The sequence below is a fragment of the Trematomus bernacchii genome, unplaced genomic scaffold (assembly GCF_902827165.1).
Source record: "Trematomus bernacchii unplaced genomic scaffold, fTreBer1.1, whole genome shotgun sequence".
Taxonomy (NCBI): Eukaryota; Metazoa; Chordata; class Actinopteri; order Perciformes; family Nototheniidae; genus Trematomus; species Trematomus bernacchii.
Window position 1 is genome coordinate 2271332 of NW_022987840.1, and position 287367 is coordinate 2558698.

At 38.8% G+C, this 287367-nt stretch overlaps 18 protein-coding genes across 45 annotated transcripts in view; 12 read left to right on the forward strand and 6 right to left on the reverse strand.

Annotated features, from left to right (window-relative positions):
- Positions 1 to 559: 559 nt before the first annotated feature.
- Positions 560 to 8797, forward strand: LOC117468588 (myelin-associated glycoprotein-like). 4 transcript variants are annotated; one of them, XM_034112799.1, is made up of 12 exons: positions 561 to 671; positions 763 to 800; positions 1521 to 1583; positions 2152 to 2520; positions 2605 to 2901; positions 3898 to 4149; positions 4233 to 4493; positions 6169 to 6435; positions 6514 to 6801; positions 6903 to 6993; positions 7090 to 7159; positions 8113 to 8797. In XM_034112799.1, exons 3-12 carry the CDS (start codon positions 1544 to 1546, stop codon positions 8383 to 8385), a joined length of 2208 nt encoding a protein of 735 aa, XP_033968690.1. In that variant the 5' UTR covers positions 561 to 671; positions 763 to 800; positions 1521 to 1543; the 3' UTR covers positions 8386 to 8797. The 4 variants fall into 4 exon arrangements, with proteins under 4 accessions (XP_033968691.1, XP_033968690.1, XP_033968689.1 ...); XM_034112798.1 differs by having other exon boundaries at positions 564 to 671; positions 763 to 805; XM_034112800.1 differs by lacking the exon at positions 4233 to 4493 and having other exon boundaries at positions 560 to 671; positions 763 to 805.
- A 5624-nt stretch (positions 8798 to 14421) lies between these two features.
- On the forward strand, positions 14422 to 28048 carry LOC117468594 (sialoadhesin-like). Its single transcript, XM_034112818.1, is given in 12 exon segments — positions 14422 to 14464; positions 15088 to 15150; positions 20835 to 21188; positions 21273 to 21569; positions 22502 to 22618; positions 22621 to 22746; positions 22831 to 23091; positions 25470 to 25736; positions 25815 to 26102; positions 26204 to 26294; positions 26501 to 26570; positions 27848 to 28048. Coding segments are annotated over 11 exon segments (1947 nt in total). The 5' UTR covers positions 14422 to 14464; positions 15088 to 15110; the 3' UTR covers positions 27884 to 28048.
- A 5022-nt stretch (positions 28049 to 33070) lies between these two features.
- Positions 33071 to 43278, forward strand: LOC117468599 (myelin-associated glycoprotein-like). Its single transcript, XM_034112828.1, has 10 exons — positions 33071 to 33172; positions 35071 to 35113; positions 35765 to 35826; positions 36404 to 36772; positions 36857 to 37153; positions 38316 to 38567; positions 39765 to 39857; positions 39957 to 40047; positions 40281 to 40350; positions 42406 to 43278. Exons 3-10 carry the CDS (start codon positions 35787 to 35789, stop codon positions 42574 to 42576), a joined length of 1383 nt encoding a protein of 460 aa, XP_033968719.1. The 5' UTR covers positions 33071 to 33172; positions 35071 to 35113; positions 35765 to 35786; the 3' UTR covers positions 42577 to 43278.
- A 2860-nt stretch (positions 43279 to 46138) lies between these two features.
- LOC117468603 (sialoadhesin-like) lies at positions 46139 to 48238 on the forward strand. 2 transcript variants are annotated; one of them, XM_034112832.1, is made up of 5 exons: positions 46139 to 46206; positions 46298 to 46340; positions 47027 to 47089; positions 47666 to 48034; positions 48119 to 48238. In XM_034112832.1, the coding sequence occupies exons 3-5, from the start codon at positions 47050 to 47052 to the stop codon at positions 48145 to 48147; spliced, it is 438 nt and encodes a 145-aa protein (XP_033968723.1). In that variant the 5' UTR covers positions 46139 to 46206; positions 46298 to 46340; positions 47027 to 47049; the 3' UTR covers positions 48148 to 48238. The 2 variants fall into 2 exon arrangements, with proteins under 2 accessions (XP_033968723.1, XP_033968725.1); XM_034112834.1 differs by having other exon boundaries at positions 46153 to 46206; positions 46298 to 46335.
- LOC117468602 lies at positions 48196 to 54577 on the forward strand. The gene is made up of 6 exons (XM_034112831.1): positions 48196 to 48420; positions 49583 to 49834; positions 51033 to 51137; positions 51237 to 51327; positions 51561 to 51630; positions 53683 to 54577. Exons 1-6 carry the CDS (start codon positions 48288 to 48290, stop codon positions 53851 to 53853), a joined length of 822 nt encoding a protein of 273 aa, XP_033968722.1. The 5' UTR covers positions 48196 to 48287; the 3' UTR covers positions 53854 to 54577.
- Positions 54578 to 57426: 2849 nt separating this feature from the next.
- On the forward strand, positions 57427 to 67181 carry LOC117468591 (B-cell receptor CD22-like). Its single transcript, XM_034112812.1, has 12 exons — positions 57427 to 57489; positions 57581 to 57623; positions 58377 to 58439; positions 59000 to 59368; positions 59453 to 59749; positions 60377 to 60628; positions 60713 to 60973; positions 62630 to 62896; positions 62975 to 63262; positions 63946 to 64036; positions 64273 to 64342; positions 66039 to 67181. The coding sequence occupies exons 3-12, from the start codon at positions 58400 to 58402 to the stop codon at positions 66198 to 66200; spliced, it is 2097 nt and encodes a 698-aa protein (XP_033968703.1). The 5' UTR covers positions 57427 to 57489; positions 57581 to 57623; positions 58377 to 58399; the 3' UTR covers positions 66201 to 67181.
- Positions 67182 to 70705: 3524 nt separating this feature from the next.
- On the forward strand, positions 70706 to 123104 carry LOC117468590 (myelin-associated glycoprotein-like). 7 transcript variants are annotated; one of them, XM_034112807.1, is made up of 12 exons: positions 70706 to 70826; positions 70918 to 70960; positions 99127 to 99189; positions 107934 to 108287; positions 108372 to 108668; positions 110077 to 110328; positions 110412 to 110672; positions 114724 to 114990; positions 115069 to 115356; positions 115458 to 115548; positions 115755 to 115824; positions 122944 to 123104. In XM_034112807.1, the coding sequence occupies exons 3-12, from the start codon at positions 99150 to 99152 to the stop codon at positions 122986 to 122988; spliced, it is 1965 nt and encodes a 654-aa protein (XP_033968698.1). In that variant the 5' UTR covers positions 70706 to 70826; positions 70918 to 70960; positions 99127 to 99149; the 3' UTR covers positions 122989 to 123104. The 7 variants fall into 7 exon arrangements, with proteins under 7 accessions (XP_033968698.1, XP_033968696.1, XP_033968697.1 ...); XM_034112805.1 differs by lacking the exons at positions 99127 to 99189; positions 107934 to 108287; positions 108372 to 108668; positions 110077 to 110328 and adding exons at positions 71726 to 71788; positions 72362 to 72727; positions 72812 to 73108; positions 75920 to 76171 and having other exon boundaries at positions 70710 to 70826; XM_034112806.1 differs by lacking the exons at positions 99127 to 99189; positions 107934 to 108287; positions 108372 to 108668; positions 110077 to 110328; positions 122944 to 123104 and adding exons at positions 71726 to 71788; positions 72362 to 72727; positions 72812 to 73108; positions 75920 to 76171; positions 117105 to 117386 and having other exon boundaries at positions 70710 to 70826.
- LOC117468598 (myelin-associated glycoprotein-like) lies at positions 123060 to 130384 on the forward strand. Its single transcript, XM_034112827.1, has 10 exons — positions 123060 to 123104; positions 123193 to 123235; positions 123888 to 123950; positions 124524 to 124892; positions 124977 to 125273; positions 126412 to 126663; positions 126855 to 126959; positions 127060 to 127150; positions 127383 to 127452; positions 129520 to 130384. The coding sequence occupies exons 3-10, from the start codon at positions 123911 to 123913 to the stop codon at positions 129679 to 129681; spliced, it is 1386 nt and encodes a 461-aa protein (XP_033968718.1). The 5' UTR covers positions 123060 to 123104; positions 123193 to 123235; positions 123888 to 123910; the 3' UTR covers positions 129682 to 130384.
- Positions 130385 to 134619: 4235 nt separating this feature from the next.
- Positions 134620 to 163903, forward strand: LOC117468586 (B-cell receptor CD22-like). 9 transcript variants are annotated; one of them, XM_034112789.1, is made up of 13 exons: positions 134629 to 134693; positions 134785 to 134827; positions 135586 to 135648; positions 136216 to 136584; positions 136669 to 136965; positions 137595 to 137846; positions 137931 to 138191; positions 139848 to 140114; positions 140193 to 140451; positions 153018 to 153049; positions 153151 to 153241; positions 153428 to 153497; positions 154715 to 156014. In XM_034112789.1, exons 3-13 carry the CDS (start codon positions 135609 to 135611, stop codon positions 154985 to 154987), a joined length of 2211 nt encoding a protein of 736 aa, XP_033968680.1. In that variant the 5' UTR covers positions 134629 to 134693; positions 134785 to 134827; positions 135586 to 135608; the 3' UTR covers positions 154988 to 156014. The 9 variants fall into 9 exon arrangements, with proteins under 9 accessions (XP_033968683.1, XP_033968687.1, XP_033968682.1 ...); XM_034112792.1 differs by lacking the exons at positions 153018 to 153049; positions 153151 to 153241; positions 153428 to 153497; positions 154715 to 156014 and adding exons at positions 141161 to 141251; positions 141488 to 141557; positions 163042 to 163903 and having other exon boundaries at positions 134620 to 134693; positions 140193 to 140480; XM_034112791.1 differs by lacking the exons at positions 153018 to 153049; positions 153151 to 153241; positions 153428 to 153497 and adding exons at positions 141161 to 141251; positions 141488 to 141557 and having other exon boundaries at positions 134627 to 134693; positions 140193 to 140480.
- Positions 163904 to 166801: 2898 nt separating this feature from the next.
- Positions 166802 to 177758, forward strand: LOC117468593 (myelin-associated glycoprotein-like). 2 transcript variants are annotated; one of them, XM_034112816.1, is made up of 11 exons: positions 166802 to 166852; positions 166944 to 166986; positions 167735 to 167797; positions 168367 to 168738; positions 168823 to 169119; positions 172440 to 172700; positions 173293 to 173559; positions 173639 to 173929; positions 174031 to 174121; positions 174308 to 174377; positions 175981 to 177758. In XM_034112816.1, the coding sequence occupies exons 3-11, from the start codon at positions 167758 to 167760 to the stop codon at positions 176266 to 176268; spliced, it is 1977 nt and encodes a 658-aa protein (XP_033968707.1). In that variant the 5' UTR covers positions 166802 to 166852; positions 166944 to 166986; positions 167735 to 167757; the 3' UTR covers positions 176269 to 177758. The 2 variants fall into 2 exon arrangements, with proteins under 2 accessions (XP_033968707.1, XP_033968708.1); XM_034112817.1 differs by lacking the exon at positions 172440 to 172700 and having other exon boundaries at positions 166805 to 166852.
- Positions 177759 to 179634: 1876 nt separating this feature from the next.
- On the forward strand, positions 179635 to 210298 carry LOC117468583 (myelin-associated glycoprotein-like). Of its 4 annotated transcripts, XM_034112782.1 has the most exons (17): positions 179637 to 179719; positions 179811 to 179853; positions 181345 to 181407; positions 181890 to 182255; positions 182380 to 182676; positions 183334 to 183585; positions 183672 to 183932; positions 188987 to 189247; positions 189759 to 190010; positions 205375 to 205635; positions 206141 to 206392; positions 206476 to 206736; positions 207115 to 207381; positions 207460 to 207747; positions 207849 to 207939; positions 208161 to 208230; positions 208577 to 209888. In XM_034112782.1, the coding sequence occupies exons 3-17, from the start codon at positions 181368 to 181370 to the stop codon at positions 208847 to 208849; spliced, it is 3492 nt and encodes a 1163-aa protein (XP_033968673.1). In that variant the 5' UTR covers positions 179637 to 179719; positions 179811 to 179853; positions 181345 to 181367; the 3' UTR covers positions 208850 to 209888. The 4 variants fall into 4 exon arrangements, with proteins under 4 accessions (XP_033968676.1, XP_033968673.1, XP_033968674.1 ...); XM_034112783.1 differs by lacking the exon at positions 206476 to 206736 and having other exon boundaries at positions 179638 to 179719; XM_034112785.1 differs by lacking the exons at positions 183334 to 183585; positions 183672 to 183932; positions 188987 to 189247 and having other exon boundaries at positions 179635 to 179719; positions 208577 to 210298.
- Positions 210299 to 213503: 3205 nt separating this feature from the next.
- LOC117468597 (myelin-associated glycoprotein-like) lies at positions 213504 to 221266 on the forward strand. Of its 2 annotated transcripts, none has more exons than XM_034112825.1 (9): positions 213504 to 213612; positions 213980 to 214042; positions 214584 to 214937; positions 215022 to 215318; positions 217767 to 218033; positions 218114 to 218410; positions 218510 to 218600; positions 218808 to 218877; positions 220717 to 221266. In XM_034112825.1, exons 2-9 carry the CDS (start codon positions 214003 to 214005, stop codon positions 220990 to 220992), a joined length of 1692 nt encoding a protein of 563 aa, XP_033968716.1. In that variant the 5' UTR covers positions 213504 to 213612; positions 213980 to 214002; the 3' UTR covers positions 220993 to 221266. The 2 variants fall into 2 exon arrangements, with proteins under 2 accessions (XP_033968716.1, XP_033968717.1); XM_034112826.1 differs by having other exon boundaries at positions 213575 to 213607.
- On the reverse strand, positions 221163 to 230283 carry si:dkey-24p1.1 (uncharacterized protein LOC556718 homolog). The gene is made up of 17 exons (XM_034112786.1): positions 230085 to 230283; positions 228636 to 228710; positions 228144 to 228545; positions 227712 to 227981; positions 226845 to 227099; positions 226438 to 226695; positions 226023 to 226319; positions 225307 to 225600; positions 224914 to 225183; positions 223992 to 224243; positions 223722 to 223797; positions 223573 to 223636; positions 223043 to 223182; positions 222800 to 222857; positions 222099 to 222208; positions 221962 to 222013; positions 221163 to 221704 (listed from the first exon to the last, which is right to left on the reverse strand). Exons 2-17 carry the CDS (start codon positions 228682 to 228684, stop codon positions 221495 to 221497), a joined length of 3057 nt encoding a protein of 1018 aa, XP_033968677.1. The 5' UTR covers positions 228685 to 228710; positions 230085 to 230283; the 3' UTR covers positions 221163 to 221494.
- Positions 230284 to 233139: 2856 nt separating this feature from the next.
- Positions 233140 to 240151, reverse strand: LOC117468596 (sialic acid-binding Ig-like lectin 14). Its single transcript, XM_034112824.1, has 9 exons — positions 239644 to 240151; positions 239145 to 239210; positions 238420 to 238818; positions 237850 to 238170; positions 236475 to 236756; positions 236088 to 236378; positions 235836 to 235947; positions 235509 to 235542; positions 233140 to 235116 (listed from the first exon to the last, which is right to left on the reverse strand). The coding sequence occupies exons 1-9, from the start codon at positions 239654 to 239656 to the stop codon at positions 234757 to 234759; spliced, it is 1878 nt and encodes a 625-aa protein (XP_033968715.1). The 5' UTR covers positions 239657 to 240151; the 3' UTR covers positions 233140 to 234756.
- Positions 240152 to 248798: 8647 nt separating this feature from the next.
- LOC117468604 (sialic acid-binding Ig-like lectin 10) lies at positions 248799 to 254530 on the reverse strand. The gene is given in 9 exon segments (XM_034112835.1): positions 248799 to 250176; positions 250280 to 250379; positions 250600 to 250884; positions 250985 to 251266; positions 251796 to 251876; positions 251879 to 252076; positions 252737 to 253057; positions 253322 to 253726; positions 254052 to 254530. Coding segments are annotated over 9 exon segments (1998 nt in total). The 5' UTR covers positions 254269 to 254530; the 3' UTR covers positions 248799 to 250067.
- Positions 254531 to 254817: 287 nt separating this feature from the next.
- Positions 254818 to 261025, reverse strand: LOC117468585 (sialic acid-binding Ig-like lectin 10). The gene is made up of 10 exons (XM_034112788.1): positions 260977 to 261025; positions 260391 to 260499; positions 259648 to 260061; positions 259042 to 259362; positions 258572 to 258898; positions 257744 to 258025; positions 257377 to 257655; positions 257101 to 257212; positions 256933 to 257002; positions 254818 to 256433 (listed from the first exon to the last, which is right to left on the reverse strand). The coding sequence occupies exons 2-10, from the start codon at positions 260449 to 260451 to the stop codon at positions 256041 to 256043; spliced, it is 2259 nt and encodes a 752-aa protein (XP_033968679.1). The 5' UTR covers positions 260452 to 260499; positions 260977 to 261025; the 3' UTR covers positions 254818 to 256040.
- A 4626-nt stretch (positions 261026 to 265651) lies between these two features.
- On the reverse strand, positions 265652 to 269320 carry LOC117468601 (myeloid cell surface antigen CD33-like). Of its 2 annotated transcripts, none has more exons than XM_034112829.1 (6): positions 268899 to 269320; positions 268132 to 268545; positions 267526 to 267846; positions 266790 to 267065; positions 266350 to 266446; positions 265652 to 266251 (listed from the first exon to the last, which is right to left on the reverse strand). In XM_034112829.1, exons 1-6 carry the CDS (start codon positions 268957 to 268959, stop codon positions 266143 to 266145), a joined length of 1278 nt encoding a protein of 425 aa, XP_033968720.1. In that variant the 5' UTR covers positions 268960 to 269320; the 3' UTR covers positions 265652 to 266142. The 2 variants fall into 2 exon arrangements, with proteins under 2 accessions (XP_033968720.1, XP_033968721.1); XM_034112830.1 differs by having other exon boundaries at positions 266350 to 266443; positions 268899 to 269318.
- Positions 269321 to 269628: 308 nt separating this feature from the next.
- Positions 269629 to 287367, reverse strand: part of LOC117468552 (myelin-associated glycoprotein-like) — a 24220-nt gene continuing 6481 nt past the window's right edge. For 2 of the 4 annotated variants that reach the window (XM_034112738.1, XM_034112737.1), the window contains exons 2-13: positions 284443 to 284580; positions 281672 to 281779; positions 280454 to 280529; positions 279850 to 280218; positions 279148 to 279444; positions 278165 to 278422; positions 276447 to 276707; positions 275362 to 275670; positions 274459 to 274558; positions 273747 to 273843; positions 273426 to 273479; positions 269629 to 273111 (exon numbers count right to left, since the gene is read on the reverse strand). In XM_034112738.1, the coding sequence (XP_033968629.1) occupies positions 272953 to 273111; positions 273426 to 273479; positions 273747 to 273843; positions 274459 to 274558; positions 275362 to 275670; positions 276447 to 276707; positions 278165 to 278422; positions 279148 to 279444; positions 279850 to 280218; positions 280454 to 280499 (1950 nt within the window). In that variant the 5' untranslated portion in view covers positions 280500 to 280529; positions 281672 to 281779; positions 284443 to 284580 and the 3' untranslated portion in view covers positions 269629 to 272952. The remainder of the gene's footprint in view (positions 273112 to 273425; positions 273480 to 273746; positions 273844 to 274458; positions 274559 to 275361; positions 275671 to 276446; positions 276708 to 278164; positions 278423 to 279147; positions 279445 to 279849; positions 280219 to 280453; positions 280530 to 281671; positions 281780 to 284442; positions 284581 to 287367) is intronic. The other 2 variants (XM_034112739.1, XM_034112740.1) reach the window with 2 other exon arrangements.

Below are 287367 nucleotides of genomic sequence, written 5' to 3' on the forward strand. Positions count from 1 at the left end.
TGTAGAAAACAAACACCAAATATCTGTGTTTTAAGAATCAAACTGGTTCACTTTTCCTTCATCGTGTTCATCTCTGCGTAGCTCCTAAATGTGGCTGCTCAGGAAAGTTCAGAAATAGTTTCTGCTTGTTCAAAAACATCACACACAATGCCTACTGGCAACTACTTTGGTAAAGCCTTTATACTTCACTTTGTTTTCACTTATATTTACTTCAACTTGACTGTTTCATTTATGACACTTTATGACTTCTACTGTTTGTGCATGTAAAGTATCACATTGTTGTTTCTTCCCTCTTTCTGCATTGCCTTTCATTTTGTTTCTCTTCACTTCCTCTTTGTTTCAAATTGACAAAATGATCTGATGAAACAGTTGAGTACTTGAGTGTGGAAACAAAAGTCATATTTGATATTTTTCTGTTTATTGAATATGTAAATCAACAACTCACTTTTGAAAACACATTTATATTTCATTATAACATTCTGGTTTGGAACATTGTTCTGTGAATCCCTTAGGAAATGACTGATGGGACTTGCATTAATGTAGTAAAAAGATTCAAAACTCTATTGTGCTGAAGGCCACACCCCGGACACATCTTTCAAAAGCCATCAACACGCGACACCAGTCTGACATGACTCAGTTGTTGGACTATTACCACTGACCCTTCCATGCTGGTGAAACCTTTATTTGTTTCTTTATACATTTCTGAAACGTAGATCAGTACTGTATATACTACTACTACTAATGTATTTATTTCTTCTCTAGAAACAGAAAATATCGTATGCTGACCATCATTGTTGGCTGTAAGGTAAGATAATTGTTTTTTAAAACTCAAATGATTGTAAGTCATAAAATGTCAGGCTTTTTTTATTAGTTAATTCAGTCATTTTGTTACATATATATATATATGTATGTTGTTTGTTAGTGGTAAGAATAATTTACATACCTTTAAAGACATTTTGTAATTTTGTTTTATTACTTTCTACATATTACACATTATATATATTATTGCTTTCTGTTTGTAAGAATAATGTGCATACCTTTACAGAATTTCTATCAAAACAAATGCAAAACATTTTAAATAGTTATCATTAGTTAACATCTTCATGCTAGCTCCCTTATGTTATCTTTGAAAGGACGACATTATTTCCTCTTTTTAGTGATGAAACCAGTAACAGTAAGAGTACATTGCAATACAAGTTAAAGCAATAGTTTAAAAGTATTACTTTTATTTTTAACTAATACTTTTCAGTAGTATTCATTATGTTTTTTAAATAAGCAGCACTGCTTCTCTACTGTGTGAAGCTTGATATTACTCAAACTGGGTTATTCTTTCAGCAACACATATCAAACATCACATTTGATCATATTTACTTTGTGAAGTATGAAGTGAAGTTAATATAATTCCCCCCTATAAAATATGTATTCTTCTTTACTAGGGCTATTCATATTGTAGTAGGTAACTAGTCAATACAAATGAATAGATTTTGTGTCTGCTGTGTGTGTGTGTGGTGCCTCTGTAGGAATATCAAGCTGACAGAAAAGCATGACGGGTGCTTTAAAGGTTTTCCTCCTTCTACTTCAAGGTAGGGTTTCCAACAATTTAAAAAAAAATAGTGCAAAAAAAAAAATAGTGCAAAATATGCTTTTTTGTTTAAATTAACGTTTTGTGTGTGTGCTGTTTATTTGGACGGGTTTGTTTTCTTTTAATTATGACAGTTTACATTTCTGCTTAATTTTCTTCTTTTTTTTCAAGATAAGCTACAGTGTAGTAATGGCAATGACAATCTTACGACCCGAGCTCCTCCAACGATGCAACATATACAATAAAATACAATTTAAAAAAAAAATAGTGCAAGAAGTCTATATACTGTACATGTAAATAGAATGTGATATAAGAACAGAATATGAAATTAAATATTGTACATTAAGACGAAGTTAAATACGGTTTATTGCGGTGATAACTATTTAGATAAATAAGTAGATTGCAAGATGACAAACAGATGAATGTTTATCGAGGCACTTAACAGAGCTCAAGTGTTTAGTCTCATGGCCTGTGGGATAAAACTGTCCCAGAGTCTGGTAGTTGTTTGAATACTTATTTATTTTTTAACCTTGACGGATATTTAATTTATTGCTTTTATTTCACCTCAGGTAGCTTATGCTTGACGTGGGAAATCACCATGCCTCTGAGAATAGATGGACTAACGGGATCCTGTGTGAAGGTCCCCTGCACTTTCAACTTCGACTCAACGTACAATGTAAATCTGGATAATTCCTGCAAAGCAATTTGGATCAGAGGAAGCACGGCCGGAACAGTTGTGTTTGATTCCAGCCTCACTGGAGATCAGGCAAGCGGAAACATTCTGCAAGGAAACCTCACAGGGAACCTGCAGAACAAGGAGTGCACCACCATCTTCTACAACATGCCACCGTCCCATTCTGACAACTACTACTTCAGGATTCAGTGTGATAACGGGCTGAAGTACACCTATTCAACAGGAGTCCGTATCACGACTCAAAGTTTGTATTATGTCTTTACTTTTTTTCACTTTACACATCTTTTGGTTTCCCTCTTGTCATGTACTTGTTTTTTTTACTCCTTAGATTCACTGGACCAACCTACCATAACTCCATCTACACTGGAGGTAGAGGAGGGGGCTCTGGTGACGTTGAACTGCACGGCTGTAGCTCCGTGTCCCATCCTTCCCCCAGGTCTGACTTGGACCCCCAGGATAGGTGACATTGAGGAGAAACATGAATCTGAATCCATGGTCTCAGTTATGAACTTCACCTCTTCTTACCTCCACAATGGACAGAACTTTTCGTGCACCGCTCTCTACAAACGACAAGCTGGCAACACCGACCTTCGGTTGGAAAAGTTTATGACCCTCCATGTTCTTTGTGAGTATGTTTCAGGCCTTTTCTTGTTGCTGAGTAGGATGTTGATTTAGTTCACATTTAATCATTCCCTTCATTTTATATAATGTGATGTTATGAAATGTTCCTCCGGGGACTCTGCAGAGTATTTGGATCAAGTTGTGTTAACTAAAACTGCAGACTTGATTATCTAGTGGGAAAAAAAGAGGACACTAAACCAAATTCAGTTGTGAGCTGACTTGAGTTTATTCTTATTTTTATTATTTAAAGGTCACATATCATGCAAAATGCACTTTTAGATGTCTTTACTACATAAATATGTGTAGACATCACCAAGTGTCAGAAAATACAACCCTCTCTCTTTTCCTCCTTGCACACATCTCTAAAAATAGGGGTACAACGGAGCTGCTTACCGTTATTATGTAATATCGGAAATATGAGCTGCCTTTACTTCCACGGCCCTATCAGAAACGTCGCCGTATCAGAAACAATGCGCAACGTTTTGGAAGTAATATGGTCTGTGTTTACATTAGCAAGCAACAGATTTGAAATCAGCACTTCTCTAATAGGGCTGAAATAGAGGCATATGAGGCATGGCTAGAATGGGTGATCTGTTTGGTATTTTGAGCAAAACACTTCATAGACATGTTTTTTATATATATGAGACATATAATATAGATGCCTAAAAATAGTATATTAGGAGACCTTTAAAGAAGTTTTTCACATTCTCCCAAAAGTTGGTAAGACCGATTCATGAAGCCATCATAATGCTTTAATATTAACAACCTTGGTAGTGCACACAATAGGGTGTTTTGTACATTGGCATGTAGAATTTCTTTTTGACAAGTGCTATATGAGAAAATTACTTTCACTCTCACATTTTTCAGTGAAATATGTAGCTACAGCCAGAAGCTGGTTAGCGTAGCACAGCACAAAGACTGGCAACAAGTGGGAAAACTAGCCTGGCTCTGTCTAACGGTAACAAAAACAGCTTACTAGATTCTCAATCATCTCTTCAAGATCCTCCAACTAACACATCAGTCAGCTACTCTGCTACAGTAAAAGAGGGCAGCTTGGTGAATCTGACCTGCAACGGCAATGCCAATCCAGCTGTGTACACTTGGTACAAAGTGAATGGAGGTCAGGTGACCGATGTGGGTTCGGAGAAAAGATTTTCAACCACTGTCTCAGAAGTTGACAGACAATTTTACTGTAAAGTCAGTAACAGATACGGAACCCAGAACTCATCCATCACTCAGATAGACGTACAATGTAAGTCTGATTGAAAAACAGTCAGACAGAGGATAAATATTGACCAGCAAGTTTTAAAAGATATTTATTTTTGTTTTATTTAGTTCCTCCCAAGGAAACTACAATAATCATTCAGCCTAAAGGTCCACTTTTGGAGGGCAGCTCTGTTTCTCTGCTTTGTAAAAGCCGGGCCAACCCACCTGTGACCAACTACACCTGGTACAAAGGTGATGAAGAGGAAAAGGAGGCTGGATCAAGTTTGGTTTTAAACAATGTCAAACCAAGCAGCAGTGGTGACTACTACTGTGTAGCAAAAAATGAGCATGGGGACCAAAATTCAACACTGATTCGGCTGGACATTCAGTGTAAGTTGATTTCCACCGTAAAGACATTGATTTACACTGTCAAGTTCAACAGACTGAATATGGCTCTACTGTATATCTGTGGTCACCAAAACATGGTCTCTGAGGCCAATACTGACAGTAAATATAAGGAAAACACAGACACTCATCACGAGGTCACAATATCCATCGATCCAGCAGAGCAATAGCCTATAGGCAAAACACAGAAGATCAAAAAAAGATATGACATAAAATGAACTTACCAAAGCTGAAGTAGATGGTCAACTTCATTCATTTTCTTTCCGTTTTACTGATTTTAATCGCTATACGCTGCTCTCTCTCGTCTCCTCTTCACAACTACACTTTTCGCGGCACACGTACTTACAGCCAATCAGCTCTCTGAATTATAAGATGACGTTTTGGTGGGGTTGCCAGCACTTTGCCCCACTTGTGATAATTTTTTTGCCGCACACAATGAATACAAAAAGACTCTGAGCATGCGCAGTGTAGTTTTCACAGTACACGTTCATTTCTACAGCGAGAGAGAGGGGCAGCCCAGAGCTTGCCCCACATCGCTCAACACGGCAAAAGGCACACTGTGGTCACTAATCAGAAGAACACAGACTAAAACAGCAATGTAGAGACGAATCAGACGACTAAACATGATCTTTAAATATATTTTAACATATATTTTATACATATTTTTTATACATATTTTTGAATTATTATTTTAATTCATTTCTGCTGACAGTATGTGGGACTGTGCCTAATGCCCTGCCCCTGATGACGAGTCACCACTGTGTTATATACATATAATGCATATAATGGCACTGTTCTAGCGGTAAACACTGAAAAAATAACATGTCAAGCTATGTGCTGCATACATCAGAAACAATGTGTGACATGTTGTGGAAGTCATATGGTCTTTGTTTACATTAGCAAGCATACTCAGAGCTAACACTGTACTGGAGAGAATATGTGTAAAGAAGCCGGATATAAAAGGTACTGTCCTTGAGGTAAACCCGCAAGAGAGAAAGCGTTTGAGCTCCATACTGTTTCAGAAATATTGCCTAATGTAGTTTGGAACATAATATGGCGTTTAATCAAGGCAGCGCTCAGCAGAGTTTCTGCGGTTAGACAGCCTTCTCTTGACAGAGCTCACCTCTTGCATGCAGACGCTCCGAAGGGGCGTGGCCAGCAGCTGCTCGGTTACATTTAAAGGGTCAGACCCAGAATCAGCACTTTTGTAACAGGGTTGAAATAGAGGGGTATGAGGCATGCTACAATGGGTGATCTGTTGGGTATTTTGAGCAAAACTCTAAAGACACATGTTTTGTATAGATATGGCTCTATAATATATTGTTCAAATATTCCATAATCAGATGACTAAATAATAGGTGAGCTTCAAATCATATGAGGATGTTGTGTTTGGTTTCTTTTCTTTTGTTTTATTATTAAGATGTTATTTCCAAACACAGATAATGAAGAGGTTGTTGTCTCAGTTTTCTAAAAAAGGCAACTCAAAATGTAAATGTGTTTTACATAGACTGTGATTCCCAAACTGTGCTTCTTGTACCATTGGTGGTAAGCAACTCCAACTGGCCTAAATCCTTATCTTAAAACCAAGACATTCTTTTTTATTTTGAAGTGACTGACATAGCATGAACTATTAACATCAGCTCAACACTATGCTTTTCAGATCTCCCTAAGAACACCTCGGTGTCTGTTGACCCCTCTGGTCCGGTGCAGGACGGCAGCTCTGTAACTCTGACCTGCACAAGCATCGCCAATCCAGCAGCAGTGAACTTCACCTGGTTCAGAGCGGCTGGAAGAGAGGAGAAGGTGATGGGCTCTGAGAGAGACCTCACCTTCAATGTGACCAAACTCTCAGAAGATCAGTATTACTGTGAAGCTCTGAATGTCCACGGACCTGGCACCTCAGAGCGTGTCAGCTTTGACGTCACATGTGAGATTAATACACTTGTTTAATTAAAGGCAATCCTTTGTTTCCATTAAACAAAATCAAATTACTTCTTTGTCTCAGTTCCTCCAGAGATCCTGTCTTCTTCCCGTTGCATCAAGATTTCATCCACGATCAGATGTTCCTGCTACAGCCAGGGGAACCCGCCTCCCTCCCTGGTTTGGAAGTTGGCCGGAGAGCCTGTCAATCACTCTGCTGCCATCCCAATCAGGGAAGAGTCCCTGGGGAACGTGGGCATGAAGAGCATCATCACCCTGTACGATCTGGACGAAGACACGCTCTCTCTAGTCTGCCTCAGCATCAACTCACTGGGCTTTGACAGTTTTGCTTTTAACATGTCGCTTAGCAAAGGTAGAGGAATTGCGAGATGGTGAATTTGTATTTGTTTGGTTTTTCTGCATAATCTGCCTCTCTGGTTTTAATGATCAATGTGTTTTGTGTGGACTTTTCAGGCCTCCACTTGTTGTCTTTTGGGATCGGTTTTGCAGTGGCAGCTCTGGGGATGCTGCTGGTTTGTGTACCGCTGCTGATAATCTACTACCGGTGAGAGACAACCTTTTGCTAAATATCACCATGAAATGAAAGACTTTAATATAAAATTATAATAAATGACTTGATATTGTTGTGTGTTACTTTTAGAAAAGGAAAAGTCATCTCTTCCTCGGACAAGGGAAAGGCGGAGACATGCAACCCTGTAGTTACTAATGTGGTGAGTTCATGTTTTGTACATATCGGCAGATGCATTAAAACAGGAAGCTTCACTTACCCAACAAAATGTACTTTTTTCTTTTAAAACAGCGGTGAAAGTTGTCTCAAAAAGTCATGATATACTATGTCAAAAAGGCATTGTATGGTATGTTTAAAAACGTATATTCTTAAAACTCATGATATAGTATGTTCTACAAAGTCATTGTCATCTATATAATGCCTTCAAAAGTATTTGTCTTGTATGCCATGACAAATAATCAGAGTCAGTCATCAGTAAAGCATGCAGAACAAAGTGCTTTAGAACATGGTTCATATGAATAAAAACTGAAATATAATGCAAAGATAATAACAAATAAGAAGGTAGTAAAACACAATAGATACAAGTGAAAGTAAATAAAAAGCTAACATGAGATGAAAAAATTATACCTAATTAATAATCATACTAATCATAATAATAGAAAAAAGAGCACCAAAGGTCATAAGTCCAACTTTAATTTGTGGAAAAAAGCCCTTAAAGAAGTCCGTCAGGTATGCCATAAAAATGTAAAAAGTTGCAGTATAGTATGTTATAAAAGTATTTCAGAATTAAGTGTCATAAAAATGTTCTAATTGATAATATAGTATGCCATGAAAAATGTGTAAAATGTCATAGTATTTTGTTCTAAAATAAATTCACCGTATAGTATTTCCGTATATATGTAAAAATAAAACATAGTATATTATGCCATATAGATGTCTCATGGTATGACATACACAATGGAATTTAATTTTTAAAAAGTGGGCCATAGAATGTCAAAAACATAATTGAATGACATTTAAAAAAAGGAAACGATGAACGGCTGGTTTATTGGCAAACGAGCTTATTTCCCTAAAGTGTTCTGTTTAACAATGGGCCTTATTGTGCACTACTACCTCCTTTGCTACATCACTAAAGTAACTCTTTTGTTTCTGTAGATCAACTCTTCAAAAGTGGATGTGATTTATGCTAATAAAGCTTTTTTGGAAGAGAAAGAAGTAGCTGAGGAGGAACTCCATTACGTCAATGTGGACTTTGCTAAACTGCAGGCCCATTCAAAGGGTAAGCCTGGGGAAGGGGAGATTAGAGGCCTGGACTCAAAGACGGAGTATGCTGAGATCCGTCTGCAGTCCAGAGGAAGCATCGGAGGAGATGCAGAGGAAGAAGAGAACGTTTCTGACACTCAATTGGAAGAAGAGAAGACAGCTTAGTCTCATAGACCTTGAGGTGAAATGTTTATGGCTGACGTTTAAGGGAAATGTTAGTGAAACACAGCAATGTGCGCTTCAAACTGCTACAGGACTTCACCATATAAGCAGATCCCCGCTGAGATAAAACTGCAGAAGCGGTAGTAGAAACTGCTCTGCAAGCAACCTATTTAAAACGTAGTCACACTTGTTGCTTCAAGTTTAGTTCTGGACTTTTGTAACTGTACCCCTTTTTTTGTGTCCATAAGATGCATAGCAAAACAATATCACCATACAATGAATACATACTGTATAGCAGGTAGTTACCCTGGAATTTCCTCCTTTGAAATCATGACTTTTACTATATTTAATATTTGAATGCTATTTTGTCTTCCTGATTTTACATTAAAAACCTTTGCAAAGCGTGAAAGAAGCAGCTGCACATAGCTTGTCACACTTTTTTATAGATATTTATTTTTCCAAAATACAAAAACAAAGACATTTTGTTGGCAGTTACTGTATACAACAGCGGAATTCAAAACCCTTCCCTTCAAAGCCTGTGCTTGGGTTGGCACTGGTCTCTCCTAGACCTACACATAGCAGTCACTATGTACTGTAGTATATTCCCCTCAAAGCTGTAGTGTTTAAGGGGAATGACTTTTGGGGCTGTTCCCTGGCCTTCACATAGCAGCCAGTTTCACTAGGTAGTACATTCCCCTCAAAGCCACAGTGTTTAAGGGGAATGGCCACGTGGCAGCTTCGCCAGGCTCCTCAACTTATCAGACTAACATCACCAGCGTCAGGCTCTCAGTTCACACAGTTTTGGGGGATGGGTATCCAATCTCCATGCAGTGTTGGGGGATAGTTATGTAATCATCACTCAATGTTCTATGTATATATGTGGAGTAATGAGGCACGAGCCTAGACGCCAAACAAAAATGATATGCTTCTTCTAATAAACATATCAAGAAACAAGTGAGTTATCTGACTGATATGGGGCGAAACCTGCGAGCTAGTTCAGGCAGTCAACTCGCCAATGATACATTAACACGTGACGCGCCTCGTCCCTCTTACAACCAACCATTCTCCTAAAGATGCCGCTCTATTTAAGCTGCCAGATCTGCCTGCCTCTGCCTCGCTAATGTTGCTGCTACTGCTGCGTTCATGTTGCTACTGCTCGCCTGCCCCAGCTTCCACCTGTAGGCTCGGGAATAGTTTTCTATTCATCTCTCAATTCTCTATGTAAATCTGTGGAATGAAGAGGCCCGACGCCAAACTTAAACTATATGCTGCTTCTAATAAACATATCAAGAAACACGCGAGTTGTGTGACTGAAATAAGATTTAGACATAACAAAATTAGCCCCAATGCTGTAATGTAATAAGCTGGATATGACGAAAGCAACCTTTTCTTCTGCTTCTGGGAAATTAATGACAGAACTTAAAGGTGGGGTAGGTAAGTTTGAGAAACCGGCTCGAGATACACTTTTTGTTATATTCCATGGAATGCTCTTAACATCCCGATAGCAATGAATATCTTAAGTGCTTTGACAAAAAAATGTCATCTGTGGAAGCTGTGGGGGAAACTTCTGTGTAGCAATGCATGGAGTCACCGACTCAGGAAGGAGACACGGTGAGAGTTGGAGCTTTGATGTCAAACACTGATGGGTTTATTCAGAGTATTCGGCCGGAGGATTCACATCACAAATCAAAGAGTCAGAGGTTCTGACCACACGGTAGAGTTGCCACGTCAATTCTGAAGAACCTCTCTCTATGCTAGACCTTTTAACAGGTTCACAGAGAGAAATCAACATCTCTGAAGGAGTAGACTAAACACTGAATCATCTGCGTCCGACGCTCATGGCCTCAAGGATTTCACATCCGAGAGCCCACAAACACCGATAAAGAAGTGCTTCAGTGTTCCCACAACAATTACCCTTCGTGCCAGTCAAGTTGACCGGTCTCACACTGGTGACAACACATATGGCACCAAGGCCTTTCCTTAGAGGAGATAACACATGTCAGAGTAAAAGGTTAGATATCTAGAAGAATTATTCCTTAACAGAAGCCGTAATACTGTAAAAAGCACGACCAGTTATTTTAGCCGGGCCGGCCTATCTGCCTGTCAGCCTTCCATCTGTGCACAAACTTATCTCGTGCCCTCATTGGTCATGTGCGCGTTCGTGTGTGTTGGAGGAGGGGCTCTGTAAGGAAGTGGCAGATTTTTTCCGGCTGTGTATTTTCAAATTCTAGCGATCTCGAGCTGGTTTCTCCAAAATGACCTACCCCACCTTTAAGAGTAGTAATAAAACAAAAAAGCTTAAAATGAACTATCGTTACAAAATATTTATCTTATATAATAATAATAATAATAATAATAATAATAATAATAATAATAATAATAATAATAAGGCTTTATTTATATATCACTTTTCATAAGGCAGGTGTAGCTCAAAGTGCTTTACAAAATGGCAAACATCACAAATTATATAAAATGTCTGATCAAAGATCCACCTCAGCAGCTGATTCTGTACCTGGACCCATGACTCTGTGGATAAACTGTGACACGAGGAGGTGCACTGGCTCCAGATGTTGAACAGATGTGTACGAACCATAGACTGTATATATAAAGGTACGAACGCAGTGGGGGAAACTGTTACTTGATGCTTGAGTGGCGGCTGAGGTTCAACGCTGAACCAGCTGCAAGCCTTCAGCAGTTTAACACATCAGCCTGCAGCTGGGAGTCTGTTAGTGCCAGGTTTCTCTTTGAGCCTGAGCTCCCCCTGCTGGTCTGAGCAACACCTGCCGATATGCCATCCAATATAACAATACATATATTTAGTTTAGTTTATTTATTTATAGTGTCGTGGACAGTCCCAATCGATGAACTGTCACAAAAACAGTAAATTGAGCAGCTTTAGACGACATGGCTAATTTCCAGCTGTTGTCCCCAGCCAGATGGTAATAGACACCCTTAAAATCACAATATATCAACAGCATTAGTTATAAAATAAAAAGGATGAAAGACAAGTAGATACAAGCGAAAGGATAAAAGAGAACAATAAACAACACACGTTACTACATACAGTACATGTCACATATAGCACATCACAATCACATAACAGAAACGAGGGGCAACATCCATGATCACAACATGTAACATACACGCCATACTCAACACAGACTAGTGTGTGCAGGTGTAGTTCTCAGTGAACCATGTTTTTAAGTGAGCTGTGAAGGTGGTATGTGTATGTATGTCTTTGATTTGAGTGGGTAGTGAGTTCCAGTTTTGTATTGCTGTGACCGAGAATGATGACTGACCATAAGTACTCTCCCTGAATGGGACTGATAGGTCGCGACGTGTGGAGCTTCTAGTGGTCAGTCTGGTGTTCTTACGTTGAGTAACCAATGAGTTAAGAGGTGGAGGGGCTGTGTTGTGCAGGATTTTGTACACCAGAACGATGTTCCTATACTTTATTCAATCTTCCCAACTCAGGATGTTATGCTTGTTGAGGATGGTACAGTGATGGGAGCTGTTAGGTTTCTGGTCCAGTACTTTGGGGGTTTGTTTGTACAGGGTTGCTAGTGGCTTCAGTGTGGAGCTGTTAGTTTGCCCCCAGCTTGTGAGACAGTATGTTAGATGTGACATGATCATGGCATTCATGTATAATTTGGCAGCATTCAATGTCATTGTGTTTCTTATGTATTTAAAATTTGCTAGGCTAAACTTTACTCTTTGGGTCACTTTTTTGACTTGTGTTTTGAATGTTAAATTAGAGTCAATAATGATTCCAAGGTACTTAACCTGAGGCACGATATCAATATTTTCACCTGAGATGCTTATATTTGACACAATGTTGCATTTTCTTTTTGTGAAAAACATTCCTACTGTTTTGTTTACATTAAAGTGGACCTATCATGCTATATTTAAATAATATAGTGTAGGACCATACCTATATAAGGCATATTTATACTTTTTTTTTTCAAAATACCAAACAGATCATGCATTTTAGCCATGCCTCATTTCGCTCAATTTGACAATTTATAGCTCTGTTTTTGCAAGGGTTGATTCTGTGAGCAACAGCACCATCTAGAGGCCTGGCATATGTACTACAGCGTCTCCAGCGCTTTCGAACGGCAATGCCGTGGTTGTCTCCTCCTGATTGGTGGAGTTGGCCCAATAGCCGTAGCGCCACCGTCCTGACGTCAGGACAGTGTTCAAATCTGGATCAGTTTTTATCAGATCCGTTGCAGCCCCTTTTTTAGAGATTTGGGTATGGAGGAAAATAGAGAGGGTTGTGTTTTCTGACACTTGGTGAGTTCCCTGGAACACCGGGGACACATATTCATGTATAAAAGACGTACAAAAGTGCATTTTGCATGATAGGTCCCCTTAAAGCTGAAGACAGGAGCGGTGTAGCCAGCTAGTGATCAGCACTGAAGCTGAGGTCAGTTTATCAGCAGCCTTTTGCTTTGTATTGGCATGCACATATATCACAGTGTCATCGGCATATAGCTGTGTTTCCACATCAGGACAGACAGATGGCAGGTCATTAATATATAGGGTAAAAAGAAGTGGACCAAGTATTGAACCTTGTGGTACTCCGGTGCTTAAGTCTAGAGCTGGAGAGAGTCGTAATTTGATTAGACTGTGTGCTGAGTCACTATTTCTGTTTAGTCTTGGATTGTTTCATATGTCCATATCCTGTCTATTTGTTTTCATAAATTACATTTTAATGAATTAAGTGAGTTGGAAATGTACATGGGTTTGATATGCAAACAAATGAAGGCATACACTGTTATGAATGCACTATTAAATGTTTATTCATAAAAAGTTTGTTCCAAATAAAGTATCACATTGTTGTTTCTTCCCTCTTTCTGCATTGCCTTTCATTTTGTTTCTCTTCACTTCCTCTGTTTCAAATTGACAAAATGATCTGATGAAACAGTTGAGTACTTGAGTGTGGAAACAAAAGTCATTTTTTAATCTTTTTTGTTTGTTGAATATGTAAATCAACAACTCACTTTTGAAAACACATTTATATTTTATTATACAATTCTGGTTTGGAACATTGTTCTGTGAATCCCTTAGGAAATGACTGATGGGACTTGCATTAAAGTAGTGGTTCTCAAACTTTTTCTGTCAGGCCCCCCCTTTGGAGAAAATAAAAAGTCGGGCCCCCCCAACACAAATAGTCACGTAATGGGCCAAGTTAACATTTATTAAAATACATCAATATGAACGTGAGCATTCCTTTGCTAGAACAGTGATAATAAAACAATGCTCCATAAGTCTGTGTGGTAAAAAAAAAAAAACATAATACAATTGTGCAATCCCTTTGCTAGAACAATATGTTACATCTCTCAACACCCACAATTCTTTTTTTACTGTCATAGTATTTCATACCTGTTTTTCATTTATTCTCTTATTTTTTTATAACTATAATGATCATATAAACGTGTGCCTAGGAAATAATTGTTTACATTAATCGTGACCAAAATGTTTGAGACCTGGCCACTAGCTCGCTAGCACCAGAAGCTAACAACAACGATCTCCGGTACCGGTGCGCTCTCTCTCTCGCTCGCGCACGCACACAAAATGGCTCGTTCCACACACACACAGAGCCGAGCTTGAATGAAACACAGAGACCCAGAAGTACTTGTACTGTATCATATTATTTTCGAATCAAAATATTTTCAAATTATGATTTCTTTTTTTTTCCAAACAATTTTTCCTCCTGGTCTCTCGCGTCCCCCCTGTCATGCCTCTGCGCCCCCCAGGGGGGGCGCGCCCCCCACTTTGAGAAACACTGCATTAATGTAATAAAAAGAGATTCAAAACTCTATTGTGCTGAAGGCCACACCCCGGACACATCTTTCAAAAGCCATCAACACCAGCACCAGTCTGACATGACTCAGTTGTTGGACTATTACCACTGACCCTTCCATGCTGGTGAAACCTTTATTTGTTTCTTTATCCATTTCTGAAACGTAGATCGGTACTGTATATATACTAAATGAAGTTGTATATTTAAACATAATGTATTTATTTCTTCTCTAGAAACAGAAAATATCGTTTGCTGACCATCATTGTTGGCTGTAAGGTAAGATAATTGTTTTAGAAAACTCAAATGATTGCAAGTCGTAAAATGTCAGGCTTATTTTGTTCGTTAATTCAGTCATTTTGTTACATATATATATATATGCATATTGTTTTTTATTTGTAAGAATAATGTGCATACCTTTACAGAATTTCTATCAAAACAAATGCAAAACATTTTAAATAGTTATCATTAGTTAACATCTTCATGCTGGCTCCCTTATTTTATCTTTGAAAGGACGACATTATTTCCTCTTTTTAGTGATGACACCAGTAACAGTAAGAGTACATTGCAATACAAGTTAAAGCAATAGTTTAAAAGTATTACTTTTATTTTTAACTAATACTTTTCAGTAGTATTCATTATGTTTTTTAAATAAGCAGCACTGCTTCTCTACTGTGTGGAGCTTGATATTACTCAAACTGGGTTATTCTTTCAGCAACAAATATCAAACGTCACATTTGATCAAATTTACTTTGTGAAGTATGAAGTGAAGTTAATATAATTCCCCCCTATAACACATGTATTCTTCTTTACTAGGGCTATTCATATTGTAGTAGGTAACTAGTAAATACGAATGAATAGATTTCGTGTCTGTTGTGTGTGTGTGTGTGGTGCCTCTGTAGGAATATCAAGCTGACAGAAAAGCATGACGGGTGCTTTAAAGGTTTTCCTCCTTCTACTTCAAGGTAGGGTTTCCAACAATTTAATGCCTTTCGATGTCTTTAGATTACTCACAAATAGTGCAAAATATGCTTTTTTGTTTAAAGTTAAGGTTTTGTGTGTGTGTGCTGTTTATTTGGACGGTATTGTTTTCTTTTAATTATGAAAGTTTACATTTCTACTTAATTTTCTTCTTTTTTTTTCAAGATGAGCTACAGTGTAGAAATGGCAATGAAAATCTTACGACCCGAGCTCCTCCAACGATGCAACATATATTATAAAATACAATGTAAAAAATAGTGCAAAAAGTCTATATACTGTACATGTACATAGAATATGATACAAGAACATAATATGAAATTAAATAATGTACATTAAGACGAAGTTAAATACGGTTTATTGCGGTTATAACTATTTAGATAAATAAGTAGATTGCAAGATGACAAAACAGATGAATGTTTATCGAGGCACTTAACAGAGCTCAGATGTTTAGTAGTCTTATGACCTGTGGGATAAAACCAGCCCACTCTCTTCAGTCTGCGTACAAATGACACGACTTTACACATTAGAAATGCATGCAATAGATACGCAGAAGTCCGATTTTGGGTGCATATGTTACGCTAACCATTCCCATTGAGTTCTGAGGCCGAGTTTTGCATGCATATGATACGCCACATTTCGTGCCTGCACCAATTATTTTTGTCTGGTCGGGTCTTGGTAGACTTGGTAGCTGTGTGGTTCATAAAAACATGTTCTTACTCAATACCAAGCCACAATTATTGTTTTTATTTTAAATCGTATAATGTCTGACTTTTTTTGCCGTCTGTGAGGAAAAGAAATAGGGCTCAGAGCTTCAGAATAATGAAATCTGTATTTTTTAAAATCTTTTTTTCCTTCTAATTTGTTATTCTTTTCTAAATAACACACTGTTATTTACTCAACAATAACACACAATTATCCTTGTTTTTATTTATTCGTTTAATTCTATAATCTTGGGCTTTTTAGCATGCTTTTTAGCCGTTAATAAAGTCACCGGAAACAGACGTAGGCCTATAAGGGACATTTCAAGCATCATTGCGATACACACGACAACCACAACCCACTGAACTGATTACCCAAGATCCTCAGCTTGAAGCTCGATGATTGGATGTTTTAGCCGCAATGCACGTTGGGATATGGCGTTAATGCGATATGATATCGGAAAAACATTTCAGAGTTTAGGATGGCCGAAGACACTACACTACCCATAATCCTCAGCTATCGTTTGGGACTACAGTCCCGTTGACAAACCCTGTGATTAATCTTCAAGCTCTGGGATTGGATGTTGGAGTGGCAGTGCGCCAAGGTTACGCCGAACGTCAAACAGCTCTTTGAACTCGAACAAAACCACGGCAGACTGTCCAAAACTGGACTCGAACGCCCCCCCAGAACTACACATGCTGGCTATTGTGTTTCGCAGATGGGTTTTGCAACATGTTCTATGGCACGTCTCTACTGGGAATTGTAGTTTTAAAAGACGTTTTCGTTTTTCCCACAATTAGAAGTTGCCAGTATTAAACTGTGTACACCCCTGGAGGTTTAGGCGATAGGAAACACATTGGTGTGTACAAATTTAAAACATGTAATTAATAAATGGGTGAAAATCGCTTGTATCCATAATGGGCAGCATTAATATATACCCAAATGACAGCTCATTGTTACTTTGTAATTCTACTCCACTACAATTCAGAGGTTAACCTGGTATTTTTACTCCACTACATTTATTTTAGTTACTTTGCAGATTCTGATTAATGATGTGAAATATAAACAACCCTTAAAGCAGACTTTAGTTACACCTGAACTATGTTGAAGTTATGCAATGAATGAAAAACTTGGGTCACAGCTTCCTCAACAGTGCATTACAAGACATCTATCAATATGTGTATATACCTCCACCATTAAACTGTCAAATTCTGCACATTTCTTATAATATCTACATACATTAGAGTACAATTAATGTGTATAATATCAGTTAAAATAAGTGCTTCAACATAGGCAGGAAAGCAATATATTAGACGTTAAGTACTTTGTCAGGCTTAATATTTATGTGTAGATACCCTGTTGTAGCAAACACTGTGGATGGTGGCTTAGAGCCCCCCTCTGCTACGCGCCGTTCGTTAGATGAGGCTGGTTATATTTAATATAGAAGGAATTCAAAACACCGGAATAAAGGTTATAACAATAATCTGATTTTACTGGTAAGAAACAAAACACGTATACAAGTTTACAGAGTACTCCGGACTTCAGGTTCTACTGCTGTGCGATACAGGTATCGGGACCAGCCAGTCAGCAACAGGAAGCATTTTACATACATAAACAACAGTATTCATATCCATTATTTTGGGGCGGAGATGTGTCGACTCTTCCTTCCCATTTTACTCCGGAGCGAATCAGAGAGTCCGTGGGGAGGAGCTGTGTGAGCTGCTCACTCCCCCAGGTGTTTTTACTGGTTGGATTCACTTCTGGTCGGGTCCAATACAGCGAATCAGAGTTCTGAGAAAAAGTATGTTTTCTTCTGAGCAGAGCGTGAGATTCGGAAGTACACAAGGACAGAGTCAATCTTATCTCTGCGCCTGTATTCACTCCTTTACTTTCCCAAGGAATATTTCACACAAACTATTCTTTCCCAGACAACCAAACATTGTACACAGATATATTGATGCCCAGAAAGGACCTTAAAAAGAATATGTGTGTGTGCAGGTGGGAGGAGGTGTATGTGTGTGAAACAGGATCTCTGGGTCAGTGAGTTGTAAGTGAGAAAGACAATATATATATAGGATTACTTAAAACAGTTCAAACAATACATGTTCACTAAAATACAATTCAAAATAATACATGTTTACTTCAATACAGTTTAGAACCATATCTGTTTACTTTAACCCCAAAAGCTTTTTTCTTATTTAAAAGAAGACCTTAACCTAAAGTATTCTTTAATGTGTTTGTCTGTTTTGCACATCCTCATATTAATATCTTTGTACATCCGGCACTAAACTGTTTTATTGTAGAGATCACTTACAGTATCTTCTTGATTTTTTATATTCTATATTTCTATCATTGACCTTCTACTTTCCCCCTATTTTGTATGTACTCTTATTAATATTTGTTTCATCAAATAACATTATTCAACAAAAATAACATTATTCAACAAAAATAATTCAATAACGTGCTTTAACCACTAGGCGGTGCACACAAGGTACACACAGCATACTAATAATAACTTTGCATTATTGGTGTAGGACACCTATGTATGTATAACATCTGAAGATGTGTAGTTTTATTCATGTTTTCACATAATTTTACAGGATATTGCTATACTATTTCTCATGTTTTACTTCTACACATTAATATCTGATTTGTAAAACATCACAGACAGAAAGGTATATCCGTCATTTAATGGTAAGCTATTGAAATTGTGATTCCATAGATGTGTCTACCATCACCCAAATCCCCTGACTATTCTCTCAACTCAGTATTTACATTCTTATATTCAAAGAAAATCAGTAATATCTTTAAAAACTACAAGTCCTTTTCTATCAGCTGTGCACCGTTATGGTGTAAATATAACCTATCTACCAATTGGATCAAATATAAAAGTCAGCCGAATTAATGTTGATACTGCAAGGAGACGTATTGTGTGAAAAGAAATGGAAGATGTTGTTTAATTGCTGATATATTTATGATCCACGTCACGTTTTCAGTTTCCGTGGCTGTTCTTCCTGTTTGTCTAGAAGTCTTCTCATCAGGGCTCTATAAATAAAGAACTAAGGCAGATGTGTAATATTTAATGCAGCCGAACCGTGTATTACAATGCCGTTATGTGATGACTTCCAAAGAGAAAAGCAAGCACACTCGGAATAAAGTGTTATTTTCTTTTTTTAAATGTTTTTCGGATTTCATATCGCATTAACACCATATCCCAACGTGCATTGCGGCTAAACAATCCAATCACGAGCTTCTAGCTGAGGATCTTGGGTAATCAGTTCAGTGGGTTTGTGGTGTGTATCGCAATGACGCTCGAAATGTCACTTATAGGCCTACGTCTGTTTCCGGTGACTTTATTTTGAAATTCAGTTCCTGAGGAACGGCTAAAAAGCCCGAGATTATAGAATTAAACGAATAAATACAAACAAGGATAATTGTGTGTTATTGTTGACTAAATAACAGTGTGTTATTCAGAAAATAATAACAAATTAGAAGGAAAAAAAGATTAAAGAAATACAGATTTCATTATTCTGAGGCTCCGAGCCCCATTTCTTTTACTCACAGACGGCAAAAAAAGTCTGACATTATACGATTTAAAATAAAAACAATATTGCTTGATATTGAGTAAGAACATGGTTGCGGTCGAATAGTCCATTTAGCTTAGGAACCTTCCTAACGGAGTGAAATGACCCGGAAGTCCCTCAGTGGCAGCCATGATAAGTGCCGTTCGAATTCTCTAAATGAAAGGAAAGGAGGTTTCAAACTTCCTTTATAACCTCCTTTAGCTTAGGAACCACTGGACCTCCCTAACCTAAAGGAGAGGAGAAAATGCTGCCCCACAATGCCTTGCGGCCGCGGCATTTGCCGTCACACAACAGTCGGCCGTTCACGGAAACAACCGATTATGAACGAGTAATTATATCATGAAAGTTACGGTGCTTATTAAGCATTTTAAAACGTATGTGGTAAGTTGCCAAAGTGCTTTGTTTTGAACGTTCATCAGTATAATAATCAAAAAGAGAAATATGAACGTTAGTTTTTACTGAAATGATCAAATAAAGTCAACATTTCACAGTCTTTACTGAGCTGTGTGGGGTTTGTTCAACTTTTAAAATATGTTTGAATGGTGATATACACAGTGATAGATGTTAAGGACTAACGTTTATAATAAATACATTTGTATTGATTTTAAGATATTTTAAGATATTTTCATACAATCATACGTAGGTTATTGGGATCATTTGTATTAATGTGGACCGGAGGGAGAGGGTGACGAGCATAAGTTTCACTTTCCTTTTTTATTTCAATTCCAACTTTGGTCATGAAGAATATGTTTCTCTGTTGTCCCCGTTCATAAAGCATAAAACAACAGCATCAGAGCACGGTGCAGAGTCTCTAGATGAGTTTACAGTAGTCCCTCGTTCTTATTAAACATCCATGTTCTAGTCCGCTGTATAGAAAACTGTAGTTTCCATAGTTTCCCCACAGACGCACATTTATGACCTCCGCTGGCGCATCATAAACACGTTGGATAGTGAAAGGATTCTCTAAAGTACCGCAGTCTCTTCTCCTAAATCCTTTTGAATTCTCCTATCCACTATCCCTTAACCCCGTGACGTTTCACTCAGAGGTCAAGGAATAGACGATAGGGTTAGAACTTAGGAGCTGATTTTTGGACTATTCGACCGCAACCATGTTTTTATGAACCACACAGCTTCCGGTCTACCAAGATCCGACCGGACAAAACGTGGCGTATCATATGCACGCAAAACTCGGCCTCAGAACACAATGGGAATGGTTAGCGTATCATATGCACGCAAAATCGGACTTCTGTGTATCTATTGCACGCATTTCCAATGTGTAAAGTCGTGTCATTTGTACGCAGACTGAAGAGAGTGGGTTGGATAAAACTGTCCCTGAGTCTGGTAGTTGTTTGAATTTTTTATTTATTGCTTTTATTTCACCTCAGGTCGCTTATACGTGACGTTTGAAATCACCATGCCTCTGAGAATAGATGGACTAACTGGATCCTGTGTGAAGGTCCCCTGCACTTTCGACTTCAACTCAAAGTTTGATGGAGATCTGGATAATTCTTGCAAAGCAATTTGGATCAGAGGAAGCACGTCCGGAACATTTGTGTTTGATTCCGACCTCACTGGAGATCAGGCAAGCGGAAACATCACAGGGAACCTGCAGAACAAGGAGTGCACCACCATCTTCTACAACATGCCACTGTCCCATTCTGACAACTACTACTTCAGGATTCAGTGTAATAACAGTCTGATTGCCACCTATCCAACAGGAGTCCGTATCACCACTCAAAGTTTGTATTGTGTCTTTTAATTTTTTCACTTTATACATCTTTTGGTTTCCCTCTTGTCATGTACTTGTTTTTTTTACTCCTCAGATTCACTGGACCAACCTACCATAACTCCATCTACACTGGAGGTAGAGGAGGGGGCTCTGGTGACGTTGAACTGCATGGCTGTAGCTCCGTGTCCCATCCTTCCCCCAGATCTGACTTGGACCCCCAGGATAGGTGACATTGAGGAGAAACATGAATCTGAATCCATGGTCTCTGTTATGAACTTCACCTCTTCTTACCTCCACAATGGACAGAATCTTTCATGCACCGCTCTCTACAAACCACAAGCTGGCAACACCGACCTTCGGTTTGAAAAGTTTATGACCCTCCATGTTCTTTGTGAGTATGTTTCAGGCCTTTTGTTGCTGAGTAGGATTTGGATTTAGCTGACATTTAATCATTCCCTTCATTTGATATAATGTGATGTTATGAAATGTTCCTCTGGGGACTCTGCAGAGTATTTGGATCAAGTTGTGTTAACTAAAACTGCAGACTTGATTATTTAGTGGGGAAAAAGGGGACACTAAACCAAAGTCATTTATGTGCTGACTTGACTTTATTCTTATTTATATTATTTAAAGGTCACCTATCATGCAAAAAGCACTTTAAGATGTCTTTAAAGGTCACCTATCATGCAATATTTAGGCAATAGCATAGGTCTCAGATATATACAAATGTATAAAAAACATGTCTATGAAGTGTTTTGCTCAAAATACCTAACAGATCACCCATTCTAGCCATGCCTCATATCCCTCTATTTCACTTCCTGTTACTAAAGTGCTGATTCGGGGTATAAAGCTTTACAAAAAAAAAGAGGGGGCAGAGCTTATGCCTGCTCATACGGGACCCGGCAGATACTGTCTAAAATAAATGCTGCGGTGATGAAACGCCAAAACCACATCAAGGATTATTTCTGAAACATTATGGAGCAAAGGCTTTCTCTCTTGCTGGTTTACCACAAGGTGAGTTCCTTTTGATTTCCTGCTTCTTCACACATGTGCTCTCTCCAGCACTGGTTAGCTCTGAGTGTTAGCGATGCTTGCTAATGTAAACAAGACCATATTACGTCCAAAACACCAGCCATCCGATATGACGTAAATAACGTCTCACCTTGTGGTAAAACTGTGAGAGAAAAAGCATTTGAGTTCCATACTGTTTCAGAAATATCGTTAGCGTAGCACAGCACAAAGACTGGCAACAAGTGGAAAAACTAGCCTGGCTCTGTAAAGGTAACAAAAACAACTTACTAGTTTTTCAATCATCTCTTCCAGATCCTCCAAAGAACACATCAGTCAGCTACTCTGCTACAGCAAAAGAGGGCAGCTTGGTGAATCTGACCTGCAACGTCAATGCCAATCCAGCTGTTTACACTTGGTACAAAGTGAATGGAGGTCTGATGTGGGTTCGGGGAAAAGGTTTTCCACCACTGTCTCAGAAGTTGACAGACACTTTTACTGTAAAGTCAGTAACAGATACGGAACCCAGAACTCATCCATCACTCAGATAGACGTACGATGTAAGTCTGATTAAAAAAACAGTCACACAGAGGATAAATATTGACCGGCAACATTTTAAAAGATATTTTTTTTTTTTTACTTAGTTCCTCCCAAGGAAACTACAATAATCATTGAGCCTAGAGGTCCACTTTTGGAGGGCAGCTCTGTTTCTCTGCTTTGTAAAAGCCGGGCCAACCCACCTGTAACCAACTACACCTGGTACAAAGGTGATGAAGAGGAAAAGGAGGCTGGATCAAGTTTGGTTTTAAACGATGTCAAACCAAGCAGCAGTGGTGACTACTACTGTGCGGCAATAAATGAGCATGGGGACCAAAATTCAACACTGATTCGGCTGGACATTCAGTGTAAGTTGATTTTTACAGTAAAGACATTGATTTACACTGTCAAGTTCAACAGACTGAATATGGCTCTACTGTATATCCAGCTTTGGTCACCCAAACATGGTCTCTGAGGCCAAGACTGACAGTCACAGGGCAACACCACAGTGTCTGGACTATGGACAGTAACACATTGTCACATTGCGTGACAACCTCAAAATCATTTCTATGTCAGTCGTCCGTCATGACACATGAGTGAGTTCTGTTGATCACCCACGTGTTCCTGTGTGTTAAAGGTCACCTAGTATGCAAAATGCACTTTTTTATGTATTTTATACATAAATATGTGTCTACGGTGTGTAAGGAGACTAAAATGTGGGCTGGCTTTATATTGAACTTATATTCAACTGGCAACGTTCCGCCTACGTCCCAACCTACATTCCCCATATACAGTCGGCTAGCTGTGTGTCTGTGTATTCAGCAGGATGGGAGGGACTTAGAGTAAAGTTGTTATATATAATATATATGTAATACATATTGGGCACTGTTCTAGCGGTAAACACTGAATAAAGAACATGGCAAGCTATGTGCTGTATATATCAGAAACAATGTGTGACGTATTTTGGAAGTACAGTAATATGGTCTGTGTTTACATTAGCAAGCATCGCTCAATAACAAAATAACACTCAGAGCTAATGCTGCACTGGAGAGAATATGTGTAAAGAAGCCGGATATAAAAGGTACTGTCCTTGAGGTAAACCCGCAAGAGAGAAAGCGTTTGAGCTCCATACTGTTTCAGAAATATTGCCTAATGTAGTTTGGAACATAATATGGCGTTTAATCAAGGCAGCGTTCAGCTGAGTTTCTGCGGTTAGACAGCCTTCTCTTCACAGAGCTCACCGCTTGCATGCAGACGCTCCAAAGGGGCGTGGCCAGCAGCAGCTCGGTTACATTTAAAGGGCCAGATCCAGAATCAGCACTTTTGTAACAGGGTTGAAATAGGCCCCATAATATATTTTTCAAATATTGCATTACGGGCAGCCCCACCTAGTGTCAGCAGAAAGTATTACAAATAATGATTACAAAAATGCAAAAAAAAAAAAAAAAAAATATATAAAATATATTTTAAGATCATGTTTAATCATCTGATTCGTCTGTACATTGCTGTTTTAGTCTGTGTTCTTCTAATTAGTGTGTCTACAGTCACAGTGTGTGCCTATTGAGCTGTTTAGAGCCATGTGGGACAAAACCTGATTATGCCCCTTCCTCTCGCTGTGAAGTGAACGTGACTGTAAAAACTACACTGCGCATGCTCAGAGTATTTTGTAATGTAATGTGTGTGGCAAAAAAATAATGACCAGAGGGGCACGGAGCTACCATCCCCACCATACGTCATCTCAAATCATTCAGAGCTGATTGGCTGTAAGTACGTGTGCCGCGAAAAGTGTGCTGTGTGAAGAGGGGACGAGAGAGCTGCAGTGGCGCGTCCTAAAACCAGGAAGTAAGCACAAAAAAGCAATGAGATTTCTCCAGAGGATTTTAGAAAATAGCTCAAAATAAGATCTGTGGGAAACGTACCTGTTAGATAAATGCACGTTTTGATTAGCCGGATAACATCCACATGTCTACCCTACTTTTATAATTTTTTTATCATAAATCTATGGATTAGATTTATGATAGACTTTTGAAACTACAAGAAGATAAGGAGGACTTTTACAAAAAAGTAATAGAAATGTTTGTCCAGAAGGATAGGCAAATGGACTTCATCTTCAAGTCAAGGTAAGACCGCAATTTTATTGAAAATGGGATCTTACTAAGAGAGAACAATTCAATATTTAAATGATAAAATTACATTTTTTGGGTATCCTTTTGTTGAACTGTCTGTTTAAAATTAATCGAAGCATCAGACAAAAAAAGCTTTTGAAAATAATATTATATTTTGGTTTAGGTCAAAATATAATATTTGTAAACCTGAAGAGTCAGTGCCAGTGCCTCACCAGCCATGAACCTCACTGCACGTCACTGCAGAAGCTTATATATAGACATCTAAGTTTTTGTGCCCCACCACTTTTGTACATATAAAAACGCCACTGATTACGGGTGAGCTTTAAATCATGAGGATTTTGTGTTTGGTTTCTTTTCTTTTGTTTTATTATTAAGATGTCATTTCCAAACACAGAGAATGAAGAGGTTGTTGTCTCAGTTTTCCAAAAAAAGGCCACTCAAATTGAATTCTTTTTTACATAGACTGTGATTCCCAAAGATTCTTGAACCATTGGTGGTAAGCAAGACAGTTGCACGCCAACGGCCCTAAATCCTTAACTTAAAACCATGACATTCTTTTTTATTTTGAAGTGACTGACATGCATGAACTAGTAACGTCAGCTACACACTATCCTTTTCAGATCTCCCTAAGAACACCTCGGTGTCTGTTGACCCCTCTGGTCCGGTGCAGGACGGCAGCTCTGTAACTCTGACCTGCACAAGCATCGCCAATCCAGCAGCAGTGAATTTCACCTGGTTCAGAGCGGCTGGAATAGAGGTGAAGGTGATGGGCTCTGAGAGAGACCTCACCTTCAATGTGACCAAACTCTCAGAAGATCAGTATTACTGTGAAGCTCTGAATGTCCACGGACCTGGCACCTCAGAGCGTGTCAGCTTTGACGTCACATGTGAGATTAATACACTTGTTTAATTAAAGGCAATCCTTGGTTACCATTAAACAAAATTAAATTAATGATTTGTCTCAGTTCCTCCAGAGATCCTGTCTTCTTCCCGTTGCATCAAGATTTCATCCATGATCCGATGTTCCTGCTACAGCCAGGGGAACCCGCCTCCCTCCCTGGTTTGGAAGTTGGCCGGAGAGCCTGTCACTCACTCTGCTGCCATCCCAATCAGGGAAGAGTCCCTGGGGAACGTGGGCATGAAGAGCATCATCACCCTGTACGATCTGGACGAAGATGCGCTCTCTCTAGTCTGCCTCAGCATCAACTCACTGGGTTCTGACAGTTTTGCTTTTAACATGTCGCTTAGCAAAGGTAGAGGAATTGCGAGATGGTGAATTTGTATTTGTTTGGTTTTTCTGCATAATCTGCCTCTCTGGTTTTAATGATCATTGTGTTTTGTGGGGACTTTTCAGGCCTCCACTCTTTGTCTTTTGGGATCGGTTTTGCAGTGGCAGCTCTGGGCATGCTGCTGGTGTGTGTACTGCGGCTGCTAATCTACTACCGGTGAGAGACAACCTTTTTTTTCAAAGCTGGTTTTAAAATAATTGTAAACACATTTTGAGGTTGTCATCAGGGGTGTAACTTGACTGGTGACCAGGCTGGCAGCACATTTAAGCAGTATAGCCATGGCCACCTCAGAACATTGCTAAATATCACCATGAAATGAAAGACTTTAATAGAAGATTATAACAAGTGTGTGTTACTTTTAGGAAAGGAAAGGTCATCTCTTCCTCGGACAAGGGAAAGGCGGAGACATGCAACCCTGTAGATACTAATGAGGTGAGTTCATGTTTGCACATATCGGTAGATGCATTAAAACAGGAAGCTTCACTTACCCAACAAAATGTACTTTTTGCTTTTAAAACAGCGGTGAAAGTTGTCTCAAAAAGTCGTTACATACTATGTCAAAAAGGCATTGTATGGTATGTTTAAAAACTTTTATTTTTAAAACTCATGATATAGTATGTTCTACAAAGTCATTGTCATCTATATAATGCCTTCAAAAGTATTTGTTTTGTATGCCATGATGAATGTCAAAATAATCAGTCAGTAATCAGTAAAGCATGCAGAACAAAGTGCTTTAGAACATGGTTCATATGAATAAAAACTGAAATATAATGCAAAGATAATAAAAAATAAGAAGTTAGTAAAACACAATAGATACAAGTGAAAGTATATAAAAAGCTAACATGAGATGAAAAATGAAACCTAATTAATAATCATACTAATCATAATAATAGAAAAAAGAGCACCAAAGGTCATAAGTCCAACTTAAGTTTGTGGAAAAAAGCCCTTAAAGAAGTCCGTCAGGTATGCCATAAAAATGTAAAAAGTTGCAGTATAGTATGTTATAAAAGTATTTCAGAATAGACTGGTGCAGTGACGCGTCCTAAAACCCGGAAGTAAGCTGCGCATGGGTACCTTCCGGTTCCCTCGACAAAAAAGCAATGCAATTTCTCCATAGGATTTTGGACAATAGCTCGAAATAAGGTCTGTGGTTGACACACATTTAAGACACGGATCACGTTTTGTTCAATTCAACGTTTTTTTTATCATAAATCGAATCGATAGATTGATGATCGATGATCGAAATTATAAAAGTAGGGTAGACATGTGGAGATTATCCGACTGAACAAAACGTGATCTGTCTCTTAAATGTGTGTAGCCTAAGTTTCCTGTCCCTAGTGGCACCCAGTGTTGTCTTCTGCTGCTGTCGCCCATCTGCATCAAGGTTCGACGTGTTGTGCGCTAAGAGATGGTCTTCAGCATACCTTGGTTGTAACGAGTGGTTATTTGAGTTACTGTTGGCTTTCCATCATCTTTAACCAGCCGGGCCATTCTCCTCTGACCTCTGGCATCAACAAGGCATATTTTCGCCCAGGGAACTGGATTCTTTTTTTTCCGGACCATTCTCTGTAAACCATACAGATTGATTTGCGTGAAAATCCCAGTAGATCAGCAGTTTCTGAAATACTCATGGCAGCAACCATGCCACGTTCAAAGTCACTTAAATCACCTTTCCTCCCCATTCTGATCATCTGTTTGAACTTCAACAGGTCGTCTTGACCATGTCTACATCCCAAATGCTTTGAGTTGCTGCCTTGTAATTGGCTGATTAGATATTTGTGTTACAAAGCAGTTGAACAGGTGTAACTAATACATTGGCCAGTGAGTGGAACCTTTTATTCTGCTTCTGGGAAGGTAATGACAGAACTTAGCGGGAGTAAAAAAAAGAAGATTGAAATGAACTATTGTTATAAAAGATTTATCTTATATTATAATAATAATAATAAAGCTTTATTCATATATCACTTTTCGTAGAGCAGGTGCAGCTGAAAGTGCTTTACCAAATGGCACACATCACAAATGATGTATGTGGATTTAGCCGTAGAGAGAGTGTCCTTGTAATGAAGAATGTGGTTATTGTACATTTCTTTGTGAATAACAAGTCCAGTTTTTTTGAAGAGGTGTTCCAATCAATAGCCTTTAGCTTTTAGTTGACAAATACGTCCGTATCCTGTATATTTGTTTTGATAAATTACATTTTAATGAATTATGTTTTTTGAAAATGTATATGGGTTTTATATGCAAACAAATTAAGGCATACATTGTCATGAATGCACTATTAAATGTTTATTCATAAAAAGTTTGTTCTAATTTGCTCTTTTTTCAATTTAAACCTGTATTTCCAACTTAATAACAACAATGACACACCAATTTCTGCATTTTCTTTGATTCATATTTAGATATTGCAATGTGCTATTTAGGCTCTTTGCACATACAGTAGGTTGTAAATAGTTTCATAATGTCCAGTCGTCCCTATTTTTAGTTATGCTTATTGTCGTCTCAAGATATGTGTCAGTTTTACTGAGTTTTCCCTCTCCTTGCGTCCACTTAAAATCAATCCAACACCATGACACAATTCCATCTGATTAATGATAAAAACCTAGAGGACATTATACAACATCTGAAGTCCTCCTCCTGCTGCCTTGATATTATAACAACAGGCTTTTTCCCAAATGTTTTTCATTGCATGGCCTCAGATCTACTTCATATAGTAAACAAGTCTCTTCACTCTGGTGTATTTCCTCAGGCCCTGAAAACTGCAGTCATTAAACCGCTCTTAAAACATAATAACCTAGGCACTTCAGTAATGACTGCTTCGATGTGTTCAAGTCAGGCTTTCGTCTGCACCACAGCACTGAGACTGCTCTTGTTGAGGTCTTGAATGACATCCACTTAAACACAGACCTTGGCAGAACTTCAGTGTTAGTATGATTAGATCTCAGTGCTGCATTTGACACAGTTGACCACACAATATTACTGTTCCAAATGGGTTTGAATCCTACTTAAAAGACAGGAACATTTTTGTTTCTATAGGTAAATACGCATCTGAGATGACAAATATGACATGTGGGGTACCTCAAAGCTCCATCTTGGGCCCTATTCTCTTTAAAATCTATATACTATATTAATATAATCAAAAACAACAAAATAAGTTACCATTGCTATGCAGATGACACACATTTACATAACCATTTCACCAGGAGACTATGCTCCAATTCAAACACTGAGTAAGTGTATTGAACAAATCAATGGCTGGATGTGTCAGAACTTTCTTCAATTAAACAAAGATAAACCTGCGGTAATTGTTTTTGGAGTCAAGGAGGAACAAATAAAAGTCAGCACTGAGCTTCAGTCTGCAATGTTCAAAACAACAGATAAAGCCAGAAATCTAGGTGTAGTCATGGACTCTGACTTGAATTTCAACAGTCACATTAAAACAACTACTAAGTCAGCCTACTATCACCTTAAGAATATATCTAGGATTAAAAGACTAATATCGGGTTGGTAAAACTTGTCCATGCTTTTATCTTTGACCTGTCTTTACAGGTCTCTCTAAAAATAAATGAGAAAGCTGCAGCTTATTCAGAACGCCGCTGCTCGAGTCCTCACTAACACTAAGAAAGTGGATCACCACATCACTCCAGTTTTGAGGTCTTCACACTGGCTTCCTGTGTGTGAAAGAATTGATTTAAAAAATACTGCCGCTGGTTTAAAAAGCATTGAATGGTTTAGGGCCAACATACATTTCTGACCTCCTGCTACATTATGAACCATCCAGATCTCTCAGGTCTTCTGGGACGGGTCTGCTTTCTGTCCCCAGAGTCAGAACTAAACATGGAGAAGCAGCGTTCAGTTATTATGCTCCAAATATCTGGAACAACCTACCAGAAACCTGCAGGTCCGCTGCAACTCTTACTACTTTTAAATCCAGGCTGAAGACTTTTAATTGAACTATTCATATCTTGCACTAACTTTTATTCATGTATTTCTTATGTTTATTTTATTATCTTTGCTTTTTAATAACTGTTTTTAAATGCCATTTTACAATGTGTTTTCATTGAACTATTTCTTAATGCTCCTAATGTCTTTCATTTTTGTAAAGCCCTTTGAAATGCCTTGTGTTGAAAGGTGCTGTAAATAAACTTGCCTTGCCTTGCCTTACTGTAACAGATAAGAATATCAATATAAGGCTTTGACCTCATGTTTCAGACGCTTAACCACTTCTGTCTTTCTTACTGCCAAATGAAGCTCAGCGTAAGTTCAACCAGGAAGACCGTCTTTACTCTTCATTTACTATTCCCATGTAACTACTCTCTCTCCTCTCAATTTGTGCTCGGGGGCGTCACTCTCCAGCTTAACCAATCACTTCGCTCTATTCCCAAGAGCCTATAGCGCTCTGCCAAACCTTTTAAATCTGCTCTCCCCCCTCTGACAGCTGTCATTTCAGGTGACTCTACGCAACCCTCCTCTTCCCCTTTTCACCTCCTGTCCCTCTGAATCCAGGGTCAAGCTAAACCACTCCTCTTCAGACCAGTGTTAATTTTGGCAGCTGTTTTTGATTTAGTCTTAGTCTTAGTCTTTAGACGAAAATGGTTATTAGTTTTAGTCACATTTTAGTCATTTCTATCCTTCATAGTTTTAGTCTAGTTTTAGTCGACGAAAACTCAAAACGTTTTAGTCTAGTTTTAGTCGACGAAAACTCAAAACGTTTTAGTCTACTTTTAGTCGATGAAAAATTACATTTTAGTCAACTTTTAGTCAAAATGTTTTCTCTCTTTAAACCAATTCAGTTAGGCAAATACAGGTATCTGACATTGTAATCAAGGTGACAGCATCAAGTGTTGAAATTCGTAAAGCAACATTTCACTCTCTTAACACTTTACTTGTGTAATATCTAGGGATGGGTATCGTTAAGGTTTTCTACGGTACTACTAGTCTTATCAATACTGCTTATCGATCCGGTACTTTAACGGTATTCTTGTATTTACTTTTTGTTATTTTTTAAAGGAAAAAACTAACAAATTGTTAACCGAATTAATTGCTTTATTTAAATGTGAAATAAATGAAATATATATATAATTATGTTAAAATATTGTACTGTACTTGAGTAAAATGTTGAGGTACTTGTACTTTACTGGAGTATTTAAATGTTTTGCTACTGTGTACTTCTACTCCACTACATGTATTTAATACATTTAGTTACTTTACAGATGTGGATGAATGATGTGAAATATAATCAAGTGTTAACTCAGACTTTAGTAAATTCACAAGCTACCCTGCAGTATACAAAGTCCTTCAAACTAGCTGCACCTTTACTAGCTTTGAGAACACTTTAATGATCAATCATTATAAAACATATCATATATATTATTCTGAAATGGACCAATCTGCACAATGACTACTTTTACTGTAGCTACTTTAAATATATTTTGATGATCATACTTTGACTTGAGGAACTCTTCCTACACTATGGTATTTTTTTACTTAGCTACAAGATCTGAGTACTTCTCCCACCTCTGCACACCTGATGTGATAACGTTACTCGTAATTGGGGCAACAGAGCTACGAGTTAAGGAAGTCGAAAATTGTGCATTTCTCCGACTGAATATGACGCCTTTTGGCCGGCTGTTTGGACAGACTACTCTACTCGTGTCAACGCGCTAACGCGAAAACATGGCAAACGAGCTTTGTCCACATCGAGTCTTGTAGAGTGTCTCTATACTCTCTGAACGCTCCGTCCCCGGCAGATCTCTGTGTGCCGCTGCAGCGTGTCTGTTAGGCCCCGCCCCCGCACACAGAGAGAGAGGGAGATCGCTCTTCTGGAGTGAAGAGAGCGGAAATAATGATATTGCAAGTTAGAAATGTAAGATGCATTTTGACAGACAAGACGGACACTTGGGGGGAAATACCCTGCATTTTGAATGTCCGATAGTCCACCATTAACACCTTAGTCCCGTCTCGTCTCGTCAACGAAAACTAAATATACATTTCGTCAAATTTTTGTTATCAAGAATCTATTTTTAGCTCGTCATCGTCTCGTCTTAGTCATGTAAAAAAGGTCGTTGACGAACATTTTTCGTCATAGTTTTCGTTGACGAAATTAACACTGCTTCAGACCGACCCAACTATCCATTCACCACCACCAGTGTCTAGACCCCAGGGGGGTTTCATCGGATCGGTTCTACCCTCCCGAATGATACTTCCTGCACAACGGGGCCTAATCGCCAAAATCACCATTACATTCATTGTGTATCTCTGCAATAAATATGTATTCTTACATCAAAACCGTCTTTCCTGATTGAACTGACATCAGTGCTGTTTTGAAAATCAGCGTAAAGTTTGTAACATTACTTTCTTGCTGTGATTCTAGAAAAATCCCAGCACAAATACTTGTATGTCAAACACCAAGTTTATGTGTTTTAAGAAACAAACTAATTCACTTTTCCTTCATCGTGTTCATCTCTGCATAGCTCCTAAATGTGGCTGCTCAGTAAAGTTCAGAAATAGTTTCTGCCCACTGGCAACTAGTTAGGTAAAGTCTTTATACTTCACTTTGTTTTCCCTTATATTCACTTCAACTTGACTGTTTCATTTATGACACTTTATGACTTCTACTGTTTATGCATGTAAAGTATCACATTGTTGTTTCTTCCCTCTTTCTGTATTGCCTTTCATTTTGATTCTCTTCACTTCCTCTTTGTTTCAAAAAGACAAAATGATCTGATGAAACAGTTGAGTACTTGAGTGTGGAAACAAATGTCATTTTTGTTATCTTTTTTTGTTTGTTGAATATGTAAATCAACAACTCACTTTTGAAAACACATTTATATTTTATAATAAAATTCTGGTTTGGAACATTGTTATGTGAATCCCTTAGAAAATGACTGATGGGACTTGCATCTAGTAAAAAGAGATTAAAAACTCTATTGTGCTGAAGGCCACACCCCGGACACATCTTTCAAAAGCCATCAACACGCGACACCAGTCTGACATGACTCAGTTGTTGGACTATTACCACTGACCCTTCCATGCTGGTGAAACCTTTATTTGTTTCTTTATCCATTTCTGAAACATAGATCAGTACTGTATATACTACTACTACTAATTAGACCCTCCAGAAAAACGCGATTATGCGATCGCATAATTTACCGCATAATCAACAAAATAGCGCATATTTTTAAAAGGCCGCATATTTCTTAAAAGGTCGCATAATCCCTGCATTTTTCCACACAAAATTGAGGGAAAAAAAAGTTAACGTGAAGTAGTGATGTCATCAGCTCGCGCAGGTAAACAACACCGTAGAGTGAATGTGTGGAACTCACACGAGAGAGAAAAGCAACAAGATCAGCGCCATATAGATTATTATATAGCCTACTATTATACTATTATTATTATATACTATTATAATTATACTATTATACGGCTCTGACCAAGATGAACAAATCGAATCCATCCCATTTGCCTACGAACATTTCTGCTAAAGACCGGGCAAAGCAGTACGCAGATGTCTTGCACGAAAGTGGGGGGAAACTATTCTGCACCCCGTGCAACTGTGTGTTGGAACATACAAGATTGAAGCTGGTCAGATAACGAACGGGTAAATGAAAACAGAATGAGGCCCCGGCTCCACGAGGACGGAAACTGGTTGAATCCGCATATTTCTCATGCGTATAGCCCTCTAAGCTCCACGACGCCGTAAGGGAAACGTAGAAACAGACCCCGCAAACGACAACGGGTCCAAAGGTGGATAGATCTGGGAACGGAGCGCTCTGGGGGGTCCAACGGGGCCGTGGAGTCGCCTATACGGTCATTCGTTTTCATAGCCCCGCCTCTCCCTGCCTCTCCCCCGCGGGGTTGCTATCGTGCTCCAGTCGCTACTGACCATGCTACAGTTCTTTGTGCAACATCTACAGGAGCTCCTCCTTGAATTCAGATTATTTATCTTTATCTCGATATGGACATAAACGCGAGTGAAGTCTAATCTGACAGGACGGAGACACGCAGCTCCTGCCGCTGTGATGCAGCGGGAGCAAAACACACACTTCAAGTCAGATCATCACCCTTAGCTATTTTAATTACCTCTCAAACTACCTAAACTAGTTATAAATATGTTTATTTTTACTGTCGGGTCACTCATTACTGGATCAGCTGCTGCATGAGACAGACACTGACGCTGTCAGAAGAGAGGAAAAAGAGATGTATTTGATGATTATATATCATTATATCGTCGTTATTCATTTGTTTTAAAGCTCAATAAATAACAATGAAGACCTTTGACCGGCACTTTTATAATTTTGTCCGGAAGATTTAAACTTTAACACACGTTGACCGGCGAAAAACTCTGCCCGGTTCTGTCGGCCCCCACCGCGGAGAATACACAGAAGTGCAGTCATGACAACCATTCTTCTTCTTCGCTGCTTTTGTGGAGGAAGTTGCTGCTTTTGTGGAGGAAGTTACAGCGCCACGTACAGGTTCGGCATATGTACTGCAGCTTTTCCAGCGTTTGGATGTAAACGGAGCCGTCTCGTGGAGCTTGACACAATCCGGTGTATATTGCGTGGGGACGGAAGGTTTTTTGCGGTTGCATTTGCGTTACTCCGATGCGTTTTGCCGTATTTGTCCTCGTGGAGCCGGGGCCTGAGGCGGAGGTGTGTGTGTGTGTGTGTGTGTATCATAGGAACTCTTTAAAAGGGCTTCCTTTCATTCAGTAGTAGCCTAGTAACAGGGTGTGGGAAAAGAATCACCTTTTTTCCGCCTCCCGCATATTTCGCAACTTTTCGCATATTTCCGCATATTTCGCAACTTCTCCGCATATTTCGCATAAAAACCCCGCATGTTTAATCGCATAATCAAGAATTTTAGCCCGCATAATCAAGGATTTTAGCCCGCGTTTTTCTGGAGGGTCTAACTAATGTATTTATTTCTTCTCTAGAAACAGAAAATATCGTATGCTGACCATCATTGTTGGCTGTAAGGTAAGATAATTGTTTTTGAAAACTCAAATGATTGCAAGTCATAAAATGTCAGGCTTTTTTTATTAGTTAATTCAGTCATTTTGTTACATATATATATATGTATGTTGTTTGTTAGTGGTAAGAATAATTTACATACCTTTAAAGAAGTTTTGTATTTGTTTTATTACTTTCTACATAAAAGGTTTTGCAAAGCATATGCAAAACATTTAAAAAAGTTATCATTAGTTAACATCTTCATGCTAGCTCCCTTATATTATCTTTGAAAGGACGACATTATTTCCCCTTTTTAGTGATGAAACCAGTAACACTAAGAGTACATTGCAATACAAGTTAAAGCAATAGTTTAAAAGTATTACATTTATTTTTAACTAATAGTTTTCAGTAGTATTCATTATGTTTTTTAAATAAGCAGCACTGCTTCTCTACTGTGTGAAGCTTGATATTACTCAAACTGGGTTATTTTTTCAGCAACAAATATCAAACGTCACATTTGATCAAATTTACTTTGTGAAGTATGAAGTGAAGTTAAAATAATTCCCCCCTATAAAACATGTATTCTTCTTTACTAGGGCTATTCATATTGTAGTAGGTAACTAGTAAATACAAATGAATAGATTTTGTGTCTGCTGTGTGTGTGTGGTGCCTCTGTAGGAATATCAAGCTGACAGAAAGCATGACGGGTGCTTCTAAGGTTTTCCTCCTTCTACTTCAAGGTAGGGTTTCCAACAATTTAATGCCTTTCGATGTCTTTAGATTACTCACAAAAAGTGCAAAATATGCTTTTTTGTTTAATTTAACGTTTTGTGTGTGTGTGCTGTTAATTTGGACGTGTTTGTTTTCTTTTAATTATGACAGTTTACATTTCTGCTTAATTTTCTTTCTTTTTTTCAAGATAAGCTACAGTGTAGAAATGGCAATGAAAATCTTACAACCCGAGCTCCTCCAACGATGCAACATATATAATAACATACAATATAAAAAATAGTGCAAGAAGTCTATATACTGTACATGTAAATATAATATGCTATATACAAGAACAGAATATGAAATTAAATAGTGTACATTAAGACGAAGTTAAATACGGTTTATTGCGGTGATAACTATTTAGATAAATAAGTAGATTGCAAGATGACAAACAGACAAATGTTTATCGAGGCACTTAACAGAGCTCAAGTGTTTAGTCTTATGGCCTGTGGGATAAAACTGTCCCTGAGTCTGGTAGTTGTTTGAATACTTTTTTATTTTTTAACCTTGACGGATATTTAATTTATTGCTTTTATTTCACCTCAGGTAGCTTATGCTTGAAGTGGGAAATCACCATGCCTCTGAGAATAGATGGACTAACTGGATCCTGTGTGAAGGTCCCCTGCACTTTCGACATCGACTCAATGTATGATGTAAATCTGGATAATTCCTGCAAAGCAATTTGGATCAGAGGAAGCACGGCCGGAATAAATGTGTTTGATTCCAGCCTCACTGGAGATCAGGCAAGCGGAAACATTCTGAAAGGAAACCTCACAGGGAACCTGCAGAACAAGGAGTGCACCACCATCTTCTACAACATGCCACCGTCCCATTCTGACAACTACTACTTCAGGATTCAGTGTGATCACAGGCTGAAGGCCAACTATCCAACAGGAGTCCGTATCACCACTCAAAGTTTGTATTGTGTCTTTTAATTGTTTCACTTTACACATCTTTTGGTTTCCCTCTTGTCATGTACTTGTTTGTTTTACTCCTCAGATTCACTGGACCAACCTACCATAACTCCATCTACACTGGAGGTAGAAGAGGGGGCTCTGGTGACGTTGAGCTGCACGGCTGTAGCTCCGTGTCCCATCCTTCCCCCAGATCTGACTTGGACCCCCAGGATAGGTGACATTGAGGAGACACATGAATCTGAATCCATGGTCTCAGTTATGAACTTCACCTCTTCTTACCTCAACAATGGACAGAACTTTTCGTGCACCGCTCTCTACAAACCACAAGCTGGCAACACCGACCTTCGGTTTGAAAAGTTTATGACCCTCCATGTTCTTTGTGAGTATGTTTCAGGCCTTTTCTTGTTGCTGAGTTGGATGTTGATTTAGTTCACATTTAATCATTCCCTTAATTTGATATAATGTGATGTTATGAAATGTTCCTCTGGGGACTCTGCAGAGTATTTGGATCAAGTTGTGTTAACTAAAACTGCAGACTTGATTATCTAGTGAAATAAAAGGGTCATTATGCTGACTTGAGTTTATTCTTATTTTTATTATTTAAAGGTCACATATCATGCAAAATGCATTTTTAGATGTCTTAATACATTCATATGTGTAGACATCACCAAGTGTCAGAAAATACAACCCTCTCTCTTTTCCTCCTTGCACACACATCTCTAAAAATAGGGGTACAACGGAGCTGCTCACCGTTATTATGTAATATCGGTAATGTGAGCTGGCTTTACTTCCACAGCCCTATCAGAAACGTCGCCCTATCAGAAACAATACGCAATGTTTTGGAAGTAATATGGTCTGTGTTTACATTAGCAAGCATCGCTAACACTCAGCGAGAGAGAGAGTATGTGTAAAGAAGCAGGATATACAAATGTACTCACCTTGTGGTAAAACCGTGAGAGAAAAAGCATTTGAGTTCCATACTGTTTCAGAAATACTCCTTGATGTGGTTTGGAACATAATATGGCGTTTAATCAAGGCAGCGGTTTTCTTTTTTAATGCAACGGACTCGGAATCAGCACTTCTCTAACAGGGCTGAAATAGAGGGGTATGAGGCATGGCTAGAATGGGTGATCTGTTTGGTATTTTGAGCAAAACACTTCATAGACATGTTTTTTATATATATGAGACATATAATATAGATGCCTAAAAATAGTATAGTAGGAGACCTTTAAAGAGGTTTTTCACATTCTCCCAAAAGTTGGTAAGAGCGATTCATGAAGCCATCATAATGCTTTAATATTAAGAACCTTGGTGGTGCACACAATAGGGTGTTTTGTACATTGGCATGTCGAATTTCTTTTTGACAAGTGCTATATGAGAACATTTGTTTCACTCTCACATTTGTCTGTCAACAATGTAACTACAGCCAGAAGCTGGTTAGCGTAGCACAGCACAAAGACTGGCAACAAGTGGGAAAACTAGCCTGGCTCTGTCTTAAGGTAACAAAAACAGCTTACTAGATTTTCAATCATCTCTTCCAGATCCTCCAACGAACACATCAGTCAGCTACTCTGCTACAGTAAAAGAGGGCAGCTTGGTGAATCTGACCTGCAACGGCAATGCCAATCCAGCTGTGTACACTTGGTACAAAGTGAATGGAGGTCAGGTGACCGATGTGGGTTCGGGGAAAAGGTTTTCCACCACTGTCTCAGAAGTTGACAGACAGTTTTACTGTAAAGTCAGTAACAGATACGGAACCCAGAACTCATCCATCACTCAGATAGACGTACAATGTAAGTTTGATTAAAAAACAGTCAGACAGATGATCAATATTGAACGGCAACATTTAAAAATATATTTCTGTTTGTTTTATTTAGTTCCTCCCAAGGAAACTACAATAATCATTCAGCCTAAAGGTCCACTTTTGGAGGGCAGCTCTGTTTCTGCATGAACTTGTAACATCAGCTACACACAGTGGCGGCTCCAGAGTATTTTTGTTGGGTAATCTATGGTAGGGCTAACCCATACAGTGGTGGGGCTCAAGTCAGTATTTGCAATGTAATTACATACACGCTACTGTATATCGCCCCCCTTGACAGTGAAACGCCACGCGTGAGGTTTAGATTATTTCCCTGTCTCAATCCAAATTGAACTGTATGAAATAAAAAGGCACATTTGTCTTGCAGTAAATAAACAGGGCAACCTGGAGCCATTCCTACAATTTCCCCACAGGTGAAAGAGTTGACATGCTGAAAACCCAACCCCTGCAGGGGGGTCTGGGGGGATTCTCCCCCAGGAGATTTTTGAAATACTAACATAAAATACACATTCTGGTACTCTCTTGAGAAGATAAATAAATAAATCTATTACTACACATTTAAAAAAATTAATGCCATTTTTGTTTTGTGTTACTTTGTTCTGAAAGCTGAAGCTGCTGCTCCTCACAGAGAGAAGAGGGAAGAGGCTGTGTGAATTACTTTACATTGTGGATAAGGGTGGATAGCCCCCATTGTTCTGTGTGTCAAAATGAAAGACAGCCCACACACCTATCAATCATCAAACCGTGGGGTCTTATTTCATTACGTGTTGATTTCTATCAACACGTAATGTTGTATCGATGTAGCCAGATGTACTACAGCAAAATTATTCTCCGTCGCGACTTCCTGCAACAACACCACGCCGTTATCGTGATTCTGATTGGCCAGAAGACATTATCAAAGATGTTTTATTGAGAAGACGATCACGACGTGACAAAAGTTTTCAAAACCGTTTCTAGTCTTCGGTATTTCCAGACAAGTGGCTGCTGAAATCAATCTTACTAACTGCTGTCTGTGCAATTTACTCCTCGCGAGTTGGCGGACTTTATTTAGCTTACTTTAACATCATTTTTCATGGTGGGGCTATGGTGGGGCTAAGCCATTTCTTGGTATGGCTGTAGCCTACCCCAGCCATACCCTGGCGCCGCCACTGGCTACACACTATCCTTTCAGATCTCCCTAAGAACATCTCGGTGTCTGTTGACCCCTCTGGTCCGGTGCAGGATAGTTTTGCATTCAACATGTCACTTTGCAAAACTGAGAAAGGTAGAGGAATTAGCAAAATTGTGAATTTGTATTGTTTTTTTTGCATAATCTGCCTCTCTGATCAATCAATGATCAATGTAGTTTGTGGGGACTTTTCAGGCCTCCACTCTTTGTCTATTGGGATCGGTTTTGCAGTTGGAGCTCTGGGGATGCTGCTGGTGTGTTTACCGCTGCTTCTAATATACTACCGGTAAGAGACAACTCGTTTTTTTCAAAGCTACTATAAAAAACATTTTTAATGCATTTTGAGGTGGTCATCAGGGGGTTGACTCTACTGGGGACCAGGCAGGCAGCAAATTGATGTAGTGCAACCATGGCCGCCTCCAAAAATGGCTAAATATCTCAGAAAAATAAAAAAATGAAAGACTTTATTAGAAAATTATAATAAATGACTCCTTTGCAATTTATTTGTGTTTGTCGTAGGAAAGGAAAAGTCATCGCTTCCTCCGACAAGGGAAAGGCGGAGACTTGCAACCCTATAATTACTAATGCGGTGAGTTTATGTATTGCACACATTGGCAGGAAGCTTCACATACCCAACAAAAATGTACTTTTTGCTGTTTTTGCTGAGTCCTAAAAAATATAATATACTTAAAGGTGGGGTAGGTAATTTTGGAGAAACCAGCTCGAGTGCGCTAGAATTTGAAAATACACAGCTGGAACAAATCTGCCACTTCCTTACAGAGCCCCTCCTCCAACACACAAGAACGTGCACATGACCAATGAGGGCACGAGATAAGTTTGTGCACAGATGGAAGGCTGACAGGCAGGTAGGCCATCCAATCATTTTAGCCGGCCCGGCTAAAATGATTGGTCGTGCTTTTTACAGTACCACGGCTTCCACAGATGAAATTTTTTTATGGATTTGTTGTCAAAGCACTTAAGATATTCATTGCTATCGGGATGTTAAGAGCATTCCATGGAATATAACAAAAAGTGTATCTCGAGCCGGTTTCTCAAACTTACCTACCCCACCTTTAATATACTTTGTCAAAACAGCATTGTATGGTACTGTATGTCAAAAATACATAAATCGTTAAAAGTCATGATATATGTTCTTTTTTCAAAATCATGGTAGTCTATATCATGCATACAACATTCCAAAAAAGTATGTGTTTTGTATGCCATGAAACATTTCAAAATAATCAGTTGTATAATCAGTTTCAGTAGTAAAGCATGTCAGTGTTCTGTAATTCTTTCATGCAGAAATGCAGAACAAAATGCTTTAGAACATAGTTTATACAAATAGAAAGAGAAATGTAATGTGAAGATAATAAAAATTAGTATTTTAGGAAAACACAATGGATAAAAGGGAAAGTATATGGAATGCCAAACATGAGTTGAAAAAAAGTGAAACCTATCAATAATAATAATGAAATAATAAAACAAGGACAAAAATAGCATCGTCCAACTTAAGGTTTTGGAGAAAGAAAAGGTAGAAATGTCACCTGTCAAATTTAAAAAGAACGTTTTAAAAGTGTTTCAGTGTCTTTACGGTTTGTATTGATAGTATAGTATGCCATGTGTCAAGAATGTGTCAACTATCATAGTTTATTATGTTATAATAAATTCATAGTATAGTATTTAATTTAAATTAAAAAAGAAACCATATTATATTGTGCCATAAAGACATCTCATAATTTAGTATGACATACCAAATGGCATTTTAAAAAGTAAGTGTCCCATAAAATTTCAAAAAACATCATAGTATGGGAGAGTGGGGTAAGATGAGCCATTATTTTAATTATGTTGACCTCTAGGCAAGGACAAACGAGATAAAAGTCAAGTGACAACAACAACCTTTACTTCAGGATGTCTTCTGTCAATCAAAATGAAATTAATGCAAATATCACAAAAGGTCATGAAAATATGATTTCTTAAAAGAAAAAGTGGTCTTGTGGCTTAACTTGCCCAATCTGAGGGGTAAATTGAGTTAAATTAAGCCATCTGGGGGTAAATTGACCTATTGACTTTTTCAAGTTTAAACCTGAGCTGTTTACCATGGAACTGGTCAGCCAGTTTTTGGTCTGCAAGCTCCTTCTCTCTCCTGTGTGAAGACCCTCTTTGCCTCTGCTGGTCCACTGTACCTACTGTTTTCCTTTCCTTTTCCTCCTTACTTTTCACGTATCTACGCAGGGTTGTCAATATTTCGGTCTTTTGCCGCTGCTCTGATGGATTTTCCACCGTTGACATCAGTGGCCACTCTCTCCATCTCCTCTGTCTGTCTCTTGTTGAACCACTGGCTCTATTTAGCCCATTGACCGTGTGCTTCTCTCCATCACAGCCAAATAGAAATGTTGGGTTCTTCCTGAATTTATGGTCACATGACAACAAATGTGCACAGTTCCCTAGATAAAGGGGGTGGGTCAATGTACCACTGGCTCATCTTACCCCACTCTCCCCATTGGTATTTAAAAAAAGGAAGCAATTAGCGGCTCGTTACTGGCAAACAAGTTATTTCCCAAAGTGTTCTGTTCAACAATGGGCCTTATTGTGCACTACTACCTCCTTTGCTACATCACTAAAGCAACTATTTTGTTTTCTGTAGATCAACTCGTCAGAAGTGGATGTGGTTTATGGTAATGAAGCCTTTCTGGAAATGAAAGAAGTAGATGGGGAAGAACCTCTCCATTACGTCAATGTGGACTCTGCTAAACTGCAGGAGATTACAGGCCTGGACTCAGAGACGGCTGAGTATGCTGAGATCCAATCGATCTGAGGAGATGCAGAGGAAGAAGATAACATTGCTGACACTCAATTGGGACAAGAGAAGACACCTTAGTCTCATAGACCTTGTGGTGAAGATATTATGGCTGACGTTTAATGGAAATGGTAGCTTAAACACAGCAATGTGCGCCTCAAACTGCTACAGGACTTATCCATAGCAGATCCCCGCTGTGGTAAAAAGAAAACTGCAGCAGCGGTGATAGAAACTGCTCTGCAGGCAGCTTATGTAGATGCTTCAAGTTTAGTTCTGGACTTTTGTTACAGTACATATTTTTCTTTGGTCCATAAGATGCATAGCAAAACAAAATCACCATAAAATGAATACATACTGTATAGCAGGTAGTTACCCAACAATCAATTATAACAATACGTTTTTGCTTTGAAATCATGACCTTACTATATTTAATATTTGAATGCTATCTTGCATCATGATTTTACATTTAAAGCCTTTGCAAAGCGTGAAAGAAGCAGCTGGACATAGTTTGTCAAACTTTTTTTATAGATTTATTTTTCAAAATACAAAAACTTTCAGTTTGTTGGCAGTTATACAAATTGTGAAAAGATTTTATAAAGCTTGTAATGAAATAGAGCAATATGTATTTGGTACATTGTTTGAACATGTTTATTTCAGAAACAAGCCTCTTCTGCACAATATTTCAACATTAAAGCCCTCGTTGTAAATGTCAATACTTTTTTTTAAATAATGTATATTATAATAGAAACACAGTGAGACACGGGGAGAGCTGGAACTTGATGGCAAACACTGATGGTTTATTATGAAGTTACGGCTGGAGAATTGACAAGACATGTGCTGCAGCAAGAAGTTGATACAGCGGTTGCCCGACCAATTCTGAAGATCTCTACCCCAGACCCATTTATCTGGTTCTGAGAGAATAATCAACATTCTGCATAACAAGTTAAAACAGGCAAAGCATTATAACATCTCTCTCAGCTGACGCCAACAGGCAGGAACAGGGAAACAAAACACTGAGAGCACAGCAGCCCTAAGTTGCAGGCCTGTGCTCAGAGAGGGCAGTAGCCTACAAACTGATAAACTGGGTCAAAGGGGTGGGCTTGGAAAATATTTCCCCAACATACATCTTCCAATGCATACTTTTATTTCACAACTCAGAAGTTTAAACACAATGTCTTTCTTTTTAATTGTAGGTTTCATGTGTTTGGATTAAGCTCACCATTTTGGTACTTACTGATACTGATCAAAGGAGAGAAGCAGTGAAACATATTGAAATACAAACTGTATTTAACAATTAGCTGAACCTGTAAGGCAGGATAAGATAATGTAAACTCAGATTTTGATGTGAGAGTACTGGGTCTCCTCTTCATCAGAGCTGATCAATTCTCTGGCGGCTCTCTGAGTCTTTGCCTTGAAGTTCACCTGTGAATAATTGATCTCTAATTCATCCTCACTGGTGTCTGTGTTATCGTTCAATGGATTCAGAGATACGGCTGAGTGTGCTGTGCTGATGTTCTCACAGTCCTCCAGCCTCTTTTCATTCTAGAAGAAAACACAGATATAGTCTAGCGTGATACAAGGAGGTGCACTGGCTCCAGATGTTGAACAGATGTGTACGAACGCAGTTGGGGAAACTGTTACTTGATGCTTGAGGGGCAGCTGAGGTTCAACGCTGAACCAGCTGCAAGCCTTCAGCAGTTTAACACATCAGCCTGCAGCTGGGAGTCTGTTACGGCCAGGTTTCTCTTTGAGCCTGACCTCCCCCTGCTGGTCTGAGCGAAGCATTACAGCACAGGTGTACACTAAAACTACAACAGGGTGTGAACACAATACTAGCAGCACCTGTCGATATAATGCGATCTAATATAACAATGCAACCATTTTATTAGACTGTGTGCTGCATCACTATTTCTGTCTAGTCTTGGATTGTTTTATATGGTCAGGTGTTTCCTCAAATAGGTCCATATGCTGTGTATTTGTTTTCAGAAATTACATTTTTATGAATTAAGTTATTTGGAAGTGTATATGGGTTTGATATGCAAACAAATGAAGGCATGCACTGTTATGAATGCACTATTAAATGTTTATTCATAAAAATGTTGGTCTTTTTTTCAATCAACATCTGTGTTGCCAACTTAATAATAACAATGGCACACAAATATATTCTGATCATGGAGTCTTTGATTAATATTTAGCTATTTTGCAATGTGCTGTTTAGCCTCTTGCACACACAGTAGGTTGTAAATAGTTGCATAATGTCCAGTCGTCCCTATTTTTAGTTATGGTTATTGTCGTCTCAAGATATGCGTCTGTTTTATCAATATTTTCACAATTACTAGTCATTGGTCCTGTGTCGTGTGCCTTATATTTGTATATCCTTGTTATTATACTCCTACAGGTGTATTTGTTGTAGAACTTTACATAACATTTCACAAAACACTGTTATTTTCTATATTTATTTATTTCCAACAAATATGTGAGCGAGCTTGCATGAAATCATGCACACGCACACACTCCTACATCTCTGACACCTGCGTAACTTATTACCTGTTTTTTTTATTAAGTATTTTAACAATATCCACTATTTACTTGCAGTGCAGTGTGCACATCGCAACACAGTAATAAGCTGGTAGATACATAAACTCTCCTGATAGAGAGTTGGTGCTTAAGATGATCTTCACTAAGATGCAGTTTTTACATGATCAAGAACAAACCAGATACAATGTGATTGTATATTTGGTTGTGATATATATATTTATTTGCACCAGTCGTGGCACCTTTAGAGCGAATTTCCTGCTCTTTTGACATGCTTACTGTAACAGATAAGAATAGTCAACATAAGGCTTTGACCTCATGTCTCAGACAATTAACCACATCTGTGTTTCTTGGTAACTGACATCAGTGCTGTTTTGAAAATCAGCGTACAGTTTGTAACATTACGTTCTTGGTGTGATTCTAGAAAAATCCCAGCATAAGTACTTGTATGTCAAACACCAAGTATCTGTGTTTTAAGAACCAAACTGATTCACTTTTCCTTCATCGTGTTCTTCTCTGCGTAGCTCCTAAATGTGGCTGCTCAGTAAAGTTCAGAAATAGTTTCTGCTTGTTCAAAAACATCACACACAATGCCCACTGGCAACTAGTTTGGTAAAGCCTTTATACTTCACTTTGTTTTCACTTATATTCACTTCAACTTGACTGTTTCATTTATGACACTTTATGACTTCTACTGTTTATGCATGTAAAGTATCACATTGTTGTTTCTTCCCTCTTTCTGCATTGCCTTTCATTTTGTTTCTCTTCACTTCCTCTTTGTTTCAAATTGACAAAATGATCTGATGAAACAGTTGAGTACTTGAGTGTGGAAACAAATGTCATATTTTATATTTTCTGTTTGTCGAATATGTAAATCAACAACTCACTTTTGAAAACACATTTATATTTCATTATAACATTCTGGTTTGGAACATTGTTCTGTGAATCCCTTAGGAAATGACTGATGGGACTTGCATTCATGTAGTAAAAAGATTCAAAACTCTATGGTGCTGAAGGCCACACCCCGGACACATCTTTCAAAAGCCATCAACACGTGACACCAGTCTGACATGACTCAGTTGTTGGACTATTACCACTGACCCTTCCATGCTGGTGAAACCTTTATTTGTTTCTTTATCCATTTCTGAAACGTAGATCAGTACTGTATATACTACTACTACTAATGTATTTATTTCTTCTCTAGAAACAGAAAATATCGTATGCTGACCATCATTGTTGGCTGTAAGGTAAGATAATTGTTTTTAAAAACTCAAATGATTGCAAGTCATAAAATGTCAGGCTTATTGTTGTTTGTTCGTGGTAAGAATAATTGACATACCTTTTAAAGAAGTTTTGTATTTGTTTTATTACTTTCTACATAAAATGTTTTGCAAAACATATGCAAAACATTTTAAATATATATATATAATATATATATATATATATATATATATATATATATATATATATATATATATATATATTGATCAAAACAAATGCAAAACATTTTAAATAGTTATCATTAGTTAACATCCCTTATATTATCTTTGAAAGGACGACATTATTTCCTCTTTTTAGTGATGAAACCAGTAACAGTAAGAGTACATTGCAATACAAGTTAAAGCAATAGTTTAAAAGTATTACATTTATTTTTAACTAATACTTTTCAGTAGTATTCATTATGTTTTTTAAATAAGCAGCACTGCTTCTCTACTGTGTGAAACTTGAAATTACTCAAACTGGGTTATTCTTTCAGCAACAAAAATCAAACGTCACATTTGATGATATTTACTTTGTGAAGTATGAAGTGAATTTAATATAATTCCCCCCTATAAAACATGTATTCTTTTTTACTAGGGCTATTCCTATTGCAGTAGGTAACTAGTAAATACAAATGAATAGATTGTGTGTCTGTTGTGTGGTGACTCTGCAGGAATATCAAGCTGACAGAAAAGCATGACGGGTGCTTTAAAGGTTTTCCTCCTTCTACTTCAAGGTAGGGTTTCCAACAATTTAATGCCTTTGGATGTCTTTTGATTACTCACAAAAAGTGCAAAATATGCTTTTTTGTTTAAAATTAAGGTTTTGTGTGTGTGCTGTTTATTTGGACGGGTTTGTTTTCTTTTAATTATGACAGTTTACATTTCTGCTTGATTGTTTTCTTTTTTTTCAAGATAAGCTACAGTGTAGAAATGGCAATGATAATCTTATGACCCGAGCTCCTCCAACGATGCAACATATATTATAAAATACAATGTAAAAAATAGTGCAAGAAGTCTATATACTGTACATGTAAATAGAATATGTTATATACAAGAACAGAATATGAAATTAAATAATGTACATTAAGACGAAGTTAAATACGGTTTATTGCGGTGATAACTATTTAGATAAATAAGTAGATTGCAAGATGACAAACAGATGAATGTTTGTCGAGGCACTTAACAGAGCTCAAGTGTTTAGTCTTATGGCCTGTGGGATAAAACTGTCCCTGAGTCTGGTAGTTGTTTGAATACTTTTTTATTTTTTAACCTTGACGGATATTTAATGTATTGCTTTTATTTCACCTCAGGTAGCTTATGCTTGAAGTGGGAAATCACCATGCCTCTGAGAATAGATGGACTAACTGGATCCTGTGTGAAGGTCCCCTGCACTTTCGACATCGACTCAATGTATGATGTAAATCTGGATAATTCCTGCAAAGCAATTTGGATCAGAGGAAGCACGGCCGGAATAAATGTGTTTGATTCCAGCCTCACTGGAGATCAGGCAAGCGGAAACATTCTGAAAGGAAACCTCACAGGGAACCTGCAGAACAAGGAGTGCACCACCATCTTCTACAACATGCCACCGTCCCATTCTGACAACTACTTCTTCAGGATTGAGTGTGATAACAGGCTGAAGTACCACTTTCCAACAGGAATCCGTATCACCACTCAAAGTTTGTAATGTGTCTTTTAATTTTTTCACTTTACACATCTTTTGGTTTCCCTCTTGTCATGTACTTGTTTTTTCTACTCCTCAGATTCACTGGACCAACCTACTGTACCATAACTCCATCTACACTGGAGGTAGAAGAGGGGGCTCTGGTGACGTTGAACTGCACGGCTGTAGCTCCGTGTCCCATCCTTCCCCCAGATCTGACTTGGACCCCCAGGATAGGTGACATTGAGGAGAAACATGAATCTGAATCCATGGTCTCAGTTATGAACTTCACCTCTTCTTACCTCCACAATGGACAGAACTTTTCATGCACCGCTCTCTACAAACGACAAGCTGGCAACACCGACCTTCGGTTTGAAAAGTTTATGACCCTCCATGTTCTTTGTGAGTATGTTTCAGGCCTTTTCTTGTTGCTGAGTTGGATGTTGATTTAGTTCACATTTAATCATTCCCTTCATTTGATATAATGTGATGTTATGAAATGTTCCTCTGGGGACTCTGCAGAGTATTTGGATCAAGTTGTGTTAACTAAAACTGCAGACTTGATTATCTAGTGAAATAAAAGGGTCATTATGCTGACTTGAGTTTATTCTTATTTTTATTATTTAAAGGTCACATATCATGCAAAATGCATTTTTAGATGTCTTAATACATTCATATGTGTAGACATCACCAAGTGTCAGAAAATACAACCCTCTCTCTTTTCCTCCTTGCACACACATCTCTAAAAATAGGGGTACAACGGAGCTGCTCACCGTTATTATGTAATATCGGTAATGTGAGCTGGCTTTACTTCCACAGCCCTATCAGAAACGTCGCCCTATCAGAAACAATACGCAATGTTTTGGAAGTAATATGGTCTGTGTTTACATTAGCAAGCATCGCTAACACTCAGCGAGAGAGAGAGTATGTGTAAAGAAGCAGGATATACAAATGTACTCACCTTGTGGTAAAACCGTGAGAGAAAAAGCATTTGAGTTCCATACTGTTTCAGAAATACTCCTTGATGTGGTTTGGAACATAATATGGCGTTTAATCAAGGCAGCGGTTTTCTTTTTTAATGCAACGGACTCGGAATCAGCACTTCTCTAACAGGGCTGAAATAGAGGGGTATGAGGCATGGCTAGAATGGGTGATCTGTTTGGTATTTTGAGCAAAACACTTCATAGACATGTTTTTTATATATATGAGACATATAATATAGATGCCTAAAAATAGTATAGTAGGAGACCTTTAAAGAGGTTTTTCACATTCTCCCAAAAGTTGGTAAGAGCGATTCATGAAGCCATCATAATGCTTTAATATTAAGAACCTTGGTGGTGCACACAATAGGGTGTTTTGTACATTGGCATGTCGAATTTCTTTTTGACAAGTGCTATATGAGAACATTTGTTTCACTCTCACATTTGTCTGTCAACAATGTAACTACAGCCAGAAGCTGGTTAGCGTAGCACAGCACAAAGACTGGCAACAAGTGGGAAAACTAGCCTGGCTCTGTCTTAAGGTAACAAAAACAGCTTACTAGATTTTCAATCATCTCTTCCAGATCCTCCAACGAACACATCAGTCAGCTACTCTGCTACAGTAAAAGAGGGCAGCTTGGTGAATCTGACCTGCAACGGCAATGCCAATCCAGCTGTGTACACTTGGTACAAAGTGAATGGAGGTCAGGTGACCGATGTGGGTTCGGGGAAAAGGTTTTCCACCACTGTCTCAGAAGTTGACAGACAGTTTTACTGTAAAGTCAGTAACAGATACGGAACCCAGAACTCATCCATCACTCAGATAGACGTACAATGTAAGTTTGATTAAAAAACAGTCAGACAGATGATCAATATTGAACGGCAACATTTAAAAATATATTTCTGTTTGTTTTATTTAGTTCCTCCCAAGGAAACTACAATAATCATTCAGCCTAAAGGTCCACTTTTGGAGGGCAGCTCTGTTTCTGCATGAACTTGTAACATCAGCTACACACAGTGGCGGCTCCAGAGTATTTTTGTTGGGTAATCTATGGTAGGGCTAACCCATACAGTGGTGGGGCTCAAGTCAGTATTTGCAATGTAATTACATACACGCTACTGTATATCGCCCCCCTTGACAGTGAAACGCCACGCGTGAGGTTTAGATTATTTCCCTGTCTCAATCCAAATTGAACTGTATGAAATAAAAAGGCACATTTGTCTTGCAGTAAATAAACAGGGCAACCTGGAGCCATTCCTACAATTTCCCCACAGGTGAAAGAGTTGACATGCTGAAAACCCAACCCCTGCAGGGGGGTCTGGGGGGATTCTCCCCCAGGAGATTTTTTGAAATACTAACATAAAATACACATTCTGGTACTCTCTTGAGAAGATAAATAAATAAATCTATTACTACACATTTAAAAAAATGAATGCCATTTTTGTTTTGTGTTACTTTGTTCTGAAAGCTGAAGCTGCTGCTCCTCACAGAGAGAAGAGGGAAGAGGCTGTGTGAATTACTTTACATTGTGGATAAGGGTGGATAGCCCCCATTGTTCTGTGTGTCAAAATGAAAGACAGCCCACACACCTATCAATCATCAAACCGTGGGGTCTTATTTCATTACGTGTTGATTTCTATCAACACGTAATGTTGTATCGATGTAGCCAGATGTACTACAGCAAAATTATTCTCCGTCGCGACTTCCTGCAACAACACCACGCCGTTATCGTGATTCTGATTGGCCAGAAGACATTATCAAAGATGTTTTATTGAGAAGACGATCACGACGTGACAAAAGTTTTCAAAACCGTTTCTAGTCTTCGGTATTTCCAGACAAGTGGCTACTGAAATCAATCTTACTAACTGCTGTCTGTGCAATTTACTCCTCGCGAGTTGGCGGACTTTATTTAGCTTACTTTAACATCATTTTTCATGGTGGGGCTATGGTGGGGCTAAGCCATTTCTTGGTATGGCTGTAGCCTACCCCAGCCATACCCTGGCGCCGCCACTGGCTACACACTATCCTTTCAGATCTCCCTAAGAACATCTCGGTGTCTGTTGACCCCTCTGGTCCGGTGCAGGAGGGTTGCCCTGATAGTTTTGCATTCAACATGTCACTTTGCAAAACTGAGAAAGGTAGAGGAATTAGCAAAATTGTGAATTTGTATTGTTTTTTTTGCATAATCTGCCTCTCTGATCAATCAATGATCAATGTGGTTTGTGGGGACTTTTCAGGCCTCCACTCTTTGTCTATTGGGATCGGTTTTGCAGTTGGAGCTCTGGGGATGCTGCTGGTGTGTTTACCGCTGCTTCTAATATACTACCGGTAAGAGACAACTCGTTTTTTTCAAAGCTACTATAAAAAACATTTTTAATGCATTTTGAGGTGGTCATCAGGGGGTTGACTCTACTGGGGACCAGGCAGGCAGCAAATTGATGTAGTGCAACCATGGCCGCCTCCAAAAATGGCTAAATATCTCAGAAAAATAAAAAAATGAAAGACTTTATTAGAAAATTATAATAAATGACTCCTTTGCAATTTATTTGTGTTTGTCGTAGGAAAGGAAAAGTCATCTCTTCCTCCGACAAAGGAAAGGCGGAGACTTGCAACCCTATAATTACTAATGCGGTGAGTGTATTGCACACATTGTCAGGAAGCTTCACATACCCAACAAAAATGTACTTTTTGCTGTTTTTGCTGAGTCCTAAAAAATATAATATACTTAAAGGTGGGGTAGGTAATTTTGGAGAAACCAGCTCGAGTGCGCTAGAATTTGAAAATACACAGCTGGAACAAATCTGCCACTTCCTTACAGAGCCCCTCCTCCAACACACAAGAACGTGCACATGACCAATGAGGGCACGAGATAAGTTTGTGCACAGATGGAAGGCTGACAGGCAGGTAGGCCATCCAATCATTTTAGCCGGCCCGGCTAAAATGATTGGTCGTGCTTTTTACAGTATTACAGCTTCCACAGATGACATTTTTTTTATGGATTTCTTGTCAAAGCACTTAAGATATTCATTGCTATCGGGATGTTAAGAGCATTCCATGGAATATAACAAAAAGTGTATCTCGAGCCGGTTTCTCAAACTTACCTACCCCACCTTTAATATACTTTGTCAAAACAGCATTGTATGGTACTGTATGTCAAAAATACATAAATCGTTAAAAGTCATGATATATGTTCTTTTTTCAAAATCATGGTAGTCTATATCATGCATACAACATTCCAAAAAAGTATGTGTTTTGTATGCCATGAAACATTTCAAAAATAATCAGTTGTATAATCAGTTTCAGTAGTAAAGCATGTCAGTGTTCTGTAATTCTTTCATGCAGAAATGCAGAACAAAATGCTTTAGAACATAGTTTATACAAATAGAAACAGAAATGTAATGTGAAGATAATAAAAATTAGTATTTTAGGAAAACACAATGGATAAAAGGGAAAGTATATGGAATGCCAAACATGAGTTGAAAAAAAGTGAAACCTATCAATAATAATAATGAAATAATAAAACAAGGACAAAAATAGCATCGTCCAACTTCAGGTTTTGGAGAAAGAAAAGGTAGAAATGTCACCTGTCAAATTTAAAAAGAACGTTTTAAAAGTGTTTCAGTGTCTTTACGGTTTGTATTGATAGTATAGTATGCCATGTGTCAAGAATGTGTCAACTATCATAGTTTATTATGTTATAATAAATTCATAGTATAGTATTTAATTTAAATTAAAAAAGAAACCATATTATATTGTGCCATAAAGACATCTCATAATTTAGTATGACATACCAAATGGCATTTTAAAAAGTAAGTGTCCCATAAAATTTCAAAAACATCATAGTATGGGAGAGTGGGGTAAGATGAGCCATTATTTTAATTATGTTGACCTCTAGGCAAGGACAAACGAGATAAAAGTCAAGTGACAACAACAACCTTTACTTCAGGATGTCTTCTGTCAATCAAAATGAAATTAATGCAAATATCACAAAAGGTCATGAAAATATGATTTCTTAAAAGAAAAAGTGGTCTTGTGGCTTAACTTGCCCAATCTGAGGGGTAAATTGAGTTCAATTAAGCCATCTGGGGGTAAATTGACCTATTGACTTTTTCAAGTTTAAACCTGAGCTGTTTACCATGGAACTGGTCAGCCAGTTTTTGGTCTGCAAGCTCCTTCTCTCTCCTGTGTGAAGACCCTCTTTGCCTCTGCTGGTCCACTGTACCTACTGTTTTCCTTTCCTTTTCCTCCTTACTTTTCACGTATCTACGCAGGGTTGTCAATATTTCGGTCTTTTGCCGCTGCTCTGATGGATTTTCCACCGTTGACATCAGTGGCCACTCTCTCCATCTCCTCTGTCTGTCTCTTGTTGAACCACTGGCTCTATTTAGCCCATTGACCGTGTGCTTCTCTCCATCACAGCCAAATAGAAATGTTGGGTTCTTCCTGAATTTATGGTCACATGACAACAAATGTGCACAGTTCCCTAGATAAAGGGGGTGGGTCAATGTACCACTGGCTCATCTTACCCCACTCTCCCCATTGGTATTTAAAAAAAGGAAGCAATTAGCGGCTCGTTACTGGCAAACAAGTTATTTCCCAAAGTGTTCTGTTCAACAATGGGCCTTATTGTGCACTACTACCTCCTTTGCTACATCACTAAAGCAACTATTTTGTTTTCTGTAGATCAACTCGTCAGAAGTGGATGTGGTTTATGGTAATGAAGCCTTTCTGGAAATGAAAGAAGTAGATGGGGAAGAACCTCTCCATTACGTCAATGTGGACTCTGCTAAACTGCAGGAGATTACAGGCCTGGACTCAGAGACGGCTGAGTATGCTGAGATCCAATCGATCTGAGGAGATGCAGAGGAAGAAGATAACATTGCTGACACTCAATTGGGACAAGAGAAGACACCTTAGTCTCATAGACCTTGTGGTGAAGATATTATGGCTGACGTTTAATGGAAATGGTAGCTTAAACACAGCAATGTGCGCCTCAAACTGCTACAGGACTTATCCATAGCAGATCCCCGCTGTGGTAAAAAGAAAACTGCAGCAGCGGTGATAGAAACTGCTCTGCAGGCAGCTTATGTAGATGCTTCAAGTTTAGTTCTGGACTTTTGTTACAGTACATATTTTTCTTTGGTCCATAAGATACATAGCAAAACAAAATCACCATAAAATGGATACATACTGTATAGCAGGTAGTTACCCAACAATCAATTATAACAATACGTTTTTGCTTTGAAATCATGACCTTACTATATTTAATATTTGAATGCTATCTTGCATCATGATTTTACATTTAAAGCCTTTGCAAAGCGTGAAAGAAGCAGCTGGACATAGTTTGTCAAACTTTTTTTATAGATTTATTTTTCAAAATACAAAAACTTTCAGTTTGTTGGCAGTTATACAAATTGTGAAAAGATTTTATAAAGCTTGTAATGAAATAGAGCAATATGTATTTGGTACATTGTTTGAACATGTTTATTTCAGAAACAAGCCTCTTCTGCACAATATTTCAACATTAAAGCCCTCGTTGTAAATGTCAATACTTTTTTTTAAATAATGTATATTATAATAGAAACACAGTGAGACACGGGGAGAGCAGGAACTTGATGGCAAACACTGATGGTTTATTATGAAGTTACGGCCGGAGAATTGACAAGACATGTGCTGCAGCAAGAAGTTGATACAGCGGTTGCCCGACCAATTCTGAAGATCTCTACCCCAGACCCATTTAGCTGGTTCTGAGAGAATAATCAACATTCTGCATAACAAGTTAAAACAGGCAAAGCATATAACATCTCTATCAGCTGACGCCAACAGGCAGGAACAGGGAAACAAAACACTGAGAGCACAGCAGCCCTAAGTTGCAGGCCTGTGCTCAGAGAGGGCAGTAGCATACAAACTGATAAACTGGGTCAAAAGGGTGGGCTTGGAAAATATTTCCCCAACATACATCTTCCAATGCATACTTTTATTTCACAACTCAGAAGTTTAAACACAATGTCTTTCTTTTTAATTGTAGGTTTCATGTGTTTGGATTAAGCTCACCATTTTGGTACTTACTGATAGCCTACTGATCAAAGGAGAGAAGCAGTGAAACATATTGAAATACAAACTGTATTTAACAATTGGCTGAACCTGTAAGGCAGGATAAGATCATGTAAACTCAGATTTTGATGTGAGAGTACTGGGTCTCCTCTTCATCAGAGCTGATCAATTCTCTGGCGGCTCTCTGAGTCTTTGCCTTGAAGTTCACCTGTGAATAATTGATCTCTAATTCATCCTCACTGGTGTCTGTGTTATCGTTCAATGGATTCAGAGATACGGCTGAGTGTGCTGTGCTGATGTTCTCACAGTCCTCCAGCCTCTTTTCATTCTAGAAGAAAACACAGATATAGTCTAGCGTGATACGAGGAGGTGTACTGGCTCCAGATGTTGAACAGATGTGTACGAACGCAGTGGGGGAAACTGTTACTTGATGCTTGAGAGGCGGCTGAGGTTCAACGCTGAACCAGCTGCAAGCCTTCAGCAGTTTAACACATCAGCCTGCAGCTGGGAGTCTGTTACTGCCAGGTTTCTCTTTGAGCCTGAGCTCCCCCTGCTGGTCTGAGCGAAGCATTACAGCACAGGTGTACACTAAAATTACAACAGGGTGTGAACACAATACTAGCAACACCTGTCGATATAATGCGATCTAATTTAACAATGCAACCATTTTATTAGACTGTGTGCTGCGTCACTATTTCTGTCTAGTCTTGGATTGTTTTATATGGTCAGGTGTTTCCTCAAATAGGTCCATATGCTGTATATTTGTTTTCAGAAATTACATTTTTATGAATTAAGTTATTTGGAAGTGTATATGGGTTTGATATGCAAACAAATGAAGGCATGCACTGTTCTGAATGCACTATTAAATGTTTATTCATAAAAATGTTGGTCTTTTTTTCAATCAACATCTGTATTGCCAACTTAATAATAACAATGGCACACAAATATATTCTGATCATGGAGTCTTTGATTAATATTTAGCTATTTTGCAATGTGCTGTTTAGCCTCTTGCACACACAGTAGGTTGTAAATAGTTGCATAATGTCCAGTCGTCCCTATTTTTAGTTATGGTTATTGTCGTCTCAAGATATGCGTCTGTTTTATCAATATTTTCACAATTACTAGTCATTGGTCCTGTGTCGTGTGCCTTATATTTGTATATCCTTGTTATTATACTCCTACAGGAGTATTTGTTGTAGAACTTTACATAACATTTCACAAAACACTGTTATTTTCTATATTTATTTATTTCCAACAAATATGTGAGCGAGCTTGCATGAAATCATGCACACGCACACACTCCTACATCCCTGACACCTGCGTAACTTATTACCTGTTTTTTTTGTTAAGTATTTTAACAATATCCACTATTTACTTGCAGTGCAGTGTGCACATCGCAACACAGTAATAAGCTGGTAGATACATAAACTCTCCTGTTAGAGAGTTGGTGCTTAAGATGATCTTCACTAAGATGCAGTTTTTACATGATCAAGAACAAACCAGATACAATGTAATTGTATATTTGGTTGTGATATATATATTTATTTGCACCAGTCGTGGCACCTTTAGAGCGAATTTCCTGCTCTTTTGACATGCTTACTGTAACAGATAAGAATAGTCAACATAAGGCTTTGACCTCATGTCTCAGACAATTAACCACATCTGTGTTTCTTGGTAACTGACATCAGTGCTGTTTTGAAAATCAGCGTACAGTTTGTAACATTACGTTCTTGGTGTGATTCTAGAAAAATCCCGGCACAAATACTTGTATGTCAAACACCAAGTATCTGTGTTTTAAGAACCAAACTGATTCACTTTTCCTTCATCGTGTTCTTCTCTGCGTAGCTCCTAAATGTGGCTGCTCAGGAAAGTTCAGAAATAGTTTCTGCTTGTTCAAAAACATCACACACAATGCCTACTGGCAACTCGTTTGGTAAAGCCTTTATACTTCACTTTGTTTTCACTTATATTTACTTCAACTTGACTGTTTCATTTATGACACTTTATGACTTCTACTGTTTGCGCACGTAAAGTATCACATTGTTGTTTCTTCCCTCTTTCTGCATTGCCTTTCATTTTGTTTCTCTTCACTTCCTCTTTGTTTCAAATTGACAAAATGATCTGATGAAACAGTTGAGTACTTGAGTGTGGAAACAAATGTCATATTTTATATTTTCAGTTTGTTGAATATGTAAATCAACAACTCACTTTTGAAAACACATTTATATGTTATAATAACATTCTGGTTTGGAACATTGTTCTGTGAATCCCTTAGGAAATGACTGATGGGACTTGCATTCATGTAGTAAAAAGAGATTAAAAACTCTATTGTGCTGAAGGCCACACCCCGGACACATCTTTCAAAAGCCATCAACACACGACACCAGTCTGACATGACTCAGTTGTTGGACTATTACCACTGACCCTTCCATGCTGGTGAAACCTTTATTTGTTTCTTTATCCATTTCTGAAACGTAGATCAGTACTGTATATACTACTACTACTAATGTATTTATTTCTTCTCTAGAAACAGAAAATATCGTATGCTGACCATCATTGTTGGCTGTAAGGTAAGATAATTGTTTTTGAAAAAAAGTCATACAATGTCAGGCTTTTTTTTATCGGTTAATTCAGTCATTTTGTTACATATGTATATGTTGTTTGTTCGTGGTGAAAATAATTTACATACCTTTAAAGACATTTTGTAATTTTGTTTTATTACTTTCTACATAAAAGGTTTTGCAAAACATATGCAAAACATTTTAAATAGTTATCAGTATATGTATATATTATATTATTTCATATATATATTGCTTTCTGTTTGTAAGAATAATGTGCATACCTTTACAGAATTTCTATCAAAACAAATGCAAAATATTTTAAATAGTTATCATTAGTTAACATCTTCATGCTAGCTCCCTTATATTATCTTTGAAAGGAGGACATTATTTCCTCTTTTTAGTGATGAAACCAGTAACAGTAAGAGTACATTGCAATACAAGTTAAAGCAATAGTTTAAAAGTATGAATTTTATAAATAACTAATACTTTTCAGTAGTATTCATTATGTTTTTTAAATAAGCAGCACTGCTTCTCTACTGTGTGAAGCTTGATATTACTCAAACTGGGTTATTCTTTCAGCAAAACATATCAAACGTCACATTTGATCATATTTACTTTGTGAAGTATGAAGTGAAGTTAATATAATTCCCCCCTATAAAACATGTATTCTTCTTTAGTAGGGCTATTCATATTGTAGTAGGTAACTAGTAAATACAAATGAATAGATGTTGTGTCTGTTGTGTGTGTGTGGTGCCTCTGTAGGAATATCAAGCTGACAGAAAAGCATGACGGGTGCTTTAAAGGTTTTCCTCCTTCTACTTCAAGGTAGGGTTTCCAACAATTTAATGCCTTTGATGTCTTTTGATTACTCACAAAAAGTGCAAAATATGCTTTTTTGTTTATAGTTAAGGTTGTGTGTGTGCTGTTTATTTGGATGGGTTTGTTTTCTTTTAATTATGACAGTTTACATTTCTGCTTAATTATTTTTTCAAGATAAGCTACAGTGTAGTAATGGCAATCATAATCTTATGACCCGAGCTCCTCCAACGATGCAACATATATAATAACATACAATTAAAAAAATAGTGCAAGAAGTCTATATACATGTAAATAGAATATGATATATACAAGAACAGAATATGAAATTAAATAATGTACATTAAGACGAAGTTAAATACGGTTTATTGCGGTGATAACTATTTAGATAAATAAGTAGATTGCAAGATGACAAACAGATGAATGTTTATCGAGGCACTTAACAGAGCTCAGGTGTTTAGTCTTATGGCCTGTGGGATAAAACTGTCCCAGAGTCTGGTAGTTGTTTGAATACTTTTTTTTTTTTTACCTTGGCGGATATTTAATGTATTGCTTTTATTTCACCTCAGGTAGCTTATGCTTCAGGTGGGAAATCACCATGCCACGGAGAATAGATGGACTAACTGGATCCTGTGTGAAGGTCCCCTGCACTTTCGACTTAGACTCGCAGTTTGATGGAGATCTGGATCATACCTGCAAAGCAATTTGGATCAGAGGAAGCCCGAAAGGAACAAATTTGTTTGATTCCAGCCTCATTGGAGATCAGGCAAGCGGAAACATTCTGCAAGGAAACCTCACAGGGAACCTGCAGAACAAGGAGTGCACCACCATCTTCTACAACATGCCACCGTCCCATTCTGACAACTACTACTTCAGGATTCAGTGTAATAACAGGCTGAAGGTCACCTACGCAACAGGAGTCCGTATCACGACTCAAAGTTTGTATTGTGTCTTTTAATTTTTTCACTTTACACATCTTTTGGTTTCCCTCTTGTCATGTACTTGTTTTTTTTACTCCTCAGATTCACTGGACCAACCTACCATAACTCCATCTACACTGGAGGTAGAAGAGGGGGCTCTGGTGACGTTGAGCTGCACGGCTGTAGCTCCGTGTCCCATCCTTCCCCCAGATCTGACTTGGACCCCCAGGATAGGTGACATTGAGGAGAAACATGAATCTGAATCCATGGTCTCTGTTATGAACTTCACCTCTTCTTACCTCCACAATGGACAGAACTTTTCGTGCACCGCTCTCTACAAACGACAAGCTGGCAACAACGACCTTCCGTTTGAAAAGTTCATGACCCTCCATGTTCTTTGTGAGTATGTTTCAGGCCTTTTGTTGTTGCTGACATTTAATCATTTTTAATTTTAATCATTCCCTTCATTTGATATAATGTGATGTTATGAAATGTTCCTCTGGGGACTCTGCAGAGTATTTGGATCAAGTTGTGTTAACTAAAACTGCAGACTTGATTATTTAATGGAAAAGCACTTCTCTAACAGGGCTGAAATAGAGGGGTATGGGGCATGGCTAGAATGGGTGATCTGTTTGGTATTTTGAGCAAAATTGAGACATATAATATAGATGCCTAAAAATAGTATAATAGGCGACCTTTTAAGAGGTTTTTCACATTCTCCCAAAAGTTGGTAAGACTTGTATTGATTCATGAAGCCATCATAATGCTTTAATATTAACAACCTTGGTGGTGCACACAATAGGGTGTTTTGTACAGTACATTGGCATGCAGTACGGTATGTCTTTTTGACCAGTGCTATATGAGAACATTTGTTTCACTCTCACATTTGTCTGTCAACAATGTAACTACAGCCAGAAGCTGGTTAGCGTAGCACAGCACAAAGACTGGCAACAAGTGGGAAAACTAGCCTGGCTCTGTCTAACGGTAACAACAACAGCTTACTAGATTTTCAATCATCTCTTCCAGATCCTCCAAAGAACACATCAGTCAGCTACTCTGCTACAGTAAAAGAGGGCAGCTTGGTGAATCTGACCTGCAACAGCAATGCCAATCCAGCTGTGTACACTTGGTACAAAGTGAATGGAGGTCAGGTGACCGATGTGGGTTCGGGGAAAAGGTTTTCCACCACTGTCTCAGAAGTTGACAGACAGTTTTACTGTAAAGTCAGTAACAGATACGGAACCCAAAACTCATCCATCACTCAGATAGACGTACAATGTAAGTCTGATTAAAAAACAGTCAGACAGATGATACATATTGACCAGCAACATTTAAAAATATATTTCTGTTTGTTTTATTTAGTTCCTCCCAAGGAAACTACAATAATCATTGAGCCTAAAGGTCCACTTTTGGAGGGCAGCTCTGTTTCTCTGCTTTGTAAAAGCCGGGCCAACCCACCTGTGACCAACTACACCTGGTACAAAGGTGATGAAGAGGAAAAGGAGGCTGGATCAAGTTTGGTTTTAAATGATGTCAAACCAAGCAGCAGTGGTGACTACTACTGTGCAGCAGAAAATGAGCATGGGGACCAAAATTCAACACTGATTCGGCTGGACATTCAGTGTAAGTTGATTTTCACAGTAAAGACATTGATTTACACTGTCAAGTTCAACAGACTGAATATGGCTCTACTGTATATCTGTGGTCACCGAAACATGGTCTCTGAGGCCAATACTGACAGTAAATATGAGGAAAACACAGACACTCATCACCGAGGTCACAATATCCATCGATCCAGCAGAGCAATAGCCTATAGGCAAAACACAGAAGATCAACAAAATATATGACATAAAATGAACTTACCAAAGCTGAAGTAGATGGTCAACTTCATTCATTTTCTTTCCGTTTTACTGATTTTAATCGCTATACGCAGCTCTCTCTCGTCTCCTCTTCACAACTACACTTTTCGCGGCACACATACTTACAGCCAATCAGCTCTCTGAATTATAAGATGACGTTTTGGTGGGGTTGCCAGCACTTTGCCCCACTTGTGATAATTTTTTTGCCGCACACAATGAATACAAAAAGACTCTGAGCATGCGCAGTGTAGTTTTCACAGTACACGTTCATTTCTACAGCGAGAGAGGGGCAGCCCAGAGCTTGCCCCACATCGCTCAACACGGCAATAGGCACACTGTGGACACTAATCAGAACAACACAGACTAAAACAGCAATGTAGAGACGAATCAGACGACTAAACATGATCTTTAACATATATTTTATACATATTTTTTATACATATTTTTGAATTATTATTTTAATTCATTTCTGCTGACAGTATGTGGGGCTGTGCCTAATGCCCTGCCCCTGATAACGAGTCGCCACTGTGTTATATACATATAATGCATATAATGGCACTGTTCTAGCGGTAAACACTGAAAAAATAACATGTCAAGCTATGTGCTGCATACATCAGAAACAATGTGTGACATGTTGTGGAAGTCATATGGTCTTTGTTTACATTAGCAAGCATACTCAGAGCTAACACTGTACTGGAGAGAATATGTGTAAAGAAGCCGGACATAAAAGGTACTGTCCTTGAGGTAAACCCACAAGAGAGAAAGCGTTTGAGCTCCATACTGTTTCAGAAATATTGCATAATATAGTTTGGAACATAATATGGCGTTTAATCAAGGCAGCGTTCAGCAGAGTTTCTGCAGTTAGACAGCCTTCTCTTGACAGAGCTCACCGCTTGCATGCAGACGCTCCGAAGGGGCGTGGCCAGCAGCAGCTCGGTTACATTTAAAGGGCCAGACCCAGAATCAGCACTTTTGTAACAGGGTTGAAATAGAGGGGTATGAGGCATGCTACAATGGGTGATCTGTTAGGTATTTTGAGCAAAACTCTAAAGACACATGTTTTGTATAGATATGGCCCTATAATATATTGTTCAAATATTCCATAATAGGTGAGCTTCAAATCATATGAGGATGTTGTGTTTGGTTTCTTTTCTTTTGTTTTATTATTAAGATGTTATTTCCAAACACAGAGAATGAAGTGGTTGTTGTCTCAGTTTTCTAAAAAAGGCAACTCAAAATGTAAATGTGTTTTACATAGACTGTGATTCTCAAACTGTGATTCTTGTACCATTGGTGGTAAGCAAGACAGTTGCACGCCAACGGGCCTAAATCCTTAACTTAAAACCATGACATTCTTTTTTATTTTGAAGTGACTGACATGCATGAACTAGTAACGTCAGCTACACACTATCCTTTTCAGATCTCCCTAAGAACACCTCGGTGTCTGTTGACCCCTCTGGTCCGGTGCAGGACGGCAGCTCTGTAACTCTGACCTGCACAAGCATCGCCAATCCAGCAGCAGTGAACTTCACCTGGTTCAGAGCGGCTGGAATAGAGGAGAAGGTGATGGGCTCTGAGAGAGACCTCACCTTCAATGTGACCAAACTCTCAGAAGATCAGTATTACTGTGAAGCTCTGAATGTCCACGGACCTGGCACCTCAGAGCGTGTCAGCTTTGACGTCACATGTGAGATTAATACACTTGTTTAATTAAAGGCAATCCTTGGTTACCATTAAACAAAATCAAATTACTTCTTTGTCTCAGTTCCTCCAGAGATCCTGTCTTCTTCCCGTTGCATCAAGATTTCATCCATGATTCGATGTTCCTGCTACAGCCAGGGGAACCCGCCTCCCTCCCTGGTTTGGAAGTTGGCCGGAGAGCCTGTCAATCACTCTGCTGCCATCACAATCAGGGAAGAGTCGCTGGGGAACGTGGGCATGAAGAGCATCATCACCCTGTACGATCTGGACGAAGACACGCTCTCTCTAGTCTGCCTCAGCATCAACTCACTGGGCTCTGACAGTTTTGCTTTTAACATGTCGCTTAGCAAAGGTAGAGGAATTGCGAGATGGTGAATTTGTATTTGTTTGGTTTTTCTGCATAATCTGCCTCTCTGGTTTTAATGATCAATGTGGTTTTTTTCAGACCATTCTCTGCAAACCATACAGATGGTTGAGCGCGAAAATCCCAGTAGATCAGCAGTTTCTGAAATACTCATGGCAGCAACCATGCCACATTCAAAGTCACTTAAATCACCTTTCCTCCCCATTCTGATGATCTGTTTGAACTTCAACAGATCGTCTTGACCATGTCTACATCCCAAATGCTTTGAGTTGCTGCCTTGCTTGCCTTGGCTGATTAGATATTTGTGTTACAAAGCGGTTGAACAGGTGTAACTAATACATTGGCCAGTGAGAGCAAACTCTTATTCTGCTTCTGGGAAAGTAATGACAGATCAATTTTCGTAGAGCAGGTGCAGCTGAAAGTGCTTTACCAAATGGCACACATCACAAATGATGTATGTGGATTTAGCCGTAGAGAGAGTGTCCTTTTAATGAAGAATGTGGTTATTGTTACATTACATTACATTACATGTCACTTGTTAGACGCTTTTATCCAAAGCGACTCACATACATTCAGTACAGTGGACAATCCCCACAGTACTTTTTTGATTTTTTGAATATTCTGGCCCTCTCTGGTTTTAACGATCAATGTGGTTTGTGGGGAATTTTCAGGCCTCCACTCTTTGTCTATTGGGATCGGTTTTGTCATGGGAGCTCTGGGGATGCTGCTGGTGTGTGTACTGCTGCTGCTAATATACTACCGGTAAGAGACAACCCTTTTTTTTCAAAGCTACGACTACTATTGTAAATGCATTTTGAGGTAGTCATCAGGGGGTTAACTCTGGGGACCAGGCAGGCAGCAAATTGAAGTAGTGCAACCATGGCCGCCTCAAACAATTGCTAAATATCTCAGAAAAAAATTAAATGAAAGACTTTATTAGAAAATTATAATAAATGAATCAATTTTTTTCTTTTGCAATTTATTTGTGTTTGTCGTAGGAAAGGAAAAGTCATCTTTTCCTCCGACAAGAGAAAGGCGGAGACTTGCAATCCTGTAGTTACTAATGCGGTGAGTTTATGTATTGCACACATTGGCAGGAAGCTTCACTTACCCAACAAAAATGTACTTTTTGCTGTTTTTGCTGAGTCCTAAAAAATATGATGTACTTAATATACTTTGTCAAAACAGCATTGTATGGTATGTCAAAATACATAGATCGTTAAAAGTCATGATATATGTTCTTTTTTCAAAATCATGGTAGTCTTTATCATGCATATGCATAAAATTCGCGAAAAGTATGTGTTTTGTATGCCATGAAACATTTCAAAAATAATCAGTTGTATAATCAGTTTCAGTAGTGAAGCATGTCAGTGTTCTGTAATTCATGCAAAAATGCAGAACAAAGTGCTTTAAAACATAGGATTTTAGGAAAACACAATGGATAAAAGGGAAAGAATATGGAATGCTAAAAATGAGTTGAAAAAATGAAACCTATCAATAATAATAATAATAATGAAATATTAAAACAAGGACAAAAATAGCACCCAAAGGTCATCGTCCAACTTAAGGTTTTGGAGAAAGAAAACGTAAAAATGTCACCTGTCAAATTAAAAAAGTCGTAGTGTAGAATATTTTAAAAGTATTTCAGTGTCTTTACGGTTTTAATTGATAGTATAGTGTGCCATGAAAAATGGGTCAAATATCATAGTTTATTATGTTATAATAAATTCATAGTATTGTATTTAATTTAAATAAAAAAAGAAAACATAGTATATTATGCTATAAAGACATCTCATAATTTAGTATGACATATATACCAAATGGCATTTTAAAAAGTAAAAGTGTCCCATAAAACGTAAAAAACATCATAGTATGGGAGAGTGGGGTAAGATGAGCCATTATTTTTATTATGTTGACCTCTAGGCAACGAAAAATGAGATAAAAGTCAAGTGACAACAACAACCTTTACTTCAGGATGTCTTCTGTCAATCAAAATGAAATTAATGCAAATATCACAAAAGGTCATGAAAATATGATTTCTTAAAAAAAGTGGTCTTGTGGCTTAACTTGCCCAAACTGAGGGGTCAATTGAGTTAAATTAAGCCATGGGGTACATTTACCCATTGACTTTTTCAAGTTTAATCTTGAGCTGTTTGGTTCAGGAATGTTGTTTCTGTCGGCTAAATCAAAGGTCAGTTCACAGCATTTCTTTGCAGTGAGGCCATGGAACTGGTCAGCCAGTTTTTGGTCTGCAAGCTCCTTCTCTCTCCTGTGTGAAGACCCTCTTTGACTCTGCTGTTCCACCTACTGTTTTCCTTTCCTTTTCCTCCTTACTTTTCATGTATCTACGCAGGGTTGTCAATATTTCGGTCTTTTGCAGCTGCTCTGATGGATTTTCCACCGTTGACATCAGTGGCCACTCTCTCCATCTCCTCTGTCTGTCTCTTGTTGAACCACTGGCTCTATTTAGCCCATTGACCGTGTGCTTCTTTCCATCACAGCCAAATAGAAATGTTGGGTTCTTCCTGAATTTATGGTCACATGACAACAAATGTGCACAGTTCCCTAGATAAAGGGGGTGGGTCAATTCACCCACTGGCTCATACCCCACTCTCCCATGGTATTTAAAAAAAGGAAGCAATTAGCGGCTGGTTTACTGGCAAACAAGTTATTTCCCAAAAGTGTTCTGTTTAACAATGGGCCTTATTGTGCACTACTACCTCCTTTGCTCCATCACTAAAGCAAATATTTTTAATTTATGTAGATCAACTCTTCAGAAGTGGATGTGGTTTATGCTAATCAAGCCTTTCTGGAAATGAAAGAAGTAGATGGGGAAGAACCTCTCCATTGCGCGAATGTGGACTCTGCTAAACTGCAGGAGATTACAGGCCTGGACTCAGAGACGGCTGAGTATGCTGAGATCTAATCGATCTAAGGAGATGGAGAGGAAGAAGATAACATTGCTGACACTCAATTGGGACAAGAGAAGACACCTTAGTCTCATAGACCTTGTGGTGAAGATATTATGGCTGACGTTTAATAGAAATGGTAGCTTGAACACAGAATTATGCGCTTCAAACTGCTACAGGACTTATCCATACAAGCAGATCCCCGCTGTGGTAAAAAGAAAACTGCAGCAGCGGTGATAGAAACTGCTCTGCAGGCAGCTTATGTAAATGCTTCAAGTTTAGTTCTGGACTTTTGTTACAGTACATATTTTTCTTGGGTCCATAAGATGCATAGCAAAACAAAATCACCCTAAAATGGATACATACTGTTTACTGTATAGCAGGTAGTTACCCAACAATCAATTATAACAATACGTTTTTGCTTTGAAATCATGACCTTTACTATATTTAATATTTGAATGCTATCTTGCATCATGATTTTACATTTAAAGCCTTTGCAAAGCGTGAAAGAAGCAGCTGGACATAGTTTGTCAAACTTTTTTTATAGATTTATTTTTCAAAATACAAAAACTTTCAGTTTGTTGGTAGTTATACAAATTGTGAAAAGATTTTATAAAGCTTGTAATGAAATAGAGCAATATGTATTTGGCACATTGTTTGAACATGTTTATTTCAGAAACAAGCCTCTTCTGCACAATATTTCAACATTAAAGCCCTCGTCGTAAATGTCAATACTTTTTTTTAAATAATGTATATTGTAATGGAAAACACAGTGAGACACGAGGAGAGCTGGAACTTGATGGCAAACACTGATGGTTTATTATGAAGTTACGGCCGGAGAATTGACAAGACATGTGCTGCAGCAAGAAGTTGATACAGCGGTTGCCCGACCAATTCTGAAGATCTCTACCCCAGACCCATTTAGCTGGTTGTGAGAGAATAATCCAACAATCTGCGGCTGTTAAAGGCAATGTGAGCGTCCATTCCCATTGGATAACGGAGAATTGTACACCCGGAAGTAAGTATTCCCCTTACTGTCGATTGATTTGACAGTGATATCTCCACTACTCATCAACTCAAAAACACCAGATTATCCTTGTTAATTAAACGACATTGATAGGTTTTAGTGTACAATGCTTTTGTCACGTTTTCCCCTTCAATTCTGAGAAACAAGTAGCTTTCTATGAGTTTTGGATGGCCGAAGACATTACATTACCCACAATCCTCTGTAGCAACCATAGACTGTATATTGCAACAGGCAACAGCTTCGGTTCATGTTAATTTACAAACTCTTCAACTACAACCGTAGTTATATTTAAAAACATGTTAGAATGCCTCCAACATTAAAGCCCTCGTCGTAAATGTCAATACTTTTTTTTAAATAATGTATATTGTAATGGAAAACACAGTGAGACACGGGGAGAGCTGGAACTTGATGGCAAACACTGATGGTTTATTATGAAGTTACGGCTGGAGAATTGACAAGACATGTGCTGCAGCAAGAAGTTGATACAGCGGTTGCCCGACCAATTCTGAAGATCTCTACCCCAGACCCATTTATCTGGTTCTGAGAGAATAATCAACATTCTGCATAACAAGATAAAACAGGCAAAGCATTATAACATCTCTATCAGCTGACGCCAACAGGCAGGAACAGGGAAACAAAACACTGAGAGCACAGCAGCCCAAAGTTGCAGGCCTGTGCTCAGAGAGGGCAGTAGCCTACAAACTGATAAACTGGGTCAAAGGGGTGGGCTTGGAAAATATTTCCCCAACATACATCTTCCAATGCATACTTTTATTTCACAACTCAGAAGTTTAAACACAATGTCTTTCTTTTTAATTGTAGGTTTCATGGGTTTTGGATTAAAGGTGGGGTAGGTAAATTTGAGAAACCGGCTCGAGATCGCTAGAATTTGAAAATACACAACCGGAGAAAATCTGCCACTTCCTTACAGAGCCCCTCCTCCAACACACACGAACGCGCACATGACCAATGAGGGCACAAGATAAGTGTGTGCCCCGATGGAAGGCTGACAGGCAGGTAGGCCATCCAGTTATTTTAGCCGGGCCGGGTAAAATGATTGGTCGTACTTTTTACAGTATTACGGCTTAAGATATTCATTGCTATCGGGATGTTAAGAGCATTCCATGGAATATAACAAAAAGTGTATCTCGAGCCGGTTTCTCAAACTTACCTACCCCACCTTTAAGCTCACCATTTTGGTACTTACTGATCAAAGGAGAGAAGCAGTGAAACGTATTGAAATCCAAACTGTATTTAACAATTGGCTGAACCTGTAAGGCAGGATAAGATAATGTAAACTCAGATTTTGATGTGAGAGTTCTGGGTCTCCTCTTCATCAGAGCTGCTCAAGTCTCTGGCGGCTCTCTGAGTCTTTGCCTTGAAGTTCACCTGTGAATAATTGATCTCTAATTCATCCTCACTGGTGTCTATGTCATCGTTCAATGGATTCTGAGATACAGCTGAGTGTGCTGTGCTGATGTTCTTGCAGTCCTCCAGCCTCTTTTCATTCTAGAAGAAAACACAGATATAGTCTAGCGTGATACGAGGAGGTGTACTGGCTCCAGATGTTGAACAGATGTGTACGAACGCAGTGGGGGAAACTGTTATTTGATGCTTGAGTGGCGGCTGAGGTTCAATGCTGAACCAGCTGCAAGCCTTCAGCAGTTTAACACATCAGCCTGCAGCTGGGAGTCTGTTACTGCCAGGTTTCTCTTTGAGCCTGAGCTCCCCCTGCTGGTCTGAGCGCAGCATTACAGCACAGGTGTACACTAAAACTACAACAGGGTGTGAACACAATACTAGCAACACCTGTCGATATAATGCGATCTAATATAACAATGCAACCATTTTATTAGACTGTGTGCTGCATCACTATTTCTGTCTAGTCTTGGATTGTTTTATACAGTATGGTCAGGTGTTTCCTCAAATATGTCCATATGCTGTATATTTGTTTTCAGAAATTACATTTTTATGAATTAAGTTATTTGGAAGTGTATATGGGTTTGATATGCAAACAAATGAAGGCATGCACTGTTCTGAATGCACTATTAAATGTTTATTCATAAAAATGTTGGTATTTTTTTCAATCAACATCTGTATTGCCAACTTAATAATAACAATGGCACACAAATATATTCTGATCATGGAGTCTTTTGAATATTTAGCTATTTTGCAATGTGCTGTTTAGCCTCTTGTACACACAGTAGGTTGTAAATAGTTGCATAATGTCCAGTCGTCCCTATTTTTAGTTATGGTTATTGTCGTCTCAAGATATGCGTCTGTTTTATCAATATTTTCACAATTAGTCATTGGTCCTGTGTCGTGTGCCTTATATTTGTATATCCTTGTTATTATACTCCTACAGGAGTATTTGTTGTAGAACTTTACATAACATTTCACAAAACACTGTTATTTTCTATATTTATTTATTTCCAACAAATATGTGAGCGAGCTTGCATCAAATCATGCACACGCACACACTCCTACATCCCTGACACCTGCGTAACTTATTACCTGTTTTTTGTTAAGTATTTTAACAATATCCACTATTTACTTGCAGTGCAGTGTGCACATCGCAACACAGTAATAAGCTGGTAGAAAAATAAACTCTCCTGTTAGAGAGTTGGTGCTTAAGATGATCTTCACTAAGATGCAGTTTTTACATGATCAAGAACAAACCAGATACAATGTGATTGTATATTTGGTTGTGATATAAATATTTATTTGCACCAGTCGTGGCACCTTTAGAGCGAATTTCCTGCTCTTTTGACATGCTTACTGTAACACATAAGAATAGTCAACATAAGGCTTTGACTTCATGTCTCAGACAATTAACCACATCTGTGTTTCTTGGTAACTGACATCAGTGCTGTTTTGAAAATCAGCGTACAATTTGTAACATTACGTTCTTGGTGTGATTCTAGAAAAATCCCAGCATAAGTACTTGTATGTCAAACACCAAGTATCTGTGTTTTAAGAATCAAACTGATTCACTTTTCCTTCATCGTGTTGTTCTCTGCGTAGCTCCTAAATGTGGCTGCTCAGGAAAGTTCAGAAATAGTTTCTGCTTCTTCAAAAACATCACACACAATGCCCACTGGCAACTAGTTTGGTAAAGCCTTTATACTTCACTTTGTTTTCACTTATATTTACTTCAACTTGACTGTTTAATTTATAACACTTTATGACTTCTACTGTTTGTGCATGCAAAGTATCACATTGTTGTTTCTTCCCTCTTTCTGCATTGCCTTTCATTTTGTTTCTCTTCACTTCCTCTTTGTTTCAAATTGACAAAATGATCTGATGAAACAGTTGAGTACTTGAGTGTGGAAACAAATGTCATTTTTGTTATCTTTTTTTGTTTATTGAATATGTAAATCAACAACTCACTTTTGAAAACACATTTATATTTCATTATAACATTCTGGTTTGGAACATTGTTCTGTGAATCCCTTAGGAAATGACTGATGGGACTTGCATTAATGTAGTAAAAAGATTCAAAACTCTATGGTGCTGAAGGCCACACCCCGGACACATCTTTCAAAAGCCATCAACACGCGACACCAGTCTGACATGACTCAGTTGTTGGACTATTACCACTGACCCTTCCATGCTGGTGAAACCTTTATTTGTTTCTTTATCCATTTCTGAAACATAGATCAGTACTGTATATACTACTACTACTAATGTATTTATTTCTTCTCTAGAAACAGAAAATATCGTATGCTGACCATCATTGTTGGCTGTAAGGTAAGATAATTGTTTTCTCAAAAAAGTCATACAATGTCAGGCTTTTTTTATCAGTTAATTCAGTCATTTTGTTACATATGTATATGTTGTTTGTTCGTGGTAAAAATAATTTACACACCTTTAAAGACATTTTGTAATTTTGTTTTATTACTTTCTACATAAAAGGTTTTGCAAAACATATGCAAAACATTTTAAATAGTTATCAGTATATGTATATATTATATTATTTCATATATATATTGCTTTCTGTTTGTAAGAATAATGTGCATACCTTTACAGAATTTCTATCAAAACAAATGCAAAATATTTTAAATAGTTATCATTAGTTAACATCTTCATGCTGGCTCCCTAATTTTATCTTTGAAAGGACGACATTATTTCCTCTTTTTAGTGATGAAACCAGTAACAGTAAGAGTACATTGCAATACAAGTTAAAGCAATAGTTTAAAAGTATGAATTTTATACATAACTAATACTTTTCAGTAGTATTCATTATGTTTTTTAAATAAGCAGCATTGCTTCTCTACTGTGTGAAACTTGATATTACTCAAACTGGGTTATTCTTTCAGCAACACATATCAAACGTCACATTTGATGATATTTACTTTGTGAAGTATGAAGTGAAGTTAATATAATTCCCCCCTATAAAACATGTATTCTTCTTTACTAGGGCTATTCATATTGTAGTAGGTAACTAGTAAATACAAATGAATAGATGTAATGTATGTTGTGTGTGTCTGCTCTGTGTGTGTGGTGCCTCTGTAGGAATACCAAGCTGACAGAAAAGCATGACGGGTGCTTTAAAGGTTTTCCTCCTTCTACTTCAAGGTAGGGTTTCCAACAATTGTATACCTTTCGATGTCTTTAGATTACTCACAAAAAGTGAAAAATATGCTTTTTTGTTTAAAGTTAAGGTTTTGTGTGTAAGTGCTGTTTATTTGGACAGGTTTGTTTTCCTTTAATTATGACAGTTTACATTTCTGCTTAATTGTTTTCTTTTTTTTCAAGATGAGCTACAGTGTAGAAATGGCAATGAAAATCTTACGACCCGAGCTCCTCCAACGATACGCCATATATAATAAAATACAATTTAAAAAATAGTGCAAAAAGTCTATATACATGTAAATAGAATATTATATATACAAGAACAGAATATGAAATTAAATAATGTACATTAAGACGAAGTTAAATATGGTTTATTGCGGTGATAACTAGTTAGATAAATAAGTAGATTGCAAGATGACAAACAGATGAATGTTTATCGAGGCACTTAACAGAGCTCAGGTGTTTAGTCTTATGTCCTGTGGGATAAAACTGTCCCTGAGTCTGGTAGTTGTTTGAATACTTATTTATTTTTTAACCTTGACGGATATTTAATTTATTGCTTTTATTTCACCTCAGGTAGCTTATGCGTGAAGTGGGAAATCACCATGCCACGGAGAATAGATGGACTAACTGGATCCTGTGTGAAGGTCCCCTGCACTTTCGACATCGACTCGCAGTTTGATGTAGATCTGGATAATTCCTGCAAAGCAATTTGGAAAAGAGGACGCCCGTTCGGAACATTTGTGTTTGATTCCAGCCTCACTGGAGATCAGGCAAGCAGAAACATTCTGCAAGGAAACCTCACAGGGAACCTGCAGAACAAGGAGTGCACCACCATCTTCTACAACATGCCACCGTCCCATTCTGACAACTACTACTTCAGGATTCATTGTAATAAGCTGAGGGCCACCTTTAAAACAGGAGTCCGTATCACCACTCAAAGTTTGTATTGTGTCTTTACATTTGTTCACTTTACACATCTTTTGGTTTCCCTCTTGTCATGTACTTGTTTTTTTTACTCCTCAGATTCACTGGACCAACCTACCATAACTCCATCTACACTGGAGGTAGAAGAGGGGGCTCTGGTGACGTTGAGCTGCACGGCTGTAGCTCCATGTCCCATCCTTCCCCCAGATCTGACTTGGACCCCCAGGATAGGTGACATTGAGGAGAAACATGAATCTGAATCCATGGTCTCTGTTATGAACTTCACCTCTTCTTACCTCCACAATGGACAGAACTTTTCGTGCACCGCTCTCTACAAACGACAAGCTGGCAACACCGACCTTCGGTTTGAAAAGTTTATGACCCTCCATGTTCTTTGTGAGTATGTTTCAGGCCTTTTCTTGTTGCTGAGTAGGATGTTGATTTAGTTCACATTTAATCATTCCCTTCATTTGATATAATGTGATGTTATGAAATGTTCCTCTGGGGACTCTGCAGAGTATTTGGATCAAGTTGTGTTAACTAAAACTGCAGACTTGATTATTTACTGGAAAAAAGGGGACACTAAACCAAAGTCATTTATGTGACTTGAGTTTATTCTTATTTTTATTATTTAAAGGTCTCCTATCTTGCAAAATGCACTTTTAGATGTCTTTAATACATGAATATAAGTATCTGAAAATACAACCCTCTCTCTTTTCCTCCTCACCCACATCTCTAAAAATAGGGGTACAACGGAACAGATCCAGATTTGCTACCGTTATTATGTAATATCGGAAATGTGGGCTGGCTTTACTTCCACGGCCCTATCAGAAATGTTGCCGTATCAGAAACAATGCGCAACGTTTTGGAAGTAATATGGTCTGTGTTTACATTAGCGGGCATCGCTAACACTCAGAGAGAGAGAGAGAGTAGTCTATGTGTAAAGAAGCAGGATATAAACATGTACTCACCTTGTGGCAAAACCGTTAGAGAAAAAGCATTTGAGTTCCATACTGTTTCAGAAATATTCCTTGATGTGGTTTGGAACATAATAAGGCAGCGTTTTTTTTTTTAAAGGTCCCATGTCATGCTTTTCCGGTTATTACCCGTCCCCTTGTGTTTTATGTAGCTTTTTATGCATGTAAACGGTCTGCAAGTACACCCTGTAGCGAGTAAAACTCTAACACAGAAAATACCTGTCTATGCTGCCCCAGAACGCCTCGTTGGAGATTTTTCTTTTTCCATTTTTTTCTTCCTGGGTCATAGTGACGTAAGGGGCTAAGTGACGTAACGGCACACACAAACACTCACTCAGCCTTATCTTTTCTCAGCCACAGCTCTGCGGATTTCTCAGCCTGAACTCAGCCTGACACAGCGAGACACAGCGAAACTCAGCCTGAGCACACACACAAACTCACAGCCAGGCTACGAGTGTGTGTGTGTGCTCAGGCCGAGTTCAGGCTGAGTTTCGCGTTGTCACGCTGTCTCGCAGACCCCACGCAGCAACCAGGAAAAGACACCAATAACTCAGCTCACACTGTCCGCTCCGCGAGCCTCAAAGGGCGGAGCAACGAGCCCCGCAACGTCCCGCCAACACGGCACCCAGACCCCAAGCAGCATTCTCATCTGTTTGTCATTACTGGTGTCATTTTCTGGTTGCTAACAAACGCCATTGTAACACATAATCACTGATGTTCCGCTGTAACGGTGGTGGACTCATCAGAACAGAATGGGCGAGCTGACCAATCAGAGCACAGTGGTCTCATAGGGAGGGGGGGTCAGGAGCTCCAACAAGGCGTGTAGGACAGAGAGTGAATACACATACTATACAGAGATGCTGTATGAGAAAACCAATGTGATTTTGGAACATTGAACAATGTAAATATATTCTAGTAGACCTCAACAATGGAATTATGATCAGTAGAAATGGCCATGTCATGGGACCTTTAACGCAACGGGCTCGGAATCAGCACTTCTCTAACTGGGCTGAAATAGAGGTGTATTATGGCGCGTTTCCACTACAGCGCGCAGCCCGGTTTAAGAGGGCTGTGACGTCAGCGGCCCGTCTTTGGTTGCGTTTCCACTTGGCCTAGTACCGGCCGGCGGGTCACAGTTTTTCTGGCCTCATAAAATCGTGGGTCCAGGGCCAGAGACAACGAGGCTGAGTCGGGCTGAGTATGCTAAACTAGAGAGAGCGTCGCTGGCAAGGGGACTACAACTACAACAAGATGGACATATTTGACCATGATTTAATTGTAATACACGTTTCAAAATGATGCCGAAGTAACAACATACTGATACCGGTTAGTAAAAACCATGAATTAATGCTTTGTCAAGTCTGCAGACAGACGGCAGGGGAAAAACCTTTTAAAATGCTTGTTTTCTAAATGGAGATTGGCTAAGCTAACGCAGTATATGCTCCGACCGTCCACACTCACAACAACGGCCTATACAGACATAAATAAAGCAGCGACTGTATTCACCATGACACAGGCAGTCTGTGGTTTGTACTTGTTTAACTTTTGTCTAGTTTCTGAACATATATGAGGAGCTGTGAGCTCTGAGTGCTAACAGCTAACGGCTGTGTTGTTTTTCTGGGGTCCTCTGAAGATCACGTCACGGCTCCGCCTACACTGCGTTACTATAGATACTGCCCCAGTTCCTAAACTGTAATGGAAATGCGCCATAAAGTGAGCCAGTCCTAACGAGGCCCAGCCATACCGAGCGGGGCCGAGCGAGGCCGTGTAGTGGAAACGCGCCATTAGGCTAGAATGGGTGATCTGTTTGGTATTTTGAGCAAAACACTTCATAGACATGTTTTTTTATATATATGAGACATATAATATAGATGCCTAAAAATAGTATAATAGGAGACCTTTTAAAGAAGTTTTTCACATTCTCCCAAAAGTTGGTAAGACTTGTATTGATTCATGAAGCCATCATAATGCTTTAATATTAACAACCTTGGTAGTGCACACAATAGGGTGCTTTGTACATTGGCATGCAGTACGGTATGTCTTTTTGACAAGTGCTACTGTATATGAGAACATTTGTTTCACTCTCACATTTGTCTGTGAAATATGTAGCTACAGCCAGAAGCTGGTTAGCGTAGCACAGCACAAAGACTGGCAACAAGTGGGAAAACTAGCCTGGCTCTGTCTAAAGGTAACAAAAACAGCTTACTAGATTTTCAATCATCTCTTCCAGATCCTCCAACGAACACATCAGTCAGCTACTCTGCTACAGTAAAAGAGGGCAGCTTGGTGAATCTGACCTGCAACGGCAATGCCAATCCAGCTGTGTACACTTGGTACAAAGTGAATGGAGGTCAGGAGACTGATGTGGGTTCGGGGAAAAGGTTTTCAACCACTGTCTCAGAAGTTGACAGACAATTTTACTGTAAAGTCAGTAACAGATACGGAACCCAGAACTCATCCATCACTCAGATAGACGTACAATGTAAGTCTGATTGAAAAACAGTCACACAGAGGATAAATATTGACCAGCAACATTTAAAAAGATATTTATTTTTGTTTTATTTAGTTCCTCCCAAGGAAACTACAATAATCATTGAGCCTAAAGGTCCACTTTTGGAGGGCAGCTCTGTTTCCCTGCTTTGTAAAAGCCGGGCCAACCCACCTGTGACCAACTACACCTGGTACAAAGGTGATGAAGAGGAAAAGGAGGCTGGATCATGTTTGGTTTTAAATGATGTCAAACCAAGCAGCAGTGGTGACTACTACTGTGCAGCAAAAAATGAGCATGGGGACCAAAATTCAACACTGATTCGGCTGGACATTCAGTGTAAGTTGATTTTCACAGTAAAGACATTGATTTACACTGTCAAGTTCAACAGACTGAATATGGCTCTACTGTATATCTGTGGTCACCCAAACATGGTCTCTGAGGCCAAGACTGACAGTAAATATGAGGAAAACACAGACACTCATCACCGAGGTCACAATATCCATCGATCCAGCAGAGCAATAGCCTATAGGCAAAACACAGAAGATCAACAAAATATATGACATAAAATGAACTTACCAAAGCTGAAGTAGATGGTTAACTTCATTCATTTTCTTTCCGTTTTACTGATTTTAATCGCTATACGCAGCTCTCTCTCGTCTCCTCTTCACAACTACACTTTTCGCGGCACACGTACTTACAGCCAATCAGCTCTCTGAATTATAAGATGACGTTTTGGTGGGGTTGCCAGCACTTTGCCCGACTTGTGATAATTTTTTTGCCGCACACAATGAATACAAAAAGACTCTGAGCATGCGCAGTGTAGTTTTCACAGTATATGTTCATTTCTACAGCGAGAGAGAGGGGCAGCCCAGAGCTTGCCCCACATCGCTCAACACGGCAATAGGCACACTGTGGACACTAATCAGAACAACACAGACTAAAACAGCAATGTAGAGACGAATCAGACGACTAAACATGATCTTTAACATATATTTTATACATATTTTTTATACATATTTTTGAATTATTATTTTAATTCATTTCTGCTGACAGTATGTGGGGCTGTGCCTAATGCCCTGCCCCTGATAACGAGTCGCCACTGTGTTATATACATATAATGCATATAATGGCACTGTTCTAGCGGTAAACACTGAAAAAATAACATGTCAAGCTATGTGCTGCATACATCAGAAACAATGTGTGACATGTTGTGGAAGTCATATGGTCTTTGTTTACATTAGCAAGCATACTCAGAGCTAACACTGTACTGGAGAGAATATGTGTAAAGAAGCCGGACATAAAAGGTACTGTCCTTGAGGTAAACCCACAAGAGAGAAAGCGTTTGAGCTCCATACTGTTTCAGAAATATTGCATAATATAGTTTGGAACATAATATGGCGTTTAATCAAGGCAGCGTTCAGCAGAGTTTCTGCAGTTAGACAGCCTTCTCTTGACAGAGCTCACCGCTTGCATGCAGACGCTCCGAAGGGGCGTGGCCAGCAGCAGCTCGGTTACATTTAAAGGGCCAGACCCAGAATCAGCACTTTTGTAACAGGGTTGAAATAGAGGGGTATGAGGCATGCTACAATGGGTGATCTGTTAGGTATTTTGAGCAAAACTCTAAAGACACATGTTTTGTATAGATATGGCCCTATAATATATTGTTCAAATATTCCATAATAGGTGAGCTTCAAATCATATGAGGATGTTGTGTTTGGTTTCTTTTCTTTTGTTTTATTATTAAGATGTTTTTCCAAACACAGAGAATGAAGTGGTTGTTGTCTCAGTTTTCTAAAAAAGGCAACTCAAAATGTAAATGTGTTTTTACATAGACTGTGATTCCCAAACTGTGCTTCTTGTACCATTGGTGGTAAGCAACTCCAACTGGCCTAAATCCTTATCTTAAAACCAAGACATTCTTTTTTATTTTGAAGTGACTGACATTGCATGAACTATTAACATCAGCTAAACACTATGCTTTTCAGATCTCCCTAAGAACACCTCGGTGTCTGTTGACCCCTCTGGTCCGGTGCAGGACGGCAACTCTGTAACTCTGACCTGCACAAGCATCGCCAATCCAGCAGCAGTGAACTTCACCTGGTTCAGAGTGGCTGGAATAGAGGAGAAGGTGATGGGCTCTGAGAGAGACCTCACCTTCAATGTGACCAAACTCTCAGAAGATCAGTATTACTGTGAAGCTCTGAATGTCCATGGACCTGGCACCTCAGAGCGTGTCAGCTTTGACGTCACATGTGAGATTAATACACTTGTTTAATTAAAGGCAATCCTTTGTTTCCATTAAACAAAATCAAATTACTTCTTTGTCTCAGTTCCTCCAGAGATCCTGTCTTCTTCCCGTTGCATCAAGATTTCATCCACGATCAGATGTTCCTGCTACAGCCAGGGGAACCCGCCTCCCTCCCTGGTTTGGAAGTTGGCCGGAGAGCCTGTCACTCACTCTGCTGCCATCCCAATCAGGGAAGAGTCCCTGGGGAACGTGGGCATGAAGAGCATCATCACCCTGTACGATCTGGACGAAGACACGCTCTCTCTAGTCTGCCTCAGCATCAACTCACTGGGTTCTGACAGTTTTGCTTTTAACATGTCGCTTAGCAAAGGTAGAGGAATTGCGAGATGGTGAATTTGTATTTGTTTGGTTTTTCTGCATAATCTGCCTCTCTGGTTTTAATGATCAATGTGTTTTGTGGGGACTTTTCAGGCCTCCACTTGTTGTCTTTTGGGATCGGTTTTGTAGTGGCAGCTCTGGGGATGCTGCTGGTGTGTGTACCGCTGCTGATAATCTACTACCGGTGAGAGACAACCTTTTTTCAAAGCTTGTTTAAAAAAAATTGTAAACACATTTTGAGGTTGTCATCAGGGGTGTAACTTGACTGGTGACCAGGCTGGCAGCACATTTAAGCAGTATAGCCTTGGCCACCTCAGAACATTGCTAAATATCACCATGAAATGAAAGACTTTAATATAAAATTATAATAAATGACTCGATATTGTTGTGTGTGTTACTTTTAGGAAAGGAAAAGTCATCTCTTCCTCGGACAAGGGAAAGGCGGAGACATGCAACCCTGTAGATACTAATGTGGTGAGTTCATGTTTTGCACATATCGGCAGATGCATTAAAACAGGAAGCTTCACTTCACGTAATTATATACTATGTCAAAAAGGCATTGTATGTTTAAAAACGTATATTCTTAAAACTCATGATATAGTATGTTCTACAAAGTCATTGTCATCTATAAAATGCCTTCAAAAGTATTTGTTTTGTATGCCATGACAAAATGTCAAAAATAATCAGTCAGTAATCCGTAAAGCATGCAGAACAAAGTGCTTTAGAACATGGTTCATATGAATAAAAACTGAAATATAATGCAAAGATAATAAAAAATAAGAAGTTAGTAAAACACAATAGATACAAGTTAAAGTATATAAAAAGCTAACATGAGATGAAAAAATGAAACCTAATTAATAATCATACTAATCATAATAATAGAAAAAAGAGCACCAAAGGTCATAAGTCCAACTTTAATTTGTGGAAAAAAGCCCTTAAAGAAGTCCGTCAGGTATGCCATACAAATGTAATAAGTTGCAGTATAGTATGTTATAAAAGTATTTCAGAATTAAGTGTCATAAAAATGTTCTAATTGATAATATAGTATGCCATGAAAAATGTGTAAAATGTCATAGTATTTTGTTCTAAAATAAATTCACCGTATAGTATTTCCGTATATATGTAAAAATAAAACATAGTATATTATGCCATAAAGATGTCTCATGGTATGACATACACAATGGAATTTAATTTTTAAAAAGTGGGCCATAGAATGTCAAAAACATAATTGAATGACATTTAAAAAAAGGAAACGATGAACGGCTGGTTTATTGGCAAACGAGCTTATTTCCCAAAAGTGTTCTGTTTAACAATGGGCCTTATTGTGCACTACTACCTCCTTTGCTACATCACTAAAGTAACTCTTTTGTTTCTGTAGATCAACTCTTCAAAAGTGGATGTGATTTATGCTAATAAAGCTTTTTTGGAAGAGAAAGAAGTAGCTGAGGAGGAACTCCATTACGTCAATGTGGACTTTGCTAAACTGCAGGCCCATTCAAAGGGTAAGCCTGGGGAAGGGGAGATTAGAGGCCTGGACTCAAAGACGGAGTATGCTGAGATCCGTCTGCAGTCCAGAGGAAGCATCGGAGGAGATGCAGAGGAAGAAGAGAACGTTTCTGACACTCAATTGGAACAAGAGAAGACACCTTAGTCTCATAGACCTTGAGGTGAAATGTTTATGGCTGACGTTTAAGGGAAATGTTAGTGAAACACAGCAATGTGCGCTTCAAACTGCTACAGGACTTCACCATATAAGCAGATCCCCGCTGAGATAAAACTGCAGAAGCGGTAGTAGAAACTGCTCTGCAAGCAACCTATTTAAAACGTAGTCACACTTGTTGCTTCAAGTTTAGTTCTGGACTTTTGTAACTGTACCCCTTTTTTTGTGTCCATAAGATGCATAGCAAAACAATATCACCATACAATGAATACATACTGTATAGCAGGTAGTTACCCTGGAATTTCCTCCTTTGAAATCATGACTTTTACTATATTTAATATTTGAATGCTATTTTGTCTTCCTGATTTTACATTAAAAACCTTTGCAAAGCGTGAAAGAAGCAGCTGGACATAGCTTGTCACACTTTTTTATAGATATTTATTTTTCCAAAATACAAAAACAAAGACATTTTGTTGGCAGTTATACAACAGCGGAATTCAAAACCCTTCCCTTCAAAGCCGCTGTGCTAGGGTTGGCACTGGTCTCTCCTAGACCTACACATAGCAGTCACTATGTACTGTAGTATATTCCCCTCAAAGCTGCAGGGTTTAAGGGGAATGGCTTTTGGGGCTGTTCCCTGGCCTTCACATCGCAGCCAGTTTCACTACTGTAGGTAGTACATTCCCCTCAAAGCCACGGTGTTTAAGGGGAATGGCCACGTGGCAGCTTCGCCAGGCCCTCAACTTATCAGACTAACATCACCAGCGTCAGGCTCTCAGTTCACACAGTTTTGGGGGGATGAGTATCCAATCTCCATGCAGTGTTGGGGGATAGTTATGTAATCATCACTCAATGTTCTATGTATATATGTGGAGTGATGAGGCACGAGCCTAGACGCCAAACAAAAATGATATGCTTCTTCTAATAAACATATCAAGAAACAAGTGACTTATCTGACTGATATGGGGCGAAGCCTGCAAGCTAGTTCAGGCAGTCAACTCGCCAATGATACATTAACACGTGACTCGCCTCGTCCCTCTTACAACCAACCATTCTCCTAAACATGCCACTCTATTTAAGCTGCCAGATCTGCCTGCCTCTGCCTCGCTAATGCTGCTGCTACTGCTGCGTTCATGTTGCTACTGCTCGCCTGCCCCAGCTTCCACCTGTAGGCTCTGGAATAGTTATCTATTCATCTCTCAATTCTCTATGTAAATCTGTGGAATGAAGAGGCCCGACGCCAAACTTAAACTATATGCTGCTTCTAATAAACATATCAAGAAACACGCGAGTTGTGTGACTGAAATAAGATTTAGACATAACAAAATGATCCCCAATGCTGTAATGTAATAAGCTGAGATATGTCGAAAGCAACCTTTTCTTCTGCTTCTGGGAAATTAATGACAGAACTTAAGAGTAGTAATAAAACAAAAAAGCTTAAAATGAACTATCGTTACAAAATATTTATCTTATATAATAATAATAATAATAATAAGGCTTTATTTATATATCACTTTTCATAAGGCAGGTGTAGCTCAAAGTGCTTTACAAAATGGCAAACATCACAAATTATATAAAATGTCTGATCAAAGATCCACCTCATCAGCTGATTCTGTACCTGGACCCATGACTCTGTGGATAAACTGTGACACGAGGAGGTGCACTGGCTCCAGATGTTGAACAGATGTGTACGAACGCAGTGGGGGAAACTGTTACTTGATGCTTGAGTGGCGGCTGAGGTTCAACGCTGAACCAGCTGCAAGCCTTCAGCAGTTTAACACATCAGCCTGCAGCTGGGAGTCTGTTCCTGCCAGGTTTCTCTTTGAGCCTGAGCTCCCCCTGCTGGTCTGAGCAACACCTGCCGATATGCCATCCAATATAACAATACATATATTTAGTTTAGTTTATTTATTTATAGTGTTGTGGACAGTCCCCATCGATGAACTGTCACAAAAACAGTAAATGGAGCAGCTTTAGCCGACATGGCTAATTTCCAGCTGTTGTCCCCGGCCAGATGGTAATAGACAAAATCACAATATATCAACAGCATTAGTTATAAAATAAAAAGGATGAAAGACAAGTGGATACAAGCGAAAGGATAAGAGAGGATAAAAGAGAACAATAAACAACACACGTTACTACATACAGTACATGTCACATATAGCACATCACAATCACATAACAGAAACGAGGGGCAACATCCATGATCGCAACATGCAACACAACATGTAACACACACGCCATACTCAACACAAACTAGTGTGTGCAGGTGTAGTTCTCAGTGAACCATGTTTTTAAAGGGCTCATGGCCATTTCCACTGATCATAATTCCATTGTTGAGGTATACTAAAATAGATTTATACTGTGCAATTTTCCAAACTCACATTGGTTTTGCATACAGCATCTCTGTAAAGTATGTGTATTCAGCAGTATTCACTCTCTCCACTAAACGGCTCGTTGGAGCTCTTGCCCCCCCCTCCCTGTGAGCCTAGTGTGCTCCGATTGGTCAGCTCGGCCACTCTGTTCTGATTAGTCAACCACCAGAGAGGCTCCGCCCATGTCTAACAGTGCTTTTTTCGGCTCGCTGTCAGCGGAACAACAGTCTTATAATGTTCTCGGTACTGCCGTATATTTTATACGCTAACTAACCGAACTGTACCTACAACTGTTGTTATAGAAGAGTAAGTTATTTTTACCTGTAATAAACTACTACTGTTTGATGAGAAATCAAATCATGGTTTGCTATATATGAATGATATGTTATAGGAGCAAATAATTCAGGGAAGAAAGGATAGGCCTACTAAGTATTTCCATCAAACTTTATTTTTAGAAATGTACAAAATGAACATGCGTAAATATACATAATATATACTCTGTATATCATCCATTCCTCCCCTTATAGGCGTTTTCGGCATCTTGCCTATCGCAGCTTTGTAAGCGGCTGCCGGGGCTTTTAGGACGAGGCATCAGAGTGGGTCATCCCGTGTGTGTGTTGTCCGCCAGATACGCCAGGAGTTTCCTGATCTGGCTGGACGAAATCAAATGCAAATCACAAAATATTAGAGAAACTTAGTTGTTTTAGATTCGTTAGTAGTAGTTGTATCTATCTAATCTATCTATCTAATCAACACAGTTAGCTTGAGGTAGCCTAGTTGTTTAGCTATGTAGCATACACGCTATGAACGGTAGCTTGGTAGCATACACGCCAGGAACGCCAACTATAATGTACTGACCGTACGGTAAATCACCCGGAGTATACTGTCTATGAGTATTTCGTGTGTGAATGCAGACATTCTCCTGCTATGAGATACATGTATGTAAGGCCATCTGCTGATATTAGAGTTGATATATGGAAACGCTAGCAGTCCGACACACGTTTACACATTTAAACAGTCGTGGTAGATACCTTGTTTGATAAATACACAAATAACAATGTAAACTTACAGGTTGTGTACCCGAATCTTCCCCTGCTCCAAACGATCCAAACAAACTAGGAATAGCATCGTCCTTCAGTTTCAAATGCTGTGCATATCCGGCCTCAAACTGGGCAATGTTTTGGAAGCTTTCGACTGTGAAATGCCGCGCACACAGTAACGTTCTTCGAACCTCTGAAGGAACAGTGTTAAACAGAAATTTCAACCACTGACTTCGTCGTGGTTCTTCCGTCGGTAGGACAAACAGCTCAGATTTCTCCTCACATTTCAGGAAACAGGTCCTTGGCATTGGCATGACTGGATCGATTGTGAACTGAACCAGAGCTTCCAACAGTAAATGTTAGGCTGGCAGAGGGTGTGGCCAGCACCGCTGTGTGTGGCCATAGCTCTTCGGGATTGGTCCATTTCGTTCCGGGTACCGCATGACATCATGCCGTACCCGGAACTAAATGGAAGACTCAAATGGGCAGTGACGTATCTCCAACGAGGCGTTTTGGGGAGGTATTTTCTGTGTTAGAGTTTTACTCGTTACAGGGTGTACTTTGAGGGTTTTGACTCTGCACACCGTTTACATGCATAAAAACCTTCATAACACACAAGGGGACGGGTAATAACCGGAAAAGCATGACATGGGCCCTTTAAGTGAGCTGTGAAGGTGGTATGTGTATGTATGTCTTTGATTTGAGTGGGTAGTGAGTTCCAGTTTTGTATTGCTGTGACCGAGAATGATGACTGACCATAAGTACTCTTCCTGAATGGGACTGATAGGTTGCGACGTGTGGAGCTTCTAGTGGTCAGTCTGGTGTTGTTACGATGAGTAACCAATGAGTTAAGAGGTGGAGGGGCTGTGTTGTGCAGGATTTTGTACACCAGAACGATGTTCCGATACTTTATTCAATCTTCCCAACTCAGGATGTTATGCTTGTTGAGGATGGTACAGTGATGGGAGCTGTTAGGTTTCTGGTCCAGTACTTTGAGGGTTTGTTTGTACAGGGTTGCTAGTGGCTTCAGTGTGGAGCTGTTAGTTTGCCCCCAGCTTGTGAGACAGTATGTTAGATGTGACATGATCATGGCATTCATGTATAATTTGGCAGCATTCAATGTCATTGTGTTTCTTATGTATTTAAAATTTGCTAGGCTAAACTTTACTCTTTGGGTCACTTTTTTGGCTTGTGTTTTGAATGTTAAATTAGAGTCAATAATGATTCCAAGGTACTTAACCTGAGGCACAATATCAATATTTTCACCTGAGATGCTTATATTTGACACAATGTTGCATTTTCTTTTTGTGAAAAACATTCCTACTGTTTTGTTTACATTACAGTGGACCTATCATGCTATATTTGAATGATATAGTGTAGGACCATACCTACAGTATATAAGGCATATTTATACTTTTTTTTTTCAAAATACCAAACAGATCATGCATTTTAGCCATGCCTCATTTCGCTCAATTTGACAATTTATAGCTCTGTTTTTGCATGGGTTGATTATGTGAGCAACAGCACCATCTAGAGGCCTGGCATATGTACTACAGCGTCTCCAGCGCTTTCGAACGGCAATGCCGTGGTTGTCTCCTCCTGATTGGTGGAGTTGGCCCAATAGCCGTAGCGCCACTTTCCTGACGTCAGGAAAGTGTTCAAATCTGGATCAGTTTTTATCAGATCCGTTGCAGCGCCTTTTTTAGAGATTTGGGTATGGAGGAAAATAGAGAGGGTTGTGTTTTCTGACACTTGGTGAGTTCCCTAGAACACCGGGGACACATATTCATGTATAAAAGACGTACAAAAGTGCATTTTGCATGATAGGTCCCCTTAAAGCTGAAGACAGGAGCGGTGTAGCCAGCTAGTGATCAGCACTGAAGCTGAGGTCAGTTTATCAGCAGCCTTTTGCTTTGTATTGGCATGCACATATATCACAGTGTCATCGGCATATAGCTGTGTTTCCACATCAGGACAGACAGATGGCAGGTCATTAATATATAGGGTAAAAAGAAGTGGACCAAGTATTGAACCTTGTGGTACTCCGGTGCTTAAGTCTAGAGCTGGAGAGAGTCGTAATTTGATTAGACTGTGTGCTGAGTCACTATTTCTGTTTAGTCTTGGATTGTTTCATAGGTCCATATCCTGTCTATTTGTTTTCATAAATTACATTTTAATGAATTAAGTCAGTTGGAAATGTACATGGGTTTGATATGCAAACAAATGAAGGCATACACTGTTATGAATCCACTATTAATAATAATAATAGCTTGCATTTATATAGCACCTTTCAAGGGACCCAAGGTCGCTGTACAGTAATAGGGCAAAAACAAACATAACAAAACAAAAGTCAGACAGACAAAACAACAGATCGATTAGGGGCCGAAAGCCTTGGCAAACAGATGGGTCTTGAGGGCCCTTTTGAAGGCGTCGAGTGTGGGGATGTTGCGAATCTCCGCAGGGAGAGCGTTCCAGAGGGTGGGGGCTGCCACACTGTAGGCTCTGTCCCCGAAGGTTCGCAGTTTGGTGCGGGGGGTGGTGAGCAGGCCAGAGTCTGAGGACCGCAGGTTCCGGGGTGGGGCATGTGGGTGAAGGATGTCCGATAGGTACTGGGGGGCAAGGGCATGGAGGGACTTGTAGGTGAGGAGGGGTATTTTGTAAGATATACGGGACTTGACCGGCAACCAGTGTAGGTGGATGAGGGTGGGAGTGATGTGCTGCCACGGCTTTGTGTGTGTGAGTACCCTAGCAGCACAGTTTTGGACATACTGGAGCCTGTCCAGGTTTTTTTTGGGAACCCCGAACAGGACACCATTGCAGTAGTCCAAGCGGGTGGTGACAAATGCATATATTAGGGTTTCGGCAACCGACTCCGAAAGTGACGGTCGGAGTCTGGCAATGTTCCTCGGGTGGAAAAAGGCCGATTTGGTAACAGATTTGACGTGGGAATGGAAGGAAAGGGTGGAGTCAAGGATGACACCCAGGTTGCGGGCTTCAGGAGATGGGGAGATGGAGCAGCCGTCGACCTCGAGGATGAAGTCACCAAACTTCTGGAGCAGGGCCTTGGGTGCCACAACCATGAGCTCTGTTTTCTTGCTGTTTAGTTTGAGATAGTTGGAAGACATCCATGTTTTGATGTCATGCAGGCAGTTGATGAGAGACTGAGGGGGGAGCTGGGAGGATGGAGTGGTGCTGAGATACAGTTGGGTATCATCAGCGTAACAGTGGAAATTGAGCCCATGATGTCGGATGATCTGGCCGAGGGGGAGCATGTAAATGGTGAACAGGAGGGGGGCCAAGCACAGAGCCCTGGGGTACACCGTGGTGGACTGGGGCCGGGGGTGAGTTTGAGCCACTGATGGAGACAAACTGTTTCCTGTTATGGAGGTAGGATGTGTATTAAATGTTTATTCATAAAAAGTGTGTTCTAATTGGCAATTTGTTCAACTTAATAATAACAATGGCACACACATATCTTAATTATCTTCCCATCATGCAGTCTTTGATTCATATTTAGCTATTTTGGCAATGTATATTTTAAGCGTAATACATATCTATCTTTATTTATTTCCAACAAATATGTGAGCGGGCTTGCATCAAATCATGCACACACACACACTCCCACATCCCTGAAACCTGCGTAACTTATTACCAGTTTTTTTTGTTAAGTATTTTAACGACGTCCACTATTTCCTTGCAGTGCAGTGTGCAAATCGCAACACCTTTTATGGATCTGGATCTGGTCTCTCTGTAGGAATATCAAGCTGACAGAAAAGCATGACGGGTGATTTCAAAGTTTTCCTCCTTCTACTTCAAGGTAGGGTTTCCAACAATTTAATGCCTAAAATAAAAAATAGTGCAAAATATGCTTTTTTGTTTAAAATTAAGGTTTTGTGTGTGTGTGCTGTTCATTTGGACGGGTTTGTTTTCTTTTAATTATGACAGTTTACATTTCTGCTTAATTTTTTTTTTCAAGATAAGCTACAGTGTAGAAATGGCAATGAACATCTTATGACCCGAGTTCCTCCAACGATACGACATATATATTAAAATACAATATAGACGAAAAGACGAAATTAAATACGGTTTATTGCGGTGATAACTATTTAGATAAATAAGTAGATTGCAAGATGACAAACAGATGAATGTTTGTCGAGGCACTTAACAGAGCTCAGGTGTTTAGCAATCTTATGGCCTGTGGGATAAAACTGTCCCAGAGTCTGGTAGTTGTTTGAATACTTGATTTTCTTTTTACCTTGGCGGATATTTAATGTATTGCTTTTATTTCACCTCAGGTAGCTTATGCTTGAAGTGGGAAATCACCATGCCTCTGAGAATAGAGGGACTAACTGGATCCTGTGTGAAGGTCCCCTGCACTTTCGACTTAGACTCGCAGTTTGATGTACACCTGGATGATTCCTGCAAAGCACTTTGGAGAAGAGGAAGCACAAGGCGAACAATTGTGTTTGATTCCGACCTCACTGGAGATCAGGCAAGCAGAAACATTCTGCAAGGAAAACTCACAGGGAACCTGCAGAACAATGAGTGCACCACCATCTTCTACAACATGCAACCGTCCCATTCTGACTACTACTTCAGGATTCAGTGTAACGACCTGAAGGCCACCTATCCAACAGGAGTCCGTATCACCACTCAAAGTTTGTATTGTGTCTTTTAATTTTTTCACTTTACACATCTTTTGTTTTACCTCTTATAATTTACTTATTTTACTCCTCAGATTCACTGGACCAACCTACCATAACTCCATCTACACTGGAGGTAGAAGAGGGGGCTCTGGTGACGTTGAGCTGCACGGCTGTAGCTCCGTGTCCCATCCTTCCCCCAGATCTGACTTGGACCCCCAGGATAGGTGACATTGAGGAGAAACATGAATCTGAATCCATGATCTCAGTTATGAACTTCACCTCTTATTACCTCCACAATGGACAGAATTTTTTCGTGCACCTCTCTCTACAAACCACAAGCTGGCAACACTGACCTTCGGTTGGAAAAGTTTATGACCCTCCATATTCTTTGTGAGTATGTTTCAGGCCTTTTCTTGTTGTTGAGTTGGATGTTGATTTAGTTCACATTTAATCATTCCATTCATTTGATATAATGTGATGTTATGAAATGTTCCTCTGGGGACTCTGCAGAGTACAGTATTTGGATCAAGTTGTGTTAACTAAAACTGCAGACTTGATTATTTAGTGGGAAAAAAGGGGACACTAAACCAAAGTCATTTATGTGCTGACTTGAGTTTATTCTTATTTATATTATTTAAAGGTCACCTATCATGCAAAAAGCACTTTCAGATGTCTTTAAAGGTCACCTATCATGCAATATTTAGGCAATAGCATAGGTCTCAGATATATACAAATGTATAAAAAACATGTCTGTGAAGTGTTTTGCTCAAAATACCAAACAGATCACCCATTCTAGCCTCATATCCCTCTATTTCACTTTCTGTTACTAAAGTGCTGATTCGGGGGAAAGAGCCTTAAAAAAAAAGAAAGAGGAGGCAGAGCTTATGCCTGCTAATGCGGGACCCGGCAGATACTGTCTAAAATAAATGCTGCGGTGATGAAACGCCAAAACCACATCAAGGATTATTTCTGAAACATTATAGAGCTCAAAGGCTTTCTCTCTTGCTGGTTTACCACAAGGTGAGTTCCTTTTGATTTCCTGCTTTTTCACACATGTGCTCTCTCCAGTACTGGTTAGCTCTGAGTGTTAGCGATGCTTGCTAATGTAAACAAGACCATATTACGTCCAAAACACGTCGGGCATTGATTCTAATCAGCGTACAGTTTGTAACATTACGTTCTTGGTGTGATTCTAGAAAAATCCCAGCATAAATACTTGTATGTCAAACACCAAGTATCTGTGTTTTAAGAATCAAACTGATTCACTTTTCCTTCATCGTGTTCTTCTCTGCGTAGCTCCTAAATGTGACTGCTCAGTCAAATTCAGAAATAGTTTCTGCTTGTTCAAAAACATCACACACAATGCCCACTGGCAACTAGTTTGGTAAAGCCTTTATACTTCACTTTGTTTTCACTTATATTTACTTCAACTTGACCGTTTAATTTATAACACTTTGACTTCTACTGTTTATGCACGTAAAGTATCACATTGTTGTTTCTTCCCTCTCTGCATTGCCTTTCATTTTGATTCTCTTCACTTCCTCTTTGTTTCAAATTGACAAAATGATCTGATGAAATAGTTGAGTACTTGAGTGTGGAAACAAAAGTCATATTTTATCTTTTTTGTTAATTGAATATGTAAATCAACAACTCACTTTTGAAAACACATTTATATTTTATTATACAATTCTGGTTTGGAACATTGTTCTGTGAATCCCTTAGGAAATGACTGATGAGACTTGCATTAAATCAGTGGTTCTCAAACTTTTTCTGTCAGGCCCCCCCTTTGGAGAAAATAAAAAGTCGGGCCCCCCCAACACAAATAGTCACGTAATGGGCCAAGTTAACATTTATTAAAATACATCAATATGAACGTGAGCATTCCTTTGCTAGAACAGTGATAATAAAACAATGCTCCATAAGTCTGTGTGGTCAAAAAAAAAAAACATAATACAATTGTGCAATCCCTTTGCTAGAACAATAAGTTACATCTCTCAACACCCACAATTATTTTTTTACTGTCATATAGTATTTCATACCTGTTTTTCATTTATTCTCTTATTTTTTTATAACTATAATGATCATGCCTTCACGCTTAGACTCTTATTAACCTGGCTCCAGTCTGAGGAATCAGTGTCATGGCGGGCCCTGGAAGAGAGTCTAGTGCATCCTTACACCCTTCAAGATCTCTTGTATTCGAACATTCCTATTGCGCAGTGTCGTTGCAGGTTCGGCCCCATTGTATCACAATTGCTGTCTGTCTGGAGGGCGGTAGAGAAACTATGTGGCTGCTCCTATGCATGGAATCCATGTTCCCCATTATTTAACAATGCCAGATTGTTGATTGGTGGCCATCCCATTCAGTTTCCTCAGTGGAAAGTGAGAGGGGTTCATATACTGGGGAACGTCTATGGAGATGAAGGTCTGCGTTCGTTTCGGGAGCTGTGTACAGAATTTGATTTACCTCGTTCCTCCTTTTTCTTTTATTTACAGTTGAGGTCGCCTTTAAGGGCTAGCGGTGTTCCATTGCAAAGTCCTCTATCACCACACCCGCTTCATAACATTCAACACTCCACTAGAGGTACAAGTGGCCTTGTTTCCAAACTTTACTGGTTCATTTCACAACACGCTTATAGACCTCTGGCGTTAGATGCGATATGGAGGGCCGATATCCCAGATCTGGATCCAGAGTTTGATTGGGATGAAGTCTGGTCCAATATACTAATAGCTTCTAGGAATCCTGACCACCAGCACATACATTATAATTTTACTCAGAGTTTACCTTACGCCTAGGAAGCTTTGTTTAATGAAAATAATTGCTGATCCAAATTGCACTCTATGTGGCGTAGAGGCTATTGGTACTTATTTACATATGTTCTGGGAATGTCCGCCAGTGGCCAGATTCTGGGAGATGGTTGCCTCTAACCTTTCGGCGATATTTGAGACTAACGTGCCTCATTCACCTGTCACACTTATCTTAAACGACCTGTCCAACCTGGGTTTAACCCTGACCAAAAGGCGAGCACTATTAGCCGGGCTTACAGCAGCAAAAAAATTGGTTGCGACTCGGTGGAAGCCTCCCCATTCCCTCTCACCTAAGGTCTGGGTTCTGTCATGGCCTGGCTCTTAGCCAGTGGCGTCGCCTGGCCTGGGCATCCGGGGCTTTAGCCCCGAATGTTTTTTCTGTAGCCCCGGACAATTCTCCCTCAATAATATAATACATTAACCGTGCTTTACGTGAACCTCATCATGACACAAGAGAGGACGGCAGCACTGTAATTTCCCGTGTTCAGTGAATGCAACAGAGGCATGACACCAGACCAATCAGAGAGTTGCATGGAAATAAACGTGTGCTTGTGTCATTCAAGCTCGGCTCTGTGTGTGTGTGTGGCAATAGCGCATTTAGTGTGATAGAGAGAGAGAGAGAGAGAGGGGGAGGGAGGGACCGGTGTCAGCATGGACCGTGTTGTTAGCATCTGGTTAGCTAGCTGCACTAACGGACATAAGGAGCTGTTTGTTCCACAAGAAGCTGGAGGAGAGTCCTCTCCTCTCAGACTGAGAGACTCAGGTGAGCTAAAGGACTCTCTTACCCCTTTCACACCAACGCAACTCCGGTTCAAGCTCCGTGCTAGAGCTTTTCAGGTTCAGAACCGGTACTTCGGTTTAGCTCCGGCTCTTTTCACACCGCTTTGAGCCCGACTGGTGCTGCCGCTGCTGCGTCATGACGTCACAGTTTACGTCGCTGATTTTCTCCCCAACGGAGCTCACCTCACAACAACAACGGGCCGGGGACTGCGTCGGGTCGATGATCGTGTTGCTTTTAATCATACGAAGCCAGATTAAATTAAATAACGACTTCTCCAACCTTATACTTTTCTCCAGAGTGCCGTGGTTCATTGTTTATTAATGTGTTTCAGCGGCATTTACCGACCGCTGCAGTGCTGGCTGCTCTTCTACGGGAGTGTATTCTCCCGTTAGCTCCGGGTTAGCTCACACGGCTCTAAAGTATTCACTGTCTGACTGTCACACAAGCAGCTGATACATATCCCCAGTTCCCCTTAAGTGAATGTGTGTCAGTCTGAATTGACGCTGTTTGGCATCACAACGCTGTTATGAAAGTTTCTCTGGTATAACATGGGTGATGTTAGCATAGCTAAGCTACCGAAGCTAAACTGACTACTTGCTAAGCCGTTTTCTACAGGCACTTTTTACCGGCGTATTTTTCATTATGATTCTACTTGTGATAGTCGGACATGACAACCTGTGCAGCCCATGTATTGATTCCATCCGATAGCTGCTATAATAACAAACAAAACGTCTGCCTGCTCTCCACAATGATCAATAACAGCGAACAGATGGTCAAAGTAAGGTACAAATAAACAGAATCACACGAAGCCTGGTTAGTGTTGCCTGACTTTATAAAGCGTGTTTTTTTTTTACAAGTGTGTGGTTGCGTTCTAGTCACTTTGCTCAGCACTACTGCTTGTTACAACTTTGATTTGCCGTACTCGTCTTAACTGTTAGCTCAGGTTAATCTCGCCCCCCTCCGACGTAAGCGTGACGTATGCGGTTCTTGCTTCTAGACGGACAACTTTTTGGTGCTCGAAACGAACCGGATTCCGGAGCTTAGAGGCTGCTCCGCTGCGGTGTGAACAGGAAAACCCGGTGCTTTTCAAGCTCCAGCTCCGAACCGGCCCTGAAACACCGTTGGTGTGAATGGGGTATAAGAGTGTTTAGATAGTTAACTTTAGTCTAAGTTATCTCAGTGGGTCTCAAACGGTTTGGTCACAAATTATTCAAAAGATTATTTCCGCGGCACACCTTCATATGATCATTATAGTTATTAATGAAAAGAGAATAAAGGAAAAACAGTTATGAAATACTATATGGCAGTAAAACAAGAATAGAGTTTAAAAGGGGAGTGATTAGTAAAATATCCATAAAGAAAAAGTACATCTGTTTACAGTTCTGCTTCATATGGGTGTTGAGAGAGGTATCCATAGATCTCTTCATTTTGCTCTCAAAGTGCACCAGATTGATGCATTTAACTTCAATATTTAAAAAAAAATCTTCCCGGGGGAGCATCCCCCCAGACCCCCCTAGAGGAGGTGAGGTCCGCCCCCCACTCATAAAAAATACCACTTTACCCCTGCCTATATGCCGTGAGCTGATTATCGAGCCTTCATTGTAACAGTCGCGGGTGTACTGTGTGTGTGCGTGTGGGGAGTGTTGCAGTAAAAAATGCCACTGTAGTGCCGCCGCCACTGTGGGCTAAGCCCCGAATGTTTTCAGGTCCAGGCGACGCCCCTGCTCTTAGCCATAACAAAAAGCGTGGGAAGGACCAGAATATGTAAAAAATGTGTTTATTTAGCAAAACGTAATGTGTCCGAAGACAAACAAAAAAGGCAAAGCACAAAAACATAGGCGACGTGGCTGCTCTCCGAGGTCCGGTCCTCTGCGGGGAGAGAGAGCTCAAGACTCTGCCTCCGGCCTCTTTATCCTCCGCCAGCCGCCAGGTGTCCTTAATCAAGGCGTCAGGTGTCCCCAATCAGGGCGTCACAAGCAGAGGAGAAACATTAAAGGGCCATGCACACCACAGGAGACAACAAGGCAGGGGTCGTCACACCCCCCCCCTTAAAGTCGGTGTCCCCAGGACCACCGGCACACCAATCCCAACCCTGACAAAACAAAAAACACCAGTAATGAACAACAAAAACACAAGACATAATGCACCCCACCTCCAACAAAACCACCAATTGCAACATACAATCCTCACACTGCCAAACGCTCCTCCAACACCCAGCCACATCTTTAGCAACTCAGGTAAACTACCTGAGAAGCACACTTTAAAAGGATGGGCAGAGCGAGAACGATTTATCGAACAGTATGACAGACAATACATTACCGTCACGGCCCATGTTTCCTCAGTTGTAGCAGTTAGTTTCACTGGGTTTACTGCACTGCACCGCAACGTGGCCAGTGTCGCCACACCTGTAACATTTCACCCTACTGCACTGTCTCTGGATGTGACCAAGCCCACCGCAGGAATAGCACTTCCGGTCGTTGGCATGCCCACAGTCACGAGCCATGTGTCCTTGGTCTCCACACCGATAGCAGGACATTTCCTTGCCTCTTCCTCGACCCCTGCTGCCGCCGCCACGACCACCATCAACGCTACCGCCACCACCATCAACGCTACCGCCACCACGACCACCATCAATGCCACCGCCGCCACGACCACTTTGACTAGTGGGACAATGCTTGGTCTTCTGGTTTCCAAACATATTTTTGTCCATAGCACGAGTGGTCACACAAGAGGACGTGACGTCTGCCAACACTGTAGAGCTCTCCTCAGACCCTGACTCAATCGGACCGCCAGTGACTAAAAACGCAGGGGGAACATCAGTCCAGACTCTGCTACCTGCCAAACCGTTGCCCAGGATGAAGTGTATCCCCTCGATTGGCAAAGCTGGACGTACACCAACAGCCACCTCACCCTTAACAAGATCACAGTCAATATACATCCTATGAACAGGAATAGGAAGAACTTTTAATCCCATTCCCCAACTCAGAACGGTGTCACCAGTGTCACTTTCATAAGACAAAGGCAAAACAGAGTCAACAATATAGGAATCAAAAGCCCCTGTGTCTCGCAAGATTTTGATTGGAACTCTGACATTACTACCTACCAATGACGCCAAGCCGTCTCGTATAAATGGAGCATAAGATGCCAAAACCTCAGATCCACATAAGTGGGATGTAAGCACATCGGCAACACAGCAGCTTTTCACCGGAGCAGCTAACGCAACAGGCCCAACAAAATATCTTCCTCCCTCAGATTTTGCTCTAAGCGCAGGACAATCTGCCTTCCAATGGCCTTTTTCACGACAATAGTGGCAAATATCATTATTATCCACCTCAGATTTGACCAAACCCAATTTCCTTGGCTCCATCCCAAATGAACCAACATCAACAGCCTTTCTACTTCCTTCAAAAACAGTTAGGGCCCCAGAGCGCCCTCCGAACCTGCTCTTATGAAGCAACACAAACTCATCAGCTACCACAGCAGCTTCAGCCGCAGAAGTGACCCTGTGTTCTGTTATGTAAGTAGCAATCTTGTCAGGAAGAATATTTTTGAACTGTTCCAAAGTCATGAGCTCACACAAATCGTCAAAAGTAGTGACGTCAAGAGCAGTTAACCAACGCTTAAAATGAACAGACAAATCCCTCGCCATCTCCACATATGTTTGATCTTGTTTTTGCTCAAAGGACCTAAAACGTTGTCGATAGGCCTCTGGCACCAGTTCATATGCTCTAAGCACCGCTGATTTTATTTTACTATAGCTAGAGCTATCTTCCAGACATAAAGAGGAATATGCAGACTGTGCTCTTCCTGTGAGAACACACTGAAGCATCAGAGCGCAGTCCGCATCAGGCCAATCTCTAGCCCTAGCTACACGTTCAAACAACAAAAAAAATGTGTCGGGATCACCTTCATTAAAGTGAGGCAGCAAGCGCAGGTTATTAACATCAAAGCGATGAGGAGACCTGGGCACCTGTTCACCCTGCCCCTCACCGGACAACGCGCCATCTCTGAGAATAGCCAGACGATGTCCCTCCCACTCTATCTTGGCTTTCTCAGATTCTTGTCGCATCCGCTCCACTGTGATTTCCTTTTCCCACTTTATTTTTTCGTGTTCCTGCTGCAACAACAACATTTCCCTCTGCTGCTCAAAAGAAAGTGCACTTGCCTGAAAACGAGGTTTTAACAAAACCCCCTCTTCCTTTGCAGCAAAAACTCCCGTCTCCCTTAACGCCGACACTATAGAGTATTTTATGTTGTCTTTCACCCTTCTATCCCCGACAATAGACACAGAGAAATGCTCAGCAATTAAGAGCAGCTGCTCTCTTGAAAAAGTGCTAAGCAACTCCTGAGACGGAGCTTCAACAAATGCCTCTACATCAGCCATATTAACTTCCAACAACCCCTCACCGGAACACAACACCGGACCTTTAAACCGAGAGATGAGAAGAAGAAAAAAAAACACGAAAACAAACCGGACAGATACCACCACGCTTATTATGCGTGATGCGTCCAAAGTGGAACAACACTAATGTTCTGATTGGAGTTTCCCCACTAACTCACCATCCCACTGACTAATCTCCTCCCTAGTCTTCATGCAGTTACTTGTGGTGGGTATTTATGCACCGGAGACCGCTGGCCCAGCAAAGCGACTAGCAAGCTAGCAACACTACTGTGACCACGGCCATGCTCCCAAGCCGAAGCTTCAACCACTTTCTCCGCAACACTACACACCCCGCTCAACAATCCCAAAGGAACCGCCGCTTAACCTGCCAGGGAAAACTCCGCTCCGCTCCACACTGCTCCACCTGCAACGCACCAACAAACCCCCACGAGAGAAAAAGGAGAAAAACAAAACAAAACAAACAGCTGACCACGGCTAAGAACAACTAGCAACCACTCTCCCGAAATATAATACTAAACAAATCAAAGCTTCACAAAGTAATCAAATCAGTCCCCAAACAACGATCTGAAATCTAATGTCCTTCCCACAACGAGCCGAAACAGAGAAACCGGCCGCACTGCAAACGCGCTCCCAACAAACTTTATACACGCGCACCAACTCCCAACACAAATCTTACCTATCCGTTGCTGTATCACAGATAACAAGAAGTGGACGAGCCCCCATCTGTCATGGCCTGGCTCTTAGCCATAACAAAAAGCGTGGGAAGGACCAGAATATGTAAAAAATGTGTTTATTTAGCAAAACGTAATGTGTCCGAAGACAAACAAAAAAGGCAAAGCACAAAAACATAGGCGACGTGGCTGCTCTCCGAGGTCCGGTCCTCTGCGGGGAGAGAGAGCTCGAGACTCTGCCTCCGGCCTCTTTATCCTCCGCCAGCCGCCAGGTGTCCTTAATCAAGGCGTCAGGTGTCCCCAATCAGGGCGTCACAAGCAGAGGAGAAACATTAAAGGGCCATGCACACCACAGGAGACAACAAGGCAGGGGTCGTCACAGTTCTAACTTATCTAGACATATCGTATCTAGAAATATCGACAGCCCGGGTACATGGGGCAAAGGAGTCAACAATAGAGATGTGGACTTCGCTCATTGTGAACCTCAAGGGCATATTAGGATAACTATCTAATGGGGATGGTGATCTGGATGGGTGGGTAGGGAGGGACGTCACGTCACTGGGTTTTGTTTGTTTCTTTAGTTTTGTGCTGTTTTTGTAATGTATTGCATTTTATGTTATTGATTGTACCATTTGTTTAATAAATAAAAAATGTGATAACAAAAAAAACAAACTATAATGATCATATAAACGTGTGCCTAGGAAATAATTGTTTACATTAATCGTGACCAAAATGTTTGAGACCCGGCCACTAGCTCGCTAGCACCAGAAGCTAACAACAACGATCTCCGGTACCGGTGCGCTCTCTCTCTCGCGCACGCACACAAAATGGCTCGTTCCACACACACACAGAGCCGAGCTTGAATGAAACACAGAGACCCAGAAGTACTTGTACTATACTGTATCATATTATTTTCGAATCAAAATCTTTTCAAATTATGATTTCTTTTTTTTCCAAACTATTTTTCCTCCTTGTCTCTCGCGCCCCCCCTGTCATGCCTCTGTCTGCGCCCCCCACTTTGAGAAACACTGCATTAATGTAATACAAAGAGATTCAAAACTCTATTGTGCTGAAGGCCAAACGCCGAACACATCTTTCAAAAGCCATCAACACGCGACACCAGTCTGACATGACTCAGTTGTTGGACTATTACCACTGACCCTTCCATGCTGGTGAAACCTTTATTTGTTTCTTTATCAATTTCTGAAACGTAGATCAGTACTGTATATATACAAAATGAAGTTGTATATTTAAACATCATGTATTTATTTCTTCTCTAGAAACAGAAAATATCGTTTTCTGACCATCATTGTTGGCTGTAAGGTAAGATCATTGTTTTAGAAAACTCAAATGATTGCAATTCATAAAATGTCAGGCTTAATTTGTTAGTTAATTCAGTCATTTTGTTACATATATATATATGCATATTGTTTTTTATTTGTAAGAATAATGTGCATACCTTTACAGAATTTCTATCAAAACAAATGCAAAACATTTTAAATAGTTATCATTAGTTAACATCTTCATGCTGGCTCCCTTATATTATCTTTGAAAGGACGACATTATTTCCTCTTTTTAGTGATGACACCAGTAACAGTAAGAGTACATTGCAATACAAGTTAAAGCAATAGTTTAAAAGTATTACTTTTATTTTTAACTAATACTTTTCAGTAGTATTCATTGTGGTTTTTAAATAAGCAGCACTGCTTCTCTACTGTGTGAAGCTTGATATTACTCAAACTGGGTTATTCTTTCAGCAACACATATCAAACGTCACATTTGATCAAATTTACTTTGTGAAGTATGAAGTGAAGTTAATATAATTCCCCCCTATAAAACATGTATTCTTCTTTACTAGGGCTATTCATATTGTAGTAGGTAACTAGTAAATACAAATGAATAGATTTTGTGTCTGTTGTGTGTGTGTGGTGCCTCTGTAGGAATATCAAGCTGACAGAAAAGCATGATGGGTGCTTTAAAGGTTTTCCTCCTTCTACTTCAAGGTAGGGTTTCCAACAATTTAATGCCTTTCGATGTCTTTGGATTACTCACAAAAAGTGCAAAATATGCTTTTTTGTTTAAAGTTAAGGTTTTGTGTGTGTGTGTGCTGTTTATTTGGACGGTATTGTTTTCTTTTAATTATGAAAGTTTACATTTCTGCTTAATTTTATTTTTTTTTTTCAAGATGAGCTACAGTGTAGAAATGGCAATGACAATCTTAAGACCCGAGCTCCTCCAACGATGCAACATATATTATAAAATACAATGTAAAAAATTGTGCAAAAAGTCTATATACATGTACATAGAATATGATATAAGAACATAATATGAAATTAAATAATGTCCATTAAGACGAAGTTAAATACGGTTTATTGCGGTTATAACTATTTAGATAAATAAGTAGATTGCAAGATGACAAAACAGATGAATGTTTATCGAGGCACTTAACAGAGCTCAGATGTTTAGTAGTCTTATGACCTGTGGGATAAAACCAACCCACTCTCTTCAGTCTGCGTACAAATGACACGACTTTACACATTGGAAATGCATGCAATAGATACGCAGAAGTCCGATTTTGCGTGCATATGTTACGCTAACCATTCCCATTGAGTTCTGAGGCCGAGTTTTGCGTGCATGATACGCCTCGTTTCGTGCCTGCACCAATTATTTTTGTCTGGTCGGGTCTTGGTAGACCGGAAGCTGTGTGGTTCATAAAAACATGTTCTTACTCAATACCAAGCCACGATTATTGTTTTTATTTTAAATCGTATAATGTCGGACTTTTTTTGCCGTCTGTGAGGAAAAGAAATAGGGCTCAGAGCTTCAGAATAATTAAATCTGTATTTTTTGTAATCTATTTTTCCTTCTAATTTGTTATTCTTTTCTAAATAACACACTGTTATTTACTCAACAATAACACACAATTATCCTTGTTTTTATTTATTCGTTTAATTCTATAATCTTGGGCTTTTTAGCATGCTTTTTAGCCGTAAATAAAGTCACCGGAAACAGACGTAGGCCTATAAGGGACATTTCAAGCATCATTGCGATACACACGACAACCACAACCCACTGAACTGATTACCCAAGATCCTCAGCTTGAAGCTCGATGATTGGATGTTTTAGCCGCAATGCACGTTGGGATATGGTGTTAATGCGATATGATATCCGAAAAACATTTCAGAGTTTAGGATGGCCGAAGACACTACACTACCCATAATCCTCAACTATCGTTTGGGACTACAGTCCCGTTGCTTGACAAACCCTGTGATTAATCTTCAAGCTCTGGGATTGGATGTTGGAGTGGCAGTGCGCCAAGGTTACGCCGAACGTCAAACAGCTCTTTGAAATCGAACAAAACCACGGCAGACTGTCCAGAACTACATATGCTGGCTATTGTGTTTCGCACATGGGTTTCGCAACATGTTCTCTATGGCACGTCTCTAGGAATTGTAGTTTTAAAAGACGTTTTCGTTTTTCCCACAATTAGAAGTTGACAGTATTAAACTGTGTACACCCCTGGAGGTTTAGACAATAGGAAACACATTGGTGTGTACAAATTTAAAACATGTAATTAATAAATGGGTGAAAATCGCTTGTATCCATAATGGGCAGCATTAATATATACCCAAATGACAGCTCATTGTTACTTTGTAATTCTACACTGTAAAAACTGTTGCTTTGGTAAAACTTAAAAAATATGTGTCAAGCGATTCCAAGCAATTTTAAGAGTTTAGTCAACTTTTGCAATTTTTGAGTTGGTGAAATGTACTTTTTTTAGTTTTCCTCTACTCAAGAATGTGTTACTTTGCTAAAACTTAAAAAATATGTGTCAAGCGATTCCAAGCAATTTTAAGAGTTTAGTCAACTTTTGCAATTTTTGAGTTGGTGAAATGTACTTTTTTTAGTTTTCCTCTACTCAAGAATGTGTTACTTTGCTAAAACTTAAAAAATATGTGTCAAGCGATTCCAAGCAATTTTAAGAGTTTAGTCAACTTTTGCAATTTTTGAGTTGGTGAAATGTACTTTTTTTAGTTTTCCTCTACTCAAGAATGTGTTACTTTGCTAAAACTTAAAAAATATGTGTCAAGCGATTCCAAGCAATTATAGGAGTTGGGTAAACTCACTAATGTGATTTTTTCTGCATATGAAAAGATGAGATGAGCCTACAATTAAAAGCCCAGATATTAAGTGTAACCAATGCAAATAACAATCTGCTAAGAACCACACGAGAATAAAGTAAATTATAAAACACAATTGAGTTGCCGGAACCTATATACGACAAACTCTTCCTGATTTCAATCCAACCCTTTAAATATTTGATAGCATTGAAACATTGCAGATTAAACAAATAAATTAAAAAAGGGAACGTTATGGACATGTTAATACATTTTATTAAAATGTGATTATTTCAAAACAGTTGTCATAAAAGAGTAACAAGTTTGTTTAAAAGCACAAGACAAGACATTAACATACAAGACATTAACATACATAGAGACACATGGTTATTACTTGATGGTTATAACTGCATCTGGCTCTTGGGCAACGTATCACTTCATGCTGTGCATCACGAGCCTGGTGCACTTCGACCTCTGCTGTTCCCTGTAAATACAAATAAAACACTAAATTGAGTACAAATCAGGACACACCATGTGTTTTCCTCAAAACAAAAATCAAATCCGTCTTGAAAACATAACGAGCCAGTTTACATTAGCTGTTAACAGATGGTAACAGAGGTGCTATTCACATGCATTACAAGGGGTTTAAGCCATCAAAAAAAGGCTGGTTTGCAAGAAAATGAACCAAATAGTCATGATATTGATATAGTTCATAAAATGTCCAACTACTTCTTTTTAACCCCACCTCATGCTCAGAGATGTATATAAAGTGGCACATGGGTCCTAGAATAAAAAGAACAGACGATTATTTCAACTTTTATCTTGATAAGTGAGAGCGCAGGCCAGTCTACATGAATGCAGGGCAAGGCACGTTTCTGTCCAAAGGTTCCATGATGGAGTCGATAATGTTTTAAAATATCACTTTGAGTGGTGACACTAGTGCTGCATAGTTTACATCTCCATCCCATCTGTGATTCAAAAAATAGAAATGGGTACGTTTACCTGATGCTCATTATATTAGTATGTAAACATAACACGTCTTGAATTAACCTCTGAAACAACAACTCTGACACACTCAAGGGCTTACCTAATGTGAACCTGAAGTCCATAGCAGGAGGCAAAATGTCTTCAAGAGGAGGTGTGTTTTCTGGTGAGGCAAATGAAAGAACAAAATAGTTACATGATGACAATGTAACAATCATTTCAGTAGAATTCATTAAAACATATTTAATTCAATTAATGGAATCAAACATTAAAACACAATTATCATTTAAAACGGTATTGTATTTATATACATTTATAAGGATGGCATTGTTAGATACCAGTACAATTCCATGATTCTCTACACAGCAGATCCTAATTACTTCAATATACACTCCTTTATCTCGTTTGCATACTGTCTAATATCTACTTTATGTTGTAGTAAAACATCTCCTTAATAAAACTGTATTTATTGATATTTCTCGCTAAAGACTGCATTTTACTGGACTACATTGAACACATCTTGCTGACGTTATACATGCCTCCTCGCCCAATACACACTTTTACTGAATTGCGCCTGAATGCACCTTAACTGAAATCACCTCCGTCACTTTCTACTAGTGATGGGAATTCCGGCTCTTCTTGGTGAGCCGGATCATTTGGCTCGTCTCACCAAGAAGAGCCGGCTCTTTCGGCTCCCAAACGGCTCTTCGGTTTACCACATATTATACCTTTTATAATTCAATCAAATGTAGCCCTGTTTTGACTAATGATTTATATGTGTACACATATCACTTAAATTATTCAATACATCCTTTGTACTGAAGTATTCAAAAGTAAAAATTACATGTTTAATATCAATTATTTGCTGTGGCCAATTGTTTTCATTGCATTTACAGACCCTTGTATCTCTCTGATACCACCCAATGAATGCACTGACTTGCTTGTAGAACCACGCTACACAAAGCAGATAGCAACACCTATAAAAACTTAAGCAGACATTTAAAAAAAGGGGCTACTGTGTCGACATTTTAAAATTATATTTAAAGAAAAGGCCCTGACAAAACAGCAGGGCTCTATTTCAGTATTAACTATAGAAAAAAAGACAGCAACAGCTGACATAAAATCTTTGCTGAGCCCAAGGATAATCATAAATAAATAACATAGTGAAAATAAATATATTGCAATGCTCAAAACAGCAGCATCCAACAGTCTCTAATCCTTGGATATTACATGTCACTGCATGCATGCACGGAGCAGCTGTAGCGCGGAGATCATCATATAATTCTGTCTTGTATTACTTAACAAAAAATAACAAAAACAAAAAAACGGCTCGTTCGCGGGCGCGAGCCGGCTCCCGTCGTTCACGAGCCGGCTCCCGTCGTTCACTTAAAAGAGCCGGCTCTTTGAGCCGGCTCGTTCGCGACCGACACATCACTACTTTCTACTGAGAGCTAACGTTAACTCTCCTGCAGATTCCAACATGGATAGCGTTGCAAAAGCATGAAAAATATAGTTTGCACTTAATTTTGTATAATAAGAACTCGATGCTGTAACTGCAGACTATGAGTTTAAATTGGGTACACTAAGATTGTTGAAAGATAATTCATTGCTCACAGTAAAACAAACGGCGAAATACATATAGAGGAATTAATATCAAATAGGCGCATTAGTAACTTACTCTTACATAACCGCTGGGTTATAAAGTAGTAGGGAATAGTTTTAACGGAGGTATTTTACCGCACAACATGCACGGCAGGAGAGCCTCTGAGCCCCGCGGCCGCATCACGGTGCCCGGGCCAACGCTTAGAGCGGCATAGGGGAACAGTTTGCGGAGTTGATTCTTAATACATACTCTTAACTTAACCACTTTTAACAGAATTGCGTCGGTAAGCACTTGATGCAAACTTTGCCCAACAACTTTGCGTGAAGAAATAGACTACATGAGCACGACAGGGCTGAGTCTAACTTTAACAGCAGTAATGGCGCTGGCATGCATTAAAATGTCGATGTTTCGTTCAAAACAGTGAATACAAGAAAAGTAAATAACACTTTCTAGTTAAAAAGCAGTAATTAATAACTCAGGTGGCATGCTTACTTGTTTTACGATGGTTTGAGGAGGATCCAACGCAAACACGTGTCCAACTGCTGAAGAACCGCTGCAAAGAGGAACAGGAAGTCTCACACTTTTTTGATTATTATTCAAAATTATTATTCTCGTTTGAGGGCGTGGCATGACCGTGGCGTTGAAAAAAGCATTTTTATTACGTTTTCCAAAACGTCTTTTTAAAGAAAGTTCAGAAAATTTGATATTAATTTACAAATTAATGAGTTCTTAAAACATGTTCTCATTGTTGCTTACGTGTTACTTATTTAAACGCACATTGAAAAAAAACTAATTTAGGGCAAGTAAATTACATAAAAAAATTGAGTTTTGTTGACTTCACCATCGGAACAGTTTTTACAGTGTACTCCACTACAATTCAGAGGTTAACCTGGTATTTTTACTACATTACATTTATTTTAGTTACTTTGCAGATTCTGATTAATGATGTGAAATATAAACAACCCTTAAAGCAGACTTTAGTTACACCTGAACTATGTTGAAGTTATGCAATGAATGAAAAACTTGGGTCACAGCTTCCTCAACAGTGCATTACAAGACATCTATCAATATGTGTGTATACCTCCACCATTAAACTGTCAAATTCTGCACATTTCTTATACTATCTACATACATAAGAGTATAATTAATGTGTATAATATCAGTTAAAATAAGTGCTTCAACATAGGCAGGAAAGCAATATATTAGATGTTAAGTACTTTGTCAGGCTTAATATTTATGTGTAGATACCCCAAAAGCTTTTTTCTTATTTAAAAGAAGACCTTAACCTAAAGTATTCTTTAATGTGTTTGTCTGTTTTGCACATCCTCATATTAATATCTTTGTACATCCGGCACTAAACTGTTTTATTGTAGAGATCACTTACAGTATATCTTCTTGATTTTTTATATTCTATATGTCTATCATTGACCTTCGACTTTCCCCCTATTTTGTATGTACTCTTATTAATATTTTTTTCATCAAATAACATTATTCAACAAAAATAACATTATTCAACAAAAATAATTCAATAACGTGCTTTAACCACTAGGCGGTGCACACAAGGTACACACAGCATACTAATAATAACTTTGCATTATTGGTGTAGGACACCTATGTATGTATAACATCTGAAGATGTGTAGTTTTATTCAAGTTTTTACATAATTGTACAGGATACTGCTATACTATTTCTCATGTTTTACTTCTACACATTAATATCTGATTTGTAAAACATCACAGACAGAAAGGTATATCCGTCATTTAATGGTAAGCTATTGAAATTGTGATTCCATAGATGTGTCTACCATCACCCAAATCCCCTGACTATTCTCTCAACTCAGTATTTACATTCTTATATTCAAAGAAAATCAGTAATATCTTTAAAAACTACAAGTCCTTTTCTATCAACTGTGCACCGTTATGGTGTAAATATAACCTATCTACCAATTGGATCAAATATAAAAGTCAGCCGAATTAATGTTGATACTGCAAGGAGACGTATTGTGTGAAAAGAAATGGAAGATGTTGTTTAATTGCTGATATATTTATGATCCACGTCACGTTTTCAGTTTCCGTGGCTGTTCTTCCTGTTTGTCCAGAAGTCTTCTCATCAGGGCTCTATAAATAAAGAACTAAGGCAGATGTGCAATATTTAATGCAGCCGAACCGTGTATTACAATGCCGTTATGTGATGACTTCCAAAGAGAAAAGCAAGCACACTCGGAATAAAGTGTTATTTTCTTTTTTCAAATGTTTTTCGGATTTCATATCGCATTAACACCATATCCCAACGTGCATTGCGGCTAAACAATCCAATCACCGAGCTTCTAGCTGAGGATTTTGGGTAATCAGTTCAGTGGGTTTGTGGTGTGTATCGCAATGACGCTCGAAATGTCACTTATAGGCCTACGTCTGTTTCCGGTGACTTTATTTTGAAATTCAGTTCCTGAGGAACGGCTAAAAAGCCCGAGATTATAGAATTAAACGAATAAATACAAACAAGGATAATTGTGTGTTATTGTTGAGTAAATAACAGTGTGTTATTCAGAAAATAATAACAAATTAGAAGGAAAAAAAGATTAAAGAAATACAGATTTCATTATTCTGAGGCTCCGAGCCCCATTTCTTTTACTCACAGACGGCAAAAAAAGTCTGACATTATACGATTTAAAATAAAAACAATATTGCTTGATATTGAGTAAGAACATGGTTGCGGTGGAATAGTCCATTTAGCTTAGGAACCTTCCTAACGGAGTGAAATGACCCGGAAGTCCCTCAGTGGCAGCCATGATAAGTGCCGTTCGAATTCTCTAAATGAAAGGAAAGGAGGTTTCAAACTTCCTTTATAACCTCCTTTAGCTTAGGAACCACTGGACCTCCCTAACCTAAAGGAGAGGAGAAAATGCTGCCCCACAATGCCTTGCGGCCGCGGCATTTGCCGTCACACAACAGTCGGCCGTTCACGGAAACAACCGATTATGAACGAGTAATTATATCATGAAAGTTACGGTGCTTATTAAGCATTTTAAAACGTATGTGGTAAGTTGCCAAAGTGCTTTGTTTTGAACGTTCATCAGTATAATAATCAAAAAGAGAAATATGAACGTTAGTTTTTACTGAAATGATCAAATAAAGTCAACATTTCACAGTCTTTACTGAGCTGTGTGGGGTTTGTTCAACTTTTAAAATATGTTTGAATGGTGATATACACAGTGATAGATGTTAAGGACTAACGTTTATAATAAATACATTTGTATTGATTTTAAGATATTTTAAGATATTTTCATACAATCATACGTAGGCTATTGGGATCATTTGTATTAATGTGGACCGGAGGGAGAGGGTGACGAGCATAAGTTTCACTTTCCTTTTTTATTTCAATTCCAACTTTGGTCATGAAGAATATGTTTCTCTGTTGTCCCCGTTCATAAAGCATAAAACAACAGCATCAGAGCACGGTGCAGAGCCTCTAGATTAGTTTACAGTAGTCCCTCGTTCTTATTAAACATCCATGTTGTAGTCCGCTGTATAGAAAACTGTAGTTTCCATAGTTTCCCCACAGACGCACATTTATGACCTCCGCTGGCGCATCATAAACACGTTGGATAGTGAAAGGATTCTCTAAAGTACCGCAGTCTCTTCTCCTAAATCCTTTTGAATTTTCCTATCCACTATCCCTTAACCCCGTGACGTTTCCCTCAGAGGTCAAGGAATAGACGATAGGGTTAGAATTTAGGAGCTGATTTTTGGACTATTCGACCGCAACCATGTTTTTATGAACCACACAGCTTCCGGTCTACCAAGATCCGACCGGACAAAACGTGGCGTATCATATGCACGCAAAACTCGGCCTCAGAACTCAATGGGAATGGTTAGCGTATCATATGCACGCAAAATCGGACTTCTGTGTATCTATTGCACGCATTTCCAATGTGTAAAGTCGTGTCATTTGTACGCAGACTGAAGAGAGTGGGTTGGATAAAACTGTCCCTGAGTCTGGTAGTTGTTTGAATTTTTTATTTATTGCTTTTATTTCACCTCAGGTCGCTTATATGTGACGTTTGAAATCACCATGCCTCTGAGAATAGATGGACTAACTGGATCCTGTGTGAAGGTCCCCTGCACTTTCGACTTCAACTCAAAGTTTGATGGAGATCTGGATAATTCTTGCAAAGCAATTTGGATCAGAGGAAGCACGTCCGGAACATTTGTGTTTGATTCCGACCTCACTGGAGATCAGGCAAGCGGAAACCTCACAGGGAACCTGCAGAACAAGGAGTGCACCACCATCTTCTACAACATGCCACTGTCCCATTCTGACAACTACTACTTCAGGATTCAGTGTAATAACAGGCTGAAGGCCACCTATCCAACAGGAGTCCGTATCACCACTCAAAGTTTGTATTGTGTCTTTTCATTTTTTCACTTTACACATCTTTTGGTTTCCCTCTTGTCATGTACTTGTTTTTTTTACTCCTCAGATTCACTGGACCAACCTACCATAACTCCATCTATACTGGAGGTAGAGGAGGGGGCTCTGGTGACGTTGAACTGCACGGCTGTAGCTCCGTGTCCCATCCTTCCCCCAGATCTGACTTGGACCCCCAGGATAGGTGACATTGAGGAGAAACATGAATCTGAATCCATGGTCTCTGTTATGAACTTCACCTCTTCTTACCTCCACAATGGACAGAATCTTTCGTGCACCGCTCTCTACAAACCACAAGCTGGCAACACCGACCTTCGGTTTGAAAAGTTTATGACCCTCCATGTTCTTTGTGAGTATGTTTCAGGCCTTTTGTTGCTGAGTAGGATTTGGATTTAGCTGACATTTAATCATTCCCTTCATTTGATATAATGTGATGTTATGAAATGTTCCTCTGGGGACTCTGCAGAGTATTTGGATCAAGTTGTGTTAACTAAAACTGCAGACTTGATTATTTAGTGGGGAAAAAGGGGACACTAAACCAAAGTCATTTATGTGCTGACTTGACTTTATTCTTATTTATATTATTTAAAGGTCACCTATCATGCAAAAAGCACTTTAAGATGTCTTTAAAGGTCACCTATCATGCAATATTTAGGCAATAGCATAGGTCTCAGATATATACAAATGTATAAAAAACATGTCTATGAAGTGTTTTGCTCAAAATACCTAACAGATCACCCATTCTAGCCATGCCTCATATCCCTCTATTTCACTTCCTGTTACTAAAGTGCTGATTCGGGGTATAAAGCTTTACAAAAAAAAAGAGGGGGCAGAGCTTATGCCTGCTCATGCGGGACCCGGCAGATACTGTCTAAAATAAATGCTGCGGTGATGAAACGCCAAAACCACATCAAGGATTATTTCTGAAACATTATGGAGCAAAGGCTTTCTCTCTTGCTTGTTTACCACAAGGTGAGTTCCTTTTGATTTCCTGCTTCTTCACACATGTGCTCTCTCCAGCACTGGTTAGCTCTGAGTGTTAGCGATGCTTGCTAATGTAAACAAGACCATATTACGTCCAAAACACCAGCCATCCGATATGACGTAAATAACGTCATATCGGATGGCAAATCTAGATCAGCTCGTTGTAGCTCAGTTTTTCAGAGATTTGCACACGGAGGAAAAGAGAGAGGGTGTTATTTTCTGACACTTTGTGAGTTCCCTGACATGCCGGGGACACATATTTATGTATAAAAGACATCAAAAAGTGCATTTTGCATGATAGGTCCCCTTTAATACATACATATGTGTAGACATCACAAAGTGTCAGAAAATATATCCCTCTCTCTTTTCCTTCTTGCTCACATCTCTAAAAATAGGGGTACAACAGAGCTGCTGTTTATTTATGTTTATTATGTAATATATCAGAAATGTGGACTGGCTTTACTTCCACAGCCATATCGGAAACAATGCGCGATGTTTTGGAAGTAATATGGTCTGTGTTCACATTAGCAAGCATCGCTAACACTCAGAGAGAGAGAGAGAGGGAGAGAGAGAGAGTATGTGTAAAGAAGCAGGATATAAAAATGTACTCACCTTGTGGTAAAACTGTGAGAGAAAAAGCATTTGAGTTCCATACTGTTTCAGAAATATCGTTAGCGTAGCACAGCACAAAGACTGGCAACAAGTGGAAAAACTAGCCTGGCTCTGTAAAGGTAACAAAAACAACTTACTAGTTTTTCAATCATCTCTTCCAGATCCTCCAAAGAACACATCAGTCAGCTACTCTGCTACAGCAAAAGAGGGCAGCTTGGTGAATCTGACCTGCAACGTCAATGCCAATCCAGCTGTTTACACTTGGTACAAAGTGAATGGAGGTCAGGAGACTGATGTGGGTTCGGGGAAAAGGTTTTCCACCACTGTCTCAGAAGTTGACAGACACTTTTACTGTAAAGTCAGTAACAGATACGGAACCCAGAACTCATCCATCACTCAGATAGACGTACGATGTAAGTCTGATTAAAAAACAGTCACACAGAGGATAAATATTGACCGGCAACATTTTAAAAGATATTTATTTTGTTTTACTTAGTTCCTCCCAAGGAAACTACAATAATCATTGAGCCTAGAGGTCCACTTTTGGAGGGCAGCTCTGTTTCTCTGCTTTGTAAAAGCCGGGCCAACCCACCTGTAACCAACTACACCTGGTACAAAGGTGATGAAGAGGAAAAGGAGGCTGGATCAAGTTTGGTTTTAAACGATGTCAAACCAAGCAGCAGTGGTGACTACTACTGTGCGGCAATAAATGAGCATGGGGACCAAAATTCAACACTGATTCGGCTGGACATTCAGTGTAAGTTGATTTTTACAGTAAAGACATTGATTTACACTGTCAAGTTCAACAGACTGAATATGGCTCTACTGTATATCCAGCTTTGGTCACCCAAACATGGTCTCTGAGGCCAAGACTGACAGTCACAGGGCAACACCACAGTGTCTGGACTATGGACAGTAACACATTGTCACATTGCGTGACAACCTCAAAATAATTTCTATGTCAGTCGTCCGTCATGACACATGAGTGAGTTCTGTTGATCACCCACGTGTTCCTGTGTGTTAAAGGTCACCTAGTATGCAAAATGCACTTTTTTATGTATTTTATACATAAATATGTGTCTACGGTGTGTAAGGAGACTAAAATGTGGGCTGGCTTTATATTGAACTTATATTCAACTGGCAACGTTCCGCCTACGTCCCAACCTACATTCCCCATATACAGTCGGCTAGCTGTGTGTCTGTGTATTCAGCAGGATGGGAGGGACTTAGAGTAAAGTTGTTATATATATATATATGTAATACATATTGGGCACTGTTCTAGCGGTAAACACTGAATAAAGAACATGGCAAGCTATGTGCTGTATATATCAGAAACAATGTGTGACGTATTTTGGAAGTACAGTAATATGGTCTGTGTTTACATTAGCAAGCATCGCTCAATAACAAAATAACACTCAGAGCTAATGCTGCACTGGAGAGAATATGTGTAAAGAAGCCGGATATAAAAGGTACTGTCCTTGAGGTAAACCCGCAAGAGAAAAAGCGTTTGAGCTCCATACTATTTCAGAAATATTGCCTAATGTAGTTTGGAACCAACCCGGTATCACGGCAAGACGTGAACATGTGACGATCTACCATGCTGGGAGACGTGAATATGTCACGGTTTCGTCCCTTCAAACGTGACAGTTACACGGTATTGTTAACATGGCCCAACCAGTGGAGAAATACCCGGAAGTGCCTAGCAAATGGTCTACCGCGCCTATTGGTCGGTTTTTACTGTCAAAATTAGATGTTTTTAATTTATTTTTTAATCATCACACTTGATTTCGCCGATTTTCTTGTTGCCCTAGCTGGTCGACACCTCTTTTAGCAGAAACAAAGGCTACATTAATGTATTAAATCGATGTTAATCCATGTGTGTGGAGGTGAGGATGTGGAATTAACGGACGTGACGTTGTGTGATTGCGTTGCCAGGCAACGCAATTTACAAACTCTTCAACTACAACCCTAATTATATTTTAAAACATTTTAGAAGGCCTCACGAAATACTTTAATGTAAATTAAAATGTAAATGTGAAGGGGTGTGTGTAATGTGGTGATTGACATTATTCACCCACGGATCTATGGGTTGGGGGTATTGTTCCGCACGGACATTTTAGTTAAACGGACTTACTGTTGATGTGAAATCCGAAAAAAAATACGTTTTACACCATAACGGTGCACAGCTGATATAAAAGGACTTGTAGTTTTTAAAGATATTACTGATTTTCTTTGAATATAAGAATGTAAATACTGAGTTGAGAGAATAGTCAGGGGATTTGGGTGATGGGAGACACATCTATGGATTCAGAATTTCAATAGCTTACTGTTAAATGACGGATATACCTTTCTGTCTGTGATGTTTTACAAATCAGATATTATAAGTAAAACATGTGAAATAATATATATATAGCAATATCCTGTACAATTATGTGAAAACATGAATAAAACTACACATCTTCAGATGTTATACATACACAAGTGTCCTACACTAATAATACAAAGTTATTATGGCTGTGTGTACCTTGTGTGCACCGCCTAGTGGTTAAAGCACGTTATTGAATTAGTTGTGTATATGATATGTCAATGATCCTTAGAAAATCTTGAAATCTTGAAAGGGATATGCAAAATAGCCATTATATATAGTCTTTAATTAACTATTAGTAGAGAATAACGAGTAATGAATATACTTTATAGGGATCTGCAGATAAATGTTTAGTCTTCTCAAGCAGCAACTATCAAATATCTCTTCTGATTGTTGGCACTTGACAATCACCTTTCCCTGAATTTTACTCAGGTGTAACTAAAGCCTGATTTAAGGGTTGTTTATATTTCACATCATTAATCAGAATCTGCAAAGTAACTAAAATAAATGTAGTGGAGTAAAAATACCAGGTTAACCTCTGAATTGTAGTGGAGTAGAATTGCTGTTTTGTTTAGTAATGGATATTGAATATTGAATAAAGGTTTTGACAAGACCTGGTGTAACAATAATCAAAAAGGACATTAAAAGAGCTCCAGATGTCAATGATCTAAACAAAACAGCACACCTGAAATGTAATAAATACTTTATTAAGGGCAGTGAATTAGTTTTTTCTGTATGTTTTTCAAATCAGTGTTATACAGTAAGTGTCATAGACAGTGTTACATTGCTATTATTATCCTTAAAATATATATAAAACAAAACCATTTATGATCTTTTTTTTTGGGTGGTTTACTAATGACAGTTAATTCTGTTTCTGCTATTGATGGTTTCATTTTTGTGAAAAATAATAAAATAATCAAATTCAATAACGTGCTTTAACCACTAGATGTGCCTTTCTATCAGCTGTGCACCGTTATGGTGTAAATACAGCCTATCTACCAATTGGATCAAATATAAAAGTCAGCCGAATTAGTATTGATACTGCAAGGAGACGTATTGTGTGAAAAGAAATGTAAGATGTGGTTTAATTGCTGATATATTTATGATCCACGTCACGTTTTCAGTTTTGGCGGCAGTGCTTCCTGTTTGTCCAGAAGTCTTCTCATCAGGGCTCTATAAATACAGAACTACGGCAGATATGTCATATTTAATGCAGCCAAACCGTGTATTACAATGCCGTTATGTGATGACCTCCAAAGAGAAAAGCAAGCAAACTCGGAATAAAGTATTATTTTATTTTTATTAAATGTTTTCGGATTTCACATCAACAGGAGTCCGGTTAACTAAGATGTCCGTGCTGCGGAACAATACCCCCAACCCAGCGCCATAGATCCGTGGGTGAATAATGTCAATCACCACATTACACACATTCCTTCACATTTACATTTTAATTTACATTAAAGTATTTCGTGAGGCTGTCTAAAATGTTTTTAAATATAATTAGGGTTGTAGTTGAAGAGTTTGTAAATTGCGTTGCCTGGCAACGCAATCGCACAACGTCACGTCCGTTAATTCCACATCCTCACCTCCACATACATGGATTAACATCGATGTAATACATTAATGTAGCCTTTGTTTCTGTTAAAAGAGGTGTCGACCAGCTAGGGCAACAAGAAAATCGGCAAAATCGAGTGTGACGATTAAAAAATAAATTAAAAACATCTAATTTTGACAATAAAAACCGACCAATAGGCGCGGTAGACCATTTGCTAGGCACTTCCGGGTATTTCTCCACTGGTTGGGCCATGTTAACAATACCGTGTAACTGTCACGTTTGAAGGGACGAAACCGTGACATATTCACGTCTCCCAGCATGGTAGATCGTCACATGTTCACGTCTTGCCGTGATACCGGGTTGTTTGGAACATAATATGGCGTTTAATCAAGGCAGCGTTCAGCTGAGTTTCTGCGGTTAGACAGCCTTCTCTTCACAGAGCTCACCGCTTGCATGCAGACGCTCCAAAGGGGCGTGGCCAGCAGCAGCTCGGTTACATTTAAAGGGCCAGATCCAGAATCAGCACTTTTGTAACAGGGTTGAAATAGGCCCCATAATATATTTTTCAAATATTGCATTACGGGTGAGCTTTAAATCATGAGGATTTTGTGTTTGGTTTCTTTTCTTTTGTTTTATTATTAAGATGTCATTTCCAAACACAGAGAATGAAGAGGTTGTTGTCTCAGTTTTCCAAAAAAAGGCCACTCAAATTGAATTCTTTTTTACATAGACTGTGATTCCCAAAGATTCTTGAACCATTGGTGGTAAGCAAGACAGTTGCATGCCAACGGGCCTAAATCCTTAACTTAAAACCATGACATTCTTTTTTATTTTGAAGTGACTGACATGCATGAACTAGTAACGTCAGCTAAACACTATCCTTTTCAGATCTCCCTAAGAACACCTCGGTGTCTGTTGACCCCTCTGGTCCGGTGCAGGACGGCAGCTCTGTAACTCTGACCTGCACAAGCATCGCCAATCCAGCAGCAGTGAACTTCACCTGGTTCAGAGCGGCTGGAATAGAGGAGAAGGTGATGGGCTCTGAGAGAGACCTCACCTTCAATGTGACCAAACTCTCAGAAGATCAGTATTACTGTGAAGCTCTGAATGTCCACGGACCTGGCACCTCAGAGCGTGTCAGCTTTGACGTCACATGTGAGATTAATACACTTGTTTAATTAAAGGCAATCCTTGGTTACCATTAAACAAAATTAAATTAATGATTTGTCTCAGTTCCTCCAGAGATCCTGTCTTCTTCCCGTTGTATCAAGATTTCATCCATGATCCGATGTTCCTGCTACAGCCAGGGGAACCCGCCTCCCTCCCTGGTTTGGAAGTTGGCCGGAGAGCCTGTCACTCACTCTGCTGCCATCCCAATCAGGGAAGAGTCCCTGGGGAACGTGGGCATGAAGAGCATCATCACCCTGTACGATCTGGACGAAGATGCGCTCTCTCTAGTCTGCCTCAGCATCAACTCACTGGGCTCTGACAGTTTTGCTTTTAACCTGTCGCTTAGCAAAGGTAGAGGAATTGCGAGATGGTGAATTTGTATTTGTTTGGTTTTTCTGCATAATCTGCCTCTCTGGTTTTAATGATCATTGTGTTTTGTGGGGACTTTTCAGGCCTCCACTTGTTGTCTTTTGGGATCGGTTTTGCAGTGGCAGCTCTGGGCATGCTGCTGGTGGGTGTACCGCTGCTGATACTCTACTACCGGTGAGAGACAACCTTTTTTTTCAAAGCTGGTTTTAAAATAATTGTAAACACATTTTGAGGTTGTCATCAGGGGTGTAACTTGACTGGTGACCAGGCTGGCAGCACATTTAAGTAGTATAGCCATGGCCACCTCAGAACATTGCTAAATATCACCATGAAATGAAAGACTTTAATAGAAGATTATAACAAGTGTGTGTAACTTTTAGGAAAGGAAAGGTCATCTCTTCCTCGGACAAGGGAAAGGCGGAGACATGCAACCCTGTAGATACTAATGAGGTGAGTTCATGTTTGCACATATCGGTAGATGCATTAAAACAGGAAGCTTCACTTACCCAACAAAATGTACTTTTTGCTTTTAAAACAGCGGTGAAAGTTGTCTCAAAAAGTCGTTATATACTATGTCAAAAAGGCATTGTATGGTATGTTTAAAAACTTTTATTTTTAAAACTCATGATATAGTATGTTCTACAAAGTCATTGTCATCTATATAATGCCTTCAAAAGTATTTGTTTTGTATGCCATGATGAATGTCAAAATAATCAGTCAGTAATCAGTAAAGCATGCAGAACAAAGTGCTTTAGAACATGGTTCATATGAATAAAAACTGAAATATAATGCAAAGATAATAAAAAATAAGAAGTTAGTAAAACACAATAGATACAAGTGAAAGTATATAAAAAGCTAACATGAGATGAAAAATGAAACCTAATTAATAATCATACTAATCATAATAATAGAAAAAAGAGCACCAAAGGTCATAAGTCCAACTTAAGTTTGTGGAAAAAAGCCCTTAAAGAAGTCCGTCAGGTATGCCATAAAAATGTAAAAAGTTGCAGTATAGTATGTTATAAAAGTATTTCAGAATAGACTGGTGCAGTGACGCGTCCTAAAACCCGGAAGTAAGCTGCGCATGGGTACCTTCCGGTTCCCTCGACAAAAAAGCAATGCAATTTCTCCATAGGATTTTGGACAATAGCTCGAAATAAGGTCTGTGGTTGACACACATTTAAGACACGGATCACGTTTTGTTCAGTTCAGCGTTTTTTTTTATCATAAATCGAATCGATAGATTGATGATCGATGATCGAAATTATAAAAGTAGGGTAGACATGTGGAGATTATCCGACTGAACAAAACGTGATCCGTCTCTTAAATGTGTGTAGCCTAAGTTTCCTGTCCCTAGTGGCACCCAGTGTTGTCTTCTGCTGCTGTCGCCCATCTGCATCAAGGTTCGACGTGTTGTGCGCTCAGAGATGGTCTTCAGCATATATCTTGGTTGTAACGAGTGGTTATTTGAGTTACTGTTGGCTTTCCATCATCTTTAACCAGCCGGGCCATTCTCCTCTGACCTCTGGCATCAACAAGGCATATTTTCGCCCAGGGAACTGGATTATTTTTTTTCCGGACCATTCTCTGTAAACCATACAGATTGATTTGCATGAAAATCCCAGTAGATCAGCAGTTTCTGAAATACTCATGGCAGCAACCATGCCACGTTCAAAGTCACTTAAATCACCTTTCCTCCCCATTCTGATCATCTGTTTGAACTTCAACAGGTCGTCTTGACCATGTCTACATCCCAAATGCTTTGAGTTGCTGCCTTGTAATTGGCTGATTAGATATTTGTGTTACAAAGCAGTTGAACAGGTGTAACTAATACATTGGCCAGTGAGTGGAACCTTTTATTCTGCTTCTGGGAAGGTAATGACAGAACTTAGCGGGAGTAAAAAAAAGAAGATTGAAATGAACTATTGTTATAAAAGATTTATCTTATATTATAATAATAATAATAATAAAGCTTTATTCATATATCACTTTTCGTAGAGCAGAGGCCTGTACTACGAAGCCGGATTTTCGCTTAGCCGGCTGACTTCAGGGAAAACTCAGGCTTTCCGGTCCTACGACGCTGTTTCTCTTTTTAGCGGGCTAGATCTCCATGGTAACTTATGCTGAGCGGCTAACCTCCTCGGGAGGAGGTTAGGTTGCAGGCTAAGAGATCAACTCAGTAAAAGCACCGCCTGCTGACCAATCAGAGCTCCGTGTGCGGAGTTTAAAGCTATCAAGTCATATTACAGGATAGAGGAAATACAGAAAAACTGCCGTTGCAGGAAAGACGGCCGGCAAAAATCAACTGACTGTGTGAACGTGAACATTAATAGAATATCCCCTCCCATCTTCAGAGCAATCTGACTATTATAACATTAGCGTTAAGAAAGCTTACTTAAATATCTGCCACAACATAAGTAACCGGATCAGAGTAACATTACGTACAGTCCGCGGCACTGTGAGTGCAGACGTCGATGTGTCCCATTATCATTCATATCATATCACATCATAATGTATCATATATTTCCTTATCTGAGTCAGCTTCTTGAGCCGTATCTGGCCGTGCAACACTCACAGTTTCACATAATGTATGCAGAAGTATTATTTTAAGCAACACATTAAGTTGACGAAACACTCGAGTCAAATGTAATTAAAGTCAGATCCACTCGTGTCTTGGACGGGGCAGTGATATCATAAACCTGTTAATGTACGCATTCAAACGCTTTTTCTTTTACCAGCTGTATTCACCTTGCAGGTGCAGCTATGTGGCTTTTATCCTGGATAAAGTGTTTAAGTCATGGATGTTTAAAGTTTAACTTCTTTATATTTGACTAATATTAAAGTTCACTTTTCATTCAGGAAGTATGACGCTGCGCTGTCAGTACGCTTGTCCATGTTTGAGATTGGTCGAATGCTCCAAATACCACCCCTTTCATGTGAACGCGCACCTAACTAGATAGGACACGGCTGGCTTGAGCGATCCACTTGATAACCAGCATCGTAGTACAGTTTAGCGCCAGCGCTTATGTTTTGGATTGGGCCAACCGGCTAACTCAAACATATCCAGGTTAGGAAAATCCGGCTTCGTAGTACAGGCCTCTGGTGCAGCTGAAAGTGCTTTACCAAATGGCACACATCACAAATGATGTATGTGGATTTAGCCGTAGAGAGAGTGTCCTTGTAATGAAGAATGTGGTTATTGTACATTTCTTTGTGAATAACAAGTCCAGTTTTTTTGAAGAGGTGTTCCAATCAATAGCTTTTAGCTTTTAGTTGACAAATATGTCCGTATCCTGTATATTTGTTTTGATAAATTACATTTTAATGAATTATGTTTTTTGAAAATGTATATGGGTTTTATATGCAAACAAATTAAGGCATACATTGTCATGAATGCACTATTAAATGTTTATTCATAAAAAGTTTGTTCTAATTTGCTCTTTTTTCAATTTAAACCTGTATTTCCAACTTAATAACAACAATGACACACCAATTTCTGCATTTTCTTTGATTCATATTTAGATATTGCAATGTGCTATTTAGGCTCTTTGCACATACAGTAGGTTGTAAATAGTTTCCTAATGTCCAGTCGTCCCTATTTTTAGTTATGCTTATTGTCGTCTCAAGATATGTGTCAGTTTTACTGAGTTTTCCCTCTCCCTGCGTCCACTTAAAATCAATCCAACACCATGACACAATTCCATCCGATTAATGATAAAAACCTAGAGGATATTATACAACATCTGAAGTCCTCCTCCTGCTGCCTTGATATTATAACAACAGGCTTTTTCCCAAATGTTTTTCATTGCATGGCCTCAGATCTACTTCATATAGTAAACAAGTCTCTTCACTCTGGTGTATTTCCTCAGGCCCTGAAAACTGCAGTCATTAAACCGCTCTTAAAACATAATAACCTAGGCACTTCAGTAATGACTGTTTCGATGTGTTCAAGTCAGGCTTTCGTCTGCACCACAGCACTGAGACTGCTCTTGTTGAGGTCTTGAATGACATCCACTTAAACACAGACCTTGGCAGAACTTCAGTGTTAGTATGATTAGATCTCAGTGCTGCATTTGACACAGTTGACCACACAATATTACTGTTCCAAATGGGTTTGAATCCTACTTAAAAGACAGGAACATTTTTGTTTCTATAGGTAAATACGCATCTGAGATGACAAATATGACATGTGGGGTACCTCAAAGCTCCATCTTGGGCCCTATTCTCTTTAAAATCTATATACTATATTAATATAATCAAAAACAACAAAATAAGTTACCATTGCTATGCAGATGACACACATTTACATAACCATTTCACCAGGAGACTATGCTCCAATTCAAACACTGAGTAATGCCCCTTTCACACCAACGCAACTCCGGTTCAAGCTCCGTGCTAGAGCTTTTCTGGTTCAGAACCGGTTCTTCGGTTTAGCGCCGGCTCTTTTCACACCGCTCAGAGCCCGACTGGTGCTGCCGCTGCTGCGTCATGACGTCACAGTTTACGTCGCTGAGTTTCTCCCCAACGCCGGAGCTCACCTCACAATAACAACGGGCCGGGGACTGCGTTGCTTTTAATCATACGAAGCCAGATTAAATTAAATAACGACTTCTCCAACCTTATACTTTTCTCCAGAGTGCCGTGGTTCATTGTTTATTAATGTGTTTCAGCGGCATTTACCGACCGCTGCAGTGCTGGCCGGCTGCTCTTCCACGAGTGTATTCTCCCGTTAGCTCCGGGTTAGCTCACACGGCTCTAAAGTATTCACTGTCTGACTGTCACACAAGCAGCTGATACATATCCCCAGTTCCCCTTAAGTGAATGTGTGTCAGTCTGAATTGACGCTGTTTGGTGTCAGTCTGAATTGACGCTGTTTGGCATCACAACGCTGTTATGAAAGTTTCTCTGGTATAACATGGGTGATGTTAGCATAGCAACCGAAGCTAAACTGACTACTTGCTAAGCAGTTTTCTACAGGCACTTTTTACCGACGTATTTTTCATTATGATTCTACTTGTGATAGTCGGACATGACAACCTGTGCAGCCCATGTATTGATTCCATCCGATAGCTGCTATAATAACAAACAAAACGTCTGCCTGCTCTCCACAATGATCAATAACAGCGAACGGATGGTCAAAGTAAGGTACAAATAAACAGAATCACACGAAGCCTGGTTAGTGTTGCCTGACTTTATAAAGTGTGTTTTTTTTAACAAGTGTGTGGTTGCGTTCTAGTCACTTTGCTCAGCACTACTGCTTGTTACAACTTTTATTTGCCGTACTCGCCTTAAGTGTTAGCTCAGGTTAATCTCGCCCCCCTCCGACGTAAGCGTGACGTATGCGGTTCTTGCTTCTAGACGGACAACTTTTTGGTGCTCGAAACGAACCGGATTCCGGAGCTATGACGCTGCTCCGCTGCGGTGTGAACAGGAAAACCCGGTGCTTTTCAAGCACCAGCACCGAACCGGCCCTGAAACACCGTTGGTGTGAAAGGGGTATAAGTGTATTGAACAAATCAATGACTGGATATGTCAGAACTTTCTTCAATTAAACAAAAATAAACCTGCGGTAATTGTTTTTGGAGTCAAGGAGGAACAAATAAAAGTCAGCACTGAGCTTCAGTCTGCAATGTTCAAAACAACAGATAAAGCCAGAAATCTAGGTGTAGTCATGGACTCTGACTTGAATTTCAACAGTCACATTAAAACAACTACTAAGTCAGCCTACTATCACCTTAAGAATATATCTAGGATTAAAAGACTAATGTCGGGTTGGTAAAACTTGTCCATGCTTTTATCTTTGACCTGTCTTTACAGGTCTCTCTAAAAATAAATGAGAAAGCTGCAGCTTATTCAGAACGCCGCTGCTCGAGTCCTCACTAACACTAAGAAAGTGGATCACATCACTCCAGTTTTGAGGTCTTCACACTGGCTTCCTGTGTGTGAAAGAATTGATTTCAAAATACTGCCGCTGGTTTAAAAAGCATTGAATGGTTTAGGGCCAAAATACATCTCTGACCTCCTGCTACATTATGAACCATCCAGATCTCTCAGGTCTTCTGGGACGGGTCTGCTTTCTGTCCCCAGAGTCAGAACTAAACATGGAGAAGCAGCTTTCAGTTATTATGCTCCAAATATCTGGAACAACCTACCAGACACCTGCAGGTCCGCTGCAACTCTTACTACTTTTAAATCCAGGCTGAAGACTTTTCTTTTTGCCAATGCTTTTAATTGAACTATTCATATCTTGCACTAACTTTTATTCATGTATTTCTTATGTTTATTTTATTATCTTTGCTTTTTAATAACTGTTTTTAAATGCCATTTTATAATGTGTTTTCATTGAACTATTTCTTAATGCTCCTAATGTCTTTCATTTTTGTAAAGCCCTTTGAAATGCCTTGTGTTGAAAGGTGCTGTAAATAAACTTGCCTTGCCTTGCCTTACTGTAACAGATAAGAATATCAATATAAGGCTTTGACCTCATGTTTCAGACGCTTAACCACTTCTGTCTTTCTTACTGCCAAATGAAGCTCAGCGTAAGTTCAACCAGGAAGACCGTCTTTACTCTTCATTTACTATTCCCATGTAACTACTCTCTCTCCTCTCAATCGGGGGTGTCACTCTCCAGCTTAACCAATCACTTCGCTCTATTCCCAAGAGCCTATAGCGCTCTGCCAAACCTTTTAAGTCTGCTCTCCCCCCTCTGACAGCTGTCATTTCAGGTGACTCTACGCAACCCTCCTCTTCCCCTTTTCACCTCCTGTCCCTCTGAATCCAGGGTCAAGCTAAACCACTCCTCTTCAGACCGACCCAACTATCCATTCACCACCACCAGTGTCTAGACCCCAGGGGGGTTTCATCGGATCGGTTCTACCCTCCCGAATGATACTTCCTGCACAACGGGGCCTAATCGCCAAAATCACCAATACATTCATTGTGTATCTCTGCAATAAATATGTATTCTTACATCAAAACCGTCTTTCCTGGTTGAACTGACATCAGTGCTGTTTTGAAAATCAGCGTAAAGTTTGTAACATTACTTTCTTGCTGTGATTCTAGAAAAATCCCAGCACAAATACTTGTATGTCAAACACCAAGTTTATGTGTTTTAAGAAACAAACTAATTCACTTTTCCTTCATCGTGTTCATCTCTGCATAGCTCCTAAATGTGGCTGCTCAGGAAAGTTCAGAAATAGTTTCTGCCCACTGGCAACTAGTTAGGTAAAGTCTTTATACTTCACTTTGTTTTCCCTTATATTCACTTCAACTTGACTGTTTCATTTATGACACTTTATGACTTCTACTGTTTATGCATGTAAAGTATCACATTGTTGTTTCTTCCCTCTTTCTGCATTGCCTTTCATTTTGATTCTCTTCACTTCCTCTTTGTTTCAAAAAGACAAAATGATCTGATGAAACAGTTGAGTACTTGAGTGTGGAAACAAATGTCATTTTTGTTATCTTTTTTTGTTTGTTGAATATGTAAATCAACAACTCACTTTTGAAAACACATTTATATTTTATAATAAAATTATGGTTTGGAACATTGTTATGTGAATCCCTTAGGAAATGACTGATGGGACTTGCATTCATGTAGTAAAAAGAGATTAAAAACTCTATTGTGCTGAAGGCCACACCCCGGACACATCTTTCAAAAGCCATCAACACGCGACACCAGTCTGACATGACTCAGTTGTTGGACTATTACCACTGACCCTTCCATGCTGGTGAAACCTTTATTTGTTTCTTTATCCATTTCTGAAACATAGATCAGTGTGTATACTACTACTACTAATGTATTTATTTCTTCTCTAGAAACAGAAAATATCATATGCTGACCATCATTGTTGGCTGTAAGGTAAGATAATTGTTTTTTAAAACTAATGATTGTAAGTCATAAAATGTCAGGCTTTTTTTATTAGTTAATTCAGTCATTTTGTTACATATGACTTGCATATGTATGTTGTTTGTTAGTGGTAAGAATAATTTACATACCTTTAAAGAAGTTTTGTATTTGTTTTATTACTTTCTACATAAAAGGTTTTGCAAAGCATATTCAAAACATTTAAAAAAGTTATCATTAGTTAACATCTTCATGCTGGCTCCCTTATATTATCTTTGAAAGGACGACATTATTTCCCCTTTTTAGTGATGAAACCAGTAACACTAAGAGTACATTGCAATACAAGTTAAAGCAATAGTTTAAAAGTATTACATTTATTTTTAACTAATAGTTTTCAGTAGTATTCATTATGTTTTTTAAATAAGCAGCACTGCTTCTCTACTGTGTGGAGCTTGATATTACTCAAACTGGGTTATTCTTTCAGCAACAAATATCAAACGTCACATTTGATCAAATTTACTTTGTGAAGTATGAAGTGAAGTTAATATAATTCCCCCTTATAAAACATGTATTCTTCTTTAGTAGGGCTATTCATATTGTAGTAGGTAACTAGTAAATACAAATGAATAGATTTCGTGTCTGTTGTGTGTGTGTGGTGCCTCTGTAGGAATATCAAGTTGACAGAAAAGCATGATGGGTGCTTTAAAGGTTTTCCTCCTTCTACTTCAAGGTAGGGTTTCCAACAATTTAATGCCTTTCGATGTCTTTTGATTACTCACAAAAAGTGCAAAATATGCTTTTTTGGTTCAAATTAACGTTTTGTGTGTGTGTGCTGTTTATTTGGACGTGTTTGTTTTCTTTTAATTATGACAGTTTACATTTCTGCTTAATTTTCTTTTTTTCAAGATAAGCTACAGTGTAGAAATGGCAATGATAATCTTATGACCCGAGCTCCTCCAACGATGCAACATATATAATAACATACAATATAAAAAATAGTGCAAGAAGTCTATATACTGTACATGTAAATAGAATATGCTATATACAAGAACAGAATATGAAATTAAATAGTGTACATTAAGACGAAGTTAAATACGGTTTATTGCGGTGATAACTATTTAGATAAATAAGTAGATTGCAAGATGACAAACAGACAAATGTTTATCGAGGCACTTAACAGAGCTCAAGTGTTTAGTCTTATGGCCTGTGGGATAAAACTGTCCCTCAGTCTGGAAGTTGGTTGAATACTTTTTTTTTTTTGACCTTGACGGATATTTAATTTATTGCTTTTATTTCACCTCAGGTAGCTTATGCTTGACGTGGGAAATCACCATGCCTCTGAGAATAGATGGACTAACTGGATCCTGTGTGAAGGTCCCCTGCACTTTCGACTTAGACTCGCAGTTTGATGTATATCTGGATAATTCCTGCAAAGCAATTTGGATCAGAGGAAGCCTGGCCGGAACAAATGTGTTTGATTCCAGCCTCACTGGAGATCAGGCAAGCGGAAACATTCTGAAAGGAAACCTCACAGGGAACCTGCAGAACAAGGAGTGCACCACCATCTTCTACAACATGCCACCGTCCCATTCTGACAACTACTACTTCAGGATTCAGTGTGATAACAGGCTGAAGTACCGCTTTCCAACAGGAGTCCGTATCACCACTCAAAGTTTGTATTGTGTCTTTTAATTGTTTCACTTTACACATCTTTTGGTTTCCCTCTTGTCATGTACTTGTTTGTTTTACTCCTCAGATTCACTGGACCAACCTACCATAACTCCATCTACACTGGAGGTAGAAGAGGGGGCTCTGGTGACGTTGAGCTGCACGGCTGTAGCTCCATGTCCCATCCTTCCCCCAGATCTGACTTGGACCCCCAGGATAGGTGACATTGAGGAGAAACATGAATCTGAATCCATGGTCTCTGTTATGAACTTCACCTCTTCTTACCTCCACAATGGACAGAATTTTTCGTGCACCGCTCTCTACAAACGACAAGCTGGCAACACCGAGCTTCGGTTTGAAAAGTTTATGACCCTCCATGTTCTTTGTGAGTATGTTTCAGGCCTTTTCTTGTTGCTGAGTTGGATGTTGATTTAGTTCACATTTAATCATTCCCTTAATTTGATATAATGTGATGTTATGAAATGTTCCTCTGGGGACTCTGCAGAGTATTTGGATCAAGTTGTGTTAACTAAAACTGCAGACTTGATTATCTAGTGAAATAAAAGGGTCATTTATATGCTGACTTGAGTTTATTCTTATTTTTATTATTTAAAGGTCACATATCATGCAAAATGCATTTTTAGATGTCTTTAATACATTCATATGTGTAGACATCACAAAGTGTTAGAAAATACAACCCTCTCTCTTTTCCTCCTTGCACACACATCTCTAAAAATAGGGGTGCAACGGAGCTGCTTACCGTTATTATGTAATATCGGTAATGTGAGCTGGCTTTACTTCCACGGCCCTATCAGAAACGTCGCCCTATCAGAAACAATACACAATGTTTTGGAAGTAATATGGTCTGTGTTTACATTAGCAAGCATCGCTAACACTCAGAGATATACAAATGTACTCACCTTGTGGTAAAACCGTGAGAGAAAAAGCATTTGAGTTCCATACTGTTTCAGAAATACTCCTTGATGTGGTTTGGAACATAATATGGCGTTTAATCAAGGCAGCGGTTTTCTTTTTTAATGCAACGGACTCGGAATCAGCACTTCTCTAACAGTGCTGAAATAGAGGGGTATGAGGCATGGCTAGAATGGGTGATCTGTTTGGTATTTTGAGCAAAACACTTCAAAGACATGTTTTTTATATATATGAGACATATAATATAGATGCCTAAAAATAGTATAGTAGGAGACCTTTAAAGAGGTTTTTCACATTCTCCCAAAAGTTGGTAAGAGCGATTCATGAAGCCATCATAATGCTTTAATATTAAGAACCTTGGTGGTGCACACAATAGGGTGTTTTGTACATTGGCATGTAGAATTTCTTTTTGACAAGTGCTATATGAGAACATGTGTTTCACTCTCACATTTGTCTGTCAACAATGTAACTACAGCCAGAAGCTGGTTAGCGTAGCACAGCACAAAGACTGGCAACAAGTGGGAAAACTAGCCTGGCTCTGTCTAAATGTAACAAAAACAGCTTACTAGATTTTCAATCATCTCTTCCAGATCCTCCAAAGAACACATCAGTCAGCTACTCTGCTACAGCAAAAGAGGGCAGCTTGGTGAATCTGACCTGCAACGGCAATGCCAATCCAGCTGTGTACACTTGGTACAAAGTGAATGGAGGTCAGGTGACCGATGTGGGTTCAGGGAAAAGGTTTTCCACCACTGTCTCAGAAGTTGACAGACAATTTTACTGTAAAGTCAGTAACAGATACGGAACCCAGAACTCATCCATCACTCAGATAGACGTACAATGTAAGTTTGATTAAAAAACAGTCAGACAGATGATAAATATTGAACGGCAACATTTAAAAATATATTTCTGTTTGTTTTATTTAGTTCCTCCCAAGGAAACTACAATAATCATTCAGCCTAAAGGTCCACTTTTGGAGGGCAGCTCTGTTTCTGCATGAACTTGTAACATCAGCTACACACTATCCTTTCAGATCTCCCTAAGAACACCTCGGTGTCTGTTGACCCCTCTGGTCCGGTGCAGGAGGGTTGCCCTGATAGTTTTGCATTCAACATGTCACTTTGCAAAACTGAGAAAGGTAGAGGAATTAGCAAAATTGTGAATTTGTATTGTTTTTTTTTGCATAATCTGCCTCTCTGATCAATCAATGATCAATGTGGTTTGTGGGGACTTTTCAGGCCTCCACTCTTTGTCTATTGGGATCGGTTTTGCAGTTGGAGCTCTGGGGATGCTGCTGGTGTGTTTACCGCTGCTTCTAATATACTACCGGTAAGAGACAACTCGTTTTTTTCAAAGCTAATATAAAAAACATTTTGAATGCATTTTGAGGTGGTCATCAGGGGGTTAACTCTACTGGGGACCAGGCACGCAGCAAATTGATGTAGTGCAACCATGGCCGCCTCCAAAAATGGCTAAATATCTCAGAAAAAAAAAAAATGAAAGACTTTATTAGAAAATTATAATAAATGACTCCTTTGCAATTTATTTGTGTTTGTCGTAGGAAAGGAAAAGTCATCGCTTCCTCCAACAAGGGAAAGGCGGAGACTTCCAACCCTATAATTACTAATGCGGTGAGTTTATGTATTGCACACATTGGCAGGAAGCTTCACATACCCAACAAAAATGTACTCTTTGCTGTTTTTGCTGAGTCCTAAAAAATATAATATACTTAAAGGTGGGGTAGGTAATTTTGGAGAAACCAGCTCGAGTGCGCTAGAATTTGAAAATACACAGCTGGAACAAATCTGCCACTTCCTTACAGAGCCCCTCCTCCAACACACAAGAACGTGCACATGACCAATGAGGGCACGAGATAAGTTTGTGCACAGATGGAAGGCTGACAGGCAGGTAGGCCATCCAGTTATTTTAGCCGGGCCGGCTAAAATGATTGGTCGTGCTTTTCACAGTATTACGGCTTCCACAGATGACATTTTTTTATGGAATATTTGTCAAAGCACTTAAGATATTCATTGCTATCGGGATGTTAAGAGCATTCCATGGAATATAACAAAAAGTGTATCTCGAGCCGGTTTCTCAAACTTACCTACCCCACCTTTAATATACTTTGTCAAAACAGCATTGTATGGTACTGTATGTCAAAAATACATAAATCGTTAAAAGTCATGATATATGTTCTTTTTTCAAAATCATGGTAGTCTATATCATGCATACAACATTCCAAAAAAGTATGTGTTTTGTATGCCATGAAACATTTCAAAATAATCAGTTGTATAATCAGTTTCAGTAGTGAAGCATGTCAGTGTTCTGTAATTCTTTCATACAGAAATGCAGAACAAAATGCTTTAGAACATAGTTTATACAAATAGAAACAGAAATGTAATGTGAAGATAATAAAAAATAGTATTTTAGGAAAACACAATGGATAAAAGGGAAAGAATATGGAATGCCAAACATGAGTTGAAAAAAAGTGAAACCTATCAATAATAATAATAATGAAATAATAAAACAAGGACAAAAATAGCATCGTCCAACTTAAGGTTTTGGAGAAAGAAAAGGTAGAAATGTCACCTGTCAAATTTAAAAAGTCGTAGTGTAGAATGTTTTAAAAGTGTTTCAGTGTCTTTACGGTTTGTATTGATAGTATGCCATGTGTCAAGAATGTGTCAACTATCATAGTTTATTATGTTATAATAAATTCATAGTATAGTATTTAATTTAAATTAAAAAATAAACCATATTATATTATGCCATAAAGACATCTCATAATTTAGTATGACATACCAAATGGCATTTTAAAAAGTAAAAGTGTCCCATAAAATGTCAAAAACATCATAGTATGGGAGAGTGGGGTAAGATGAGCCATTATTTTAATTATGTTGACCTCTAGGCAACGAAAAACGAGATAAAAGTCAAGTGACAACAACAACCTTTACTGCAGGATGTCTTCTGTCAATCAAAATGAAATTAATGCAAATATCACAAAAGGTCATGAAAATATGATTTCTTAAAAGAAAAAGTGGTCTTGTGGCTTAACTTGCCCAATCTGAGGGGTAAATTGAGTTAAATTAAGCCATCTGGGGGTAAATTGACCTATTGACTTTTTCAAGTTTAAACCTGAGCTGTTTACCATGGAACTGGTCAGCCAGTTGTTGGTCTGCAAGCTCCTTCTCTCTCCTGTGTGAAGACCCTCTTTGCCTCTGCTGGTCCACTGTACCTACTGTTTTCCTTTCCTTTTCCTCCTTACTTTTCACGTATCTACGCAGGGTTATCAATATTTCGGTCTTTTGCAGCTGCTCTGATGGATTTTCCACCCTTGACATCAGTGGCCACTCTCTCCATCTCCTCTGTCTGTTTCTTGTTGAACCACTGGCTCTATTTAGCCCATTGACCGTGTGCTTCTCTCCATCACAGCCAAATAGAAATGTTGGGTTCTTCCTGAATTTATGGTCACATGACAACAAATGTGCACAGTTCCCTAGATAAAGGGGGTGGGTCATTTCACCCACTGGCTCATACCCCACTCTCCCATGGTATTTAAAAAAAGGAAGCAATGAACGGCTGGTTTACTGGCAAACAAGTTATTTCCCAAAGTGTTCTGTTCAACAATGGGCCTTATTGTGCACTACTACTGTACCTCCTTTGCTACATCACTAAAGCAACTATTTTGTTTTCTGTAGATCAACTCGTCAGAAGTGGATGTGGTTTATGGTAATGAAGCCTTTCTGGAAATGAAAGAAGTAGATGGGGAAGAACCTCTCCATTACGTCAATGTGGACTCTGCTAAACTGCAGGAGATTACAGGCCTGGACTCAGAGACGGCTGAGTATGCTGAGATCTAATCGATCTAAGGAGATGGAAAGGAAGAAGATAACATTGCTGACACTCAATTGGGACAAGAGAAGACACCTTAGTCTCATAGACCTTGTGGTGAAGATATTATGGCTGACGTTTAATGGAAATGGTAGTGAAACACAGATTCATGCACTTCAAACTGCTACAGGACTTATCCATACAAGCAGATCCCCGCTGTGGTAAAAAGAAAACTGCAGCAGCGGTGATAGAAACTGCTCTGCAGGCAGCTTATGTAAATGCTTCAAGTTTAGTTCTGGACTTTTGTTACAGTACATATTTTTCTTGGGTCCATAAGATACATAGCAAAACAAAATCACCATAAAATGGATACATACTGTATAGCAGGTAGTTACCCAACAATCAATTATAACAATACGTTTTTGCTTTGAAATCATGACCTTTACTATATTTTTAATATTTGAATGCTATCTTGCATCATGATTTTACATTTAAAGCCTTTGCAAAGCGTGAAAGAAGCAGCTGGACATAGCTTGTCAAACTTTTTTTATAGATTTATTTTTCAAAATACAAAAACTTTCAGTTTGTTGGCAGTTATACAAATTGTGAAAAGATTTTATAAAGCTTGTAATGAAATAGAGCAATATGTATTTGGCACATTGTTTGAACATGTTTATTTCAGAAACAAGCCTCTTCTGCACAATATTGCAACATTAAAGCCCTCGTCGTAAATGTCAATACTTTTTTTTAAATAATGTATATTATAATGGAAACACAGTGAGACACGGGGAGAGCTGGAACTTGATGGCAAACACTGATGGTTTATTATGAAGTTACGGCCGGAGAATTGACAAGACATGTGCTGCAGCAAGAAGTTGATACAGCGGTTGCCCGACCAATTCTGAAGATCTCTACCCAAGACCCATTTAGCTGGTTCTGAGAGAATAATCAACATTCTGCATAACAAGATAAAACAGGCAAAGCATTATAACCAGGGGTGCACATAACTGGTACGCAGGTACGCATGCGCGGCAACAATCTGAAATGCGAACGTCACTTGTGTCACAACGCGCCTTTGCGTACCTGATAGGTCATCAAAACAAAAACACATATTTCGTCTATACGTGTTTCTTGTCAACACTCAGTGGAGTAAATTATTAGACATGTCCAAAAAAAACAAAGACATTAAGCAGCCACTTTGCCGTTTCGCTCCCTGCAAAAATCTTCGGACTTTCTATGACTGATTGAACTGGGTGCTGGCTGTGCCGCGCAGGACATAACCGACGGACCTGTGAAGCTTCACAGGAGAAAGAGGCTTAGATCACTGGACGACAGAGTTGGTCGCCGTGTGCACAGACGGGGCTGCTGTTAACGTCGGTGTGTACAACAGAATTGTACCAAAACTACATCAACTGGCTGCAGTGGGAGACTCCCCTGTGCACATTCTGTGCCCCGCGCACACACTGGAGAACTGCGCAAAATCAGCTGATCACAACGTTCACGCTCTGTGGTCAAGCTGCTGCAGTTTTATTTACAACAAAGTGGAGTAAAACACACAGCTGCCTGCAAACTTACTCAGGCTGTTAATGGAAGAGTTTGAAATCAGACAGGGTTAGGTGGATGAAGTGTTACTCAAGTAAAATTAGAAAAGTATTATCATCAACACCTAGTTAAAGTAGCGACAGTAAAAGTAGTCATTTTGCAGATTGGTCCATTTCATAATAATGTATATGATATGTTTTATAATTATTGATCATTAAAGTGTTTAAAAATTAGTTTGAATGACTTTGTATAGGCTACTGCAGGGTAGCTTGTGAATTTACTCCAGGTGGAACTAAAGTCTGATTTAAGACTTGATTATATTTCACATCATTCATCCAGATCTGTGAAGTAACTAAAATGTATTAACTACATGTAGTGGAGGAAAAGTACATGATTTACCTCTGAACTGTAGTGGAGTAGAAGTACAAAGTAGCATAAATTGTACCTAAGTACAGTACTTGAATAAATGTACTTTGTTACTTCCCTCCTCTGAAATCAGATATGACTACAAGTCATGTGATAATTTCTTAGTATTTGATCCTTCAACTTGGCCTCAGGAAATGCAAGGACTTCACAGTTTTGGCAACAAGTTTTGGAGAAAGCAAATCGGAGGCTTAAAAAGAGACAGGGAGGTGCATCTTCATCATCTAGCATGCAAGAAGTGTAAATAGAGGACAGTGAAGGAGACACTGAGGAGGACAGTGAGGAAGACTGCACTTATTAAAACCACGCTTCATGTGGGGTGAGTACCAAACGCTGTCTCCTGGTACTCATCTGAGTAACTCACTAAAAAAGTTATGTGCACCCCTGATTATAACATCTCTATCAGCTGACGCCAACAGGCAGGAACAGGGAAACAAAACACTGAGAGCACAGCAGCCCTAAGTTGCAGGCCTGTGCTCAGAGAGGGCAGTAGCCTACAAACTGATAAACTGGGTCAAAGGGGTGGGCTTGGAAAATATTTCCCCAACATACATCTTCCAATGCATACTTTTATTTCACAACTCAGAAGTTTAAACACAATGTCTTTCTTTTTAATTGTAGGTTTCATGTGTTTGGATTAAGCTCACCATTTTGGTACTTACTGATACTGATCAAAGGAGAGAAGCAGTGAAACATATTGAAATACAAACTGTATTTAACAATTAGCTGAACCTGTAAGGCAGGATAAGATAATGTAAACTCAGATTTTGATGTGAGAGTACTGGGTCTCCTCTTCATCAGAGCTGATCAATTCTCTGGCGGCTCTCTGAGTCTTTGCCTTGAAGTTCACCTGTGAATAATTTATCTCTAATTCATCCTCACTGGTGTCTGTGTTATCGTTCAATGGATTCAGAGATACGGCTGAGTGTGCTGTGCTGATGTTCTCACAGTCCTCCAGCCTCTTTTCATTCTAGAAGAAAACACAGATATAGTCTAGCGTGATACGAGGAGGTGTACTGGCTCCAGATGTTGAACAGATGTGTACGAACGCAGTGGGGGAAACTGTTACTTGATGCTTGAGTGGCGGCTGAGGTTCAACGCTGAACCAGCTGCAAGCCTTCAGCAGTTTAACACATCAGCCTGCAGCTGGGAGTCTGTTACGGCCAGGTTTCTCTTTGAGCCTGAGCTCCCCCTGCTGGTCTGAGCGAAGCATTACAGCACAGGTGTACACTAAAACTACAACAGGGTGTGAACACAATACTAGCAGCACCTGTCGATATAATGCGATCTAATATAACAATGCAACCATTTTATTAGACTGTGTGCTGCATCACTATTTCTGTCTAGTCTTGGATTGTTTTATATGGTCAGGTGTTTCCTCAAATAGGTCCATATGCTGTGTATTTGTTTTCAGAAATTACATTTTTATGAATTAAGTTATTTGGAAGTGTATATGGGTTTGATATGCAAACAAATGAAGGCATGCACTGTTATGAATGCACTATTAAATGTTTATTCATAAAAATGTTGGTCTTTTTTTCAATCAACATCTGTGTTGCCAACTTAATAATAACAATGGCACACAAATATATTCTGATCATGGAGTCTTTGATTAATATTTAGCTATTTTGCAATGTGCTGTTTAGCCTCTTGCACACACAGTAGGTTGTAAATAGTTGCATAATGTCCAGTCGTCCCTATTTTTAGTTATGGTTATTGTCGTCTCAAGATATGCGTCTGTTTTATCAATATTTTCACAATTACTAGTCATTGGTCCTGTGTCGTGTGCCTTATATTTGTATATCCTTGTTATTATACTCCTACAGGAGTATTTGTTGTAGAACTTTACATAACATTTCACAAAACACTGTTATTTTCTATATTTATTTATTTCCAACAAATATGTGAGCGAGCTTGCATGAAATCATGCACACGCACACACTCCTACATCCCTGACACCTGCGTAACTTATTACCTGTTTTTTTTGTTAAGTATTTTAACAATATCCACTATTTACTTGCAGTGCAGTGTGCACATCGCAACACAGTAATAAGCTGGTAGATACATAAACTCTCCTGTTAGAGAGTTGGTGCTTAAGATGATCTTCACTAAGATGCAGTTTTTACATGATCAAGAACAAACCAGATACAATGTAATTGTATATTTGGTTGTGATATATATATTTATTTGCACCAGTCGTGGCACCTTTAGAGCGAATTTCCTGCTCTTTTGACATGCTTACTGTAACAGATAAGAATAGTCAACATAAGGCTTTGACTTCATGTCTCAGACAATTAACCACATCTGTGTTTCTTGGTAACTGACATCAGTGCTGTTTTGAAAATCAGCGTACAGTTTGTAACATTACGTTCTTGGTGTGATTCTAGAAAAATCCCGGCACAAATACTTGTATGTCAAACACCAAGTATCTGTCTTTTAAGAACCAAACTGATTCACTTTTCCTTCATCGTGTTCTTCTCTGCGTAGCTCCTAAATGTGGCTGCTCAGGAAAGTTCAGAAATAGTTTCTGCTTCTTCAAAAACATCACACACAATGCCTACTGGCAACTACTTTGGTAAAGCCTTTATACTTCACTTTGTTTTCACTTATATTTACTTCAACTTGACTGTTTCATTTGACACTTTATGACTTCTACTGTTTGCGCACGTAAAGTATCACATTGTTGTTTCTTCCCTCTTTCTGCATTGCCTTTCATTTTGTTTCTCTTCACTTCCTCTTTGTTTCAAATTGACAAAATGATCTGATGAAACAGTTGAGTACTTGAGTGTGGAAACAAAGTCATTTTTGTTATCTTTTTCTGTTTATTGAATATGTAAATCAACAACTCACTTTTGAAAACACATTTATATTTTATTATAACATTCTGGTTTGGAACATTGTTATGTGAATCCCTTAGGAAATGACTGATGGGACTTGCATTCATGTAGTAAAAAGAGATGAAAAACTATTGTGCTGAAGGCCACACCCCGGACACATCTTTCAAAAGCCATCAACACGCGACACCAGTCTGACATGACTCAGTTGTTGGACTATTACCACTGACCCTTCCATGCTGGTGAAACCTTTATTTGTTTCTTTATACATTTCTGAAACATAGATCAGTACTGTATATACTACTACTACTAATGTATTTATTTCTTCTTTAGAAATAGAAAATATCGTATGCTGACCATCATTGTTGGCTGTAAGGTAAGATAATTGTTTTTGAAAAAAAGTCATACAATGTCAGGCTTTTTTTTATCGGTTAATTCAGTCATTTTGTTACATATGTATATATTGTTTGTTCGTGGTAAAAATAATTTACATACCTTTAAAGACATTTTGTAATTTTGTTTTATTACTTTCTACATAAAAGGTTTTGCAAAACATATGCAAAACATTTTAAATAGTTATCAGTATATGTATATATTATATTATATTATTTCATATATATATTGCTTTCTGTTTGTAAGAATAATGTGCATACCTTTACAGAATTTCTATCAAAACAAATGCAAAATATTTTAAATAGTTATCATTAGTTAACATCTTCATGCTGGCTCCCTTATATTATCTTTGAAAGGAGGACATTATTTCCTCTTTTTAGTGATGAAACCAGTAACAGTAAGAGTACATTGCAATACAAGTTAAAGCAATAGTTTAAAAGTATGAATTTTATAAATAACTAATACTTTTCAGTAGTATTCATTATGTTTTTTAAATAAGCAGCACTGCTTCTCTACTGTGTGAAGCTTGATATTACTCAAACTGGGTTATTCTTTCAGCAACAAATATCAAACGTCACATTTGATCATATTTACTTTGTGAAGTATGAAGTGAAGTTAATATAATTCCCCCCTATAACACATGTATTCTTCTTTAGTAGGGCTATTCATATTGTAGTAGGTAACTAGTCAATACAAATGAATAGATTGTGTGTCTGTTGTGTGTGTGTGGTGCCTCTGTAGGAATATCAAGCTGACAGAAAAGCATGACGGGTGCTTTAAAGGTTTTCCTCCTTCTACTTCAAGGTAGGGTTTCCAACAATTTAATGCCTTTGATGTCTTTTGATTACTCACAAAAAGTGCAAAATATGCTTTTTTGTTTATAGTTAAGGTTGTGTGTGTGTGCTGTTTATTTGGACGGGTTTGTTTTCTTTTAATTATGACAGTTTACATTTCTGCTTGATTGTTTTCTTTTTTTCAAGATAAGCTACAGTGTAGAAATGGCAATGAAAATCTTATGACCCGAGCTCCTCCAACGATGCAACATATATAATAACATACAATTAAAAAAATAGTGCAAGAAGTCTATATACATGTAAATAGACTATGATATATACAAGAACAGAATATGAAATTAAATAATGTACATTAAGACGAAGTTAAATACGGTTTATTGCGGTGATAACTATTTAGATAAATAAGTAGATTGCAAGATGACAAACAGATGAATGTTTGTCGAGGCACTTAACAGAGCTCAGGTGTTTAGTCTTATGGCCTGTGGGATAAAACTGTCCCTCAGTCTGGTGGTTGTTTGAATACTTTTTTTTTTTTACCTTGGCGGATATTTAATGTATTGCTTTTATTTCACCTCAGGTAGCTTATGCTTCAGGTGGGAAATCACCATGCCACGGAGAATAGATGGACTAACTGGATCCTGTGTGAAGGTCCCCTGCACTTTCGACTTAGACTCGCAGTTTGATGGAGATCTGGATCATACCTGCAAAGCAATTTGGATCAGAGGAAGCCCGAAAGGAACAAATGTGTTTGATTCCAGCCTCACTGGAGATCAGGCAAGCAGAAACATTCTGCAAGGAAACCTCACAGGGAACCTGCAGAACAAGGAGTGCACCACCATCTTCTACAACATGCAACCGTCCCATTCTGACAACTACTACTTCAGGATTCAGTGTAATAACGGGCTGAAGGTCACCTACGCAACAGGAGTCCATATCATCACTCAAAGTTTGTATTGTGTCTTTTAATTTTTTCACTTTACACATCTTTTGGTTTCCCTCTTGTCATGTACTTGTTTTTTTTACTCCTCAGATTCACTGGACCAACCTACCATAACTCCATCTACACTGGAGGTAGAAGAGGGGGCTCTGGTGACGTTGAGCTGCACGGCTGTAGCTCCGTGTCCCATCCTTCCCCCAGATCTGACTTGGACCCCCAGGATAGGTGACATTGAGGAGAAACATGAATCTGAATCCATGGTCTCTGTTATGAACTTCACCTCTTCTTACCTCCACAATGGACAGAACTTTTCGTGCACCGCTCTCTACAAACGACAAGCTGGCAACACCGACCTTCCGTTTGAAAAGTTCATGACCCTCCATGTTCTTTGTGAGTATGTTTCAGGCCTTTTCTTGTTGCTGAGAAGGATGTTGATTTAGTTCACATTTAATCATTCCCTTCATTTGATATAATGTGATGTTATGAAATGTTCCTCTGGGGACTCTGCAGAGTATTTGGATCAAGTTGTGTTAACTAAAACTGCAGACTTGATTATTTAATGGAAAAGCACTTCTCTAACAGGGCTGAAATAGAGGGGTATGGGGCATGGCTAGAATGGGTGATCTGTTTGGTATTTTGAGCAAAATTGAGACATATAATATAGATGCCTAAAAATAGTATAATAGAGGTTATAAGAGGTTTTTCACATTCTCCCAAAAGTTGGTAAGACTTGTATTGATTCATGAAGCCATCATAATGCTTTAATATTAACAACCTTGGTGGTGCACACAATAGGGTGTTTTGTACAGTACATTGGCATGCAGTACGGTATGTCTTTTTGACCAGTGCTATATGAGAACATTTGTTTCACTCTCACATTTGTCTGTCAACAATGTAACTACAGCCAGAAGCTGGTTAGCGTAGCACAGCACAAAGACTGGCAACAAGTGGGAAAACTAGCCTGGCTCTGTCTAAAGGTAACAAAAACAGCTTACTAGATTTTCAATCATCTCTTCCAGATCCTCCAAAGAACACATCAGTCAGCTACTCTGCTACAGTAAAAGAGGGCAGCTTGGTGAATCTGACCTGCAACAGCAATGCCAATCCAGCTGTGTACACTTGGTACAAAGTGAATGGAGGTCAGGTGACCGATGTGGGTTCGGGGAAAAGGTTTTCCACCACTGTCTCAGAAGTTGACAGACAGTTTTACTGTAAAGTCAGTAACAGATACGGAACCCAAAACTCATCCATCACTCAGATAGACGTACAATGTAAGTCTGATTAAAAAACAGTCAGACAGATGATACATATTGACCAGCAACATTTAAAAATATATTTCTGTTTGTTTTATTTAGTTCCTCCCAAGGAAACTACAATTATCATTCAGCCTAAAGGTCCACTTTTGGAGGGCAGCTCTGTTTCTCTGCTTTGTAAAAGCCGGGCCAACCCACCTGTGACCAACTACACCTGGTACAAAGGTGATGAAGAGGAAAAGGAGGCTGGATCAAGTTTGGTTTTAAATGATGTCAAACCAAGCAGCAGTGGTGACTACTACTGTGTAGCAGAAAATGAGCATGGGGACCAAAATTCAACACTGATTCGGCTGGACATTCAGTGTAAGTTGATTTTCACAGTAAAGACATAGATTTACACTGTCAAGTTCAACAGACTGAATATGGCTCTACTGTATATCTGTGGTCACCCAAACATGGTCTCTGAGGCCAATACTGACAGTAAATATAAGGAAAACACAGACACTCATCACCGAGGTCACAATATCCATCGATCCAGCAGAGCAATAGCCTATAGGCAAAACACAGAAGATCAACAAAAGATATGACATAAAATGAACTTACCAAAGCTGAAGTAGATGGTTAACTTCATTCATTTTCTTTCCGTTTTACTGATTTTAATCGCTATACGCTGCTCTCTCTCGTCTCCTCTTCACAACTACACTTTTCGCGGCACACGTACTTACAGCCAATCAGCTCTCTGAATTATAAGATGACGTTTTGGTGGGGTTGCCAGCACTTTGCCCCACTTGTGATAATTTTTTTGCCGCACACAATGAATACAAAAAGACTCTGAGCATGCGCAGTGTAGTTTTCACAGTACACGTTCATTTCTACAGCGAGAGAGGGGCAGCCCAGAGCTTGCCCCACATCGCTCAACACGGCAATAGGCACACTGTGGACACTAATCAGAACAACACAGACTAAAACAGCAATGTAGAGACGAATCAGACGACTAAACATGATCTTTAACATATATTTTATACATATTTTTTATACATATTTTTTAATTATTATTTTAATTCATTTCTGCTGACAGTATGTGGGGCTGTGCCTAATGCCCTGCCCCTGATAACGAGTCGCCACTGTGTTATATACATATAATGCATATAATGGCACTGTTCTAGCGGTAAACACTGAAAAAATAACATGTCAAGCTATGTGCTGCATACATCAGAAACAATGTGTGACATGTTGTGGAAGTCATATGGTCTTTGTTTACATTAGCAAGCATACTCAGAGCTAACACTGTACTGGAGAGAATATGTGTAAAGAAGCCGGATATAAAAGGTACTGTCCTTGAGGTAAACCCACAAGAGAGAAAGCGTTTGAGCTCCATACTGTTTCAGAAATATTGCATAATATAGTTTGGAACATAATATGGCGTTTAATCAAGGCAGCGTTCAGCAGAGTTTCTGCAGTTAGACAGCCTTCTCTTGACAGAGCTCACCGCTTGCATGCAGACGCTCCGAAGGGGCGTGGCCAGCAGCAGCTCGGTTACATTTAAAGGGCCAGACCCAGAATCAGCACTTTTGTAACAGGGTTGAAATAGAGGGGTATGAGGCATGCTACAATGGGTGATCTGTTAGGTATTTTGAGCAAAACTCTAAAGACACATGTTTTGTATAGATATGGCCCTATAATATATTGTTCAAATATTCCATAATAGGTGAGCTTCAAATCATATGAGGATGTTGTGTTTGGTTTCTTTTCTTTTGTTTTATTATTAAGATGTTATTTCCAAACACAGAGAATGAAGTGGTTGTTGTCTCAGTTTTCTAAAAAAGGCAACTCAAAATGTAAATGTGTTTTACATAGACTGTGATTCTCAAACTGTGATTCTTGTACCATTGGTGGTAAGCAAGACAGTTGCACGCCAACGGGCCTAAATCCTTAACTTAAAACCATGACATTCTTTTTTATTTTGAAGTGACTGACATGCATGAACTAGTAACGTCAGCTACACACTATCCTTTTCAGATCTCCCTAAGAACACCTCGGTGTCTGTTGACCCCTCTGGTCCGGTGCAGGATGGCAGCTCTGTAACTCTGACTTGCACAAGCATCGCCAATCCAGCAGCAGTGAACTTCACCTGGTTCAGAGCGGCTGGAAGTGAGGAGAAGGTGATGGGCTCTGAGAGAGACCTCACCTTCAATGTGACCAAACTCTCAGAAGATCAGTATTACTGTGAAGCTCTGAATGTCCACGGACCTGGCACCTCAGAGCGTGTCAGCTTTGACGTCACATGTGAGATTAATACACTTGTTTAATTAAAGGCAATCCTTGGTTTCCATTAAACAAAATCAAATTACTTCTTTGTCTCAGTTCCTCCAGAGATCCTGTCTTCTTCCCGTTGCATCAAGATTTCATCCATGATTCGATGTTCCTGCTACAGCCAGGGGAACCCGCCTCCCTCCCTGGTTTGGAAGTTGGCCGGAGAGCCTGTCAATCACTCTGCTGCCATCACAATCAGGGAAGAGTCGCTGGGGAACGTGGGCATGAAAAGCATCATCACCCTGTACGATCTGGACGAAGACACGCTCTCTCTAGTCTGCCTCAGCATCAACTCACTGGGCTCTGACAGTTTTGCTTTTAACATGTCGCTTAGCAAAGGTAGAGGAATTGTGAGATGGTGAATTTGTATTTGTTTGGTTTTTCTGCATAATCTGCCTCTCTGGTTTTAATGATCAATGTGGTTTTTTTCAGACCATTCTCTGCAAACCATACAGATGGTTGAGCGCGAAAATCCCAGTAGATCAGCAGTTTCTGAAATACTCATGGCAGCAACCATGCCACATTCAAAGTCACTTAAATCACCTTTCCTCCCCATTCTGATGATCTGTTTGAACTTCAACAGATCGTCTTGACCATGTCTACATCCCAAATGCTTTGAGTTGCTGCCTTGTAATTGGCTGATTAGATATTTGTGTTACAAAGCGGTTGAACAGGTGTAACTAATACATTGGCCAGTGAGAGCAAACTCTTATTCTGCTTCTGGGAAAGTAATGACAGATCAATTTTCGTAGAGCAGGTGCAGCTGAAAGTGCTTTACCAAATGGCACACATCACAAATGATGTATGTGGATTTAGCCGTAGAGAGAGTGTCCTTTTAATGAAGAATGTGGTTATTGTTACATTACATTACATTACATGTCACTTGTTAGACGCTTTTATCCAAAGCGACTCACATACATTCAGTACAGTGGACAATCCCCACAGTACTTTTTTGATTTTTTGAATATTCTGGCCCTCTCTGGTTTTAACGATCAATGTGGTTTGTGGGGAATTTTCAGGCCTCCACTCTTTGTCTATTGGGATCGGTTTTGTCATGGGAGCTCTGGGGATGCTGCTGGTGTGTGTACTGCTGCTGCTAATATACTACCGGTAAGAGACAACCCTTTTTTTTCAAAGCTACGACTACTATTGTAAATGCATTTTGAGGTAGTCATCAGGGGGTTAACTCTGGGGACCAGGCAGGCAGCAAATTGAAGTAGTGCAACCATGGCCGCCTCAAACAATTGCTAAATATCTCAGAAAAAAATTAAATGAAAGACTTTATTAGAAAATTATAATAAATGAATCAATTTTTTTCTTTTGCAATTTATTTGTGTTTGTCGTAGGAAAGGAAAAGTCATCTTTTCCTCCGACAAGGGAAAGGCGGAGACTTGCAACCCTGTAGTTACTAATGCGGTGAGTTTATGTATTGCACACATTGGCAGGAAGCTTCACTTACCCAACAAAAATGTACTTTTTGCTGTTTTTGCTGAGTCCTAAAAAATATGATGTACTTAATATACTTTGTCAAAACAGCATTGTATGGTATGTCAAAATACATAGATCGTTAAAAGTCATGATATATGTTCTTTTTTCAAAATCATGGTAGTCTATATCATGCATATGCATAACATTCGCGAAAAGTATGTGTTTTGTATGCCATGAAACATTTAAAAAATAATCAGTTGTATAATCAGTTTCAGTAGTGAAGCATGTCAGTGTTCTGTAATTCATGCAAAAATGCAGAACAAAATGCTTTAAAACATAGGATTTTAGGAAAACACAATGGATAAAAGGGAAAGAATATGGAATGCTAAAAATGAGTTGAAAAAATGAAACCTATCAATAATAATAATAATAATAATGAAATATTAAAACAAGGACAAAAATAGCACCCAAAGGTCATCGTCCAACTTAAGGTTTTGGAGAAAGAAAACGTAAAAATGTCACCTGTCAAATTAAAAAAGTCGTAGTGTCGAATGTTTTAAAAGTATTTCAGTGTCTTTACGGTTTGTATTGATAGTATAGTATGCCATGAAAAATGGGTCAAATATCATAGTTTATTATGTTATAATAAATTCATAGTATTGTATTTAATTTAAATTAAAAAAGAAACCATATTATATTATGCTATAAAGACATCTCATAATTTAGTATGACATACCAAATGGCATTTTAAAAAGTAAAAGTGTCCCATAAAACGTAAAATGGTAAGGTAAGATGAGCCATTATTTTAATTATGTTGACCTCTAGGCAAGGACAAACGAGATAAAAGTCAAGTGACAACAACAACAACCTTTACTTCAGGATGTCTTCTGTCAATCAAAATGAAATTAATGCAAATATCACAAAAGGTCATGAAAATATGATTTCTTAAAAAAAGTGGTCTTGTGGCTTAACTTGCCCAATCTGAGGGGTAAATTGAGTTAAATTAAGCCATCTGGGGGTACATTTACCTATTGACTTTTTCAAGTTTAAACCTGAGCTGTTTACCATGGAACTGGTCAGCCAGTTTTTGGTCTGCAAGCTCCTTCTCTCTCCTGTGTGAAGACCCTCTTTGCCTCTGCTGGTCCACTGTACCTACTGTTTTCCTTTCCTTTTCCTCCTTACTTTTCACGTATCTACGCAGGGTTGTCAATATTTCGGTCTTTTGCAGCTGCTCTGATGGATTTTCCACCGTTGACATCAGTGGCCACTCTCTCCATCTCCTCTGTCTGTCTCTTGTTGAACCACTGGCTCTATTTAGCCCATTGACCGTGTGCTTCTTTCCATCACAGCCAAATAGAAATGTTGGGTTCTTCCTGAATTTATGGTCACATGACAACAAATGTGCACAGTTCCCTAGATAAAGGGGGTGGGTCAATGTACCACTGGCTCATCTTACCCCACTCTCCCCATTGGTATTTAAAAAAAGGAAGCAATTAGCGGCTCGTTACTGGCAAACAAGTTATTTCCCAAAGTGTTCTGTTCAACAATGGGCCTTATTGTGCACTACTACCTCCTTTGCTACATCACTAAAGCAAATATTTTGTTTTCTGTAGATCAACTCGTCAGAAGTGGATGTGGTTTATGCTAATCAAGCCTTTCTGGAAATGAAAGAAGTAGATGGGGAAGAACCTCTCCATTACGTCAATGTGGACTCTGCTAAACTGCAGGAGATTACAGGCCTGGACTCAGAGACGGCTGAGTATGCTGAGATCCAATCGATCTAAGGAGATGCAGAGGAAGAAGATAACATTGCTGACACTCAATTGGGACAAGAGAAGACACCTTAGTCTCATAGACCTTGTGCTGAAGATATTATGGCTGACGTTTAATGGAAATGGTAGCTTAAACACAGCAATGTGCGCCTCAAACTGCTACAGGACTTATCCATAGCAGATCCCCGCTGTGGTAAAAAGAAAACTGCAGCAGCGGTGATAGAAACTGCTCTGCAGGCAGCTTATGTAAATGCTTCAAGTTTAGTTCTGGACTTTTGTTACAGTACATATTTTTTTTGTGTCCATAAGATGCATAGCAAAACAAAATCACCATAAAATGAATACATACTGTATAGCAGGTAGTTACCCAACAATCAATTATAACAATACGTTTTTGCTTTGAAATCATGACCTTACTATATTTAATATTTGAATGCTATCTTGCATCATGATTTTACATTTAAAGCCTTTGCAAAGCGTGAAAGAAGCAGCTGGACATAGTTTGTCAAACTTTTTTTATAGATTTATTTTTCAAAATACAAAAACTTTCAGTTTGTTGGCAGTTATACAAATTGTGAAAAGATTTTATAAAGCTTGTAATGAAATAGAGCAATATGTATTTGGCACATTGTTTGAACATGTTTATTTCAGAAACAAGCCTCTTCTGCACAATATTTCAACATTAAAGCCCTCGTTGTAAATGTCAATACTTTTTTTTAAATAATGTATATTATAATGGAAACACAGTGAGACACGGGGAGAGCTGGAACTTGATGGCAAACACTGATGGTTTATTATGAAGTTACGGCCGGAGAATTGACAAGACATGTGCTGCAGCAAGAAGTTGATACAGCGGTTGCCCGACCAATTCTGAAGATCTCTACCCCAAACCCATTTATCTGGTTCTGAGAGAATAATCAACATTCTGCATAACAAGTTAAAACAGGCAAAGCATTATAACATCTCTATCAGCTGACGCCAACAGGCAGGAACAGGGAAACAAAACACTGAGAGCACAGCAGCCCTAAGTTGCAGGCCTGTGCTCAGAGAGGGCAGTAGCATACAAACTGATAAACTGGGTCAAAGGGGTGGGCTTGGAAAATATTTCCCCAACATACATCTTCCAATGCATACTTTTATTTCACAACTCAGAAGTTTAGAAGTTGGATTAAGCTCACCATTTTGGTATTTACTGATAGCCTACTGATCAAAGGAGAGAAGCAGTGAAACATATTGAAATACAAACTGTATTTAACAATTGGCTGAACCTGTAAGGCAGGATAAGATAATGTAAACTCAGATTTTGATGTGAGAGTTCTGGGTCTCCTCTTCATCAGAGCTGCTCAATTCTCTGGCGGCTCTCTGAGTCTTTGCCTTGAAGTTCACCTGTGAATAATTTATCTCTAATTCATCCTCACTGGTGTCTGTGTTATCGTTCAATGGATTCAGAGATACGGCTGAGTGTGTTGTGCTGATGTTCTCACAGTCCTCCAGCCTCTTTTCATTCTAGAAGAAAACACAGATATAGTCTAGCGTGATACAAGGAGGTGCACTGGCTCCAGATGTTGAACAGATGTGTACGAACGCAGTGGGGGAAACTGTTACTTGATGCTTGAGTGGCGGCTGAGGTTCAACGCTGAACCAGCTGCAAGCCTTCAGCAGTTTAACACATCAGCCTGCAGCTGGGAGTCTGTTACTGCCAGGTTTCTCTTTGAGCCTGAGCTCCCCCTGCTGGTCTGAGCGAAGCATTACAGCACAGGTGTACACTAAAACTACAACAGGGTGTGAACACAATACTAGCAGCACCTGTCGATATAATGCGATCTAATATAACAATGCAACCATTTTATTAGACTGTGTGCTGGGTCACTATTTCTGTCTAGTCTTGGATTGTTTTATATGGTCAGGTGTTTCCTCAAATATGTCCATATGCTGTATATTTGTTTTCAGAAATTACATTTTTATGAATTAAGTTATTTGGAAGTGTATATGGGTTTGATATGCAAACAAATGAAGGCATGCACTGTTATGAATGCACTATTAAATGTTTATTCATAAAAATGTTGGTCTTTTTTTCAATCAACATCTGTGTTGCCAACTTAATAATAACAATGGCACACAAATATATTCTGATCATGGAGTCTTTGATTAATATTTAGCTATTTTGCAATGTGCTGTTTAGCCTCTTGCACACACAGTAGGTTGTAAATAGTTGCATAATGTCCAGTCGTCCCTATTTTTAGTTATGGTTATTGTCGTCTCAAGATATGCGTCTGTTTTATCAATATTTTCACAATTACTAGTCATTGGTCCTGTGTCGTGTGCCTTATATTTGTATATCCTTGTTATTATACTCCTACAGGAGTATTTGTTGTAGAACTTTACATAACATTTCACAAAACACTGTTATTTTCTATATTTATTTATTTCCAACAAATATGTGAGCGAGCTTGCATCAAATCATGCACACACACTCCTACATCCCTGACACCTGCGTAACTTATTACCTGTTTTTTTTGTAAAGTATTTTAACAATATCCACTATTTACTTGCAGTGCAGTGTGCACAGCAACACCATTTAAGTAATAAGCTGGTAGATAAATGTCTTTATTGACGCAGAACACAATTTCCTTCCTGTTAGTGAGTTGGTGCTTAAGATGATCTTCACTAAGATGTCGTTTTTACATGATCAAGAACAAACCAGATACAATGTAATTATGTATTTAGTTGTGATATATATATTTATTTGCACCTATCGTGGCACCTTTAGAGCGAATGTCCTGCTCTTTTGACATGCTTACTGTAACAGATAAGAATCTGTCTGTATAAGGCTTTGACCTCATGTCTCAGACATTTAACCACATCTGTCTTTCTTACAGCCAACTCAACTGACATCAGTGCTGTTTGAAAATCAGCATTTACTTTCTTGGTGTGATTCAATGTTTGTAGAAAACAAACACCAAATATCTGTGTTTTAAGAATCAAACTGGTTCACTTTTCCTTCATCGTGTTCATCTCTGCGTAGCTCCTAAATGTGGCTGCTGAGGAAAGTTCAGAAATAGTTTCTGCTTGTTCAAAAACATCACACACAATGCCCACTGGCAACTAGTTTGGTAAAGCCTTTATACTTCACTTTGTTTTCACTTATATTTACTTCAACTTGACTGTTTCATTTGACACTTTATGACTTCTACTGTTTGCGCACGTAAAGTATCACATTGTTGTTTCTTCCCTCTTTCTGCATTGCCTTTCATTTTGTTTCTCTTCACTTCCTCTTTGTTTCAAATTGACAAAATGATCTGATGAAACAGTTGAGTACTTGAGTGTGGAAACAAAAGTCATATTTGATATTTTTCTGTTTATTGAATATGTAAATCAACAACTCACTTTTGAAAACACATTTATATTTCATTATAACATTCTGGTTTGGAACATTGTTCTGTGAATCCCTTAGGAAATGACTGATGGGACTTGCATTAATGTAGTAAAAAGATTCAAAACTCTATTGTGCTGAAGTCCACACCCCGGACACATCTTTCAAAAGCCATCAACACGCGACACCAGTCTGACATGACTCAGTTGTTGGACTATTACCACTGACCCTTCCATGCTGGTGAAACCTTTATTTGTTTCTTTATACATTTCTGAAACATAAATCAGTACTGTATATACTACTACTACTAATGTATTTATTTCTTCTCTAGAAACAGAAAATATCGTATGCTGACCATCATTGTTGGCTGTAAGGTAAGATAATTGTTTTTTAAAACTCAAATGATTGTAAGTCATAAAATGTCAGGCTTTTTTTATTAGTTAATTCAGTCATTTTGTTACATATATATATATATATATATGTATGTTGTTTGTTAGTGGTAAGAATAATTTACATACCTTTAAAGACATTTTGTAATTTTGTTTTATTACTTTCTACATATTACACATTATATATATTATTGCTTTCTGTTTGTAAGAATAATGTGCATACCTTTACAGAATTTCTATCAAAACAAATGCAAAACATTTTAAATAGTTATCATTAGTTAACATCTTCATGCTACTGTAGCTCCCTTATGTTATCTTTGAAAGGACGACATTATTTCCTCTTTTTAGTAATGAAACCAGTAACAGTAAGAGTACATTGCAATACAAGTTAAAGCAATAGTTTAAAAGTATTACTTTTATTTTTAACTAATACTTTTCAGTAGTATTCATTATGTTTTTTAAATAAGCAGCACTGCTTCTCTACTGTGTGGAGCTTGATATTACTCAAACTGGGTTATTCTTTCAGCAACACATATCAAACATCACATTTGATCATATTTACTTTGTGAAGTATGAAGTGAAGTTAATATAATTCCCCCCTATAAAATATGTATTCTTCTTTACTAGGGCTATTCATATTGTAGTAGGTAACTAGTAAATACAAATGAATAGATTTTGTGTCTGCTGTGTGTGTGTGTGGTGCCTCTGTAGGAATATCAAGCTGACAGAAAAGCATGACGGGTGCTTTAAAGGTTGTCCTCCTTCTACTTCAAGGTAGGGTTTCCAACAATTTTAAAAAAAATAGTGCAAAAAAAAAAATAGTGCAAAATATGCTTTTTTGTTTAATTTAACGTTTTGTGTGTGTGTGCTGTTTATTTGGACGGGTTTGTTTTCTTTTAATTATGACAGTTTACATTTCTGCTTAATTTTCTTCTTTTTTTTCAAGATAAGCTACAGTGTAGAAATGGCAATGAAAATCTTACGACCCGAGCTCCTCCAACGATGCAACATATATAATAACATACAATATAAAAAATAGTGCAAGAAGTCTATATACTGTACATGTAAATAGAATGTGATATAAGAACAGAATATGAAATTAAATAATGTACATTAAGACGAAGTTAAATACGGTTTATTGCGGTGATAACTATTTAGATAAATAAGTAGATTGCAAGATGACAAACAGATGAATGTTTATCGAGGCACTTAACAGAGCTCAGGTGTTTAGTCTCATGGCCTGTGGGATAAAACTGTCCCTCAGTCTGGTAGTTGTTTGAATACTTATTTATTTTTTAACCTTGACGGATATTTAATTTATTGCTTTTATTTCACCTCAGGTAGCTTATGCTTGACGTGGGAAATCACCATGCCTCTGAGAATAGATGGACTAACGGGATCCTGTGTGAAGGTCCCCTGCACTTTCAACTTCGACTCAACGTACGATGTAAATCTGGATAATTCCTGCAAAGCAATTTGGAAAAGAGGAAGCATGGCCGGAACAATTGTGTTTGATTCCAGCCTCACTGGAGATCAGGCAAGCGGAAACATTCTGCAAGGAAACCTCACAGGGAACCTGCAGAACAAGGAGTGCACCACCATCTTCTACAACATGCCACCGTCCCATTCTGACAACTACTACTTCAGGATTCAGTGTAATAACGGGCTGAAGTACACCTATTCAACAGGAGTCCGTATCACCACTCAAAGTTTGTATTATGTCTTTACTTTTTTTCACTTTACATATCTTTTGGTTTCCCTCTTGTCATGTACTTGTTTTTTTTACTCCTTAGATTCACTGGACCAACCTACCATAACTCCATCTACACTGGAGGTAGAGGAGGGGGCTCTGGTGACGTTGAACTGCACGGCTGTAGCTCCGTGTCCCATCCTTCCCCCAGGTCTGACTTGGACCCCCAGGATAGGTGACATTGAGGAGAAACATGAATCTGAATCCATGGTCTCAGTTATGAACTTCACCTCTTCTTACCTCCACAATGGACAGAACTTTTCGTGCACCGCTCTCTACAAACGACAAGCTGGCAACACCGACCTTCGGTTGGAAAAGTTTATGACCCTCCATGTTCTTTGTGAGTATGTTTCAGGCCTTTTCTTGTTGCTGAGTAGGATGTTGATTTAGTTCACATTTAATCATTCCCTTCATTTGATATAATGTGATGTTATGAAATGTTCCTCTGGGGACTCTGCAGAGTATTTGGATCAAGTTGTGTTAACTAAAACTGCAGACTTGATTATCTAGTGGGAAAAAAAGAGGACACTAAACCAAATTCAGTTGTGAGCTGACTTGAGTTTATTCTTATTTTTATTATTTAAAGGTCACATATCATGCAAAATGCACTTTTAGATGTCTTTACTACATAAATATGTGTAGACATCACCAAGTGTCAGAAAATACAACCCTCTCTCTTTTCCTCCTTGCACACATCTCTAAAAATAGGGGTACAACGGAGCTGCTTACCGTTATTATGTAATATCGGAAATATGAGCTGGCTTTACTTCCACGGCCCTATCAGAAACGTCGCCGTATCAGAAACAATGCGCAACGTTTTGGAAGTAATATGGTCTGTGTTTACATTAGCAAGCAACAGATTTGAAATCAGCACTTCTCTAATAGGGCTGAAATAGAGGCGTATGAGGCATGGCTAGAATGGGTGATCTGTTTGGTATTTTGAGCAAAACACTTCATAGACATGTTTTTTATATATATGAGACATATAATATAGATGCCTAAAAATAGTATATTAGGAGACCTTTAAAGAAGTTTTTCACATTCTCCCAAAAGTTGGTAAGACCGATTCATGAAGCCATCATAATGCTTTAATATTAACAACCTTGGTAGTGCACACAATAGGGTGTTTTGTACATTGGCATGTAGAATTTCTTTTTGACAAGTGCTATATGAGAAAATTACTTTCACTCTCACATTTTTCAGTGAAATATGTAGCTACAGCCAGAAGCTGGTTAGCGTAGCACAGCACAAAGACTGGCAACAAGTGGGAAAACTAGCCTGGCTCTGTCTAAAGGTAACAAAAACAGCTTACTAGATTCTCAATCATCTCTTCAAGATCCTCCAACTAACACATCAGTCAGCTACTCTGCTACAGCAAAAGAGGGCAGCTTGGTGAATCTGACCTGCAACGGCAATGCCAATCCAGCTGTGTACACTTGGTACAAAGTGAATGGAGGTCAGGTGACCGATGTGGGTTCGGAGAAAAGATTTTCAACCACTGTCTCAGAAGTTGACAGACAATTTTACTGTAAAGTCAGTAACAGATACGGAACCCAGAACTCATCCATCACTCAGATAGACGTACAATGTAAGTCTGATTGAAAAACAGTCAGACAGAGGATAAATATTGACCAGCAAGTTTTAAAAGATATTTATTTTTGTTTTATTTAGTTCCTCCCAAGGAAACTACAATAATCATTCAGCCTAAAGGTCCACTTCTGGAGGGCAGCTCTGTTTCTCTGCTTTGTAAAAGCCGGGCCAACCCACCTGTGACCAACTACACCTGGTACAAAGGTGATGAAGAGGAAAAGGACGCTGGATCAAGTTTGGTTTTAAACAATGTCAAACCAAGCAGCAGTGGTGACTACTACTGTGTAGCAAAAAATGAGCATGGGGACCAAAATTCAACACTGATTCAGCTGGACATTCAGTGTAAGTTGATTTTCACCGTAAAGACATTGATTTACACTGTCAAGTTCAACAGACTGAATATGGCTCTACTGTATATCCAGCTTTGGTCACCAAAACATGGTCTCTGAGGCCAATACTGACAGTAAATATAAGGAAAACACAGACACTCATCACGAGGTCACAATATCAATCGATCCAGCAGAGCAATAGCCTATAGGCAAAACACAGAAGATCAAAAAAAGATATGACATAAAATGAACTTACCAAAGCTGAAGTAGATGGTCAACTTCATTCATTTTCTTTCCGTTTTACTGATTTTAATCGCTATACGCTGCTCTCTCTCGTCTCCTCTTCACAACTACACTTTTCGCGGCACACGTACTTACAGCCAATCAGCTCTAAATTATGAGATGACGTTTTGGTGGGGTTGCCAGCACTTTGCCCCACTTGTGATAATTTTTTTGCCGCACACAATGAATACAAAAAGACTCTGAGCATGCGCAGTGTAGTTTTCACAGTACACGTTCATTTCTACAGCGAGAGAGGGGCAGCCCAGAGCTTGCCCCACATCGCTCAACACGGCAAAAGGCACACTGTGGACACTAATCAGAAGAACACAGACTAAAACAGCAATGTAGAGACGAATCAGACGACTAAACATGATCTTTAAATATATTTTAACATATATTTTATACATATTTTTTATACATATTTTTTTAATTATTATTTTAATTCATTTCTGCTGACAGTATGTGGGGCTGTGCCTAATGCCCTGCCCCTGATGACGAGTCGCCACTGTGTTATATACATTTAATGCATATAATGGCACTGTTCTAGCGGTAAACACTGAAAAAAGAACATGCCAAGCTATGTGCTGTATACATCAGAAACAATGTGTGACATGTTTTGGAAGTAATATGGTCTGTGTTTACATTAGCAAGCATACTCAGAGCTAACACTGTACTGGAGAGATAAAGAAGCCGGATATAAAAGGTACTGTCCTTGAGGTAAACCCGCAAGAGAGAAAGCGTTTGAGCTCCATACTGTTTCAGAAATATTGCCCAATGTAGTTTGAAACATAATATGGCGTTTAATCAAGGCAGCGTTCAGCAGAGTTTCTGCAGTTAGACAGCCTTCTCTTGACAGAGCTCACCGCTTGCATGCAGACGCTCCGAAGGGGCGTGACCAGCAGCTGCTCGGTTATATTTAAAGGGCCAGACCCAGAATCAGCACTTTAGTAACAGGGTTGAAATAGAGGGGTATGAGGCATGCTGCAATGGGTGATCTGTTGGGTATTTTGAGCAAAACTCTAAAGACACATGTTTTGTATAGATATGGCCCTATAATATATTGTTCAAATATTCCATAATAGGTGAGCTTTAAATCATGTGAAGATGTTGTGTTTGGTTTCTTTTCTTTTGTTTTATTATTAAGATGTTATTTCCAAACACAGAGAATGAAGTGGTTGTTGTCTCAGTTTTCTAAAATAGGCAACTCAAAATGTAAATGTGTTTTTACATAGACTGTGATTCCCAAACTGTGATTCTTGTACCATTGGTGGTAAGCAACTCCAACTGGCCTAAATCCTTAACTTAAAACCAAGACATTAGCATGAACTATTAACATCAGCTAAACACTATGCTTTTCAGATCTCCCTAAGAACACCTCGGTGTCTGTTGACCCCTCTGGTCCGGTGCAGGACGGCAGCTCTGTAACTCTGACCTGCACAAGCATCGCCAATCCAGCAGCAGTGAACTTCACCTGGTTCAGAGCGGCTGGAAGAGAGGAGAAGGTGATGGGCTCTGAGAGAGACCTCACCTTCAATGTGACCAAACTCTCAGAAGATCAGTATTACTGTGACGCTCTGAATGTCCACGGACCTGGCACCTCAGAGCGTGTCAGCTTTGACGTCACATGTGAGATTGATACACTTTTTTAATTAAATGCAATCCTTTGTTTCCATTAAACAAAATCAAATCACTTCTTTGTCTCAGTTCCTCCAGAGATCCTGTCTTCTTCCCGTTGCATCAAGATTTCATCCATGATCCGATGTTCCTGCTACAGCCAGGGGAACCCGCCTCCCTCCCTGGTTTGGAAGTTGGCCGGAGAGCCTGTCACTCACTCTGCTGCCATCCCAATCAGGGAAGAGTCCCTGGGGAACGTGGGCATGAAGAGTATCATCACCCTGTACGATCTGGACGAAGACACACTCTCTCTAGTCTGCCTCAGCATCAACTCACTGGGCTCTGACAGTTTTGCGTTTTCGCTTAGCAAAATTGAGCAAGGTAGAGGAATTGCGAGATGGTGAATTTGTATTTGTTTGGTTTTTCTGCATAATCTGCCTCTCTGGTTTTAATGATCAATGTGGTTTGTGGGGACTTTTCAGGCCTCCACGCTTTGTCTTTTGGGATCGGTTTTCTAGTGGCAGCTCTGGGGATGCTGCTGGTGTGTGTACCGCTGCTGATAATCTACTACCGGTGAGAGACAACCTTTTTTTGAGGATGTCATCAGGGGTTTAACTTGACTGGTGACCAGGCTGGCAGCACATTTAAGCAGTATAGCCATGGCCACCTCAGAACATTGCTAAATATCACCATGAAATGAAAGACTTTAATATAAAATTATAATAAATGACTCGATATTGTTGTGTGTGTTACTTTTAGGAAAGGAAAAGTCATCTCTTCCTCGGACAAGGGAAAGGCGGAGACATGCAACCCTGTAGTTACTAATGCGGTGAGTTCATGTTTGCACATATCGGCAGATGCATTAAAACAGGAAGCTTCACTTACCCAACAAAATGTACTTTTTGCTTTTAAAACAGCGGTGAAAGGTGTCTCAAAAAGTAATTATATACTATGTCAAAAAGGCATTGTATGGTATGTTTAAAAACATATATTTTTGAAACTCATGATATAGTATGCTCTACAAAGTCATTGTCATCTATATAATGCCTTCAAAAGTATTTGTTTTGCATGCCATGATGAATAATCAGAGTCAGTAATCAGTAAAGCATGCAGAACAAAGTGCTTTAGAACATGGTTCATATGAATAAAAACTGAAATATAATGCAAAGATAATAAAAAATAAGAAGTTAGTAAAACACAATAGATAAAAGTGAAAGTAAATAAAAAGCTAACATGAGATGAAAAAATGAAACCTAATTAATAAACATACTAATCATAATAATATGAAAAAAGAGCACCAAAGGTCATAAGTCCAACTTTATTTTGTGGAAAAGAAGAAAGAAGTCCGTCAGGTATGCCATACAAATGTAAAAAGTTGCATTATAGTATGTTATAAAAGTATTTCAGAATTAAGTCTCATATAAATGTTTTAATTGATAATATAGTATGCCATGAAAAATGTGTAAAATGTCATAGTATTTTGTTCTAAAATAAATTCACTGTATAGTATTTCCACATCAAGGTCAAAGTCAAAGTCAACTTTATTGTCAATCTCAAAATATGTTTGTACACACAGAAAGATCGAAATACTGTTTCCCACAGTGCCGAGTTATAAAAAACTCACACATTTAAATGCCAGAACACTCAATAATTTACAAAAATAAATAAATAAATAAATAACCGTTTACTTCAGTAAGCAGGATATATATAAAAAAAGATGATTTACATAGTGCAAATGGGAGTGCAAAATTGTCCATAGCAGCGTAAAAGTGACTGTATATATATGTAAAAATAAAACATAGTATAATATGCCATAAAGACAACTCATAATTTGGTATGATACACAATGGAATTTAATTTAAAAAAAAGTGGGTCATAGAATGTCACAAACATCATGGTATGGTATTTAAAAAAAGGAAGCAATGAACGGCTGGTTTATTGGCAAACGAGCTTATTTCCCAAAAGTGTTCTGTTCAACAATGGGCCTTATTGTGCACTACTACCTCCTTTGCTACATCACTAAAGTAACTCTTTTGTTTTCTGTAGATCAACTCTTCAAAAGTGGATGTGATTTATGCTAATAAAGCTTTTTTGGAAGAGAAAGAAGTAGCTGAGGAGGAACTCCATTACGTCAATGTGGACTTTGCTAAACTGCAGGCCCATTCAAAGGGTAAGCCTGGGGAAGGGGAGATTAGAGGCCTGGACTCAAAGACGGAGTATGCTGAGATCCGTCTGCAGTCCAGAGGAAGCATCGGAGGAGATGCAGAGGAAGAAGAGAACGTTTCTGACACTCAATTGGAACAAGAGAAGACACCTTAGTCTCATAGACCTTGAGGTGAAATGTTTATGGCTGACGTTTAAGGGAAATGTTAGTGAAACACAGCAATGTGCGCTTCAAACTGCTACAGGACTTCACCATACAAGCAGATCCCCGCTGAGATAAAACTGCAGAAGCGGTAGTAGAAACTGCTCTGCATGCAACCTATTTAAAACGTAGTCACACTTGTTGCTTCAAGTTTAGTTCTGGACTTTTGTAACTGTACCCCTTTTTTTGTGTCCATAAGATGCATAGCAAAAGAAAATCACTATAAAATGAATACATACTGTATAGCAGGTAGTTACCCTGGAATTTCCTCCTTTGAAATCATGACTTTTACTATATTTAATATTTGAATGCTATTTTGTCTTCCTGATTTTACATTAAAAACCTTTGCAATGCGTGAAAGAAGCAGCTGGACATAGCTTGTCACACTTTATAGATTTTTTTTTTCTCCGAAATACAAAAACAAAGACATTTTGTTGGCAGTTATACAACAGCGGAATTCAAAACCCTTCCCTTCAAAGCCTGTGCTTGGGTTGGCACTGGTCTCTCCTAGACCTACACATAGCAGTCACTATGTACTGTAGTATATTCCCCTCAAAGTTGCAGGGTTTAAGGGGAATGGCTTTTGGGGCTGTTCCCTGGCCTTCACATAGCAGCCAGTTTCACTAGGTCGTACATTCCCCTCAAATCCTGTTTAAGGGGAATGGCCACGTGGCAGCTTCGCCAGGCCCTCAACTTATCAGACTAACATCACCAGCGTCAGGCTCTCAGTTCACACAGTTTTGGGGGATGGGTATCCAATCTCCATGCAGTGTTGGGGGATAGTTATCTAATCATCACTCAATGTTCTATGTATATCTGTGGAGTGATGAGGCACGAGCCTAGACGCCAAACAAAAATGATATGCTTCTTCTAATAAACATATCAAGAAACAAGTGAGTTATCTGACTGATATGGGGCGAAGCCTGCGAGCTAGTTCAGGCAGTCAACTCGCCAATGATACATTAACACGTGACTCGCCTCGTCCCTCTTCAACCCTGTCTCCTAGAAATTACGTTCCCACAAAACTAAACTGCATTCTCAAATACGTTTCGCAAGAAACGTATTTCCTTCCACGTTACGTTTGTTATGAACATATCTTAAATACGTTTATTTTCTACATATCTTCTAGAAACCTATTTTCTCTCATATGACGTTTGTTATGAACGTATCTTAAATACGTTTGCTTTCTACCTATATTTGCCATTTCTTTTCTAGCTTATAATAATGATAATAGTCATTTATTAATATCATTTTAGAGCAAACTTATTTTCGCGCTGGCTGGCGGCTGACTTTTCAGTTGACCAAATCCGTTATTATGCTGGTTAATGCTTAATAATCACAATATTGTTTGTAGTCGTTTCATACAGCATTCTCAATTACGTTTAACAAGAAACGTCTTTTGTCCCACGTTACGTTTGTTCTGAACATATCTTAAATACGTTTGCTTTCTACCTATATTTGCCATTTCTTTTCTAGCTTATAATAATGATAATAGTCATTTATTAATATCATTTTAGAGCAAACTTATTTTCGCGCTGGCTGGCGGCTGACTTTTCAGTTGACCAAATCCGTTATTATGCTGGTTAATGCTTAATAATCACAATATTGTTTGTAGTCGTTTCATACAGCATTCTCAATTACGTTTAACAAGAAACGTCTTTTGTCCCACGTTACGTTTGTTCTGAACATATCTTAAATACGTTTGCTTTCTACCTATCTTTGACATTTCTTTTCTAGCTTATAATAATGATAATAGTCATTTATTAATATCATTTTAGAGCACACATTTGAAATCGACGATCGGGCTTGATATCCTATGGTTAAATTAAAATCAGTAGGCGAGGCTGTAATTTCGCCAGCTGCGAGGCAGAGTTTTAACATGCCAAAAAGCTGCTGTGTCGTTTATTGCACCTCAAACACCTCAAACTTCCTCTAAGGACAGCAGAAGAGCTCTGTGGCTTCAGGCTTGATCACCGTTCAAATGACAGCGTTGGTTTCCCCAAAAGTGGGTGGGGCTGTGACGTAGATTTTACTCTCATCTATTATTCAAAACCATTCTATTTAATCCAAACGTAAATTACATGCCAGTGTTTTATCTTTTTATTAAGCGATTTGTTTATGTTATTTAACTCATAGATATATATAAACATATGTTTTTATATATATCTATGGTTTAACTGGGAATGTTTTCACATTGAACCGGAAGTACGTCACTTCACTTTGTCTTCTTCGTCCCTTTTACGTTCCAGACAATGCATGGCTCAGCGTAACAGACTGAACAGCGACCCCAGGTGTGTCTACATTGGAATTACATCTTCATTACTGAAGGAAAAATACTTTACCTTGTGTTTGTTAACTGGGTTTTTAATGCAGTTGGCTTTTCTTAATGGTTACAATATTGCTATGAGTTACAGTATATATCTGAAGCAAATTATGTTTCTGAAGATGTGTAGTCAATTCCACCCTTCAATGTAGCATAAATGTGAACTTTCATTACAGGAACAATACCGGAAACAGACGTAGGAAAGATCCTCAGCTCGCTGATTGGATGTTTTAGCCGCAATGCACGTTGGGATATGGTGTTTATGCGATGTGAAATCCGAAAACATAAAAAAAAATAATAATAATACTTTATTCCGAGTGTTCTTGCTTTTCTCTTTGAAAGTCATCACATAACGGCATTGTAATACATGGTTCGGCTGCATTAAATATTACACATCTGCCATAGTTCTTTATTTATAGAGCCCTGATGAGAAGACTTCTGGACAAACAGGAAGAACTGCCGCCGAAACTGAATACGTGACGTGGATCATAAATATATCAACAATTAAACAACATCTTACATTTCTTTTCACAAAATACGTCTCCTTGCAGTATCAATACTAATACGGCTGACTTTTATATTTGATCCAATTGGTAGATAGGTTATATTTACACCATAACGGTGCACAGCTGATAGAAAAGGACTTGTAGTTTTTAAAGATATTACTGATTTTCTTTGAATATAAGAATGTAAATACTGAGTTGAGAGAATAGTCAGGGGATTTGGGTGATGGGAGACACATCTATGGAATCACAATTTCAATAGCTTACCATTAAATGACGGATATACCTTTCTGTCTGTGATGTTTTACAAATCAGATATTAATGTGTAGAAGTAAAACATGAGAAATAATATAGCAATATCCTGTACAATTATGTAAAAACATGAATAAAACTACACATCTTCAGATGTTATACATACATAAGTGTCCTACACTAACAAAGTTATTATTAGTATGCTGTGTGTACCTTGTGTGCACCGCCTAGTGGTTAAAGCATGTTATTTAATTATTTTTGTTGAATAATGTTATTTTTGTTGAATAATGTTATTTGATGAATAAAATATTAAGAGTACATACTTTCATAGGGGGAAAGTAGAAGGTCAATGATAGAAATATAGAATATAAAAAATCAAGAAGATACTGTAAGTGATCTCTACAATAAAACAGTTTAGTGCCTGATATTAATATGAGGATGTGCAAAACAGACAAACTAATTAACCTTTATTAACACATTAAAGAACACTTTAGGTTTTCTTTCAAATAAGAAAAAAGCTTTGGGGGTATCTATCTACAGATAAATGTTAAGCCTGACAAAGTACTTAACGTCTAATATATTGCTTTCCTGCAATGTTAACTGTGTTGAAGCACTTATTTTAACTGATATTATATATATATTAATTATACTCTTATGTATGTAGATAGTATAAGACATGTGCAGAATTTGAGTTTAATGGTGGAGGAATACACACATATTGATAGATGTCTTGTAATGCACTGTTGAGGAACCTGTGACCCAAGTTTTTCATTAATTGCATAACTTCAACATCGTGGTGTATATGATATGTCAATAAACCTTAGAAAATCTTGAAAGGGATGTGCAAAATAGCTATTATATACAGTCTTTAATTAACTATTAGTAGAGAATAACGAGTAATGAATATACTTTATAGAGATCTGCAGATAAATGTTTAGTCTTCTCAAGCACCAACTAATATCTCTCCTGATTGTTGGCACTTGACAATCACCTTCCCTGAATTTTACTCAGGTGTAACTAAAGTCTGCTTTAAGGGTTGTTTATATTTCACATCATTAATCAGAATCTGCAAAGTAACTAAAATAAATGTAGTGGAGTAAAAATACCAGGTTAACCTCTGAATTGTAGTGGAGTAGAATTACAAAGTAACAATGAGCTGGCATGTGGGTATATATTAATGCTTCCCATTATGGACACAAGCGATTTTCACCCATTTATTAATTACATGTTTTACATTTGTACACACCAATTTGTTTCCTATCCCCTAAACCTCCAGGGCTGTACACAGTTTAATACAATCAACTTCTAATTTTGGGAAAAACGAAAACGTCTTTTAAAACTACAATTCCCAGTAGAGACGCTATAGAACATGTTGCGAAACACAATAGCCAGCATCTGTAGTTCTGGGGGGGCGTTCGAGTCCAGTTTTGGAAAGTCTGCCGTGGTTTCGTTCCATTTCAAAGAGCTGTTTGGCGCTCGGCGTAACCTTGGCGCACTGCCACTCCAACATCCAATCCCAGAGCTTGAAGATTAATCACGGGGTTTGTCAACGGGACTGTAGTCCCAAACGATAGCTGGGGATTATGGGTAGTGTAGTGTCTTCGGCCATCCTAAATTCAGATTTTTTTTCGGATTTCATATCGCATTAACACCATATCCCGACGTGCATTGCGGCTAAAACATCCAATCAGCGAGCTGAGGATCTTTCCTACGTCACTTTACAGCCCTGCCCACTTTTGGGGAAACCAGCTGTCATTTGAACGGCGATCAGCCTGAAGCCACAGAGCTCTTCTGTTGTATACTGTCCTTTCTTCTTAGAGGAAGAAACACGTAACTCTGGATTTGTTTTAATGTTTGAGGTGCAATAAACGACACAGCAGCTTTTTGGCATGTTAAAACTATTATTTTCTGCCTCGCAGCTGGCGAAATTACAGCCTCGCCTACTGATTTTAATTGAACCATAGGATATCAAGCCAGATCGTCGATTTCAAATGTGTGCTCTGAAATGATATTTATAAATGACTATTATCATTATTATAAGCTAGAAAAGAAATGTCAAAAATAGGTAGAAAGCAAACGTATTTAAGATATGTTCAGAACAAACATAACGTGGGACAAAAGACGTTTCTTGTTAAACGTAATTGAGAATGCTGTATGAAACGACTACAAACAATATTGTGATTATTAAGCATTAACCAGCATAATAAGGGATTTGGTCAACTGAAAAGTCAGCCGCCAGCCAGCGCGAAAATAAGTTTGCTCTAAAATGATATTAATAAATGACTATTATCATTATTATAAGCTAGAAAAGAAATGGCAAATATAGGTAGAAAGCAAACGTATTTAAGATACGTTCATAACTAACGTCATATGAGAGAAAATAGGTTTCTAGAAGATATGTAGAAAATAAACGTATTTAAGATATGTTCATAACAAATGTAACGTGGAAGGAAATACGTTTCTTGCGAAACGTATTTGAGAATGCAGTTTAGTTTTGTGGGAACGTAATTTCTAGGAGACAGGGTTGTTACCGCTGCTTCTAATATACTACCGGTAAGAGACAACTCGTTTTTTTCAAAGCTACTATAAAAAACATTTTTAATGCATTTTGAGGTGGTCATCAGGGGGTTAACTCTACTGGGGACCAGGCAGGCAGCAAATGTATGTAGTGCAACCATGGCCGCCTCCAAAAATGGCTAAATATCTCAGAAAAAAAAAAAATGAAAGACTTTATTAGAAAATTATAATAAATGACTCCTTTGCAATTTATTTGTGTTTGTCGTAGGAAAGGAAAAGTCATCTCTTCCTCCGACAAGGGAAAGGCGGAGACTTGCAACCCTATAATTACTAATGCGGTGAGTTTATGTATTGCACACATTGGCAGGAAGCTTCACATACCCAACAAAAATGTACTCTTTGCTGTTTTTGCTGAGTCCTAAAAAATATAATATACTTAAAGGTGGGGTAGGTAATTTTGGAGAAACCAGCTCGAGTGCGCTAGAATTTGAAAATACACAGCTGGAACAAATCTGCCACTTCCTTACAGAGCCCCTCCTCCAACACACAAGAACGTGCACATGACCAATGAGGGCACGAGATAAGTTTGTGCACAGATGGAAGGCTGACAGGCAGGTAGGCCATCCAGTTATTTTAGCCGGGCCGGCTAAAATGATTGGTCGTGCTTTTTACAGTACCACAGCTTCCACAGATGACATTTTTTTATGGATTTCTTGTCAAAGCACTTAAGATATTCATTGCTATCGGGATGTTAAGAGCATTCCATGGAATATAACAAAAAGTGTATCTCGAGCCGGTTTCTCAAACTTACCTACCCCATCTTTAATATACTTTGTCAAAACAGCATTGTATGGTACTGTATGTCAAAAATACATAAATCGTTAAAAGTCATGATATATGTTCTTTTTTCAAAATCATGGTAGTCTATATCATGCATTCAACATTCCAAAAAAGTATGTGTTTTGTATGCCATGAAACATTTCAAAATAATCAGTTGTATAATCAGTTTCAGTAGTGAAGCATGTCAGTGTTCTGTAATTCTTTCATACAGAAATGCAGAACAAAATGCTTTAGAACATAGTTTATACAAATAGAAACAGAAATGTAATGTGAAGATAATAAAAAATAGTATTTTAGGAAAACACAATGGATAAAAGGGAAAGAATATGGAATGCCAAACATGAGTTGAAAAAAAGTGAAACCTATCAATAATAATAATGAAATAATAAAACAAGGACAAAAATAGCACCCAAAGGTCATCGTCCAACTTAAGGTTTTAGAGAAAGAAAAGGTAGAAATGTCACCTGTCAAATTAAAAAAGTCGTAGTGTAGAATGTTTTAAAAGTGTTTCAGTGTCTTTACGGTTTGTATTGATAGTATAGTATGCCATGTGTCAAGAATGTGTCAACTATCATAGTTTATTATGTTATAATAAATTCATAGTATAGTATTTAATTTAAATTAAAAAAGAAACCATATTATATTGTGCCATAAAGACATCTCATAATTTAGTATGACATACCAAATGGCATTTTAAAAAGTAAAAGTGTCCCATAAAATGTCAAAAACATCATAGTATGGGAGAGTGGGGTAAGATGAGCCATTATTTTAATTATGTTGACCTCTAGGCAACGAAAAACGAGATAAAAGTCAAGTGACAACAACAACCTTTACTGCAGGATGTCTTCTGTCAATCAAAATGAAATTAATGCAAATATCACAAAAGGTCATGAAAATATGATTTCTTAAAAGAAAAAGTGGTCTTGTGGCTTAACTTGCCCAATCTGAGGGGTAAATTGAGTTAAATTAAGCCATCTGGGGGTAAATTGACCTATTGACTTTTTCAAGTTTAAACCTGAGCTCTTTGCCATGGAACTGGTCAGCCAGTTTTTGGTCTGCAAGCTCCTTCTCTCTCCTGTGTGAAGACCCTCTTTGCCTCTGCTGGTCCACTGTACCTACTGTTTTCCTTTCCTTTTCCTCCTTACTTTTCATGTATCTACGCAGGGTTATCAATATTTCGGTCTTTTGCAGCTGCTCTGATGGATTTTCCACCCTTGACATCAGTGGCCACTCTCTCCATCTCCTCTGTCTGTCTCTTGTTGAACCACTGGCTCTATTTAGCCCATTGACCGTGTGCTTCTCTCCATCACAGCCAAATAGAAATGTTGGGTTCTTCCTGAATTTATGGTCACATGACAACAAATGTGCACAGTTCCCTAGATAAAGGGGGTGGGTCAATTCACCCACTGGCTCATACCCCACTCTCCCATGGTATTTAAAAAAAGGAAGCAATGAACGGCTGGTTTACTGGCAAACAAGTTATTTCCCAAAGTGTTCTGTTCAACAATGGGCCTTATTGTGCACTACTACCTCCTTTGCTACATCACTAAAGCAAATATTTTGATTTATGTAGATCAACTCTTCAGAAGTGGATGTGGTTTATGCTAATCAAGCCTTTCTGGAAATGAAAGAAGTAGATGGGGAAGAACCTCTCCATTGCATCAATGTGGACTCTGCTAAACTGCAGGAGATTACAGGCCTGGACTCAGAGACGGCTGAGTATGCTGAGATCTAATCGATCTAAGGAGATGGAAAGGAAGAAGATAACATTGCTGACACTCAATTGGGACAAGAGAAGACACCTTAGTCTCATAGACCTTGTGGTGAAGATATTATGGCTGACGTTTAATGGAAATGGTAGTGAAACACAGATTCATGCACTTCAAACTGCTACAGGACTTATCCATACAAGCAGATCCCCGCTGTGGTAAAAAGAAAACTGCAGCAGCGGTGATAGAAACTGCTCTGCAGGCAGCTTATGTAAATGCTTCAAGTTTAGTTCTGGACTTTTGTTACAGTACATATTTTTCTTTGGTCCATAAGATGCATAGCAAAACAAAATCACCATAAAATGAATACATACTGTATAGCAGGTAGTTACCCAACAATCAATTATAACAATACGTTTTTGCTTTGAAATCATGACCTTACTATATTTAATATTTGAATGCTATCTTGCATCATGATTTTACATTTAAAGCCTTTGCAAAGCGTGAAAGAAGCAGCTGGACATAGTTTGTCAAACTTTTTTTATAGATTTATTTTTCAAAATACAAAAACTTTCAGTTTGTTGGCAGTTATACAAATTGTGAAAAGATTTTATAAAGCTTGTAATGAAATAGAGCAATATGTATTTGGCACATTGTTTGAACATGTTTATTTCAGAAACAAGCCTCTTCTGCACAATATTTCAACATTAAAGCCCTCGTCGTAAATGTCAATACTTTTTTTTAAATAATGTATATTATAATGGAAACACAGTGAGACACGGGGAGAGCTGGAACTTGATGGCAAACACTGATGGTTTATTATGAAGAGTTACGGCCGGAGAATTGACAAGACATGTGCTGCAGCAAGAAGTTGATACAGCGGTTGCCCGACCAATTCTGAAGATCTCTACCCCAGACCCATTTATCTGGTTCTGAGAGAATAATCAACATTCTGCATAACAAGTTAAAACAGGCAAAGCATTATAACATCTCTATCAGCTGACGCCAACAGGCAGGAACAGGGAAACAAAACACTGAGAGCACAGCAGCCCTAAGTTGCAGGCCTGTGCTCAGAGAGGGCAGTAGCATACAAACTGATAAACTGGGTCAAAAGGGTGGGCTTGGAAAATATTTCCCCAACATACATCTTCCAATGCATACTTTTATTTCACAACTCAGAAGTTTAAACACAATGTCTTTCTTTTTAATTGTAGGTTTCATGTGTTTGGATTAAGCTCACCATTTTGGTACTTACTGATAGCCTACTGATCAAAGGAGAGAAGCAGTGAAACATATTGAAATCCAAACTGTATTTAACAATTGGCTGAACCTGTAAGGCAGGATAAGATCATGTAAACTCAGATTTTGACGTGAGAGTACTGCGTCTCCTCTTCATCAGAGCTGCTCAATTCTCTGGCGGCTCTCTGAGTCTTTGCCTTGAAGTTCACCTGTGAATAATTGATCTCTAATTCATCCTCACTGGTGTCTATGTCATCGTTCAATGGATTCAGAGATACGGCTGAGTGTGCTGTGCTGATGTTCTCACAGTCCTCCAGCCTCTTTTCATTCTAGAAGAAAACACAGATATAGTCTAGCGTGATACGAGGAGGTGTACTGGCTCCAGATGTTGAACAGATGTGTACGAACGCAGTGGGGGAAACTGTTACTTGATGCTTGAGTGGCGGCTGAGGTTCAACGCTGAACCAGCTGCAAGCCTTCAGCAGTTTAACACATCAGCCTGCAGCTGGGAGTCTGTTACGGCCAGGTTTCTCTTTGAGCCTGAGCTCCCCCTGCTGGTCTGAGCGAAGCATTACAGCACAGGTGTACACTAAAACTACAACAGGGTGTGAACACAATACTAGCAGCACCTGTCGATATAATGCGATCTAATATAACAATGCAACCATTTTATTAGACTGTGTGCTGCATCACTATTTCTGTCTAGTCTTGGATTGTTTTATATGGTCAGGTGTTTCCTCAAATATGTCCATATGCTGTATATTTGTTTTCAGATATTACATTTTTATGAATTAAGTTATTTGGAAGTGTATATGGGTTTGATATGCAAACAAATGAAGGCATGCACTGTTATGAATGCACTATTAAATGTTTATTCATAAAAATGTTGGTCTTTTTTTCAATCAACATCTGTATTGCCAACTTAATAATAACAATGGCACACAAATATATTCTGATCATGGAGTCTTTGATTAATATTTAGCTATTTTGCAATGTGCTGTTTAGCCTCTGCACACACAGTAGGTTGTAAATAGTTGCATAATGTCCAGTCGTCCCTATTTTTAGTTATGGTTATTGTCGTCTCAAGATATGCGTCTGTTTTATCAATATTTTCACAATTACTAGTCATTGGTCCTGTGTCGTGTGCCTTATATTTGTATATCCTTGTTATTATACTCCTACAGGAGTATTTGTTGTAGAACTTTACATAACATTTCACAAAACACTGTTATTTTCTATATTTATTTATTTCCAACAAATATGTGAGCGAGCTTGCATGAAATCATGCACACGCACACACTCCTACATCCCTGACACCTGCGTAACTTATTACCTGTTTTTTTGGTTAAGTATTTTAACAATATCCACTATTTACTTGCAGTGCAGTGTGCACATCGCAACACAGTAATAAGCTGGTAGATACATAAACTCTCCTGTTAGAGAGTTGGTGCTTAAGATGATCTTCACTAAGATGCAGTTTTTACATGATCAAGAACAAACCAGATACAATGTAATTGTATATTTGGTTGTGATATATATATTTATTTGCACCAGTCGTGGCACCTTTAGAGCGAATTTCCTGCTCTTTTGACATGCTTACTGTAACAGATAAGAATAGTCAACATAAGGCTTTGACTTCATGTCTCAGACAATTAACCACATCTGTGTTTCTTGGTAACTGACATCAGTGCTGTTTTGAAAATCAGCGTACAGTTTGTAACATTACGTTCTTGGTGTGATTCTAGAAAAATCCCGGCACAAATACTTGTATGTCAAACACCAAGTATCTGTGTTTTAAGAACCAAACTGATTCACTTTTCCTTCATTGTGTTCTTCTCTGCGTAGCTCCTAAATGTGGCTGCTCAGGAAAGTTCAGAAATAGTTTCTGCTTCTTCAAAAACATCACACACAATGCCTACTGGCAACTAGTTTGGTAAAGCCTTTATACTTCACTTTGTTTTCACTTATATTTACTTCAACTTGACTGTTTCATTTATGACACTTTATGACTTCTACTGTTTGCGCACGTAAAGTATCACATTGTTGTTTCTTCCCTCTTTCTGTATTGCCTTTCATTTTGATTCTCTTCACTTCCTCTTTGTTTCAAAATGACAAAATGATCTGATGAAACAGTTGAGTACTTGAGTGTGGAAACAAATGTCATATTTTATATTTTCTGTTTGTTGAATATGTAAATCAACAACTCACTTTTGAAAACACATTTATATTTCATTATAACATTCTGGTTTGGAACATTGTTCTGTGAATCCCTTAGGAAATGACTGATGGGACTTGCATTCATGTAGTAAAAAGAGATTAAAAACTCTATTGTGCTGAAGGCCACACCCCGGACACATCTTTCAAAAGCCATCAACATGCGACACCAGTCTGACATGACTCAGTTGTTGGACTATTACCACTGACCCTTCCATGCTGGTGAAACCTTTATTTGTTTCTTTATCCATTTCTGAAACGTAGATCAGTACTGTATATACTACTACTACTAATGTATTTATTTCTTCTCTAGAAACAGAAAATATCGTATGCTGACCATCATTGTTGGCTGTAAGGTAAGATAATTGTTTTTGAAAAAAAGTCATACAATGTTAGGCTTTTTTTTATCAGTTAATTCAGTCATTTTGTTACATATGTATATATTGTTTGTTCGTGGTGAAAATAATTTACATATCTTTAAAGACATTTTGTAATTTTGTTTTATTACTTTCTACATAAAAGGTTTTGCAAAACATATGCAAAACATTTTAAATAGTTATCAGTATATGTATATATTCTATTATTTCATATATATATTGCTTTCTGTTTGTAAGAATAATGTGCATACCTTTACAGAATTTCTATCAAAACAAATGCAAAATATTTTAAATAGTTATCATTAGTTAACATCTTCATGCTGTCTCCCTAATTTTATCTTTGAAAGGAGGACATTATTTCCTCTTTTTAGTGATGACACCAGTAACAGTAAGAGTACATTGCAATACAAGTTAAAGCAATAGTTTAAAAGTATGAATTTTATACATAACTAATACTTTTCAGTAGTATTAATTGTGTTTTTTAAATAAGCAGGCACTGCTTCTCTACTTTGTGAAACTTGATATTACTCAAACTGGGTTATTCTTTCAGCAAAACATATCAAACGTCACATTTGATCATATTTACTTTGTGAAGTATGAAGTGAAGTTAATATAATTCCCCCCTATAAAACATGTATTCTTCTTTACTAGGGCTATTCATATTGTAGTAGGTAACTAGTAAATACAAATGAATAGATGTTGTGTCTGTTGTGTGGTGCCTCTGTAGGAATATCAAGCTGACAGAAAAGCATGACGGGTGCTTTAAAGGTTTTCCTCCTTCTACTTCAAGGTAGGGTTTCCAACAATTTAATGCCTTTGATGTCTTTTGATTACTCACAAAAAGTGCAAAATATGCTTTTTTGTTTATAGTTAAGGTTGTGTGTGTGCTGTTTATTTGGACGGGTTTGTTTTCTTTTAATTATGACAGTTTACATTTCTGCTTAATTATTTTTTCAAGATAAGCTACAGTGTAGTAATGGCAATGAAAATCTTACGACCCGAGCTCCTCCAACGATGCAACATATATAATAACATACAATTAAAAAAATAGTGCAAGAAGTCTATATACTGTACATGTAAATAGAATATGATATATACAAGAACAGAATATGAAATTAAATAATGTACATTAAGACGAAATTAAATACGGTTTATTGCGGTGATAACTATTTATATAAATATGTAGATTGCAAGATGACAAACAGATGAATGTTTATCGAGGCACTTAACAGAGCTCAGGTGTTTAGCAGTCTTATGGCCTGTGGGATAAAACTGTCCCAGAGTCTGGTGGTTGTTTGAATACTTAATTTTTCTTTAACCTTGGCGGATATTTAATTTATTGCTTTTATTTAATCTCAGGTAGCTTATGCTTGGAGTGGGAAATCACCATGCCTCTGAGAATAGATGGACTAACTGGATCCTGTGTGAAGGTCCCCTGCACTTTCGACTTCGACTCGCAGTTTGATGGAGATCTGGATCATACCTGCAAAGCAATTTGGATCAGAGGAAGCACGGGGGGAACATTTGTGTTTGATTCCAGCCTCACTGGAGATCAGGCAAGCGGAAACATTCTGCAAGGAAACCTCACAGGGAACCTGCAGAACAAGAAGTGCACCACCATCTTCTACAACATGCAACCGTCCCATTCTGACTACTACTACTACTTCAGGATTCAGTGTGATCACAGGCTGAAGGCCACCTATCCGACAGGAGTCCGTATCACCACTCAAAGTTTGTATTATGTCTTTTAATGTTTTCACTTTACACATCTTTTGGTTTCCCTCTTGTCATGTACTTGTTTTTTTTACTCCTCAGATTCACTGGACCAACCTACCATAACTCCATCTACACTGGAGGTAGAAGAGGGGGCTCTGGTGACGTTGAGCTGCACGGCTGTAGCTCCATGTCCCATCCTTCCCCCAGGTCTGACTTGGACCCCCAGGATAGGTAACATTGAGGAGAAACATGAATCTGAATCCATGGTCTCTGTTATGAACTTCACCTCTTCTTACCTCCACAATGGACAGAACTTTTCGTGCACCGCTCTCTACAAACGACAAGCTGGCAACACCGACCTTCGGTTGGAAAAGTTTATGACCCTCCATGTTCTTTGTGAGTATGTTTCAGGCCTTTTCTTGTTGCTGAGTTGGATGTTGATTTAGTTCATAATTAATCATTCCCTTCATTTGATATAATGTGATGTTATGAAATGTTCCTCTGGGGAATATTTGGATCAAGTTTTGTTAACTACAACTGCAGACTTGATTATTTACTGAAAAAATGGGGACACCAAACCACTGTTATTTATGTGCTGACTTACTAGAGTTTATTCTTATTTTTATTATTCAAAGAGGTATTTAACATTCTGGCAACGCAAAAGTTGGTAAGACTTGTTATTGATTCATGAAGCCATCAAAATACTAGTAGGAAAATACTAGTAGGAGAAGTCGAGTCAGAGAGAGGGCCGAGGAACTGCACGGCTGCAGCTTAAATACTCCCGTCTCCTCAGGTGGACCAATCAGCCTGTCGAGGGCAGCCAATCAGCAACCGGGCACCACCTGCTTACTCACACGCAGCAACACAGACACAGGAGGAGGAAGAAATATCTGCACACGACCCAGGGTCGTAACACTAGGCAGAAGGTCCATGATCAATTTTGTTATCGTATCATCGGACCTGAGGCCGTATGTTTTGGACACTCGGTTAAAGAGAGGGGTGGAGTTGTCTGCTGATCACCATCTGGTGGTGAGTTGGGTCGAGTAGCGGGGGAAGCTCTGGACAGACCTGGTAAGCCCAAACGTGTAGTGCGGGTGAACTGGGAACGTCTGGAGGAGTCCCAAGTCCAGGAGGCCTTCAACTCCGGCTTTTCAGGCATCCCTGTGGAGGCTGGGGACATTGAACCAGAGTGGGCGGTGTTCAAAGCCTCTATTGCCGAAGCCGCGGCGGGGAGATGTGGTCTCAAAGTCTTAGGGGCCTCAAGGGGCGGTAACCCTCGAACCTCCTGGTGGACACCGGTGGTCAGGGAAGCCGTCCGACTGAAGAAGGAGGCCTTCCGGGATATGTTCCGGGGGAGTCCCGAGGCAGTTGCGACAGGCCTGAAGGACAGCAGCCTCAGCCATGGCCGAGGCAAAGCAGCGGGTGTGAGAGAAGTTCGGAGAAGCCATGGAGAAGGACTTTCGGGCGGCACCAACGTTTTTCTGGAAAACCGTCCGACACCTCAGGAGGGGGAAGCAGGGAACCATCCAAGCTGTTCACAGTACGGAGGGGACTCTGTTGACCTCAACTGATAGGGTGTAAGGGCATTGGAACGAACACTTTGAGGAACTCCTGAACCCGACAACTCCACCCTCTATGGTAGAGGCAGAGCTGGAGGATGACGGGGGATCAACACCAATCTCCCGGGGGGAGGTCACTGAGGTAGTCAAACAACTCCACAGTGGCAAAGCCCCGGGGGTGGATGAGATCCAGCCAGAAATGCTGAAGGCTCTGGTTGTTGAGGGACTGTCATGGTTGACACGTCTCATCAACATTGTGTGGAAGTTGGAAACAGTACCGAAGGAGTGGCAGACCGGGGTGGTGGTTCCCCTTTTCAACAAGGGGGATCAGAGGGTGTGTGCCAATTATAGAGGCATAACACGACTCAGCCTTCTTGGGAAAGTTTACTTTAAGGTACTGGAAAGGAGGGTCCGGCCGATAGTCGAACCTCAGATTGAGGAAGAACAATGCATTGTCCGTCTTGGTCGTGGAACGACGGATCAGCTTTTTACTCTCACAAGGATCCTGAAGGGGCATGGGAGTACGCTTATCCGGTCTACATGTGTTTTGGAGATTGGAGAACGCGTATGAGCGGGTTACCAGGGAGATACTGTGGGAGATTCTGTGGGAGTATGGGGTGATGGGGTCTCTACTCAGGGCCATCCAATCTCTGTACTCCCAAAGCGAGAGCTGTGTCTGGGTCCTTGGCAGTAAGTCAGACCCATTTCCAGTGAGGGTTGGCCTCCGCCAGGGCTGCGCTTTGTCACCAATCCTGTTTGTGATATTCATGGTCAGGATTTCAAGGCGTAGCCGTGGGGGAGGGGGTCTCCAGTTCGATGGGCTAAGGATTGCACCACTGCTTTTTGCAGATGATGTGGTTCTAATGGCTTCATCGGTCTGTGACCTTCAGCACTCACTGGATCAGTTCGCAACTGAGTGTGAAGCGGCTGGGATGAGGATCAGCACCTCCAAATCTGAGTCCATGGTTCTCAGCCGGAAACCGATGGACTGTACACTCCAAGTAGGGAATGAGTCCTTACCCCAAGTGAAGGAGTTCAAGTATCTCGGGGTCTTGTTCTCGGGTGAGTGAACAATGAAGCGTGAGATGGGCCGGAGAATCGGAGCAGCGGGAGTGGTACTGCAGTCGCTTTAATGCACAGTTGTGGCGAAAAGAGAGCCAAGCCAGAAGGCAAAGCTCTCTTTCTACCGAGCCATTTTCGGTCCTACCCTCACCTTTGACCATGAAGGATGGGTCATGACCGAAATAACGAGATTGCGGATACAAGCGGCAGAGATGGGTTTTCTCCGCAGGGTGGCTGGCTTCTCCCTTAGTGATAAGGTGAGAATGTCAGTCATCCGGGAGGGACTCGGAGTAGAACCGCTGCTCCTTCGCGTTGAAAGGAGCCAGTTGAGGTGGTTCGGGCACCTAGTAAGGATGCCACCTGGGCGCCTCCCTAGGGAGGTGTTCCAGGCACGTCCAGCTGGGAGGACACCGAGGGGTAGACCTAGGACCAGGTGGAGGGATTATATCTCTTCGCTGGCCTGGGAGCGCATTGGAATCCCCCAGCTGGTTGATGTGGCCGGGGAAAGGGACGTTTGGGGCTCTCTGTTGGAACTGCTACCTCCGCAACCCGACCATGGATAAGCGGGAGAAGATGGATGGATGGATGGATGGCATGTAGTATGTCTTTTTGACTAGTGAGAAAATAAGTTTCACTTACAAATTTGTCTGTGAAAAATGTAAATATAGCCAGAAGCTGGTTAGCGTAGCACAGCACAAAGACTGGCAACAAGTGGGAAAACTAGCCTGGCTCTGTCTAAAGGTAACAAAAACAGCTTACTAGATTTTCAATCATCTCTTCCAGATCCTTCAATGAACACATCAGTCAGCTACTCTGCTACACTAAAAGAGGGCAGCTTGGTGAATCTGACCTGCAACGTCAATGCCAATCCAACTGTGTACACTTGGTACAAAGTGAATGGAAGTCAGGTGACCGATGTGGGTTCGGAAAAAAGGTTTTCCACCACTGTCTCAGAAGTTGACAGACAGATACGGAACCCAGAACTCACCCATCACTTAGATAGACGTACAATCTAAGTCTGATTAAAAAACAGTCACACAGATGATAAATATCGACAAGCAACATTACAAAATATATTTATTTTGTTTTATTTAGTTCCTCCCAAGGAAACTACAATAATCATTGAACCTAAAGGTCCACTTTTGGAGGGCAGCTCTGTTTCCCTGCTTTGTAATAGCCGGGCCAACCCACCTGTGACCAACTACACCTGGTACAAAGGTGATGAAGAAGAAAAGGAGGCTGGATCAAGTTTGGTTTTAAACAATGTCAAACCAAGCAGCAGTGGTGACTACTACTGTGTAGCAGAAAATGAGCATGGGGACCAAAATTCAACACTGATTCGGCTGGACATTCAGTGTATGTTGATTTTCACAGTAAAGACATTGATTTACACTGTCAACAGACTGAATATTGCTCTACTGTATATCCAGCTGTGGTCACCCAAACATGGTCTCTGAGGCCAAGACTGACAGTCACAGGGCAACACCACAGTGTCTGGACTATGGACAGTAACACATTGTCACATTGCGTGACAACCTCAAAATCATTTCTATGTCAGTGGTCCGTTATGAGTGAGTTCTGTTGATCACCCACGTGTTCCTGTGTGTTAAAGGTCACCTATTATGTCAAATGCACTTTTTTATGTCTTCTATACATAAATGTGTGTCCCCGGTGTGTAAGGAGACTCAGAAAGTCTAAGAAAATATAACCCTCTCTCTTTTCCTCCTTACCCACATCTCTAAAAACGGGGGAGCAACGGAGCTGGTAACTCAAAATGTAAATGTGTTTTACATAGACTGTGATTCCCAAACTGTGCTTCTTGTACCATTGGTGGTAAGCAACTCCAACTGGCCTAAATCCTTAACTTAAAACCAAGACATTCTTTTTTATTTTGAAGTGACTGACATAGCATGAACTATTAACGTCAGCTAAACAATATCCTTTTCAGATCTCCCTAAGAACACCTCGGTGTCTGTTGACCCCTCTGGTCCGGTGCAGGACGGCAGCTCTGTAACTCTGACCTGCACAAGCATCGCCAATCCAGCAGCAGTGAACTTCACCTGGTTCAGAGCGGCTGGAAGAGAGGAGAAGGTGATGGGCTCTGAGAGAGACCTCACCTTCAATGTGACCAAACTCTCAGAAGATCAGTATTACTGTGAAGCTCTGAATGTCCACGGACCTGGCACCTCAGAGCGTGTCAGCTTTGACGTCACATGTGAGATTGATACAATTTTTATTATTAAAGGCAATGCTTTGTTTCCATTAAACAAAATCAAATCACTTCTTTGTCTCAGTTCCTCCAGAGATCCTGTCTTCTTCCCGTTGCATCAAGATTTCATCCATGATTCGATGTTCCTGCTACAGCCAGGGGAACCCGCCTCCCTCCCTGGTTTGGAAGTTGGCCGGAGAGCCTGTCAATCACTCTGCTGCCATCCCAATCAGGGAAGAGTCCCTGGGGAACGTGGGCATGAAGAGCATCATCACCCTGTACGATCTGGACGAAGACACGCTCTCTCTAGTCTGCCTCAGCATCAACTCACTGGGTTCTGACAGTTTTGCGTTTTCGCTTAGCAAAATTGAGCAAGGTAGAGGAATTGCGAGTTGGTGAATTTGTATTTGTTTGGTTTTTCTGCATAATCTGCCTCTCTGGTTTTAATGATCAATGTGGTTTGTGGGGACTTTTCAGGCCTCCACTCGTTGTCTTTTGGGATCGGTTTTGTAGTGGCAGCTCTGGGGATGCTGCTGGTGTGTGTACCGCTGCTGATAATCTACTACCGGTGAGAGACAACCTTTTTTTGAGGATGTCATCAGGGGTTTAACTTGACTGGTGACCAGGCTGGCAGCACATTTAAGCAGTATAGCCTTGGCCACCTCAGAATATTGCTAAATATCACCATGAAATGAAAGACTTTAATATAAAATTATAATAAATGACTCGATATTGTTGTGTGTGTTACTTTTAGGAAAGGAAAAGTCATCTCTTCCTCGGACAAGGGAAAGGCGGAGACATGCAACCCTGTAGTTACTGATGCGGTGAGTTCATGTTTGCACATATCGGTAGATGCATTAAAACAGGAAGCTTCACTTACCCAACAAAATGTACTATTTTCTTTTAAAACAGCAGTGAAAGTTGTCTCAAAAAGTAATTATATACTATGTCAAAAAGGCATTGTATGGTATGTTTAAAAACATATATTTTTGAAACTCATGATATAGTATGTTCTACAAAGTCATTGTCATCTATAAAGTTCATCTATAATGCCTTCAAAAGTATTTGTTTTGTATGCCATGACAAATAATCAGAGTCAGTAATCAGTAAAGCATGCAGAACAAAGTGCTTTAGAACATGGTTCATATAAAAACTGAAATATAATGCAAAGATAATAAAAAATAAGAAGTTAGTAAAACACAATAGATACAAGTGAAAGTATATAAAAAGCTAACATGAGATGAAAAAATGAAACCTAATTAATAAACATACTAATAATAACAATAGAAAAAAGAGCACCAAAGGTCATAAGTCCAACTTTATTTTGTGGAAAAAAGCCCTTAAAGAAGTCCGTCAGGTATGCCATACAAATGTAAAAAGTTGCATTATAGTATGTTTTAAAAGTATTTCAGAATTAAAGGTAGGGTAGGTAAGTTTGAGAAACCGGCTCGAGATCGCTAGAATTTGAAAATACACAACCGGAGAAAATCTGCCACTTCCTTATAGAGCCCCTCCTCCAACACACACGAACGCGCACATGACCAATGAGAGCACGAGATAAGTTTGTGCACAGATGGAAGGCTGACAGGCAGGTAGGCCATCCAGTTACTTTAGCCGGGCCGGCTAAAATGATTGGTCGTGCTTTTTACAGTACTACGGCTTCCACAGATGACATTTTTTTATGGATTTTTTGTCAAAGCATTTAAGATATTCATTGCTATCGGGATGTTAAGAGCATTCCATGGAATATAACAAAAAGTGTATCTCGAGCCGGTTTCTCAAACTTACCTACCCTACCTTTAAGTCTCATAAAAATGTTTTAATTGATAATATAGTATGCCATGAAAAATGTGTAAAATGTCATAGTATTTTATTCTAAAATAAATTCACTGTATAGTATTTCCACATCAAGGTCAAAGTCAAAGTCAACTTTATTGTCAATCTCAAAATATGTTTGTACACACAGAAAGATCGAAATACTGTTTCCCACAGTGCCGAGTTATAAAAAACTCACACATTTAAATGCAAGAACACTCAATAATTTACAAAAATAAATAAATAAATAACCGTTTACTTCAGTAAGCAGGATATATATAAAAAAGATGATTTACATAGTGCAAATGGGAGTGCAAAATTGTCCATAGCAGCGTAAAAGTGACTGTATATATATGTAAAAATAAAGCATAGTATAATATGCCATAAAGACAACTCATAATTTGGTATGACACACAATGGAATTTAATTTAAAAAAAAGTGGGTCATAGAATGTCACAAACATCATGGTATATTTAAAAAAAGGAAACGATGAACGGCTGGTTTACTGGCAAACGAGCTTATTTCCCAAAAGTGTTCTGTTTAACAATGGGCTTTATTGTGCACTACTACCTCCTTTGCTACATCACTAAAGTAACTCTTTTGTTTCTGTAGATCAACTCTTCAAAAGTGGATGTGATTTATGCTAATAAAGCTTTTCTGGAAGAGAAAGAAGTAGCTGAGGAGGAACTCCATTACGTCAATGTGGACTTTGCTAAACTGCAGGCCCATTCAAAGGGTAAGCCTGGGGAAGGGGAGATTAGTGGCCTGGACTCAAAGACGGAGTATGCTGAGATCCGTCTGCAGTCCAGAGGAAGCATCGGAGGAGATGCAGAGGAAGAAGAGAACGTCTCTGACACTCAATTGGAACAAGAGAAGACACCTTGGTCTCATAAACCTTGAGGTGAAATGTTTATGGCTGACGTTTAAGGGAAATGGTAGTGAAACACAGCAATGTGCGCTTCAAACTGCTACAGGACTTCACCATACAAGCAGATCCCTGCTGAGATAAAACTGCAGAAGCGGTAGTAGAAACTGCTCTGCATGCAACCTATTTAAAACGTAGTCACACTTGTTGCTTCAAGTTTAGTTCTGGACTTTTGTAACTGTACCCCTTTTTTTGTGTCCATAAGATGCATAGCAAAACAATATCACCATACAATGAATACATACTGTATAGCAGGTAGTTACCCTGGAATTTCCTCCTTTGAAATCATGACTTTTACTATATTTAATATTTGAATGCTATTTTGTCTTCCTGATTTTACATTAAAAACCTTTGCCAAGCGTGAAAGAAGCAGCTGGACATAGCTTGTCACACTTTATAGATTTTGTTTTCTCCAAAATACAAAAACAAAGACATTTTGTTGGCAGTTATACAACAGCGGAATTCAAAACCCTTCCCTTCAAAGCCGCTGTGCTTGGGTTGGCACTGGTCTCTCCTAGACCTATTGTACACATAGCAGTCAATAGGTACTGTAGTATATTCCCCTCAAAGTTGCAGGGTTTAAGGGGAATGGCTTTTGGGGCTGTTCCCTGGCCTTCACATAGCAGCCAGTTTCACTAGGTAGTACATTCCCCTCAAATCCTGTTTAAGGGGAATGGCCACGTGGCAGCTTCGCCAGGCCCTCAACTTATCAGACTAACATCACCAGCGTCAGGCTCTCAGTTCACACAGTTTTGGGGGATGGGTATCCAATCTCCATGCAGTGTTGGGGGATAGTTATCTAATCATCACTCAATGTTCTATGTATATCTGTGGAGTGATGAGGCACGAGCCTAGACGCCAAACACAAATGATATGCTTCTTCTAATAAACATATCAAGAAACAAGTGAGTTATCTGACTGAAATGGGGAGAAGCCTGCGAGCTAGTTCAGGCAGTCAACTCGACAATGATACATTAACACGTGACGCGCCTCGTCCCTCTTACAACCAACAAAACACATTCTCCTAAACATGTCGCTCGATTTAAGCTGCCAGATCTGCCTGCCTCTGCCTCGCTAATGCTGCTGCTGCTACTGCTCGCCTGCCCCAGCTTCCACCTGTAGGCTCGGGAATAGTTATCTATTCATCACTCAATTCTCTATGTAACTCTGTGCAATGATGAGGCCCGAGCCTAGACGCCAAACTTAAACTATATGTTGCTTCTAATAAACATATCAAGAAACACGCGAGTTGTGTGACTGAAATAAGATTAAACATAACATAACAAAATTGCCCCCAATGCTGTAATGTAATAAGCTGGATATGACAAAAGCTTTTCTTCTGCTTCTGGGAAAGTATTGACAGAACTAAAGAGTAGTAATACAAAAGAAAGCTTAAAATGAACTATCTGATTCTGTACCTGGACCCATGACTCTGTGGATAAAGCGTGACACGAGGAGGTGCACTGGCTCCAGATGTTGAACAGATGTGTACGAACGCAGTGGGGGAAACTGTTACTTGATGCTTGAGTGGCGGCTGAGGTTCAACGCTGAACCAGCTGCAAGCCTTCAGCAGTTTAACACATCAGCCTGCAGCTGGGAGTCTGTTACTGCCAGGTTTCTCTTTGAGCCTGAGGTCCCCCTGCTGGTCTGAGCAACACCTGCCGATATGCAATCCAATATAACAATACATATATTTGATTAGACTGTTTGCTGGGTCACTATTTCTGTTTAGTCTTGGATTGTTTCATATGTCCATATCCTGTCTATTTGTTTTCATAAATTACATTTTAATGAATTATGTTAGTTGGAAATGTACATTTTATATGCAAACAAATGAAGGCATACACTCTCATGAATGCACTATTAAATGTTTATTCATAAAAAGTTTGTTCTAATTGGCAATTTGTTCAACTTAATAATACCAATGGCACACAAATATCTTAATTATCTTCCCATCATGCAGTCTTTGATTCATATTTAGCTATATTGCAATGTGCTGTTTAGGCTCTTGCACATAGGTTGTTATTGCACATACAGTACAGTAGGCTGTTATTGCACATATAGTAGGTAAGTAGCTGCATAGCTTCCAGTCGTCCCTATTATTAGTTGTGCTTATTGTCATCTCAAGATATGTGTCAGTTTTAACAATATTTTCACAATTACTAGTCATTGGTCCTGTGTCGTGTCCATATTTGTATATCCTTGTAATTTTTGGTCACAGTAAAGCGTATCACCAAATATCTTGTATATATATGATACCTTTTTCAGAGAAACTCATAAACTTGATCTCCAACATCCCTGAAACCTGCGTAACTTATTACCAGTTTTCTTGTTAAGTATTTTAACACCATCCACTATTTCCTTGCAGTGCAGTGTGCACATTGCAACACCATTTAAGTAATAAGCTGGTAGAAAATTGTTGACACAGAACACAATTTCCTTCCTGTTAGTGAGTTGGTGCTTAAGATGATCTTCACTTGTAAGATGTAGTTTTAACATGAACAATAACAAACCAGATACAATGTAATTGTATATTTGGTTGTGATATATTTATTTGCACCAGTCGTGGCACCTTTAGAGCTAATTTCCTGCTCTTTTGATATGCTTACTGTAACAGATAATAATCTGTCTGTATAAGGCTTTGACCTCATGTTTCTGACATTTAACCACACCTGTCCTTCTTGGTAACTGACATCAGTGCTGTATCACTTTCTCGGTGTGATTACATGCTTGTAGAAAAATCCCAGCATAAGTACTTGTATGTCAAACACCAAGTTTACGTGTTATAAGAATCAAACTGGTTCACTTTTCCTTCATCGTGTTCTTCTCTGCGTAGCTCCTAAATGTGGCTGCTCAGGAAAGTTCAGAAATAGTTTCTGCTTGTTCAAAAACATCACACACAATGCCTACTGGCAACTAGTTTGGTAAAGCCTTTATACTTCACTTTGTTTTCACTTATATTTACTTCAACTTGACTGTTTCATTTATAACACTTTATGACTTCTACTGTTTGTGCACGTAAAGTATCACATTGTTGTTTCTTCCCTCTTTCTGCATTGCCTTTCATTTTGTTTCTCTTCACTTCCTCTTTGTTTCAAATTGACAAAATGATCTGATGAAACAGTTGAGTACTTGAGTGTGGAAACAAAGTCATTTTTTATATTTTCTGTTTGTCGAATATGTAAATCAACAACTCACTTTTGAAAACACATTTATATTTCATTATAAAATTCTGGTTTGGAACATTGTTATGTGAATCCCTTAGGAAATGACTGATGGGACTTGCATTCATGTAGTCAAAAGATATTCAAAACTCTATTCTGCTGAAGTCCACACCCCGGACACATCTTTCAAAAGCCATCAACACGCGACACCAGTCTGACATGACTCAGTTGTTGGACTATTACCACTGACCCTTCCATGCTGGTGAAACCTTTATTTGTTTCTTTATCCATTTCTGAAACATAGATCAGTACTGTATATAATACTACTACTAATGTATTTATTTCTTCTCTAGAAACTGAAAATATCGTATGCTGACCATCATTGTTGGCTGTAAGGTAAGATAATTGTGTTAGAAAACTCAAATTATTGCGAGTCGTAAAATGCCAGGCTTAATTTGTTAATTGATTCAGCCATGTTGTTATATATGTATATATATATATTTATAAAACGGACAAGTAAAATCAAGCAATCTGATTGGTTCTTAGCCGTGGTATACTGAGCGTATACCAGGGTAGAATTGTAAGTTACTTTTCACAACAAGTCAGTATCCCTCCGCGTCTGAGATAAACAGTATACAGTTGGGCTGAAAAGCAAACTGCTTGCAGTTTGCTTTTCAAACTGGAACAAGAAAGCAGCGGAGAAGTAACGGGGCAGAAACCCTCCTTTTTACGCAACGGTCCAGACATAGACATCAAACGGCAAAAACATATTCAGTGTGCAGTTCCTTTGGCATTAGGGCAGGGATATTTAGATACTTTCCAAGGTTTGACATAATGAATTGTGCTACTTTTAAAGCAAGCAACGATGTTTTCAAATCTGTAATCAAAAAGGTCCGCAAAAACATTTAAGATTAACTTCGACCTCCGGGGGGGGCGGTCTTACTATGGAGGAGTGGATTGAGGAGTGCCTATCTCCAGAACAAAAAGCACCTAAACGACGACATGTAGAGCGACGTGAAGAGCAGGTAGACCAACTGGAAAAGTATCACCATTCAAAAGCTTTCTGATGCGGGTCTTGAAACAAAGCAGAGAAATTATGACCGTTAGTGGCCACAGGTGCGAAAGCTCTCTCCAGAGCTACTGGAAGCCGAATCTCGGGGACCGGAGAAAGTGGAGCAATATTCTCGCCACGCCAAGCAACAGCCTAGAACAACCTCAGCCTATACAAGTAACCACGTAAGCCATGCTACTGATGCTGGACAGTTTTTCAGTGGGTGCACAATAAACGGCAACATACACATTAATGTAAATAAATAGCCAAATAATGGATCAACGCTCTCTGTCTAATATGTTCGCTAGCTGTTGTTAGTGTTGTTGCATAGCAACCACCTCGCACTATGTTTCGTGCAGAAGGCAACAGAGGGACTATTTTATTTTGAACATCATTATTTACTAATAAAAACTATTTAAATTAGAGTGTGTATTTTTCTTTCATATTGCCACACTTGGTAACCGTTTTATAAAAGCAATAGCTCACCGTCGACCCTCCGCTTCGCGTCGGGCCGAACCACGCCCCTTAGCTGTGATATAATGAGCATATACCACGGCCTGTCGTGAGCTATTGCTTAAATATATATATATATATATATATATATATATATATATATATATATATATATATATATATACATATATATATAGAAGTTCTTATATTTGTATTATTACTTTCTACAGTAAGGTTTTGCAAAACATATGCAAAACATTTTATGGATCCCCCCTATAAAACATGTATTCTTCTTTACTAAGGCTATTCATATTGTAGTAGTTAACTAGTAAATCTAAATGAATAGATTTTGTGTCTGTTGTGTGTGTCTGGTGCCTCTGTAGGAATATCAAGCTGAGAGAAAAGCATGGCGGGTGCTTTAAAGGTTTTCCTCCTTCTACTTCAAGGTAGGGTTTCCAACAATTTAATGCCTAAAATAAAAAATAGTGCAAAATATGCTTTTTTGTTTAAAGTTAAGGTTTTGTGTGTGTGTGCTGTTAATTTGGACTGGTTTGTTTTTCTTTTAATTATGACAGTTTACATTTCTGCTTAATTGTTTTTCATTTTTTTCAAGATAAGCTACAGTGTAGAAATGGCAATGAAAATCTTATGACCCGAGTTCCTCCATATATCGACATATATAATCAAATTCAATATAGACGAAAAGACGAAATTAAATACGGTTTATTGCGGTGATAACTATTTTGATAAATAAGTAGATTGCAAGATGACAAACAGATGAATGTTTGTCGAGGCACTTAACAGAGCTCAGGTGTTTAGTCTTATGGCCTGTGGGATAAAACTGTCCCAGAGTCTGGTAGTTGTTTGAATACTTAATTTTTTTTTAACCTTGGCGGATATTTAATGTATTGCTTTTATTTCACCTCAGGTAGCTTATGCTTGACGTTTGAAATCACCATGCCTCTGAGAATAGAGGGACTAACTGGATCCTGTGTGAAGGTCCCCTGCACTTTCGACTTCGACTCGCAGTATGATGTAAATCTGGATGATTCCTGCAAAGCAATTTGGATGAGAGGAAGCACGGCCGGAACAGTTGTGTTTGATTCCAGCCTCACTGGAGATCAGGCAAGCAGAAACATTCTGCAAGGAAACCTCACAGGGAACCTGCAGAACAAGGAGTGCACCACCATCTTCTACAACATGCCACCGTCCCATTCTGACAACTACTACTTCAGGATTGAGTGTAACGGCCTGAAGTACCACTTTCCAACAGGAGTCCGTATCACCACTCAAAGTTTGTATTGTGTTATTTAATTGTTTTCACTTTACACAAAGTTTGTGTTGTGTCTTTTTACTTTTACACTTTACATATATTTTGGTTTCCCTCTTGTCATTTACTTATTTTTTTTACTCCTCAGATTCACTGGACCAACCTACCATAACTCCATCTACACTGGAGGTAGAGGAGGGGGCTCTGGTGACGTTGAGCTGCACGGCTGTAGCTCCGTGTCCCATCCTTCCCCCAGGTCTGACTTGGACCCCCAGGATAGGTGACATTGAGGAGAAACATGAATCTGAATCCATGGTCTCTGTTATGAACTTCACCTCTTCTTACCTCCACAATGGACAGAACTTTTCGTGCACCGCTGTCTACAAACGACAAGCTGGCAACACCGACCTTCGGTTTGAAAAGTTTATGACCCTCCATGTTCTTTGTGAGTATGTTTCAGGCCTTTTCTTGTTGCTGAGAAGGATGTTGATTTAGTTCACATTTAATCATTCCCTTCATTTGATATAATGTGATGTTATGAAATGTTCCTTTGGGGAATCTGTAGAGTATTTGCATCAAGTTGTGTTAACTAAAACTGCAGACTTGATTATCTAGTTGAAAAATTATATTTATTTTTGTTTTATTTAGTTCCTCCCAAGGAAACTACAATAATCATTGAGCCTAAAGGTCCACTTTTGGAGGGCAGCTTGCTATTGCTATTTTGAGCAAAACACTTCATAGACATATTTTTTATATATATGAGACATATAATATAGATGCCTAAAAATAGTATAATAGGAGACCTTTAAAGAGGTTTTTCACATTCTCCCAAAAGTTGGTAAGAACGATTCATGAAGCCATCATAATGCTTTAATATTAACAACCAATAGGGTGTGTGGTGTACATTGGCATGTAGTATGTCTTTTTGACAAGTGCGAGATGAAAACATTTGTTTCACTTTCACATTTGTCAAAAATGTAACTACAGCCAGAAGCTGGTTAGCGTAGCACAGCACAAAGACTGGCAACAAGTGGGAAAACTAGCCTGGCTCTGTCTAAAGGTAACAAAAACAGCTTACTAGATTTTCAATCATCTCTTCCAGATCCTCCAAAGACCACATCAGTCAGCTACTCTGCTACAGTAAAAGAGGGCAGCTTGGTGAATCTGACCTGCAACGGCAATGCCAATCCAGCTGTGTACACTTGGTACAAAGTGAATGGAGGTCAGGTGACCGATGTGGGTTCGGGGAAAAGGTTTTCAACCACTGTGTCAGAAGTTGACAGACACTTTTACTGTAAAGTCAGTAACAGATACGGAACCCAGAACTCATCCATCACTCAGATAGACGTACAATGTAAGTCTGATTGAAAAACAGTCACACAGAGGATAAATATTGACCAGCAACATTAAAAAAATATTTTTGTGTGTTTATTTTTTTAGTTCCTCCCAAGGAAACTGCAATAATCATTGAGCCTAAAGGTCCACTTTTGGAGGGCAGCTCTGTTTCTCTGCTTTGTAAAAGCCGGGCCAACCCACCTGTGACCAACTACACCTGGTACAAAGGTGATGAAGAGGAAAAGGAGGCTGGATCAAGTTTGGTTTTAAACGATGTCAAACCAAGCAGCAGTGGTGACTATTACTGTGTAGCAGAAAATGAGCATGGGGACCAAAATTCAACACTGATTCGGCTTGACATTCAGTGTAAGTTGATTTTCACAGTAAAGACATAGATTGACACTTTCAACAAACTGAATATTGCTCTGGTGAATCTGAAAACTGCAGACTTAATTATTTGCTGGGAAAAAAAGGATACCAACCACTTTTTAAATGTTTACTAACATTTAAAGTCATTTATGTGCTGACTTACTAGAGTTTATTCTTATTTCTATTATTTAAAGGGGTTTTTCACATTTTGGCAACCCAAAAGTTGGTAAGACATGTTATTGAGCAACCCAGTCTCACGGCATTTCGTGTTATAGTCACGACATTTAATCTATTGATTCGTGTTAACCAACACGATCTTCACCTTTTTGCTTTTAAAAGCAATGTATTTCTATTGGTAGTATGTTTCGTGCCTGCAACACGTCCTTTTGTCCGGTCGGGTCTTGGAAGACCGGAAGCTATGGGGTTCATAAAAACATGTTCTTACTCAATATCAAGCCACGATTATTGTTTTTATTTGAAATCGTATAATGTCGGACTTTTTTTGCCGTCTGTGAGGAAAATAAATGGGGCTCAGAGCCTCTGAATACTGAAATCTGTATTTTTTAAATCTTTTTTTCCTTCTAATTTGTTATCATTTTCTAAATAACACACTGTTATTTACTCAACAATAACACACAATTATCCATGCTTTTATTTATTTGTTTAATTCCATAATCTCTGGCTTTTTTGGCGTCCGTCAGGAACTGAATTTCAAAATAAAAATAACCGGAAACAGACGTAGGCCTATATGGGACATTTCGAGCATCATTGCGATACACAGCCACTGAACTGATTACCCAAGATCCTCAGCTATGGTTTAAGCTCGGTGATTGGATGTTTTAGCCGCAATGCACGTTGGGATATGTGTTAATGCGATATGAAATCTGAAAAACATTTCGGAGTTTATGATGGCCGAAGACACTACACTACCCATAATCCCCAGCTATCGTTTGGGACTACAGTCCCCGTGATTAATCTTCAAGCTCTGGGATTGGATGTTGGAGTGGCAGTGCGCCAAGGTTATGCCGAGCGTCAAACAGCTCTTTGAAATGGAACGAAACCACGGCAGACTATCCAAAACTGGATTTGAACGGGACCAGCTCAAGATTCTGATTAATAATGTGAAATATAAACAACCCTTAAATCAGACTTTAGTTACACCTGAGTAAAATTCAGGGAAGGTGATTGTCAAGTGCCAACAATCAGGCGAGATATTTGATAGCTGGTGCTTGAGAAGACTAAACATTTATCTGCAGATCCCTATAAAGTATATTCATTACTCGTTATTCTCTACTAATAGTAATTAACCTGTTGAACCCCATCCCCCCGCCCCCGGGCGGAAAAACGCATACATGTAATCTGCAGGAAACAGCGTCTGAGGGCTTCTTAATATTTAATAAACTATGAATGTTTCATATCCATGTAACGGGAAGAAACTCAGCTAACTGATGATATGAACCATTTTTAGCAAAAAAAAACACAAAGCTAACGCTGAGCCTCTGAATTAGCCTTGAGCGAAAAGATGCTAACGCCGTTAGCACAGAAAACACGGTATAAACCCTTATTACTTATCGTAACTGCACATCCAACATATCGATTAGCACCGTGAGAATACACAGAATCGATAGGTATTGATATCATCACTCCATGATAAGAACTTGCAACATTATAAACAAAAACAGACATCACAACACGTGGCGCTAGGTAGCCAAAACGGCAATATGTCTTACCTTTGTCGTTGTCTGATCAAAAGTAGTCTTCAATGGCATTAAAATGATAAAAACGCTGCTGAAGTTGATCCATAGGTTAATCCAATGTGTCTGTGTCACTTTGAAATAATTTCTGATAATCCATCAGCAATAAACCTACTTTTAAGTTTTCAGATTTCAGAGCGTAAAACAGGTTTCGATTTGGGCAAACTGCTAGCCCCCACTTCACAATGGTAACGTTGGTGTTTATGTGGAAATTCCCCTTCGATTCTATTGGCTCTAAAGGTTAAAAAGAGATGTCAATCATCAAAATCGACCAATGGGTTCCAGAGAAACGGCTAAAACGCCCATTTCCACCCAAATGACCCCAGAGGTGGAGTTTTTTTTGCTAAACCTCTCTAAAAAGGTCAAATGTCACTTGTTTTGCATCAATCTTGATACAGGGTACTTATTATATGTTGTACTTTGGATTCCTAAAGCTTTTAGTCTGCCATCCCATCATTCAAGGGTGGTTTTCACTATAAGTAAAAAAGAATTTTTGGACGGACACTATAATTTACAGTTTTTTACTATGTTCAATCTGAATTTTCTTTAAAATAAAAAACATCTTTATTGATTCTGACTCATCTACATCCAACTCACAGGTTTATCATTACTTTGAGAAAAAAGATTATTAATTTTCCCCTTTTAGAAGTGTAGTTATGGTCATTTGTTCTGGAAATGTCATTTTCGAGCCTGAGACCTGAAAAACAGGGATGGGGTTTAACAGGTTAAAGACTGTATATAATGGCTATTTTGCACATCCCTTTCAAGATTTCAAGATTTTCTAAGGTTTATTGACATATCATATACACAACTACGGTGTAGTTATGCAATGCATGAAAAACTTGGGTTGCCGGTTCCTCAACAGTGCATTACAAGACATCTATCAATATGTGTGTATACTGTACCTCCACCATTAAACTGTCATATTCTGCACATTTCTTATACTATCTACATACATCTTATAAGAGTATAATTCATATGTATAATATCAGTTAAAATAAGTACTTCAACATAAGCAATATATTAGACAAACAAAGTACTTTGTCAGGCTTCATATTTATCTGTAGATACCCCCAAAGCTTTTTTCTTATTTAAAAGAAGACCTTAAAGGTGGGGTAGGTAAGTTTGAGAAACCAGCTCGAGTGCGCTAGAATTTGAAAATACACAACCGGAGAAAATCTGCCACTTCCTTACAGAGCCCCTCCTCCAACACACACGAACGCGCACATGACCAATGAGGGCACGAGATAAGTTTGTGCACAGATGGAAGGCTGACAGGCAGGTAGGCCATCCAGTTATTTAGCCGGGCCGGCTAAAATGATTGGTCGTTGCTTTTTACAGTACTATGGCTTCCACAGATGACATTTTTTTATGGATTTTTTGTCAAAGCACTTAAGATATTCATCGCTATCGGGATGTTAAGAGCATTCCATGGAATATAACAAAAAGTGTATCTCGAGCCGGTTTCTCAAACTTACCTATCCCACCTTTAATCTAAAGTATTATTTAATGTTTAAATAAAGGTTAATTCCTTTTTCTGTTTTGCACATCCTCCTATTAATATCTTTGTGCATCCTGCACTAAACTGTTTTATTGTAGAGATCACTTACGGTATCTTCTTGATTTTTTATATTCTATATTGCTATCATTGACCTTCTACTTTTCCCCTATGAAAGTATGTACTCTTAATATTTTTTTCATCGAATATAACACATTAAAACAATAATCCAATAGCGTGCTTTAACCACTAGGCAGTGCACACAAGGTACACACAGCCATAATAACTTTTTATTATTAGTGTAGGACACTTATGTATGTATAACATCTGAAGATGTGTAGTTTTATTCATGTTTTCACATAATTTTACAGCATATTGCTATATTATTTCAAATACTTCTACACATTAATATCTGATTTGTAAAACAGACAGAAAGTTATATCCGTCATTTAATGTTAAGCTATTGAAATTCTGATTCCATAGATGTGTTTCCCATCACCCAAAAACCCCCTGACTATTCTTTCAACTCAGTATTTACATTCTTATATTCAAAGAAAATCAGTCCCTTTCTATCAGCTTTGCACCATTATGGTGTAAATATAACCTATCTACGAATTGGATCAAATATAAAAGTCAGCCGAATTAGTGTTGATACTGCAAGGAGACGTATTGTGTGAAGAGAAATTGAAGATGGTGTTTAATTGCTGATATATTTATGATCCACGTCACATATTCAGTTTCTGCAGCAGTTCTTCCAGTTTGTCTACAAGTCTTCTAATCAGGGCTCTATAAATAAAGAACTACGGCAGATGTGTAATATTTAATGCAGCCGAACCGTGTATTCCAATGCCGTTATGTGATGACTTTCAAAGAGAAAAGCAAGTACACACGGAATAAAGTATTATTTTCTTTTTTTTTTATAAATGTTTTTCGGATTTCATATCGCATAAACACCATATCCCAACGTGCATTGCGGCTAAACAATCCAATCACCGAGCTTAAACCATAGCTGAGGATCTTGGGTAATCAGTTCAGTGGCTGTGTATCTGTTTCCGGTTATTTTATTTTGAAATTCAGTTCCTGACGGACGCCAAAAAAGCCAGAGATTATGGAATTAAACAAATAAAAACAAGGATAATTGTGTGTTATTGTTGAGTAAATAACAGTGTGTTATTTAGAAAAGAATAGCAAATTAGAAGGAAAAAAAGATTACAAAAAATATAGATTTCAGTATCCTGAGGCTCTGAGCCCCATTTATTTTCCTCACTGATGACAAAAAAAGTTAATAAAAACAATAATCATACCATAGACTGTATATATAAAGAACATGTTTTTATGAACCCCACAGCTTCCGGTCTTCCAAGACCCGACCGGACAAAAAGACGTGTTGCAGGCATGAAACACAATACCAATAGAAATACATTGCTTTTAAAATCGTTCTGTGTGACACGAAAAAAAGGTGAAAATCATGTTGGTGAACACAAATCAATAGATTACATGTCGTGACTATAACACGAAATGCAGTGAGACTGGGTTGTATTGAGTCATGAAGCCAACACAATGCTTTACTATTAAAACCCTTGGTGTACAATAGGGTATTTTGTACATTGGCATATAGTAAGTGCTAGATGAGAACATTTGTTTCACTTTCACATTTATCTGTGAAAAATGTAACTACAGCCAGAAGCTAGTTAGCCAGATAGACGTATAATGTAAGTCTGATTGAAAAACAGTCACACAGAGGATAAATATTGAACGGCAACAATTACAAATATATTTCTGTGTGCTTGTTTTTTTAGTTCCTCCCAAGGAAACTGCAATAATCATTGAGCCTAAAGGTCCACTTTTGGAGGGCAGCTCTGTTTCTCTGCTTTGTAAAAGCCAGGCCAACCCACCTGTGACCAACTACACCTGGTACAAAGGTGATGAAGAGGAAAAGGAGGCTGGATCAAGTTTGGTTTTAAACTATGTCAAACCAAGCAGCAGTGGTGACTACTACTGTGTAGCAGAAAATGAGCATGGGGACCAAAATTCAACACTGATTCGGCTTGACATTCAGTGTAAGTTGTTTTTCACAGTAAAGACATTGATTGACACTTTCAACAAACTGAATATTGCTCTGGTGAATCTGAAAACTGCAGACTTAATTATTTGCTGGGAAAAAAAGGATACCAACCACTTTTTAAATGTTTACTAAAATGTAAAGTCATTTATGTGCTTATTTACTAGAGTTTATTCTTATTTATATTATTTAAAGGGGTTTTCCACATTCTCCCAAAAGTTGGTAAGACATGTTATTGAGTCATGAAGCCATCACAATGCTTTACTATTAAAAACCTTGGTAGTGCACACAATACAGTGTTTTGTACATTGGCATGTAGTATGTCTTTTTGACAAGTGCTAGATGAGAACATTTGTTTCACTTTCACATTTGTCTGTGAAAAATGTAACTACAGCCAGAAGCTGGTTAGCGTAGCACAGCACAAAGACTGGCAACAAGTGGGAAAACTAGCGTGGCTCTGTCTAACGGTAACAACAACAGCTTACTAGATTTTCAATCATCTCTTCCAGATCCTCCAAAGAACACATCAGTCAGCTACTCTGCTACAGTAAAAGAGGGCAGCTTGGTGAATCTGACCTGCAACGGCAATGCCAATCCAGCTGTGTACACTTGGTACAAAGTGAATGGAGGTCAGGTGACCGATGTGGGTTTGGGGAAAAGGTTTTCCACCACTGTCTCAGAAGTTGACAGACAGTTTTACTGTAAAGTCAGTAACAGATACGGAACCCAGAACTCATCCATCACTCAGATAGACGTACAATGTAAGTCTGATTAAAAAACAGTCACACAGATGATAAATATTGACCAGCAACATTTAAAAATATATTTCATTTAGTTTTATTTAGTTCCTCCCAAGGAAACTACAATAATCATTGAGAGGTCCACTTTTGGAGGGCAGCTCTGTTTCTGCATGAACTTGTAACGTCAGCTACACACTATCCTTTCAGATCTCCCTAAGAACATATCAGTGTCTGTTGACCCCTCTGCTCCGGTGCAGGAGGGTTGCCCTGATAGTTTTGCATTCAACATGTCACTTTGTAAAACTGAGAAAGGTAGAGGAATTAGCAAAATGGTGAATTTGTATTTGTTTGTTTTTTTGCATATTCTGGCCCCCTCTGGTTTTAACGATCAATGTAGTTTGTGGGGACTTTTCAGGCCTCCACTCTTTGTCTATTGGGATCGGTTTTGCCGTGGGAGCTCTGGGGATGCTGCTGGTGTGTTTACCGCTACTGCTAATCTACTACCGGTGAGAGACAACTCGTTTTTTTCAAAGCTAGTTTAAAACAAATTGTAAATGCATAGTCATCAGGGAGTTAACTCTACTTAACTCTAAAATTATAATAAATGACTACATTTTTTCTTTTGCAATTTATTTGTGTTTGTCGTAGGAAAGGAAAAGTCATCTCTTCCTCCGACAAGAGAAAGGCGGAGACTTGCAACCCTGTAGTTACTAATGCGGTGAGTTTATGTATTGCACACATTGGCAGGAAGCTTCACTTACCCAACAAAAATGTACTTTTTGCTGTTTTTGCTGAGTCCTAAAAAATATAATATACTTAATATACTTTGTCAAAACAGCATTGTATGGTATGTCAAAATACATAGATCGTTAAAAGTCATGATATATGTTCTTTTTTCAAAATCATGTCTTTATCATGCGCATAAAATTCGCGAAAAGTATGTGTTTTGTATGCCATGAAACATTTTCAAAAATAATCAGTTGTATAATCAGTTTCAGTAGTGAAGCATGTCAGTGTTCTGTAATTCTTTCATGCAAAAATGCAGAACAAAGTGCTTTAAAACATAGGATTTTAGGAAAACACAATGGATAAAAGGGAAAGAATATGGAATGCCAAAAATGAGTTGAAAAAATGGAACCTATCAATAATAATAATAATAATGAAATATTAAAACAAGGACAAAAATAGCACCCAAAGGTCATCGTCCAACTTTTGGAGAAAGAAAACGTAAAAATGTCACCTGTCAAATTAAAAAAGTCGTAGTGTAAAATGTTTTAAAAGTATTTCAGTGTCTTTACGGTTTTTATTGATAGTATAGTATGCCATGAAAAATGGGTCAAATATCATAGTTTATTATGTTATAATAAATTGATATTATTATATTTAATTAAATAAATAAATAAAACACAGTATATTATGCCATAAAGACATCTCATAATTTAGTATGACATACCAAATGGCATTTTAAAAAGTAAAAGTGTCCCATAAAATGTCAAAAACATCATAGTATGGGAGAGTGGGGTAAGATGAGCTATTATTTTAATTATGTTGACCTCTAGGCAAGGACAAACGAGATAAAAGTCAAGTGACAACAACAACCTTTACTTCAGGATGTCTTCTGTCAATCAAAATGAAAGTAATGCAAATATCACAAAAGGTCATGAAAATATGATTTCTTAAAAAAAGTGGTCTTGTGGCTTAACTTGCCCAATCTGAGGGGTAAATTGAGTTAAATTAAGCCATCTGGGGGTAAATTGACTTATTGACTTTTTCAAGTTTAAACCTGAGCTGTTTACCATGGAACTGGTCAGCCAGTTTTTGGTCTGCAAGCTCCTTCTCTCTCCTGTATGAAGACCCTCTTTGCCTCTGCTGGTCCACTGTACCTACTGTTTTCCTTTCCTTTTCCTCCTTACTTTTCATGTATCTACGCAGGGTTGTCAATATTTCGGTCTTTTGCAGCTGCTCTGATGGATTTTCCACCCTTGACATCAGTGGCCACTCTCTCCATCTCCTCTGTCTGTCTCTTGTTGAACCACTGGCTCTATTTAGCCCATTGACCGTGTGCTTCTTTCCATCACAGCCAAATAGAAATGTTGGGTTCTTCCTGAATTTATGGTCACATGACAACAAATGTGCACAGTTCCCTAGATAAAGGGGGTGGGTCAATTTACCAAATGGCTCATCTTACCCCTCTCTCCATTATGGTATTTAAAAAAAGGAAGCAATTAACGGCTGGTTTACTGGCAAACAAGTTATTTCCCAAAAGTGTTCTGTTTAAAGGGGACCTATCATGCAAAATGCACTTTTGTACGTCTTTTATACATGAATATGTGTCCCCGGTGTTCCAGGGAACTCACCAAGTGTCAGAAAACACAACCCTCTCTATTTTCCTCCATACCCAAATCTCTAAAAAAGGGGCTGCAACGGATCTGATAAAAACTGATCCAGATTTGAACACTGTCCTGACGTCAGGACGGTGGCGCTACGGCTATTGGGCCAACTCTCCACCAATCAGGAGGAGACAGCCACGGCCATTGCCGTTCGAAAGCACTGGAGACGCTGTAGTACATATGCCAGGCCTGTAAGTGGCGCTGTAGTCTGCCACAAAAGCAGCGAAGAAGACTTCCCGCCCATAGTTACCATAGTTACCCTTCTGTTTATTCTCCGTTGTGGCTTTTTTTCTCCCTCCCCGAGGCAAGCGTTTGCTCCCGCTGCTTTAATTCAATGCAATCCCTCCCCGTCGAGGCAAGCACTGTAATTCTCTCCGGTTAGTCCACCAGCAGATGACAAACACCCACCTCTCCGCCTCTTCCAAGGAACGAGGGGACCGTGCGGCAGAGTTTCAGTTTCAGTTTGTTTCGCCGGTCAAGATGTCCGTTAAAGTTTAAATCTTCCGGACAAAATTAGAAAAGTGCCGGTCAAAGGTCTTCTTTGTTATTTATTGAGCTTTAAAACAAATGAATAACGACTCTATATAATAAAACACGGAGGACGGAGATCTCTTTTTCTCCCCCTCTTCTGACAGCCCAGCAGCTGATCAGAGCACGGCTACCCTCTCCTGCAGGGGGGCGTGGTCAGCAGAATCAGACCCGTAGACAGCAAACAGCACATAGAGCGAAATGAGGCATGGCTAAAATGCATGATGTGTTTGGTATTTTGAAAACAGAAACGTATAAATGTACCTTATATAGGTATGGCCCTACAATATATCATTTAAATATAGCATGATAGGCCCACTTTAACAATGGGCCTTATTGTGCACTATACCTCCTTTTCTACATCACTAAAGCAACTATTTTGTTTTCTGTAGATCAACTCGTCAGAAGTGGATGTGGTTTATGCTAATCAAGCCTTTCTGGAAATGAAAGAAGTAGATGGGGAAGAACCTCTCCATTACGTCAATGTGGACTCTGCTAAACTGCAGGAGATTACAGGCCTGGACTCAGAGACGCATGAGTATGCTGAGATCCAATCGATATAAGGAGATGCAGAGGAAGAAGATAACATTGCGGACACTCAATTGGAACAAGAGAAGTTAAATGAGTCTCATAGACCTTTTGGTGAAAAGTTTATGGCTGACGTTTAATGGAAATGGTGAAACACAGAATTATGTGCTTCAAACTGCAATAGGACTTCACCATACAAGCATATACCCCTGAGCTAAAAAGAAAACTGCAGCAGCGGGGTAAAAACTGCTCTGCAGGCAGCCTATTTAAATGTCCTTTTTCAAAATACAAAAACTAAGACATTTTGTTAGCAGTTATACAAATTGTGAAAAGATCACAAAAAGAGTAATGGAATAGAGCAATATGTATTTGGCACATTGTTTGAACATGTTTATTTCAGAAATAAGCCTCTTCTGTACAATATTGCAACATTAAAGCCATCGTCGTAAATGTCAATACTTTTTTTTTAATAATGTACGTTGTAATGGAAACTTCTGGAGCAATGGAGTCGGAACACAGTGAGACACGGGGAGAGCTGGAACTTGATGGCAAACACTGATGGTTTCATCCCACAGGCCATAAGACTGTTAAACACCTGAACTTTTGAAACAACATCAATAACATTCATCTGGCTGCAACTTAGAAATTATTTATCTAATATATCATATTCCAATCACTTGTATATAGACTCTTATTGCACTATTTCACTATTTTACTATTTTAATGTTTGTATTTACTTGCACAATTTTTTCTGTTTTTCTGTTTTATTGTGTTGCACTGTTGAAGGAGACTGTCACCTACGATTTTCATCGTCTTAACTACACTGTAGCTATGTACGTATGACTAATAAAAGCCTTGAACATTGAACCTTGAAGTTACGGCCGGAGAATTGACAAGACATGTCCTGCAGCAACAAGTTGACACAGCGGTTGCCTGACCAATTCTGAAGATCTCTACCCCAGACCCATTTATCTGGTTCTGAGAGAATAATCAACATTCTGCATAACAAGATAAAACAGGCAAAGCATTATAACATCTCTATCAGCTGACGCCAACAGGCAGGAATAGGGAAACAAAACACTGAGAGCACAGCAGCCCAAAGTTGCAGGCCTGTGCTCAGAGAGTGCAAACTGATCAACTGGGTCAAAGGGGTGGGCTTGGAAAATATTTCCCCAACATACATCTTCCAATGCATACTTTTATTTTCAGCCTGTCCTCCTACAAAAAACGACCAAATAGGTTGATTGTTCAGCAGCTTATTACGACCCACAGTCACGTTTTAAAGTGTAGCACCTCTAGTGGTCGTGTAAGAAACAACATGCTCCTGTTGATTGCAACGCTCCGGAGGGTCGTTTATTCACAAATAACCCTCTCTGGAAAATCCTAAATTGTGGAATAGTTTGGCCATTGAAATGCTTTTTGATTAGATTTCTAGCGAGAAGTGTATATTGTACTTTTAGAATCTACGTCCAGTGGATTTATAGGATCTATAGTTTGATAGATATTACGAAGATGATTTGAGGTCTCGCCAGGAGAACGTGTAACGGCAGCTTCCATGTAAAGTTAGCGTCAACCCTCACGGGGTGAAAACAGTATTTCCGGTCTCGAAGTTTTCATAATAAAACCGGAAGTATTCCCCTCACTGTCAAATGATTACATACACAGTGATATCTGCATTACTCATCCACTAAAAAACATCAGTTTTCCTTATTAATTACACAATATTGATTGGTTTAAATTGTGTACAATGCTTTTGTGTTTTTAACCTTCGATTCGGAGAAACAAATAGTTTTTTCGGAGTTTAGACACTACAGAGTTTCCGAAGACACTACACTACCCAGAATCCTCAGCTATCGTTTGGGACTACAACATCCGCTTTGCATTACAAACCCCGTAATTAGTCCTCAAGCTCTGTGATTGGATGTTGGAACCACGGCAGACTATCCAAAACTGGACTCGAACGGATCCAGCCCAGCTCCCCCCCCAGAACTACACATGCTGGCTATTGTGTTTCGCAACATGTTCTATGGCACGTCTCTACTGGGAATTGTAGTTTTAAAAGACGTTTTCGTATTTCCCACAATTAGAAGTTGCCAGTATTAAACTGTTTACACCCCTGGAGGTTTAGGGGATACGAAACACAGTGGTGTTATCAAATGTAAAACCATATAATTAATAAATGGGTGAAAATAGCTTGTGTCCATAATGGGCAGCATTAATATACCCACATGACAGCTAAGGTCAGAAGAGCTTTATTTAACAGCTGGTCTTATGTCTGTGACCCCTCCTGTTGTTCATTGATAAGCCTGAAACATGCACTTGTATAGGTTTAGAGGCAAATTTTGCAAATATGGCAGTAGCCATCGATCATCTTAAGATAAGATAAGATAAGATACTTTATTGATCCCAAGTTGGGAAATGTTTTTGTTACAGCAGCATGTAGGGCCTATACTACTTTGTTCTACTCCACTACAATTCAGAGGTTAACCTGGTATTTTTACTCCACTACATTTATTTGAGTTACTTTGCAGATTCTGATTAATGATGTGAAATATAAACAACCCTTAAATCAGACTTTAGTTACACCCGAGTCAAATTCAGGGAAGGTGATTGTCAAGTGCCAAAATAAACTATGCAATATATTAGACGTTAAGTAAGTCAGACTTAATATTTATCTGTTGATACCCCCAAAGTGTTGTTCTTATTCAAAAGAAGACCTTAACTTAAAGTATTTTTTAATGTTTAAATAAAGCCTTATTAGTTTGTCTGTTTTGCACATCCTCCTATTAATATCTTTGGACGTCCTGCACTAAACTGTTTTATTGTAGAGATCACTACAGTATCATCTTGATATTTTCTATTCTATATTTCTATCATTGACCTTCTACTTTCCCCCTATTTTGTATGTAGGCTACTCTTAATATGTAAATGTTTTCATAAAATATAACTTATTCAACAACTAAATTCAATAACGTGCTTTAACCACTAGGCGGTGCGGGTTAAGAAACCAGTGGTCTAGTTAATAAAACATAATAATATCAAACATAATATTACTATTAACTTTATTGTGAAATTAAAACAGAACGGTAAAGAAAAATACAGTTTCAGTCTCTTGATTTGAAGCTTATGCATTGTACCATGAACCTGTATATACCTGTAACAGTCATCTGCATGAGGAGTTGGAACGGTAGTTTCTGAAGATGTTACAAATAACACACAGCATACAATGCCATAATAACTTTGTATTATTAGTGTAGGACACTTATGTATGTATAACATCTGAAGATGTGTAGTTTTATTCATGTTTTCACATAATTGTACAGGATATTGCTATAATATTTCACATATTGTAGTTCTATAGAACTCCTATATTATAGCTGATAATTTATATAATGTAATATATCAGATATTAATGTGTATACACATTAATATCTGATTTGTAAAACATCACAGACAGAAAGGTATATCCGTCATTTAATGGTAAGCTATTGAAATCCATCACCCAAATAATGCCTATCAAAACCTCTGAAAAAAGAAATGTGTCTCTCAGAATCGAAAGGGAAAAACCTATGGGAAAAACACAAAAGCATTGTACACAATTTAAACCAATTAATGTTGTGTAATTAACAAGGATAAACTGATGTTTTTAGTGGATGAGTACTGCAGATATAGCTTTAAAATCAATTGACAGTGGGGGGAATACGGTTTCATTATGAAAACTTCGAGACCGGAAATATTGTTTTCACCCCGTGAGGGTTGACGCTAAATTTACATGGACGCTGCCGTTACACGTTCTCCTGGCGAGACCTCAAATCATCTTCGTAATATCTATCAAACTATAGATCCTACACATCCACTGGACGTAGATTCTGAAAGTACAATATACACTTCTCGCTAGAAATCTAATCAAAAAGCATTTTAATGGCCAAACTATCCTACAATTTAGGATTTTCCAGAGAGGGTTATTTGTGGATATACGACCCTCCGGAGCGTTTGCAATCAACGGGAGCACTAGAGGTCGAACACTTTAAAACGTGATTATAGGTCGTAATAAGCGCTTGAACAATCGACCTATTTGGTCGTATGAGTTGGAGGACTTGTTGTTTATTTTACAACTCAGAAACAATGTTTTTCTTTTTAATTTTAGGTTTCATGGTTTTGGATTAAGCTCACCATTTTGGTACTTACTGATCAAAGGAGAGAAGCAGTGAAACATATTGAAATCCAAACTGTATTTAACAATTAGCTGACCCTGTAATGCATGATAAGATAATGTAAACTCAGATTTTGATGTGAGAGTACTGCGTCTCCTCTTCATCAGAGCTGATCAATTCTCTGGCGGCTCTCTGAGTCTTCGACTTGAAGTTCACCTGTGAATAATTGATCTCTAATTCATCCTCACTGGTGTCTGTGTCATCGTTCAATGGATTCGGAGATACGGCTGAGTGTGCTGTGCTGATGTTCTCGTAGTCCTCCAGCATTTTTTTTTTATTCTAGAAGAAAACACTGATATAGTCTAGCGCAGGGGTAGCCAACACGGTGCCCGCGGGCACTTAGTCGCCCGCAGGGGCAACGTGAGTCGCCCGCAGGGGCAACGTGAGTCGCCCGCAGGGGCAACGTGAGTCGCCCGCAGGGGCAACGTGAGTCGCCCGCAGGGGCAACGTGAGTCGCCCGCGGGGCATGTTCTAAAAATAGCTCGCCAAGCAAATCCAAAATGTATAAAATACACAAAACAAAAAAGGAAATGTAAATAAAAGAATCTACCCTATGCATAAACGAAACCTAAATCATAGCGAACTCCAGGGGCGTCGCCTGGACCTGAAAACATTCGGGGCTTAGCCCACAGTGGCGGCGGCACTACAGTGGCATTTTTCACTGCAACACTCCCCACACGCACACACACAATACACCCGCGACTGTTACAATGAAGGCTCGATAATCAGCTCACGGCATATAGACAGGGGTAAAGTGGTATTTGTTATGAGTGGGGGGCGGACCTCACCTCCTCTAGGGGGGTCCGGGGGGATGCTCCCCCGGGAAGATTTTTTTTTAAATATTGAAGTTAAATGCATCAATCTGGTGCACTTTGAGAGCAAAATGAAGAGATCTATGGATACCTCTCTCAGCACCCATATGAAGCAGAACTGTAAACAGATGTACTTTTTCTTTATGGATATTTTACTAATCACTCCCCTTTTAAACTCTATTCTTGTTTTACTGCCATATAGTATTTCATAACTGTTTTTCCTTTATTCTCTTATTTTTTTTTATAACTATAATGATCATATGAAGGTGTGCCGCGGAAACAATCTTTTGAATAATTTGTGACCAAACCGTTTGAGACCCACTGAGATAACTTAGACTAAAGTTAAGTATCTAAACACTCAGAGAGTCCTTTAGCTCACCTGAGTCTCTCAGTCTGAGAGGAGAGGACTCTCCTCCAGCTTGTTGTGGAACAAACAGCTCCTTATGTCCGTTAGTGCAGCTAGCTAACCAGATGCTAACAACACGGTCCCTGCTGGCACCGGGCACCGGGCACCGGGCACCGGGCACCGGTCCCTCCCTCCCCCTCTCTCCCTCTCTCTCTCGATCACACTAAATGCGCTATTGCCACACACACACAGAGCCGAGCTTGAATGACACAAGCACACGTTTATTTCCATGCAACTCTCTGATTGGTCTGGTGTCATGCCTCTGTTGCATTCACTGAACACGGGAAATTACAGTGCTGCCGTCCTCTCGTGTCATGATGAGGTTCACGTAAAGCACGGTTAATGTATTATATTATTGAGGGAGAATTGTCCGGGGCTACAGAAAAAACATTCGGGGCTAAAGCCCCGGATGCCCAGGCCAGGCGACGCCACTGGCGAACTCTATCTACTTACTACAACTCTATAGCCTCATCCCAATACCCCTCCTCGACTCCTCTCTTCCCCTCCTCCGGGACTTGACCCGGAAATCGATCAAGACACGCCATTTTGAAGGACGTCCCAATAGCTGAAATGCACACGGAGGAGTCGAGGAGGGGTGAGGGAGGAGGGGTGCGGGAGGAGACGAAAGGGAGGATACACGAGAGCAGACTACGCGGAAGTGTTTTCACTACTCGCGTATAAAAGCCCCGCCCCCACCTTCACAGCTGGTCGATTTCAAGAGAGGAAAACGGAGAACTGGAAGAATGAGTGGAAAAGCGTCACATAAATGTATAAGTGCTCACAGCTCCGTGGGAATTATTATGTGCAATTCATTTCTTAAGGTTATACTAACAATTTAAGTCATGTTTAATGATCTTGAACGTCACTAAAACATAGCTATTAAGAAAGCTATTTCATAAATGGCTAGATCTTGATAAATAACAATTATTTGTTTTGTTTTGTGTTAAAATATTGAGTAGTTAAATTATTTAAAATGCACAGTCCTGAATGTGGGTTTGTGGTGAATGTGGGGATCGACAGGACACACATGTTCAGAGTAAAGGCTTTCACATTATTATAATTATAATTTTATTGAAATGTACATTTTACACCAAAACGGAACACAAAAGCAGGACCAACCATCATACATTGAATTCCTTGACTAAAAGAGACAGATTCATCATTTAAATACATATTTAACAATAAATGGGCCGGTTCTAAGGGGTTATTCAGTTAAACCCAATGAGAGGGGATACAGCTGTGCACATGTCATCATTAACAGACGTCGTTTAAGAGTGACGTTTGAGTGAACGAGGACATCCCAATTAATACCTGAGGACTCCTCTGTCCTCGCGTCACCTCCTCGTGTCTCTCGCTCGCATCTTACGGAGGCGGAGCTAAGACGCAAGGAAGGGACGCGAGTGAGGGAAAGGAGGAGTCGAGGAGGGGTATTGAGACGAGGCTTATATCTATCTAACACCCCTCCTCCCCCCACCCCCACAATGAATATCGACCAATCACGTTCTTGCTTGATTTGCGGGACCAGCGTTGCAGTCTGGAAGAAAAGCAAATGTGGAGTGGCAGCTCACCGCTGATTTTCCTTCTGGCAGAATCTACACAACACATCAGCCCCATTGAACAGCCTATCATGCAGCCTATACAACACATGAGGGGCAGAGTTTTACTCTGTGTGTTGCAACTTGCATATATATTTATTGCACTTGACGCACACACACGCATGACGTAATTTCCACCTGGGAGAGGGGGGAAATGTCCCCCGCTCTTTTCGAAATCCCGTTTGTGTCCCCCCACATTACAAATATGTTTATTATTATTTTTTAACGCAAGCCGTCATCGACACACAGCCTCTGTGAGCGAGCGAGACAGAGGGAGAGAGAGAGAGGGGGGGGGGGGAGAGAGAGAGCGAGCGAGAGAGAGAGAGGGAGAGAGAGAGAGCGAGAGAGAGAGGGGGGGAGAGAGAGAGCGAGCGAGAGAGCTATGGAGAGCACACCTTTATCTATTTAATATAGATAAAGTAAGAAATCATTCCAATGTGTATAGGACAGTAAAGAAAAAAAAAAAAACAGTTTGAAAGGGGAGTGATTAGTAAAATAAGCATAAATAAAATAAGCTAACATAAGATAAGAATAAACCAGTTGAAATGATTTGTTATTGGTTGTGATCATATTCTAAAGATGTTTGGATTATTGAAAAGTATACAGCTCCCTTTCATCGGAGTGTTGAGAGCTGTATCCATCAATTTATGTTGTGCTCAAAGTGCTCCAGATTGATGCATTTCACTTCAACATTTAAAAATAATCTTCCCGGGGGTGCATGCCCCCGGACCCCCCTAGAGGAGGTGAGGCCCGTCCACCCCCAAATAAAGCAGGTTAAAATAATTAAATTGCATACATGTTCTTTTAGTAAACACTGAAAACGGGTCCCACAGACCCAAACAGCACACAAAGGTTAAAGGTAAGCATATCATAATGTTAAAATGTGTTAAATATATACACTGCAAAAAACAAAAACAACAAAAGGGGTAAAAGTACATGTAGCCCCCGACTTGTTTTATTTTTTGAAAGTAGCCCTCACCCTAAAAAAGGTTGGTGACCCCTGGTCTAGCGTGACACGAGGAGGTGCACTTGCTCCAGATGTTGAACAGATGTGCACGAACGCAGTGGGGGAAACTGTTACTTGATGCTTGAGTGGCGGCTGAGGTTCAACGCTGAACCAGCTGCAAGCCTTCAGCAGTTTAACACATCAGCCTGCAGCTGGGAGTCTGTTACGGCCAGGTTTCTCTTTGAGCCTGAGCTCCCCCTGCTGGTCTGAGCGAAGCATTACAGCACAGGTGTACACTAAAACTACAACAGGGTGTGAACACAATACTAGCAACACTTGTCGATATAACGCAATCTAATATAACAATGCAACCATTGTATTAGACTGTGTGCTGCGTAACTATTTCTCTCTAGTCTTGGATTGTTTTATATGGTCAGGTGTTTCCTCAAATATGTCCATATGCTGAATATTTGTTTTCAGAAATTACATTTTTATGAATTAAGTCATTTGGAAATGTATGTGGGTTTGATATACAAACAAATGAAGGCATGCACTGTTAAGAATGCACTATTAAATGTTTATTATAAAAACGTTTGTTCTAATTTGCTCTTTTTCCAATCAAAACCTGTATTGGCAACCTAATAATAACATTGGCACACAAACATCTGCATTTTCTTTCAATCATGCAGTCTTTGATTCATATGTAGCTATTTTTGCAATTTGCTGTTTAGTCTCTTGCACATACAGTAGGTTGTAGAAAGTTGCATAATGTCCAGTCGTCCCTATTATTAGTTGTGCTTAGTGCCGTGTCAGTTTTAACAATATTTTCACAATTACTAATCATTGTTCCTGTGTCGTATGTTTGTATATCCTTGTATTTCTTATTTATAGTAAAGCGTATTACCAAATATTTTACATTTATATTATACCTTTTTCAGGGAAACTCATAAAGTTGATGTCCTACAGGAGTATTTGTTGTAGCACTTTACATAACATTTCACAAAACACTGTTATTTTCTATATTTATTTATGTCCAACAAATATGTGAGTGGACTTGCATCAAATCATGCACACACACACACTCCAACATCCCTGACACCTGCGTAACTTATTAACAGTTTTTTTCTGTAACAATATCCACTGTTTCCTTGCAGTGCAGTGTGCAAATAGCAACACAGTAATAAGCTGGTAGATAAATGTCTTTATTGACGCAGAACACAATATCCTTCCTGTTAGAGAGTTGGTGCTTAAGATGATCTTCACTAAGATGCAGTTTTTACATGATCAACAACAAACCCGAAACAATATAATTGTGTATTTGGTTCTGAAATATATATTTATTTGCACCAGTCGTGGCACCTTTAGAGCGAATTTCCTGCTCTTTTGAGATGCTTACTGTAACAGATAAGAATCTGTCTGTATAAGGCTTTGACCTCATGTCTCAGACGCTTAACCCCTTCTGTCTTTCTTACAGCCAACTGACATCAGTGCTGTTTTGAAAATCAGCGTACAGTTTGTAACATTACTTTCTTGTAGTTATTAAATGCTTCTATATAAATCCCAGCATAAATACTTGTATGTCAAACACCAAGTATCTGTGTTTTAAGAATCAAACTGATTCACTTTTCCTTCATCGTGTTCATCTCTGCGTAGCTCCTAAATGTGGCTACTCAGGAAAGTTCAGAAATAGTTTCTGCTTGTTCAAAAACATCACACACAATGCCTACTGGCAACTAGTTTGGTAAAGTCTTTATACTTCACTTTGTTTTCACTTATAATTACTTCAACTTGACTGTTTCATTTATGACACTTTATGACTTCTACTGTTTATGCATGTAAAGTATCACATTGTTGTTTCTTCCCTCTTTCTGCATTGCCTTTCATTTTGTTTCTCTTCACTTCCTCTTTGTTTCAAATTGACAAAATGATCTGATGAAACAGTTGAGTACTTGAGTGTGGAAACAAAGTCATTTTTTATATTTTCTGTTTGTCGAATATGTAAATCAACAACTCACTTTTGAAAACACATTTATATGTTATTATAACATTCTGGTTTGGAACATTGTCATGTGAATCCCTTAGGAAATGACTGATGGGACTTGCATTAATGTAGTCAAAAGATATTCAAAACTCTATGGTGCTGACGTCCACACCCCGGACACATCTTTCAAAAGCCATCAACACACGACACCAGTCTGATATGACTCAGTTGTTGGACTATTACCACTGACCCTTCCATGCTGGTGAAACCTTTATTTGTTTCTTTATACATTTCTGAAACATAGATCAGTACTGTATATACTACTACTACTAATGTATTTATTTCTTCTCTAGAAACAGAAAATATCGTTTGCTGACCATCATTGTTGGCTGTAAGGTAAGATAATTGTTTTTAAAAACTCAAATTATTGCGAGTCGTAATATGTCAGGCTTAATTTGTTAGTTAATTCAGCCATTTTGTTATATATGTATATATATATATATATATATATATATATATATATATAGAAGTTATTGTATTTGTTTTATTACTTTCTACAGTAAGGTTTTGCAAAACATATGCAAAATATTTTATGGATCTGGATCTGGTCCCTCTGTAGGAATATCAAGCTGACAGAAAAGCATGACGGGTGCTTTAAAGGTTTTCCTCCTTCTACTTCAAGGTAGGGTTTCCAACAATGTAATGCCTAAAATTAAAAATAGTGCAAAAAAATGCTTTTTTGTTTAAAATTAAGGTTTTGTGTGTGTGTGCTGTTAATTTGGACGGGTTTGTTTTCTTTTAATTATGACAGTTTACATTTCTGCTTAATTTTATTTTTTTTTTCAAGATAAGCTACAGTGTAGAAATGACAATGAAAATATTATGACCCGAGTTCCTCCAACGATACAACAAATATAATAAAATATAATATAGACGAAATATGGGATAAAACTGTCCCTCAGTCTGGTAGTTGTTTGAATACTTAATTTGTTTTTAACCTTGATGGATATTTAATGTATTGCTTTTATTTCACCTCAGGTAGCTTATGCTTGAAGTGGGAAATCACCATGCCTCTGAGAATAGAGGGACTAACTGGATCCTGTGTGAAGGTCCCCTGCACTTTCGGCATCGACTCAAAGTTTGATGAAGATCTGGATAATTCCTGCAAAGCTATTTGGATCAGAGGAAGCACGGCCGGAACAGTTGTGTTTGATTCCAGCCTCACTGGAGATCAGGCAAGCGGAAACATTCTGCAAGGAAACCTCACAGGGAACCTGGAGAACAAGGACTGCACCACCATCTTCTACAACATGCCACCGTCCCATTCTGACAACTACTACTTCAGGATTCAGTGTAATAACGGGCTGAAGTACACCTATTCAACAGGAGTCCATATCATCACTCAAAGTTTGTATTGTGTCTTTAAATGTTTTCACTTTACACATCTTTTGGTTTCCCTCTTGTCATACTCGTTTTTTTTACTCCTCAGATTCACTGGACCAACCTACCATAACTCCATCTACACTGGAGGTAGAGGAGGGGGCTATGGTGACGTTGAACTGCACGGCTGTAGCTCCGTGTCCCATCCTTCCCCCAGATCTGACTTGGACCCCCAGGATAGGTGACATTGAGGAGAAACATGAATCTGAATCCATGGTCTCTGTTATGAACTTCACCTCTTCTTACCTCCACAATGGACAGAATATTTCGTGCACCGCTCTCTACAAACGACAAGCTGGCAACACCGACCTTCGGTTGGAAAGGTTTATGACCCTCCATGTTCTTTGTGAGTATGTTTCAGGCCTTTTCTTGTTGCTGAGAAGGATGTTGATTTAGTTCACATTTAATCATTCCCTTCATTTGATATAATGTGATGTTATGAAATGTTCCTTTGGGGAATCTGCAGAGTATTTGCATCAAGTTGTGTTAACTAAAACTGCAGACTTGATTATCTAGTTGAAAAATTATATTTATTTTTTATTTAGTTCCTCCTAAGGAAACTACAATAATCATTGAGCCTAAAGGTCCACTTTTGGAGGGCAGCTCTGTTTCTCTGCTTTGTAAAAGCCGGGCCAACCCACCTGTGACCAACTACACCTGGTACAAAGTTGATGAAGCGGAAATGGAGGCTGGATCCAGTTTGGTTTTAAACAATGTCAAACCAAGCAGCAGTGGTGACTACTACTGTGTAGCAGAAAATGAGCATGGGGACCAAAATTCAACCCTAATTCGGCTTGACATTCAGTGTAAGTTGATTTTCACAGTAAATACATTGATTGACACTTTGAACAGACTGAATGTTGCTCTGGTGAATCTGAAAACTGCAGACTTGATTATTTGCTGGAAAAAATTGATAAACGACTTTTTAAATGATTACTAACATTTAAAGTCATTTATGTGCTGACTTACTAGAGTTTATTCTTATTTCTATTATTTAAAGAGGTTTTTCACATTTTGGCAACCCAAAAGTTGGTAAGACATGTTATTGAGTTATGAAGCCATCAAAATGCTTTACTATTAATAACCTTGGTAGTGCAGGGTGTTTTGTATACCTGTAGTAGTATCTCTTTTTGACAAGTGCTATATGAGAACATTTGTTTCACTTTCACATTTGTCTGTGAAAAATGTAACTACAGCCAGAAGCTGGTTAGCGTAGCACAGCACAAAGACTGGCAACAAGTGGGAAAACTAGCCTGGCTCTGTCTAACGGTAACAACAACAGCTTACTATATTTTCAATCATCTCTTCCAGATCCTCCAACGAACACATCAGTCAGCTACTCTGCTACAGCAAAAGAGGGCAGCTTGGTGAATCTGACCTGCAACGGCAATGCCAATCCAGCTGTGTACACTTGGTACAAAGTGAATGGAGGTCAGGTGACCGATGTGGGTTCGGGGAAAAGGTTTTCCATCACTGTCTCAGAAGTTGACAGACACTTTTACTGTAAAGTCAGTAACAGATACGGAACCCAGAACTCATCCATCACTCAGATAGACGTACAATGTAAGTCTGATTGAAAAACAGTCACACAGATGATAAATATTGACCAGCAACATTAAAAAATATATTTATTTTGTTTTATTTAGTTCCTCCCAAGGAAACTGCAATAATCATTGAGCCTAAAGGTCCACTTTTGGAGGGCAGCTCTGTTTCTCTGCTTTGTAATAGCCGGGCCAACCCACCTGTGACCAACTACACCTGGTACAAAGGTGATGAAGAGGAAAAGGACGCTGGATCAAGTTTGGTTTTAAACAATGTCAAACCAAGCAGCAGTGGTGACTACTACTGTGAAGCAAAAAATGAGCATGGGGACCAAAATTCAACACTGATTCAGCTGGACATTCAGTGTAAGTTGATTTTCACAGTAAATATATTGACTGACAGACTGAATATGGCTCTACTGTATATCCAGTTGTGGTCACCCAAACATGGTCTCTGAGGCCAAGACTGACAGTCACAGGGCAACACCAAAGTTTCTAGACTTTGGACAGTAACACATTGTCACATTGTGTGACAACCTCAAAATCATTTCTATGTCAGTGGTCCGTTATGAGTGAGTTCTGTTGATCACCTACGTGTTTTACATAGACTGTGATTCCCAAACTGTGATTCTTGTACCTCCAACTGGCCTAAATCCTTAACTTAAAACCAAGACATTCTTTTTTATTTTGAAGTGACTGACATAGCATGAACTATTAACGTCAGCTAAACACTATCCTTTTCAGATCTCCCTAAGAACACCTCGGTGTCTGTTGACCCCTCTGGTCCGGTGCAGGACGGCAGCTCTGTAACTCTGACCTGCACAAGCATCGCCAATCCAGCAGCAGTGAACTTCACCTGGTTCAGGGCGGCTGGAATAGAGGAGAAGGTGATGGGCTCTGAGAGAGACCTCACCTTCAATGTGACCAAACTCTCAGAAGATCAGTATTACTGTGAAGCTCTGAATGTCCACGGACCTGGCACCTCAGAGCATGTCAGCTTTGACGTCACATGTGAGATTAATACACTTGTTTAATTAAAGGCAATCCTTTGTTTCCATTAAACAAAATCAAATTACTTCTTTGTCTCAGTTCCTCCAGAGATCCTGTCTTCTTCCCGTTGCATCAAGATTTCATCCATGATCAGATGTTCCTGCTACAGCCAGGGGAACCCGCCTCCCTCCCTGGTTTGGAAGTTGGCCGGAGAGCCTGTCAATCACTCTGCTGCCATCACAATCAGGGAAGAGTCCCTGGGGAACGTGGGCATGAAGAGCATCATCACCCTGTACGATCTGGACGAAGACACGCTCTCTCTAGTCTGCCTCAGCATCAACTCACTGGGATTTGACAGTTTTGCTTTTAACATGTCGCTTAGCAAAGGTAGAGGAATTGCGAGATTGGGAATTTGTATTTGTTTGGTTTTTCTGCATAATCTGCCTCTCTGGTTTTAATGATCATTGTGTTTTGTGGGGACTTTTCAGGCCTCCACTTGTTGTCTTTTGGGATCGGTTTTGTAGTGGCAGCTCTGGGGATGCTGCTGGTGGGTGTACCGCTGCTGATAATCTACTACCGGTGAGAGACAACCTGTTTTTCAAAGCTGGTTTTAAAATAATTGTAAACACATTTTGAGGTTGTCATCAGGGGTGTAACTTGACTGGTGACCAGGCTGGCAGCACATTTAAGCAGTATAGCCATGGCCACCTCAGAACATTGCTAAATATCACCATGAAATGAAAGACTTTAATATAAAATTATAATAAATGACTCGATATTGTTGTGTGTGTTACTTTTAGGAGGGGAAAAGTCATCTCTTCCTCGGACAAGGGAAAGGCGGAGACATGCAACCCTGTAGTTACTGATGTGGTGAGTTCATGTTTTGCACATATCGGTAGATGCATTAAAACAGGAAGCTTCACTTACCCAACAAAATGTACTTTTTGCTTTTAAAACAGCGGTGAAAGGTGTCTCAAAAAGTAATTATATACTATATCAAAAAGGCATTGTATGGTATGTTTAAAAACATATATTTTTAAAACTCATGATATAGTATGCTCTACAAAGTCATTGTCGCCTTCAAAAGTATTTGTTTTGTATGCCATGATAAATAATCAGAGTCAGTCATCAGTAAAGCATGCAGAACAAAGTGCTTTAGAACATGATGCATATGAATACAAACTGAAATATAATGCAACTCTTTTGTTTTCTGTAGATCAACTCTTCAAAAGTGGATGTGATTTATGCTAATAAAGCTTTTCTGGAAGAGAAAGATGTAGCTGAGGAAGAACCTCTCCATTACGTCAATGTGTACTTTGCTAAACTGCAGGCCCATTCAAAGGGTAAGCCTGGGGAAGAGATTAGAGGCCTGGACTCAAAGACGGAGTATGCTGAGATCCGTCTGCAGTCCAGAGGAAACATCGGAGGAGATGCAGAGGAAGAAGAGAACGTTTCTGACACTCAATTGGAACAAGAGAAGACGCCTTAGTCTCATAGACCTTGAGGTGAAATGTTTATGGCTGACGTTTAAGGGAAATGTTAGTGAAATACAGCAATGTGCGCTTCAAACTGCTACAGGACTTCACCATACAAGCAGATCCCCGCTGAGATAAAACTGCAGAAGCGGTAGTAGAAACTGCTCTGCATGCAACCTATTTAAAACGTAGTCACACTTGTTGCTTCAAGTTTAGTTCTGGACTTTTGTAACTGTACCCCTTTTTTTGTGTCCATAAGATGCATAGCAAAACAAAATCACTATAAAATGAATACATACTGTATAGCAGGTAGTTACCCTGGAATTTCCTCCTTTGAAATCATGACTTTTACTATATTTAATATTTGAATGCTATTTTGTCTTCCTGATTTTACATTAAAAACCTTTGCAAAGCAAGAAAGAAGCAGCTGGACATAGCTTGTCACACTTTTTAATCGATTTTTTTTTTCTCTAAAATACAAAAACAAAGACATTTTGTTGGCAGTTATACAACAGCGGAATTCAAAACCCTTCCCTTCAAAGCCTGTGCGTGGGTTGGCACTGGTCTCTCCTAGACCTACACATAGCAGTCACTATGTACTGTAGTATATTCCCCTCAAAGCTGCAGTGTTTAAGGGGAATGGCTTTTGGGGCTGTTCCCTGGCCTTCACATAGCAGCCAGTTTCACTAGGTAGTACATTCCCCTCAAAGCCACGGTGTTTAAGGGGAATGGCCACGTGGCAGCTTCGCCAGGCCCTCAACTTATCAGACTAACATCACCAGCGTCAGTCACACAGTTTTGGGGGATGAGTATCCAATCTCCATGCAGTGTTGGGGGATAGTTATCTAATCATCACTCAATGTTCTATGTATATCTGTGGAGTGATGAGGCACGAGCCTAGACGCCAAACAAAAATGATATGCTGCTTCTAATAAATATATCAAGAAACAAGTGAGTTATCTGACTGATATGGGGCGAAGCCTGCGAGCTAGTTCAGGCAGTCAACTCGCCAATGATACATTAACACGTGACGCGCCTCGTCCCTCTTACAACCAACCATTCTCCTAAACATGCCGCTCTATTTAAGCTGCCAGATCTGCCTGCCTCTGCCTCGCTAATGCTGCTGCTGCTACGACTGCTATCATGTTGCTACTGCTCGCCTGCCCCAGCTTCCACCTGTAGGCTTGGGAATAGTTATCTATTCATCTCTCAATTCTCTATGTAAATCTGTGGAATGATGAGGCCCGAGCTTAGACGCCAAACTTAAACTATATGTTGCTTCTAATAAACATATCAAGAAACACACGAGTTGTGTGACTGGAATAAGATTTAGACATAACAAAATTGCCCCCAATGCTGTAATGTAATAAGCTGGATATGACAATAGCTTTTCTTCTGCTTCTGGGAAAGTAATGACAGAACTTAAGAGTAGTAATACAAAAAAAAGGTTAAAATGAACTATCGTTACGAAAGATGCATCTTTATTATTATATAATAATGATAATAATGATAATAATAATAATAATAATAATAATAATAATAATAATAATAATAATAATAATAATAATAATAATAAAGCTTTATTTATATATCACTTTTCATAAGGCAGGTGTAGCTCAAAGTGCTTTACAAAATGATAAACATCACAAATGATATAAAATGTCTGATCAAAGATCCACCTCATCAGCTGATTCTATACCTGGACTCATGACTCTGTGGATAAACTGTGACACGAGGAGGTGCACTGGCTCCAGATGTTGAACAGATGTGTACGAACGCAGTGGGGGAAACTGTTACTTGATGCTTGAGTGGCGGCTGAGGTTCAACGCTGAACCAGCTGCAAGCCTTCAGCAGTTTAACACATCAGCCTGCAGCTGGGAGTCTGTTACTGCCAGGTTTCTCTCTGAGCCTGAGCTCCCCCTGCTGGTCTGAGCAACACCTGCCGATATGCAATCCAATATAACAATACATATATTTGATTAGACTGTTTGCTGGGTCACTATTTCTGTTTAGTCTTAGATTGTTTCATATGTCCATATCCTGTCTATTTGTTTTCATAAATTACATTTTAATGAATTAAGTGAGTTGGACATGTACATTTGATATGCAAACAAATGAAGGCATACACTCTCATGAATGCACTATTAAATGTTTATCCATAAAAAGTTTGTTCTAATTTGCAATTTGTTCAACTTAATAATACCAATGGCACACAAATATCTTAATTATCTTCCCATCATGCATTCTTTGATTCATATTTAGCTATATTGCAATGTGCTGTTTAGGCTTTTGCACATAGGTTGTTATTGCACATATAGTAGGTAAGTTGCTGCATAACTTCCAGTCGAGCCTATTATTAGTTGTGCTTATTGTCATCTCAAGATATGTGTCAGTTTTAACAATATTTTCACAATTACTAGTCATTGGTCCTGTGTCGTGTCCATATTTGTATATCCTTGTAATTTTTGGTCACAGTAAAGCGTATCACCAAATATCTTGTATGATACCCTTTTCAGAGAAAGTCATAAACTTGATGTCCTACAGGAGTATTTTTAGTAGCACTTTACATATTTTTTATTTATTTCCAACAAATACGTGAGCAGGCTTGCATGAAATCATGCATTGCACACACACACACTCCAACATCCCTGAAACCTGTGTAACTTATTACCAGTTTTCTTGTTAAAGGTAGGGTAGGTAAGTTTGAGAAACCGGCTCGAGATCGCTAGAATTTGAAAATACACAACCGGAGAAAATCTGCCACTTCCTTACAGAGCCCCTCCTCCAACACACACGAACGCGCACATGACCAATGAGGGCACGAGATAAGTTTGTGCACAGATGGAAGGCTGACAGGCAGGTAGGCCATCCAGTTATTTTAGCCGGGCCGGCTAAAATGATTGGTCGTGCTTTTTACAGTATTACGGCTTCCACAGATGACATTTTTTTATGGATTTTTTGTCAAAGCACTTAAGATATTCATTGCTATCGGGATGTTAAGAGCATTCCATGGAATATAACAAAAAGTGTATCTCGAGCCGGTTTCTCAAACTTACCTACCCTACCTTTAAGTATTTTAACAACATCCACTATTTCCTTGCAGTGCAGTGTGCACACACATCATTTAAAGGGGACCTATCATGCAAAATGCACTTTTGTACGTCTTTTATACATGAATATGTGTCCCCGGTGTTCCAGGGAACTCACCAAGTGTCAGAAAACACAACCCTCTCTATTTTCCTCCATACCCAAATCTCTAAAAAAGGGGCTGCAACGGATCTGATAAAAACTGATCCAGATTTGAACACTGTCCTGACGTCAGGATGGTGGCGCTACGGCTATTGGGCCAACTCCACCAATCAGGAGGACACAGCCACGGCCATTGCCGTTCGAAAGCGCTGGAGACGCTGTAGTACATATGCCAGGCCAGTAGATGGTGCTGTTCTCACTGAATCTGCCCTTGCAGAGCAGAGCTAAAAAAAAGTGCAAATTGAGTGAAATGGGGCATGGCTAAAATGCATGATCTGTTTGGTATTTTGAAAAGAAAAAAGTATAAATATGCCTTATATAGGTATGGTCCTACACTATATTATTCAAATATAGCATGATAGGTCCACTTTAAGTAATAAGCTGGTAGAAAATTGTTGACAAAGAACACAATTTCCTTCCTGTTAGTGAGTTGGTGCTTAAGATGATCTTCACTTGTAAGATGTAATTTTTACATGATCAATAACAAACCAGATACAATGTAATTGTATATTTAGTTGTGATATATATATTTATTTGCACCAGTCGTGGCACCTTTAGAGCTAATTTCCTGCTCTTTTGAGATGCTTACTGTAACAGATAAGAATCTGTCTGTATAAGGCTTTGACCTCATGTTTCAGACATTTAACCACATCTGTCTTTCTTGGTAACTGACATCAGTGCTGTATCACTTTCTCGGTGTGATTACATACTTGTAGAAAAATCCCAGCATAAATACTGGTATGTCAAACACCAAGTTTACGTGTTATAAGAATCAAACTGATTCACTTTTCCTTCATCGTGTTCATCTCTGCGTAGCTCCTAAATGTGGCTGCTCAGGAAAGTTCAGAAATAGTTTCTGCTTGTTCAAAAACATCACACACAATGCCTACTGACAACTAGTTTGGTAAAGCCTTTATACTTCACTTTGTTTTCACTTATATTTACTTCAACTTGACTGTTTCATTTATGACACTTTGACTTCTACTGTTTATGCATGTAAAGTATCACATTGTTGTTTCTTCCCTCTTTCTGCATTGCCTTTCATTATCTTCACTTCCTCTGTTTCAAAATGACAAAATGCTCTGATGAAACAGTTGAATACTTGAGTGTGGAAACAAAGTCATTTTTTATATTTTCTGTTTGTTGAATATGTAAATCAACAACTCACTTTTGAAAACACATTTATATTTCATTATAAAATTCTGGTTTGGAACATTGTTATATGAATCCCTTAGGAAATGACTGATGGGACTTGCATTAATGTAGTAAAAAGATTCAAAACTCTATTGTGCTGAAGTCCACACCCCGGACACATCTTTCAAAAGCCATCAACACACGACACCAGTCTGACATGACTCAGTTGTTGGACTATTACCACTGACCCTTCCATGCTGGTGAAACCTTTATTTGTTTCTTTATCCATTTCTGAAACATAGATCAGTACTGTATATACTACTACTACTAATGTATTTATTTCTTCTCTAGAAACTGAAAATATCGTATGCTGACCATCATTGTTGGCTGTAAGGTAAGATAATTGTTTTTAAAAACTCAAATTATTGCAAGTCATAAAATGTCAGGCTTATTTTTTTTAGTTAATTCATTCATGTTGTTACTTTATATCATATTGTTTTTTATTTGTAAGAATAATTTACATACCTTTTAAAGAAGTTTTGTATTTGTTTTATTACTTTCTACATAAAATGTTTTGCAACAAAAATCAAACGTCACATTTGATGATATTTACTTTGTGAAGTATGAAGTGAAGTTAATATAATTCCCCCCCTATAAAACATGTATTCTTCTTTAGTAGGGCTATTCATATTGTAGTAGGTAACTAGTAAATACAAATGAATAGATTTTGTGTCTGTTGTGTGTGTGTGGTGCCTCTGTAGGAATATCAAGCTGACAGAAAAGCATGACGGGTGCTTTAAAGGTTTTCCTCCTTCTACTTCAAGGTAGGGTTTCCAACAATTTAATGCCTTTCGATGTCTTTTGATTACTCACAAAAAGTGCCAAATACGCTTTTTTGTTTAAAGTAAAGGTTTTGTGTGTGTGTGCTGTTAATTTGGACGGGTTTGTTTTCTTTTAATTATGACAGTTTACATTTCTGCTTAATCTTTTTTCAAGATAAGCTACAGTGTAGAAATGGCAATGATAATCTTATGACCCGAGCTCCTCCAACGATGCAACATATATAATAAAATACAATTTAATTTATGTAAATAGAATATGATATACAAGAACAGAATATGAAATTAAATATTGTTCATTAAGACAAAGTTAAATATGGTTTATTGCGGTGATAACTATTTAGATAAATAAGTAGATTGCAAGATGATAAACAGATGAATGTTTATCGAGGCACTTAAAAGAGCTCAAGTGTTTAGTCTTATGGCCTGTGGGATAAAACTGTCCCTGAGTCTTGTAGTTGATTGAATACTTAATTTTATTTTAACCTCGATGGATATTTAATGTATTGCTTTTATTTCACCTCAGGTACCTTATGCATGACGTTTGAAATCACCATGCCTCTGAGAATAGATGGACTAACTGGATCCTGTGTGAAGGTCCCCTGCACTTTCGACTTCGACTCAAAGTACGATGTAGATCTGGATGATTCCTGCAAAGCAATTTGGAGAAGAAGAAGCACGAGGGGAACAATTGTGTTTGATTCCAGCCTCACTGGAGATCAGGCAAGCGGAAACCTCACAGGGAACCTGCAGAACAAGGAGTGCACCACCATCTTCTACAACATGCCACCGTCCCATTCTGACAACTACTACTTCAGGATTCAGTGTAATAACAGGCTGAAGGCCACCTTTCCAACAGGAGTCCGTATCACCACTCAAAGTTTGTATTGTGTCTTTTCATTTTTTCACTTTACACATCTTTTGGTTTCCCTCTTGTCATGTACTTGTTTTTTTTACTCCTTAGATTCACTGGACCAACCTACCATAACTCCATCTACACTGGAGGTAGAGGAGGGGGCTCTGGTGACGTTGATCTGCACGGCTGTAGCTCCGTGTCCCATCCTTCCCCCAGATCTGACTTGGACCCCCAGGATAGGTGACATTGAGGAGAAACATGAATCTGAATCCATGGTCTCTGTTATGAACTTCACCTCTTCTTACCTCCACAATGGACAGAACTTTTCGTGCACCGCTCTCTACAAACGACAAGCTGGCAACACCGACCTTCGGTTTGAAAAGTTTATGACCCTCCATGTTCTTTGTGAGTATGTTTCAGGCCTTTTCTTGTTGCTGAGTAGGATGTTGATTCAGTTCACATTTAATCATTCCCTTCATTTTATATAATGTGATGTTATGAAATGTTCCTCTGGGGACACCAAAGAGGACACCAAACCAAAGTCATTTATGAGCTGACTTGAGTTTATTCTTATTTTTAAAGGTCACATATCATGCAAAATGCACTTTTAGATGTCTTTACTACATAAATATGTGTAGACATCACCAAGTGTCAGAAAATACAACCCTCTCTCTTTTCCTCCTTGCACACATCTCTAAAAATAGGGGTACAACGGAGCTGCTTACCGTTATTATGTAATATCGGAAATATGAGCTGGCTTTACTTCCACGGCCCTATCAGAAACGTCGCCCTATCAGAAACAATGCGCAACGTTTTGGAAGTAATATGGTCTGTGTTTACATTAGCAAGCAACGGACTCGGAATCAGTACTTCTCTAACAGGGCTGAAATAGAGGGGTATGAGGCATGGCTAGAATGGGTGATCTGTTTGGTATTTTGAGCAAAACACTTCATAGACATGTTTTTAATATATATGAGACATATAATATAGATGCCTAAAAATAGTATAATAGGTGACCTTTAAAGAGGTTTTTCACATTCTCCCAAAAGCTGGTAAGAACGATTCATGAAGCCATCATTATGCTTTAATATTAACAACCTTGGTAGTGCACACAATAGGGTGTTTTGTACATTGGCATGTAGTATGTCTTTTTGACAAGTGCTAGTAAAGAGCTGTAGAGTGTGCATTAGACCAGCTTATCAGACAGTAGTTGATGTGGGAGAGGACCATTGAGTGAAGGTATAGCTTTGCTGCTGCAGTTGATAGGAAGTTTCTAATGTATCTGAAATTTGACAGATTGAACTTCACTTTATTGCAGACCTTTTTGATATGGGTTTTGAAACTGAGGTTTGTGTCAATGTGTACTCCTAAGTACTTATACTCCGAGACAACCTGTAGTCTCCTTCCAGAAAAGAAAACGTCTTGTTCTGTTATAATGCTGTGGCCCTTGGAGAAGAACATACACACTGTCTTTGAAATATTTGGTTGCAAACAATTGTTGTTAAGCCAGGATGTAATATTCCATTAGACCATACATGTATGTATGATCTGTATGTGTAATGTGTATTTGTAAAGCGCTTTGAGTCATTGATAAAGCGCTATAATAAATATAAGGATTATTATTATTATTATTATTATATTCACCAAGACATCAGTTAGCTTGGTTGCAGCCTCTTCTGCGGTTTTGCCATGAGTAAAAACAACTGCATCATCAGCATACATTAATACATCACATTGTCCACACACAGAAGGCAGATCATTGATGTAAATGCTAAACAGAATTGGGCCCAATACAGAGCCCTGCGGTACTCCAGTTGACAGACATAGCGCACTAGACTTATGGTTCTCAGTTTTAACACATTGGGAGCGGGATGAAAGATACGATTTAAAGAGGTTGGTGAATTCTATAGAAACATTTAAGTTGAGCATTTTTTGCAATAAGATGTTATGATTAACAGTGTCAAAAGCTTTCCGTAAATCAAGGAACACGGCCCCCACAACCCCACCCCTGTCCATTGATGTCTTAACTTTCTCCACGAAGATGACGAGTCGCCACTGTGTTATATACATATAATGCATATAATGGCACTGTTCTAGCGGTAAACACTGAAAAAAGAACATGTCAAGCTATGTGCTGTATACATCAGAAACAATGTGTGACGTATTTTGGAAGTAATATGGTCTGTGTTTACATTAGCAAGCATACTCAGAGCTAACGCTGTACTGGAGAGAATATGTGTAAAGAAGCCGGATATAAAAGTTACTGCCCTTGAGGTAAACCCACGAGAGAGAAAGCGTTTGAGCTCCATACTGTTTCACAAATATTGCCTAATGTAGTTTGGAACATAATATGATGTTTAATCAAGGCAGCGTTCAGCAGAGTTTCTGCAGTTAGACAGCCTTCTCTTCACAGAGCTCACCGCTTGCATGCAGACGGGACGTGGCCAGCAGCAGCTCAGTTACGTTTAAAGGGCCAGACCCAGAATCAGCACTTTTATAACAGGGTTGAAATAGGCCCCATAATATATTGTTCAAATATTCCATAATAGGTGAGCTTTAAATCATGTGAGGATGTTGTGTTTGGTTTCTTTTCTTTTGTTTAATTATTAAGATGTTATTTCCAAACACAGAGAATGAAGTGGTTGTTGTCTCAGTTTTCTAAAAAAAGGCAACTCAAAATGTAAATGTGTCTTTACATAGACTGTGATTCCCAAACTGTGATTCTTGTACCATTGGTGGTAAGCAACTCCAACAGGCCTAAATCCTTAACTTAAAACCAAGACATTATTTTTTATTTTGAAGTGACTGACATAGCATGAACTAGTAACGTCAGCTAAACACCATGCTTTTCAGATCTCCCTAAGAACACCTCGGTGTCTGCTGACCCCTCTGGTCCGGTGCAGGACGGCAGCTCTGTAACTCTGACCTGCACAAGCATCGCCAATCCAGCAGCAGTGAACTTCACCTGGTTCAGAGCGGCTGGAAGAGAGGAGAAGGTGATGGGCTCTGAGAGAGACCTCACCTTCAATGTGACCAAACTCTCAGAAGATCAGTATTACTGTGAAGCTCTGAATGTCCACGGACCTGGCACCTCAGAGCGTGTCAGCTTTGACGTCACATGTGAGATGAATACAATTTTTTTAATTAAATGCAATCCTTTGTTTTCCTTAAACAAGATTCAATTACTTTATTTTTCTCAGTTCCTCCAGAGATCCTGTCTTCTTCCAGTTGCATCAAGATTTCATCCACGATCCAATGTTCCTGCTACAGCCAGGGGAACCCGCCTCCCTCCCTGGTTTGGAAGTTGGCCGGAGAGCCTGTCAATCACTCTGCTGCCATCCCAATCAGGGAAGAGTCCCTGGGGAACGTGGGCATGAATAGCATCATCACCCTGTACGATCTGGACGAAGACACGCTCTCTCTAGTCTGCCTTAGCATCAACTCACTGGGCTCTGACAGTTTTGCGTTTAACATGTCGCTTAGCAAAACTGAGCAAGGTAGAGGAATTAGCGAGATGGTGAATTTGTATTTGTTAGTTTATTTGCATAATCTGCCTCTGGTTTTAATGATCAATGTGGTTTGTGGGGACTTTTCAGGCCTCCACTCTTTGTCTATTGGGATCGGTTTTGCAGTGGCAGCTCTGGGGATGCTGCTGGTTTGTGTACCGCTGCTGATAATCTACTACTGGTGAGAGACAACCCTTTTCTTATAAAGCTGGTTTAAAAAAAGTGTAAACACATTTTGAGGGTGTCATCAGGCACTTGACTTGTGACCAGGCTGGCAACACATTTAAGTAGTGCAGCCATGGCCACAACATTGCTAAATATCACCATGAAATGAAAGACTACAACATTTAAACAAATGACTCTATATTGTTGTGTGTGTTGCTTTTAGGAAAAGAAAAGTAATCTCTTCCCCTGACAAGGGAGAGGCGGAGACTTGCAACCCTGTAGTTACTGATGCGGTGAGTTCATGTCGTGCACACACCAGCAGATGCATTAAAACTGGAAGCTTCACTTACCCAACAAAATGTACTTTTTGCTGTTAAAACAGCGGTGAAAAGTCATTGTGTTGTATGCCATGAAAAATGTTGTATAATCAGTTTCAGTAATCAGTAAAGCATGCAGAACAAAGTGCTTTGGAACATGGTTCATTTAAATAAAAACTTAAATATAATGCAAAGATAATAAAAAATAAGAAGGTAGTAAAACACAATAGATACAAGTGAAAGTATATAAAAAGCTAACATGATAGCTAACACCTAATTAATAATCATACTAATCATAATAATAGAAAAAAGAGCACCAAAGGTCATAAGTCCAGCTTAAGTTTGTGGAAAAAAGCCCTTAAAGAAGTCCGTCAGGTATGCCATAAAAATGTAAAAAGTTGCAGTATAGTATGTTATAAAAGTATTTCAGAATAGAGTGGTGCAGTGACGCGTCCTAAAACCCGGAAGTAAGCTGCGCATGGGTACCTTCCGGTTCCCTCGACAAAAAAGCAATGCAATTTCTATAGCTCGAAATAAGGTCTGTGGTTGACACACATTTAAGACACGGATCACGTTTGGTTCAGTTCAACGTTTTTTTTATCATAAATCAAATCGATAGATTGATGATCGATAGATTTATGATTAGAAAATTATAAAAGTAGGGTAGACATGTGGAGATTATCCGACTGAACAAAACGTGATCCGTCTCTTAAATGTGTGTAGCCTAAGTTTCCTGTCCCTAGTGGCACCCAGTGTTGTCTTCTGCTGCTGTCGCCCATCTGCATCAAGGTTCGACGTGTTGTGCGCTCAGAGATGGTCTTCAGCATATACCTTGGTTGTAACGAGTGGTTATTTGAGTTACTGTTGGCTTTCCATCATCTTTAACCAGTCGGGCCATTCTCCTCTGACCTCTGGCATCAACAAGGCATATTTTCGCCCAGGGAACTGGATTTCTTTTTTTCCGGACCATTCTCTGTAAACCATACAGATGGTTTTGCGTGAAAATCCAAGTAGATCAGCAGTTTCTGAAATACTGATGGCAGCAACCATGCCACGTTCAAAGTCACTTAAATCACCTTTCCTCCCCATTCTGATGATCTGTTTGAACTTCAACAGATCGTCTTGACCATGTCTACATCCCAAATGCTTTGAGTTGCTGCCTTGTAATTGGCTGATTAGATATTTGTGTTACAAAGCAGTTGAACAGGTGTAACTAATACATTGGCTAACACAATGGATAAAAGTGAAAGTATATAAAAAGCTAATGAAACCTAATTAATAAACATACTAATCATAATAATAGAAAAAAGAGCACCAAAGGTCATAAGTCCAACTTAAGTTTGTGGAAAAAAGCGCTTAAAGAAGTCCGTCAGGTATGCCATAAAAATGTAATAAGTTGCAGTATAGTATGTTATAAATGTATTTCAGAACTAACTGTCATGAACATGTTTTAATTGATAGTATAGTATGCCATGAAACATGTGTAAAATGTCATAATGTTTTATGTTATAATAAAATCACAGTATAGCATTTCCATATGTAAATGTTATGTAAAAAGAAAACATAGTATATTATGCCATAAGGAGATCTCATCATTTGGTATGACACACACAATGGCAATGGCAATTACAAAAAAAGTGTGCCATAGAATGTCACAAACATCATAGTATGCTATTTAAAAAAAGGAAACGATGAACGGTTGGTTTACTCGCTAACAAGCTTATTTCCCAAAAGTGTTCTGTTTAACAATGGGCCTTATTGTGCACTACTACCTCCTTTGCTACATCACTAAAGTAACTATTTTGTTTTCTGTAGATCAACTCTTCAAAAGTGGATGTGATTTATGCTAATAAAGCTTTTCTGGAAGAGAAAGAAGTAGCTGATGAAGAACCTCTCCATTACGTCAATGTGGACTTTGCTAAACTGCAGGCCCATTCAAAGGGTAAGCCTGGGGAAGGGGAGATTAGAGGCCTGGACTCAAAGACGGAGTATGCTGAGATCCGTCTGCAGTCCAGAGGAAGCATCGGAGGAGATGCAGAGGAAGAAGAGAACGTTTCTGACACTCAATTGGAACAAGAGAAGACAGCTTAGTCTCATAGACCTTGAGGTAAAAAGTGTATAACCAGCGTTTAAGGGAAATTTTAGCTGAAACACAGAATTGTGCGCTACAAACACATACAGGACTTTTTTTCTAGATTTTTTTTCAAAATACAAAGACATTTTGTTGGCAGTTATACAAGAGCTGAATTCAAAGCGTGTAATGAAATGGAGCAATATGTATTTGGCACATTGTTTGAACATGTATATTTCAGAAACAAGCCTCTTCTGCACAATATTGCAACATTAAAGCCCTCATCATAAATGTCCTTTTTTAAAATTATGTACATCTTCCCCTGCATACTTTATTTTACAACTCAGAAGTTTAAACAAAATGTTCTTCTTTTTAATTTTAGGTTTCATGGGTTTGGATTAAGCTCACCATTTTGGTACTTACTGGACACTTATCAAAGCAGAGAGCCAGTGAAACATATTGAAATCCAAATTGTATTTCACAATTAGCTGAACCTGTAAGGCAGGATAAGATAATGTAAACTCAGATTTTGACGTGAGAGTACTGCGTCTCCTCTTCATCAGAGCTGCTCAAGTCTCTGGCGGCTCTCTGAGTCTTTGCCTTGAAGTTCACCTGTGAATAATTCATCTCTAATTCATCCTCACTGGTGTCTGTGTCATCATTCAATGGATTCGGAGATACGGCTGAGTGTGCTGTGCTGATGTTCTCGTAGTCCTCCAGCCTCTTTTGATTCTAGAAGAAAACACAGATATAGTCACCAGATCATTGGTGTCAGTATCAGGATTTTCTAAACAATATTTACATTTACATACATTTTATCCTCGGAAGAATTAAAAAAGTTTTACTTGATTTGAATAAGTAGTCACGTCTTAAGAGGAAACATCCATTTTGTTACAGTAAAGTGGGCACACAGACACTATACATGCCATACTTCTTTTCTATATATATATATACACACCATAGTTTACCCCAAACACAAGCAAAATTACCTTTTTGTCTTGCTTTACAATAGCATACACTTCCTCTTCTGCCCGTTTGTTTCTACAGAAAAAAAAAACATAATACATTTGCCATGCGACAAAACCTTTTATTTACTGGTATTATATGTTAAAAAATATATTCTCACTGCTGCTTATTTCCAAAGTGCAAAGACGCGTAGTTGAGAGAATCATCCTGTGTGTGTCCACCTTGCTGTCTGATTGGCTTTTGTGCAGAAGGACCCTGAGCAGATTCAGACTGAAGACAGATCAGTGAATGAACACTAGGACTGAATCAGTTCATTCATGCTTTAAAATGTAGGTCATCAGGTCATTCATGCTCTACTATACTAAATACTGAATGATTACTATTCTGAAAAACAGTGAGGACAGAGTTATATTTCAGCGTGCAAAGCAACAGCTTGATCAATGGAAGGGATTTTTTGTGTAAGTGCTAAACTAATTGTCAGAAGCCATACAGTAAATGTCATAATTCAAATTGTGTTATGTCAAAATGTTCTTACAACAGTATGCCATAACATGTCATTGTATAGTATTTCATAAAGTGAATAAAATACAAAGGTCAATGTTAAGTCAGAAAAAAATCCTAGGCATTGTACAGTGAGTCTTGAAAAAATGTCCTTAAAAATGTCATAAAAACGACAGGTTCTGTATGGCATAGCAAATGTCCAAAAAATATCATATTAAAAATTCCATAAGTCATACAATTCCCCAAAAAGCAACAGCATAGCACAATGTAATGTATTTTGTGATCTTAAAGTGAGGGAATCATTTTAAGTTTGATGTTATGTTTGTTTTGTTTTAATGAATCTGGAATTGCTTTACTCACTTGTTTTTCGGAGGGCAGATTCAGAAAACTGTAAACACTGTTGATGTTGGATGCAGGCCTTTGGAACAACAATGGAAAAAAAACATATTGTGACTGATTATAATAAATGACAGGGGAAACTCTCATTGTGCATTTCATATCTGAAGGATTTTAAATGAATGCTTTAGTTCTAGCATGAGCAGCAGGATCCTACAGAGTGTGCCTCGTCCCGTGAGGACTGTGTTTGTGTGTCTGCTGTCTTACGCGCAGTCTGGACTCGGCCGGCACCGTTGGGCCTTTGGACGGCGCGGCTGTTCTGGCAGTAAGTCATCTCTGCTCCTGAAAGGCTCCACCATGCCGGGCTCGTTTATCCGATTTCTCACCCTGGGGCCCATCCGCCATCCCTGAATGTGTTTCCACCCACACACACACACACACAAGAGATAAGTCACCATGATATGTTTACCTCCGTTTACATCTCACATATTTATACATTTTTTAAATAAGCAGTATTTTATTCCACTGTACAGTACATCCTGTTGTTATTTATCTGTGTATAATGTTTACTTCGTTTTGCGTTTACTTGCACATCGGTCATTCTTTATTAGAATTATTTTCAGTTTCTTCTTGCACACTTTTGTTTGTATCTTACACATATTGTATGTTGCATTTTTGGAAGAGCCTGGGACTTTTCCTTGCCAAACGACTAGCTACACTGTAGCAATCATTAATCATTATTGTCTAGATCTGTACAATAAAGGAGTAAAGAAAAGGTTGTTCAAATGATTCATCACCAGAAACCCAATACAGGGCAGTGTGTTTGTAGTTCCTTGTTGAATTGATTTCTTCCTCTTTTGTCTGAAAATGAAGTGAAACGGCAGTTGTTTTAAGTCAGTTAAACGTGCCAAAACATCCTAAAAATGTAATTGCTTTCATACTTTACCTGTAGACGAAGACAATTGTCAAAACTATGATCAGAGTTATGAGGAAAAGAAAGATAAGGACCTTCATCCAGCTTCCTGTGGATAGAAGAGAAATGTATATACATATGTATATATGTACACATATATGTATTTGAACAAGAGCCAGGCTGACAAACTGTTGTGATTTTTTAGAGGAATAAGTGTACTCTGGCAAGTCTGATTTCCATAACCCACACATTTCCAGTATGAAAAAATAGCAATAAAGAGACATTTCATTCAAACTCACTCACGGTCAAACAGATGGATCTTTTCAGAGGACTGAATCTGATTTATTTTATTTTTCGCGATGCAGTAGTAGACTCCAGGTTGATCTGAATACACAGTGTAGTTCTGACGGTCATGCACTTTGACGTCCTTTTCTCCTGTGTTCTCCTTGTACCATAAATATTGTATAACTGGGGGATAGCTGTGACTGCTGCAGCTCAGCGCCACAGAGAGAGTCCCGTCTTCTGCTCTCAGGATCTTTGTATGTTTTGGAGCATCTACGTGAAATTTAGGACAAAACGAAAAAAGGGCAAACAATCATCAAGGATCAAGGCACACGACCAAAGACAATGTGAAGCCACTGTGTGTAGAACTTTACATCTTTGGTGCCCCTCAGTGGTCGTTTCCAAAATGTGCAGATTTGTAGAAAAAGTGTTAATGTCACATTTAAAATTACTCTTTAAATCGCGCTTGGACACAATGCACATTCCTGATATGCTCCATGATACTTAATCTATTGACAGCTGGTAGAGGTTATGCGAATGTAATTTTGACTTAAAAAAAAGAAAAAGAATCTCCACTGGATACCTTTAACATCCATCACTGAAATGTCTTCCTTATTTTGTCTGAACATTACAATCTGTGTTAGAACAACCACTTAAGCTGCCACTTTCACAGTTGCATAAGTCCTTTGTTACCCGATGTTGGACATAAGAAGAAAGATGCTTCACATGTTTTATTAGTAAGAATTATGGCCTATAATAGTTAAGGGTATATTGTATCAAACACTTCAAATGTAAATGTTTTTGTGTTATCTTTCTTTTCTGTGTCTTATTCTTATCAGGTTAAGGGGTTTTGAATCCATTTAGTTGACTCTTAGACATGCTTATCTGAATTTACAATACTCCTATTTTTTCTATATAATCTTGATAGCGCTATTGTACTCACAGTTCACTTTAACATCCGCCTGCAGTGAGTCTCCAGCTCCAATGTCGTTACGGGCTGTACATCTGTACGGTCCGCTGTCTGAATAACTGACAGACTTCAGACTGAAGGTGTGAGTCCTCCAGATGATTTGACTCTTTCCATCAGTCATCTTCATCCAGGTGAAAGAGGTTGCTGGTGGGTAGGACTTGGCACTGCAATGCAGCGTCAACGACTTGTTTTCATTCACAATAAGGGCAGGCTCAGCTCTTATGGTCACATCTTTTGGAGAATCTGCACTCGCCAAAATATAGTAAAAGAAAAAGAGAAAGACAGGTGTCGGATCAAACTTAATGTTAAGTTACGATGATATGGTAATACAAATATATACAAAACATTTCTCGATAAGTCACTCACATTTCACAACCAGTGTCCTTTGTTGGCTTTTGATTGAGCCTAGACTGTTCGTGGCAGTGCAACAATAATTGCCTGTGTGGGCTGAAGTTACATTAAATTTGTGTTGAAGAGTGTTAGGGGGCCAATCATTTGCAGGCTCAAAGAAATGACTTTCTGAAGGCGGAGGAGTTGATGTAGGAGTCATGGTCAAGGTGAGCTGTGACAATGGAAAGCTTTCAACAATGCAGTTGATGGTGATGAGCTGACCTTCTCTGACCTCAGCATCCATAGACAGCGTGAGAGATGTGGGAGCATCTGTAGAGACGGGAGAGCAGCATGATTTTCAGAAGGATCAATAATGTTTCTAAATGTTGCATGATATAACAGCAGCAGACCCTGAACAGGTGCATGTCCTACAATCTTTAGTTTGACATTTTCCCATACGTGCTTATACTTGTTCCGGACAGATTTTGAGAAAAAGATCAACGGGAGGCCAAAAAAGCCTACACCATCATTCAGATTTGTTAAAAGTCTGTTCTACTGCTTTTTCAGGTATTTCTGCACAAGCAAATTACTTTTGAAATGCTAGCTTCAGAACGATCAGGGTTATGCTATGCTAACATTGTAGCTGCTAGCTGCATCAACAATCCAAAAGAATGTAATACAAATTATACGAATAAATACGTCAGAGAAATGTAAACATCACAGTTCATTTTGAGCAAAACACAATTACTTACACAGTACTTGTATGCACTTCGGTTCACTATCCTCCCCTGTACTGATGAGGTTGGTTGCATTGCACATGTAACATGCTTCATCTGATCTTTGCACTTTGTTCAAAAACAGTGTGTTTTTAACAGTTGTGTTGGACGTCCACTGTGAGGAGTTCATCTGTTTATTCTTCTTGTATCGGTACCAGGAGTATCTTATTGGTGCAGGATTGGCATCAGTGTTGCATTGGAATGTAAAGGGGCTATCGACTCCCACAGATGAATTCCCTTTTATACCACTGATGGTTGTCTTCCTCGGGCCGTCTGGAACATGAAATATATTTTTGAGTACACTTTCTACAAATAGAAGTGGATTTATTCCTTTTCTGTGACATCATAAACGGTTTGATATACATACAGCAAAAGGAGCTGTGAAACTTACATTTAACAATAATTTGAAGAGGCTTTGATGTTCCAGTCCCCACAGTGTTAGTGGCTGTACATTTGTAGCTGTCGTTGTCCTCAGGCTCGATTCTTTCAACAACATACAGCTGTGTCCTCTGCCAAATAATTGTCCCATTTTTTGACCAAACATAGGTTGTGGGTTGTGGGTTGCTTCTTTTCACATAACATTCCAAGGTCAGTTTATCTCCTTGTTTAACTTCAGAAGTTGAGGACCTAACCTCAACTTCAGGCGTATCTGAAACATAATATGTCAATGTTTATTTTGGTTAATATACATGGATAATACACTAAGAATGCTGCAGACCTCAGGTGTTAAAAATACTGAGAATCAGAAACGCATTTAAAATATATATTAATTCTACTATAAATCTAGGAAATACTTACATGTGACATTAATTCTGACAAAATTCGATGTTATTGTACCATGTCTGTTTATGGCTTTACAATGGTATTCTCCATCCCAAGACTCTCCAATTGATGGGATGTCCCATACTCCACCTGTTACACCGTCTGCTTCTTTATTTTTATACCAGGTAAAGGTGGGGTCAGGATTTCCTTTGGCGGAGCAACTTAGAGTCACATTTTGTCCTTCCACAATGTTTTCTGGACTAATTTCAGCCAATGTGTTTTTTGGAGCATCTGTATCAACACAAGTCAGGAGAATTCAGACAACACTCAGCAAGCATAGATGGACTTTTACATTTGTTTCCAAATATCCAGCACAATATAATCATTACATTTTATTTCAGTCCCGGTAAGGGGTTTTTAAATGTTGTAAAATCAAAGCCAGAGTGTGAGTCAAGCATTATATTACTTTCTAAAGTACAACTAAGCTATTTGATTTTTTTAAAAGCAGGAAAGTTGTTGGTTTTTCGACCCTTAAAAATACATAATCCGATGGTCAAAGGAATTATTCATTTTAAAATCGTATTATTACTACTAAATAGAACATGACAAAGTTGTTCGTCTAGCTTATTCGGATCGTTAAAAAAAAGGCATTTAAAAGTAGTAGCAACTCAATTGTAGAAGATTGTTTTCGGTTTTCAAAACTTGACATCTCTTTAGGTCAAATTCTTAATTTTCAGTATTTATAATATGCGGTATATTTTTTACAATTTATGAAAATGATCACCATAAAAGTTGGATGTAGCCGATAAAGATTGCATTTTTTTTTTAAATCACTTACTTTGCTTTGCGTATATACGACTACTTTAATAATAGACATTAAATAAACTATCTTCATTAACTTACATTCAACAGTCACACTGATATTGTGGATCAAATAGCTGTCTTGGTTATCTTGGCATGAAAATTCCTTCCCATCATCCAGCCAGGTGACTTTGAAAGTGTCTGTGATGCTTTTCTGGTTTCCATCCTCTTTTGACTGCCTAGTTGAGTCTGGACATTGAGGATGAATTTGTAGAGTTGACGGGCATGAACTTGAAGTAGAGCATGTCAGTGTTATCGATTTAGTTTCGTTTACAGCAGGCGGTGTCTCAAAAGTAATCGGGCATGGATTTTCTGAAAATATGAAAGAGACAATATCAGAAGAAATGTTGATTAACAGAATATCCAGTGTTAGTAAATTACAATCAAAACAATACAAATTAATGTTTTAATAGAATAATTATATTGGTATGTGTATATATAAATATATACTGTAAGGCAAACATATGAAATTACCAGTAACCGTGATGTTTGCCGGTTTAGTCATCCATTTGTCTATTCCTTGCTTCCCTATATATCTAAAAGAATAGTTTCCACTGTCAGTTTTGGTCAGGTTGCAGATTATAATACTACACTCCTCTGAGGGTGTACCATCATTTTTCCATCTTGAAAATGGAGAGCCGATGTATTTAACTCTTTCTGCAAAGCCTGGACTGACAGGGCGCACTATGTTATTACTGCTGTAAATGACAGGGCCGGTGAAAGATACGTTATTCCAAGTTGCATTTTTTATCCAAAACCAGTGTGCCTCAACAACATCATCCCTTTGATTGACTCCGCAGGTGATTTTGATGCAGGACCCCTCTCTGGCTGTCAGGTCAGTCTCTTTGAGTGAGAAGGTAATGGCACAAGACAATTCTGTGGTGGTAAGAGCACAAAGTAACTTTAATGCAAATGTTGTGAGAAGCAAACAATATTATTATATCGGAGATAAAAATAAAATCCTACCTTTTATTATTGCCAGAAATACCAACCACTTGAATGTCTTAGCAAACATTGTTTTGTGTTACTGAAGCTTGATATCTGTAAAAAAGTGTGTGTACATTATTGTATGGATATCACAATACATAGAACCCATTATTGAAATGTATTTTCTTTATTTAATCCAAATGAGCTATGCAACATTGTAATACTTCCTTTTTTTCTGGGGGGTTTTTCTGAATTGTTTGAGTGTTTCTTCCTTGTTTTAAGATTGCTGGAAACTTAAAGATGTTTTCTACACCACATCTAGCAGCATTAGCCCTCTTGTCGTTTTTATTTTTCTTACTTTGTTGTTCCCGGTCAAACTGGACCTGTCTGTTTTAACTGCTCTCACATTAACAGTTCATGTTATTTATCACCCTTTTAAGCAGTAAACTGTTCATCCACTTTCGACTACAAGTTTACATGAATAACTGCAGTGAATACACAAAAAATGTGCTCTGAAAATGTATTCAAAAATGAACATGCTTGTCAATTTGTGTGTGTGTACTATCTGATGGCTGAACTTACATGTACCCATAGAGTTGACTTGACCACCCAAAATTCAATAAAAGTGGTGGTCAGCAATTGTATATGTTCAAATGCCTGTTGTTGAGGATATCATAAGGCCTTATATCCTAGGCCGTATATCCTACAAAGTACTCCTCCTCACCTACAAGTCCCTCCATGCCCTTGCCCCCCAGTACCTATCGGACATCCTTCACCCACATGCCCCACCCCGGAACCTGCGGTCCTCAGACTCTGGCCTGCTCACCACCCCCCGCACCAAACTGCGAACCTTCGGGGACAGAGCCTACAGTGTGGCAGCCCCCACCCTCTGGAACGCTCTCCCTGCGGAGATTCGCAACATCCCCACACTCGACGCCTTCAAAAGGGCCCTCAAGACCCATCTGTTTGCCAAGGCTTTCGGCCCCTAATCGATCTGTTGTTTTGTCAGTCTGACTTTTGTTTTGTTATGTTTATTTTTGCCCTATTACTTGTAAAGCGATCTTGGGTCCCTTGAAAGGCGCTATATAAATGCAAGCTATTATTATTATTATTATTATTATTATTATTATTGAAGCATTCAAACGTAAAACACAATATTTATGATTGATGAAATAGTAAATCAGTCAGATTTGACCCGGACACGACAGGAGTGTTAGAATATGGCATGGTCAGCATTTTGCAGGGTATACTGTATACTTAACTTTCAAATGCCATTTTGTACTTTGCAGAAACAATATAACCCCTTTTCCTCATTCACATTTTTTTAAAACTCATATTTTATTCTGGACACAGACCGTGTACCACTTTGTTATTTACATTAGCAAAGAGATAAACCTTTCCAGACAGACATCACCTTTTAAGTTAAAATAGGCAGACAAATAGAGGAAATCTAAAATATTAAAGACAAAAAAAGAATTTAGTTTTTACCTCAGAGGATCCTCTTACAGCGTTATGTAGCTCACGCCATCCCTCCTAAAGTAAGAGTAAGATTTAAAAAAGGAAGTTTTTCACACTTGACCTAAAATGTTTTCAAAATTTGCATGCCCAATCATGCCTGTCAGCGACTAAAATGTTTTATATGATGAAGTTGTGTTATTCCCCCCTCCATCTGGCTCGCTACAGTAGGCCTGCAACCTCCTTTCACTTCCTCTATTTGATGTATTTATTTTTATTGAAAGCTACTGGGTTGGGTGGTTGAAGTATTTTTTACTGGCATTGAGTAGTTACAGTATTTGAAAACGATTTGCAGATTATATGCTAGCAAAGTATTTGCAATGCCCTTTATAATTTCATGCGGATTAAAAGTTGTTACAATGTATCAAATGATTTCTGGAGTACTGTATGAAAGTGTGTTTCAGAGATAAACCACACACAAACAGGAAACCTTAGACAAAGAAGAAACAAGTTGACTTCACTTCCCCTCCCCAAGAGCCTCAGACACTATCTTCACAGCATCAGCCGCCATTTCATCGATGGCGCAGTTTAAGGCTTGCTGCATGGTAGCAAAGGAGCGGCTGGCGGAACGGGCATGTCTGGGTAACGCCATCTCAACCAGCTTTAAAGAAACTGTGGCCAAGTCGTTTTGTGCCTTCGCCAGGCGCTGTTGAACCTCGCCCTTAGTGACCTCCACTGACAGTGCACAAGTTCGCATCCCTTTAAGTCTTGTGGGCTCCATGCCTCGCTGACGGGCCAGTCGTTCCACAGATTCATCGTCCAGACACAGAGATAATTGTGCTTTGGTTAGAATCCGTACTGCTACACTTGAGTCCACCATGGAGGCCACAAAGGGAACAGGAATAGCCGACACCCCACCAGATAGCGAGGCAGCTGCCCATACTAGTGCTTTAAATGCATCCTTTTTCTGAGTGACCAGGCTGGAGGTAAGTGTTGGGAGAGCCAAGAGCACCGCGTGGGCTCGGATCTCAGGAAGGTCTCTTTCCATGTCCTGCAACAGGCCAGGAAAGTCAAACTTCTCCAGGGTCTTTAGGGTCTCAATGAGGTTCAGACTTCTGAAAACATCAGCCATACCTGTGAAAAGATATGCATTGCAATTTTTGAATATAGACATAAAAGCACATAAGTCAATCAACTTTACCATAGTATTAAGTATAAAATAGATTGTGGCAACAAAGTTCGATAGTACCCTTGTAACATACTACTAAATACCTGAAAAATGTATTTCTGGTGTCACAGGAAACCATCTCACTCAACACTGGTGCACACAATGTTTAGAACTGAACTAAAGGTTTACATGGTGTGTTAATAAAAGTACATTTCACAACCGAAGGTCTTTAGAAAAATCAGGAAATGTTTATTGCTATCAGTATCACTAATCCTGTTGATTATTTCTGTTATTCAGATAATTCACCGTGTTCGAACCTCTCAAATATGTCATTTTTTCCTATTTAAATTTATTACAAACTGCACACACTCACCTACAGGTCTTGAGAAGCAGCCGTGAGGTTGAAAAATGTGTTCTTGGTTGTCAAATCTTGACTCTTTTGCAGCTCTGAAGCACAAGCAGCGTCAGGTTGATCTATTTAAAGCTGTCCAGCGAGTGGGACATTTGTAATCCTGTTAGTTTAGCCTTAATCCAAAATCCCTCTGAGCACATGCCCACTTTGGGTATATGTTAAACTGTACTTTTCAAAGCCTTCAAGAAGAAGCACATAACGAAAACATACACTTTTTAAATAAAGAGTCATTTGAATAGCCCCATTGTTTTTATTATTAAACTGCAATGTTTCACTAATAAGCATTACAGTCATGCAGAAAGGAATATGTGGCCAAATCTCATCAGTAGGACCATGAAGAACTTTAGCAAATGTGTTTCATTTTTTATGTACCTCAATTTCAATAGTGAAAATAAATACAAAAGTGCCCAAATAAGTATAGAGTATGAATACATTAAACTGAAAGCATAAAACAAGTGTCTTTGTTTTTAAGTGTAGGAAGTGTCTCAAAGGTTGCTGAAATAAAAGGACCAGCCACACATTTTGTAATTTAGGTATAAATAGTTGATATAAGTTTTATACACATAACTTCAAGAGAGTTGCCTCCTTAATTAATGATACCCAAAAATCACAATGTTTAATATGACAAGTTTCATTTTCTTTACTATGAAAACCATCGTTACATGAATGTTGGGTTTGGCCATATACTGAAGGCTTTACCAATAAAGAGGAACAAAGTCAAGTTAATAAATGTGAGGAAGTGGTGTAATGTACTCTTGTTAGAAAAGCTTCTTTCTTCCCTTTTTAGAACCCAGCATGCAAACCATCCGACATCTGGGTGGTGTTTCACACGTTATTTTAGACTCACCCTCTCACAAAAGTATTTCCTGTGTTTGTGACCGCAGAAGACAGTGTTAAGCATCCTTTAAATATATATGCGAGTTAGTTCAAAGTAATTGGACTTCAAGTTAAGGTTGCGCAGTTTCTCTGTTATGCTAATAGTTAGTTAAAGTTAACTGCTTTAATACATGCTTTATAACAATGAGTCAAATGTAAATGAAAAAGGAAAACATTCACCCAACAGACATCCTGGTTCAGACTTCCTCAATTGTAACAGCTGGTGCAGCCGGCTGGACATAGTTAGTAGTGGTCCTAAAACTACAAATTGTTCTTTTATCTTTGTACTAAGTTCTTACATTGTGTGCTTTTGAGGATTATTTTAAACTTCACATGGAGTTGAAATAGCTTTTTTCCCCCCCCCATTTAAAATGGTTAAGCTAAGCTAAGTCTGCTGGCTCTATAGCTTCATATTAGCACAGACATGTGAATTGATTTGCTATTCTCCTCCAACTCTCAGGTACAGTATAAAACAGTTAAAATGTTGAACTTCTGTATATGCTACCATTTTGTTAACTTGGATCATGGCATATGTAAAGGACGGGGGAGGGGTAATAATTTATGGAGAGGGAAAGGGTTCTTTTAAATCAGGTAGAGAGCAAAACTGGGTAATCAAGGAGCCAACTACTAAGTTTAAAACACAATAATTTATTCAGTAAAACATAAAAACTTGACTAAGAAATCTAAAATCAGAGCCGTCTAAAATATAATCTCAGTAAAAAGATAGTCTAAAACTATTTTAAAATACAATTAAACGCAGTTAAAATACAAATAATTCAAATGTTAAAAGGGTTAAAAGTCTTTTCTCAAAACCAGAGTCTTTCCAGCGCTGTAAAGGTGCTCCGTCGACCCTCTCTTGGACTGCCGTAGTCTCTTAATCCCTTGGTTGCGTGTGCCTCTGCTCCTGCTGCGTGCTGCGTTCTGCCTCTGCTGTCTCCTTCACTTTCTCCCAGTCTCAGTCTGTCCTCTGCTGCTCTTCTCCTTCCCTTTATAGGCAGGGCTGTTGGTGTAAATTGGCCCCAGGTGTGGTCACTCATTGCCAATCAGCATGGCAAGGCCAATCCAAACATTTCAAAATAAAAGCATGCAGCAGGAAGTTAAAACCAGTTAAAAAGGCAAACACATTTCAGAGTAAAATCACACAATAAAAAGGTATAAAACACACACACTTAAAACCATGCAATAATGAATCATTAAAATACATTGCCATGTGACACATACAGTTCAAACAATCACATTCTTAACAAAAAACACTTCGACATACAGTTTCTTAATGGCAATAAAACACATTGTCAATTAAATTAATAGAATTCTGCTTACATGGTTATTTTTTAAGTAATATAAAAAGTAAATAAGTTGTATAAGCTATACACAACTGCAAATGGGACATTATATGTACATATATTCACATACTACATAATCAAAACCTGTTTACTCTACAATCTAAAAGTAAAAATGCAGACTTTGGTACAAACAGAGCTAACATGCCCTCTCCTTGCACACCAGCACTATAATCATTTTCATGAACAAAAGAAAGTTGTTTGGAAAAGCTCAATGGAATAATAAACAGCAGAAGAAAACAACATTTGAACAAAGAAACCCTATAATACAATAATAAGACCTACTTCAATGTCTCCATAGTAATGATATATGCAATAATAGCTGCATGCATTTCTACAAACATAACAATGCATTATAATGGAAAGCCTAACTGCTACAAAAAGCCAATAATTCTAGATGATAAAATGTACATGCAGTTCAGAGTGGGTGGATAGGGGGTCGGCCATGTGAAGCAGAAACTGTGAGGATTAAAAATGTTTTGCATATGGAATAGGTGTAACCTAAGATAGCGGTTAGTTTACAACAAAAAAAATGGTTTGGCTTGATAAGGTCGGTTAATTTCATTTCATGCTGAAAGCACAGTGCTTTGTTAAAAGGTTTTTCAATAACATTTTTTGTTCTTGTTTTGTTCGCTCCTCATTGTCTGTTTTGTTTTGTCTGTCCACCATGTACAGCGACCTTGGGTCCCGTGAAAGGCGCTTTATAAATTCCATTTATTATTATTATTATTATTATTAACATGTCAAATCGATTGGAAACATACTTTCTAGTCTGTAAAAACATGCAATATTCTTGTAGTTCTTGTTTAACTGCATGCATGTTACGCCAATGTTTAATCACCCATTGTGTTTGCACTGAAAACCCTTTTTTAAACATGTATCATTTTGTGATTTCAAGCCACACTGTGCTCAAACCTTACCCATTATTTCATTCAAATTTGAGTACAATGCCATATCCTGACCCCCCTCCACCTCCTCTGCAGACATGCACTGTTCTACCTCTTTGTCTCCCACTAACATCACCTCTTCCTCTTCGTTGCCCTCCACCTTTTCACCATCCTGTCCACCATCGTCTTGTCTCTTCCCTTTCTTTTTAACTTCAGCGTACTCTGTCTCTGTGGTCTCTTTAGTAGCCTCTGGCCCATTGGGACACTTTATTTTCAACAAGCTGAAGTCAATGTTAGAGTATTCCACCTCTCTTGGTACCCCGTCATCGTTTGGTGGAGCCACAGCTCCTCCTTCAGCTGCCTCTTCGTCTTGGGCACTGATCTGTCAGGTAGAAATACATGTACAAAATAATGTGATTTGCCAGCCGATACAAACCAGACAATTTATCAGTAACATACAATATGTTAAGATATCAAAACATTTCAAACTTTCCAGTCATGGGCTGACTACAAATCATATATAACTTTTTTCAACTGCCAACAAGTTTCAAAGTCTTTCCATGATATACATATCAAATATATTTTCTTCTGATCTTCCAGCGGGAAACTGCATATGACTATTAAAGTTTCTGCAATTTGAAGTTAAATGAAAAAGAAAATCATGGCAGAGCATTTCTGATCACAAGACTAATAATTAATCAAATATTTAATGAATTTATATATTAAAGCCAGCTGTATCAATATAAATGGCAATGGAGCAGCTTGAGTAGTTACCAACTCCAGAGTCTCAGCGTTCGTCTGTTTTCTTCTGGAGAAAAAATTAAATAAACAGAAGCAAAAGTTAATAACAATTAATAATCAATCATTTTTACAAGTCTTCAAAAAGGACCAAACTTCTTATTAAGAATGCTTCAGCCCACAATTGATGAACATTATTAAAACATTTATTCAGGTAATCATAACTGCTAACCAATTTTCTTCTCTTTTTTGTTTTTACTACTTACCAGGCAACTTCTGTTCTGTTTTTAGATATATTGCTTAAAGACTCTCAACAGTATTGCATAAATGTCAAAAAGGAACATAGCAAAGTAAAATGTGTACCTCTGGCATTTTCTGCCCAAACAGCAGATGGATGTTGAAACAAGTATCCCAATCAAAAATGCAATGATGAGTTGCGGCAGATTAAAAGTCATAAAAAAATGTTCGGGGAGATCTGGAAAAGAGAACAACAGATTATTCAAATAAATAAGAGCTGTGATCACTGCTCTTTGTCAAACAATGTTTAAATAGGTAATGAAAATGTCATAAAACAGTGGTCTTGAGTTGGGAGAGGTTTTAGCTGTCAACACTTACCCTTTGGTTTTTGTGCTACCACTTGTCTCGTAACATTGAGGTTTTCTTTTACTTCCCCAATGTCATTTCTGCTGATGCACTCGACAGTGGTGTAGTTGAGATCTTTTACAGATACAGTAATGCTGATGTTGACTGCATGGTTTGAAAAATTGGTAGTGACAGAGTATTCAGTGTGAGCGTCTAACAGCGGCCATTTGATGGTGGGTAAAGGAAACCCCTCGCTGATACACACACACGTCAGAACCTCCGACTGAACCACACATCCAGAGGTACTGAAGATCCTTGGATGAACTGAAAAACACACACACAAGGGATTTGAACAATACAGCAAACATGCAGTAAGATGACATTGTTGCATTTAAATGGAGACTAGAACAGCCTACTCACATGTCACATTAACTCCAGCATGTGTACTCAGAGTAGAGATCTGGTGTTTTGCTGTACAGACGTACAGTCCAGAATAATCTACTGTCACATTAGGGATGATAAGAGTGGCTGTTCCAGTGTCGTTATGCAGGATGATTTCGGTTTCTTTTGGCAGGTTTTTGATGGAACCATGTTTAGTCCATGTGATAACAGACGGAGGGAAACTTTCAACGCTGCAGGTCAGATTCAAATCATCATCATCTTTCACAGTAGTTATTCCAGTGATCACAGGTTTCTTCAAATCTTTAAGAAAATTTGACAGAAAATAAGAATTTGTTTAACAAAACGTTAAATTACATCGTCTCTATTGAATAAATTAGTGAATTCAATGTGGTTCAAGCTAAGGCGGGAAAACCAGCTGGAGCCTTAGGGTGGGTGAGACATTTGAACAGAAGGATTTTATTGGTTAGAGCCCATATGTACAAATGAAAATCTCTATTAATACCCAAAATGAACATTGGTTTGCGAATGCCCTCCCATAATTAAGATAGCTGAAAATAACATTCTTTAAACTATTGAAAGAAAATGGCACTAATAATGTTACACCAACTGCATGGTTTGAGTTTGAGAAATTGGTAGTGACAAAATATGCAGTATGAGCGTGCAACAGGGACCTTTTGATGGTGGGTAAAGGAAAACCTTCACTGACACAAACATACGTCAGAACCTTCGACTGAACCACAGAGGTACTAAAGATCCTTGGAAAACTTGAAAACACTCAAGGGATCGAACAAACACACAATGATATTGATATATTTAAAAGGAGACTAGAACAGCCTACTCACATGTCACATTTACTTCAGCATGTGTACTCAGAGTAGGGATCTGGTGTTTTGGGTGATCATATAAATTAAAGGAATATGTTGGTAAGAGCCAAATATGTAAGAAATAAATCACCATCGATAACTAACTTTAAATACACTGACACTCTTGCAAGTGCCCTCAGATAATACAGATACTCAGAAAGAATACAAGTATAACTAAATTACTAAAATAATTTGGAAAACATTCAAATTTTACGTCAACAGTTTTTGTCAGTAAGCTGTTCAGATATGTTGCCGTACAGATGTTCTGTCCAAAATGTTCTGATGTCAAATGATGGATTATAATATGACCGCAAACTTCAATGTTATATTACGATTGATTACCAGTCCTTTGAGAAAATACGATATGATCTATGATATGAGTAGGTGCACTAAAACAGGTTAAAGCTTTGGATCCTGTCAAGTCACACAAATAAATGACATTTGAGAGAGAAATAATCAGTTATTTCAAAAAAGGGGGAAGATTTTATTTGACTTTTTGAACAAATCAGAATGTAAAATGAGATACTTACAGTTGACATTAAGAGTCACAGTCTCCTCTGCAGTGATGTTGTCTGTGAAGCTGACTTTACAGGTAACATTGCTGTTGTGGTGTTCAGCTGAAGGGTTAAAGGTCAAAGTGGTGCTGTTTCTCTGTGTGACAGCAGTCAGATTCTCAGTCTTGAGAGCAGTGATGTTTCCTGTGATCTGAGAGTCCTTCTCTCCTGCTCCTCTCCATGTCCAGGTGAATTTAGGATCAGATCCAGAACAGAGACCAGGAGCAGTGCAGGTCAGTGTGGTCGGCTGCCCCTCTGTCAGAGGAGGAATCGTCACTGAGGGCTTCTGGGTCAGACCTAAAGACAGAGCAGTCTGTTAGTGAAATCCGTTAAACAGCCTTAAAGTCATCATTCAATTGAATGTAGGCAAAGATATCAGATACTTATATCCTAACTCCCAAGAAGTATAAGTATCAGATACTAATACTAATAAATATGTGTTAAATCAGGAAATGCTGCAGTTCCTACTGGTTGCCCACAGAATATTAAGATGTGTTGGTTCAGTTAATGCGTACAAAAAACAACAACATCTACAGAGCTTCATACCTTTAACAGTCACAGTTGTTTTTCTAAAGAATTTGAATCCCTTGGCATCACCCTTTTCAACTCTGAACTGATATGCTCCAGAGTCTGACTCGGTGAGGTCGTTGATGATGATGCTGCAGTTCCTCTGACTCACATCAGGCTCCAACAATGAAACCCGTCCCACAAAGCTGGACTGAACCTGGTTCTTCCTCTTGGTGTTAAATATAATGTCAGAATCGACACAATTGGTTTCAGAGTTATCACATTTGTACCAAATCATATGTTGGGGTGTAAAGCTCGTAGGAATAGTAAAGGAACACGGTATCACGACACAGAGTCCAACCTCTGCTGTTATATCTGCATCACTAGTGATACAGTAGTCGGGAATTTGACAGTGTTGTTTTCCCCAAACTGATGCACCTGTTAAAAAAACATTGAGACAAAAACAGAGAAAGGAGATCTTTATAAACACAAACCCAATGCACCCTGATATTAAATAAATGGTAAAAGAAAGCAACACTAAACAGACATGACAGAATTTCAGCATTTATCATGTTTTTAAAACCACAATAATTTAAAATAAAAATGTCTCGCATAACTGAATGTAACTGAATGTTCATCACAGAGTTTCAATGTGTATTAAATAGATGCTGTGAGAAATACTACAAATATAAAGTTATAGGAAATTATTATTTTATTCATAGCTTTTTTTGTTGGCATCACGATATTATAATAAAGACACATACCTGATGAGAGCAGAATCCCCCAGATAAGAACAAACATCCTGATTCGATGATGTCGACAGACCGTCTCTATCATTTGAAGAATTAAAAACATAAACAAATAAATACATAAAATAAACAAAACTCTCAAATATTTCAGTGGATAAGACTGGAACAAGAACAACTCCAACATTGCCAGCACAGCTTCAGATACACGGTGTTGCATCTCCTGAAGTAACATTAATAAATGTGGCTAAGATCTGCTTCAGGATTATTAGTCTCTTGAAATGTTTTATTTCCTAACGTTTTGTTGCATCTGCTACAAACAGCTGCCATGTCAACTTGAATTATCTGAAGCAGCTTCATCTACAATCCAGCACATTTAATGCAAACTCACTTATTTAAAGTGCTGAATTCTCAAAGCATTTTATGACATTAATAAAGAAAAAATGACTTATTTGAATATATTTACAATTCACAGCGATATCTTAAATATTTAAAAAAGGTAAATGTTGGGTTTCACCTCTTTTTGTCATTTCTCCGCTGCTCTCTTCTCTCCGGTGTTCTCATGAGTTTCTCTGCTCTGACTCTTCCTCTTCTCCTTCCTCATTTTGTACTTCTTCCCTTTTTGCACTTCAAATAGTTCCAGGAAGCTTCTTTACAAATTAGCCCAGCTAGACTACTACACTTGAAGCTAAAATATGAAATATCTCAGAGATCAAATATCACAGATATCATGCAGTATGTGTATTTGATGATAATGAGCATCTTACAGTAAATAAAACATCTTGAAGTGAGCAAGTCTATTTAAATGGTTTATCATGACCGAAAGATGTGAAAAACGTTGAGAAAGCGGTAGTACCATGAGCGTGCATCAGAATATTATGTTAGAAGAAAAACAAATATCTTATATACAAACCATCGTTCTACATTGTAATGTAAAACACGTTATTCCCAGAGTGAAATGTGCATGCATCTCAATGATCTGTATTACGTGTTAATATCTGCAGTTAAATAATGATGTCCCATTTAAAATAGTAATTTGTTTAATTATTTGGTTTTTAATAATAATAAAATAAGTGCATTTAACACCTAAAGATAAAAAGTATTGTTTAAAACCTAGTAACTGTTTTAACTGCATGCAGCCTTATAACCTGTGCTTGTAACGCTATGGTTTTGATATTTTTGTTTTTTGTGCAACGCCTTATTTTAAGTTCTCGGAAAAGTCACTGAAGTGGTTATTCATTCAAACATTGCCTTTTATGGCATCATTGTAAACCCACTTCCCCTTGACACTTCAAGCTGCTACATGATGACCTATTTTTAAAGCTACGGACAGACAACAGTTTTTTCATTATCAGTTACGCCTGATTATTGAACTGTCACGTTTGCTGTATTTGCAACGTTTACAGGTTCTGTAGTAAGAAAGGTTTCGTTTTTACTAACCACACAGTGACTTCATCCCCAACATGAAGGGTTTTTTCTTTTTAATGAAATAATACAAATAAACAAACAAACAAACAAGATAGGCCTATTGTTCACTCAAGCAGACTCATAAGGCATACAAAAAAGGGAAGCAAATCGAACGCCTTAAACAAGAACACTAACATACAGTGGCGTTTTTATATGTACAAAAGTGGTGGGGCACAAAAAACTTAGATGTCTATATATAAGCTTCTGCAGTGACGTGCAGTGAGGTTCATGTCTGGTGAGGCACTGGCACTGACTCTTCAGGTTTACAAATATTATATTTTAACCTAAACCAAAATATAATATTATTTTCAAAAGCTTTTTTTGTCTGATGCTTCAATTAATTTTAAACAGACAGTTCAACAAAAGGATACCCAAAAAATGTAATTGTATCATTTAAATATTGAATTGTTCTCTCTTAGTAAGATCCCATTTTCAATAAAATTGCGGTCTTACCTTGACTTGAAGATGAAGTCCATGTGCCTATCCTTCTGGACAAACATTTCTATTACATTTCCTTTTCTTCTTGTAGTTTCAAAAGTCTATCATAAATCTATCGATAGATTTATGATTAAAAAATTATAAAAGTAGGATAGACATGTGGATATTATCCGGCTGAACAAAACGTGCATTTATCTAACAGGTACGTTTCCCACAGATCTTATTTCGAGCTATTTTCTAAAATCCTATGGAGAAATCTCATTGCTTTTTTGTCGAGGGAAGCCATGCGCAGCTTACTTCCGGGTTTTAGGACGCGTCACTGCAGGGTTGCGGTCGAATAGTCCAAAAATCAGCTCCTAAGTTCCAACCCTATCGTCTATTCCTTGACCTCTGAGTGAAACGTCACGGGGTTAAGGGATAGTGGATAGGAGAATTCAAAAGGATTTAGGAGAAGAGACTGCGGTACTTTAGAGAATCCGACTGCACTTTCACTATCCGACGTGTTTATGATGCGCCAGCGGACGTCATAAATGTGCGTCTGCTGCTGTGCGGAAACTATGGAAACTACAGTTTTCTATACAGCGGACTACAACATGGATGTTTAATAAGAACGAGGGACTACTGTAAACTCATCTAGAGACTCTGCACTGTGCTCTGATGCTGTTGCTTTATGCTTTATGAACGGCGACAACAGAGAAACATATTCTTCATGACCAAAGTTGGAATTGAAATAAAAAAGGAAAGTGAAACTTATGCTCGTCACCCTCTCCCTCCGGTCCACATTAATACAAATGATCCCAATAGCCTACGTATGATTGTATGAAAATATCTTAAAATCAATACAAATGTATTTATTATAAACGTTAGTCCTTAACATCTATCACTGTGTATATCACCATTCAAACATCTTTTAAAAGTTGAACAAACCCCACACAGCTCAGTAAAGACTGTGAAATGTTGACTTTATTTGATCATTTCAGTAAAAACTAATGTTCATATTTCTCTTTTTGATTATAATACTGATGAACGTTCAAAACAAAGCACTTTGGCAACTTACCACATACGTTTTAAAAAGCTTAATAAGCACCGTAACTTTCATGATATAATTTCTCGTTCATAATCGGTTGTTTCCGTGAACGGCCGATTGTTGTGTGACGGAAAATGCCGCGGCCGCAAGGCATTGTGGGGCAGCATTTTCTCCTCTCCTTTCGGTTAGGGAGGTCCAGTGGTTCCTAAGCTAAAGGAGGTTATAAAGGAAGTTTGAAACCTCCTTTCCTTTCATTTAGAGAATTCGAACGGCACTTATCATGGCTGCCACTGAGGGCCCTCCAGGGTCATTTCACTCGTTTAGGAAGGTTCCTAAGCTAAATGGACTATTCGACCGCAACCCAGCTCTCTCGTCTCCTCTTCACACACCACACTTTTCGCAGCACACGTACTTACAGCCAATCAGCTCTGAATTATGTGAGATGACGTATGGTGGGGATGGCAGCTCAGTGCCCCTATGGTCATTATTTTTTTGCCACACACATTAAATAGGAAAATACTCTGAGCATGCGCAGTGTAGTTTTTATAGTCACCGTTCACTTAGGATGCGTTTCACTTCGGTTAAATGGATTCCTTGCGTCCCTCTCTTGCGTCGTTTCCCTGCGACTAGTCCCTCCCACCAGGGAAGCATGGAGAGACGCAAGGAAACCACGAGAAGCAGGGAAATGAGTTTTAAGAGCTGTCACTACCCGATCGGTCCACCTGCCCGATCGGTACTGCGCATGTGCGAGATGGTCCGCCATATTGGACAACTACATATGGCAACTCTAATAGGACACTTGACACAGTGGCTTTTGGCAAAGCAGAAAAATAACTGATAGAGATGAGTTATTGTTATTACAACGTGACTTCACTATTATTTAACAACTCTTTTTATTGGGTTCTTTTATTTGGGGTTAAGTACATTGCCAGAATAAGTGAGAAATGGATTTAACTTCTGTTAGACAGCTATATGCCATACATTTTTGCATACATTCAGAGTAAATATTTATTCAGTATGATAGCTGTCTAACAGAAGTTAAATCCATTTCTCACTTATTCTGACAATGTACTTAACCCCAAATAAAAGAACCCAATGAAAAGAGTTGTTAAATAATAGTGAAGTCACGTTGTAATAACAATAATCTCTCTCAGTTCTTTTTCTGCTTTGCCAAAAGCCACTGTGTCAAGTGTCCTAGTAGAGTTGCCGTATGTAGTTGTCCAATATGGCGGACCATCTCGCACATGCGCAGTACAGATCGGGCAGGTGGACCGATCGGGTAGTGACAAGAGCAATGGGACGTCCTTTCCTCCGGAGCGTCACGTGAAGCGACGTCCGTTTGTGATGACACCGCACAGCTGTTCGTCTGACAGCAGCTCTGTCCCCGTTATTTTCACAAACACCCCCGCCTCTGTTAGTACACATTTACTGACACAAACATTTGTATCATCTGTTGTAGACCCAAATAAATAAAATCAAATAAGAACTCATTCTCAAAAACGATAAACGCCATTCTTAAAATGTATAAACGAACATTAGTTTGATTAATATTGATTAGAGTGCACAATAGAAATAAAATAATTGAGAGAAGAAAAAGAGATATGTTATCTATCAAAACCCAGTTAGATTAATATTCATTGGATTGCACACTTAGTTTGTTTGTGTGGATATGTAGCAAATTAACATTTTAAATAGCACTTAATGACTGACATTAAGTGAAAATGTAAAACGAAAAAAGCGATCATGAAAATGTTTCCAATAAATGAATAAAATTATTTTTGACCACTTTGTTGTTCAGATATATCACATATTTGTAACTAAATGATACATTAATTGAAACAAAACACGGTATAAACTGAGGAGTGAGTCCCGTGAGTTTCATGTGTTTTCTTCACTCCGCTGGGAAACTGCTCTCATGTCAAGAAGCATCAGATCATTGCATGCGCTGCATCGTCCAATCAGTGAGCGATACACAGTAAGGGGTCGGGGCAAGTGTCTGAGGATTTCATCGAAGGATGGTCTGGTGGTTCCTCGATTATAGCTCCTCGATTATAGCTCCTCCATTATCGCTCCTCGCTCCTCGCTCCTCGGTCCTCCGGCAAAAATAAGGCCATTGGGACGCTACTCAAGATGGCGCAGACAAATCAACTTCCGGTGAGACAGAGACCGAGGAGCGAGGAAATGAAAAATAAGAGAAGTGAAACGCAGCCTTAGGCTGCTTTTACACGGGAACGTTTGCGTTTATGCACAGTAGGCCTATGCGCTTTCAAAAAAGTCTTCCGTTCACATGCATTCGTTTAATTTAACGTGTCTGTTCAAACGAGACCGCTGGAAACGCTGTAGTACATATGCCGGGACTGTAAGTGGCGCTGTAACTTCCGCCACAAAATACACCAAAAGCAGCGAAGAAGACCCCGGAGCAGCCCCGCAGCAATGTTGCCATGGCTACCCTTCTGTTTATGCCCCGCAGTGGATTTAGCAACATGTTGTAGTTCATGTAATTCTCCATGTCCACTTGTTGCTGATGGTTGTGGTAGAGGAGCTGTAGATTTTGCACTAACATCTGTAGCATGGTCGAACTGTAGATGTTGTACTAACATCTGTAGCATGTAGGGTGGCCATTTCCATAACACCAAAAAGGAGGACACTTTGGGATTATCTTTTAGTTTTTATCCTGGCTTCACTGAATCCTTCACACTCAAAACACAATAAGACTAGTGTACTAACCACAAGTTGAATGTCTATTTTCGATACTTTTGCCCTTTCCTGGCTGCTTCCAAGAGTTTTTTGTTTGTAAGGAGTCTCTGGTACATGTCTGTGCACTCAAATGTGAAGTTGACACAAATTTGCAGCTCTGCCTTGACACTGTCCACATCCAGACGATTTCTCTCATTTCTCCATACTGAGGTCATCATTGAGAACACACGTTCTGTATGGGCATTGCTACATGGGATGGAGAAGATGTAGGCGCTGACCTTCCTCAGATTCACAAGTGGGACTTCTGCTTTGGAAAACAGTTTGAGATACCGCTCCTCACTGTGGCATCCTTCCATTTCTGAAGAGCTGAGAATAGCTTCCACCATGCCATATTCCTCATAGAGTCCATCCAATGTCTTTCAGGCTGCAGGCTTGGACTGCATCACTGTATTCTCCATAGGACACAGCAGTTGTGAGGCCAAGCTTTGGCACTTTACTATGAAAGCTGTTCTCAGAGAAGTCATACCTTTCACTCACGTATTTCTTGGCTCTTTCATAGAAAACAAGAAAATCAGCCTCACATTTCTTTGCCAGATCAGGGGTTAGCTGCTTGAGTTTGTTGTTCACAGCAAAGCCAAAAAATGTGTCCTTTAACCTTCTCTCAAGTTTCCCTTTCAGTTCAGTCATTACCTTAAACACAGAGGTTATGCTGAATGATTTGGCCTCAAGTGCTTCAATGCAGTCTGAAAACACTTTCAGAATGTGACTGAGGAAGAGAAAATACATCTCAGATACTTCGTTGCCATCCTCTCCAAAGCATTTCCACAAAATCTTGGAGCATTCCTCCTCACCTAGACTCTGAAAGTAGCTGGTCAGGGGTCTCCAACACTTCAGGATTCTGTCAATAGATGGCAGCAGAGACAACCATCTCGTGACAACGTGCCGCAGCAGATTGCATTCTAGTGATGGGAATTATGGCTCTTTGAAGGGAGCCGGATCTTATGGCTCCGTTCCTTTCAAAGAGCCGTTCAAAAGAGCCGTTTTTTGAAGGTTACTAGGTTTATTTGCAAAATAATCACCAGGATAATGATTGACTGCATTGCCAGACCTAATGTCAATAATCGGCATTGTAAACATGACACAAGGTGGCGCCATATCCATGTCATCATGTCAGTGAATGTACTTTGAATTTACCCTCTGTATGTGTTAAGTAAATAAAGTTGCCTTGCCTTGAATGAAATTCATGCAACTCTTAATATTAGATACTGTGTTTTTAAGTGGCGATGGAGATTATTTGTTGATCCTGCTTTAAAGGATATTTTGCCTTTACAAATGGTGCGCTTTATCACTGCCTGGGTTTTGGTTGAAGTGAATCCAAATGCTGCTGCGTTTTCGCGTTTGGCTCATTTTCCATCCGAAAAACACGTTGTCTACCTGTCTTGTACCACTTGTTATGACTTCTCTCTCTCGTGTATTCCGTTAACACCCACCCCATCTCACTCCTCGTGCTGAAACCATGGATGTATAATAAGAAGGCTGAAACCTACCAAACAGAGTAGGGGCGGATCTTCACAGAATACGTTTGGGGAACAAAATCAAGCTATTTAAAAGGCGAGTGGATTTTGGCAGGCAGTGAGTGCGGACCAACGATTGAACGATAACAAGAACGGCTCTCACCAAGTAGGACTCGCATCCCCTCGTTCGTACCAAAGAGCCGTTCAAAAGAATCGGCTCGTTCGCGACCGACACATCACTATTGCATTCCTCCACTTCCACAAACTCGCAGAATTCCTTCAACTGCGCCGTTCTGCTAGCTGAGATGCTAAAATGGCTATACACCTTAAGCACAACATTTTCAATGTCAATATCCAAGTTGCTTGCTGCATATCTTGTTGCATTGTGCAGAATATGGGCTAAACAGTTTGCAGCGAGCACGTCTTTTTGAGCCAGTTTCAGTTTCTGATAAACACTGTTGTGTTTTCCATAGTTAACGCTGGCGTTGTCTGCTGCATATGCTGACATTTTTTTCACATCTAGTCCAGACATCTCCAGTTTAGATAGCAACTGATTTGTTATAGCTTCTGACTTTTCGTTGCTATCACTGTAAAAATCCAACAGTGCATGTTGCACGCCCTCCTCAAAGTGAAAATATCTCAGTACAATGGGGAAACACTTGATCGTACCTTTGTTTGATGCATCACTTGCCACTGAATAATGCAGTTCATTTTCTTTTATATAATCCACATGCGTCTGGACAGAGTAGCAGCACCTTTTCCTTTGCTGCTTACGTCCACATCGCAACGACACAACGTGCAAAAAGCATGGAAGTCGTCCTTTCGACTTTTTGTGAGGAATCCATGCTCTTTCGACCATTCAGGATTAAATGAAGTCTTTCGTTTCGGCATTTCTGCGGTTTAACCCTACCGCTAACTAGGTGGAGTTGGCTCATGAGCTAGTCGGCGAGGCTAACTTCACTCTGTGCCACAGTGCCCTGCCGTGAACGTGACGTCAAGAAGCACATGGCTAATTGTTTACGTTTATTAACCAATGAAATACAAGATATTTATTTGACATCGCATTCAGCCAATAATTTGTAAGACCACAAGTCTTACGGGGATATATACTTACACATAACTTATTTTTTGTATTTCTTTGTATAATTGTCTATTTTTTTTTATACCCTAAAAGTATAAAATAGGGATGACCTCAAAAGGAGGACAAATGAGCGTCCGGCTCAAGGCTGCGCCGGCAGACGGACACAGACATTGAAAACCGGACTGTCCGACCTAAAACCGGACGGATGGCCACCCTAGTAGCATGGTCAGTAGCAGTAGCACTAGCAGTAGCTACTGACAGTAGCTACTGGCCATGCTACAGCAGTGAGCAGCAGAGGCGGGGAGACGTGGGGCTATCGTTATTTTTTCAGGAAATATTCGTATAGAGGCGATTACACGGACTCGTTTGACCCCCCAGAGCGTTTCGTTTGCAAATCTATCCACCTTGGGACCCGTTATCGTTTGTGGGGTCCGTTTGTTACGGCCTTGTGTAAATAATAGGGCTATACGCAAGAGAAACTATGCAGATACAAGCCGTTTCGTTCTCGTGTAAATGTGGCCTTAGACAGTGAGAGGGAAGGGCAAGATCAGGTTTTGTCCCACATGGCTCTAAACAGCTCAATAGGCACACACTGTAGACACTAATTAGAAGAACACAGACTAAAACAGCAATGTACAGACGAATCAGATGATTAACCATGATCTTAAAATATATTTTATATATTTTTTAATTTATTTTTTGCATTTTTTGTAATCATTATTTGTAATACTTTCTGCTGACACTAGGTGGGGCTGTGCCCCACCTGACCCTAATGACCAGTCGCCACTGCTAACATGGCTTGAGAAACCAAACTTGCTATATCTTTTATCCGTTTGAGAAAACTGACCACATGAAAAGATGATAAGATGTTTAAAACAGATTTTGAAATGATTTGCAATTTATCAAGCCTCCATATTTATACATATATGACATATACATCAAATAATGCAGAAAATAAAAGTTCAAGGTAGAGATTTCTGCTTTTCAAGTCTGTGATGAAACAATACTAACATTATCAGAGATATCTTAGTCGGGTCTAAAGAGTTCTTACAAACCAGAGCTGACAGACAGACGGACGAGGACATTCCTAGAGTGACGTTGAAAAACAGAAACCTCTTTCCTACACAGGGTGAAGGGGAGGGTTTCATTTAAAATCCTAGTATAATTACAATAATTTTGAACAAAGGCTCGACACTGGAAATACTTTATTCCACCACAATGTGCATCTATTTGTATCATAAAGGTTTGATCTGAGTTACAGTATGAGCAGCAAAACAGCAGCTTTCTACAAGGTCAAACCCTTGTAGAAAGTGTGTCTGACTGAACAATGAACGTCATATTAATATATCTATTAAATTAGTGCATACAAATACTACACATTTATATTTTGTGTAATTCAGAAGAACGTTTATGTTTTTTGTAATGTAAACAAATAAAAACGGCATTAATTAAAGATTTTTGGAGTTTTATTTTGGTTATTGTTTTATACATGTTTGTCTAATAGATGCTGATATGAAACCAATGTTACAAAAAGTGACAGCATTTCCTGTTTCTGCCGGAAAGAGGGGAGTTCGTCCCAAAGCTTCCCGCTGTATTTACACCCCCAACCTGAAAAAAGGGAGCCTCATTCAGCTGTGAGTGTGACTTCAGACGGAGTTCACTCTGTCACCGAGTAGAAGTGGGTAGGGGGAAGTTTGGAATTGGGCCAGAGTGTCAGTGATTATCCACACCTGCACATGAAGTCACTAATCAACAAATGAAACTGCCCTCAGAAGACTTGACGTTATTGGCTCCATAATATGGTGGCCCAGAGATCTCAACCAATCAGCATCAAGTAAAACACAAGGAAATAACATAGAAAGACTCATCTTGAACTGATGATAACACATTTAAAAAACACACATTTTACTTCACATGTTCTCACATTTAAACACAACAAAATACATATTTAGCTTCCATGTAGGCTATGTATTTATTTGGGGCTGTGAATTTTAAGTAGTATATGTTTTATTGTGTAGCTATTATTGATGTCTGCTTTTATCTAATGCATTCAGACATTCATACAAAAATAATGAAGGAGCTTCAACAAGTTTTGTTCCAAAGTGTATTTCAGTAAAGCTATCTGAAAGTCATTCCTAAAGACAAATGACATCCTCTCATAAGAAGTGTGAAGGGAATAAGTAATTTTCACGCTACAAAGGGAAACCTTCAACCAAAATCTGTTAACTTATTTTTGATGATAATGGAGTGGTAACAAATGTTCAGTCTGACTTCAGGTTATATTCTTTGGGACAAATATTTGTAGTTCTTCCATGATGAATGTTTATAAATCTATATAATGAAATGGCTGCGATTTTCATGATAATTTCTTCCTTTTTACGCATACCTGACAGAAAATATTACAGATTGATAACGATACAAATGCAATTAAAAATGAACATTTTAATAAAAAAAACATTATATAAGTTTTAACATTTTCAGATCTCCAGAGGTTAATCAATCTGCGAAGCACAAGCTACAATAGACTGTGATTACACTGAATATGCACGCTTCACGATCTTCCCCTGGGTAAGTAAAGCTTCATGAAATGTAAGGTATACAAAATAATAATAAAATAAGTTGCAGTTAACTGAGAAATGTCATAATCCATGAGTTAGACAATCTGTCAGAGTTTTGCAGAATCATCTCCTACTGCACTCAGTTGACGTTTGTTGTTGTTAGTTCAGAGGCTGGGCGATAACATCATAATCTGATGACACCTCTGTTTTCTTGATTGACATGTAAGTTCTGTCCTCTTGGTTTGGTTTCACCTTTTTTCTTGTGTGCCTATGAAAAGAAGAAAGTGTGAGACATGAGGTTTGTCTAAAAGCCTGTACTGCATTGACAGAGCCTTCAAAGCATTACATGATAATATACAGTAGTTACATACCAGAGGAACATCATGAGGATTATGCAGATGACATTTACAATAAGAGATACAGCAGCAACGCCAACCCAGAGTAGCACTTCACATGGTCCATGATGATCTGCTATTAGAAATGACATCATGTAGATTGTATTACTTTTCAAGATTTATATTAATGCTGTAAACTCAGATACTGCACATCCCTGTTTATGTATGCCTGTGTTGGAAGATACTTAAATCGACTTAAATCTACATATGATGTTTTCTTTATTTTTTTTAAGTATTAAACATTTCATAAAGCAGTGGTCTAAAGTTGGGGAGGTATTTTAGTTTTCAGCACTTACCATCCAGTTTTAAAAAAAATTCTCTAACATTGAGGTTTTCTTTTACTTCCCCAATGTCATTGCTGCTGATGCACTCGACAGTGGTGTAGTTGAGATCTTTTACAGATACAGTAATGCTGATGTGAACTGCATGGTTTGAGAAATTGGTATTGACAGAGTATTCAGTGTGAGCGTCTAACAGCGGCCATTTGATGGTGGGTAAAGGAAACCCCTCGCTGATACACACACACGTCAGAACCTCCAACTGAACCACACATCCAGAGGTACTTAAGATCCTTGGAAGAACTGAAAAACACACACACCCACAAGGGATTTGAGCAATACAGCAAACATACAGTAAGATGATATTATTGCATTTAAAAGGAGACTAGAACAGCCTACTCACATGTCACATTTACTTCAGCCTGTGTACTCAGAGGAGGGATCTGGAGTTTTGCCGTACAGACGTACAGTCCAGAATATTCTGCTGTCACATTAGGGATGATAAGAGTGGCTGTTCCAGTGTCGTTATGCAGGATGATTTTGGTTTCTTTTGGCAGGTTTCCGTTGGATCCATGTTTAGTCCATGTAATAACAGATGGAGGGAAACGTTCAACACTGCAGGTCAGATTCAAATCATCCCCCTCTTTCACAGTTGTCATTCCAGTGATCACAGGTTTCTTCAAATCTTTAAGAAAATTTGACAAAAAATAAGAATTTGTTTAACAAAACGTTAAATTACATCGTCTCTATTGAATAAATTAGTAAATTCAATGTGGTTCAAGCTAAGGCGGAAAACCAGCTGGAGCCTTAGGGTGGGTGAGACATTTGAACAGAAGGATTTTATTGGTTAGAGCCCATATGTACAAATGAAAATCTCTATTAATACCCAAAATGAACATTGGTTTGCGAATGCCCTCCCATAATTAAGATAGCTGAAAATAACATTCTATAAACTATTGAAAGAAAATGGCACTAATAATGTTACACCAACTGCATGGTTTGAGTTTGAGAAATTGGTAGTGACAAAGTATTCAGTATGAGTGTGCAACAGGGACCATTTTATGGTGGGTAAAGGAAAACCTTCACTGAAACACACACACACGTCAGAACCTCAGACTGAACCTCCAGAGGTACTAAAGATCCTTGGAAAACTTGCAATATCAACTCACAATGATATTGATATATTTAAAAGGAGGCTAGAACAGCCTACTCACATGTCACATTAACTTCAGCATGTGTACTCAGAGTAGGGATCTGGTGTTTTGCTGTAAAGACGTAAAGTCTAGAATATTCGACTTTACATTACGGATGGTAAGAGTGGCTGTTCCAGTGTCGTTATGCAGGATGATTTTGGTTTCTTTTGACACGTTTTTGAAGGAATCATGTTTAGTCCATGTGATAACAGATGGAGGGAAACTTTCAACACTGCAGGTCAGATTCAAATCATCACCATATTTCACAGTTGTTATTCCAGTGATCACAGGTTTCTTCACAACTTTAAGAAACAATTAAAGAAACCATTAAATGGTATTTGACAAAATATTAAATTGCAGCGTAGTTATCAAATCATTAAAAAAAACTGTTTGAATAATTCCTTATGCGGTTCGAAGATGAGGCTGAAAATCTCCAGGGCTTAAAGTGCGTAAATATGTGTGATCATTTAAATTAAAGGAATAAGTTGGTAAGAGCCGAATATGTAATAAATAAAATCACCATCAATAACTAACTTTAAATACACTGACACTCTTGCAAATGCCCTCAGATAATAAACATACTCAGAAAGAATACAAGTATAACTAAATGACTAAAATCATTTGGAAAATACTCAAATGTTACGTCAACTGTTTTGGTCAGTAAGCTGTTCAGATATGTTGCCGTACAGATGTTCTGTCCAAAATGTTCTGATGTCAAATGATGGATTATAATATGACCGCAAACTTCAATGGTATATTACGATTGATTACCAGTCCTTTGATAAAATACGATATGATATATGATATGATATGGTGCACTAAAACAGGTTAAAGCTTTGGATCCTGTCAAGTCACACACATAAATGACATTTGAGAGAGAGATATAAACAATTGTCTCAAAAAAGGGAGGCAGATTAGATTTGACTTTTTTAACGAATCAGAATGTAAAATGTGATACTTACAGTTGACATTAAGAGTCACAGTCTCCTCTGCATTGATGTTGTTTGTGAAGCTGACCTTACAGGTAACATTGCTGTTGTGGTGTTCAGCTGAAGGGTTAAAGGTCAGAGTGGTGCTGTGTCTCTGTGTGACAGCAGTCAGATTCTCAGTCTTGAATGCAGTGATGTTTCCTGTGATCTGAGAGTCCTTCTCTCCTGCTCCTCTCCATGTCCAGGTGAATTTAGGATCAGATCCAGAACAGAGACCAGGAGTAGTGCAGGTCAGTGTGGTCGGCTGCCCCTCTGTCAGAGGAGGAATCATCACTGAGGGCTTCTGGGTCAGACCTAAAGACAGAGCAGTCTGTTAGTGAAATCAGGTCAACAGCCTGAAGGTCATCATTCAATTGAATGTAGGCAAAGATATCAGATACTTATATCCTAACTCCCAAGAAGTATAAGTATCAGACACTAACACTAATAAATATGAGTTAAATCAGGAAATGCTGCAGTTCCTACTGGTTGCCCACAGAATATTAAGATGTGTTGGTTCAGTTAATGCGTAAAAAAAACAACAACATCTACATTATAACTTTTGTCAGAGCTTCATACCTTTAACAGTCACAGTTGTTTTTCTAGAGAATTTGAATCCATGGGTATCAGCCTGTTCAACTCTGAGTCTATATGCTCCAGAGTCTGACACGGTGAGGTCGTTGATGATGATGCTGCAGTTCCTCTGACTCACATCAGGCTCCAACAATGAAACCCGTCCTTTGAACAAAGACTGAACCTTGGTGTTTAACTTGTTGCTGTGGAATATAATGTCAGAATCGCCACAATTGGTTTCAGAGTTATCACATTTGTACCAAATCATATGTTGGGGTGTGAAGTCATCATCAGTAGTAAAGGAACACGGTATCACGACACAGAGTCCAAACTCTGCTGTTATATCTGCATCACTAAGAGTGATACAGAAGTTTCTATATTGACAGTGTTGTTTTCCCCAAACTGATGCACCTGTTAAAAAAATATTGAGACAAAAACAGAGAAAGGAGATCTTTATAAACACAAAACCAATGCACCATGATATTAAATAAATGGTAAAAGAAAGCAACACTAAACAGACATGACAGATTCCAGCATTTATCATGTTTTTAAAACCACAATAATTTAAAATAAAAATGTCTGGCATAACTGAATGTAACTGAATGTTCATCACAGAGTTTCAATGTGTATTAAATAGATGCTGTGAGAAATACTACAAATATAAAGTTATAGAAAATTATTATTTTATTCATAGCTTTTTTTGTTGTTATCACAAGATTATAATAAAGACACATACCTGATGAGAGCAGAATCCCCCAGATAAGAACAAACATCCTGATTCGATGATGTCGACAGACTGTCTCTATCGTTTGCAGAATTAAAAACATAAACAAATAAATACATAAAATAAACAAAACTCTCAAATATTTCAGTGGATAAGACTGGAACAAGAACAACTCCAACATTGCCAGCACAGCTTCAGATACAGGGTGTTGCATCTCCTGAAGTAACATTAATAAATGTGGCTAAGATCTGCTTCAGGATTATTAGTCTCTTGAAATGTTTTATTTCCTAACGTTTTGTTGTATCTGCTACAAACAGCTGCCATGTCAACTTGAATTATCTGAAGCAGCTTCATCTACAATCCAGCACATTTAATGCAAACTCACTTATTTAAAGTGCTGAATTCTCAAAGCATGTTATGACATTAATAAAGAAAAAATGACTTATTTGAATATATTTACAATAAAAGTGATATTTTAAATATTAAAAAGGTTTCACCTCTTTTTGCCATTTCTCCGCTGCTCTCATCTCTCCGGTGTTCTCATGAGTTTCTCTGCTCTGACTCTTCCTCTTCTTCTTCCTCATTTTGTACTTCTTCCCTTTTTGCACTTCAAATAGTTCCAGGAAGCTTCTTTACAAATTAGCCCAGCTAGACTACTACACTTGAAGCTAAAATATTAAATATCTCAGAGATCAAAAATCACAGATATCATGCAGTATGTGTATTTGATGATAATGAGCATCTTACAGTAAATAAAACATCTTGAAGTGAGCAAGTCTATATTTAAATGGTTTATCATGACCGAAAGATGTGAAAAACGTTGAGAAAGCGGTAGTACCATGAGTGTGCATTCGAAAACTATGTTAGAAGACAACAAAATATTCGTTACACAAGCCATCGTTGTACATAGTAATGTAAAACACGTTATTCCCAGAGTGAAAAGTGCATGCATTTCAATGATCTGTATTACGTGTTCATATCTGCAGTTAAATAATGATGGCCCATTTAAAATAGTAATTTCTTTAATCATTCAGGGTTTATTTTTTAAATATAAAACTCCTGAATAAGTGTATGTAATAGGTAAAGATAAAAAGTATTCAAGTTACTGTTTTAATTGCATGCAGCCTTATAACCTGTGCTTGTAACGCTATGGTTTTGATGTTTCGAACGCCTTATTTTAAGTTCTCGGAAAAGTCCCTGAAGTGGTTATTCATTTAAACATTGCCTTATATGGCATCACTGTATCCTCTTTAATAACTTCCTGTTCACACTTCAAGCTGCTACATGATAACTTATTTTTAAAGCTACGGACATACAACCGTTTTTTCATTATCAGTTACGCCTGATTATTGTAATGTTTGTTATGCTGTATTATACGTTTACAGGTTCTGTGGAAAGAAAGAGCTTCCTGTTTTTTCAAGCCTGTTTTGAAACAACACTAAAATGAATCAGATATATCTCAGTATGGTCTAAAAGGTTCTTACAAACCAGACCTGACAGACGTTAACATCCCTAGAGTCATGTAGAGAAACATTTTCCCTGAGGCAAATAAACGTTTGCCATTCAACAGAGCTTTGGGAAAATAAGGCACACGTGCTTATTGTGGTTACATTAAATGGTATCAAACTAAATTACACTTCAGCTCTCAGAGCAGAGAGGATGGATGTGGTTGCCCTTTAACACATCACTGATATATTGGTAGCATCAACATTTTCATGGATATGGGGAAACAGATCTGGAAAGCTTAAAAACCAAACACATTAAAGCACAACACCACTTATAAATGACTTTCCAGTCCAATGAACGGATGTGCACAGACTCTAACATGTAAAGATGTGAAGTGTCTTGGTAACGTCAGTAAATCTGGCTGAATTTTGAGTTATAAGATATCAGTGCCAAAGTTCATCCACAGAAATGAAAATCCATCATTAGTCCATAATGTCAATCACAGCTGATGAGATCAAGAGACATTTTATCCGTAAGCGACTCCACTAACAGCCTTCAACTCTCAGCCATGATGTCCTTCACATTAGAGTACACTGCAACATCCTCCTCTTCCTCACTTTCATGATGTTTTGTCTCCTCCTCCTCCTCCTCCATGATGACAGCCTCCTCCTTTTCCAACATATAACCTTCCTCTCCGCTATTGTCTTCCTTTTCCTCTTTTCCTTCTTTGTTAATTTCCGCGTACTCCGTCTCTGTGGTCCCTGGCCTCTTTACTGCCTCCCTCTGACTCTTTCTTTCCAACATGGAGAAATCAATGCTCGCGTACTCCACTTCTTTTGGTCCTCCATTGAGATCAGTGTCTCCTTTCTCTGCTGCCACAGCTCCTTCTTCTTCAGCTGCCTCTTGGTAGTAGGTTTGATAATCTTCCGCTGCTTGACCAGCATCTATCTGTCAGGTACAACGTACAATGATACGACTCATTCAGCAGCTGCTATTTTCATCAAAATTGTGTACAAGACACGTCAAATTGATATCTGGTATATATACATTATTGACAACCCTATCTTTAAAATCATAGCATAATTACAATTTTGAAAAAGACTTGACACTTGTTGGAGATACTTTATTCCATCACAATGTGAATCTGCTTTTATCATAAAAGTTTGATCTGAGCAATTGATACTGGGGTTAAAAGACTCCTTGGCTCTGATTGGAGGTTTTCATTCTGCGTGTAGGTATATTCACACACACACACACACACACACACACACACACACGCACACACACACACACACACACACACACACACACACACACACACACACACACACACACACACACACACACACACACACACACACACACACACACACACACACACACACACACACACACACACACACACACACACACACACACACAATATGTATAGAAAGACTATAGATACCAGTGGATCCTCTTGACTGGCCACCATCCCCAGAGTCTCTTCCAGATTTCCAGAGTTCTTCTGTTTATTTCTACGAAAGAGAAAGTATATAAAACATCAACAGAGTTATATTTATGTATGAAGATTATCCACAAAATAATCTACGTATTGATTATTGATTAAGTGTACCTGTGGCATTTTGTGGCACAACAGCAAAGGACTGCTGACAGAAGTAACCCAATGAAAAAGGCAATGATGACTTCCAGCTGTGAAACAAGTTTTAATATGTTTTTGGATTGATCTGCAATCAGAAGAAACAAAAAGAAAATATTCTGTGTTTATCATTCTGAACTCTAATAAAAATGCAACAGTTTATTCCCCACATCTTGCCAAATGATTGTCTAATTATGCAAAAATAAAGCAGTTGTCTACAGTAGCTAGAGTGTTTTAGTTGACAACACGTACCCCCTTGTTCCATGGTGTTTATTCTGATGGTGAGGGTTTTGTTTGCTTCCCCATTTTCATGGATGCTTACACACTCAACAGAGGTGTTGCTATAATATTTTAAAGTAAGGCTGCTGTTGACTGTGTGGTTTAACACAGTAGTAAAGACAGAGTACTCGGTGTGTTTCTTCAACAGTGGCCATTCGATGGTGGGTAGAGGAAACCCTTCGCTGATACACACACAATTCAGAATGTCTGAATGAACCACACATTCAGAGTTGTTGAAGATCCTTGAAAACCCTGTAAACACAAAATCACAAGATCACAAGATTACAAAAAAAATACTGAAATGTGAACATAAGCTTCCGAATTAGTACCATCTACTTACAAGTCACTGTAACATCAGCATACGTAGTCACCGTGGTGTCCAAGTGTTGCACGGTACAGCTGTACTGTCCAGAATATTCTGTGGTCACATTAGGGATGACAAGTGTGGCTGACCCATTGTTGCTCTGCAGGTACTCATCAGGTCCATTGTTCAGGTTTGTGTTGAAGCCAGGTTTAGTCCATGTGATATGAGACGGAGGAAAACTTTCTACACTGCAGGTTAAATTCAGAGAATCTCCATCCTTAACAGTTGTATCCCCAGTGATCAGAGTTTCCCTCATATCTGTGAAGCACATTAACCACATATTTAAAGTTAAGATGCAATAAAAGCTGAAAATACATTGAACATTTTATTTCATATTATTACCCAAACACATGAATTGTTGGAATATCTGTCAAATATATGTTCAGTAAAATGCTATCTGTAATACTGCATTAAATATAGGTACAATAATAACTGAATATGCAAAACAAACGTGAAAATAAATACAAAAGTGTGATACGCTGTGTTGAAAATGGAATTAATATATCTACAGTAGAAAAACGAAATAAGGAGACTGTGTATGAGTGTTTTTTCCTGATTGCGTTCATACCGTTTTGGCCAGGGTTTTTTCTATTTCTTTTAAAATAACACTGGAGGGCGCCAAACTATAAGCAAGGTATAGTTGACAGAAATCCCAATAATTATTATTGTCTAAAGATGTGGCTCCAGTGCAGCCAGAATTTTTCTTCAGCTGTCAAAAAATACTTGCTCTTATGGTTTCAGTTTCACGAGAGGAAAGAAATGCAAGAAATGTTCTGTATTAGACCAGTTGTACAAAATACTTACATGTGACTGTTACATTCACTTTTTCTATCAGGGTGTAGTTCATATGTCTCGCTGTGCAGATGTACAGTCCAGAATCTTCTGGCGTCACGTTTGAGATGGAGAGGATGCCGATTCCTCTTTCTTCCTGCAGGAAGGTCTCAGTGCCGTTCTGCAGGTCAGTTAAAGTGCCGTTTTGAAGACTTGTTTCTGATCCATTTTGCATATTTCGGTCAGAGTATTTAGTCCACATGATGAGGGATGGAGGGAAACTATCAACGCTGCAGGTCAAATTAAGAGTCTCCCCCTCCTTCACAGTTGCATTCCCAGAGATTTTGACTTTCTTCATATCTATGAGAAATAATGTAATCTGTATTATATACTGTATAGTGTTAAAGTGGCATTACATTTCAAGCTTTCTTGCAATAACACTGTTTATATTGAAACCCCAACACAAATCAGAGAACTAGAAAGAAACACTATGATCTACTCACAGGTCACATTAAGAGTCACAGTCTCCTCTGCAGTGATGTTGTTTCTGAAGCTGACCTTACAGGTAACATTGCTGTTGTGATGTTCAGCTGAAGGGTTAACGGTCAAAGTGGAGCTGTGACTCTGTATGACAGCAGTCAGATTCTCAGTCTTGAGAGCAGTGATGTTTCCTGTGATCTGAGAGTCCTTCTCTCCTGCTCCTCTCCATGTCCAGGTGAATTTAGGATCAGATCCAGAACAGAGACCAGGAGCAGTGCAGGTCAGTGTGGTCGGCTGCCCCTCTGTCAGAGGAGGAATCATCACTGAGGGCTTCTGGGTCAGACCTAAAGACAGAGCAGTCTGTTAGTGAAATCCGTTAAACAGCCTGAAGGTCATCTTTCACCTACATGTTGGCAAAATATAAAATATAAATACTCTTTCTTAACATTTACGAAGCAATGTGTAAGAGATAAATCAGGAACTACTACAGTTCCTACTGGTTGCCCACAGATGTCGACAAAAGCTTAACATTACTTCATCTCCTATTAAGACTAAAGATAAAACAAATATGTTTGTGCAAAACAAAAATGAACATTTTGACTGTTAATATTTGTTGTAGCTCTCCATACCTTTTACAGAGAGAACTGCTCTTTCAGTGTATGTAAGTCCAGTCGAGTACCCATCCAGTAAACCATTAACTCTGAGCTGATATGCTCCAGAGTCTGACTCTGTGAGGTCGTTGATGATGATGCTGCAGTTCCCCTTACTCACATCCGGCTGCAACAATGAAACCCGTCCTTTGAACAAAGACTGAACCTTGGTGCTGTACTTGTTGGTGTGGAATATAATGCCAGAATCGCCACATTTTCGATTGGACGTTTTACATTTGAACCAAACTATATGTTGGGTTATAAAGGCTGTAGCAGTAGAGAAAGAACACGGTATCACAACACAGAGTCCAGCCTCTGCTGTTATATCTGCTTCACTAAGAGTGATACAGTATGTTCCTGCTTGACAGTATTGTCTTCCCCAAACCGATGTACCTGTTAACACAAACAGTGAAAAAACAGGGATATAGGTTATTTTAATTTCGACAACATATCATGAAATCAAATACATTCTGATTAAATAAATGATAAAGAAAGGCTGCTATATGACTATATTTGTTTCATAGGCTATAACAAAAAGGCCAACTAAATGACTATCTGAAGTGAGTTAATCAATGCTGCAAGGACTTGTTACTTATGAGCTGGTGGAAAAACGAAATACTTGTAATTTGGAGGTATGTCAGGAAAATAAGGAAACAAAGGACACTTATCATGACATATATTGGCATTATATTTTTTAACTAAATTATGTTAAAAATGCATACCTGTTTCTGCATGGATGCCCCTCACAGAGAAAAGCAGCGTTGCACAGATTAGAACAAACATCCTGATCTGATGCTTGAGACCGTCAGTCTTCACAGGACAAACTTGACACTAAAGGTACAGTAAACATAAAGGAAGTGAACCAAAGCTCCACAGCTGACACACAGATCTTAATACAGGACGTTGCACATTAAGATATTCTGTAGTTGCAAGATTACTCTACCCAGGGGTGCGGGACTTCCCTGACATTTGTAAGTTTAAAGCACTTTGTGACACTTGTTCAAAATATCTTATAAACTTTAGTTTTAGTTTTTAGTTAGTTAGCTTTTGAAAACTGCAACTTTGCTCCCCCCCTAATTCATTTACAGTACTGAAATAACTGTGACATACTGCAATTAAAATATTTCAAAAAGGACTTATTCCATCCCCAAGCACTCTTTCCTAAACTGAGTTCAGCCTCACTTTACTAGAAAGTCAAGTATGTCAAAATCCGTGTTTGTGATATAGCTAGGAGATAACATTTCCATTTAACAAATTCAATGTGATCAAAAGGCTATTTTAAACATAAATATAGATGTTGTGTCTTACCTGTTTCTTGCCGTCTCCTCTCCACAGTGATCTCTGCTGAGTGTCTCTGCTATGACCTGACTCTTCCCTCTTGTGCAACGTCAAAGTTTCAGGAAGTTTCCCAACACATAGCATGAGCAACACTTTTTTCGTTTGCTTGTTTTTTTCAGATCCTCATGACTATGTCAATATTTTGAAAAGGAAATATGTAAATGTGTGATTTGATATATATATATATATATATATATACAATCTTGTTAAATCCTAAACAACAGAAAATGTACTGGTATAGTTTTTTTTTAAGCATTAATATTGAACGACGTATGAAAGGTCTATATATCTTCTTCCTAAATCTCATAATGTGCATTGCTGCATATGGTCTGTGTTCCTAATATCTGCAGTGAAAGTGGAGTGATGATGGCCAAATGAACAGTGTTTTATGAAGTAAAAACATTAACTTGTGATAGATGAGGTAGCAGAAGGCTCATAAAGAAAGTAGGGCATTTCCCCATTTCAACTGCATGCATCCTCTTAGGAAGCACTTCTGCATTTGTGTGTGTCTTTCTGTTTTTTATTCTCCAATATCTGAGTAGATACTGTTCTCTGTAAAGTCGCTGCAATGCAAGAGGCTAGAAAGGTTGACTTGAAATATGTCAATATGTCTGCATACTTATGAACATTGTGACAATGAATTCTGAAATCCTGATCGGCACCAACTTCACAGCTGATTGCCATTTACAAGTTGGCTGAGATGCCTTCTCCTGCAAAAAGTGCCTTTCATTTTGGTTAGAGCAATTTCAAGGACTCTGTTACTCTGTTGTTTGACTTTTAATTTGACATAGAATACTAATACTTTTGCCAAAGGAAAAATAAAACTAATATCCAAATGCAAAAATAAATAATAAAATCCCTACCCAACAAACATATCAAAGAGGGTCGTGAGGCTAGTCCAGGAGTTTCATGATTGCATGTTTACAACTATGGCAAAGTACTAAAAAAACAAGTCTGTGATAGTTCCCACCAGACAAAGAGTCTCCAGGACCCCTTTTGACAAGGACGACACAAACAGAGTCACAAGGTGAAAATGTTTGAATGCAGAACTTAGGCCTGCTTGTAGTTGAGTAGTTTAGCACTATTTACTGATACTTTCATATACGTAAAGTAGCTAATTAATATCAAAGTTATGTTACACACACACACAAACACACACACAAACACACACACAGCACACGCTGGTAAGTGGGTGTGTTTGTTTTTCCTACCGCGCTTTGCAGAACTGCGACCTGTCCTTCACGCTGGCGAAAATGACGAGCAACCATGTTCAAGTCCAGCTGGACTTCCAACACAGAAGCTCCAATGGTGACCCTTGTCGGTCCCAAAAAGCAAGCACTCCCAGCAGTAGAGTCTTTTGTGACTAGCTGAGCCCATAAGCCACGGATATCTTTCCCAGTTGTTAGCCTGAAAATGGCGAACATTGCTTTAGTAACTTGATTCAGTTCAAGATTTTCGGGCGTTGGACGGTCATTTTTTATAATGTCCGTCTTTTCACTGAATTGTCATCTTGAAAAAGGTACTGACAACAATTCCGCAACAACATCATCTTCACCTGTTGCCATTTTAACGTTAAAAACAATAAAACGGCAAATTAATTGCTACATCGCACTCGCATGTATCTAGATCCTCTGGGTGTTTCTCAATGTCGAGGAAGGCTCCTCCAGAGCCACTATTTCAAGGATGCTCATCGAGTGCCGCCGAAGGACTGTTCCAATGTCCAGGATCCTTGGAATTCTACCCGAGGCCGGCGTCCTTTGTTGCGGGAAATTTCGAGCCTGCACATGTGTATCCTCCGCGGTCTTAAAATCCCCACAATGCTTTGCGCACGGACCAATTTCCAAAATCTTTGGCGGAAAATGTAAGGCGGGGCCTCTCATATGACGCACACCTTCACACCTGTTAGCCTGTTCCGACCATTCTTCGTTTTCCGAGACTAGGAAGGATTCTTGCCTCGCTTCTGAAGGACCTGACTCGGAAGACATGTCCTACCAAGGAAGCGTCCTCGACATTGAGAAACACCCTCTGTCTCGAGCATGGTTTCGAGCCTGTGAACTGACGGGAGTACCCTGGAACCGAGGGAAACTCTGAAAGAATACGCCCATTGGCTTCAAATCAATATATGATTGGTTGATCAAACTGTCAATCCAAACGTACGCTCTCATTCAGTGCAATGGCCAGGGCATTCTATCAAGGATATAGAATACCTTGGTTGAAGGATATTCTACCCAGAGACCCAGAACAAGATCTGATTGGTTGCATTTTTTTTCTAACACAAAACCACTCAAATGCGTAGTGCATGGACCGAGTAAGACAAACAAATCAACGTAACACTGTAATATTACAAATCAACAAAACAGATACGATTCTCATTTATTCATTTTATTTACATTTTATAAAATTTTATTTATATAATTAAATCGAATTTTTTTGTTTGTTTTATCTGAGTGTTCCAGGGTATTCTCTGAATACCTTGAAGGCCCTGAGGGTTCACCACTGATTGATATGGATACGTTTTCCTAGTGTCCTCAGACTCCTCACACATTGAAGGCTGTCGATGCTAGCTAACCAGAGCAGTAGCCCACTCTTACAAAAACAAGGAGTATTTACAATAGCTAGAGATTAGAGTAACTCTCCTAACTGATTCATGTGAGGGATTTTGCTGTCTTTCAATGGTTTGAAAAGGTTATAAAAAAAGGCCACAATGGCTTTGCAACAAGGTTTCTTCCAGAAGGATTCATCCACACCTGCACATGAAGTTACTAATGTGCAGATTAAACTTCATCTGCTGCCGTCAGTAGCTGATGTGATTGGCTCCATAGTACGGTGGCCCAGAGAGCCCAACTACTGCTATTAAACAAGGCAAAACAGATTATTGATCAAAATTCCCTCTATATTCTTTACTGTTCATTGGTTTTACCTTATTTAAGTTACTGTGCAGAGGTTTGGGGCAGTAATTATAAAACTACAACACAATCCCTATTTATTCTACAAAAAAGAGCAATAAGACTTATTAAAAATGTTGGCTATAGGGATCATACAAACCCATTATTCTTAGAGCTAAAATTATTAAAACTGTCAGATCTTGTTGAATTCCAAATCGCACAAATCATGTTTAAGGCAAAAAACGTTCAATTACCTGAGAATATTCAGATATTGTTCAATGAAAGACAAGGGAATTATTATTTACGGGGTTCATTTATATTCACTAATGTTAGGGTGCGCACAACAAAGAGAAGTTTTTGTGTTTCTGTTTGTGGGGTGAAGATCTGGAACAACTTGAGTGAGGAGCTAAAGGGATGTCCAAACATAAAACTATTTAAAAAGAGGTATAAAGACACAATTCTCACCAGGTACATGGATGAAACTGCTAAACCATAACTGTTTATATTCTTGTTTTGTATTCTATTTATGAATTTGTGTATGTACATATGTATATATATAAATATATAGAGACCATTGTCCTAACTTGCCTGTATATATTATATGAATGATTATATAAATTATTCAAGATTATAAGTATACATTTATATTGTATGTTAACATATATTAAGATGTATAAAAAAAAAAAAAAAAAAAAAGGGAGAAGGGGTCAGATTAAATAAGTGTAAACTTCTTCCGACCCCTTTTCGGACGTGTAATTAGCTAAAGCTTTGTTGTTTATTGATATCAGACAATGATACTACAGATTATTCAATTATTAATTAAATCTTTCGTTTTGTTATTGCATTCATTTGTATAGTACTGTATCATGTCTGTATCACCTTTTGTTTCATTTGTATTTTCTTTGGTTTTACACGCTCGAAAAAAATAAATAAACTAAACTAAACTAAACTGCAGCAATTAAACACAAACAAAAAGCTTATTATAAAAAAACTATTTTACAACGCATTTTGTCACATTGAAAAAACACAACAAAACACAGCTAATGCTTGTATGAAAGTAGGCAATATATTTATTTAAGGTTATGAATGTAGCATGATCTATGTTATATGTTGTAGCTATTACTGCATTTATTAGCTTTTACTTATCCTATAGATCCGTCTAAAATGCTGATTATGTCCTGTCATTACTTTTAAGCTTTCCAACTCTGCTCAGCATATTTTGCCTCTTGCATAAAAAGGGCTGAATGAAAAAACCTTTGTTATTTATTATCTTTTTTTATGTTAAGCAGCTGATAAAACATTCATACAAAACCAATGAGGGTCTAGGAGCTTCAACATTTTGTTTAGTCCAGAATTAATTTACTTCAGTGAAGCTATCTGACATTAATTCCAGAAGGCTTTGCCGACATGGTGGAAGCGCAGAGAGAGATTATGTACAGACTACTGTACATCCTTTTAAAATAAGTGTGACCTTAATCATTTTGATTTACGCAATAAGGGAATACCTTCAACCAAATCGGTTTCCTATGGTTTCTATGGTTTCTGGTTCCTGTGGTTTGGTTCTTTACATCATAATGGAGTTTTAAAAAATGAGCCATTTAGTCAGACAGACAAGGTTGAATATTCATCTGACTTTTCCTCTTTTTTTTGTGATACGTTGCAATGTAAAATCGTGTGATGTAAATTAAAATGACTCTTCTTGTCAGGATAATTTCTTCTTTTTAAAGGTAAAGCGTACAGAATGAATGCAAAACACATTGTTAACAATACTGATCCTTTTATAATGAACATTTTAATACAAATAATAATATACACAATAATCAATGTATTTCACTTACATTTTTTTTCTCCAAATCTTCATAAATATAATCTGAAAAAGCACAAGCTACAATCGACTGTGATTGTACTGCACTCTCCCTGATCTTCTGCTGGGCAAATAAAGGTAATTCAACTGTAATATGAAAAACAAGAATAAGATAAGATAGTACTTTATTGATACCAGTTTGGGAAATGTTTGCGTTGCAGCAGCATAAAAAGACATGGCATTGTACAATACAAATTCAAGACAAGAAATAAACAAGAAAGTAGAAAATATACATGTTGAATTTAACAAGGTATTATATATATAATATACCATACTGTAAAAACACATAATATAAGTGGCAGTTAAATTAAAGAATGTAGCTATTTCAAACTAATAGAATCTTGTACTTTTGACGATACGATCAAAATCCTCTACAGGTAAAGCTGGTTAGTTCAGAGGCCGGGCGATAACTTCATAATCAGATGACACGTCTGTTTTCTTGATTGACATATACATTCTGTCTTCTTGGTTTGGTTTCACCTTTTTTCTTGTGTGCCTTTGGAGAGAAGAGTGAGACACGAGGTGTTGTCTAAAACTGTATTGACAGAGCCTTGAAAGCAGTAAATGTTGATATACAGTACTGTAGTTACATACCAAAGGAACATGATGAGGATTATGCTGATGACATTTACAAAAAGAGATACAGCAACGACAACCCATGGAAGCTGTGCACTTGATCCATGTTGATCTGCTAGTAGAAATGACAGAGAGTGACAAAAGTTATATTAATGCTGTAAATTCAGTAGCTACTAACACCCCATTTTATGGATTTTTACCTGTAGGTGACCAATACCAACAAATACACAAATGGAGTTATCAAATATATTCACATGAGAGATGATAGTGGGGTTTGAATTACAGTTGAAGAAAAGGATAAACCAGCTAAATTACATGTACTCTATTGGATCACAATTTCTTACGATATTACGCATAATGTGTATTTTCATAGAATCAATTCACGAAACCGTTTCTTAAAAGACCAACAGAGACTATGTTTTTGCTGGTTATCAGTCATTGGTTATGAATGTGTTTACCTTCTCGCTTCGGTGAAGTTATAACAGGGATGGTGTGTTGAACTTCCCCAACTTTGCTGCGTCCGACACACTCAACAAAAGTGTTGCTGTGGTCCTTTACAGTTAGGGTGCTGTGGATAGTTTGGCGTGACACAGTGGTGATGACGGAGTACTCAGAGTGGTTATTCAACAGCGGCCATATGATGTAGGGTAAAGGAATCCCCTTACTGATGCACACGCAGGTCAGGACCCCCGACTGAACCTCACACTTTGAGCTATTTAGGATCTTTGGATAGACTGTTGACACACAGAGTCATAGCAGTTTGAGTCAGCTGCACCATTTGAGTAACCACACAATATCCTGCTTACCCTTTTATTAACTTCAATTCATAAAAGACATAGGTGCTTACATGTGTTCCTATATTTAAATAATTGTACTAATGAAATAAGTGGAAAACTAGATTGTGACTTTAATTAGTGGAAGTTATTTGAATTGGTTGATAAATGTCATAGGAATAGGAGCAATTGAATAAATATGCGTTGCACATGTCATATGACCTTTAAACAATCTTCTGATCCTCATCAGGAACAAGGTGTTAGGCATCAGATATTTTTGCCAAAAACAGATCTTTCCCAAAATGTTCATCTTAAAGCTGCAAAACGTCACACATTTCTCAGACGATCAGCAGTAGCTTTGATAACTGTGTCCGTTTTAAGAAAAGGTGACACGTTTAAGTGTAGTATGTACAATACTCACAGGTCACATTAAGAGTCACAGTCTCCTCTGCTGTGATGTTGTTTCTGAAGCTGACCTCACAGGTAACACTGCTGTTGTGGTGTTCAGCTGAAGGGTTAAAGGTCAAAGTGGAGCTGTGACTCTGTGTGACAGCAGTCAGATTCTCAGTCTTGAAAGCAGTGATGTTTCCTGTGATCTGAGAGTCCTTCTCTCCTGCTCCTCTCCATGTCCAGGTGAATTTAGGATCAGATCCAGAACAGAGACCAGGAGCAGTGCAGGTCAGTGTGGTCTGCTGCCCCTCTGTCAGGGGAGGAATCATCACTGAGGGCTTCTGGGTCAGACCTAAAGACAGAGCAGTCTGTTGGTGAAATCCGTTAAACAGCCTGAAGGTCATCTTTCACCTACATGTTGGCAAAATATAAAATATAAATACTCTTTCTTAACATTTACGAAGCAATGTGTAAGAGATAAATCAGGAACTACTACAGTTCCTACTGGTTGCCCACAGATGTCGACAAAAGCTTAACATTACTTCATCTCCTATTAAGACTAAAGATAAAACAAATATGTTTGTGCAAAACAAAAATGAACATTTTGACTGTTAATATTGGTTGTAGCTCTCCATACCTTTTACAGAGAGAACTGCTCTTTCAGTGTATGTAAGTCCATCCGAGTACCCATCCAGTAAACCATTAACTCTGAGCTGATATGCTCCAGAGTCTGACTCTGTGAGGTCGTTGATGATGATGCTGCAGTTCCCCTGACTCACATCAGGCTGCAACAATGAAACCCGTCCTTTGAACAAAGACTGAACCTTGGTGTTGTACTTGTTGCTGTGGAATATAATGTCAGAATCGCCACATTTTCGATTGGACGTTTTACATTTGAACCAAACTATATGTTGGGTTATAAAGGCTGTAGCAGTAGAGAAAGAACACGGTATCACAACACAGAGTCCAGCCTCTGCTGTTATATCTGCTTCACTAAGAGTGATACAGTATGTTCCTGCTTGACAGTATTGTCTTCCCCAAACCGATGCACCTGTTAACACAAACAGTGAAAAATCAGGGATATAGGTTATTTTAATTTCGACAACATATCATGAAATCAAATACATTCTGATTAAATAAATGATAAAGAAAGGCTGCTATATGACTATATTTGTTTCATAGGCTATAACAAAAAGGCCAACTAAATGACTATCTGAAGTTAGTTAATCAATGCTGCAAGGACTTGTTACTTGTGAGCTGGTGGAAAAACGAAATACTTGAAATTTGGAGGCATGTCAGGAAAACAATGAAACAAAGGACACTTATCATGACATATATTGGCATTATATTTTTTCAAATCTTTCCTTTTGGCATAACAACATGATATAAAAATGCATACAGTACCTGTTTCTGCATGGATGCCCCTCACAGAGAAAAGCAGCGTTGCACAGATTAGAACAAACATCCTGATTTGATGCTTGAGACCGTCAGTCTTCACAGGACAAACTTGACACTAAAGGTACAGCAAACATAGAGGAAGTGAACCAAAGGGAAGCTGCACAGCTGACACATATCTTAATACAGGACGTTGCACATTAAGATAATCTGTAGATGCACGTTAACACACTCTTTAACACCCAGGGGTGTGACTTCCCTGATATGTGACACTTGTTCTCAAAATATATTATAAACTGTAACTAAACATGTTTCCAGTTAGCTTTAACAAATGCAACTTTGCTCCCCCCTAATTCATTTACTGAAATAACTCTGACAAATTACTATTACTATTATCCCCAAGCACTCTTTCCCAAACTGAGTTCACCCTCACTTAACCACATCGAAAAGTGTTTTTGTGATATAGCTAGGACATTTTTCATTTCATTTCATTTAATTGTTTATTTGAAGAGGGACAGTGCACATTGATGAACATTTAAAACAAATAATGCTTTAAAAACGTAAACATGCCCGATTTTAGCTTTGAGCTAGTTTCCATCCGTAGTCCCTCACATACAACAAATAACTTTTCCATTTAACAAATGCAATGTATAGATCAAAAGGCTATTTTAAACATAAATATAGATGTTGTGTCTTACCTGTAACCATGGTGCTCATTCTCAAAAAACAGAACAAAAAAGACAGCATGAGAAACGGACAACTGTCTCCAGTTGTTGTTGTTTTTATTTTGTTTATGTTTGGGTAGAACTGAAGACATATGGATTTGCTTGAGGCGTGAAGTATATGTTTAAAATAAAAGAGCAAACAAACTACATCATTGCAGAAATCCTACTGTTATTAAGTAACAGTTCAAAACTCTGACCTGAATTATTATTATCATATTTGTAGAAGAAAAAATCCCAATCATGATAATTATGATCACCACAAAGTATAGGGTATACAAATCTGCTATACAACACACCGTGACAAAAGATTAGGAAAGACACATTTCATATTTTTACTTTTTCAGATAAATAAAATGAAAAAGAACTCTGTAAAACTTTCAACAAGATATACTGGTTATTGTCTTTGTAGCTACAGGCAATATAAGAATACTAGCCAGCATATCCATCCTTGAGTCGACAGAACAATGTCTTAATAAAGGCTAATGTGAGTCAGAATGGGTGGTAGACAAAAGCTTTGTTTACATGCACAGAGAACTGCATTTCTTTTAAACATTTTGGAGTTTTTAATCAAATCAAACCGAACTTTAGCTGATTTGTGTGCACCATGTTTCGTTTCATTACCAATATGACTTGATGCAGGATACGACCAAGGAATTCATTTCAAAATATTATTACAGCAGTTACTATTATGAGAGTAATAAAATAGTGGTGGATATGTCGCACAGCATTATGGGCATGATATCACAAAAAATATTCTATTCATTTCTCCTAATATGTGTTTGCCCTGTGCCATTGAGGGACTGAGGATTCATCACTATGGTGTATTCAAACTTTTTGCAGCAGGAGATTTATGTGTGAACAGCTCAAACCTAAAGTACTCCTGGTAGTGTGATTTCGTTTTTATATTGCCACTGCTGCTTATGAACAGTCTATAATGCAGTTACCACAGTGAGAGGCCTTGGCTGTATTTTGATTGTAAAACCAATTAGCTCACAGAGACACGCTGCTGCCTTGATGAACTAAATCCATCATTACAAATGAGACTGCCACAGTGCGGCGATGTTTCATAACATACATTTGTAAAGCCTTAGGCAGAGCATGAGTATCAAAAGTACTTTCAATCTTCAAAAAGAGATCATAGCACATCTCTAGCTAGATTTTACGTTCCCCTTCAATCCACATCAGTACAAACAGTGTAATGTATTTTAAGGAGGAAGAATCAGGGGACAGGTTCCATACTGTAGCAGATGATTTGGGAAATTAAAACTATGGTCATTACTTTCGGTATTTTATCATTTTCTTGCAGAAAAAACTGACATCGTAAATGTTTACATGACTGATTCAGTTGATCAAATTGTATATCTTGACACACATTTATAAAGCATACACCATACAATACACTGTAGGTATTAATTTCATTTTTACTAATTGTTTTACCTAAAAAGGCAGTGACCAAGTTAGAGTATAATTTGTGTTGAGTAATTGTTTTGCACTTTTGTGAGAAAGACGGGGGAAAGGACTTAGGTGGCTTCATTCTCTTTACACATTGAAGGGGAACTGCACCGACTATCGGATTCACAAGAAATGTATTTATATCATCGGCAGTGCAACTCAGCCTGTGAAAAATGTAATATCATCATATGATGCTGAACTGATAAACTTTTGAGATGTGTGAAAAAAACGGTGTTACAAACTAGACGTATGGAGTTTGAAAGACATTTAGCAGGCAGGATGGATCTAAATAAAAGATGTTGGTGCATTGTGGGTAATGTAGGATGCATTTGGTTTGGAACTTGACCCAATCCTATGAAATACTATTCTATGAAATACAAAGCTATATCGGCCTCTGCTGCTTTGATTTGATTGATCTGGAGTTTCCTTTTAAGGTTTAAAGAAACAATTCATTAAATACAGCAGCTATTATACTTTAAATTGATCCTCAATCCCCGTCAACAACAAGGTCACTTCCTGCATGTAAACGCAGCCTCTGATTTGACTATAGTGCACACTAGTTAGAGCTTGATAGTATTTATTAAGACAATGTTGAGTCAAGCGCATGTGAATGATGTGTGATAGGAGTATTTTTACTTTTCAAACTGGCTTTTATCCATCATTTAATAACTTAATGCCTGCAAGAAGGACAGTCATGCAGGGTATTTACTGTACATACTGGCTTCCATTCTCTAGCTATACATCTTATTAATATATATTATTGATACCATCATTATAAAGTTAGACTATTAGTAGGCTTTGATATTACATCACAGGTTCATCAAATGCCTTTGAATAGCATAAACAGCTGGCAAATCATCTGTGTCATTCAAACATTTGATGCAACCCTGTGAGAATAAAGCATCAACTTCTCAAGTGAAGCAATGCTAAAAAAACCTCCCAAAGACCCCAGTCATCAATGATCAGTGTCCTATGAGCTTTGAGCACGATTTGAACACACACACGCATACCCACACACATTGTCTAAAAGAGATAACACTTTGGCCACTTGCGCTCAAATATTTTGTGCTTTAGGGAGAACAAGTTGCAGACGACAAAGAAGTCTTACATTGGCCACAGTGCAGGAAAATCCCCCAAAACATCAACAATCCTACAGTTTACTATAAAATAAAGCCGGAAAAAAGCTGTGACATTTCTCAGAACTGGAAAATGAACCATTCGAATTTACAAAACCTCTTCAATTATTGTCAAAAGTGATGGTGACTTTTGTTTCATTTATTATGAGAGGCTACTGAGTCTTACACTTAGGATGTCATTTAACCAAAGGAAAGAGGGAAGAGAGGTTTGCTCTCTGCTGATAGACACACATAAATATAAGAGAACAAAAAGCAACGTTACTCCTTGCCCTGATGCTTCAACTGGCAGCAGACACAGTGACAGATATAAGAGACAGATGTAGAGCAGATAGTGGGACAGATGCAAGCACTCAGATGTCTTTTGTTTAAAAAAACACAATGAAGAACATGGAGAAAGCAACAAAAGCGAAGCTGCTGTCTAACACTGCATGTTTAAGAGCCCATGAACAACAACTGAGGCCAGAAATGTAAGTAATTTGTTTTCATTGTCCAGTGGGAAATGCTCCAACCCAAAGTACCAGTATTCCCGAATGAGGCATGTGAAGGGGGGGGTCCAATGGAGGAGGGACAGCATGAGGGGGGAGTAGTGGCATCTAGTGGTGCTTTAGGGGTGACAGATCTGAAGAAATGTGAAACAAGGAGCCATCATATGCAGGGTGAAATCCAGTTGACGACGGGGGGGTTATTTAACAGTTTATTGGGGCTGCCACTGCGTCTCGCTTAGCCGAGGGATCAGGGAAGGATCGCGATTCATTTGGCTTTGATTTCCGTGTAGTTGCTGTCATCATCCCCCCTCCCTGAGGCCCCTTCCCTGGACCTGGCCCCGATAAACTCCAGAGCGGCGTAATTCAGCTCTTGCCTCTCCAGTCCTGCCAAAGAGCCCACAGGTTGATAATCCCCGTCTTCTCCCTGCAGACAGAAGGATCGATCAGCGACACAAAACTCGGGCAGGGTGCCGGTGACACCGCAAATGACAGAAGAGCGCGACGGACAACACTACCAAAATATGTTAGTGGTTACTGGGTGGTTACTGGTCGACAATTGACAAGGAGACTGAGATGTTTCTTGTTAGTCTGGCAAATTTGTGTTAGCAATGAGGCAGCCATGCAGCAGGCAGATTCAGAGACAAACGGCAGTGTACAGAACACAAAAGCTGATATGCGAGGAGATGTATCTGTCACTGAGGCTTGTGTTTTTAATGGGGATCTGTTTAGGAACCTTACCGTAGTTTCCTCTAGAATGGAGTTAAACTTTGAGCCCAACAGCTCTGTCTTAAGCTGTGCAAGTTAGGGGAGAGAAAAACAGACAGAAAAACGCATAGAAGCGATGAAAGCAAGAGAAAACAGTGTTCGGAAAGGTAATGGTTGGAGGTACTGGAATGCCAGTGGGAAGGACTCCTTTTATTACCTTATTTTCAGAAGTCAAAATGGGGTCTCATATATACAACTTGCTGGATTACATACAATGTTTAACCCTAAACAGTTTGAGAATGGTCATCCAACCCATCCTCCATCATAATAATAATTGACATCAGCATGTCTCACCACTTTCTTCCTCAGATTTTGTTTGTCCTTCTTGACTGCGCTGTAGTACAAAGCTGGGTTCTCCAGGACCACGTCCTGCCTAGGGGTGCCATTCTCTCTGGGGGACGGAGTCACATAGTCAGACTCGGTCTCGACTGCCACTAACGCAGGGCGACACGCCAAGCCTGGGCATCCATTTTAAAACAACAAGCTACTGTATGTAAGGTTAAGCTGGAGGTCTGTGGGTGAGTGACGTGGTTATTTGATGGGTTTAGTCGCTGAGCTCACACCCACTTGAAGGGTGATTTGTCAGAGGAAGCTTGTCAATTTGAGGGTCCAAATGTGCCTTGAGGCTTAAATAAAGTTCTTGGTTAACAGAGCTACTTGGATTTTGTTTAGCGTAGCAGGTCAAGGATTCAGAAGCAGTGTCAGGGCAGGGATTTGAGTCTGCAAAATATAAGGTTAGTCCAGCTTGCTAACCGACTCCACAAGGCGGCCAATGCGGATCTCCAAGAGGTTCTTCTCTTGGTAAATAAACAGCTAAATTGCTTTTGAGAAATGGTTCTCACGTCCACATCAATCCCACAATCACTCATATTCAATATGCATCAATGTGTTTTAGAATGGATGACTAGGCTTAAGTGTTTCCTTGGATTTCAGAGAATGCTTAGTGAGGAAAAAGGGCTACTTCTGCCTCGCATCGGCCTCTCGGTTATTTATCATTTATACTCACTTCTTGTTGTTGTGGCCAACGTATCTCACAGCTGCAATGATGAATGCTATGACGGCCACTCCTCCAATAGTGCCAACTATAACTGCCATCATGTACTTTTCTGAAAACAAAGAACAGAATTGTTATTGATCGCACTATGCAGAGTAGATGAGGGCAAAAGCAGGCATTTGCATCTGTTAAAACGAGAACAATCACTCTTCTCTTCGAGTGCATAAGGCCAATTTGTGAATATGGTTTAAAGGCCTTTTTGTTGATATCTAAATACTCGCACACCAAAATACAACCATTCCTACTTGAGACGTACATGTGAAAGCAAACTTCAAACATATTTTTTAAACAATCCTAAAACAGCCGGGCATTACAGCGGCTGGTGGTTTGAGCAAACATTACTCAAGCAGGAGGAAAAAGGTTTTGTTGAGAAGTATTTTCCGCTGCAGATCAATAAACAATTATCTAATTTACAGCTGCAGGAGAGGGCTCATCTCAAAATAAACTACAGGGCCCATGTCCATGGTAAAAAAGGACCATGTCACCTATTAAAACGGTCATTTATGTGTTTTTGGACAACAATGGAGGAATGTTGTATATAGAGGAATATATATCAGGTTTGGCTGTACAGACAAATAGGAATTCAGACAAATAGGAATAAGACAAACAGATTCTCTTGCACTATTTTATCTATTTTATTTGTTCTATGTCCTATATATATTCATGTTGCAGTGTTGGAGGAGCCTGTGACCTAAGTTTTGCATTGCCATATCTACACTGAAGCTAATGTGCACATGACATAAAGCCTTGAATCTTGAAAAAAGATTGGCAGAAATAAGACATTCTGATTCAAATTGTATCAAACGTCCCTGCGAGTAAATAATCAGATGTGGTGTATAGTTGGTCCCGACTCACTCTCCTGCTGCAGCTCCAGTTGTACGCTCTCTCTTCCGTACGTGTTGAAGTAGCTGCAGTGGACGTTGACGGCTGGGCCTCCGTTGTCTACCCGCTCGCCTTTCTCCCGCAGCTTGATCATTCCCGTAGAGGTGTGTCCGTCTGTGTGTGTGTAGAAGTTGTACCGGCCGTCTGTTTCGTTGATGGTGACATTCACATCGGGCAGGTAGAACTCAATGGTGGGTTCAGGGTTTCCTGTGGCAATGCACACACACTGGACACCCTCCCTCACCACGGTGCACTTTGACTCCTCCAGAAGGACAGGGGCATCTAGTGAAGGAGGCAGAAAGAGCTACAATAACACCATTGAATGTGGATATATGTACACGTCAAACTCAACTTTTTGCTTATGGTCATTTTTCCTATTTAAAGGTCCCCTATTATACTGTTTTTCATCAATATATTATAGGTCTCAGATATATACAAAACATGTCTCTGAAGTGTTTGGCTCCAAATACCAAACAGATCATTGTAGCATCCCATAATCCCCTCTGTTTCAGCCCTGTTTCCAAAGTGCTGATTCTCTGTCTGTTACTTTAGATGAAAATAAGGAGCCACTCCCCACGCCCCTCTGAGAGATATTTGGTTAAAAAAAACAAAATGGTGCTCTAGGAGGAGATTCAGGTGATAAGATGGTTGGTTATTTGCTAATGACACAAGCCAAAAAAATGTTATGACATCATAAAGTGGCCAAAATCTGAACAGCTCATTTTCAGACAGGTTTTTATATTAATGGATAAGGACAAAAAGAGAGGGGGTCTTTGTTCCTGAAACATTCAGAATCGATTCTGCATAATAGGTGACCTTTCGAATCTGAACGTAATAATTTGTTACAATAAATAAATATTATTTTCTTAATGGAAGAAGGATGTTTTTGAAATTCTGCAATACATAGAAGCAGAATATTATACTTTTAATGGTTTAGAAACTTGAGAGACGCTGGCTATACATCCAAGAATATAATCCTGTTGACCTGCAGAATTGTGTTATTCTACTGTCCTATATTTCCACACTCAAGTTGGGTGAAATGCAGGACAAGCACTTACACTCGACAGTGATGTTGAAGGAGCTGCTGGCTCTTCCATGCTCGTTCTCGGCCAGGCAGCGGTACTGTCCGTCTCCCTGGGGGGTGATCTCTACAATCTCCAGTACTGACAGCTCGTCGGCGGTGATGGTGCCCACCAGCTCCCCGTCCTTCAGCCAGGTGAGGGTGGGGGCCGGGCTGCCCTGGGTGCTACAGTGCAAGGCCAGCGTGGACCCCTCGAGTATCGTCATAGAGTCGTTTACCACAGGCTCGCGGGGAGGGTCTGCAACATTTAAAGAGAAAATGATATCTGTTTCTTCTTTACCTTATCCAGATTTTGTATCAGTCTCTTCATCTTTATATAGTTACAACACGCTACCTTCTTCAATAACAATAGACAGCATTTTGGTATTGAAATTACTTTGGCCATTCAGGGTCAGTGGAAACGAATGACAGGTTATTTTCAAGTTGATATGGCAATCTGTGATTCAACAGTGGCTTACATACACATCCAGCAGTTACAGAGCGACATCATCATTCATTTGGAGTCTTGTTTCTGGAAACCTGGTGAATGTCAGTCCAATATTCTCTCTCTCTCCCTCTCTAAATCCTCAGGGAAACATCTGGCTCAGAAGCTGCTAATGCTCCTCTATTTTTACCAGCTAGGTGATTGTGAAAATGTGAAAAGCTGCTGTCTGTTTTCCAAAAATTGAGATGTAAGAGCAGTGAGAGCAAATATTGGCAATATGACTGATATGTTTTCTGTTGAGTGACCCCTTTTTACATCGTTTTTTTACATTTTAGTTTGATATATTGTTATTTAATGGTTATATCATCCATAAACATTTTAATCTCGAACAGCTAATAAACTATATGTGCATTTTTATGAATGGAAATGTTCAATGATACGTTTGGGCAGAGATCTCTGGCTCTCAAAACACACAACTATACTCCAACCCTCCACACACTTTTAGCTGTTAAAAAGGAAGGTCAAAGCACTCGTGCTGTGTCCCTGTTTCATACAACATGCTAATGATCAGCAGCTTTTGAATACATAGTTCAGTGCACACAGGCGTACAAAAACAAAAGTATACTCAAAGCTATCATTATGCATACTAAATCCAATCAGTTGTTTAATTGGCTATTGATGAACACTGTGGTTCCACAACAAGACCCTTTTTTGTAGATTTGGCAGTGGTATTCTAAGGTCACAGTCTGACTGTGTCTTGTGTTTGCGCACATTTAAAAAAAGTATTTTTGATTTATGACACTATTAGTATGTTATATGTATTTAGGACACAGCTTGGCATTTTTTCCACAGTATTGCCCAATACACGTTTTATTTGTTCTGTCCTTGCCGGCTCGTGGCTCCGAAGCTTTGCAGTGTATATGGATTTATTGATTAGGCAAGGTAGTTTGGAAAATACTGAGCGTCCAGATCAGCAGCAGCTAGAGTAGAAATATGATTGGAGAAGTTTCTATGAATGTTGAGAGACCTTTTATTTATTTTTTTGAAATCTATTGAAGCTGAATTCAGGTCCACTACAGCTGCTGTCCTTCAGAGAGGGTGAGTAGAATGTGAGCCAACTATTCCTTCATGGTTTCTGATGGGTATAATTTAAATTCACAGATGCAAATGTAATGTAACTTATTCCTGATTCCATATTAGATGCTAACTGTATACAGAATGCATAGTATGTTGGTTGGAATTGGGACAAAGCTGCTGTATCATAGACTTACAATTGACAGCCAGGTACAGTGAAGTGTTCATGATGCCGTAGCCATTGTCCCCGTAGCACGTGTAGATTCCCTCCTGTGCAGGCGTCACATCGTCTAGGGAGAGGGAGACGTTGGACGCCGTGTCCCACAGCAGCTCCTGGTCTCCAAACATCCAGGAAATCCTTGAAGGAGGGTTACTGTCCACCTCGCAGTGCAGCATCACAGAGCTGCCCTCCATCACCTCCGAGGACACGTTCACCCACACAGAGCGTGGAGAGTCTGGGAGGGAAAGCAGAGAGTTTCATGTCCCTGGGCTCATGTGTATGACCGCCTTTTTTAAAACAGGGTTTACATATATATATATATATATATATATATATATATATATATATATATATATATATATATATATATATATATATAATATACACAAATATAACAGTGATTAATGCATGCATGATTTAAACACTAAAGATGGTACGTTTACATTTGGACAACCTCTGAGGCTTTGCTTGAAGCCACTCAAGAAATAAATTGGCTTTTCTTTCCCTTTACTTTCCTTTTTCTTGTATTTTGGGTTTGTCTTTCATGTGGCTTTGTATGGTTATTGTGGGTTTGAACTTTGAACAGCAAGATGACACCTTATCATTTAAGTAGCATGTTTAAAGCTAGCATTATTTTGTAATGAAAATGATGAAAGGGACATGCACATCCCAGTGTCTGAAAGAATGAGTTAGAGTAACAGAGAAAGGAGAGATGCCGTTGTGCAAAGTTTCTAGCACAAGGTTTTTCTTTTGATCCATTGAGATGCACAGTAGTACTTTGGTTATATAAACATGATTATGTTTGTACCTTAAACTGTGATTCTCAATGTTTACTGACATTATTTTTTGTCTTTTCATGTACCATAGTTTTATATAAAGCATTATTTTGAGACTATGCGAAAATTGGAAAAGCATCATTAATACTTATGGCCTAAAAGTGGGAAGTGCCTTTAAACTTACACTTGATGTCCAGAGAGATGAGCCTCTCATAGACCAGCGTGGTGTTGGGGTAGTAGACCCTGCAGCCCAGGAGCTGCCCGTTGTGCATGGGTCTGGGTGTGAAGGTGAGGGTGCTGGAGAGCACGGCCGTGTTGCCATCCTCCAGGAAGTCAGAGCTGAGCTCCGGGTCGGGCAGGTAGTCGATGTACATCCACTGAATCTCTGGAGTCATCTCGGGGCAGTTGTCGGGAGCGTAGCACGTCAGCTCCAGGCTTACATCGCTGACAATCTCCTCCGGGACGTCGATGTTGGGTTGATCTGGTGGACAGGAAATATCTTTTCTTAATAATAGTAAAAAGGGATTCAAAAGGGTAGCATAATATCTTCATGCAGAGATACAATGGATCAAAGGATAGCTATAAAACTATAGTATAAAACTATAGAAAAAGACACTCTAACTTAAAAACACTACAGTAAGTGTACAAAAAGAATAATGGTATAAACATTTTTATTGAAAACATGAAGAAAAAAATAGAATAATAAAAGGAACATTTAAACTAATAATTACTTGTCAAACATTTCTTTTCAAATAATATTTTTGGCTATATTTCGAAGTAATTGCAAATTTCAAAGTAATTTAAAAATCATTTATTTAGCAATTACTGATTTTATTTTGCTGGTTTTTACAGTTTAATGTACATTACACTCTGATCATTGACCTACCCAGAACTTTGAGCTCAGAGAAGTCTGGGTACGTGTACATGTTGGCTCCCCCGAGGTCAGCACGAAAGTAGTATTTCCCCGAGTGCTCTGCTCCGATGTTGTTGATGAGCAGTGTGCAGTTCCTCTGGTGCAGGTCACCCAGCAGCTTGGTCCGTCCTTTGTAGCTCTCATGCACAACGTCTGTGCGTGATTTGAAGACAACAGGAGGGAAGAGTTGAGGGTAGGGCTGGCCGAAGTACCAGATACCGTGAGTGCCACGGTACGGCCTGATACCGGACGGATACATGAATGTGCACGGGATGACCACGCAGGAGTTTGTCATGGCCGAGATGTCCCGAGGTACCCAAACGTTCCACTGGCACCTGGCATCTGAGAAAAGATCAGAGACAGGGTGTGACAACATGGCATGCATATTTCAACTGCACCTTGTACAATAAAAACAAATTAAGAAACACATTTCTGTATGCAGCAATGTTTGGCTTATTTGAAGCAAATGCAGTAGCACTAACAAGGGTTTGGCTTTGGTAATTTAATGGTGAAGTGTGAGGTACAAAATAAGAATAGGTCTGCCATCACATGAGGAACAGATGCAGGAATGTATTACCGTTGATGATCAACAGCAGTGGTAAAAGTAGCTCCAAACACCACATGGTCTCGGCTCAATGCTGGAACATAGACCTCTGAAACACATAATGTCCTGTCAGTCACAGCAAATGCATCATCAAGAAAAGAAAACCTTAACAGCATGGGTCTGCTGCGTGACTCAGACACTTCGTCTACCTCTAAGAATCACACAACTGCTCAAAATGTTTTCTGAGATTGAACAGTTTAGTTTCTGGGTTTTATATCATGGTAGCTAAACCTCCATCAAAACCCCTTTGCAATATACGTTTTTTTGGACTGCTGGAAGTGGTGTAATTTGCTCAACCCACAGAGGAAATGTTGTCTTTTTACTGAATCACTGATCACCAAAATTGGAGTGAAGTGATGTTCGCCTCACCATATGATACTTTGCAAAATGAAATAGTATTTTTTTATTTAGCAATTTCCAACAAGCAATTCCAAATTCATATTTTTATAACTCACCACAGATGGCTCTGTCTCAGTTTTGATCTACGTGCATTATATTTAATTGGTAACACAGCAGCAGGGAATCAAAGTCATATTTATCCACAAAAACAATGCAATGCACTAGTTTAGTCACAGCAATAACTCTAACAAAAGGTTAGACGGATAATGTCAGAGTTGAAGGGTTGACTCCTATTTCTTACATTGTTATTATAAATTACTATTAATCAACACAGAATGGGGCACATAATATACAATATATACTAATAATCATCAGACTCTCTTCACTGAGATGGGAATGTTACTATTAACATCTTGAATTCGATTTTTTAACTTATTACCATTTTATAATTTGTGAAAGGCCTTAATGTATTTCAGTTGTTTGAAGGAGCTATTTTGAACTATTTTTGAGTTAATCTTTGCCCATGTGCGGTTTTAGTGTAAGAAATTGTAACTTAACTCTTTGGATACTTATAACTATACCTTTTAACTCTGGCTACAATATAGAATACAATTTGAGTAAATAAGTTAGTTTGTCAGGTGTTAATATATGCTTATTAAAATCAAAACTGACTTCATTCTCAATCATATTTTTAAAATTGTTCACTGAATGTATTTGTGTCCAAGCAATAAAGAAAAAACATTGCAAAGTCCACATTTGAAGACTTTTAAAACTTGTTAAATAACAAAAGATAGTAGCTTGTTAGTATCGCTTCATAGAAATACCCTGCTGTGACTTATTGCTTAAGCTTACCTTGAAATGCTGATGGTAAGAAACAGACAGGCGCTCTGCAGGACAGCTGGTCAGCAGCTCCACTAGAGGGTGTTCACTCACACCCAGACAGCTCCACAGCCTCCTTCTCTGTAAAAAAAAAAGAAAAAAGAGTGACATCAGCATCATCAGGCAGTGACATCACTGACAGCCCCCTCACTCCCACAGAGCCGTAGTAAGTGACACAAACACACAAACCCAGCGTCAGCCAGCACCTGCTTGCTCCCTCTCATCACTCATTACGGCCGCCATACGTAAGCCCGTCCAATGAAGGACACTCACTGTTGACGAAGCTCTGACATAACAACAAACTCAAGCCACCACACATCATGTCATCAGCAGAATACTACTATCTGTGCTGCGCTGGAAATAAATCAGGGGGTAAGTAGGAGGGACCGATATTCAGTGATGACAAACAAAGAAATGACACTGCATTTATAAATGAATAGCACCAGAAAAAGGCTCATAAACCCATTAGCATCACTGCAGCATTTTGTTCCCAAATCCAACAAGCCATGGTTTAGCTCAATAGATACATTACATGAGGAAACTACAAGTCTGTGTGTAGAGTTTGTTTTGTGTCTCATTTGTTTTTCTCTTGCCTTCTATAGTCTGAAATATCAGCTCTGTTCTGGAGCCACATAGAGGCCCATATAAAGACTGTATGCTGGGCATTTTGGCTTTTTTATACATTTATACAACTACTTTTTCAACCCTTGTTCTGGTATTTGGTTTTTGGAAATGTTTGTAACTAAATTAAAACTAACGGTCGGGTCGAGTGTTGACTACAGCCTCTCTCCCCCACAAATTGTTTTATGTAATCAAATAGCCAATAAAGAGCGATAATGCTCAATAAACAAACTTAAAGAAGATATTGACTGATTGCATTATTTATGTTTACGCATCATTTTCTGTATATCAGGAAGATATCTTTAGTGAGCTCTTTCGTTCAGTATAATAGTGGAATTGTGTTCTCTGTAATCTCCATGTAAATATAATTTTGTGTTGAGGCACTATTATAACTCTGTCTGTCATGCTATACGTGTGTCAGGGTTTTTTCTCGGTCACCATAGCCTTCTTACTTTTGTTACATAAGACAAACTAAGAAGGATATCAATCTTCATGTCATGTCCTACCTTTTGTGACATGACACATTAATAGTTGAAAAAAGGAGTTTCCTTTTTACGTTTAGACATTAGTTAACATAGATTGTTCACACAGCAGAATTTAAAGTTAGTAGTTTATACATGTTTCAATATTTTAAAGATTTCCTACATACATTTTATTTTGCTGTGATGAGTATTTTACATCTAAAAGATGATATAAAAGCAAATGTGCAACATTTCTGCCGTTTTAAAGAAAACACAATTGTAATTAATGTCTTTACACTTCAATGTATTGTAAAGTCACTGCTTCATTCAATATTTTTGAGTGTTGTGTTTATATATACTATTTCAACATGCTATCTGTAATTCACTTTTATTATTCATGTTTTTAAGACATTTGTACATTTTGAGATTCTAAGTAAATAAAATGTATGTTATTTTCATGGCGACTGTAGCTTGTTCAGTGGATGTAGAAGGCAGAAGAAGCAGAGGATTGAGCCTCGTGTTGCAGCAGCCTGTGTGTACAGATGGCCGGCCTAAGACTGGATTGTGTGTCAGAGCTTGGTGATTAACACATCCTAACATCCCCCGGAGAATCCATGACCAATATTAGCCTGGTTGTTCAAGAAGAGTGAAAAATGCTGTTGTTCTGACATTGCAAGAGACCATTGATGTGTCCTGCTGCTCATCATCATGCATCATACAGTCACAAAATGGGAAGGCATGTTTTCGAACACTAATAGAACATTCACTTCGCAAAATGCTTCCTTCTACTTTTCTCTAATAATAAAATACCTCACGTTTTTTTTTTATGCTACTCGGAAGCAGAGGAAACGAGTCATTGACACAACATTGAGCTTTTAAGTAAGTATCAGCAAAAGGTCACTTAATTAAACAGCAGTTATTGAACACGATTAGCATTCAATTGTAATCATGTTTCTGGCCACATGTCCAATATTCACTCTGACTTAGCTCTTTTCTGGTCTCTACCAATACCCGACCAATAGTTTGTGCTCGACAGCTGCTAAATGCTCCTATGCTTTTTCCATCTCCGGCTGTGTCTGTCTGCAGTTGTGTCCCGCTAAAGGAGGTTTGAAGAGCTTATTTCTCTCTGATTTGTCCGAAAACAACGCTATGTGAGCTGTGAGGGTAAACCAAAACAGTAAAGTTACAGGCAATATAGATAACCTCACTAAAAAGCTCTGCAAAGCTGAGGGAAGCTGCAGATTCAGATGAAAAATCCCTGTATGTTCATCACTATGAGCAATACTTTCTCACATTTAAGACACTGTTGTGAAAATATCAATTACAGCCTCTTCTAAAAACAAACATCTCACATTGGAAAAGGTCACATTCTGAGACGTCTTGGCCTATAATGACGCATCTGTTGGCTGTGACAATCCTAACTTTTTTTCCAATGTTACGTCAAGCTCCACCATCTGCACTGCAACAAAAGGCCAAGAGCGTCGTTCAGGCATCAGCAAGGGCAGGAGAGAATGGAGCCGGGCAGCCAGGCAGGGCCACTGACACCACCACCAACCCCAACAACAGCCTCATTGATGGGGCAGACAAACGTCTTGCACAGAGCACACAGCATACGTGTGCACACTTAGATACACACACGCGACACACACGCAAAACACTTGCCTCATACCAGCCTCAGCACCAAGCTCCTGCTCCCTCTCAGTCCTGACTTCTTCTTCTTCTTCTTCTTCTTCTTCGTATTCCCCTTGTGTTTGTTCTGCCTGAGCTAGTAGTCTTTCTCTGAAACTTGGATCTCAGATTCTGTGGGAGAAAATAGAAAAAGGGATTTGAAGAGAGATGTCAGAAGGAGACAAGAGGAAGGGGAAAAGAGGGAGTCTGTGTGAGCTCTGGTTTACATGTGTCGTGGGCAGCTCTGAATATGCGTTCAGGCATTTCTGGAGCTGCTCTATGGCCCACTCAGCATTCCTTTACTTGGATCGACCATTGCCCTGATATGTCCCATGTGTCTTGATGCCTTGAACTCTGGGCCTTGATCATACCTCAGTCTGAGGTCAAAGCAAAGTGTGTTGACATTAGTTGAGCTGTTTCATGCTAGGTGCCAAAGACATAAGGGCAAATGCTGCTCTGTGAAGTCATGATGACTCAATGTCACTTTCAGAAGGGCTGCCTGAGAGCAACATACGGAGAGTAGGAGGAATATAAAACTTGTGAGATGAATATGGTTATGTTAATCATATATTTACATTAGTTTGATACAGAGTTTGATCTTGGAGTGTTCATTTGTTTAATCATCACTTAAGAGATCTTAATCACTCTATTAAAAATCTGAATTATTTTTAAATCTCAAGCCAAGTCTGGATTCATTTGAATTTCAGAAATGCAATAAGGGCATCTAAAGTGATCTTTCCAGCCATATGCAGATATAATATTTTCCCTGCTGAATAATGTCTGTAGGCGGGAAGCACAAGCATAGATCCACTCAGAGGTCCACGTAGTTGACATAAAACAAAGGCAACTTGTCTTTCCAAGTTGGGCACTTTTCCCCCATTCTCATTGTTACATGTATGGTGAGTCACTGTGTCCAAAAGCCTTTAGGCCACTAGCCAAGTGATGGCATCGACCGAGTTATGGTTAACCTCAAGGGAATCCCTCCGTAAACAGTCTGGAGAAGAGCTGAAGAGGAGAATGCCGCACTGACGCTCTGGAGCCATGTACAAACGCATACGCAGCATGCCATACCCCCTACACACACATGCAGCATAAGAAGAGCCAACACAGTCCTCAGTGTGGGCCGGGCAGATATGTGACCTTCCTCTGCATCCCCTATATGCTGTTTGTAAGCTCAGTCTGCTTCATTGTCCTGCTGGGACTATAGTCATTGTGAGGACAGTATGTATACAATAAATTCCAGAGCAGAAGGAGTGAGTGTCCAGTTGTTCAGAATCATGTCATGTTTTTTTCTGTCACAAAGAAAGGGGCAAAAAGGACCAAAGAAACTACAAGTAATAGCATGTTGAAGAAGTATAAACAGACAATGCCTGGTTTAGTTTCGACCTGAAGATCTGATATGTTTGCTGCTTTGTGCAGACCCTCCTCTACCAAGGTAATCAAACTTCAAGATAATCACTTATTCCACAGCACGCTTCAGGGATACAGATGCTATCTGAACAATCAGCTTGGCTAAATCAGGCCATGGCACCTTTTATGAGTCACTTTACATTATTGAAATTGCTCACACAAACTAAGAGGCTCACACAAACAATCGACTGTGCCAAGAAGAACATTTTCATTGTGAATATTGTCTGCAATCCGTGTGCAGGAGCTTCGCCGTGGCTCTTGGATAGGGTGGGAAAGAATGGGAACGTTGTATGCAGAACACTGCCCATTGTGCAAGGCAGAAACTGGAGGAATTTTTCCGGAACAGGCCCGCTCACAGCTTGCGCTTTGCTGTTTGCCTGTGACGCGCGTTGGTCCACCACAAGCTAAGGCCCCCACTAAAATACTCAGAGGAGCAGATGGTCTTAAAACATGACTGCTCCCCCTCCCACACACAGCACATCACACACACACACACACACACACACGTAGACACACACTTAGACACACACTCATACACACAAACATAAACAGAGAGATATGCCAATATCCAGTCACCCAGTCTGTCCAAGGTACTGCAGTGAGTGCTGGCATAAATAAGAGATTCAAACCGTACTTTGAGGTTATCAAAGAGGATTATACCAATACTGCTTGCCTCTTACAGTTGATATTTTGCAGTGTATCTAATGTGAATACAGTTTTTTATTGTTATTGCACATAATGTATGAATTAATTTAGGGTGTTTTCATCTTTACCATTCCTCTGTGTAGTTTCTCCTACTGCTGTTGCAATTCACTTTTCTTTTATTTTAGTCTTTTAAGGAAACTCTGATTCTGTTTTAGTTGTATCTTTAAAAATATGTCGGAAACCATAGAAGGTGACTTCAGGATTGTGTGTCTCACTCCCTCGCTACAATTGTTAATAAATAAATAATGCTACATGCATGTGTGCATTTTTATGGTTTTAAAATCAGCATGCACTTAATTTCTGAAATCACAACAGCACATTCAGTGACAATAGATACACTTCACTTGGCAGATCATCAACATAACATGAGATCAGGAGCACCAAAAAGCTTATTTCCATCTTTTCTACCTGGCAAGTGTCTCTGGCAATCCCCGGCCCAGTGGGCAGATGGTGAGCCACAGGCCTCCTCTCATTAGAGAGCCCTCCCTTCCGCTCCGAACAAAAGGGGGCGACAAACAGAGCCGTGTTCAGCCATCCCAATGCTCGCTAAAACCATCCACTTGACTTTAAAAATGCCATCTAATTTTTGTGCAATTTAAAAAAAATGTCATGTCTTTGCACTTAAGAAAGTATTGGTGAGTGGCGTTTTCATTCTTGAGTTATCTTCTGTTACATTATTAACACAAAACTATGATAAAAAGCTTTAAAAATACCCTAAATCTTGTACTGAAAATCTAATTTGAACGAGAACGTGCTCAACACACACCACCATCAATTTTCTTTTACAAAATATATTAAGAAGAG

Coding starts and splice junctions, on each gene's coding strand:
- LOC117468588 (XM_034112799.1), top strand. CDS start 1,544: ATGACGGGTGCTTTAAAGGTTTTCCTCCTTCTACTTCAAG. Junction 6,436..6,513: donor TGTCAGCTTTGACGTCACAT/GTGAGATTAATA, acceptor TCTTTGTCTCAG/TTCCTCCAGAGATCCTGTCT. Junction 7,160..8,112: donor ACCCTGTAGTTACTAATGTG/GTGAGTTCATGT, acceptor TTGTTTCTGTAG/ATCAACTCTTCAAAAGTGGA.
- LOC117468599 (XM_034112828.1), top strand. CDS start 35,787: ATGACGGGTGCTTCTAAGGTTTTCCTCCTTCTACTTCAAG. Junction 37,154..38,315: donor TATGACCCTCCATGTTCTTT/GTGAGTATGTTT, acceptor CATCTCTTCCAG/ATCCTCCAACGAACACATCA. Junction 40,351..42,405: donor ACCCTATAATTACTAATGCG/GTGAGTTTATGT, acceptor TGTTTTCTGTAG/ATCAACTCGTCAGAAGTGGA.
- LOC117468603 (XM_034112832.1), top strand. CDS start 47,050: ATGACGGGTGCTTTAAAGGTTTTCCTCCTTCTACTTCAAG. Junction 47,090..47,665: donor TTTCCTCCTTCTACTTCAAG/GTAGGGTTTCCA, acceptor ATTTCACCTCAG/GTAGCTTATGCTTGAAGTGG. Junction 48,035..48,118: donor AATCCGTATCACCACTCAAA/GTTTGTAATGTG, acceptor TCTACTCCTCAG/ATTCACTGGACCAACCTACT.
- LOC117468602 (XM_034112831.1), top strand. CDS start 48,288: ATGGTCTCAGTTATGAACTTCACCTCTTCTTACCTCCACAATGGACAG. Junction 51,138..51,236: donor ACTTTGCAAAACTGAGAAAG/GTAGAGGAATTA, acceptor GGGACTTTTCAG/GCCTCCACTCTTTGTCTATT. Junction 51,328..51,560: donor CTGCTTCTAATATACTACCG/GTAAGAGACAAC, acceptor TGTTTGTCGTAG/GAAAGGAAAAGTCATCTCTT.
- LOC117468591 (XM_034112812.1), top strand. CDS start 58,400: ATGACGGGTGCTTTAAAGGTTTTCCTCCTTCTACTTCAAG. Junction 59,750..60,376: donor CATGACCCTCCATGTTCTTT/GTGAGTATGTTT, acceptor CATCTCTTCCAG/ATCCTCCAAAGAACACATCA. Junction 62,897..62,974: donor TGTCAGCTTTGACGTCACAT/GTGAGATTAATA, acceptor TCTTTGTCTCAG/TTCCTCCAGAGATCCTGTCT.
- LOC117468590 (XM_034112804.1), top strand. CDS start 71,749: ATGACGGGTGCTTTAAAGGTTTTCCTCCTTCTACTTCAAG. Junction 76,517..78,165: donor GATTCGGCTGGACATTCAGT/GTAAGTTGATTT, acceptor TATGCTTTTCAG/ATCTCCCTAAGAACACCTCG. Junction 78,991..79,210: donor CTGCTGATAATCTACTACCG/GTGAGAGACAAC, acceptor TGTTACTTTTAG/GAAAGGAAAAGTCATCTCTT.
- LOC117468598 (XM_034112827.1), top strand. CDS start 123,911: ATGATGGGTGCTTTAAAGGTTTTCCTCCTTCTACTTCAAG. Junction 124,893..124,976: donor AGTCCGTATCACCACTCAAA/GTTTGTATTGTG, acceptor TTTACTCCTCAG/ATTCACTGGACCAACCTACC. Junction 125,274..126,411: donor TATGACCCTCCATGTTCTTT/GTGAGTATGTTT, acceptor CATCTCTTCCAG/ATCCTCCAAAGAACACATCA.
- LOC117468586 (XM_034112789.1), top strand. CDS start 135,609: ATGACGGGTGCTTTAAAGGTTTTCCTCCTTCTACTTCAAG. Junction 153,050..153,150: donor GCTTAGCAAAATTGAGCAAG/GTAGAGGAATTG, acceptor GGGACTTTTCAG/GCCTCCACGCTTTGTCTTTT. Junction 153,242..153,427: donor CTGCTGATAATCTACTACCG/GTGAGAGACAAC, acceptor TGTTACTTTTAG/GAAAGGAAAAGTCATCTCTT.
- LOC117468593 (XM_034112816.1), top strand. CDS start 167,758: ATGACGGGTGCTTTAAAGGTTTTCCTCCTTCTACTTCAAG. Junction 168,739..168,822: donor AGTCCGTATCACCACTCAAA/GTTTGTATTATG, acceptor TTTACTCCTCAG/ATTCACTGGACCAACCTACC. Junction 173,930..174,030: donor GCTTAGCAAAATTGAGCAAG/GTAGAGGAATTG, acceptor GGGACTTTTCAG/GCCTCCACTCGTTGTCTTTT.
- LOC117468583 (XM_034112782.1), top strand. CDS start 181,368: ATGGCGGGTGCTTTAAAGGTTTTCCTCCTTCTACTTCAAG. Junction 183,586..183,671: donor CACTCAGATAGACGTACAAT/GTAAGTCTGATT, acceptor TTATTTTTTTAG/TTCCTCCCAAGGAAACTGCA. Junction 189,248..189,758: donor GATTCGGCTTGACATTCAGT/GTAAGTTGTTTT, acceptor CATCTCTTCCAG/ATCCTCCAAAGAACACATCA.
- LOC117468597 (XM_034112825.1), top strand. CDS start 214,003: ATGACGGGTGCTTTAAAGGTTTTCCTCCTTCTACTTCAAG. Junction 214,043..214,583: donor TTTCCTCCTTCTACTTCAAG/GTAGGGTTTCCA, acceptor ATTTCACCTCAG/GTACCTTATGCATGACGTTT. Junction 215,319..217,766: donor TATGACCCTCCATGTTCTTT/GTGAGTATGTTT, acceptor CATGCTTTTCAG/ATCTCCCTAAGAACACCTCG.
- si:dkey-24p1.1 (XM_034112786.1), bottom strand. CDS start 228,684: ATGTTTGCTAAGACATTCAAGTGGTTGGTATTTCTGGCAATAATAAAA. Junction 225,601..226,022: donor GAAGTGCATACAAGTACTGT/GTAAGTAATTGT, acceptor CCGTCTCTACAG/ATGCTCCCACATCTCTCACG. Junction 222,014..222,098: donor CACTTTGGAAATAAGCAGCA/GTGAGAATATAT, acceptor TTTTTTCTGTAG/AAACAAACGGGCAGAAGAGG.
- LOC117468596 (XM_034112824.1), bottom strand. Junction 238,819..239,144: donor GGGGATTCTGCTCTCATCAG/GTATGTGTCTTT, acceptor TTTTTTTAACAG/GTGCATCAGTTTGGGGAAAA. Junction 236,379..236,474: donor TGCTGGAGTTAATGTGACAT/GTGAGTAGGCTG, acceptor TGTGTTTTTCAG/TTCATCCAAGGATCTTCAGT.
- LOC117468585 (XM_034112788.1), bottom strand. CDS start 260,451: ATGTTTGTTCTAATCTGTGCAACGCTGCTTTTCTCTGTGAGGGGCATC. Junction 258,026..258,571: donor AGTGAATGTAACAGTCACAT/GTAAGTATTTTG, acceptor TGTGCTTCACAG/ATATGAGGGAAACTCTGATC. Junction 256,434..256,932: donor CCAGTCAAGAGGATCCACTG/GTATCTATAGTC, acceptor TGTACCTGACAG/ATAGATGCTGGTCAAGCAGC.
- LOC117468601 (XM_034112829.1), bottom strand. CDS start 268,959: ATGTTTGTTCTAATCTGTGCAACGCTGCTTTTCTCTGTGAGGGGCATC. Junction 267,847..268,131: donor AGCAGTTCTCTCTGTAAAAG/GTATGGAGAGCT, acceptor CTCTGTCTTTAG/GTCTGACCCAGAAGCCCTCA. Junction 267,066..267,525: donor TGTGACTCTTAATGTGACCT/GTGAGTATTGTA, acceptor GTGTGTCAACAG/TCTATCCAAAGATCCTAAAT.